The sequence below is a fragment of the Scedosporium apiospermum genome (genome assembly GCF_000732125.1).
Source record: "Scedosporium apiospermum strain IHEM 14462 chromosome Unknown SEQ_SAPIO_0086, whole genome shotgun sequence".
In the NCBI taxonomy this organism is placed as follows: domain Eukaryota; kingdom Fungi; phylum Ascomycota; class Sordariomycetes; order Microascales; family Microascaceae; genus Scedosporium; species Scedosporium apiospermum.
In genome coordinates, this window is record NW_015971787.1 from 1,017,633 (window position 1) to 1,263,659 (window position 246,027).

General features: G+C 51.4%; 55 protein-coding genes and 15 pseudogenes across 55 annotated transcripts; 31 read left to right on the forward strand and 39 right to left on the reverse strand.

Annotated features, from left to right (window-relative positions):
* Positions 1 to 9,051: 9,051 nt before the first annotated feature.
* Positions 9,052 to 12,440, reverse strand: SAPIO_CDS2527 (Methylcrotonoyl-CoA carboxylase; the record flags this gene model as incomplete). The annotated part of the gene is made up of 10 exons (XM_016785520.1): positions 9,052 to 9,435; positions 9,504 to 9,574; positions 9,639 to 9,706; positions 9,764 to 9,885; positions 9,951 to 10,063; positions 10,424 to 10,603; positions 11,323 to 11,434; positions 11,863 to 11,900; positions 11,964 to 12,191; positions 12,269 to 12,440. 10 exons carry the CDS (start codon positions 12,438 to 12,440, stop codon positions 9,052 to 9,054), a joined length of 1,488 nt encoding a protein of 495 aa, XP_016644896.1.
* A 1,850-nt stretch (positions 12,441 to 14,290) lies between these two features.
* On the reverse strand, positions 14,291 to 15,309 carry SAPIO_CDS2528 (uncharacterized protein; the record flags this gene model as incomplete). Its single annotated transcript, XM_016785521.1, has 4 exons — positions 14,291 to 14,592; positions 14,660 to 14,778; positions 14,862 to 15,088; positions 15,181 to 15,309. 4 exons carry the CDS (start codon positions 15,307 to 15,309, stop codon positions 14,291 to 14,293), a joined length of 777 nt encoding a protein of 258 aa, XP_016644897.1.
* Positions 15,310 to 15,530: 221 nt separating this feature from the next.
* Positions 15,531 to 17,519, forward strand: SAPIO_CDS2529 (uncharacterized protein; the record flags this gene model as incomplete). The annotated part of the gene is made up of 7 exons (XM_016785522.1): positions 15,531 to 15,828; positions 15,924 to 16,123; positions 16,179 to 16,261; positions 16,358 to 16,567; positions 16,662 to 16,797; positions 16,866 to 17,033; positions 17,121 to 17,519. The coding sequence occupies 7 exons, from the start codon at positions 15,531 to 15,533 to the stop codon at positions 17,517 to 17,519; spliced, it is 1,494 nt and encodes a 497-aa protein (XP_016644898.1).
* A 538-nt stretch (positions 17,520 to 18,057) lies between these two features.
* On the forward strand, positions 18,058 to 20,708 carry SAPIO_CDS2530 (uncharacterized protein; the record flags this gene model as incomplete). Its single annotated transcript, XM_016785523.1, has 9 exons — positions 18,058 to 18,132; positions 18,287 to 18,899; positions 19,001 to 19,156; positions 19,227 to 19,478; positions 19,669 to 19,738; positions 19,803 to 20,040; positions 20,177 to 20,274; positions 20,350 to 20,391; positions 20,459 to 20,708. The coding sequence occupies 9 exons, from the start codon at positions 18,058 to 18,060 to the stop codon at positions 20,706 to 20,708; spliced, it is 1,794 nt and encodes a 597-aa protein (XP_016644899.1).
* A 953-nt stretch (positions 20,709 to 21,661) lies between these two features.
* On the forward strand, positions 21,662 to 22,039 carry SAPIO_CDS2531 (annotated as a pseudogene; the record flags this gene model as incomplete).
* A 1,021-nt stretch (positions 22,040 to 23,060) lies between these two features.
* Positions 23,061 to 25,077, forward strand: SAPIO_CDS2532 (uncharacterized protein; the record flags this gene model as incomplete). The annotated part of the gene is made up of 3 exons (XM_016785524.1): positions 23,061 to 23,223; positions 23,293 to 23,346; positions 23,438 to 25,077. 3 exons carry the CDS (start codon positions 23,061 to 23,063, stop codon positions 25,075 to 25,077), a joined length of 1,857 nt encoding a protein of 618 aa, XP_016644900.1.
* An 81-nt stretch (positions 25,078 to 25,158) lies between these two features.
* SAPIO_CDS2533 lies at positions 25,159 to 27,126 on the forward strand (annotated as a pseudogene; the record flags this gene model as incomplete).
* A 3,978-nt stretch (positions 27,127 to 31,104) lies between these two features.
* SAPIO_CDS2534 (Sodium transport ATPase 2) lies at positions 31,105 to 34,778 on the forward strand (the record flags this gene model as incomplete). Its single annotated transcript, XM_016785525.1, has 4 exons — positions 31,105 to 31,338; positions 31,626 to 32,511; positions 32,633 to 34,128; positions 34,212 to 34,778. 4 exons carry the CDS (start codon positions 31,105 to 31,107, stop codon positions 34,776 to 34,778), a joined length of 3,183 nt encoding a protein of 1,060 aa, XP_016644901.1.
* Positions 34,779 to 35,227: 449 nt separating this feature from the next.
* On the reverse strand, positions 35,228 to 38,582 carry SAPIO_CDS2535 (uncharacterized protein; the record flags this gene model as incomplete). The annotated part of the gene is made up of 2 exons (XM_016785526.1): positions 35,228 to 36,198; positions 36,266 to 38,582. 2 exons carry the CDS (start codon positions 38,580 to 38,582, stop codon positions 35,228 to 35,230), a joined length of 3,288 nt encoding a protein of 1,095 aa, XP_016644902.1.
* A 647-nt stretch (positions 38,583 to 39,229) lies between these two features.
* On the forward strand, positions 39,230 to 40,857 carry SAPIO_CDS2536 (uncharacterized protein; the record flags this gene model as incomplete). Its single annotated transcript, XM_016785527.1, has 4 exons — positions 39,230 to 39,255; positions 39,339 to 39,588; positions 39,667 to 39,871; positions 40,136 to 40,857. 4 exons carry the CDS (start codon positions 39,230 to 39,232, stop codon positions 40,855 to 40,857), a joined length of 1,203 nt encoding a protein of 400 aa, XP_016644903.1.
* Positions 40,858 to 41,985: 1,128 nt separating this feature from the next.
* On the forward strand, positions 41,986 to 42,653 carry SAPIO_CDS2537 (uncharacterized protein; the record flags this gene model as incomplete). The annotated part of the gene is made up of 2 exons (XM_016785528.1): positions 41,986 to 42,184; positions 42,544 to 42,653. 2 exons carry the CDS (start codon positions 41,986 to 41,988, stop codon positions 42,651 to 42,653), a joined length of 309 nt encoding a protein of 102 aa, XP_016644904.1.
* Positions 42,654 to 48,765: 6,112 nt separating this feature from the next.
* On the reverse strand, positions 48,766 to 49,449 carry SAPIO_CDS2538 (Bisphosphoglycerate phosphatase; the record flags this gene model as incomplete). The annotated part of the gene is made up of 2 exons (XM_016785529.1): positions 48,766 to 49,097; positions 49,425 to 49,449. The coding sequence occupies 2 exons, from the start codon at positions 49,447 to 49,449 to the stop codon at positions 48,766 to 48,768; spliced, it is 357 nt and encodes a 118-aa protein (XP_016644905.1).
* Positions 49,450 to 50,571: 1,122 nt separating this feature from the next.
* Positions 50,572 to 50,850, forward strand: SAPIO_CDS2539 (annotated as a pseudogene; the record flags this gene model as incomplete).
* Positions 50,851 to 50,999: 149 nt separating this feature from the next.
* Positions 51,000 to 52,184, reverse strand: SAPIO_CDS2540 (Alternative oxidase, mitochondrial; the record flags this gene model as incomplete). Its single annotated transcript, XM_016785530.1, has 3 exons — positions 51,000 to 51,145; positions 51,226 to 51,651; positions 51,719 to 52,184. 3 exons carry the CDS (start codon positions 52,182 to 52,184, stop codon positions 51,000 to 51,002), a joined length of 1,038 nt encoding a protein of 345 aa, XP_016644906.1.
* Positions 52,185 to 54,546: 2,362 nt separating this feature from the next.
* Positions 54,547 to 57,202, reverse strand: SAPIO_CDS2541 (uncharacterized protein; the record flags this gene model as incomplete). Its single annotated transcript, XM_016785531.1, has 4 exons — positions 54,547 to 55,042; positions 55,098 to 55,406; positions 55,494 to 55,939; positions 56,057 to 57,202. 4 exons carry the CDS (start codon positions 57,200 to 57,202, stop codon positions 54,547 to 54,549), a joined length of 2,397 nt encoding a protein of 798 aa, XP_016644907.1.
* Positions 57,203 to 57,965: 763 nt separating this feature from the next.
* On the reverse strand, positions 57,966 to 59,823 carry SAPIO_CDS2542 (uncharacterized protein; the record flags this gene model as incomplete). The annotated part of the gene is made up of 4 exons (XM_016785532.1): positions 57,966 to 58,081; positions 58,167 to 58,239; positions 58,312 to 58,373; positions 58,467 to 59,823. The coding sequence occupies 4 exons, from the start codon at positions 59,821 to 59,823 to the stop codon at positions 57,966 to 57,968; spliced, it is 1,608 nt and encodes a 535-aa protein (XP_016644908.1).
* A 1,934-nt stretch (positions 59,824 to 61,757) lies between these two features.
* On the reverse strand, positions 61,758 to 62,985 carry SAPIO_CDS2543 (uncharacterized protein; the record flags this gene model as incomplete). Its single annotated transcript, XM_016785533.1, has 3 exons — positions 61,758 to 62,447; positions 62,529 to 62,738; positions 62,839 to 62,985. 3 exons carry the CDS (start codon positions 62,983 to 62,985, stop codon positions 61,758 to 61,760), a joined length of 1,047 nt encoding a protein of 348 aa, XP_016644909.1.
* A 1,088-nt stretch (positions 62,986 to 64,073) lies between these two features.
* SAPIO_CDS2544 (uncharacterized protein) lies at positions 64,074 to 65,613 on the reverse strand (the record flags this gene model as incomplete). The annotated part of the gene is made up of 4 exons (XM_016785534.1): positions 64,074 to 64,615; positions 64,674 to 64,909; positions 65,013 to 65,515; positions 65,584 to 65,613. 4 exons carry the CDS (start codon positions 65,611 to 65,613, stop codon positions 64,074 to 64,076), a joined length of 1,311 nt encoding a protein of 436 aa, XP_016644910.1.
* A 1,615-nt stretch (positions 65,614 to 67,228) lies between these two features.
* Positions 67,229 to 67,871, reverse strand: SAPIO_CDS2545 (uncharacterized protein; the record flags this gene model as incomplete). The annotated part of the gene is made up of 3 exons (XM_016785535.1): positions 67,229 to 67,313; positions 67,380 to 67,595; positions 67,732 to 67,871. The coding sequence occupies 3 exons, from the start codon at positions 67,869 to 67,871 to the stop codon at positions 67,229 to 67,231; spliced, it is 441 nt and encodes a 146-aa protein (XP_016644911.1).
* Positions 67,872 to 68,017: 146 nt separating this feature from the next.
* Positions 68,018 to 73,320, reverse strand: SAPIO_CDS2546 (uncharacterized protein; the record flags this gene model as incomplete). Its single annotated transcript, XM_016785536.1, has 8 exons — positions 68,018 to 68,299; positions 68,371 to 68,431; positions 68,709 to 69,112; positions 69,165 to 69,481; positions 69,785 to 70,063; positions 70,946 to 71,522; positions 71,580 to 72,365; positions 72,457 to 73,320. 8 exons carry the CDS (start codon positions 73,318 to 73,320, stop codon positions 68,018 to 68,020), a joined length of 3,570 nt encoding a protein of 1,189 aa, XP_016644912.1.
* Positions 73,321 to 75,596: 2,276 nt separating this feature from the next.
* SAPIO_CDS2547 (uncharacterized protein) lies at positions 75,597 to 77,902 on the reverse strand (the record flags this gene model as incomplete). Its single annotated transcript, XM_016785537.1, has 8 exons — positions 75,597 to 75,773; positions 75,863 to 75,973; positions 76,033 to 76,235; positions 76,305 to 76,883; positions 77,168 to 77,478; positions 77,543 to 77,592; positions 77,668 to 77,724; positions 77,795 to 77,902. The coding sequence occupies 8 exons, from the start codon at positions 77,900 to 77,902 to the stop codon at positions 75,597 to 75,599; spliced, it is 1,596 nt and encodes a 531-aa protein (XP_016644913.1).
* A 2,084-nt stretch (positions 77,903 to 79,986) lies between these two features.
* SAPIO_CDS2548 (Uncharacterized protein) lies at positions 79,987 to 82,006 on the reverse strand (the record flags this gene model as incomplete). Its single annotated transcript, XM_016785538.1, has 3 exons — positions 79,987 to 80,340; positions 80,426 to 81,172; positions 81,239 to 82,006. 3 exons carry the CDS (start codon positions 82,004 to 82,006, stop codon positions 79,987 to 79,989), a joined length of 1,869 nt encoding a protein of 622 aa, XP_016644914.1.
* Positions 82,007 to 84,263: 2,257 nt separating this feature from the next.
* SAPIO_CDS2549 (uncharacterized protein) lies at positions 84,264 to 85,169 on the forward strand (the record flags this gene model as incomplete). Its single annotated transcript, XM_016785539.1, has 3 exons — positions 84,264 to 84,636; positions 84,706 to 84,797; positions 84,858 to 85,169. The coding sequence occupies 3 exons, from the start codon at positions 84,264 to 84,266 to the stop codon at positions 85,167 to 85,169; spliced, it is 777 nt and encodes a 258-aa protein (XP_016644915.1).
* Positions 85,170 to 86,251: 1,082 nt separating this feature from the next.
* SAPIO_CDS2550 (uncharacterized protein) lies at positions 86,252 to 87,274 on the forward strand (the record flags this gene model as incomplete). Its single annotated transcript, XM_016785540.1, has 2 exons — positions 86,252 to 86,804; positions 86,907 to 87,274. The coding sequence occupies 2 exons, from the start codon at positions 86,252 to 86,254 to the stop codon at positions 87,272 to 87,274; spliced, it is 921 nt and encodes a 306-aa protein (XP_016644916.1).
* Positions 87,275 to 89,240: 1,966 nt separating this feature from the next.
* Positions 89,241 to 90,365, reverse strand: SAPIO_CDS2551 (annotated as a pseudogene; the record flags this gene model as incomplete).
* A 3,892-nt stretch (positions 90,366 to 94,257) lies between these two features.
* Positions 94,258 to 95,782, forward strand: SAPIO_CDS2552 (uncharacterized protein; the record flags this gene model as incomplete). Its single annotated transcript, XM_016785541.1, has 2 exons — positions 94,258 to 94,910; positions 94,993 to 95,782. 2 exons carry the CDS (start codon positions 94,258 to 94,260, stop codon positions 95,780 to 95,782), a joined length of 1,443 nt encoding a protein of 480 aa, XP_016644917.1.
* Positions 95,783 to 96,314: 532 nt separating this feature from the next.
* Positions 96,315 to 97,549, reverse strand: SAPIO_CDS2553 (uncharacterized protein; the record flags this gene model as incomplete). Its single annotated transcript, XM_016785542.1, has 2 exons — positions 96,315 to 96,327; positions 96,495 to 97,549. The coding sequence occupies 2 exons, from the start codon at positions 97,547 to 97,549 to the stop codon at positions 96,315 to 96,317; spliced, it is 1,068 nt and encodes a 355-aa protein (XP_016644918.1).
* Positions 97,550 to 101,947: 4,398 nt separating this feature from the next.
* On the reverse strand, positions 101,948 to 103,036 carry SAPIO_CDS2554 (annotated as a pseudogene; the record flags this gene model as incomplete).
* Positions 103,037 to 104,652: 1,616 nt separating this feature from the next.
* SAPIO_CDS2555 (Dicarboxylic amino acid permease) lies at positions 104,653 to 106,445 on the forward strand (the record flags this gene model as incomplete). Its single annotated transcript, XM_016785543.1, has 2 exons — positions 104,653 to 104,834; positions 104,894 to 106,445. The coding sequence occupies 2 exons, from the start codon at positions 104,653 to 104,655 to the stop codon at positions 106,443 to 106,445; spliced, it is 1,734 nt and encodes a 577-aa protein (XP_016644919.1).
* Positions 106,446 to 107,361: 916 nt separating this feature from the next.
* On the forward strand, positions 107,362 to 108,769 carry SAPIO_CDS2556 (Uncharacterized protein; the record flags this gene model as incomplete). Its single annotated transcript, XM_016785544.1, has 3 exons — positions 107,362 to 107,496; positions 107,578 to 107,619; positions 107,705 to 108,769. The coding sequence occupies 3 exons, from the start codon at positions 107,362 to 107,364 to the stop codon at positions 108,767 to 108,769; spliced, it is 1,242 nt and encodes a 413-aa protein (XP_016644920.1).
* Positions 108,770 to 112,298: 3,529 nt separating this feature from the next.
* Positions 112,299 to 113,960, reverse strand: SAPIO_CDS2557 (uncharacterized protein; the record flags this gene model as incomplete). The annotated part of the gene is made up of 3 exons (XM_016785545.1): positions 112,299 to 112,753; positions 113,125 to 113,205; positions 113,261 to 113,960. The coding sequence occupies 3 exons, from the start codon at positions 113,958 to 113,960 to the stop codon at positions 112,299 to 112,301; spliced, it is 1,236 nt and encodes a 411-aa protein (XP_016644921.1).
* Positions 113,961 to 114,674: 714 nt separating this feature from the next.
* On the reverse strand, positions 114,675 to 115,709 carry SAPIO_CDS2558 (annotated as a pseudogene; the record flags this gene model as incomplete).
* A 1,311-nt stretch (positions 115,710 to 117,020) lies between these two features.
* Positions 117,021 to 118,937, forward strand: SAPIO_CDS2559 (uncharacterized protein; the record flags this gene model as incomplete). The annotated part of the gene is made up of 2 exons (XM_016785546.1): positions 117,021 to 117,558; positions 117,823 to 118,937. 2 exons carry the CDS (start codon positions 117,021 to 117,023, stop codon positions 118,935 to 118,937), a joined length of 1,653 nt encoding a protein of 550 aa, XP_016644922.1.
* A 705-nt stretch (positions 118,938 to 119,642) lies between these two features.
* Positions 119,643 to 120,748, reverse strand: SAPIO_CDS2560 (Thiamine thiazole synthase; the record flags this gene model as incomplete). Its single annotated transcript, XM_016785547.1, has 3 exons — positions 119,643 to 119,737; positions 119,803 to 119,988; positions 120,058 to 120,748. 3 exons carry the CDS (start codon positions 120,746 to 120,748, stop codon positions 119,643 to 119,645), a joined length of 972 nt encoding a protein of 323 aa, XP_016644923.1.
* A 3,020-nt stretch (positions 120,749 to 123,768) lies between these two features.
* SAPIO_CDS2561 lies at positions 123,769 to 124,392 on the forward strand (annotated as a pseudogene; the record flags this gene model as incomplete).
* Positions 124,393 to 125,117: 725 nt separating this feature from the next.
* Positions 125,118 to 126,470, reverse strand: SAPIO_CDS2562 (uncharacterized protein; the record flags this gene model as incomplete). Its single annotated transcript, XM_016785548.1, has 4 exons — positions 125,118 to 125,506; positions 125,567 to 125,628; positions 125,720 to 125,837; positions 125,933 to 126,470. 4 exons carry the CDS (start codon positions 126,468 to 126,470, stop codon positions 125,118 to 125,120), a joined length of 1,107 nt encoding a protein of 368 aa, XP_016644924.1.
* Positions 126,471 to 132,802: 6,332 nt separating this feature from the next.
* Positions 132,803 to 134,861, forward strand: SAPIO_CDS2563 (GMC oxidoreductase; the record flags this gene model as incomplete). Its single annotated transcript, XM_016785549.1, has 2 exons — positions 132,803 to 132,883; positions 133,137 to 134,861. 2 exons carry the CDS (start codon positions 132,803 to 132,805, stop codon positions 134,859 to 134,861), a joined length of 1,806 nt encoding a protein of 601 aa, XP_016644925.1.
* Positions 134,862 to 136,339: 1,478 nt separating this feature from the next.
* On the forward strand, positions 136,340 to 137,329 carry SAPIO_CDS2564 (annotated as a pseudogene; the record flags this gene model as incomplete).
* Positions 137,330 to 139,067: 1,738 nt separating this feature from the next.
* On the forward strand, positions 139,068 to 139,604 carry SAPIO_CDS2565 (uncharacterized protein; the record flags this gene model as incomplete). Its single annotated transcript, XM_016785550.1, has 3 exons — positions 139,068 to 139,101; positions 139,262 to 139,386; positions 139,500 to 139,604. 3 exons carry the CDS (start codon positions 139,068 to 139,070, stop codon positions 139,602 to 139,604), a joined length of 264 nt encoding a protein of 87 aa, XP_016644926.1.
* Positions 139,605 to 140,361: 757 nt separating this feature from the next.
* SAPIO_CDS2566 lies at positions 140,362 to 141,162 on the reverse strand (annotated as a pseudogene; the record flags this gene model as incomplete).
* Positions 141,163 to 142,603: 1,441 nt separating this feature from the next.
* SAPIO_CDS2567 (uncharacterized protein) lies at positions 142,604 to 146,793 on the reverse strand (the record flags this gene model as incomplete). The annotated part of the gene is made up of 2 exons (XM_016785551.1): positions 142,604 to 146,459; positions 146,546 to 146,793. 2 exons carry the CDS (start codon positions 146,791 to 146,793, stop codon positions 142,604 to 142,606), a joined length of 4,104 nt encoding a protein of 1,367 aa, XP_016644927.1.
* A 953-nt stretch (positions 146,794 to 147,746) lies between these two features.
* SAPIO_CDS2568 (GTP cyclohydrolase II) lies at positions 147,747 to 149,089 on the reverse strand (the record flags this gene model as incomplete). The annotated part of the gene is made up of 2 exons (XM_016785552.1): positions 147,747 to 147,779; positions 147,893 to 149,089. The coding sequence occupies 2 exons, from the start codon at positions 149,087 to 149,089 to the stop codon at positions 147,747 to 147,749; spliced, it is 1,230 nt and encodes a 409-aa protein (XP_016644928.1).
* Positions 149,090 to 150,406: 1,317 nt separating this feature from the next.
* On the reverse strand, positions 150,407 to 152,309 carry SAPIO_CDS2569 (MFS peptide transporter; the record flags this gene model as incomplete). The annotated part of the gene is made up of 4 exons (XM_016785553.1): positions 150,407 to 151,302; positions 151,402 to 151,836; positions 151,931 to 152,208; positions 152,275 to 152,309. The coding sequence occupies 4 exons, from the start codon at positions 152,307 to 152,309 to the stop codon at positions 150,407 to 150,409; spliced, it is 1,644 nt and encodes a 547-aa protein (XP_016644929.1).
* Positions 152,310 to 155,038: 2,729 nt separating this feature from the next.
* SAPIO_CDS2570 (uncharacterized protein) lies at positions 155,039 to 156,841 on the forward strand (the record flags this gene model as incomplete). Its single annotated transcript, XM_016785554.1, has 3 exons — positions 155,039 to 155,974; positions 156,066 to 156,206; positions 156,311 to 156,841. The coding sequence occupies 3 exons, from the start codon at positions 155,039 to 155,041 to the stop codon at positions 156,839 to 156,841; spliced, it is 1,608 nt and encodes a 535-aa protein (XP_016644930.1).
* A 199-nt stretch (positions 156,842 to 157,040) lies between these two features.
* On the reverse strand, positions 157,041 to 158,373 carry SAPIO_CDS2571 (putative Oxidoreductase; the record flags this gene model as incomplete). The annotated part of the gene is made up of 3 exons (XM_016785555.1): positions 157,041 to 157,459; positions 157,523 to 157,681; positions 157,770 to 158,373. The coding sequence occupies 3 exons, from the start codon at positions 158,371 to 158,373 to the stop codon at positions 157,041 to 157,043; spliced, it is 1,182 nt and encodes a 393-aa protein (XP_016644931.1).
* A 617-nt stretch (positions 158,374 to 158,990) lies between these two features.
* On the reverse strand, positions 158,991 to 160,468 carry SAPIO_CDS2572 (putative Lactonohydrolase; the record flags this gene model as incomplete). Its single annotated transcript, XM_016785556.1, has 3 exons — positions 158,991 to 159,254; positions 159,315 to 159,634; positions 159,703 to 160,468. The coding sequence occupies 3 exons, from the start codon at positions 160,466 to 160,468 to the stop codon at positions 158,991 to 158,993; spliced, it is 1,350 nt and encodes a 449-aa protein (XP_016644932.1).
* Positions 160,469 to 161,329: 861 nt separating this feature from the next.
* On the reverse strand, positions 161,330 to 162,326 carry SAPIO_CDS2573 (uncharacterized protein; the record flags this gene model as incomplete). The annotated part of the gene is made up of 2 exons (XM_016785557.1): positions 161,330 to 162,027; positions 162,104 to 162,326. The coding sequence occupies 2 exons, from the start codon at positions 162,324 to 162,326 to the stop codon at positions 161,330 to 161,332; spliced, it is 921 nt and encodes a 306-aa protein (XP_016644933.1).
* A 610-nt stretch (positions 162,327 to 162,936) lies between these two features.
* On the forward strand, positions 162,937 to 169,530 carry SAPIO_CDS2574 (uncharacterized protein; the record flags this gene model as incomplete). Its single annotated transcript, XM_016785558.1, has 10 exons — positions 162,937 to 163,524; positions 163,586 to 164,215; positions 165,030 to 165,613; positions 165,743 to 166,659; positions 166,719 to 167,516; positions 167,603 to 167,823; positions 167,880 to 168,094; positions 168,165 to 168,587; positions 168,660 to 168,760; positions 168,815 to 169,530. 10 exons carry the CDS (start codon positions 162,937 to 162,939, stop codon positions 169,528 to 169,530), a joined length of 5,193 nt encoding a protein of 1,730 aa, XP_016644934.1.
* Positions 169,531 to 169,719: 189 nt separating this feature from the next.
* SAPIO_CDS2575 (uncharacterized protein) lies at positions 169,720 to 171,121 on the reverse strand (the record flags this gene model as incomplete). The annotated part of the gene is made up of 2 exons (XM_016785559.1): positions 169,720 to 170,489; positions 170,662 to 171,121. 2 exons carry the CDS (start codon positions 171,119 to 171,121, stop codon positions 169,720 to 169,722), a joined length of 1,230 nt encoding a protein of 409 aa, XP_016644935.1.
* A 904-nt stretch (positions 171,122 to 172,025) lies between these two features.
* SAPIO_CDS2576 (AMP-binding enzyme domain protein) lies at positions 172,026 to 173,757 on the forward strand (the record flags this gene model as incomplete). The annotated part of the gene is made up of 3 exons (XM_016785560.1): positions 172,026 to 172,054; positions 172,123 to 172,228; positions 172,366 to 173,757. The coding sequence occupies 3 exons, from the start codon at positions 172,026 to 172,028 to the stop codon at positions 173,755 to 173,757; spliced, it is 1,527 nt and encodes a 508-aa protein (XP_016644936.1).
* Positions 173,758 to 174,434: 677 nt separating this feature from the next.
* Positions 174,435 to 176,839, reverse strand: SAPIO_CDS2577 (DNA polymerase epsilon subunit; the record flags this gene model as incomplete). The annotated part of the gene is made up of 2 exons (XM_016785561.1): positions 174,435 to 176,058; positions 176,127 to 176,839. The coding sequence occupies 2 exons, from the start codon at positions 176,837 to 176,839 to the stop codon at positions 174,435 to 174,437; spliced, it is 2,337 nt and encodes a 778-aa protein (XP_016644937.1).
* A 370-nt stretch (positions 176,840 to 177,209) lies between these two features.
* On the forward strand, positions 177,210 to 178,089 carry SAPIO_CDS2578 (uncharacterized protein; the record flags this gene model as incomplete). The annotated part of the gene is made up of 3 exons (XM_016785562.1): positions 177,210 to 177,326; positions 177,405 to 177,919; positions 178,011 to 178,089. The coding sequence occupies 3 exons, from the start codon at positions 177,210 to 177,212 to the stop codon at positions 178,087 to 178,089; spliced, it is 711 nt and encodes a 236-aa protein (XP_016644938.1).
* A 163-nt stretch (positions 178,090 to 178,252) lies between these two features.
* Positions 178,253 to 179,378, reverse strand: SAPIO_CDS2579 (Uncharacterized protein; the record flags this gene model as incomplete). The annotated part of the gene is made up of 2 exons (XM_016785563.1): positions 178,253 to 179,056; positions 179,139 to 179,378. 2 exons carry the CDS (start codon positions 179,376 to 179,378, stop codon positions 178,253 to 178,255), a joined length of 1,044 nt encoding a protein of 347 aa, XP_016644939.1.
* A 934-nt stretch (positions 179,379 to 180,312) lies between these two features.
* Positions 180,313 to 181,037, forward strand: SAPIO_CDS2580 (uncharacterized protein; the record flags this gene model as incomplete). Its single annotated transcript, XM_016785564.1, has 3 exons — positions 180,313 to 180,395; positions 180,578 to 180,825; positions 180,958 to 181,037. The coding sequence occupies 3 exons, from the start codon at positions 180,313 to 180,315 to the stop codon at positions 181,035 to 181,037; spliced, it is 411 nt and encodes a 136-aa protein (XP_016644940.1).
* A 761-nt stretch (positions 181,038 to 181,798) lies between these two features.
* Positions 181,799 to 182,273, reverse strand: SAPIO_CDS2581 (uncharacterized protein; the record flags this gene model as incomplete). Its single annotated transcript, XM_016785565.1, has 2 exons — positions 181,799 to 182,125; positions 182,178 to 182,273. The coding sequence occupies 2 exons, from the start codon at positions 182,271 to 182,273 to the stop codon at positions 181,799 to 181,801; spliced, it is 423 nt and encodes a 140-aa protein (XP_016644941.1).
* Positions 182,274 to 185,827: 3,554 nt separating this feature from the next.
* SAPIO_CDS2582 (Transcription elongation factor SPT6) lies at positions 185,828 to 190,312 on the forward strand (the record flags this gene model as incomplete). Its single annotated transcript, XM_016785566.1, has 4 exons — positions 185,828 to 185,995; positions 186,067 to 186,255; positions 186,335 to 189,965; positions 190,047 to 190,312. The coding sequence occupies 4 exons, from the start codon at positions 185,828 to 185,830 to the stop codon at positions 190,310 to 190,312; spliced, it is 4,254 nt and encodes a 1,417-aa protein (XP_016644942.1).
* Positions 190,313 to 191,310: 998 nt separating this feature from the next.
* SAPIO_CDS2583 lies at positions 191,311 to 193,878 on the reverse strand (annotated as a pseudogene; the record flags this gene model as incomplete).
* Positions 193,879 to 196,067: 2,189 nt separating this feature from the next.
* Positions 196,068 to 196,861, forward strand: SAPIO_CDS2584 (putative HAD superfamily hydrolase; the record flags this gene model as incomplete). Its single annotated transcript, XM_016785567.1, has 2 exons — positions 196,068 to 196,174; positions 196,237 to 196,861. The coding sequence occupies 2 exons, from the start codon at positions 196,068 to 196,070 to the stop codon at positions 196,859 to 196,861; spliced, it is 732 nt and encodes a 243-aa protein (XP_016644943.1).
* A 756-nt stretch (positions 196,862 to 197,617) lies between these two features.
* Positions 197,618 to 199,456, reverse strand: SAPIO_CDS2585 (MAP kinase kinase EMK1; the record flags this gene model as incomplete). Its single annotated transcript, XM_016785568.1, has 4 exons — positions 197,618 to 198,169; positions 198,261 to 198,792; positions 198,881 to 199,038; positions 199,202 to 199,456. 4 exons carry the CDS (start codon positions 199,454 to 199,456, stop codon positions 197,618 to 197,620), a joined length of 1,497 nt encoding a protein of 498 aa, XP_016644944.1.
* Positions 199,457 to 203,322: 3,866 nt separating this feature from the next.
* Positions 203,323 to 207,002, forward strand: SAPIO_CDS2586 (Ribosomal protein L19; the record flags this gene model as incomplete). The annotated part of the gene is made up of 4 exons (XM_016785569.1): positions 203,323 to 203,385; positions 203,469 to 205,410; positions 205,469 to 206,131; positions 206,206 to 207,002. 4 exons carry the CDS (start codon positions 203,323 to 203,325, stop codon positions 207,000 to 207,002), a joined length of 3,465 nt encoding a protein of 1,154 aa, XP_016644945.1.
* Positions 207,003 to 207,746: 744 nt separating this feature from the next.
* On the reverse strand, positions 207,747 to 210,085 carry SAPIO_CDS2587 (uncharacterized protein; the record flags this gene model as incomplete). The annotated part of the gene is made up of 2 exons (XM_016785570.1): positions 207,747 to 209,634; positions 209,715 to 210,085. The coding sequence occupies 2 exons, from the start codon at positions 210,083 to 210,085 to the stop codon at positions 207,747 to 207,749; spliced, it is 2,259 nt and encodes a 752-aa protein (XP_016644946.1).
* A 3,333-nt stretch (positions 210,086 to 213,418) lies between these two features.
* On the reverse strand, positions 213,419 to 216,193 carry SAPIO_CDS2588 (annotated as a pseudogene; the record flags this gene model as incomplete).
* A 2,441-nt stretch (positions 216,194 to 218,634) lies between these two features.
* On the reverse strand, positions 218,635 to 220,073 carry SAPIO_CDS2589 (uncharacterized protein; the record flags this gene model as incomplete). The annotated part of the gene is made up of 4 exons (XM_016785571.1): positions 218,635 to 219,370; positions 219,494 to 219,609; positions 219,666 to 219,736; positions 219,833 to 220,073. The coding sequence occupies 4 exons, from the start codon at positions 220,071 to 220,073 to the stop codon at positions 218,635 to 218,637; spliced, it is 1,164 nt and encodes a 387-aa protein (XP_016644947.1).
* A 598-nt stretch (positions 220,074 to 220,671) lies between these two features.
* Positions 220,672 to 223,536, reverse strand: SAPIO_CDS2590 (annotated as a pseudogene; the record flags this gene model as incomplete).
* Positions 223,537 to 224,171: 635 nt separating this feature from the next.
* SAPIO_CDS2591 lies at positions 224,172 to 224,825 on the forward strand (annotated as a pseudogene; the record flags this gene model as incomplete).
* Positions 224,826 to 225,778: 953 nt separating this feature from the next.
* Positions 225,779 to 227,476, forward strand: SAPIO_CDS2592 (annotated as a pseudogene; the record flags this gene model as incomplete).
* Positions 227,477 to 228,423: 947 nt separating this feature from the next.
* Positions 228,424 to 228,978, reverse strand: SAPIO_CDS2593 (annotated as a pseudogene; the record flags this gene model as incomplete).
* Positions 228,979 to 229,804: 826 nt separating this feature from the next.
* Positions 229,805 to 231,855, forward strand: SAPIO_CDS2594 (Uncharacterized protein; the record flags this gene model as incomplete). The annotated part of the gene is made up of 2 exons (XM_016785572.1): positions 229,805 to 231,610; positions 231,814 to 231,855. The coding sequence occupies 2 exons, from the start codon at positions 229,805 to 229,807 to the stop codon at positions 231,853 to 231,855; spliced, it is 1,848 nt and encodes a 615-aa protein (XP_016644948.1).
* Positions 231,856 to 233,423: 1,568 nt separating this feature from the next.
* SAPIO_CDS2595 (uncharacterized protein) lies at positions 233,424 to 235,262 on the forward strand (the record flags this gene model as incomplete). Its single annotated transcript, XM_016785573.1, has 6 exons — positions 233,424 to 233,484; positions 233,596 to 233,804; positions 233,885 to 234,466; positions 234,522 to 234,589; positions 234,649 to 234,768; positions 234,839 to 235,262. 6 exons carry the CDS (start codon positions 233,424 to 233,426, stop codon positions 235,260 to 235,262), a joined length of 1,464 nt encoding a protein of 487 aa, XP_016644949.1.
* A 788-nt stretch (positions 235,263 to 236,050) lies between these two features.
* SAPIO_CDS2596 (uncharacterized protein) lies at positions 236,051 to 237,953 on the reverse strand (the record flags this gene model as incomplete). The annotated part of the gene is made up of 7 exons (XM_016785574.1): positions 236,051 to 236,129; positions 236,434 to 236,571; positions 236,644 to 236,797; positions 236,902 to 237,169; positions 237,263 to 237,383; positions 237,578 to 237,686; positions 237,794 to 237,953. 7 exons carry the CDS (start codon positions 237,951 to 237,953, stop codon positions 236,051 to 236,053), a joined length of 1,029 nt encoding a protein of 342 aa, XP_016644950.1.
* Between the last annotated feature and the right edge of the window lie 8,074 nt (positions 237,954 to 246,027).

The window sequence follows — 246,027 nt, forward strand, 5'->3', positions numbered from 1 at the left end:
TTTAAAATAGATTATTATTTTAAAAGCTTTTAACTTATATAAAGATAATTCTTCTAGTTAATATTTCTTAAAAGCTAAGTTATTCCCTAAACCTTACTTAATCTTATTTTAAATAAGCTAATTAATTATTTAATTAATCTATAGATTTCTTATTTATAACTATAATATTCTTAATATAATAAAATAGTTTACTATTTTAATAATATTAAAAAAGATATTATTAATTTTTCTAATAATAGTAATATAGAAGTATATAATCTTAGTATTTACTATTTTACCTTTATATTTAACTAATATCCTATTATATATATTTAAAGTATATAATTAGTTTTTTATAATCTATAAAAATTCTAATTTATTAATAATTATAAGTAAAATAAAATTTTTTTATATTTTACTATTTATTAAAGCTATAAATTTTTAGTTTACTAAAATAATTAATATTTTTAAGTAATAGATCTATTATTTTTCTATAATATTTATTTTTTATATATCTTTTTAAGATCTTAATCTTATTATTTAAATAACTTTTTTAGTAACTAAGGGTATATTACTATACTATTATCTTTATAAGTTAGTTAATTATTATTATAATCTCTTTATATCTTTATATTATAATTATAATTTTTTTCTTAATTTAGCTATTTCTTCCCTACTATTAATTAGGTCTTAAGCTAGTTCTAATTACTTATTAGTCTCTTTCTATAGGTCTTTTTTAATTTATTTAATTTATTTAACTAAGTTTCTTTACTTACTTAATAGCTTTATACTTAATTTAGGGTTTCTTAAAATCTATAAATAATAAGTCTACTATTTAGTAGTACTTTCTAAGTCTAGTAGGCATTATATAGCTTCTTACTCTAACTACTTTAAATCTAGTTCTTCCTTAGTTATTTCTAGGATTTATTAAAATACTTTTTCTTTTAGGTTTTTAATAATTTCTTAAAAGATTTTTCTTTTCTTTTCTTCTTTAAGTATAATATAATAACTAATTAATAAGATAGTAAACTATTTTTCTTATTCCTAGTTTATTTATTTAGATTCTTCCTAGAGCTTAGCTAATTTTTCTAGTTTAATAAGTTTTTCTTTATTAAAACTAATATATTCTTCTAAGTTATTAATTTACTATTAAAATTCTACTTATAGGTCTTTACTATAAAATATCTTTTTTAACTAGTTAATATAATCTAGAATATTAAAAATAACTTTTTACTATCTTTAGACTTACTTTTATAAATTATAGATACTTTCTTATTAATTTCTAATAACTTCCTTTATATTTACTTATAAATTAATAATTTAAAGAATATAATATAGTTAGTTAACTTACTTTTATAAGTTAATTAAATTACTTTCTATATTTATATTTTATTTTATTTATATAAAATTTCTTTTACTTATTTTTTCTTTATTTTCTTTCTATATCTACTTTCCTTTCTCTATAGCCTTAAATTACTACTATTCTCTTTATTATTAGATTTATTACTTATAATTTTCCTATTTATTATTATAGATTTAATATCCTATTAGTAATTTTAATATATTCTTTTATACTATCTACTATTCTTCTAGATAGGAAATAGCTATATCCTTTAAGCTTTTTAGCTTAAATTTATTTATATTAAATTATTTAATAAATTTAATATATAAAATTATTTCCCCTCTAGTTTTTATAAGTTCTTCTAGTTTTAACTTATATATAAGCTATTATATTAAATATAATATCTAATAATAATAGTAATATATTTCCTTATAATATTATTTATAAGATAAGTTCTCTAGTTTTAAGATTTTAAATATTTCTAGTATAGCTTTTATAATTTCTTTAATATAATTTTTAACTTTTAAGATTTTAATAATTTCTTTTTATTTTATTATTTTAAAAGTTTATAGTTTCTTAAAATACTATCCTATTCTATCTTTCTTACTTTAATAGATAATATATATATTATTATAATATATAGTTTATAATAGAAATTTATAATTAATTATATTAATTCTAAATTATTATATTTTTCTTTTAAATACTAATTTAAATTTAACTTTTTTTTTTATTAGATTTCTTATAGTTAAGCTTAAGCTTATATTTTATTTAATATTCTCTTATATAATATCTAAATTATCTATATTTATAATACTTACTAATTTTATTTTTAAATAATTTAAAAATAGTTTTTTTATTACTAGCTCCTAGTTCTATAAGTCCTAAATAAGTTCCCTATAATATATTATTATTACTTTTCTTCTACTTACTATTAGTAGAGGTCTATAGCTTATAGGTTTTTATTATAGTAGTATAGCTATATTTTTACTATTATTATTTATATAGCTAGTTATTAATTTTAATAGCCTTCTTTATATATTTACTTAATTAAATAAATTTCTCTTTTTTATAAAGCTTATCTTTAATATCTTCTTTAAGTTTATTATAAAAGTAAGTTATTAGGAACTTATCTTCTTAATTAAAGTAAATAATAATCTATTTAAACTTAATTATATATTTAGTAGTAGATCTTTTCTAGCTTAGCTTCTTAAGTTATTAGATTATAGCTTATTATTTATTTAGTTTTCTAAAAGCTTTTTTAAAAGCTTCTTTAAATATTTCATAATTTTTAAAGATTTTAATAATTTTAGTTTACTAACTAATCTTATTATTTTCTAAATAGTCTTAAAAAGTTAGTTTAAACTAAATAAAAATATTATCTATAAAATACTAGGTTATAATAATAACTTTATTAGCTTCAATATAAAACTAATCTTTATAATATTATAGAAAAGTTCTTATCTAAGTTAAAAACCTTTATAGCTTTTACTAGTTTTCTTTATATTTCTTAAATATAATAATCTTAAATTTAGATATTATAAATATAGTAAATATAGGAAAAATACTTTTTCTTTTAATTATAATATTAGTATTTAACTACTAGATTATCTAATCTAGCTAGATAATTTACTATTTAATCTAAATATTAATATCTTATTACTAAATAGTAAAGTTTTTAATATTCTTTATCTTAATAATCTACTTTTTAATTTTAATATATATTTCTTTAATAGTAATAATATAATTATAATTATTATTAGATTTTTTATTAACTTCTATAGTAAATTTAGTTATTTTCTATATCTTAATTTTATTATCTAATTTAAAAGAAGTCTTTTCCTTTATAGATATTATAATTCCTAAATATTAATACTATTTAATAAGGTTACTTACTAAATAAGAGTAGTTAATATATTATAATTTTAATACTAGCTTATTAATAATATTAAGTAGATATAACTAATAATAAGATTAAAATAGTTATCTATTAATAGTAGAGTAAGGTAGTTAAATAATACTTTATAAGATATAAGTAAGAAATATATATTTAAGTATAAGAATATAATTATATTTAAATTAACTACTAGAGAGTCTTAAAAGATAAACTAGATATATAGTAAAACCTATAGTTTATATAGATATTTTTCTTCTAAGCTCTTCCTAGGACTAATATTCTCTTAGTATTAATTCTTACTAGGACTAACTATATCTTTTTATTAATCTTACTCTAGATTACTAGGACTATTTTATTAGTCCTATTAGTTTTAATTTTATTAGTCTATAATCTCCTATAGTTTATCCTTTTCTATTATACTTGACTGCCTTAGGTCTTTAAAATAGTTAGCTTGTGATAGTATTATATAATAGTATATTAGTTAATAAAATTAGATTAGTATATATATTTCTAAAAGTCTTTAAATTTCTTTAAAGTTAATTATATTATAATAAAATTATTAGAAATTATAAAAAGTAATTAAAAAGTTAAAATAGATATCTAAAAAGCTTTAGAAATAAAAGTTTTATTTTTAGAAAGCTATTTTTATAATAAAATTAGTTTTTAAAGAATAAAAAAGTTAAGAAAAAGCTTAGTTATATTTATAAGCTAAAGTTTAGATATTATAAACCTATTTTTAATATTTTTACTAATTATATTATTATTTTAAGCTTTATAATAATAAGAAAGTAAGTTTTTTTCTTTATTATTATAAAAATAGTAATTAAGATTAAGAAGTTAACTTTTTTCTAATATATTATCTTTAGAGAGCTAAATATAGCTAAATCTAATAATTAGAAAATATAAGATATATATAAAAGTAAAAAAAGAAAATAGATATTATATTAGAAGTACTTATATATAAATTTCTCTATAATATAGCTTTTATAGCTATCTAAGATAAAAAGATAGGCCTCTTAGTAATAAGCTAGCTTAATATAAAAAATAAAGACTTTTTTAAGCTATTGTAAAATAATATTATTAATTATCTATTTATTAGTAATTATTATAAAATATTAATCTTTAAAAAAAGCTAAATCTAAAGAAAACTATTATTATTAAATTAATTTTCTTTTAAAAATAATTAATAAAAAAAAATTAATTAATAATTAAAATATATTTAATAAATAATATTTATAATTAAAAATTAAGTTATTTTTTTTAAATTAAATACTTTCTAACTTTTCTAAAAATAAGTTTATTATTAATATAATTTTCTATTATTTTTACTTTATCTATATTTTATCTATTTCTTTATTTAATATTTTTAATATTAAATAATTAAAAATATTAAAATTAAGATTTTATTATTTTAATTATAATATTATTAATATAAATAAAATTAATAAATTTCTCTTTTATAATCTTAATAAATAAATTTCTTTTTAAAAATCTTTTTATCTATTTCTTTTTAAATAATTATATATCTCTTTAGATTTTAAAGATTTTTTTTATAAAAAAGTAGACTTAAGTATAGGTTAGAAGAAGTTCTAGGGCTCCTTAGGTTAGAACTTATACTATTAAGTAGGTTTCCTAGGAAGTATTAAGTTTCTATATACTAGAAAAGGCCTCTTTTTTTAGCTGATAGCTAAGAATATAGTTTCTGATAGTTGTTTTTGGAATATTCTATTCCTTAGCTACTTAGGTAGTTAATATCCTATTTATGATAGCTTTGAGGGTATCTTAAAGGTTATTTTTAGTATATGACTTTATTTTTAGTAGGAAAAGCTGGATACTGAATTTGAAGTAGATTGGAATTGGAATGGTTGAGAAATTGTAGTTGGAATGTGGGAAATGTTGAAATGGTGGTGTGGAATTTGGGGTGGCTAAAAGGGGGGGTGGCTACAAGTGGGGGGTCCAACTTACTCTTCGGGTGATCCTAACCTAATTGTCACTCTTCTTACAAAGGGAATATGGAACTTCCTCTGGGTGGGCAGGCAGTGCAGTCCTTGTTACGCTAACCTGGCTCGACCTCTCTAGTTGTTTCGGCTGTCTTCTACGCCGAAAGTCAGGTATTCAATCGAAAACAAACGAGAGCCGAGGCGGAATACCTTCTCTTGGTGTCCTTTCTCACAATGCATTCCTGTTCGTCGAGTCGACAATTTATGCAAGGTGCTCCATGCTCCGTCATGTTGCATCTAACCTTGCGAGAGCGGCACCTGAGACACGCCCGAAGAGCTCTTTTTCGCGGTCGCGCCTGGCCAAAATGAATCACGGTGAATGAACCCGATGAGAGTGAGCTACGGTGTTCAGGCTGTTGGGCCGCGTCTTCTGTCATGGTCGAAGGCGCAGAAGATGAGATTGGACCACTTTCTCTACCTTGGGTGATGATGTTACAGCGCTGGAACGAGAAGCTGGAGCCGAAAAAGTTTCGACGACACAAGAATAGGTGTCGTATACTTAAGATATTTAGGCAGTCAGCCGTCTATGGACGGTTCATTGGATATTAGGACAAGCGCTCATTGATCCGCCGGTGATGTGGTGGGGGTGCCCATAACCAGCCGCAACCCGCCGGAGGCAAGGTCCAGCATGGGGCAGCATTGGGCATAAGGGTAAAGGGCATGGCTTCCGCATCTGGGCAATAGTAAGAGGAACTAGCCTAGAGAATTTGATCCCCAGTTCGAGACGTCCGGCCTATGTCGGTAAGGCGAAGCCTTGTAGAGTTCCACATGCAACTGGCAAGACCCGGGGAAGAAGCGATGCTCGTGCGTCGGGCACGAGTCGAATCGGAGTAATTAACTGACTGAGCCTCGGGCTAGCCAGTTCGGAAATAGACGATGTGACTTAGGCAATTTCCGAGGTGGTCTGGATTCCGTTGACTGTATTCGGATATCCCTGCACAAGGGTCGAAAGAGGCCCCCGGGTCTGGGATTCCGGGGAACCCCTCGGTACCACTAAGCCGTTGGTCGTGCGGGAGCCAAAAGCCTCTATATTATTGGATTATAGCGAGAGTCCGGCTTTACCCATATTATTATCAAGTCCAGACCCCTGTAAACCAGGCACTTTTACCACGACAAACATATCGCACCCCTACACACTTCCAACCCGCATCACCTCCCTAAGTCAGCTAGAAATGGTTAAAAAAAAATTCTAGGAGCCATTCCCAGGTCGCGAAATAGTACTGTATGTAGAAGAAACTATTAAAAAAGGCTCTCGAAGCCTATTAAAGCAGCATTTCCTTTTACAAGTTACAGAAAAGATGAAGAGTTCTATATACTACCTTCACCTCAAGTCGCAGACTACGGATAGGCTACACTCCACCAGCTATCTAACACACAACTAAATATTCGGCCCAGCAAGCCCGGAACATGGATTATAATAGAGAAGCGACGCTCAGCGAGGCGTGGCGCGATGGCCTCTTTGGTGCGTCACTCCCAGCTCACTCATGGGTATACTCATTCCCAAGACTTCGTTCTGTTTAGCCTGGCCCCAAAACTCTAATTTTGACGCGGAACGTGGTAGACGGCAAGGTAATCTTCTGTACCGGAAGGCTCCAGTAGCACGTGCTCCGCGCAAGTGAGAGCTCTCGTCTACCTCGGCGCCAACGCTTGTATCGTTGGGCGTGACACCCAAAAGACAGAAAAAGTTGCTGGGGAGCTGTCCAAGACAAGGCCGGGGGCAAAGGTCATCGGAATCGTCGCGGTTGATGTCCGGGACGTAAAGTCTCTTCGGGACGCGGCGGACAGATGTGTCCGGGATCTTGGCGGGATTTATTTCGTCATCGCTGGCGCCGCAGAAATTTTCTAGCTCCAATTCGAAGCCTCAGCGTCAACGCATTCAAGAGCGTCATGGACATTGACGTCCTCGGGTCGTACAACACCCTCAAGGCTACTCTCCCATATTTGATCAACAGCGCCGCACGGCTCAAAGTCGATCCCACTAAAGGTATTCAACGAGGATCGGGGGGTAAGATCATATTTGTCTCGGCGACAATGCATTACATAGGAATCCCCCTCCAGGTACATGTGTGCGCTGTCAAGGCCGCCGTCGATGCTTTAGCACATGCCGTATGCCTAGAGCAGGTGCTTTGGGCATTACGAGTAACGACATCAGCCCCGGTCCGGTGGCAAACACAGAGGGAACCAGTCAGCTCTTCACAGAGGATAAACAAACCAATGTGAAACAGATTCCTTGTGGAAGACTGGGATCCGTGAGGGATATTGCAGATGCAACTATATATCTCTTTAGCAGTGCCGGGGATTACGTCAATGGTGAAGTCTTGGTTAGTAGGTATATAGTGTCATCACGGCACTCCCCAGAGACTGTCCCGACAAGATCGCTGCTAACTTGAAGAGACAGTCGATGGCGGTGCCTGGCATACGAATTTCCAGCCAAGTGTCGGTTCCTTCGCTTACCCAGATTTCTTGCTAGGCAATGAAGATGTCTCAGGGCTCAAAGGAACCAAGCCCAATCTCTGATCTGACCGAGCAGGGCATAAAAGCCCTTACGGACCGTGAACCGTTGCGTCGAACGTCAATAAGGTAGGGCCTTGGTAAATTGGATAAACCCTAGTCATGAAGAGCATGAAGTTGTCTATAGCAATACAACGGAGAATTGATGCAAGTAGCTTCACCTCAGTATAGATAGGTTGATGATAAAGGAAGAAACTGTGTGTTACTTTCTACCAGTAGCAATATGCTCAGCTGACTATGTTAAAATGTTGCCAAACAGCCTTATTTGACGCCAGTTCTAATAGCCCAAGGAGGTTTAGTATTTGCAAATCGTACATTCGAAAAGAAGCTCAATACAGAGTAGCTTCTCGCGCGTATCTACGTTTTACATCCGAGCTAGGCCTCGATGAGATGGCGCGCCTTCTACCTCTGAGCAACGTACAATATTCAAACACATCCCCGATATATCTCTTGTATGCCAAGGGTCAATCACGCCTTCATCCAACAGCACGGCACTCGTTCTATAACAACTACCATCTCTCAAGACATCATGTCGCAGCTCTTCTCCGGACTTTTCGGCTTTGCCGGTACCCTTCCGAGCTCCGATCGACTCCATGACGCCGACAAGTTGATCCGGACCCATCACGCTGCACCGCCCAGACGGCCAAGAGAACAAGAACCGAGGCTGGTAGGCTCGTCCGCACATGGCGTAGTTTCCGGCTCCATACGACGCGCCAATAATTATTGAGATGTGAGGCACACTAGAGCAGCTGACGGCGGATACCATCTGAGCGCCATGTTTGATGATGGCGGAATGCTCTGCCCTCTGGCCGACCATGAACCCGGTGACGTTATGGAGGAAAATGACGGGGGGTATTCCTAGCATTTGCATTTCTTTTCAGTATGTGAGGCTCCGTAAGGCGACTCCTGTCACTTGCTCTTGGTTGCATAACCTGATAAAGGTGGCGCCCTTCATCGCTTCTTCCGCATTGATCACGGGAACTTGATTCGCCACGATTCCTACACGATGGCCTACAACATGAGGGTTAATACGAACGCGGAGATCACTATATAGAGAATACTTACCGTGGATATCAGCCCAACTCGTGATGAGATTTCCACCAAAGTTGGGTTTGAAATCGAGCCGTCGAGTCATCGACTACCCTCACAAGCACATCTCTCATATCGAGCGCTTTGCGGATATCAGGGTCAACAATCGACAAGAGTTCAGAGGGCAAGTAACGTGGCAGCAGGGGCCCGATGCTGCACACGGCCTTTTTTGCAGCGGTGTCTTAAGGGTCTTGACCCAGTCCCGTGTCTCTTTTATAGCGTCAAATCTAGTTTTACCGCAGGATTAGTCTTTCATGTCCCCTTGGGCGTAGATGGACAGTCGAGGGTGTTAGCGTCTGGTCATACTCATCCGAGGCGGTCCTATCGGCGAGGCCAGTAATCGACGCGTGCATCTTGGCTCCGCCGAGAGTTTCCGCGTCAACGACCTCTCCAGTCGCCATTTTCACTAGGGGAGGGCCGCCCAGGAAGACCTGCGCCTGATTTTCAACAAAGATGGTGTAGTCAGACATGGCAGGGTGGTAAGCGCCGCCGGCCGTTGATGAGCCAAATACCACAGTACAATTGGGCTTACCCTGTGCGCTCCGGATGGCTAGGTCGCGAAATATCTGGCCTCGTTTATGAAAGACCTTGAATTGTTGAGGTAAGAAAACACCGGCCTTGGGAGAGGCTTCGTTAGTGCCTGCATGGTTACCGAGCAGGGGATGAAGGGAGGTCTTGCTCGCACCGATTGAACCAGGTCGATCATTGGGAGATCATTTTCCGTCGCCATCTGCGTGACTCGGTTTTGTTTCAATACTAAATCCAGCGTTGTTAGTTGATCCATGACGCAGATGGTATATGTGTAAAACCAATGTGATACCAGTAAGCTCATTTCGTGCACCCTCACTCAACGTCGGAATGTGAGATAGGACCAAGTATGCTCTTCCGCTGAAATCTGTCAGTTGGTGAGGCCTTCGGGCGGCGGTGTTGCATATATGGGCATACCAAACTTTGCCGATACCAGCGACTAGAGAGGCCGCCGGAGACGAGTCATCCATGACTGGCGAGGGCACAGAGCTCAAGGAACGGAGAGTCTGAGTCAAGTAAGAGATTAACACGATCTCGTGCTAAAACAACATTCGTAAGTAATAATCGTGCTGGGAGAGAGGCGGCGGCACGAAGTAGTCCATACCGAGCAATTGACTTCTTTCCTGGTGCCGTTGTTGCACGCTGCCTCAGGGGCCCTGTAATGCTTGTCGCGCAGCTCCTCCCATGCCTGCTGTTTCGCCTGGCTTAGGGCGCCGTCTGATTTCTGGGACGGGAAAACACTGGCCATCATATCCATAATTGGAAGAGTCTCATTACACGGCCTAGAGGAATTCCAATGATAGCTTGGAGAGATTTGCCTTGGCCCCTTCTCTCAATTTGAAGTGCGACCGGGGCGGTTCTCACTGGACCATCGACCTACAGTAACCAGTGGAGCGTATCCTACCTCGGCTACACCTTGTATATTGGTGAGAACGGACGGTTCTTACTTGGCAGCAGGGGTCAAGCCACTTTCCCCGGATGATTCTAACCACGGTTGGTGGCAATCCCCCGAACAACCCTTGGTGTAGTCCTCGTCGAGCGGCTCGTGGCGACAGGACTTTCGTCCATAGAGCTTACCTCCATCGTCTCGCCGAAAGCCGTGCCGCAGCTCGCTGACCACGAGCGAATCCTCAACCACCCAGGCGTCCGAAGCCTCGCACAAAATCCGCTCTTGCGCCTTCACGTGCTCGTCCCGAATCTGAAAAGTTTCCAGCGCGCACTTGGCTACGGGGTAAGAGAGATTGCGGTATTCATCAGCTCAACGGAGGGTTTTAGCGAAGCCAATATCAACTGTACCGTCGAGCAGGGCCTCCAAAGAGCGTCCGAGGTGGCAAAGACCGCAAAGGAAGATGGTTTAGCCGTGCGAGGGTAAGGAAGCCAAACATGGAGACCGGACAAAGTCGCTCGTTCTAATTCTCGTTGGCTAGGTACGTGTCTTGCCTCTTCGCCTGCCCTTATGACGGAGCGACACCACCTGAAGCTGTCTTGAGGTGCGTTCAAGGATTACTGCAGGCTGGTTGCTACGAAGTATCCCTCGGCAATACAACTGGAGTGGGCACGCCTGGCCAAACACGCCACCTGATATCGTTCTTATTATCTAGAGACATACTAGCCTCTCAGCTTGCCGGCCACTTCCACGCCACTTACGGACAGGCTTTGGCAAATGCATGGGAGGCTATAGCTGCGGTCTGAGGGTATTTGACGGCAGCGTGGCGGGTCTAGGAGGCTGCCCATATGCCCCCGGGGCACGCGGAAATCTACCCTCGGAGGATCTCGTCTACATGTTTGAAAGGTCGGGCGTCGCGACCAGCGTCAACCTTGAACGACTGGCCGAGGTCGGGGGACTGCATCTCGCGCTAGCTAAACCTAGCCAATAGTAGCCGGGCGGGAGTGGCATGTCTAGCAAAACAGAGGGCCTCGATCTCCAGGAATGCCGCGCCAAAACCGCAGAAAGTCACCGATGGATTCCAATGGACCCAAGTGAGAGACAGCAGCGGCCTCATAGTGCTTCGTGACGGGAAGACCGCCAAAATTACCCTGAATCGGCTCAATAACGGCAACGCCCTCACCACCCACATGATTATAACCCTAACTATCATCACAGCTAAGGGAAAGTTCTTTTGCACTGGTCTGGACCTATCCAGGACGAGCAGCCCCGTGGGTAAAGGAGGAAATGCCAGCACTAGCCAATTCGAAGTCTTGACGACGCTCTTTGGGGAAATCGACTATTTACCTCAAGTTACAATTTCCAGCATTAACGGCCCGTGTTTCGGTGGTGGAGTCGGGCTCGCACTCGCCTGTGACGTCCGAATCGCTTCCCCCCAACGCCACCATCACGCTTAGCGAAGCCAAGCTCGGTCTGGCCGCCGCTACGATATCTGAGTATGTAGTCCGGGAATTGGGGATCCCGTTCGCGAGGAAAGCCCTCCTTTCCGCAAGAACGATATCGGCCGCCGAATTGAAGCGAAGGGGCGTTATCTCGAACCCACGATTCTCTTCGCCGAGGCGGTACTAACCAGTACCTCAACCTCATCGAACTCAATGTATGTATACCCTGGTAGTCGGTAGTCAGCAGGCGGCTATCGTCCAAACGAATAACCCGGCAAAATGAACTCACCGCTTGCAGCTACACCCGAGTTTTCAATCTTACGACGGGTAACACCGACAGCGTCGAGTGGAATGATCAGGGCTGAAATCCGCCTGGCACCGGGGCCGCCGGTTCTTACCGCAGTAGTACAGTAATCGGCAAATATCCCATTGGTGATCCACTTCTTGGCCCCGTTTACGATGTACTTGTCACCGCGGCGGACTGCGGTGGTCGTGATGCCAGCGACATCGGAACCGGCTGCCGCCATGCGTCAGTCCAGAACATCCCGGGTCGCAGTGCATTCAGCATTTGAAATGTAGCAGATGGATACTTACCGTCCGGCTCGGTCACTCCTAGGCAGAATCTAACGGTGCCGTTTAGGATGTTGGGAAGAAACTGTTTCTTCTGGGCGGGCGCGCCAAAGTTGGCCACCAGGGGGCGCTCCGATTGCGTTGCCACATGCAGGGGCCCAGATAATACCCAGATACCCGCATCGAGCGATCTCATCAATCACAATCAAGTCATGAAATCCTCCCCATTCGGAGGCGGGGATGTCCGCGGGAAGACGTTGGTCTCCAAGGTAGTCCTCGAGCAATGGATACGCGGACGCAGCCATGTAACCCAGTTCCGAGTGTCGTCTGATCACCTAAGTATCACTTAATTATATGAGCTATCAGGTTTTATACGATCGTTATGGTTCCGTTCATCATGAGAAACCCACCTCGGGAGGTACTGATCCTGCCCGTTCCCACTCGTCGCAAAACGGCAATAGACTCGTATCCACATAACTGCGCACTTCAGCTCTCAGTCGGTAATGGGAGTCCTGGTAATACGGGCTGATGCCGCGGGAGTACCAGAGAGGCTCGGAAAATAGTGTGGATGGTCCAAAAGAAGCCATTCTCTTTGTCCTTTTCTCGTTCCTTTTCTCTGCTTCTGTTAAAAATAACCCACAAATGTAGATTGTATTAGATCATGCTCGTAGAGAACCGCCACGGAGTTAGACAACTGTAGGGACCGCACGGAAGCTGACCTGCAGTCATACATATGAAGCGCGAAGGATTCGAGTTTCCAGGGTGCCTTGAAGCGCACAGCCGAGAACGACCTTGGGGAGGATAATTGGGAGACACGGGTTTCCTCAACCTCGCGCGCCTCGGGTCAGAACGGCTACCGACGACTAGGAGCCAGATTCACCGGAAGTAGATGCTGCGCGTGGGCCAAGGCGTTCCAATGTTACCCCAATTTCCCTTGGGGACTTTCCCCTAGTATTTTAGGCTCCATTTGTGATTTGTGATTGATGAGGACTCGGAGCTGAACCGGCCCCTTCATATAGCTGTCTACTTAATAATATAAGGACTAGTATTAGGATCGTAATATATAATTTTATCTAAATTTAGAAGTATTATAGATAGTAAGAAGGATCGAGACACAAGAGGTAGAAGTCTTATTTAAGTTGATGATCTTATCGAATAGAGTAGACTTAATGGAGCCAAGAAGTTCATTGAGAAATACTCTAAGAACGGGTTTACGAGCACAGATAAACCCTGTCATTATTGGGCTCTTCCCTATGCAAAAGATACTTGTCGCCGGTCCAGGCTGCTCGGACCTCTATATCAATGACCCTGGTCAATGGTTCACAGGAAATTCCGACGGCCAATGTGCGGTGCTAATAAGAGATGGGATTATTCATGGGCGGGACTTCCGGGCACGAATAAAGTCTTTGGAGTAGGTGGCGGGCCAGGGCTATCGAGCTCTACACTGTTTTCGTCAGCAGCTAATAATAGCGCGGGCTAAGGCCACCGTGCGTGTCTTCCCCGGAAGAGATCAATTCTATCTCCGCATCTCGCTCTTTCCGGGGAACTTAGGGACCAATTCGCTTCCGGGGATGTGTGGATACTCATTGGGGACAAGGGACCACTCCGCCTCACCGGATGTACTCTGACTTGCTACTGCTTATTGTGGGCAGGTGGCGCGGAGAGCAATTCACGCCAACCTAACTGTTTCTGTCATAGAATTCCGACCACGGTCTAAATGCGTTGGCTAGTGCGAGCAGGGAATGAAAATGCCATAACACCAGTCAAAACCTAGCGGCTCCCACAACCTACAATTTGACCTGGCTATCGTATCGTTCTCTACCCCTAATCGTTTCTCATGCTGCTTCCTCGAAGAAGAGAGAAAGAAAACAAAGGAAAAATATTTAGGTAGGTCAAAAGTAACAATATATAAAACATGTTTTGTAGTGGCTGCGATAGTTCCGACCAAAAGCTTGTTGTAGTTAATACAAGGCGCTTGTGAGGTAGATAATGAGATTCTAAGATGGTGTGGCACTCGGTCCACTCGCTATGCCTTCCAATTTCTCCCTAGGTCTTGTCTATCTCTGCCAAGTTGGCCTTTACTTCCTCTGCAAGGCTGGCTACGTCAATACCTCCCGGCAGCTTGGCCCCGTTCCAATCCGCCACCTCTTGGGCGACCTCCCATACCGATTCCACGGCAGCCCTGGAGACTCCTAGTCCCATTGAACCTTTGAAGTGGCTCCGCGCCTGCCTAGTGGCCCCCATTGCCGCGATTGCCCCGGCTACAATGATCTCACAGAGAGGCAACGCCAGGTCCTGAACGGAGCCCCCAATCAAATATCCGAACACGGAGGCGTTGGCGATGTAAGCTACAAACTGTTAGTACGATGATGGATCGTGCCGTGGGTTCATGGCGCGCCACGCGCGACGACGTACAGAGCTCGGGGAAGAACTGAGCGATCATCAAACCGACTTCGGAGTTTCCCGCTGCCCGGTAGATTTCCTGGTTCGTCTGCTTCCCGACGGCTAACCAGTCTCTTTCGCTAAATGGCGGCCTATAAATGCCTTTGAATTAGTCTAGGTGCTTCCCCGAGAGAGGCTACCACCGAGAGGCCCCAGGATTGACAATCTAACGAACCGGTCGACCTCGCTCAGCACCGTAATGTTGTCCCGGCGTAACTCGTCGATGAGGCCCAAACACGCTGGCATCGAATTCGGTAAACCCACGAATGGCCACGTGAGGTTCATGGCCCGCTTTATGGAGAGAAAAGTGTCTCGCTTCTCCGCGGTGGACTTGCCCTCGACGAGATCGCGGAAAATTTTGGGAACCGCGTCGCCGCGTTTTTGCGCACATAACATACCGGCCTGCACGGAAGTTTCAGTTTAGTGTATACTAGTATTTTGGAGTTTGGGAGGTGCCGTTGGCGGGGGGTTCAAACGAGTATTGCAGGAGCTACGCTGCTGATGCTCCCGTTGTCAGCTTCATTGAGTTTCTGCACTAGATGGCAAAGGAGTGAGGAATTATATGGTGTTGCGTCCGAGGCCAAGTTGGCGTTGGTATACTTGGAGCTGAAGTCTTCAGACATGACGGCGGCTATAGTTACACACGAAGGAAGGGTATTAGAGTAACTGCATCAATCATGCCATCCATGATGAACTTAATTCTCTCAACATCCGTCGCCCGCGGTAGCCACACTGGCGCCATAGTAATATAGCACCCCGGTTGCTCATACGATGGGCCGCCGCGTCCATGCGTATTCCGGGGAATCGTTGCGCTAGCTCGTCGTAATCACACATTTCTTCCAAGATGGCGGCCGGTTCCGTGGAGGCAACAACCACGGGTAGGGGAAAGCATGCTCGCGGATCGCATGCGCTAGGAGGTAGCAAGCCGGGGAGTGTTGGCATCGCTGTCTCCACCCCAGCCTTCTGGCAGCCGCTGCTAGTCTTTTTTATTGTCTCCCTTCATCTTCACTTAGAAGAGTCCGGGTACGGATCAAATTGCGAGCCATTCAAAACCGACAGCACAACTTCACCGCACCGAGTCAACATGAGCGTCAATCTGGATATAGAGAAGAGCCGATATCGCCAATTCGTCCCCGATAAAGGTAAGCCCTGAACCTGATGGGTAAATTGTCGTTCAGAAAGCGCAAGAAACCAAGCTAGCGTGTAGCTGACGTATCAATTCATCATCTCGCCGCAGGTTGGGCAGAGCTACGAGGCCTTGACATCCGGGATCCGTACACTTACTCCGAACAAATTGTGGACAGTCCGCTGTTCCAAGACATCTGGAAAAAATGGAGCGCCAATCTCGCCGCTCCGTTTTACGGTATCACGAGCGATGGTGTTCGGCGGGATGGGATCTATCGCCTGCAGTACGAAGGTGCACCAACCCGGAACATGGTACGCAATGTGGCCAGCAGAACCTAACGTTTCACAACTTCTAAAATACTCTCAGGTTGAAGCAGCGAAGGCGGTTATCGATTCTTTGAGCCCAAGCGAGCGGAGTCTGGCTGTGCTGGCCCTTGAATCGGAAGACTAGTAATATGGTTCCCCCCCCCCCAAGTCCTGACCGTGAACCATCTTGACCAGAATGCGTACATGGAGACTAACCCTACCGTTTTCGACACGGTTCAGCCGCAAGTGGAGCAATCCCGAAATGGTGCTTTTCAAGTGCGGCGTCCGCCTTGAGCAGCTTGAGCAGACAAAGGTCGAACGGATCATGCATCTCCTGAGGCAGTCGCTCAGTGAAAAGGGCTTCGAAAAACTCCGCGGCGCCATGAAGACAAACAAGTTCCTCGGTGAGCTCTGCGGCTGCGAGGCTATCCTGAATGAGAAGAGCTATTCGTGAGAACAAAGACTTTGGAGCCGAGACCACCAGTCGCTCTGACCCTACATAATTTGTTCGCGGTCTAACGACGTCTGTTTCTCCCTTTTCTAGTTTTACTATTTTTGGCGAACCCTCGGAAACGAAACCATGGCGATACATGTTGTTCGGCCATCACCTGTGTCTCAATACTTTCGTTGTTGGCCAGCAAATGGTCATTGGACCCGTATTCATCGGAGCCGAACCTTGTGTGCGTAATCTTGGTCAACGCTCGCCTTCTTTGGTCTCTTGGTCTTAATGTTGACGGACGGATTCAAGCTTATCGACGAGGGTCCGGATGCGGGGATAGAGATTTGTTCCAAGGAAGGAGACTTAGGCCTCGAGTTCATGCGGTCGCTCCCCGCTGACCTTCAGCGCAAGGCGCAGACGTACGCCAATATGCACGACGATGCCATGCCCGAGGACCGCTGGAATTTGGCCGATCAGGTAATTGGAATTATGCTCCAAATGGATGACGCGCACCGCCACTTTTATATATGTGCAAAATTCCGCTAATATTATTGATTTGTCCAGAGACACCTCGCCGGCGCTTTTCAGGACAATCGCGTGATTCCGTATGAGGGGATTCTGGCATCCGACATGTCGAGGGAGCAGCAAGAAAAGCTCATGGCCGTGGCGGAGGCATTCCTGATGCTTCTCCCGCCGAAGCCTCTCGAAGCCAGGCTGAAGCAGGTCCGCGACTGGCTGCCAGAAACGTACTTTTCATGGATCGGTGGCTACGGGCCTGAGGAACCTTTCTACTACCGCATCCAGAGCCCAGTCGCCTTATTTGAGTTCGATCATCACTCGGGCGTCTTCCTTACCAACAGGCAGCCCGCTAAGCACCACATCCATACAGTCCAACGACTTCCCAATGGCAATGATTACGGGATGGCGCTTCTGACGCTTGCGCAAATGGGGGAGCACGCGTAGCGATGGTGGTAGGTGGGAAGCTATTAGGGAATCCACGGGCTTTCCCCCTAGCTCGGCTGTGCCGGAAATAATAATAACATTGAGATCGTAGTCACTGCACCCCTTGCCCGGAGTGTTTCCGCGCTAGGCTAGGTCAGAATCGATAGTAAGCTTGTTTCGCTGCTAGTGGCTTGGCCATCTGAGGCTAAGTCTTTTCCCTTCTCCACATTATGTATCCCGGCCCCGCCCCCGCAAATGCTTCGGTTACGGGGTTCAGGGTAGGAGCCCCTCCGTCTCATGTATCAGTACATTTCTAGACTTTGGGGTATTGGGGCAAGTCAACCTCAATTTGTTGCTTGCCCGGTGCCCCCCCCTCCCGCACGCGCCAACTGCATTGTACAAAAAGTCCGGCTTCGCCTGTGCCCGCGCACCCCCAACACCAACCCCAATCCTAGACCCAACTCCAACCTAGAAGGGAGCTCACGCGCGCAATTTCTCGTTTACTCCATTCCGTATTATCATACAAAAGCAAAAAACGGAGGGAAGAAAATCAGCTATCATGCCGGAGACGCCTCTACGGACCCCACGGGCAAAACGAGTCGCTCGCGCGTGCGATTATTGCCGTAGAAAGAGAGTGGGTTCCTTCCAAGCTGCTGATCAACACGTGTGTGCGGGTGTGGCTCGTGGAATTGACAATTCTGTATATTCCCTTATTATAGCTCAAGTGTACTTCGAATCAGCGCCCGTGCTTAAACTGCCAACTATATAGTGCCGAATGCACGACCCAGGACCGGGACCGTGGCCGACGTGCCACCACCGTGACAGCTTCGAGTCGAGCCAGTGAACCCGATGTCAATCCCCAGGCCGACGCCGTAATCCAAGTCGCCGTGTCAGCGCCGCCAACCGTCGCGGACGAGCCGAGCGTCGACCCGAACCTAGACGCTACCATTCCGCCCCAATGTAGCCTGGAAGACGATCTTGCGGCAGCATCTAACTGGGCCCCTGATCCAAGCTATAGTCACGATAACGATAACATGACGCAGGACTTTGGTTACGTTCTGCGCCAGCTTGGAATCGGAGTCTCCTCGGCTTTTTGGGAGATGGAGCGGTTGATGCTTCCTCATCTTCCAGATATGGCTGCACCCACTATGTCCACCCTTGGGCACCCCAACGGACCGGGCGAGCCGAATCGGGCGTTGTCAAGCCACTCCCCGCTGGGCACAGGGCAAGCGTGTACTAGTTATTTCGCATCCCCCCCAAGGTCGACAACCACCTCTGTGAACGGCAAGGTTTCGAGCATACGCTCCCTGACAAAAAGAGATGAGGGGGTGGAAAGTCTAGAGCGATCGGTCCCTCTCGGGGTCTTCATCCGGAAGGACGAGACCGTAGCCAACTATATCGGTTAGTAAAGATATGAGGGCTCTGACCCAGGCGCATACCGTTATGCTTACAGATAGTAGGTCTTAGTTCGGTAGGGGCTACGTTAGCGCTCTGTCTAAAAGACGCTTTCGAGAGTCAGCCCACCCTCTTCAGCAGTAGCTCAATGGGCTTCCTGATCGAGGCCGGGCCCCATGTGGATGAAGTTGGTTTAACGTCACTGTTCGACGTCGCATCGCAGCAGCTTCCCTCTAGGGAGGGGGCTCTCGAGAGCATTAACGGTAAATTTTCCAATTCCGATTCTGCGCCAGCTACTGCCAGGCGGGCCCTGGCGGCTAACAGCGTTCGCAGCCTATTTCAAAAATCTCCATGAATTCTACCCCATTGTCGACGAAGAGTCTTTTCGCGCCCGCACCGAAACCCTCTACTCGTCCGACCGTTCAGGGTTTGGCGTCCTCGACTATTCCCTTTTCCTCCTTGTCGTGTCGATCGGAAGACTAAGCATAAATCACAAATCCGACGGCACCGGTAGCGACGATGGACTTGCCGAAAGGACTTACCAAAAGGCCTGGTCCATGGTACACGACTCCATGGCCAAGCCCTGTGAGACCTCGCTGCAAGTACTTCTACTTCATGTATGTACGCGAAAGTCGTCGAGCCAATATTTTCGGTAAATTAACGGTATAGGTCGTACGTAATTTGTACTTCGGAAGATGTGGGATGGCTTGGGTTTTTTGCGGCTTCGCCATTCGTATCGCCCTGTCCTTGGGGCTGCATAGGAAAACGCCTCTAGATATCGATCTTCCGGCATCTCAACTAAGATTACGCTCTCGTCTGTGGTGGATCGCCTTCAGTTTCGACGCGTAAGAGCCCTGCCATTACCTTGCGAAATAGCGGCAAGCATTCGTCCGCTAACTGTTGTGGTAGGAGCCTTTCTTTGTCCCAGGGGAGGCCACCCGGCGTTATGGACGCGACTTTCGACGAGGACACGATGCTCGCGGAGCCCGAAGTCGGAACTAACATCTCGTTCCCTACTCTTTCACAGATTTACTCTTGGTCTTACCAGCTCAATCAGATCCAGAGTCGGTTTTGTAATATAATGCACTCCAAGGACACCATTCTATTTCGCCTAGATGCCATACTGAAGGTCGATAGCGACCTCATGGTATGGAAAGAAGCACTCCCAACCTCCTGTCGCCCTGGTAATCTCATTTTAGCATCCGAAAATCGCTATTTGCACGTACTTCTGATGCATCTGGAATATTTCAATCTGTTACGGGCCGTCCACTGGGCCGTGATAGCTCTGCGGCCTCCGCACGCAGGAACAGGGGATGCGTCGGCGTTCCCCTCCCGTATTCGTGCCAGTGAGCGCTTATGCCTCGACAGCGCGCGGTCTTTCGTCAAAGGATTAAATGAGTAGGTTCTACCGGGGGGCGAGGGCATATGGCTAACACTAACGACATTTGTCTTGCAGTGGCGCTGGGGATCTCTTCGGTGAAAAAGTGTTTGTGATTAGGTTAGTGAGCTCGCCACCTCGTGCACTTTAGCCATGGGACTATTCTGATAGTGCGATTTGCGAACAGCTTTCAAACCACAAACTACAAAGCCGCCATGGCTGTCCTGTACCGGAACATCTGTAAAAACCCACTTCATCTGTCCGCACGGGCGGACCTCGAGCACCTTCGAGCCTGCAAGCTTCACCTGGAGCGAGATACACCGAACGATGTTATAGGACCTGTACTGAAGACATTATTTGCGAATATGGTTGTTTCCGCGCACGACCTCGTCTGGAGGAGTAGCTCTACCGCAATGGAGACGATGGGGACGCCGTAGCATTCTGCAGGTTTTGACGGTCAAGGTGTCGTTTCTATTGCTGTTTCTCGCGCTTCATTGTTTATGGGAAGAGTACTCTGACTTCCTTGATGTAGCGGTGTAGGAATTCTTTGGGCCTGGAGTTTTTTCCCTTTCAGCTGCTCGGCAAAAGGTCGCCTGTTATGACTAAACGTACTTATATCTCGGGCGCATAAGCTTTTATTAATACTGGGTTGATGGACGACAGAGCAATTCTATACCTACGGCGCTTTTACTTAGAATATTATGCCCCTGCATTATGGGGAGGGGCCTAAAGCATTCATATGACTTCAGGAAGAAATCTTGCTGGTCTCCAATGACCATACCATATTTTGCTGGACATGGGATAGCCATCACGTTCCTTCAGACTGGGCGAGCATGCTGTCTCCTTCGCCAAGGACGTTCGAGCACTCGGGAAAGTTTTCGGAGTTTTCACTCGTTATGAATCGCTTTCATACACCATGGCCAAGACTGCATTGTCTATCAAGCTACCTGTGCTGAACCAGGTACCCTGCCCCAAACACCAATGTCTAGGTCTGGCCATCCTGGACGTTTGCTGCGAGAGTTCCAAGCAGCAAGTTGCTACCCCGCTAGCCGGACTTTCGATAAAAGACTGGTATAGAAGAAGCCACTTGCCGCCTTGCCCGATGCCGATCTTATCAAAGTCGGGGATCGAGGAAAGAAATATGTAATACGTCGCACGAGACGGGGAGGGCTTGGGTGATTCCACAATCGCGACGCAAAACTTCCAATACGGCGTTCTTATAACTTATAGCAGCGGCAATCTCCCCGGCGACTCGCCAGTTTCTTTCCCCGAGCTGGATTTTGGTCTTTTGCCAACTTTCTCCGTTCGGTCTCGAGGGAAACCGATGTGTTTTGGACGGATAATTGGTATTGCAACGACGACCGAAACTAGCAAAGATCCTGCTCGAGATATGGCCGCCATCGTTTTCTTCGGCGTGCGTATCCAAGGTTCGGAAGCCCAGTGGTGCTGCAAAGTGGTGAAGGTTGTTGCTCTATGGGCGGGTCGGAACTTGGATTCGGCCATGGAGCAGGTAGAAGAGAAGCTCTGGACAGAACCCGACTTTTTTTATGACGCCTTCGCGCACGGTGCCGAGAACATAGCTACTTTCGAGAGTCTTGCTATTTCAGCGTTCGTTGGTGCTAGTGTGCAGATGGATGGCTCGTCTCGCCTAGCGACTGCCCAGATTCAGCTGACGCAGATTGTGAGATCGGCTGGGGTGCCAGCGTGGATGGAACAGGCTACTGTCCCCCGTGAGAAGATCAAGATCAACCCTTGGAGCGATATTTAGATAGTTCGCAAAGAGGTGCGAGTCACTTGGATGAGGTTCGTGTGAGGAAGCAAAGTATATATTCAGAGGTCAAGCTATCGGTTGTTCTACGGTGTAACGAGAGAGCTTGATAGAAGCACCTTAGTATCTGTCCTCTGACATGCTAGCGCAGATTTGCTTTAGGCAGGGGCATTTGATGAGGAGAATTCTCACTCCGGGCTCCTATTGTTGTCATTAAGAAGAACATCGATTGCTGTCCCACCCAAGACTATGTCCGAGATATTAACCATAGGTGAACGATGATAATGGTAATATTCTATCAATTACTTTCCTCATCTTGAATCGAGAAAGCCTCGAGGTCATTGGCTGTCTACTGTCCTTATTTGCCGGCCACTCATTACTTCTCCAGTCTCCCCCTCGAACCTCACAGCCAGGCCCATTTGTAGTATGCAACATCCTCAGCACCAGGTCAATTATCCAGATCTGCTTCTTCAGTGTCCTGGACCAATTCCTTTGCATAGTACCAGAACCTGCTGAGGCACAAAGTGACAAAGGAGCGGGACAAATGTGCTTTGTGGACTCTAAGTCAAATGCCATTGACGATCTTGGTCTGGATAGAAAATTGGCAGGGGCAACTGGGGATCAGCGTGCATGTAGCTTTGTACTCTTTCAGTCCCTTGCCACTTCCTTTCTGTGCAATTCCATTTTGAGCCTCAAATTTTAAGATGATCGCTCCTGCTTCTCTTCTCAGGGCCGCACAAGCCCTGATTCCAAATCAAGCAAAATGAAAAATATCTCTTTGACGCGTCCAGCTCTGGAAATCCTTCCCTTCTTCTCTTCCCAAGCACCCAAACCCACACATCACCACACACTCAGGTGTCTGGGCGGTTTCTATCTAACTCTTCCATCTCATCTTCATTTCCATATCATCATCCCTTTTCCAGCAGCCTCTGCGATCATCTTCTATCTGCTATCGTTAGAAGCAGTTTCGTATTTTCAGCATTATCGTGAGGCCACTGGCTTCTCATCGTTGCTGGCAATCATGCTTTGCACCAACTTCACCATGACGCGAACCCATTTTTATCCTGTGGGCAATACGCCCGCCATCCGTTTGACCCAGGGCCTCCCCCCTGAGGAGGATGCCAAGCTTCTTCTCCTCGGCTGTGGAGACCTGAGAAACATCTTGTACACGGTCAGCTGTGATGGTAAGGTTGCCTTGGGCTCATGGCCTTGAGTCTTCTGTCTGAGATCTTGGAGGCTGACTCGATGGACAGACTCACGAAACCTGATGGACTTTACCGCCTGCGATATCCAACCTGAGATCATCGGTAAGTATCATGTCTGCCACTGTTTCTCCTATTTGGAACGACGACTCCCCCATATACAATAGTCCATGCCGCTAACCTCACGCCTCAACAGCTCGAAACATCCTGGTTCTTACCCTCATTTACGATGACCGTCTCACCAAGAAACTTAACAAGATCTGGGATATCCAGTATCATCTCTACCTCCAGAAAGCCTCATATGACCTCCTTCGTTCGCAGGCGAAGAAGCTGCATCGCCTGTCCAGCTCCCTGGATGTTTGGCAGTCCACTGAGTACAGTGTGTTCATCAAGTTCTGCGATTCGGGTACGTTCAAAGCCGTCTCTGCAATTTGGGATTTCTATGCCCATAGCACCAGGTTCGAGGGAAAGGGCGCCAAGATCTTCGCCGACGCTATTTCCAATGCCATGAAAACCACCAGCAAGGCTGCTCGCCAGAACCTGTTCAGCAGCATGCGCGCCATGGCGCCCGTCACCGGAGTGCAGAAGATTTACCTGGCCGACGTCCACTACCACTACTGGAACGCCGGCACGACCAACATGAACGGCAACTGCGAGCAGCCCACCTTTCCCAACTTGATGTATGCGTCTCCCGATCCTGGCTTGGAGCTTCACTACAATACGAACCCCCTTTTGGGATTCCATTTGTCTGCGGCCTATCCAGCTCTTCGCCCGCACTCGTATTTAGCCCCGCCCGTCAATCCCGAGCGACCGAGGGGCACCGCTGAGGCCCAGAAGCTTGTCGACTACGTTCACGAGGAGTTTTACCATTGGTGCTTCGTCTTTCGAAAGATGGTATTCGACCGTAAGGTCAAGGTTCGGTTCTTTCAAGGCGATTGCCTCTCATTCTGCCACGCCCTTCAGCACCTTCGTGTTACGGGTGAGACTTCTTCTGCCAATTTGTACCGCGATCGCCTGCATTTCGACAAGCTTGTTCTCGACGGCCGAGACTACGGCCCCAAGGTCAAGAGGGCCCGAGACCGAGCTCCCCTTTCGTTCAATGTCATCGACACATCCAACCTCGTGGACCATCTTGGCCACATCAACTTGTTCGTCGCCGCCGCGGCTTTGCTCGAAGATACTCTGACGTCGGCCATGTACACCGAGTGCATCACCCAGCATGAGAAGACTATGGAAGAGTTCATGAGGAACGTTCTCTGTGGCGACTTCGCCACTGTCGCCCAGCTTGTCGGTCTCGTCCCCGTCGAGTATTACACCAACACGTCGTACTGCAACGCCATCGAGGATACCCTCATGAAGCTCGCCGGCAAGGACAGCAAGCCCGAACTCAGCAGCACCCAGCCTGCTGTACGCATCACTTGGCGCCAACCCCAGACGATGGCCGTGCCCCACAAGCGAGTGATCACCGCCTTCAAGGACCACGAGCTTGCCATCATCCTGTCTGACATTTACGAGATCATGTTTCAGCGCGAGAATGTTATTCATCTCGTCTCCATGGTCAATGAAGTCAACGCGCGTCAGACCTCGTTCCCCATGAACAATCGCGTCACTTACGTCGCGTTTCTTCGTCTCGTCAAGGACCGCGTCGCGACCGAGTCGTGGGACAACACCATGGAGATTTTGATTCGCCTCATCAGCGGTATTTCCAACTTGTTGGACAGTTTCCGTCTCCAGGAGACCCTGCTCTACATGGATATTTTTGGCGTTCACACCACCGACATGCTGCGCGAGGACAACCTCACGGCCTTCAGGGGCGACAAGAGTTTGGGCGGCTAGGAGGACGCCCCTACTTCCGTTGCCGTCACGATCAAGGTCCCCCGCGAGAAGCTCGGAATCTTTCAGAAGGGCAGAGCTTCCATGCTTGGAGCCACTCCGGTGCAAGTCCACGTTTTGAACGTCAAGAACAGCGACTGGTTCGACGGATTCGCCGGTCTCCAGCTAGGCTATGGCGAAATCGTCACTTCCGGCCAGGCATTCAGCGACTCGTACGAGGTCCGGGTCATTACAGACCCCGAGGGCTACGGTGGCGAGTCACCTCTGCTCGTCTCGTTCATGGTTCCCACCTGGATCTTGTTGGGCGACAAGTCCGATATCTATCTGAGTTTCAACGCTCTCAACACGCGATTGAACGAGGAAGTTTACAAGCCCATCCTCGGTGAGAGCCTGAGAATTTTTGGCGCGAGCTTGGATGATGCCGAGCATGTCCACATCAGCAAGAACATGCCCAACCTCTCCGGCCGCATGTCAATTTGCCGCGTCACCGAGGTTCCTGCCGACGAGCTTCAGTCCGGAGACCGTCACATTACCAAGGGCAGCGGCTACAAGACGTCGATGCGCGCCGTGGTCGGAGTTGGCGGCACCAAGATCATGGAGCTTGTTGGCCAAATCGAGTTGGAACCGGAGAAGGCGAAGGAACTCTTCGGAGAGACGTTCAACCCGGAACAACTTGTTTACCCCAAGCAGGTGTCTGCATTCAGCCTCAGTTTGCCGAGCAAAGATAAGAGCGTGGATCCCATCGTCGTGGATTACCCCATCCCGTTCAATGACGGACTCCATATCACCATCTCGAGGAATGACGAGGGCCACTACTTCATCGACACGAGGGTAGACGCCGATTCGCACCCCTGGAAGACGGCGGGCATCATGATGTACCACACCGTGCTGAGCCAGAAGTTCACCCCCGCCGCCTGGAACACGCCCTACATCAATCTCGCCTTTAGCCCTATGCTGGACAACACGCAGGGACAGCTTTTGGGCTGGCTCCCGGCCCACATCAACGCCCAATGCAAGGCGTCCGAACGCGGCAAACCCGCGAGTGCCTACATGGACCGGCCCAAGGTCGAGAACGCCCGCATGTGCTTAAAGGAGACCATCGGTGCTCTGTTCCAGCATTTCATGGGTCTCGGAGGCATCCCGCACACATTCGTCTTCCACCTCGTTCCCTACTCGAGCACCCACATGCAGATAATCCTGGTCGTCTCGTCGGCCCGTTTCGACCTCTCGAACCGCTCGCTCGTCCTCGACGCGGCGCTCCTCTCCGTCACGAAGCAGAACGTGTCGAAGTTCAAGGACTTTGTCAGCTTCATGAAGGAGGTCGACGCCGAGAGAATTGTTATTCACCCCACCGAGATGGGCGTCCTTCGACGCGCCGTTGCGTCGTGGGTCGAGCGCTGCCGCGTCTGGTCCCATCGTGCCGATTGCGAGTATTCGCGCAAGGGAAGTCAATCCATCCCACTCTCGCTAGAGGGATCCGACGCGTTCCTTTGCTCTTGCGGAAATGGCGTGTTCCCTACGGGTTACCTGAGCACGACGAAGGGTTTTGACAAGGTGCGCAAGTATGCTGTTCGTGCGGCGATTTCGCCCATTTTTTATTCGTCGCTGGTTGAGACTTCTGCGTCGGCGGATCCTGATTTCTCGTTTGATTTTCAGGAGGGTGTGGAGGAAGATACTGAGGATGAGACCGAGGTTGGTGAGGTGATTTGGGGTGGCTCGGACGATCAGGACCACGAGGAGCAGCAGCACACCGATGCCGAGCAGGGCGTTGCAGCTGAACAGGGTGAGGCCGTCATTTCGCAGGATGACAGCAGGGTTGAGGAGAAGCATGTTGCTGAGCAGGACATCAAGGACGATCACGGTGATGCGGTTGAACAGGGAGAGAAGACAGTCATTTCGCAGGGTGACAACAAGATTGAGAAGGAGCCCGGAGTTGAGCAGAACGACACGGTCGAAAATGGCGACAGAGTGGAGCACGAAGAGAAGACCGAGAACGGCGACAAGAGCGACGAGTCGGCCAATGACAAGTCTGCTGTCGGCTCCGATTTCTAAGACCGGAGGTGAGTAAAAAAAGAAAGGAAGCGGCTGAATGCACCATGCGCATGCCAGTTTCTCGCAACTGCATTCCCTTTTCTGCATCGAACTTTCTCGCAATCCGCAATCCTGACATTCTTTCGGCCCCTGCGGAAGCGCTAACTGTGGCTTTTTCCTAGCGTTGCCTTTTCGAACCCCCGCGCGGTGCCCAAAACCCACCCGTCCACCTGTCGAATGTCGAATGTCGGTGCTCCTGCAGGGGAGAGAAGATCCAGAGACCCACTACGATGTGATATACTACTTCAGACACGGTTTCGGTGAACGGAAACGGTCTGGCTCTAGACGGACCGAAAGGAGCAGGCATAGCCAGATTCGTCTGGTTGATCAGGCCTTTGCTGGGTTCTACCAGCCAAGGTCCTGGTTGTCTGGTTTTTCTCCATTTCCCAAGGGAGTCTTGCTTCGAGGAGAAGAAATTGAAAATTGCAAAATTAACAAAACAAGAGAGGGAGTTCGAAAAGAGAGGAAAATTTGTGTTTCAATTCGATTGGTCAATGGCTTCATTTTTGGGACTGTTCAACTTGATTCGAGGGAGGCGAGGAGTCCGAGCCAACATCTACGGAGGCTCGATTTTCTTAGTTTTCTACTTCATACAATCAATTGAAAGAAGCGCCATGTCAAGTTCCTAGTCTCTCCCCCAATCCCCAAGTCCAACTCCACGATGTTGTTTGCGCTTGTGTGTGGTGAACTGGTCTGGATCGGGATTCAATCCCGGCCATGACTTTAGGTAGAGCCGACCAGGCATACTTCGTAGAGCTTCAAACCATTGGTCTCACCGCCTTCTGATATGATCGTTACCGCGGTCTTGGCGATGGAGGGGGCATTGATCCACCGGAGAAATGGACGGGGCGCACTATGGTCAGGCTGGCTTTCCTAGCCGGGAAGGTCGGGCTTCCTCGGTAGAGACCTTCCTTCGAGGGTACGCGCCAAGGCGTTTCGAGAGATTGAGGAAATTGTTGGGCTAGGGTGATATTCCCGACTCGCGACGCTCTGTATGAGCTACAGCAAGGGGAACGGCGTGGGACCTGGGCTTGCGGGCGTTATGTTGAGGTTGCATTTTGAGGCCAATTCGAAAACAATGTCTGGTATTGGCATCATGGCTGATTTGTGCTGGACCGCTTGATGCCGAAAAGCTTAGCCCTCCACACTCCCTCGCCACCCAATCTTGAAACCCGGTCATCAATCTCCGTGCGTGGGAAGGAGAAGGAAGGGGAGCACGGCAGGATCTGGCAGTCGAGCAATTTCAATCCTCAGTCGACTGTGGAGGAGGGAATGGGGGAATGGCGCCGTTGGACTGGTTAGTGCAAAATTCATATTTACGGGGACAAGCGGGCTTGGCTTGAGATCTCGTCAATGTGCAAAGTCTATTCGCCATCGATACATTCCCGCTGGCCGAGCGCCGAGCGGCAAACCCCTCTGACCCCCGTCGTTCAGTGTCCATCGTCGCCTCCATTTTCCCCAGACTCCCTCGTCCACTAGGTGTGCCTTCATTCGTGTGACTATGAGCTTAAATAGACGCTTGTCATATTTTATGTTCCTGTTTGCTTCTTCTGCTTCCTGTCGTCCGCGCGCCAAGCTGCGTTCCAAGACTCTGTAGAACAATTCCAGGAAATGGACGAACGGCAATACGAAATTCCACGAGGAACCACTCGTCCATCGCGAAAAGAGTCATTAGGGCGGGCTTTCTTTCTAGGCATCGCCTTGGCCAAGCAAAACGAGAGGCGGGGTACTGTTCTTGGCGAGAATCGATGGCGAAACTTTTTTTCGGGTGGGGTTCCAGTGTTGGAATTTTTCAAGTTCTCTTTTTCAGGCTTGTTTTGACGTGCTGAAAGGAAACTAGTTGTTTTCAGCCCAGGTTCCGGCTCCAGTGTGTGAGTGTGTGAATGTACCTTTCAATGTATCCCCGGGGGACCCGCGGGTTCCGGCGACCGAATGACGTCCCGATCACGGCGTCTCGACACGGCGATATGATTTCTAGCCAGAGAATAAAGATGATTTTTCGCAATTATTTTCTGGGGCCTTCTCCTGGCATTTTGCTTTTACTTTTCCCGCACCGAAATGCGTTTTCCATGGCAGATTCCACGTTTTTGGACATGGGTTGGGCGGGACATGTACCTTCCCGGCTATCGAAAGGTGGTGGGGTACTTGGCGCAGCTCGAGAAAGCCTTGGCGAGGATGTCGAATTTGTTTCACTCGATTACAATCATACTTTCGTGCTTTGCTTTCATTTCCTTTTGGCACTGCAGGATTTTCCACCGTCCCAGGTTTCCCAGCTGACCCTCTGCGTGAAGTATCTTCTTGCTCACGCGACAACTTACATGGGACATTGGCTCCCCAACCCAACAGGCCATTTTCATGATGGATTGAGATGAGAGAGCGAATGGCTGGCGAATAGCCTCTTCCATCTGGCCCATTCGCCTGCGAGTCTTGCCAACAACGGAACACGAAGGACGAGGATGTGAGTGCATCAATTGATCAATTTGATTGATCTACCTCTTAGTGCCACCACTCCCACCTCTCCGTACCTTCGTGTGTTCCCAGCAAGCCAAGACCCAGCTTCTTCCCCACGCTTCTAGAATCCCTTGTCAGACCAATGCGATGGTGAGAACGATGCCTAGACGAACCAAAGGAATCATCTTGCTCACCATTCCCCCTCATATTGGTTCTTGGCCCTCCACCTTTCAGCAGTGATGCCCCCGCTCGCAGATCTAGCCCAGCTCGACCTTAATGTGTGTCTTTGATGCGAGTCTGTCTGCAAGGCCCCCTCATCCTCTCTTTTCTCTGTTCGTAGTGGACAACGGAGCCTAATTGTGTTGGTCTGCCTGTCGCCCAAGTTCCCGCGTATAGTCCCACCTACCCAGATCGCCTTTCTAGGTCACGCCGTAAATAGACCGTAATTTGTACTATTCGCACACACACGATATTTCAATATTACCTCGATCGATCGTCGATAGCCAATCCTCTTCAATTCCGTCCCGACAGTCTCCCCAGCTCGTCGTGATCACGGCATCTAATTGCCCAATCAGGCCTAGGTCCCCATCACCATTGCATCCTTGATCTTCCCCTTCCAGCCTATCCACAACTTGCTCATTACGTTATGAAGCCATCGGCGGGGCCTCAGACGCTCTCCCAGCGTCACTCTGGCATCCGTTTCTCAGACCCGGAATCCGATGAGCGAGATCCAGACCAGAAGCCAGTGCACACACACCCCCTTGCTTGTCAGGTTCGCTGGCTGCTCGCCACCCTCGTTGCCAGCGATCCACCCCCATCCTCCTCCGAGTCTCCACTCCGTGGACCCTCCCCCCCAGTTTTCCCTTCCCGTCCAATTGATTCTCGCTAATTGGTTCAGGATTCTGTGCAGTCCAGTCCTTTTCCGCCGATTCTCGAACTTCACGCCTTGGGAACCTAGCTCCAAACCCGAAAAGCTCGCCAAGGTACCACCCCAGGCTTTTTGCCGCCGAGAAAAGAAAATAAGAGAAATATGGAAGGGACAAGGGAAAAAAAATCGAAAAAATTTTGTAGATAAATACGTCCGTTCCTCTTGGCTCGTTTCCAAGCTCCCTGCTCCCTCTCTTCCCTCCCCTCGTTCAACCCAAGCCTCTTTCTCTTTAAGCTTAGGCCATTCTACCCATTTACCACCTCCGGCCGCCCCTCTCTCCCTCTCCTACATGCCTCGGCTTAGCTCTCCAGCACCTGGCCCTCATCAAGCGATCCCGTAAATCACGACCTTGATGCCGAAGCCGTCGGCCTGCCGTCCCCCCGTCTCGTCCTTTCCTGTCCAAGTCCCCCAGGTGCATGATCTCTGCTTCGCCGTAGCTCCTCTGCTAGAGAGAGAGTGAGAGAAGAAGAAGAAGACAAATCCAAGAAAACAAACAACACAAGCAAAACGCAAAGCATCTTACATACATTCGGATTGGAAAGAGCAAAAACAAATAACCAATGGACACGCAACCGCACGTATCCGGCCAGGCTAACAAGCCTCTGCCGAGGCCGCCTCACGCACTGCCAGCCCACGAGGTCTGCCAGCTGCTCGAAGTGAACGAGCAGACAGGCCTCAATGGCAGTGAGGCTGAGAAGCGTTCGGAGGAGTATGGGCACAATGAGCTGCTTAAAGAGAAGAATGCCCAACCCCTCAAGATTTTCATCAGGCAGGTTGCCAATGCCATGACCTTGGTAGGTCCCAGACTTTCAGTTTTAATCGACGTACCTCGAATTCACTCCTCTTCCGTTACCTCTTCCATTGTTTTCTTAGTCACGTTTGAATCCCTATTTCATCTGTTTCGTCTTGGCTTTTTCGTGGTCCAAGCCACCCCAACCTCCCAAGCACAGAGCACAGAAGCACGGGGATTGTGCCCCCACGTCCATCGCACCTTCCTCCCTGGCATGACTGTCATAGCTCCTTCCTCGTCTTGCATCACCACTTCAAAGACATCCTGCTTACATCATCACCATCATTACAGGTCCTCGTTCTGGCTTTGGCAGCCAGTTTCGGTATCCAAGCATGGGTCGAAGGTGGCGTCCTCGCCGCCATCATCTTCCTCAACATCGTCATCGGCTTCTTCCAAGACTACCAAGCCGCCCGCACCATCGACGCCCTCGGCGCCCTGACCTCCCCCACCGCCAAGGTCATCCGCGAGGGTAAGACCGTCGTCATCGATTCCGCCAAGGTCGTCCCCGGCGACATCGTCGAGCTCAAGATGGGTGACTCCGTCCCCGCCGATGTGCGTCTCATCGAGGCCGTCAACTTCGAGGCCGACGAGGCCCTGCTCACTGGTGAATCGCTGCCTATCCGGAAGGATCCCGAGATGACTTTTGACGATGACACTGGTCCGGGTGATCGCATCAACGTCGCTTTCAGCTCTACGGTCGTCACCAAGGGTCGCGCTCGCGGCGTTGTTTTCGCTACGGGTATGTGTACTGAGATCGGCCTCATCGCCGCTGCCCTCCGCGAGGCGTCTTCGGGGAGCAGGGTCCACGCACACCAGAACGCCGAGGGCAAGATTACTCTCTGGTCCTACATCGTCTTCGGCTTCCAGGTCGTCGTGGGCATCATCGGTACCTTCTTGGGCGTCACCGTCGGAACTCCGCTGCAGCGAAAGCTGTCGAGGCTGTTTCTGTACATCTTTGGCATCGCTGTCATTTGCGCTATTGTTGTGCTCGCGGCGAACAAGTTTAGCACTAGGAGTGATGTGGTCATCTATGCTGTGGCCGTGGCCGTCGGTACGCTGCCTGTGTCGCTGATTCTTGTCTTGACGATTACCATGGCTGCTGGTACGAAGGCCATGGTTGATCGCAATGTTGTTGTCAGGCAGCTGTCCAGCTTGGAGGCACTCGGCGGTGTTACCAGTAAGTTCTTCTCATTCCCTTCGTCTCTCTGTCTCTCCTTTATTTCCTTTTCCCTTTTGCCCCCTCTTCATATTCCGCATGACTCATCAGCTGTTCATTTCTAACTTCAATTCTCTTCCAGACATTTGCTCCGACAAGACCGGAACCCTCACTCAAGGTCGCATGGTCGTCCGCATGGCCTGGATCCCCAGCATCGGCACCTACTCCGTCAACACCAGCCAAAACCCCTACGACCCCACCTCTGGCGAGCTCAAGCTCACCTCCCACGTCCAGCCTAAGGACCTCCAATCCCCCAAGGGCGCCGAGGCCGTCGCCGACAAAATCGACCCCGCGGGGGAACCCGCCGGCAAGCCCGCCCTGCAGACTTACCTTAACATCGCCTCGCTCGCCAACCTTGCCACCCTCCAGCGCATCGAGGACGCCGGCGCCGAGAAGCCCGGCGAGTGGACCGCCCACGGAGATCCCACCGAGGTTGCCCTCCAGGTGTTCGTTACGCGATTCGGCTGGAACAGACTGACGCTCTCGACGGAGGCGAACCCTAACGCGCGCTGGAAGCAAGTTGGAGAACTCCCATTCGATTCCGAGGTTAAGCGCATGTCTGTCGTCTGCGAGGATACTCAGTCACCCACTAGGGAAATCCACATGTTTACCAAGGGCGCTACTGAGCGTGTTGTCGGATGCTGCTCCATGATTGCCCTCGGCGACGGCGAGCCCGTCCCTCTTGATGAGAAGATCCTGTCTGATATCCACGCCAACATGGAGGCTCTCGCCAGACACGGTCTTCGCGTCCTCGCACTCGCCAGCAAGTCCGGTCTCGCTCCCATCACCGAGGAAGAAGCCAAGCAAGGTCTCAACCGCGTCGCCTACGAAAAGGACCTCATTCTCCGTGGCCTCGTCGGAATCTACGACCCTCCTCGCCCCGAGTCCCAGCCCAGCGTCCGCGCCTGCCACCGTGCCGGAATCAACGTGCACATGTTGACCGGCGACCACCCCCACACCGCCCGCGCCATCGCCTCCGAAGTTAGCATCCTGCCCCCCGAGTCCAAGATTGCCCAGATGCCAGCCGAAGTCACCCGCACCATGGTTATGACCGCCCACCAGTTCGACGCCATGAGCGATGACGAGATCGATGCTCTAAAGGAACTGCCGCTCGTCGTCGCTCGCTGCTCGCCCACCACCAAGGTCCGAATGATTGCCGCGCTCCACCGTCGCAAGCGCTACGTCGCCATGACTGGTGACGGTGTCAACGACAGCCCCAGTCTCAAGTATGCCGATGTTGGTATCGCCATGGGCCAGAACGGTTCGGACGTGGCCAAGAACTCCTCGGATATCATCTTGACGGACGACAACTTTGCGTCCATCCTCAACGCCATCGACGAGGGTCGCCGTATTTTCGACAACATTCAAAAGTTTATTCTGCACGTGCTTGCCGCCAACGTGGGCTTGGTCATTACGCTTCTTACTGGTCTTGCTTTCAAGGATGCTACTGGAATTTCCATCTTCCAGATTACCCCAGTTGAGATTCTGTTCATGTTGCTCGTCGCCGGTGCCTTTACCGAGACTGGCCTTGGCTTCGAGAAGGCGTCGCCTGATGTCCTCCGCCGACCTCCTCACAATGTAGGCTTCTCTCCCCAGTTACTTCTCTTACCCTCACCAATCGTATCGAAACAATAAATACTAACTCTCTTTCTCTTTCCCAGCTCAAATATGGCGTCTTCACCCCCGAATTCATCACCGACCTCGTCTGCTACGGCCTCATCATGGCCGCCTGCCTCCTCGGCTCCTTCGTCATCGTCCTCTTCGGCTTCTACGACGGCAACCTCGGCCACGACTGCAACCTCGAGTACAGCGACTCCTGCGAGGACGTCTTCCGCGCCCGCGCCACCTGCTACACGACCATGATGTGGGTCTTCCTCTTCTTCGCCTGGGAGCTCGTCGACTCGCGCCGCTCCTTCTTCGACGGCATCGCTAAGAGCCCGCGCCAATGGGCCCTGCGTCTCTGGAGCAACCCTTTCCTGTTCTGGTCTGTTACCGTGGGTTTCTTCATTACTATCGCTACGCTGTATATCCCTGTTATCAATACCGTTGTTTTTATGCATAAGGGTATTACGTGGGAGTGGGCTGTTGTCGTTATTGCGAACCTGTTCTTCTTCGCCACGGCTGAGTCGTATAAGTGGGGGAAGAGGGTGTGGTTGAGGAGGCATGGGTTGGCGCCGAAGAAGGGTGATGAGGAGGATTATTTGAGCACGGGCACGGAGCAGGTCTAGAGCACCAAGTGAACCGTCATGAGTGTCGTGGTATGGATGAGTTATGTTGGTAAGAGGGGAGATGGGTGTAGAGGTTGAATAATGAAGTGGGCTCACATCTTGGTTCACATTTTATGATCGCGAGTGACGATCCTGTGATATTGGCATTAATTTACTTTGTATCGCATGAAAATATCTTGATAATAAAAGTAATGGAACAGACATTTATGACAAGCAAACAGACATGACCGACATGTCAAAATCACTAAATCACTAGCAAGTGATAAAGTCTCTCATAATAGACAACAGGAGAGCCACCCTGTGATGTTGAAAAAGGAAATGATTCATAATTACAAACTCGTATAAAGTACGAAAAAAACCAGAAGAGGAGGGCAAAAGGAGAAATTAAAGACAGATTACCGATTCCAATCATTTTTTTTTTTCTCAGGCGAACCCAAACCTCAAGCACCTCAGCCACCACCTCCTGGCGAGGTCCTACCCGGCGTGCTGAAGACGGGAATGTCCCTCGGGTGCAGTTCCGGAGGGTCAGAAATCGGCATCGCAGTCTGCCTTTCCATGGGCGGATTGTGGTATTCTCGATGGGAAGAGGACGGCGGAGCCGCGGAGTATAGCGTAAAATGAGATTCCCTCGGTGATCGCTGATACGAGTCTTGTGATCGCATCGGCGGTGTCATAGGATAACCACCGTGACTGTATTCGGACGCCATGTGAGTTGGAGCTGAGGGCGAAGTGCCACTCAATGGAACCCGCGTGGGTGTCGAGTGAGGTGAGAGACCTCGAGGAGACGGCTGATATCCAGCGCGTAAATTGCTGCCCGTTCGACTAATACCCAGAGGTGGCTGGTATGGCCTATTACTGTGGCTCAACGGCGGAGCAACAGGATTGTCATCAAGATCCTCCGCCTCGTCCCAGCTATCATCTCGTTCTCCTCTCCTCCTTGCAGCCTGAGCATCGTCACCCATATTAAGACGTCTCCGGAAACTATCGAACTCCCTCGTCATCATTTCCACCTCCCGGAAATGCGAAGCGCGGAGTTGCGGTTGGAACCCCGGACCCTGCTTCTCCACCTCGTACCGGGCAAGCGAGGTCGCGATGAGGAACGCGTTGCGGATCTGCCTTCCGTTCCAACGCTCTCTCGATCGCGAGCGCTCGCTCTCATGGTAGTGCTCCTCTGCGAAACGAAGGATCTCCTCTTTGAGGATGAAGAGCTTGGGTTCCTTGAACATCTCGTGGCGTTGCTGCTCGATCTGCTCTAGGCGCTCAATGTTAAGCTTGAAGATGCTGAGGATTTCGGGGCCCTTGAGACGCTTGTAGTGGAGGATTAAGTGGATACGAGAAGTGACGGCGGCGTCCAGTTTCCCAACGCGGTTCGTCGTGAGAAAGAGGACTCCGTTGTAATACTCGAGAACGCGGAGGAACACTAAAGCGTTGTCTTGATGTTAGCATATATAAGACCTAAACATTCTATTATCTCAGCGTTGACCAACCTGATACGAGGCCGTTCCTCTTCACATCGTTGGCATTCCGTGCCGAGAGAAACACATCCGCCTCATCAAGAAGCAGGACGCAATCCCAAAGGTGCGCAAGCCGGAAGACTTCGGTCAACTTCTCCTCGACGTCCCGAGGGGAAAAGCCAAGATCGCCACAGGTAATCGGAAACAGTGGCTTGTTGAATTTTTGGGCGATGGCCTCGGCTGTTGCCGTTTTCCCCACGCCGGGAGGTCCGTGGAGAAGAAATACGACACCTTTTCCCTTGCCGCGGATTAGGTCCTGGGTCCGGAGCTCGCCGTGTGCGTCCAGCTCGTTCTTTCTAAAGTGTGTGCGTACGAGGGCTTCAACATGCCGCTTATGCTCGGGGCGAAGTTCGAGCTTGTCGAACACGTCAGCCTGTCGCTCTATAGGCGTTAAATCGTAGACGTTAATGGGAACGAATACGCGGTCTCTAATGGCGTAAGAAAACAAGCGGCGTGGCAACAACGCGAGATCATCCCCAGTGGGTATAGGTTTCAGAGCTTGCGATTTGCGGGTCAAGAAGCAGCTTTTGGAGAGGAATATGTCATGTTCAATCGTGTCGATGTTGTCTTCATCGACCACAGCCTCGGTAAACGAAGAAACTTGTTTTGTGCGGTGGACATCGGACCAGGTGATGATGGCATGGTTCCCAGCCATCGTTGCATAGAAGCCTCCGCGACTAACAGCCATGGGCTCTTCGTCGGCAAAATTTTTCTTCCATTCAGGACAGTTGTTGAACGTCTCCTGGAAATCGATGATGACGTCGCCTTCAATATGGTCGGGCTTCTTGACCGGCTGCACAATTTGACTACCCACGGGGTGAGTCGTGACGGACTCGGTGAACTTTGCGCCCCAACGTCGTCCCTCGGCGAGGCACAACTTCCAATCCTCGGCAAAGCGGATGGGATAGAAGGGGAGGTCACGAATGTCCCTCTTGTCCTTGAAATATGGGATGTTGAAAGGATAGATAACCCCTGCGTATGTCGAACCATCATAGTCGAGGTAGTGGCAAGACGCCCGGAAGTAATCATTGTCGTCGAACTCTTCCATCAAATACTCCCACCCGTGTGTGGGCTGGGTATGGATCAGTCGCCACACCTGCTGGAGAGTGGTTGCGCCGTGGCCTTTGGTGGAAGAATTGTTCGCGGCTTGATCGAGCACACCTCCAGTATGATACAAGTTGACGAGAGTACTCTGCGGGATATAGATCAATTCGCCCGGTCGGAACAGGCACCATAGATCTTGGTACCTGATCTTCCTCGAAGCTCCAAAGTCGGCATCCTCGAAGGCAGAGTACGATGGCACAATCTCAGTTTCGGCAAACTTGATGTAGCACCGAAACTCCTCCAAGGCGCTTTCCGAACTGAATACATCCTCTTCACCCTTGGTCTCTTTCGAAGCGGTTGCAGCGTCGTCGCTTGAATCAAGGTTCTTAATGTGCTCTTCCATCCACTCTAGCTTCGCCTTGAGCTTGTCGTGAAAATGTATGAAGTACCGGAACGGGCGAAGGAACGTGTGAGGCTTCGTGCCCCATTGATAATCCGTGACTTTGTCGAAGATTTCCATCAATTTGGGAGATCGAATGCGGACTCCGTGTATCCAGGTTTCAGTCGAATTGGCGCCGTACCTTCGTGACGAGGGCTTCTCATTGTCGTCCTTCTTGCTGTAACCCTCAACGCCGAGACGACATCGTTCTTCCCACTCATCGTAGATCTCCTTGACCAATCGACTCCCAGTCACGAGCACCTCTATCGCGTGCGTGTCCTCCGAGGCGAACTGATTGACAAACTGCGAGAAAGTGCACTTTCGGATCTTGGGAATGATTTTCGTCTGTAGCTTCGGCGGTTCTGCCGCGTCGTCGTTGGGCTTCGTGGGCGATGGTCGCTCCTGTCCCTGGCCACTACTCTTAGAGCCGCCTCCGCCGGCATTTTGCACGCGATTTTCGAGATTGCTGATCAGTCGTTCGAGCCGTAGCCAGCTGTTTGCGCAACGAGCGGCGGTCTCTGTGGTTGCACAGACGCAATCTGCCTTAGCGGGGTCGGAAGGGGGACTGTCAGAAGTCTCCAGGGATATCACTTGCTCCTCCGTAGCGATGGATGCGGCGTTGACGTCGGCTATATCGAGTGGTGTAAGGAGCCGGCTATGGTGAGGTGGGGGAGTAGAGGAGTTTGTGTCAGTCGGTGCCTCCGACTCGGGCGGTTTGGGAGAGGCTTCAGCATCGGGGCCCTTGTCCGCTAGATCTACTAGCGAGATGGGAGCTCCCTGATCCGTCTCCACTGAAGTAGATGCCATTTTATCGGGCTAACGAACGAGATTTCTCTGTGAGCAAGGGCGTGAAACGAGAGCGAGAGACGAAAAATACGCCGCAGAAAATGGATTGAAAAGGGGGAAGGGGGATCAGAGCGATCCATGAACTGGAAGGAAAGAAAGCCAACGGATAACCCCGAAATAAAACCCCGTCCCCAAGCCACAGTCCAACTCGCAAACGAGCCAACGAGAGAAGAGAAAGCTACACCCAGATGCGCTGCTGGCAAGGCTGCGGAGCGGGGTAGATGTGATCTGTCGAGTGTCCAAGTCTCCTTTCATTTCATCGAAGTAAGCCCGCATCGTCGGATTGTATCTGTTCTCGCTATCTCCCTCTCGCTCTCGCTTTCACCTGTTTTCTCGCCATCTCTTCCTCCTTCGCCATATCAATTTACCTATAAGTCTAGTAGCTTGTTATCTGGTTTCATGTCCGGAGAATAGCTATGCCGCTATGCCTCTCCCGTGGGTATCGCAGCAGAAGAGGGAGTTTCTCCCCTCATCTCTTACGAAAATACTGCGAGATGACCGCGAGATAGCTACGTTCGACCACTGGAAAGAAACAGAAGGGAAAAAGAGGCTGCCTGCACTTGCCTTGGAGGGGACCGAGGCTGAATTTGACAGGAAGACTTGTCAATATGTTGAAGTTAAGCCGCACCAGTAGGTAACAGATACCATTTAGCTCCTCCTTTTTAAAATGAGAAGAAAAATATTCTGATAAGATGGAATGGCTTTACTTCTTACCAGTGATCTCGAGGAGATCCTGAATAATTGGGAAACCATCGAGCCTGGTATGGAGCCTCAGCCATGCCGCTGGGAGGATGTCATGGCCGCCATCGAGACAGCGAAAGAAACATATGCGATGAAAGCGACAAATAAAGGACGAGCGGTGCTACGCAACATGGCGACTATCAAGACGCTCCAGGCCCTTTCTCAAGTCGTACCTGAGCAGGACGGCCTCAGTGTTTTGAGAGGTGGGCTCACTCTTGTGTTTAAGGTATTGTTTTAGAGGTGGTTCCTAGGGTCCGTAATCAATTTACTCCTCGAGCTAACAGATTAAAACTGACATTAACAGCTCATCGAGCGTCGAATCGAAAACCAAGAAAGGATCCTCAAGACACTGGGGGATATCCCCTTCATCTTCGAGCGGGCATGTAATGACCTTTTGTCTTTCGGAGCCGACGAGGTCCTCGTCACGAGAGTCAGAGATCTTTACTCTGTGTTATTGCGGCAGATTGCCATGTTGCTGAGGATCTTGCTTCGCAAACAGAAAGGATCAGGTGTGTTTCTCTCCTCCGTGCTTACTTTCGACGTCCTCGTTTTCCTTCTTTTCTCTTTTTCTTCTGCCTCGACGTATGGACATTGGGTTGACGGTCGAGCCGTAGGCGTTCGTAAATTCATGCGTCAACACCCAGAACAAGAGGCCGTCGTGATAAACGAAGCCCTCGAGTTGATAGACAGAGCATGCAATGCCGTGGAGACTCGGACCAGGCACCTCCGAGACCAAAGGAATTCGCAAATACAAGACACTGTCGTCGAAACAGGAGAAGCGATAAAAGGCATCGAGCGCAAGTTCGGCGAAGGCAGCGAACACCTCAAATCCCTCGGCGACAGATTTGAGGCGATGGAGAGGAGAATGATCAATATCGAAGCGAGCGTCCATACATGCCGCATTGAGGAGGCCCTCTTTTTGAACACGAATGTGTTCCATTTGTTTGCTCAAAATATTCTACAGGCGCAGCATATAACGAGACAGATCACCGGTTCCAGTCTCTCGTACTACGACCCGGCTCTACCGCCATCGCCAGGTTACTCTCAATCCCCTCAGCCCACTGTTCCCTATCTCCATATTGAAGTCAGCATAGAGCAGATTTTTGATATTATCAACATCGATCCGGTCATAGGCGGTCGTAATACACCAATGGCAATTTCCCATTTACCGAATATTGGCCATGTCGCAGACGACATGGAACATGTCCTACGCCAAAGTGGTGACCTACAAGAGTCCGCCCTTCGTCGCACAAACTGGCTCTTGGCCACCGATAGGTTCCTAGTATGGCTTCGGTCCGACACAGAACGAGATCGCGGCCCACAATCCGATCTGATTCTCATCAATGGCCAATGTGACGAGGACCTCAACAACTCCGTTTCAGCCCTGTCCGTCTTCTGCGCGACGCTGATATCGATGATGATCACGATCCCCTTGAGCTGCGAAGACACGACCAGCATGTCATCCAACCACCCAAACGCGGTCGACTCAAAGTGAGAGACGTTGTCAAGAATAATAAACACCGTCACTCCCGCTGGCACGCTCCCTAAGAGTTGGCCAAGCAACGCGCAGAGGGCGGTCGGGTCATAACCGCTCATCTCGCCCGCATCGCGGACACAATTCTGGTCGACGAGCTGCATATCAATGCCCCAGCGAGCCAAGTGCATACATAGCTGAGCGATGAGACTGCGAAGCATTCCTCGAGGACCGCTTAGTGGATCTCTGGAGTGGGTATGTAGGCCACAGAAGTAGTGCAGATTCAGAACGGCTTCCCTTCCCGTATGATCCCTCTTTTGAATTGGTTGGGCCCGTCGGGGGCACAGGTGAGGATAGTGATGACGTGCGCCATGAGGAGTACTGCTCTTGATGGTTATCTCCATCCTGATGACGTTATCTCTCTGGAGGCAGAGAACGAATGCGAGTGGTTGATGGACGTCAACGATGTGCAAGACTTTTGAAGATGCTGGAATGGCGCTGGTACAGGGCTACCAACATTTCGATCCCTGATTCCCATCCTCGTTTCTTTCAGTGGTGAGAGATCGCAGTCTCGCACGTCTCATCCTGAGAATAATATTAGCTGTGGCAGGAATAACTGTTTCGATGTACATATGCTTTTTTTTCAAGACTGAAGTGTGTGGAGATGGCGATTTCAAGCCGTCCATCTTTCTGGTTTTAATCCGCCCATATAGTATTCTCAATACTACCTATCGTAAAATTTGAGAAATCGATAAAACGAAACCGGAATGCCCCATCGTAAACCCACGATTTCCGCTTCGGCGGCACAGACTCTTGTTGCGCTTTCTACGCAGCGCGTGAGCGCGTTAAAATCTAGAAGCTCCAGGATTAACTAAGTAGAACTTGGCCAAACTCCAAGGAGGCTAGGCTGGGTTGCGACCTCCAAACCACGCCCTTTCACCAAAAATCGTAACCACATCTCTATTGGATCATGCATCAATCGGAGACCTTAGCCGGCTTTTCTAACTCCCGCAACTATCAGGCTCGCATAACAAGCCCACGGGGGCCGATTTCACCAGCCATAGAATCAACGTATAGAGTACCAACTCCCCAAGTGTCCGAAAAAGCCGAAATTCAGGGTCAAACCTGCTTCCGAGGAAACCAGAGAAGATGTCGGCCCTAGCAACGAGCCAAGATACCAGATGCACCCCTAATATCAGCAACGACGCGTTCTGCATGACCACTGCAAAGCGGCACAGGCCGAGCAATACCATCAGGCCAAGAATCGCGTGGGCCGACACGACCATGACAACAAACCCCCTCATGGTTATCCATCCGCCACCATATTTAAACAACAGTGCTGAGATCTGTACGTGCTGGCCCACGGCGTGAAGGCACGCGAAGAAGACTGACCACATACTCCGGCGCTCCACAATGGGTTTGTATACCATCTGGTCCAGGCCAGTGCGATTACACATGTCATGGCCGGCGGCCTGCCAACCATAGCTCCTGGAGAAAGCCGACAATGCAATGATCAGAAGCGACAAAGCGGTACAGTTTGAAATCAGGCTTAGTTCTTTGACGTGGAGTGCCTTGCCAACGGCTAGCAATAGCGGAGACCGCAGCTGGACTCCGAGTCCTTGCATCGCTTGCATCCCTTGCCCGAGCAATCGAGCGACGCCGAATTGAGACGCGACCCAGGCAAGTACGAAAATTGGAATGAACCAGGCCGATCTAGCAGGAACGACATTGCTGGTATCAGGCCGCCTCGTAGAGGAAGCATGGTCATGGCCCTCGTCTTTACTCCTCGTGACAAGGAACGCCGGGATGAGAAGTAGGCTGAGACAGAGGAATATGATGCCAACGGTGGAAAGCACGCTCTTAAGGCTCCACTGGTCGCTGGCGTTGGGGCGGGAGTATGCTTGTTCTCTCGGGGACGATGCCGGATGATTTTTCAAATGTGTTTGCTCTTGTTCTTGTATTATCGGCAGGGTTGTTGCGGTTGTCTCGGCTGTCGTCGTCTTCTCGGTGGTGGGGGTCGGCATGGGAGGGGCGGCAACGGAAGATTGATCCATTATGGGAGGCTCTTTTCTTTGCGTAAAACAGAGAGAGACGAGTCGGTTACTTATCATATGTGATGGAAGAAGTCGATGACGAGGCACGCGACCATGCGGAAGCGGAAGCGGATACGGCAGGGTTGATGAGAATAGAAATATAAATATAAATAACTTGGGTCAGTTGATTTGCCCAGCTTCCTCGGACCAATATTGACCCGCCTTACCCGCCAAGGATAAGAGCAGACAAACCCTGCTGAGATTCCCTTGATTCAGACTTATGGATGCAACTCTGCAGACGAATCAGGCTCCATAAACCCTCCTGCTTCAGCTGTATTCGCCTAGCCATGTTATAACATCCACTCGAGACCCGACAAGAACGACATTCGCGGCGCACTATTATTCCTTTTTAATTCACGAAGGCTGGGTTTAGATGGCTCCGAAGTTGGCAGATTTGTGCCAACCACACATGGCGGCCTTCGATCCCGAAATGCGGTGGTGCCAATGAACCGGGTTCTATAGCAGCACATTAATAGTAAAGTAACTAGCTATATCGAACTCGGTGACGCTGGAGACCTGGTAAACTATCCTTGCCGAACTGTGGCGCCGCTGATAGCAGCATGGAAAAAGGACGGAACCAAATAACGGAGTCGCATATTGAGAAAACGGGAGATACCTGCAAACAAATATTTTCGTAGGCCTAAATGCCCAGTTAGATCGCAAACCGGATATATCCGAGACCTCAAAGCATCCTCTGCTTTTATTCATACAGTAGCCAACATATATATTAAAGAGCTGAATTGACAAGTCAGCTACGTGTGGATCATTCGTCCTCGGCGGCATGCGAGAACCCTGTATGGCTCAATTTCGCCGTTCGCTGGCGAATGGCCTAGCGTAGATTGATTAGTCGGGGCGCCGTTCATGAACAGCCGACTGCCCGGAAGAACCCCTTCAACAATAGGCAATTCTTTCTGCAGCGCGTTCCAGCAGTGCTTTTGCTCATCGATCATATAACTCGTGGTCGCACCCACCCTGAGAGTTCTTCGTGGTGTTGCATTGCGTATCATGTCGCTGTCTTAGCCATCGTTGAGTTCCTCTCTCTGCCCCGTCCGAAGGTCTATAACCCCAGCCACCCACGATGAAACAAATTCGCCAACTCGCAGCCGCGTATCCATTATCTCTCGCACATATCGCGGTATCACAAAGCATCTTACCGTTAGTCAAAAGAACTGAGCCCACGTCCCATTTCTGGTACTAGCCTCCTGTGTATCTGTCTGGTGGTTTCATCGAAGTATGCACCTGCGTCAATCCGGAGACTAGAACTAACTTTTCGGATCCTACTTGCCGCAAGACCTCCGGCACCTACGGCGTCACCAAGCTGTACCCGGAGTGGGACCCTTACCCCCTGAACTTGGTTGGCAACGTCCATATCTCAGCTCCGAACTTCATAGGTGACTAACCGCGTCCTGTAGTGCGTATGCCCTACTCTCGGGAGCACGAATATTTGCAAGATCCGAGCCTTTACGGACGAAAACTGCGCTGCAACCTTCGGCGAGGCCTTTTGCGCCCTGCAACCTGACCAGGAGATCTTGTACGTCCTGCTTTGAGACTGCAGGGTGCCTGTTGAGCCGACATCTAACCTTCTTTAGTGATTGCACTGCCCAGGAGAATTGGAACTGTACGTGCTCTTGTAGGATCCCGGAAGATAGGCCACCTATTACGCTCCCAGATCAAAAGGTCAAGTTTCCCACAGTAGGCACTTGATAGAGAAATGATGGAGGAATGACGGAGAATAATGTTGAGTGAGATATGATTCTAGCATAGTATACGCAAGTTGACCTCTCGGTGAGGTCCGGGAAGCTCGGAACCTCTTTAGTCTAGGGATTGCTAAGGCATTCCAGACGTCCAAGGAGTATGTCGATGCCCTACTCTACCCACATGAGTAAACAGTGGTAGCAACCCACCTTTTACACATGCTAGAGAGTGGTTAGCACATAGCGAATGTTTTCCCCGACTGATCCCTGGGATCTTACAAGTAGATTTGTCAGACTTCCCAGTTCCCACTACCTAAGGTCAGAATCCACTCCAACCCCCACGATATAACACCGAGAAATTCGAATACTGGTTCTGCCGGGGGCAGGCCCATTTCGCCTCGCCATCACCATCCACCGGTACACCGCAGCTTTCATCCCATTGCTTTCGTATCATACCCAAATTCAAGTTAGGCTCGGTATCGCGAAGATGCCGAACTTGATGAAGATCGCCCCGGGAAATTACACTAACAAAGGCCTTCCACTCCACGTCCCTTGGAGTCCTGCACTTCCCAAGAAAGTGGTACGTCGAGAGCTCCAGTTTCCAGCCCCGGGAATCATCACCTGTCTGGAGTGAGACGGCAAAGTCGGTGAAACAGCAGGTGCAGGATCGAACTTCGTCTTCAAAGTCGTGAAACTGGAAAACGGGTTGCTTTCGTTTACTCGCAGCATGATTGTAGGCCTCCTGAAGCCCGGGGATATCAGCGGTGTAATTCTTACTAGAGGCCAGTTGTAGGTGTCGGCAGATTGGCAACCCGCAGTCTCTAAGGATATACTTGAATTGCTCCGCTGAAACCCGAGGCGCCGATATGCTGTGTAATACGTGGAGGTAGAGGTTATCGTGAATGACTTTGGCTTGAAGGCGACGGTGAAACTTCCACAGCTCCGCCTCATTTGCAGACTGGTATCCCGTGCGTTTACGCATGCCTCTTGTGAAGTGAACCTTGTGTGAAGATGCGTTGGGTAAGTCCTGGGGCCCGGTGTAAGGGCCTCCTCGCCGAGAGCGGCGGGAGGCCCAACGAACCTTGAACCTCCTGGAAATGTACGCCTCATGAGTGCTGCTCCGCTCCAGTTGAATCCCGTATCCCGGACCATACAGATGCCGGTTCATTGCGAGATAGGCTTCCCCAAAGCACAGTTCTACTCGATCTGTGAAGAGGCGCCGAGATTTCGCCCATGCGTGCGACTGCGGTGGCTCCCACCGGCTAAGCGCCATCAGTTTGGCGATTTCGAACATATTTCCCGTTATTTTTCCATCATACATCTCGTAGTAGTTTTCTCCCCCGAGAACATATGGCCGCAACTCCTTTACGGGGACGATCGTCAGAGGACATTCGTGATGCTTCTGCCCTCGCCATCCAACACTCTGTTCGAAGAAGCAGAGCTTCTTACAGAAGAAACAAAAGAAGCGGCCTGGGATTTTCCTCTCCAATGGCTGGAGCAATGCCATCTTCTCCGGGGCAGTGATGGAAGGGAGCTCGGATGATGGATAGAGCGCTGTGCAAAGGCTCCTACTTGAGAGGGCAAGGCAAACGCGAGAGAATTGGGGAAGGTGTTTATTGATAATAAACATGATATCCAGAGGCATGTGGGAAAGAAAGTCCCTTGACCCTGTGGAAGGCTCCATATCGAGGGGCGGCGACGACGATGGCACTGTATCCATCTTGTGAAGCGGCGGTTTGCTGGGAGATGTTTTTTGTAGGTATACCGACGATGCATTAATATAAAAGTTTGGGACATGGGGTTGGAAGCCTGCGATTGGGAAAGCCATCCGTCTTAAAGCAAAGCCACCGCCTTTTTTACACTTCGCGAACCAACATCATAATCACGTGGAGGATTACAACGCAGTTATGCGCATTGAGAGCCTGATTGCTGCCTACGAAGTGTCTAAATAGCATAGCCACCAAACATCAGCTAGCCCAAACTATCTAGGGCAGACAAACAAGGAAACATATGGGTTGGGGGTAAAACTACTGGAATTGTCAAGTTGGCAGAGTTTGGAACGCGTAAAGCTCACTTGAGATTGACTTGGGCCCGTCTCTGCTGCGAGCAAACTATGAGACGTAACTTTAGGTACTGACTTCATTGGGGACGAATGGATGAAATCATTGAAGCGATGGTGATTTCATCCAATTGCAAGCCAAATCTCCCGGCTAGGCTAGATGTTGTTTGTGCCAACTGAGCGGCATCGTCACCGATTAGTGAATGTGCTGCATGAATCATGCCCATCGATATGGAGATGAGTTGCTCGTGATCATGTCTTGCGAGAGCTATAAAACCACGCATACCTTCCCGACCTGCCCATCCTCTCTTCATTCAGCCATATCCCTTGTCCACTATCCCACGGAACGGCGCCGATGTTGCCCTCCTTGAACCTATCTTACATATATACCCCATGCTTATGAGATATAATTCTCTACTTTTATATATTGTTTATATAAGTCTATCATCGGATCCGGCCTTCGAAGTAACGACCAAGCTCGTTAAGGGTCATAGTGCGGCTGCGACTACCGCCGCCTTCGAGGGAACTGGAACGCCCAAGATCAGCATTGCAGCGTATGACAGCGCGGCACTCGTTTTGTTTGACAGTTGCAACATTGGCATCTTCAACCGAGCACGCGCAATGCAGCGACATTGGGACATTCGAACTGAATGCAATCTGATGTGGACGGAGGGGTCGGCTTTTATGCCTGACATGGTCGTGTTGAGACAAATCCAATCTTCCGCCAACAACCTGGGATTATTAAGGGCCCTCCCATCCTCGGGCGCCTGATGAATGTTCTCTTTTTCACTTCACGACTTATGATCTCCTCAACCGTGCCGTGAACTTCCGATGAGGGCCATTTGCGAATCTGATTCTTTCTGGAAAAAGCTGGTGCTCAGAGGTACAATAGCCTGCCCGCCTCCGGGTGCGGTTGAAGTTTGAATAGCCTCTGATGATCGGGAGAGTTCTGCAGTGCCCTGTTTTTTTTCTCCAAGACCGAGATGAACATGATTTTTGCTCAACGAATTCTAAGGGACTGCACGATGGCATTATAGACTATGGGAAGAGGCCAGATATACCATATGCTGGCGACCCAGCTCTTATAGCCTGCCGTCCCTTCTCCTCATTCTGTTTTCTGGTCAACATGACCGCCCTTTTATCCACGACGCATACGGAGCCATCTCAGTTCCTATTCCTGTATAGCGCGGGTTTGACATTGGACTGTCTTGAAAGGACTGCCAACATCCCGAGCATCCTGGGTGGGATGCCATCTATAATAATCCCCCCTCCCCCTCCCCCCAGGGCTCACCACCTTAGATAGGGTCAGGGCGTGATCACGGATGACGTTTCCTTCAAGGGGGCCGGACAAACGACGGGAACATTGTTATGTGTTATCAATACCAGTCACTGCTGGCAACACAGACGAGTGGGCTCTTCTGGACCAAGGTCACTATGAAAAGAAGAATCCTCTGCAAGTTTGAGTCTATATATCCCGTAATGATACTGAGATGGCAAACGTCCAGGGCCAAGTCAGCGAATCGGACAATATTAGTGGAGGCCTGGCGACAAATTCGCGAGCCTCATGCAGCTGACAGTCGGTAATGTTTCCGGTCCACATAGGTCAATCAGGTATAATACTCCAATCCCGCCAAGACCGGCCCCGGTAACGATCCCCACCCGTCGACCTCAGTTCTAGCACAAGTCCCAGTCATCTAGAAGAAAGAGCCCCGTGAAGGACTCCCCTCAAGACATCTAGCAACGGACGCCTCTAGAGAGTAGATTGATAGGGTTCGCTGGAAGAGTGGTCGAGAGGGATTCAAAGGAGCTTCAGGTAATAGCAAGGAAGAGATTTGATAGTACACGCCAACTGGTCCAGGCGTGATATATAATACCACGACTTCGAGAGATGGAATTTCATGACGGACCTCGAGCAAACGCGGATAAAGAGACGTCAATTTCAAGGAATTCAACAAATGTGCGAAGGGGATCACTGATTGATTGACCTTAAAGATCAGCACGCGCTGGCCCGAGCGGATGCTGGGAGAAATCGTCTCGTTCCAGTAGGGCACGACACGGGCGACCGCGTCCTTCAAGCACTCGGTCACGGGAATCTGTTCGGGCTGCAAATGGGCATAGCGACGGTCGGCACGCTGGCCAGGAGGGTCGGAGGGTTCCAGAGCTGGCGGTATAGCAGATCAGCACCTGCTCGCCGCCGTACTGCTTGGCCATCCCGGCCCTTGTTCAGTCCCTGCAAGGCGCCGTGGTGGCATTCGTTGAGGCGGTAATCCTTGACGACTGGCAACCAGGTGCGATATATCTCATTAAGCATGTCCCACAGCGTGTGGATGGCGCGGTTGAGCACGCTTGTGTAGCACAGGTCAAAATCCCAGCCCTCGGCCTTGGGAATTTCGCCCGCTGATACGGCCTGCGAGGCTGCGACACGCCGGTAAGGGTGAGGTCAATATCAGCCCAGCCGGTGAAGTGGTTTTCTAGGTTCCAGGTAGATTCTCCATGATGGATCAGAACAAGCTTATATATTAGAGCGTGGGTATCGGGGACGTGTCCTGGGTTAAAACATCATATCTTATTAAGAATAGCTGGTTATGTTCTGTTATGGTCTAGCATTTTTTTTTTCTTTCCTGGAAAACAGGCTGTCGTTTGCCATACTTATTATAATTATATGCGTCAAGAACATGACGTTAGCCACCGGACACGGCTTCAGTATGACGTCGACCAGAGTATTAGGCATTGGAGGCCTACTGAGACCAAAGGAGCTAGATGTCATATATAGGACTGTTGACGAGACGGCAGGGTCCAAAGTGCAGGACCGACTCCTGGAAGCTAAATTAACGGACCATGGAAGAAATGTGCTACCGCTTCCCGAATCTTGGGTGCGTTAATTTGGTATGAAAAATCGCCCTGCTCCTTTTGACAATGAGGAACTGATCCTCAATGTCACAAGAGGTACAGCTACGAACTAGTGATTTTCGGGGCAACATATTACTCTCCTTGCCCTCGGGCCGTTTGCCCGATCTGTTGTATGGAGAACTCGAAGCCATGGCAGGACTTGTACTTTCCAAGTTGCATGGTAAATCACGCCTCCCTATTCCCGGCATCCATAACTAGTCCATCCACCTTGTCCAGGGACCTGCACCTGGCATCCGATTCAGAACATGACGGCCGCGCGGTACTTCAAAAACCTTACTGTGACGTGATGGCCGGAGCAATCTTCCTGTGGGCGTGGTGTACCTGCCAGGTGAGCCAGGCTCGTTACAGGCAAAACTTTCCGAACCGGAATATTAAACTAGGTTTTCGGCAGCCTCCGCTGCGCTCCACACGAGTACCCACAATCGGTCCCCGATGCGCAGGCCCGATACACAGTACTTGTATCACGAAGGCGACCTCGGCGACCAGTAATAACGACCACAGCGCCGGCTAGGGGAGGTGCTGGTAGTGCCGCCGTCTTGCTGGAGTAGTCTTTTCTCATCTGTCGTAGGCCAGTACCTGGTACATGTTAATCGAACGATTCAGATAAGAAGTTAAGTATCATGATCATAAAATAGTAGTGTATCCTGACAATCATGCATTCTAAGATATCGGGTTTTCATGTTCCCTTCCTGGACCGATGTTCCGATCATATGGTACTAGTTGCCCGGGCTTCCAGAGCAAAAAAAGTTACGTACCGAAACACATAAAAGAGAGGCATCTGGATCTGGTCTGATTGTCCCATCCCCATGCTATAATCTCCAAGTTACAATACGGCCTTGTCTTAGAGCCCGACATCGTCGCTTTTGAAATCATTTCGTTGGACAGCAATAAAAGTACCAAAATACGCAATCCCTTCGAATCTGAATCGCATCTTGAATAAACAGCTTAGCTAAGGGAAAAACACACCTCAATTTCCGAAATGGCTGAGAGACAACCCCACCCTCATGGCGAAGGGAAGCACGGGGAGGGTCACGAACACCACAAGAACACCCTTGATGTTGAGAGCCGTGAGGCCCACAAGCACCACGAGAACGATCCGGCATCAAAACAACACCACGAAGAGCACCATAAGATTTGTGAAAGTCTTGACCTCAACGACCCATCGCATCACAAGGGACACCCGCATCATCAGGGCGAGAGCCACAGCCATGAAGAGCATGTCCATCAACATGGGCATGGAGAAGGTATGAAGGAATAAAAGACAGCATGAGTGGCGTTAGGGATTCAGGATAGATAGTAATTTTTATATTCATTGCGAGATGCCTCGCATAATCCTTGACTATGTGTGAATGTATGTATTGCATCAACCTGCAGCGCTGTCGCGACCAGATGGCGCTCATGATTTTCTCAAATGACCTCGGATCGCTCGAAGCCAACGGTCTTCGAAGCCGCCTCAGGCTTGCCTCCATCTTTATAGATGCTGACAAACGGATTGGGATCCTCTTTTTGATTCAAGTTGCTAAGCGTGTGGTTAACGCCTCGGTGAACCGCCTCTGCAAGAACGAAAGTTAGCCTTACATCGTCCAAACAACTTCGCCATTACGAGGCTTCATCTGGAAGATATATGGCGTACCATCTGCCCGAATGTACAACAAAAGGTTCTTCATCGTGCGCTTCCCCTCCGGTATGTTCCAATACTCAACCGCAATGTCTGGGATGCGGAAATTGGGGTCATTCCACTTAGGAGTGGCCCCCAGCTCCATCTCGCGGATGCAGCGCGTATACGTGTGAACAGCCTCTTCCTCGAGGTAGCCCACGAAGCGATGACAGATACGCGGAGATACGAGGTACGATAGGAACATGCTATTGAAGAAGACGCCCTGTGCTCCCAGGATCATGAGTCTCATGAACCATCCAGGCTCACACATCTTCAAGAAGGTCAGCAGGTGCATCCGTTCGTTGAAGCTCTCCTCGAGCAAGGTCTCGATCCAGCCTTGGTCACGCTTCATGCGGCGGAGGCTATGGAGGTGACGAAGCATGCCTGCCACCATACCTGGGACTTTACATCGTAAAGAGTAAAAGTCAGTCAGTCAATTGCTGATATGCGCGAAGAGGGAAAGACGAACCTCCAGCGATACTCTCTAGGAAGACAAATCGCACGAGCCACTGAGCCTCAGTGAGTGGCTTTTCGGCCAGCACCGCTGTCGTCGGGTTCTTCTTATCAACTTGCTGGTTGGTGCTCAACCCTGTTGCCTTGTCCATGAACCAGCGCGCAAGCCGAATCAGCCTCCAGGCGATCCAGTCCCCAACGTTGTTCGGCTCGCGGTGGCCGACCTGCACACTCAACATCTGCTCGTCGGTCCATCCCTTGTGCGGCCAGGCTGACGGCGTCTTCCGGATCAATTTCGTCTCTGTTTGGGGAAAGAAGTCACGAAGGCGCGATGACGTAGTGGTAGAAAAGGCTCGGGGGAGCTTTGACACTGTGGTGCCTCTGAAATAAGACCTCGCTGGAAGGACCAAATCGGCTGAATTGGCTTTCCAGGCGAGCCCCAACCTGGCCGGGTGGCCGAGTAATAGTCGACGACGAATCATGAGGTTCTGAAGGATCGTAACTAAGCAAAACCAATACTCTATAGGCGATTGGGGCTTGGATCGCACACTTGGTAAAGATATAGAAATAGATGCGGTTGTTGAAAATAGGTCAACAACAATATTGTTATTATACAAGTGTCTGCGAACAGAATTAGTATCTGATATTAACGTGCAAACAATTCCAAGCATGGCTTGTACAGCGCCAAGAAGTGGGTCACAACAGACGCGGCGAGTGGATGCGTAACCATGATATGATCATTACCTGATAACCGTTGCTGCGTCCACATGGAAAGCATCTCACCCTCAACAAATTCCCCGAACTAGGGGAGGCTCACACGGTCCAGGAACCCGGATCAAGGCACAAGCATCGTTAGCTTCAGACGAAAAAGCAAAGCCATTGCACCACCCCAGCTGAAACATCAGAGCGGGGTAATCATATAATATATGTATGTAGGAATACTGATATGTAATGTCTCTTGGCGGTACGGGTGTGTTACTACCGGAACCGATGAGACAGTGAGTTTTGGCTTCCTCTGGGAGCATTCTCGAACAAATCCCTTGGGTTTAGCCTTCAGCTCTGTTGCCAACTTAGTGTTTTTGGCTTTGATTGCTGCCTTAGCAGCATTAGCAGTTCCGTGTATCTCGTCGAGGTAAGATCGGACATGTTCTAGCACTTCTTGCCCCTCTAGATGCTGTTAAGATATAGCTACCATAATAGACTTGTAGGGAATCGGGATGTTGATAAGTACCGTTCCGCTGAGTGACGGACATCCTGCACTGGCATTTTGCTCTTGTATTCTGAAGATGTTTGGGAAGATGAGCTCGACTTGGGTTGTATGAGAAATGTAAATGGATCCATGGTAACGAAGGGGATAGTTATATCTTCAATTCCCAGTGCACGAGATATGATACAACTGATTGCGAATGGTGTTTGCCTAAACGAAGGATACTCCAATGGCAGTGAAGCTCCCGTTTTCTATCACCAGCAAATGTTGTGGCTGGCTGGATGAGCATGGTTGGCTCGATTGCGCTGCAAATAAGACAGGCCAGTGACATGGCACCAGAAATAAGCTATATCTGAGGGGAAGGAAGTAAGTCTTGAGTGGAAATGGCATTGTGCAATTCCTCTTTCTCCGATCTGCGAAGACAAAGAAAAGTAGAGTGGCATTCTGGGCCCCATTTTTTTCTTGTAGTCTATGAAGAGACTCTTGCAAAGAGACTGGAGATTTGAATCACAATGGAGAAGTGTTTGTTCAAAGGCAAGAAGTGGTAGTTGCACAACACTTTTCCATGGTCATCGCAAGAGTTGACATCGATCTCTCATAACATTTCACACAAGATTGGAGAGAGAAGTTCCAGTCTGCAAGTGTGTGTTATCTAACAAGCCAGTCATGGTGATTTATGTCTCCCATGCTCAACTCCGTGATGGTGGATGGCTGGCGACAGTTTGGACTTTTGCCAAAATGCTGGCTAAGGATCCTGTGGGTCAGCTTATTTCTCGGCGGCTTGTCGGCCGCCTATCTACTGAGTTTTGGCGATCATCGAGCGCATTGTGGTTGTGGAACTCGACAATATAATCCCCCCCATGATGCCGCTGCGAGGAAAAGGAGTCCGGTTAGCAAGATGGGCCAACTCTTGTCTGTGCGACCTGTCCTGCGTCCTACTAGTGGGTTCACTCATGGATGCGGTGGCAATGATTTACTTTAAAGCAACAGACACTCTTGCTATGTATGATGGAAGGTGTAGATTAGATAGCTGTTTGAGCTGATAACCATGGCTTTGTCCTATAATTTCGTTCCAACGGCGTCTCTCGCATAATCTATTAAGGGCCCAGACAGCATTCAGATCCCCAGCTGTGACGTCTTAGCCAGACAAGCGACTGGTGTTCCTCCGCATCTCGGACCTATTGGGACGGGCCGCGAAGAAATAACTATCACTAACAATGCTCTTAAGTAGAGGAAAATGAGTTCAAGGCGAAGTGTCTTTCTCCCCCCCCCCCCCCCCCCCCCCCCCCCAAAAAAAAAATGGCCTTGACATCACGATGTGAACGCAGGTCGACTCAAAATAGGGACCTCGCTTTCCATACAGGTACGAAGAAACCTTTGACCCAAAGTACCCATTCTCGGCCACTATGGGGTGTGACAGCTTCGAGGACAAGCGTCTCTACGATGCCGCGTACGGATATAGATGAGAAGACGATTAAGGAGAGAATGCAGCGAAAATTAATTCCACGTATATAGAAGGTAAGCAAGCTTGGGGTATCAATAGCCAGCGTACCTATAGTCTTGATATTAGGAACCATGCTCTTTTGGTCAACGCGCGACATGTGGAGTGGCGAAACATGAGACGGTCCTCGTACAGGTCACCACGCTCCCCCTTCTTCAACCGGCATTCTAGCCGCTTCAACGTCGCACACCGCGCGGAAAACCCGCTCCAGAACCCTCCGCATTCGTTGTAGATCCCGAACACCCACAGACCAGCGTGCAAGCGTCGCAATCAAGGTGCTCGTCAGATCCTTCCAATTCTCCGGTGGCCTAACGGGTCCATCGGCCACAACGGCGGCCAGTATGATGAGTGTGCAGCGGAAGGCTCGACGCAGGACTACCCATGTGGCGCCGTGGCGGCCGTGGTCGGCGCAGCGCAGGATGCAGTTTACGCAGAGCGTCATGTGGCGTTGTGCTAAGGTCGCAATAGATGGAGTCGGCGGTTTTGTGGGCGGGTGGTGAAGACAGTAGTAAACCAGGGGCCGGAGAATGATTTCATTCCACTCTTCGAAGCGGCCCTCGAAGTAGTAGCCCATTTCGTTATCCGGCTGAGAGGCTGGGTCGTAGCGCATTGATGGAGGGAAATGAGATTGCCTGGAAAGGTGGTTAGCTTCTGGGAGATTCGCGGGCAAGCAGGTGATATACACACAAGTCAGAAATCTGCTTTTCAGACTCATAATACTGTCGGCAGACCAGATCAATATTCTCAATCCAACTCTGCTCGCCCTTCTCGTATATGACGGAGAGGACTTCATCAAGCGTCCGCCGGAGTGAGATTTCGGCAAGATAAAAGAACCAAATAAACTCGTTCCGCCGAGGTGAAAACACATCTGACATATCGCCGTCATCACCGGGGGCCAGGTTATTTAGGGATTCCGGAGGAGTGGGGAAGGCGGTCGGGGACTTGAATCCCGTGAGGTCACTGGCGAGGGTGATGCCGAGTGCCGTGGCGAACTCTCTAGAGGTATCATGAATAGCACAATTAGCAAGGCGAAATTGCACAATGAGCAGGAGGTCAACCGTAGCCCTATCGAGATATAAATACCTTTCCGCCTTGTGAATGGTCCAAAACGCCCTTTGCTCGAGGTGATAGCTGATAGCCGATCCTGCTCCTGTAGATTCAGATTCTACAGGGTAGTCACCTTGGCCACCCATGCGAAGACGGTTTTCTTGCCCGTGCCGCTGCATGTTGTGAACACGTAGCCGCGTAGCTGCTTGCTGTAGATACATCCAAGCCTGCAGCGGCCGGAAGGCGTATCTCTCAAAGAGAGACGCGTAGTAGAAGCACTGGATATCGACGAGAGACGTGCCCAGGAATCCGAAGCGTCTCTGGGCAGCTTCGTAATAGGCCTCGGCGGCCTCGTCGTCCGACTCTGACATGAAGTTGGGAGAAACAGCTGAGTCACGGCGCGCGGAAGGGGATAGTGAAGATCGAACAGACGGCGGAGGTTCCCAGGGGCGGGAATAACTGGCCAGAGCGCAGGCGAGAAGCTGAAGAATACCTTAGTGGAAGGGGTGCCGCTTTGTCATAGAGTATGTGTCAAAGAATAGAAGGCTGGATAGGTGCTGGGCATGGTTAGGTAGGGGGCGAGTTGGTGTCAAACTTACCACTATGCAAGATTTCGCATCCCAGCCTGGTCCATCCTCCGCCACGGACCTCGCATACGAGAGCAGATCATGGTCGTCCAGGATTGGATTTCGACAGTTGACCACAACGAGAAACTTCTGACATAACGGGACGAAGGCCTGCTCGTGCATGCTCTGATCAAAGAACGATGCCATCCTCTTGGGCTGCTTGGTAGTGCCACCCCACGAGGCTGGCGATGCCGAGTCGCTAACGGTCGCAGGGCCTACCTCGTGTTCTTCGCCGTCGCCGCGCACATGCCCATCGAAAATGAACGAGTCGATGGCGGCGTCCTCGTCAGAAATAACGCCCTTGAAGACAGGCCACTTGAGAATCGCCTCGCATTTCGTGTACTGGAGGTATGCAGTGGGCGAGGACAAGGGTTGGCGGTCGGACAAAGTCTCTGTCTCGACAGCACTGAAACCGGCACTCTCATGATTAAGGCCGCTTCTGGTTAAAGCATTCAACACAGATAATTGTGAGCCCATCTCGGATGCTGCGCTATTACTGCGCGCATCTGATGGTGATGAGCGGGCCAGGATGTTTCGGATGTCATCCAGTCGCTCGAGGACTTCACGGTGCCTGCTCGCAGCCTCATCGAACCCCACCTGCAGTCCATCCGCTTCCGAGCCATCGGCGTAAACACATCGTGCCTTGTGGTGGCGACACGACCCACATACCGGACGCCCATTGTCGCATTTTGTCTTGCGCAAACGGCACAACTGACAAGCGGCGATGGCGCGTTTGCGGCGCACGTACGGGCTATCAGCTGGAACTGTCGCGAGGGCTCTTGCGGAAGTGGGGCCCGTCGAGGTCGACATGGGTACCGGGCCGGTGTCGGCGTCGTTAAGATGGTTGGTTGCCGTTCTTTCGGTGATGATGTGTCGTCGTCCGGTCCGCGCCTTGGGCCGTGATGATTGCGGCGTCAGCCAATCTGACCGAGGTCGCTGAGTCGGATGCGGGCTGCCCTCGCCGTCGGGCTCAGACGAGTGACGTCGTTTGGCGGGGTTTTCGGTTGTCGAAGCCGACGATGGGGCATTTGCTGGTGGCGACAGGGGCGAAAGTCGCACGGGCATGAGTGGGGGAAGCAAAGGGCCGCTGTAAAAGGATGGAAGTGGGTGGTTCTTCATGTTTGTTACTCAATTTTTGTGTCGGTTCCGATAACTGCCGTTTCGCAATTGTCCTTCGCCGTCTCTGGACGCCTCGGTGAGTTAACACCGATTGAAGACAGAAGGATAGGTTCCAACTACCGATGCCATGGGGATTGGAGTGATGAGCCAGCTCCGAACGAATGGCATAACAGACAACAACAACCATGTCTAACCCGAAGTAGTTAGGAAGAATCATGCATCTTGTGACACCTCGGAAATCTACAGCCCTTTACCTCCTTCAAATCGTTTCGCCCTCAGATACACGCGCATCCCGAGAAAAAGAAGGAAAAGAAAGAAGAAAAAAACCTGGAATTTCCTCCACTCTGACGGACGCAATTGCCTCCCGTCCCTGGTATGTTTACCTGCTTCCTCGCAGTCGCCGTTTGCGTTAAACATTCAACTCTGTTAACATACGAAGGTAGCTTATAGGCCTGCCTGTGCTTAATACGAGCGACTTCCCTTTCCTGCTCAGTTAGCCGGAATCTACTGTTTTGCCAGACAATAATCGCTATGCTTCTACTTCGTAGACTGCCTAACAAACCAAAAGTGCGAAGCCGCCGCCACCCCTCCAGACACACGGCAGGCAGAACCGAATAACAATCGCAACTCGGCTGTCGTCTGCTGCCAACCCCTCAGAAGTAGTGACCGTAACCCTGACGTTTCCCCCCTGGAGGTATTCCGAGTGGCTCCTTTAGAAAATACACGACAAAGGCCACCAAGACAAGAATGCAGACCCAACAACTTAAGTCTCGCGACTGGGTCGCTTCTCAATATGCGAGGTCGTACCAGAGTCGGACTCAATTGCAAGGGCCTTCTCGCTTTCCTCCGGGAGCTGGACAACACCCGTGCACTGGTAGCCTATACGAGGGAGAGAAGAAAATTAGCCACGCCGTTCATCCGGAGGAACAGGGAATATAACAAGAGAGATCCGTGGTGCCCATACTCTTAAACTTGCGGGAGGGAACTTTATTGTAGAACATCTCATCAATATTTTCAAGAGAGCGTCGGTGGGTTTCCTGCGTTGAAGGGACGTAATTAGCGAGGGATTCCATCTGACGAGCTTCGTATAGTTCTCGGCTATGCCTTACCGGAAGGAAGAAGAAAACGAACGTGGCGGTGATCAGGTTGGATCCGAACCAGATAAAACCGACTGCGAGATGTATATGTTAGCCGCAGGATATTCCTCCAAGCAATGGACGCGAGGAGAGGCAACAAGGAAAGTTGGAGCAAGATGATAACAAACCCTTAGGACCAATGTTCAAAGCCTCGGGGTTAATGAAGTAAGGCGTAGTGAAGGCAATCAAGAAGTAGGCGAGGAAACCAACGCCGTTACCAAAACCAAAGGTCATGGCCCGAAGACGGTTGCTAGGGATCTCGCTGGCGACAACCCACGATGTGGGCCCGACGATAGCGGCATAGAGGCACTGGAATATAATAACCATGCCGACGATGACTTTGCCGGTTGTGATTGTACCCGGATCAACGGACCAGACAGTGCCGATGACGAGCATGAGGGCAGCCTGGACACTGAATCCAAATAGAAGAACATATCGACGTCCGACGAAGCGGTTAAGGAAGACACCAGAGATAGCTCCGAAGAGGGACACAGTGGTAACGATAATAGAGTCAACGAAAGGTCTCTGAGATCCTGCAATCTGGAAGAAGTAGGTTTTGTAGCTGGAGATAAAGGGGAAACCAGACGCCCCATGCATAGTACCACTGGCGATGGTCAGGAGGGTCCGGCGGCGCTCGGCACTACTAAACATGAGGCGAACAGCGCCCCAACCACGGAGTGTGTTCTCCTTCTCAGCCTCGATAGCCTCAGCAATGGCAGCGATCTCGGCGTCGATGAGCTCGGCAGGGAAGGAAGACCCGCGCAGTCGATAGAGGTGGGTCCGGGCATCCTCACGGCGGCCCTTCAGGAGAAGCCAGCGAGGAGACTCGGGGACGAAGAAAGACATGAGGATACAGAAGACTGGAATGGGGAAGAGAGTGAAGAGAGGGATCTGATAGGAAAGGCGTGACTGGATGTTCTTCGTTGCATTGTTGACTACCGCGCCAATAATAGTGCCGATGCAGACGGAAACTTGGACGAAGGTAACGAGCGCACCCCGAAGATGCGATGGTGCCGCCTCGGAAATATACAAACTCGTAAACCCAATATAGAGACCATTGGAGACGCCGAAAAGAAACCGGCCGAAGATGATAGCGCTCTTATTCGTAGAAAAGACAAGGATAAGATTTGCGCCGATTGAGGCCAGCGAACCGACGATGAAATTCTTCCTGCGACCCAAGCGGTGGGAAAAGAACTCGAGCGTGAAGGAACCGACAATGACGCCAATGTTCATAAGACTAGTGATGGACTGCTGGAATGAAGGGGAGATACCGTAGCCCTGGGGTGCCTTAGGGTTCGGGTGGCCGAAGACCTTGAGGAAGCCTTTGATGGCCTGGGCGCCGTTGATGATGGATATATCGAGACCGTACTGAAGGGTGGCGAAGGAAACGATGAAGCAGATTATGATGGTGCGGATATTTTGTTGCCATGTCGTGCGGCTCTCGCGCGTGGCGAGGTTGGGCGCCGCGTCGCTTGCGGCCTTCATCTTGAAGAGGGGATTTAATAAATGGCTGTTCTGTCGCAGGCCCTTGTCAATGAACGACGGGGAGATCGCCGTCCCAGTAGAAGAGGGAGAGGTTAAATGGCAGAGAGCAACGAGAAGAATGTTCCTCTTGGGCAAACGTCCAGTTAAAAATTAGGACTGGCGGAGACAGAGAAGGAAGACAAGCAAAACAAGCCCTATATAATACAAAGGATGTCGGGATGGGATTTTATAGAATTGGACATATCTCATGGACCAGGAAGCAGATCAACAATCATGTGCATCTCCCGACTCAAAAAACAAATGCCGGGAAATAATAGAAGAAGAAGGAGAAGGACAAAATGGTAGACTGTGTCTATCGGACGTCTACTCCGGGGTTTGTGCTGCTCAATGGGCATATCTTGAACAGGGAGCAAATGAGACAGAAGCTCTGAGCTATTTGAAATCCCACCCCAACTTCCTTTCCCCAGGAAATAGTCGAAATGCGGGGAAAGACGCATTAGCGCATTTGCCAGCTTGGGACGCCGACAATTTGGGACAATTTGATACCCCGGTTTTAATCTTCCCCCCACAAACGTAAAGTGGTTTAAACTACCCGGCCGGCCTGACCTGGAAGCTTTACACCGCAAGAGCTTCCCGCAATGGCTAAGACGCCAGGCTAGTCTCCTTACCGCCTGCAGTGACTCGGGGATTGGGGTGCAGATGGCCTTGGGCTTATTCGTGTCTTAACTCGGCAAGATGCAAAGGTTCTTTCCCTTCATTTCTAATGGTCTCCCCCACATGACAGAAGGCTGGGGAAGAGACGAGACTAAGCCGAATTGTGCATAGATCGTCGAGGTGGAAATGTCGGGGAAAGACGCGGACGAAAGTTGTGGAGAAAGACGGGGGTGGGCTGCCCGCTATTGCTGTGTCGGCAGATGAGTTTGGTCCCCCCAATACTACCGATCGGTTAGGGCCCCAGTGGGCTCGAACCGGCGCCGAGCAACCAGAGACCTCGTGTTTCTAAAGACGGGGTCTCTGATTGGAAACAAACGACGTCGATTGATGCATTGGGTCCCTTTCGTCAATGTTTTACCAAGCAGAAACCTACGCCTGGACCCCTGGTTGACAAAGACCCCTGAATACTAGATTAGTACTTCGTAGATTAGGAATAGCTGCTCAAGGAATACAGAGCAGACAAGTCATTTCTCGCCCTTCCACAGTATTCTTCAGCCAACCACATCACCAGACCCGTACTCCACCTTAACATCTTCCCCGCCATTCCGCGGGGCCGGATTGGAGCCCCCACAGAACCCATACTAATCTAAACTACAGTAATCTACCTGTGATACTGAACCCAAACAGGGAATAACCTCATACCCCCCGCCTTTCTCCACTATCTTTGTCCGCGTGTTTCCCCGACATTTTCGATCTCAGCGAATAGTACGAAGTAGCGGACACCTCTTCTGGGGGTTTAAACGTTAGCGGTGGAGATGGAAATCAGCAGCCTCCTCCCGACATATCATCGATCAAGTATTAGATGGGTATATTTTCTAATACTTTATATTTGGGAATACTTGTCTAGGACTTGTGTTGAGATATGCCAGGTAGCGGACCTGGTCTCCCAGACTAATCCTTAAACCCTCTGGTTGAGGATTAACTGCATGTATTTTTCAATTGTGTAATTGTGAATTGCTAACATGACGAAAGAAATAGCAATCTATTCTTGTAGCCGTGTTACTCTCCATCTCCGGCCCCTCTCAACATCAAAACACAATTGATAATACATCAAAACCCATGCTTGTAAATATATTTATTCTTCTAACTGGCAATCTAAGTGATCAATTTGATATCAAGGATAGACCTTGTAGAGAGAGAGAAACATCCCGAGGAAGAATTGTCGAAAAAGACTGCTGTACATCAAGGATACACATGAAATATAGCCCACCGGTCTCAATCTACGAGGCCGCAGCAACAGCGACAGGGTTCGCCGTGCTAATTGCGGGCGTCATCTCCGGCGTGCCCAGTGTCTTATTGCTGAGCTGATAGCCAAGCGCAGTGACCCCCGCAGTGCTGTTGAGGCCCCAGGCGCCGGCGCTGTCATCGTGAACGGTCGTCCGGCGCAGATCACGGCGGTATTTGCCTGCGAAAGAGCCGCCCATGGCCCGATGAAGGGTGGCACGATTATCCCACATGATCATGTCCCCGGGCTGCTCCCACTCGAAGGTGTAGGTGTATTTAGGCTGCGCCACATGCTTATTGAGCGTGTCGCGTAGCTTAGTAGACTCGTCGTCAGAGAGGCCTTCGATATGGTGGAGATGGGCGCCGACGTAGAGGTTCACGCGGCCGCTTCCCTCGTGGATCTGGGCAATGTGGTGGCGAGCCATGGGGAATTTGCTGGGATCCAGGTCCTTGAAGTACTCGGGGGAACCAAGTTTGCGGGAGTGAGCGAGGGTGTGGCAACCGACGTAATTGTTCTTGACAAGCTCCTTCTTCAATTCATCCGGCAACTCGACGAAGGCGGTGCGGGTGTCGGCGAACTCGGTGTGACCGCCGGTACCCTTGGGGGGAAGCTCGACGGCGCGGAGGAGGGAGAAGCTGGCTCTACGGAAGTTATAGCTAGAATCGGTATGCCAAAGCTGGTTGCCCTAGAAAAAGTGTCAGTTTTGTACGAGGGTTCGCTTCGCAGTGGTAATCATCCTCCGCAAGTGCAATCCGAATCAACTTACTCGGTTAGTGTGGGCACGAGTGCTCTCGGGATCGAGGAGAGAGCCGTCGTCGGCGATGTTCCCAGCGTCGAAAAGCTCAAAGTACTGGTATCGTAGCTTGCGCTCGCCGGTGATAAAGCGCTTAATGTTGTCGAGTTCCCCTAGTCTCCAAGAGAACTCGACATGACCCTTGTCGTCCAGCCCAGTATTGCGAAAGATACAGAAGCCATACTGAAGATAAGAGCCTATCGTCAGCAAGGAGCGAAGAAGAATAAAAATAAAAAGTAAAAAGAGCGAAAGAAAGAAGAGTCCAGGGCACGATGAGCTTTACCTTGTTACAAGCGTTGCTGATCTCTCGGACAGCATCATCATCGAGATTATTCCAGTCCGGGACCTGAATCTCAGCCCCAAAGGTAGGGTGAACAGGCTTCACCGTGATCTTGGTGAAGGAAGTATCGATATAGAGAACACCAGCCATCGTGATGGGGCAGATGGGGGGCACAGTCGGTAAGAGAGAAGTGTCTAAATACAATCTGAAGGCGCGAATCGATTTTCAATGAGCTCGTGTGTGACGGCGGAGGAAATTGGATAGAACTGCTCTCAGATCAAATATTCAAAGATGCCTTGTGTCTTTAATATATTCAATTCTCGTTTTCCTAGGGAGAGTGATGTAAATACATATTCGCATGTTTATGTATATTTCCGAGGGAATCCAAGGTTTTAATGGTTGGTATAGGCCACATCGGACGGGTCCGCCTCCCATGTTTTGAGGGGAAGTAGTGTAGCGACTAGTCACGCTTCAACCCCTCGTCCCCCACACCTTGTCTAGTCGCCTTTGGGTCTTCTGCATATCAAGTGCCGCTTCGCGGAAAGACGGGGACGAGAGAGGACGCAAGAGCGGGGGTGGGGTAAACGAGGGAGGAATCGGCTCTCCCCTGTCGGCTCTTCACTTTTGAGGTTTTTAAACTCAAGGTCCTTCCGTCGATGCCGTCGAGGCGCCGGACTAGACCCTCTAGAGCCGGGTTTGGGTTAAGAGAAAGATTTCCCCGTCACGTCCGAACCAAAATTTAGCAATGTCCCCCATCAGCTCGGTTCTGCCGTAATAACACATCGATGGGTGACTGTCCATTTACCACATTTAGCATCATCCCCTCACTAGGAACGTTTCCCGTTGTCGAACTTAATACCATCCAGTACACTGTCCGGCATCACAAAGGGCTGGATTCTTGTCGGAAAAGGCCGGCAGGGGCACGCCACTTGATGAAAGGGTTATCGACAATTTTTTCAACGTCACTCACATGTTAAGATGAGCCAAGGGATTTGCGTGGTACGACTCCTACCTAGACTAGAGAGGGTGTAACTAATTGGAGATATGGAAGCCGTGATGCTATTAGGTCAATTTATATATATATTATCACATACAGGGAGTCGTTGATACGCAATGGCTTTTGTGACGCGAACCGCGCGGTAGTAATAAGAAAATACGGCATTATACTTAGGAAAGTATCTGTACAGACTCTTGTCTCAAAAGTAAGGGAAATAAGGCCTTCTACCTGTTGTTTCGCCTCATTGATAATCTGGCTTTTCTTGCGCCCCCTCTTGGGACTCGTAGCCAGGATCAGAAGTCTGCCGACCTCGAGAATTAGACGGACCAGCACACATATCATTCCATTCCCACCCATCACCGACATTGCCATCCATTATTGACGCCAACGGATTTAAAAACTGGAGCTCCAGATCATCATACGCCAGCTGGAGGTCTTGCGGCTCGAATGCAGGCAAGGGCAACGACTGGACGTCCTCGCTCCGCGTGACCACCACAGCATCATGGGGCATAGTTGCCGGCCTCGCTTGGTGCTGCGGCTCTCTCTGATGTGACGGCCCCGGCGCCCACTTCCGGAATTCGTCCAGTATCTCCAACTGTACGTCTATTACAAGCTCGATGGCCTTCTTCTTCATTCCCGATTCGAAAATGCGGAGATCCGTTTCGAATTGGTGCTCAAGTCTGTTTATAAGGCGGGGAACGAGGTACTTCTCGTACTCAGCCAAGTACTCGGATCGTTCCTTGCCCCCTGAGTACTTTTCATGCGAATTCTCGTATTCGTAGACTAATATGCCCAACTGTTAACGCCCGGTAATTGTCAGCATACATATTATAGAACTTACACGGAGAGGGTATATCTTCCTCTGCCAAGTCGGGAAAGATGATGTTGTACATTGTCCTCCACTTTTCGATTTCGCTAAGCCCCAGACACGCCTTTTTGCGACTCCGAAGTACCTTCTCTTGGGCTTCGCCGATTCCATCCACAGGTGTGGGGGGCTGAAGCTCACAAGGCGTTGTGGACCTCTGATGTTCTCTCAAGGACTCGTTATCGTCAAACGGGATACAGCAGCGGTTGCACCTGTACTTAGGTTGGCGATGCTTTCGGTAAACATGTTCCCTTCGTGCCAATAGACAACATTAGCAGAAGCCAAAGAGAGAGCTTCCGAGGAGTTGTTACGTACTTGATGCGATGAACTGTACTCCACCCTGGTCCACAGCAGGCTCTATGTGCTTTGTACTTCGCTGTGTCGTGCTTGAAGAACGGACATGCGAGTAGCCCGCCAGAATCCAATTCCGTCAGTCCTTTAGGGTTTCTCTCTTCCAGCGTATTATCTTCGTCGTCTTCTGCGTTGCCACCAGCCTGCCCAACTTTCCTCTTTCTTTCTCGCTGCTTTCCTTTGGATGTTTGGCACGCACCAGCTCCTGTATCCCCAACGGGATTAAACGAGGCGCTAGTGCCACCATCGCGTTGCATCGATACAAACTTCCTTTCCAGACAGCAGAGGGTATTTTCAACGACATATTTGATCAGCCGAGTCTTGCAAGCATCCAATCGTTGCCTCAGGGTTAAAATTTCGTCACTCGACTGCAAGCTCTCCTGGTCACCGTCTTGTGAGGAACTTTGATCGCTGGAGGAACTACGCATGGATGGAGCCAGCTCTTCCGTTCGGTTGCCTTGGCCATGCTATGTTATGTTGTTAGCACACATATCTCGGTCAAGATTTGTAGCCACCTCCGGGACTCGTGTCTCACCGTTTCCACTTCTTCAGAATCCGGGTCCATTTCTACTGTCGGGAGGGGGGCATTGTGGGTAAGAGTATCTGGTCGACCAGAAGTCGACACTTCAATTTCGTCCGGAACCCTTCGACGGATAGGAGCTCGTTCATTGCTGTGGGCTGCGCCATCGTAACAAGCACTCTCAGCGTCGTCCTGAGCATGAGCAAGTATAGGATGTTTCTGTGTCGGTATTTCTGTTGTCGCCTCGTTTTTTGCGCCGGGGCGGTGAGCGACAGAACGTATATACTCCGAATCTACAAAAGTTAGTTCCTTCCTCAAGTCACGGAGTTATAGAAAAGTAAGGAAGCGGAATGGTAGGAATGGCCATCGGTATAGAGGCAGGCCGAGTGACACACCGCAAATGCTACATAGAGCATGTCCATTCTCGTCGAGCCTCCATGCATGTGATTTCCTACGTTTACAGTAATGGCAGGCTCGAGGTTTGCCATCGTCCGCGCAGAGCGGTCGCGCCCTCATACGAGGGGCTGCCGCTTTGTGCACTGGCCGCGGAGCAAAATTGCCATTTCTAAAGCGTGCGAGGATGCGTTTTATTATTTCCTTCTCCGCCTCGAGTGGTAGCATGGAGTTTTCCTCCTCCGCCTCGAGTGGCGGCGTGGAGTGCGGACGAGGAGGAGGCGAGGTTTTCAACCCAGAATCAGGCGTTAGGCCGACTAAATTTATGTCCTGGTCGAGCTGGGAAACCCCGTTAGCCTATGGTACCTTGACGCGTGGGCCTCGCTCCTTTTCTATCTTCCCAAGGTAAGATAATGGAAGAAAACTTACCCACTCCGTGTCAGGGGCCAACTCGTCTTCAGACTCAGTCACGACACACCCGTCATTGCTCGAGGCAGGTATGGGACCCCCGAGTATTACATTGTCTCGAGTATCGGATTCCTTGGCTAGCGAAGGAGTAGAGCCGCATGGGACATTTGAACCGCTTCCTTGACCCTCACTAGGTCGTTGAGGGCTTGAAATATCAGCATCCATTTACTGCCAGAGCTCCCTCAGTCTAGCCAATACGTTGGAGATAGCAACTTCCGACGAATCTTTGGAGCTGGGAATAGTGAGTCTAATTCGAAGAGGACCGCCTTTATAGATAAAAGGTCTAGTCCACGCTGAAGAATACTTGATGACTAGAGGTGATGTTGTCGGGCAAAATCCAATGCCAGATGCGGTGGGAAGGGCGAAGTGCTGATCTTAATTCGTAACCAGCCTGTTGGGGCGGTGGCTGGGATTAGTTTTGCGCGGCTGCGCAGAACTTCGATTTCCAATTAGCACAAGCCGCAATGCGGCGTTGCCATGTCCTTCAAGCCTCATTTCGATGCGTCAGACGATGCAGGGGGTGGACATGCCTAGGGCCAAGACTTTTAAGTACAAAAATTTGATTATATATATATGACTATCTATTCCAGTTATAGATTCAGAAGTGAATCTGGTTTGCGATTTGGGACTTTTTGAGAACAATCCGTCATCCGCATGGGAAGTGGTATAGCCTCTCGTCCGCGGGAGTATTGGAGTACCAGACAGACCACCGAACCGCATTTCCGTAAGTGCAGACAGGCAAAGTAAACACGTACGGCGTCCTAGGGTTAAAATCCTAGAGGTTGCCGAGCAGCTCGTCCTAATCAGCCTTTGACTCCTTGAGGCTCCACGGTTCGGAACCGCCCACGTTTTTATTGCCGTTAGCTTTATACGTCGCCAGTGAGCTGCAGAGCAACTGTCAATTTAGCTTGAGAAGAGGCGAGCACGTCTTTTAATCAAGGGAAACTTACCCCATGACGATGTCCTCCTTGGTGATGCCTCCCCAAACACATCCCAGCTCGTCCGTGCCGGGCAGCATCTCGAACTCGCGGCATCCGATAGCGTCAATCCGTCCGGACCTCGAAAAGCTGTTATTTTTCGGATCCTCTGAAGGGACGAGATAGTAGCCCCGGTCGTTCTTTTTATCACAGACGAAGGAAGATTCCGCAGCTCTGGATCCACTGGTCCTTGGTTGCTTCATCGTAGCTCAACTCAGTATCAAAGAGACTAGTCAAATACATGCTAGGATTCTCCTTCGATTGTAAATTTTTTTTTCCTTTTTTTTTTTTTTTTAACTCTCCCTTCTTTTTGTGTTCAACTTACAATGTATTCAAGTCCGGAGGCGAGATCTTCCACGTCACCGGGATCAGGGTCCAGTAGATCGATTGCTCAATACTAGTTTCGAGCTCGTCGGCACTGGCTATTTGAATCCTCGCCGACATCATCTTACTGTTGGCGGTCATCTTTCAAAGCATCTTGGCGGCTTCGTCACGACCACCAAAAATCAACTCGGCGAAGTTGGAGATGGACTTCTTCCACAGCCTGACAATAAGCGCCATGCGGTATTCTAATTCGCTCTTCGCCTCTATCTCGTCGCGACTCAGAGAGATCAGATCCTTGGCCAAAGTGATGCCTTGATATGCCAAGTGTTGGTAAAATCCTTGGCTGTGTCGTAATGGGCCGGGCGCTTCTTTGAAAAGTCCCGGTTCTTGATCACTTTGTTCCATATCGAAGCGGCAAGACTGGCGTATCCAATGCTAGTAATGTCGAGAACGATGAGGATATCGAGCTTGGGCTCCTTTTTCGATACGAAAAGCTCGGCGGACTTGCCCATGCGACTGCCGATATTGCCCTGCCCATCATTGAGAGCACTGTGAAAGTTGAGCAGCAACTGTTTCAGAACATCAAGTCAGAAGACCGAACAACAGACGAGACTGCATAATCTAGTCAGTTGTAACTCACACTTTCCAGCCGAATGAAGGAGCTCAGAATGAAGTATCCAGCAGGCGCTGAGGCGTCCTGGCTATCCTTACATTCTCAAGGCGAAGTGTGCAGCCGTTTGCGCCGACCAATTTTTCACATTTCATATTCTTTACGCGATGGGAGAAGTTGGAAACTGACCGGGCAAATAGGAACTCGCAGTCGGAATCGGTTTTGTTCAGGTTCCATTCCCGGACAACATCCCTCCAAGCAACATCAGTGTATGAACTTCCTTCCACCGCGACGCCGCGTCATCGCTGGCGTTAATCACACCTAAATCCGTTCGTGGCACCGTCCTCCAATCTTCCTCTTCAACGAACCGAGGACCGTTCCCTCCTTCGCTGTCGTCGCCACTACCGGTTTCAGGTGGGGATTCGATAAACCCCCACCTGTTCACGTTAATATAAGCATTGGCGGCACCCCTTCCGCAGGTGATGAGGTAGTTCGCTTTATCATCGCCGTTGACGTTGGCGAACTCCATACGCGAGGTCGAGAGATCCTGATCCGGGAGGCCGGTGGTGATCTCGCCGATGGAGTCCCAGAAGCCTGGCCTTGGTTGATCCAGGCACATGCGATCGTGGGCAACGACAGAGATGACGTCGTCCTTACCGTCGCCGGTGAGATCGGCGAAGCACATAGTCGTACCTTCGCTGTCACTGCCGCAGATGATACCCAGGTTCTTAAACATACGGATGCTTCCGTCATCATTAACGGCAAGAAACATCTGAAAGACCATCGCCGTCCATGTCGGCAAATCGGATCATGGGTCCGGTTACGCCCTGTACACTAGGTGTGATGGTGCCAAGATCCTCCCAGTTGTCATCGCGGCCCTCGCCGATAGCGTTGCGCCACATACCTACGGTGTCACCGTCCCAAACGACGACGACGTAGTCTGCGTACCCGTCGCCATCCACGTCTTCGATAGTTACCTTAACGCGCGGCGCCAGACCCGCTGCCCACTTCGCATCGAGCGATTCGAACTTGCGGCCATTGTCCACATTCTTCCACACGCGCGCCGCGGCGCCATCCTCATACAGAACAGTGATATCAGCCCTACCGTCGCTGTCAACGTCTGCGAGGCAGGCCATTTCACCTGCGAATTTCATCGACTTCCAGTGGGGGTTGATCTTGCCAAGACTTGTCTAGGAGCCGTCGCCGCCGTTGATCCAAGCCCGCACGGTTCCGTCGTCGTCGGCGATAATTTAATGGGCCCTCCCGTCGTCGTTGAGGTCGGCAAGCCCCACCTTATCGCGACGTCCGTCCTCAACCGCTCCCTAGATGGTGCCGACTCCCATGCCAAAAATCCAGCCCTCCTTCTCCCAGACTCTTCCTTTCGGTTCTGGCGAATCTGACATGCGTGAATCCTCTTGGTCCGAGTGGATGCCGATCCCCGTACCTGGTGCCTCTCGCCTGGTACGTTTCACAGGCTCCTTCAACCAGCCTCGAAGGTTGGCCTCGAGAATAGACTGGAGCCAGGCATCCACCATTTTGTTGTAACCCTTGTCGTTGGGGTGTTTGTTGTCCTTTAGATCGCTGACGTTGATGCCAATATGCACTGAGAGGATATGCTTGCCCTGCTTTTGTCTCGATTCATTCAAGGTCTCCTGCATCTGGGGATTGAAATGATCGGTGTTGGCTTGCATCCTTGGGTTGTTCGCCGAGATAACGGGGGCAACTAGCACACCGGCGTCAGGCGCGTTAAGAACCGTTTCGAACTCTTTCATGTATATCAACCATGGCTACAACGGGACTTCAAAGGCTTTATGATTAAACTCAGCCCCAAACATATGCCCCACGGCGACACGTAGTGCCTGCTGTTAAATGTTGTCAGGTCCAAACGCCTTCCCACCAGCCTCTGGATCCGCCTACTCACCCACCCCTATTTTATGAAATGTGGAAACAAGAGCGTCCACAACTGGAATACCCACCCTACCAGCCCAATTACTTAAATAGCTTCGACCAGCTCAGAACAGCCCTAGTTAACTTCAGCCGTGTCCCAGTTCAGCTCGGCACGGTTGGCCCAAGACAACCTGTCGGACGCCACCATTCTGGCCTTACCAAACCTTCACATCTTCTGTCAAAGAGGTGGTTCAAGATTTCGGTAAGGTTTGTAGTAAAGGCCGAATAATTCTAGTTTATCGAGACACTGCGCAAAGGTACGAACTAACAGTACATGCATTAATAAGGTATTGGACTAATTGGCTGTTGCAAGAATCCTACACCGTCCCAGAGAAAGAGTAGCTGCACGCTCACAGCCCATTAGAAAACGCCGAGCCCATAAAAATTAATTTCTTGCCAAGTCCGTAACAAACAAGAGCAAACCTTCCCCAATCCTAAACTCTAACAGTAGGTCTCGATGGTTCTCCGCCGTGTTCCGGGTGAGCCATCTCCCGAATCACTTATCGAGAACTGATCCCAAGATTCAGTGTGATTCGCCTCCTAAATGCCTCCACTTTGGCCCTGAATCTCTTGATCCTCGAGGGCCTCTCGGTTGCGATTTTGTTATAACCATCCAGTGGGTCATGAATGTCGTTTCTGGAGGTTTTTGTAATCGAACTTCTCAGGGACTGATTCGCGGCGGCAGGTGGAGCAAGCGCATTGTCGAGATTGGGTTGCGCGGCTTGCAGCGACGATGTCAAAGGTGTACTCTCCGACTCAACACCGCCAGATCGTTCTACTGACTCGTGCGTATCTGGAGAATTTTCCCTCTTGGCGGCTTGTTCCAAGATATCCATTGGGTTGTCGGACTGCGACCGCGAAAGAATGCGGTTGCTCGCGCCGGGCTCTCGTAGACCAAGATCTTTGTCAAGATCTTCCTCCTTGAGATCGGGCTGTCGTTGCAGCCATAGATGCCCCCGGCGGAGAGATGACATTAATTGAGGTGATAATTTTATCTCTCGTGACACTAAAAGTGATAGATCTGTAGCCTTTCGGGAAGGGGGCTCCTTTGAGCGACTGAGACAGTAGTCGGACCTGCTTTCACAAGCTTCGTAAAACATCTCAAATTGAGCGTAGATCTCGTCGCATTCCGCCCGTTTATCTGGTTCCAGCCGAAGAAGGCGCTCCTTTATGTACATCAGAAGTTCGTCTGTAAAGTCAGATCCATCCGGGTGTTCGCACAGGGCTTCGAACTCCTAAAGGGCTTTCGTTAGATATGTGGCGATGCGATGAATAAACGGGTGTGTGCTTACCTTGGCGACGGACCTCTTAGCTCTCGCACAAATACCGGTGTCTGGTCTTCTTAGATCGCTGAAAAACGTGTCTCCTGGTATTATATTGTGATTTTCCTCATCTGCCCTTGCGAGTCTGAACCGGCTAACTCCCTCCCAACCATCGAGGTACCAAGTTACGAACTCAAGAAAAACGCAGCCGAGCGACCAAATGTCAGACTTCGCAGAGACTTTTCTGAAAACGTCGTATTCTGGGGGACGATAAGTCGGCGTCATTCCCACAGTCTCGGCGTTAATCCAAAGTCTCGAGTAGCTGCTGTTAAATCTCATGAACCCAAAGTCTGAAATCTGGAGCGCGCCAGGATTGTAGCCGCCTTCTTGCGCCTGCGAGTCGGGGTCCTGAAACCAGAGGATGTTCTCCGGTTTCAAGTCTCCATGTCGGCCATATTTCTTACGGCCCGTTTCGCCTGGTCCATTGCGGTCATCGGTATGAATCATGCTAAGGCCTTCAACAATGCCTAAACACTGCCGAGCAACCCAAAGCGCCCCAGCACGACGGCCAACGTCAGTTTTGCCTTTGACCGGGGAGTCATGCTTCTCCCAAAAGTTCAACAGGTTTCCGTCAGCACACGGAAACACAAGGTGGAAATCGTCGCCTTGCTTGTAGGTCCAGAGAAGCTTAATCAGGTGAGGGTGGTCGCTGTCGGCAAACCGACCGAGGTTCGACACTTCCTTGTTGATATCAGTGATATTAACCTCCTGGCTCAACGAGCTTATCTTCTTGACTGCGTAATACAGCTTTTTCCCCTGAGATATATTGTCAGTTGTCCCGTTATATTAATAGTCTCTTCCGACGAAGCAGGCAGCCAAGATTAGGAAATAAGCCTCTCCTACTTACTGGTTCGCATGGCTGGTTGTGGTGGCTGGGATGTATTTCGACTTTGTGAACAGCACCAGAATATCCCCTGCCCGCCTTCACCACGTCCAAGAAAGGCAAAATAGCTCTGTCACTGAGAGTGTGGAGGGGTTCCTTAGAATTCCTTTTCTCGTCGACGTGGAAAACGGGGATATTGACCTTCCATTGCTGATGGTGAAATGATTCCATGTCAACATCACGCCATCTCAGAAACAGTTCGATTGTCTGTTTCTTTCCTTCGACCATGCGGCTGAGTGTCCGGATGCTGTCTCCTTCCCTTTCATCCTTGCCGAGAATAAAAGGGAGATCGCTATCATATATACCTTCATTAATGAAATCGCTGATGGTGTCGACCTTGTCTACCAATAAGAGGATAGCAAATAGTTGTCTCCTTGTTCTTAGATGCCGGGGTCGTTCCGCATCTGTGTCGTCGACTGGGCACACAACGCTCCGTGCGATGCTTGCAAACGTGGGTGGCTTTCCGCTGGCGGGGAGCATATCAGCAAGAGCGCAAGAGACTTGCTCCTCTGTGACAATTTCCTCTAGCCTATCAAGTGGTAGAAATTCGGTCTCACCGCCATCGAGTTTTTTTGATGGAACTAGTGAGTCTCTGATCAAGCGAGCCGACGATTGCACAACCTTCGTCGTCTCTTCCGATGGTAGTCTTGGAGCCCGATCCGGATCACGGTGGTTGTTCTGCCGGTTGGAGCGACGTGTGTTGGCCCTAATGGTTTCTGCCAGGCCATTCGATAAAGTCAATTTATCGTCGCGAGCTCCTTGGGCATTGATGCTTTTGATGGAAGACGCCATGAGGTCTTCTTGGGCCATTACGCTGTGGGACTCCATTTTCGTTGATGCGATCCGACCCGCCATGGCTACCATCTCTGATTCGTCGTCCATATCTCTGTGGGGTCATGCGAAGGATTGTTCGAGACTGAATGGCTTCTGCCAGGCTGCCAGGTCCAAGTCCAGGTCAGCTCTGACGCCTGATACCGGGCACTCTTGACCAGTACGATGGTGTTCAAGGAAAATGTTTTCGTCTTCCCATGAGTCGACGGTGAGCAAATGGAGGATTGATGAGGGATCATTTGATACCCCCATTTATCTCTCGCCTCATGTTTGAGTGTTTTTGCGATGATGTGCCCAAACCCCGGTCAGGCTCTGGATACTGCAGATGGCTTAGCCTGCCTGAGAAGTGCCTGTCGCTATCCAGCCTGGACTTCTTCCTCTTCTCTTCGATGTGTATTAAAAATTGCTATGTATCTTCTGCAGCATTCTGTCGTGGCGTCGATCTGTTGACATGGATACAGGTAAACTACTGGCTGGGATCGTCTCAGGTAGCGTCCTTGCAGCGGCGAAGCATTAATACGCCCAGGCCGGTTTGGCCACCCGGGCTCGTAAATCGGGATGTCTGCTCGTAAAGGACTTTGGCGGTGGCGCTGCGCAATGCTCAGACACCCTCCCTTGCCTAGCCTGGCCACCCCCCCAACTCCCCCTCCTCGACCTGAGTCCTACGTAGATGGGTGAGAGGTCTGTTTCTCTGTCTCTCATTTGTTAGGTCTTGGTGACTGACTCCAGAAGCCACAAGTTTGGCAGATCATTCTGAGTGGTTAAGCCCTATTAATCACTCCGCTCCTCGCCCTGACAGTATTTCCACTTCGTCTCTCGCCCCTTGAAAGTGAGGAGTGATTGGTTCGGCTTGCGCGTGAAGGGTGTCACCGATGTCAAGCATCAGCTGGAAAAGGTGGGCGCATGGAACTACATTGCAGTGGGACAGCTATAAATATACCTACGTGGTGTTTCGCGAAGGGATACCCAGAAATCTGCAAGGTCGCGTCTCCGCTCTATTCTCACATCATTATTCGGTGGCAGGAGCACCGAATCCACCGCTTTAATCTTCAAACCTCAATACTCTTTTCAAGTCTCTCGAATTATTCGAGCCACTTCCGGTTCGTCTCCGTCACATCACCTCAACCCGTGGAAAATGACTGTCTGCACGCAATTCCACACTCATCATGCCACACCGCATCGGCTGCTGCAGGAGTTGAAGGGGCTACTTGGCCAGGATGCCTCTTTCAACGTTAAGGTATCCTTTGGCTTCCAAGAAGAATCGATCTAGGTTAATATGCCAGAACTAACAGTAAAGATGCTCCACAACGTTTACTATATCGAGACGGAAGAGGAGTTCGACTTGGTCAGTACCATCTAGGATTGCCACCGACTGTTCTTTGCACTTACTTACTTTTATTTTCTCCTCGCATAGGAAACTTTATATCAGCGATGTCGACAGCCGCAACGGAAGGGTCTCAGTACACATAGTCAACCACTAGTCTTGTGCAAAATATGATGAAAACATCGGGACAGTGACCGAGGTGTTGATCTAGGCACATATTTGTTCTTCCCCAAGAAAGGGAACGAACTCTGGGTGGAGGGGAGAAGAACCGGATCCAGAAGAGTGAAGACTTCTTTTTCTTGCTTCCTTCACTTCTTGGTTTCACGGCTCATCATGAATATCATGTTATTATTCGGCTTCCTGTAGTCAAGTACACAGTCATCTACAGTTCTTGCTATTTCAGCCCTTTATCCGTTAGTTCTCGTTCCAAGTGACTGGGATCTAACTCAGTGTCTGCTCTTTTCAGTGAATTGCGTATCGATGTCCGTCAGTTCTTGCAGCAGCTTTGTACCTGCTTTCTGTAGGTTCGAGGTCTTGTTTCTTTTTCCGTTTGGGGTGTTGCTGTCAGAGCTGCACTGACTCGGCTCAACATAAAGATGACCTTATAACGAGGACAGAAACGACGGCGTTAGGGCCTCAAGGGGCCAGAGGGTCAAGGGGGGGATGGTATTTTCAATCCAGCCTTTGCACACTTTGAAGCTCGATGTCCTCCGATCATTCCGATGCGTAGGTTTTAATTCACAATAGTAGAATGCGCATATCGTCTACTCGATCGCCGCCAGAAAGTCACGTTCTATCAAAGCCGGAACGTCCACGAGAATGAGGAGACGACTTTTGGGCACGATCAAGTCAGTGACCATCAAGAACGTGAATATACAGGCCCAGGTGGGGAGAGATAGGAACAGCCCCCTTATCAACTACTTAATTGGCCGTACAATCCCAAGACAATTTAAGCGAATTCAACCTTGCGTCGTCGTAAACGACGGTGGACGCCGAAGTACCACCAGCAGCCCAGCGTCACCACTGTAAAGATGAAAACGATGACGATGTAGATCCACAAATACCCAGATACGATATTGCCGTCTCCAGAGCCGTTCCAGTCAAAGAAGGTCATGGAGAATACGCTCTGCAGTAAAACAGCAACAGTTAATGTGATTCTAGTCGGTGACTTGACTTCCAGTCAAGTTGGTCTTGAAATGATATAACACAACGTACCGCGAAGAATGTGCCTGGTAGGAAAATCATTGTAACAAGCGCAATAGACCTCATATGTCGAGAATCTCGGCCAGTGGCGGTCGCAATCTCAACGCTAGTTTCACCTTGTGCCTTTTTTCACGTAAAGGGTTAGTTATGGACAGGTAAGGTGTGGGAATCAGTGACACTACCCATTGCGTCGACATGGCCATGCCATCGACCCTCATAGTACAGTCTCGGATTTTGTCATTGTACTCATCAATAACATCTAGCACGCGAGCCTTGATTTTCTTTCCGATCCGTTTCATCTGCTCTTGAGCTAGGTCTGTGTTGGAGTCCGTGGTGACAACCTTATGATCCAACGGCGTGTCTTCGGGCACGTCGGGGCTCTTATCTGGAGAGCAGTGTGTCTGTAGCTGTGTCCCTTTGATCTCCTTCTCTAACAGCGTGTCTTTGGTCACACCTGAGAGATCTGTAGAGCAGTGTGCCTGTATCTGTGTCCCTTTGATCTCCTTCTCCAACAGTGTGTCTTCGGGTATGTTGGGGCTCTTATCTGGAGAGCTGTGTGTCTGTAGTTCTGTTCCTTTGATCCTGTTCTCCAACAGCGTGTCTTTGGTCACACCTGAGAGATCTGTAGAGCAGTGTGTCTGTAGTTGTGTCCCCTTAATCCCCTTCTCCGGCAGTGTATCAAATAGAGTTCTTTTCAACGAGCCGAAGGCTTTCTCAGACAGTGTGAGCCTCGATAACGGTCGGTCTTCTAGACCCAGTGACTCGATGAGCACTATATTACCACCGATGTTGATCCGTTCCGCTGTATTACGCCGGGAACCGTGTTCACTCAGCTCGTCTAGACAGCGTGACAGCTTTTCGAGCTGTGCCACCCATGTAATGAGGTGATTGCGTAGATACGTTGTGTCTAGCCATGCTGATCTCTTCGCTTCATTTCGCGCCAGCTGCTCTTGGGCTGATAGGGATTCCACTTGTTCAGAGAATGAGCTCAACTCAAGTATTCGCGTCTCGAGCTCATCGATGCTTTCTTCAACTATAGAGATATGTCGCGATCTCTCCAGTTCCACTAGTATCCCCGGAACCAAAAGTGGGTGGCACGATTCAAGAGCTGCCCTTTCTAAGCGCTTGATTACTTGTTGTTCTACAGACACCGTGCAGCCGAACATGACCGCAAAGGTTAAGCCGCAATGAGGGAAATACGTTGCAGACAAAGCCAGATCTCTGTCCCAAGCATTGGACGTCCGGCAGGTATAAACTATAACGATTGGTGAGCTAAAAATTCGGGGATATTGATCTTCTTTGCAACAATTGGCTTACCAAATGCTGGGAATGCGCTTCCATTCTGATCTTTGATGACGAGATCAGCAGCCGAGAATGAGGAGACATCAGCCCGGCTTACCGTTCGCGCCATCGAACTGTGGATATAGAATTCACGCGCGATCTTGCCAAACAGCTGCTTTGAAAAGGGAAGAATCTGCATGGTTCTGCGGCCACTCTTACTCGGATCCGACATTACCAGGGACTTTTCTGTGGGGCTACTCGGTGCCTGGTCTAATTTTTCTAGCCAGACACCGGAACTAGCTCTCTTGATTTTTGGAAAGGTCATTTCCCCAGCGCGTTTAGCCAGACTGAGGTCGGTTTTGTCAAGTTAGCATCGGGCAATGGAGCCACCAGGTGCGTCACATCACGTACACCAATACTAGCCCGGGGGCAGAGGAGGACCCCTTTAGCCCCGGATGCTCCTGCGAAGAGGTTAGATTTGATCTCCTACTTCGGTGTTGTATACTTGAAATAAATGAGCAAGGTTGGGCGCTTACCGTCTCAAACCAGTCATCCCAGTCGCACTTATTGTGCATGTGCCATACCAAAGGAGTCTATACGATGGTCAGGAGTACGCACCAGGTATAATCCTCATCTGGACCCTCCGCCATCCAATCTACTCACCGTATGCACTGGCGACAGGCGCACAAGTGTTGTTGGTCCTTCCTGGTATTTGAACACATGTCCCGATGTATCGACATCGAGAATATCATTATCTTGAAGCCAGTCCATGTCCACAGGGGCAAGGAAGAAAAATTCTCTGAAAATGGGTTGCTGACAAGTTTCTCTTCTCCTAGATCTCCTCCCTCGCTTCACTCGCCTCGTTCTTGGGGGAGGCGAAGTTAGATCGCCGTTTTTCGTCACGTGGGTGTACAGGTACACAAGGACCTCAAATTCTCAGGGCTAAGACCACAGTGAGAGGTGTCCAAGCCGCTTTATCTCAACATAACGAGGTATTAAATTAAGAGATCTTGATTCTCGGTTGTCCCGCAAAACACGTATACACGTGTACATAGTAGACTTTCTCAATTCATAAAGTTTACGGGCAAGCTCGTCGACTTCATGGATCGCCAGGGATTTTAAAGATTTCTATACGCTTTCACAGTATGATATATGCAGATGGGGGGTTTTCGGAAGAGAAATGCCTCTCGAAAGCCCAAATCGGAGCTGCCCACCCTTTGTCACCACACCCCTTCTTCGCCCGCCTACTGTACGTACGCCAGTCTTCACCTAACAGCCCAACACCCAATGGGCTCCCAGTGCCACACACCATCTTCGTAAACGCGGCGACGATGGGCAGTTCAACACCGGCTTCGCCATCCACCGCCCCATCTTGGCAGCCCGCGACCAGCGAAATTTGAAGCCAATGCCTCCACCCTTTCTGCAAGATCCTATTTTTGCATTTTACTTGTACCACAGACAGAGAGAGGACTTACTCGGTCTAACCATGAAATTTTGGAGAACAGCAGGTTTTTATAAGGTACTAACTTAGCTTTATCACTAGAAAAATAAAGCGAAAATTTATTAAATATATATATAAATATAAAAAATTAATATAAGTTTTAAATAAAATAATATTTTATTTTTAAAGTTTATATATTTAACTATTAAGAAAATTATCTAATTATTATAATATTATATTTAATTATAATATAATATTGAAATTTAATTAATAAATAATACTTATAAGCTAACTCTCATAAGAAGCTCTGATAAGAACTAATATCTATTCAAGCTGTTTACACTAACGAGAAACAATGTTAGTAGTATATAATACGTGTCTGGAGGCCCACGGCGAGCACGTAAGACACGCACTTCACTGAGAAGCCTCAACGAGGTGTCGAATCCCAATTCTCAGGGATCAGAACTATGCGGAAAGGAACTGTAGGGCCAAGGTACTACAATGATCAATGGAGATGGCGCATGGGACGGATATGCTCAAGCAGCGCCCCGAGCCAAGAGCTGCACACAACCTGCTGCTGCGCTGGCAACGTGGCGCTGCTCCATTCCTCGGTTCGAATTTCGACCCGACTGGGAGCGCCCACTCCGGCAGATGAGCGGTCAGCAGCAGGGTGTCGCCGCTTCCCCCTTCGCCTCTAAGTACTATATCTACTCTGCTCGTCGTAGATATGGCTGGATCACTAGCTTATCAGACAGATCGCTAACTTCACCTGCTCTGCTGGCAACCTCGTGATCGACAAAAAGAGCACCCCGTCTTCCTCACTTCTCACCTCATCTCAATTTGCTGGCACTTTATACGCGAACCCCGAAACTGATCGAGAAGTGCCACCCGCGGCCGTCTGTCGTCATGCCTGTTGTCCTAGTTCGTGCTACCTACACGGAGCAAAACGCTCTTGAGATATTCTTCACGCGCATATTCGGTATTGGAAAATCAACGGTCATAGTATGACCCGCCACGATATCCCACAGATTTCTTTTCGGTCGCTAAATGTTTGAGCATTAGTGGAAACGAGGAAGGTTTCAATGTACTATCCCGCGTGAACTGACTTCGGTTCGTTGTAGCTTGATCTGCCCGAGAAACAAGAGTGCTGTCTAACATATCATGTCAGAGAGAAACGGAAGTAATGCAACGTGCCGTCAAGGACCGGGAGCATTACTAGCACTTCGCATTCAATTCAAGTTGTCGCCTACTTGACTGCATGTGGCCGGAGTCGCCGGGCTTTCATACTGATTTAAAGAGAATCAAAAGATGTTGATTGGAATACTATCTGATGAAAATAAGTCTTGTTGTTCGAATCTACTCAAATAAATCGCAATACATCGTCATTCTGTCTTCAAAGTGGGGGAGATAGGCCTCAACTGTCTCCTAGATCGCGCAGTTGCATCTCCGACATGGCCCTATTCGCGAGTCCTTCATGAAGTGGTAGAGCAGAGCCATAATCACCGATCAAATGCCTAGCCATCTCATTCAGTGTGACCTCGACGGCCGGCCCATATTCAGGGCCTTTAAGCTCGGGACAACCATTCAGGGCATATGCCTTGTCGTTTTCACACCTCTGTCGAATTTCTTGTAGCCTCATTTGCAGCATACCAGAGGAAGACCGTTGTCGGTTCGCTTCGAGAACGACGATCATTTCCATTTCTATGAGGGACAGTATATCGTGAATGAAGCGGGAGCAATTTTGATGGTTGCGTAAGTTTCCAATCCACTAGCCACTACTAGTTAGCGTGAATCCGGCACACAGAGGGTTCATGAGTGGGAGCGAGTTGGGCTGGGGGGTGCCTGAAACTCACCTCCGTCACCTCGGGCTTAACTTGCACCACATAGGTAGTTCCGCCTTCGTCGGCCCTCCTTAGTTGATAGAACACGTTGTTCTTTATCCCCGTATAGAATAGAGTTGTCCTCTTCTCATTGAACCACTCGACAAGTTCCTTGCCCCCGAGAAGCCAAGTCACAAACTCTAGAAATAGGCACCCCAGAGTCCATATGTCGAAGGCCCTAGATACAGTGCCTCCTTCGATATCGCATTCAGGGGGCCGATAACCGGGCACACCGGGAACCTCCTTACCGGGAATGTTGGATCGGCTCGTGTCGCGATGTGAGGCGGAATGGCCGAAGTCGGTGATTACTAACATCTTCCACTTCGTTGCGGAGGACTGGAAGCAAAGAACATTGTCAAGTTTAAGGTCACCATGCCTCCCGTATAGCTTGACCGGATTGTGATGGAGATGTACGGGATTATGGATCGTGTCCAGAGCACCCATGAGCCCGTGGAGCTGCTCGGAAGCCCAGCAGACAGTGTCCCATTCCCACGGAGGCGGCGCTGGATGCTTCTCGCTCATGTAGGTGTCAAGATCGTAATCGGCGCTTGGGAAGATGAAGTTCCACCGGTCCTGAAACTTGAAAGCCCCCAATGTAGTCACCAGATGCGGGTTCTGACGACCGCTGAACCGCTGGAGGTGCTCGAATTCTCTACGGAAGTGATCTTCATTCTTCTTATGCGGCTTCTTGATAGCTAAAATGCTCTCGCTTAATTTCATCTTCAATTTTTATGTTAGCCTCGGATGGATAGATCCGTGGGGGATGCTGTCGTGGAGCAAACATACACCTCTCAGGACTTGGCTGAACCCATGGCTTGTTGGGTGAATTTCGACTCGATAAACATCCCCATATGCGCCGGACATAACGTCGCCCGGCAAGACTTTCCATGGGAGGATTGTGTCCGGTCTGAGATCGAACTCTTTGCATGACCCATCTTTCTTCAAGTCGAAGTATGGAGTCAAAACCCCCCACTGAGTCCTCTCGAAGGCTATCTTATCAGAGTCCTTCCATTTTGTACAACAGTTGAGAGGGCTCTCAGGATTTGCTTCGAGACAGAGTTCCTCTTCCCCACATGGACCTTTCATGGGCACAAGAGGTAAGCTCTGGTCGCAGACGCGATCTCGAACAAAACCGTCAAAGGCTTCCACCTGTTCGATTAGAACCAAGATTGCAAATATCTTGAAATACGTTTCAGATGTTGAGCTGCCTTCTGGTGGGCAAACGATGTCGACGTAGGCCTTCTTCGCCTGGTCCTTGATTTTATTATATTCGCTCCGGCTTAGTTCATTTTCGACTTGTTCCCTGGTCATGAGGTGGCGTATCAACTTGTCTGTCCAGTAATGCCGCTGGCCATGATGGGAGATTTCGTGTTGTCTGAGAAACCGGCGAAGGGGAATGTTTCCCTTGTTAGATGGTAATAAACTAGTGTCGTTGCCATTGAAGGTGCTCCTTTCATTTGGGCTGGGGCTGTGCGGCTTAGCCGGTCCGTCGGTGTCGGTGACGGTGACGACGAATTCCGGATGTGTAGCGGTGCCTCCTGAAACGCCGGTCATCTTTACTCAGTGTGGGATGAGGAGGTTCTAGTGTCGGACGGTTTAGAAGGGATTATGGCTATGAGAATGTGGCGATGGCTTCAGGGCGTAAAGTGCAAAACGAGTGCTCCTAGCCTTACCCTTATATAGATCACCGAAGCACAGATCTGGACAATGGTGACATTAAAACAAGGCGACTGCGCGTAGGCCGTCATTGCATTAAGATCCCAAGATTCCGGACGATGGTGGGTTGCCAGTGGATTCGATTGGTATGGCGCCGGCTCCAACAATATTGCAAGGGAAGAACGGACAATCCCTGAACAGTTCGCGAAACCTAGCCCCCTACACTGCATCCGACACTTCACATATTGGACTTCCCTGGTACGGCTTTTGGTTGGTGAAAAGATGAAGCATAAATGTATGCATTATAGTCAGTTGATCGCGTTGGTGGCTTGAGCCTACCGGTGTGATACCAATTTCTACTCTTCTTATTTGTTGATGCCAGTGGTGTCACACCAATGTGCCGGCATGTTTAGCACATTCGTCAGGTTCGCCTTCTCGCTGCCTGATGAAAGGCAGGGCGGCGCGGAAATAGACATTCTAGGTGTCAAGGTGACCTCTTTGGAGCCCAACTACTCGCAAGTTCTCCATGGGTGCATTTTTCCCGTGTCAAAGTGCCAGTTCACAGGTCCGTCGTTGAACCGAAATGGTTCCCAACATTGAAATGTTACACACCACAATGGATACGGTTTCCAATTATGGCTAGCTATACTAGGGAACGTAAAAGACTTGATTTATGATCTCGCCAATCACTTGCTGAATTCATCCTCAATATTAATGTCCCAAATTCAACCAAATTGAGAAATCGAAAACTGTCAGGTGAAAGTAGTCCATGATAATGCTAAACAGGGAAGAACATGATGGCTGCCTTCTGGCCTCTCTATCGAGCGTTGCTGTTCTATCCTTTTATCGCAAACCTCTCTCTACCGAGTACACTGTTGTGACGCACATTTCATGGGCCATACGCCACTATTTCCCACCACAACCAGGGCCCAAAGGGAACAAGGGGTCCGAAGTCGAGGCACGCTTACCGCCTTGGCAGCCGTAACCGCCGGGGTCAACTGGTCAAAGGGCCGCGAATTCACTACGGCCTGGCTTGGCTTTTGTCCCTCAGTTCGAACGGCTTAGCATGCTACTAGGACACGCTAGGGAACATACATGCCTAGATCAGCCAAGTGGGAATAGCCTCAATCTAGAGCGCCGCCACAACCGGGACGGCCGCCGGTGTGGGCGAGCTCGGCGGTAGCATCATTGATATGCCCCTGAAGCGCCAATGTCTTAAGACTGATCACAATTGCATCCTGCTGATGCCGCTGAAAGGAGTCAAAGGACCGAGCTCGCCCTTGGTGAGCAGCAACGTTTCTCGTCCAGTTTAGTATGTCTCTCGTATTGGGCGCTTGGTATTCTGGCATTGAAAGCAGCCATGTCGATGTTATTGTATACTGCCCTTGCCTTGCTCGCCGAGTTTGCTTGCTCCAGGTCGCGGTGTCCCGTCTCCCTCTCTAGGTTGTGGCTGGGCATCATTCCTCTTAGGCCGGAAACGATAGGTTCTCTGAGGTACCTTTGTTAATCTCTCTAATCATATCTCCAGTGAATCATAGCTCCAGTGAATCATAGCTCCAGTGAACCGCATCTCCTGTGATCGGTGACAGGGAATAGCTAATATTTAGTGGAACAAAAAATCCGGCTGGAAAACTTAGGAATTCCTAGATTCTACATCATCATATCCATCGGGCTCCTCGACTCAGATAGCGTTTCCAGCTATTTTCAAAAACCCATCAGAAGTTTGTGTAAACTGGAGCAGGCAACTTTGATTTTTCTCGATGGTCCACCCATAAAATGGTAAACCGTAGCTCCAGTGAATCACAGCTCCAGTGATCGCTGACAGGGAAGAGCTAATATTTAATGGAACGAACAATCCGGTTGGAAAGCCTAGGAATTCCTGGATTATACACCATCCTACTACCAGGCTTATCAGCTCAAACAGCGTTTTCAGCCATAACATTTTGCGTGACACAAGCTCACAAGTTCACAACCCCGCACCAGCAGTCGCTCCTCGTACGCCTTTTCCCTTTCCCCATATCCCTAGAACCAAATATTCTTGTCGCCACCGGCCAAGGCTGTTGACGTCGTCGATATTTCTCACTTTTGCCAACTCTCTCTTGCCCAACCATTTAAAAGACAAATTGACCAACAAACCAAGAGCCGTACTATTGCCATGGCCGACGATAAGTTCAACCTCCAACCCCTCAAAGAGCAGGGCTTTGCTGGAGACGAAGAAGAGGCTGTGGTCGCAACCTTCGAAACTGCATTCGAGTCCCTCTCCAAGACTACCTCCGAGGTAGCTCTGGATGAGGCAGCAAAGACCATCGCCCTGAAGCTGCAGAATCTTGTTTCTCCAGAGCTACCCGCGGAACGGAAGGAGTATCTCTTTGAGATCATATGGGAAGGCTTGATTGGCGCTGCAAAGCATGTTCCTTATCGCCACAGGGGCCAATTACTTATCACCAAGGCCCTTCAAGAGCTTGACCGCGTGGAGACTGGGACCAAGTTTCCTTACCTAGGACGATGTCTGAGGGATAATTGGATAGGTACGGGCATTCTTCACATCCGTATGCATCATTAACCTGAATCTCAACATTTCTGACACCCTTTCCTAGATCCGACATTTGAGACGGTAAAGGGCGAGGAGGAAACATACTCACACAGTGAGTGGCTAAACCTGAATTCCTTTGCTGCACGAATCTTCGGGGTAGGCCTAGCCGGATGGGAAAATTTTCCAATTTGGCAGCTGAGGCACGGTCTCGAACAGAAGGAGGACCCGAGCCTTGACAGAACCGCCACCGACTGCAAAGTCGCCGTTGCCAGCGAGTGGATTATCCAAGCGGCACCAGACCTCCTTCGACGGTGTCTTCTCGAGAAGAACGACGTCGATGAAGCCGTGAAGGTATCGTACAGGGCCGGTGAATTGTTTGCTGGTCACTCAGGACTGAATCTGGAGCGCTGGGGATTTTGGAAGCGCAGGCTTGAAGAGGTTCGCCACGACGTTGGTGAGGAAGCTCGGGCAAGTGTCGATCAAGCTATGAAGGCCATGACAGCGGCCGCAACGGCACTCGCAAACTGAAGCGATGCAGCTGCACGCGACGATGATACCTGTCGTTTACCTGAACGACGAGAGACATTGTACTACTTGATGGGGTATTGGAACATAAGCTGGATAGCGCGAGGCCCAGGGCAAAAAAGGCTCGCCTTAAAGGGGGGACAACGCCAAAGTTTGGGCTTTATTATCATTAGAACGCAACGCATAGCCTAGATAGAGAGCGTTGCAGCAGCTTAAGAAATTGAAGTGGTTAAGTCATTGGCAGCCTTCTAAATCAACCGAGAAAAATGTCTCTTCCAGCAGCGTCGTCCAGCAGCTTTAATCGAAGCTAGGCCAAGCTCAATCTAATCTACCTTATCTACAAGTATGTCAAGGCTGAGGGACCTTGTACGCGTTTGCCGGTAATAGGACAACATCAGAATTGGGCGTCAACATCGCCGGCCTCATCTGGACATTCATTCTCCTCACAATATGATGAGCGGAGCGGGAGGGCAGGACCGAGCCATTCCACTTCACTAAAAATAGCCCACTGGAGCGGAATCAAACTTCCCGTCCTCAAATTGCACAGGATCATGCAGGATTTGAGCCCGACGACAAACACACCAGACTCGATTTGAGAGATTGAGCGCAAGTGGCGTCGACCTTCAAACAGCACTACTCCACTTTAAGAAATAGACTTATTTGATCGTTCTTTTTTATCTCTCCCGTCTTTCGTCATTATCCAATGTAATAGAGGTAATATGACGGGAGCAAGTGTAACGGTAGAGAAGCCAATGAGAAATCGACGATCTCTAGTTCCACATCTTGCTTGAGTTCGCATCCGAGGCATACCGGAATTCGGGCTAGCCCTTTATTAATCCGTGCGTTGATTCAGGGGAAGAACAAGCCCCTGCACATAAGCCTGCATGCTCATTACCCCGAGATAGCCTATCACCGTTCAAGCAATGGCAGAACCCATCTTGTTGACGGGGATCGAAGTAGAGAGTCACGGGTGCAACCCGCTTTAAGTCTTATTGAGTGTTGCGTCGCTCTCCAGGCTTGGCGTCCTCCTGGTCAACTCTTCTATCTCGAAGCCACAACACCAACGTCGAAGCCACCTGTAAATCATGGCTGCCGGACGACGATCGCGACTCGTTACCATTGTTGGGGCTTTGCTCGCGAGCTCGACGTCGGCCCAGACCTGCGACTACTCAAAACGGGGTAATTGCATCAATGCCGAAGCGAGCGCGTCCCTCAAGATCGATTTCGCGCCCTTATTCACCTCGCCGCCGACCTTGGTTTTTGCCATCGACAATCTCGAAGACAAGGATGTCCAGGACTTTCTGAGCGCAGACAAACAACTGAAAGCTCCCACCGGTGACGACCCGGCGCAGGCCATTGCCTTCTGGTTCGAATACGACAACAGCACGGTCAACTTCGACTCCTCTCAAGAGAGGGCGTACTATGCTTGGGCGCTCGAGTCCAACTCTACGAACGATATTGGGGGCAACGACGGCGGATGTGAGAACTTGCTGGGTGCGCAGTGCGTGAGCGATCTGAAGTCTCTTTTCACTGGCGTAGGCGACAAAGTCGGTGAGAGTCTTGTCGAGTTCTTCCACTCGCCACCTGCGAAGATCAACTGTCCGAACGTGCTTTGGGATGATGGCTCCGGAGCTCCCCGTTCAGCTTTGGGTGGAGTATACGCCACTCCGCTGTGGGCCGGCGGTATAGTACTAACCAGTGTGTATCTTGTCGATAACGCTCGCTAACGATGGATACTAGGTACATGGTTTGCGAGGCTGAGCAGCCTTTTCGCCATCACCAACGACCCTCTGCCTTCTGGTAACGCTTCATACACACATACCGCTCCTCGCCTGCGCTACCGCTCGTTCGAGGAGCAAAAATCCACCGCCATTGTCGCCTTTACTCTGGGCTGGTCTCTGTCAGGAGGAGGTCGGGATAACGCAACTATAAGCACAGCTTGTCTCCGAGTGGGCGATGCACCCTCCGGGGCGTGGAAGACTGGTGACTCTGGGAACACAGATGACTCGGGGAAGACGGGTGACTCGGGTAACGGTTCGGCCGTCAACTCCATCAGCTCGACCGCGGTCCTCGCATTGCTTGCGGCTCTCTGGGCGGTTATGGTTTAATTCTGGCTGGGCTTTTTACTGGCCGTGATGGTGGAAGAGCCACCTGCTGGTCATTAATAGAATAGCTCAACCAGGAAGAAGAGAAGATAGCTGCCCCGGCAGTGGCCCTTGCGTTCACTCACTGGAGTAAGCGTGGAGCGGCGGCTTGAGTTCGCCGCGGGTCCACGGCATGTCCCACTGAGTGTGACGTCCACTGCGTTTGCCGGCAAACCTCGAGGAGGCTTGATGCAAGTGGCCGATATTGGTGATCTGGCGTACAGATTAGCATTATTAACTTGTAGCTAGCAGCATTTCAAAGGCGAAAGCCTTGTTATTTACCTTTCCCAGTACGAACGAGTAAGTGCCCAAAGTGTTATTACACCCTCGTTTGCTCATGGCCCTTGACTCCCCACCGACTTCAGTATGCAGGCCGTATAGGAGGACGAAGCCCGGCCGAGCCCAGGGAATTACCTTCTCACAGTCTCCTTTCTCCCAGAGTTTCCGGAATGAAGTGGGAATCGTCTTGGCACCAATGCGTTGCGAGACGTGGTATCGCAATTTCCGCCCAGCTGGCACAATACTTACGGCGGGCCATATGACCATTTAGGGTCCCGTTGTAACTCCTCCTGGTAGGACAAGGAACAGGCCGGATCCTACGTTGCGCCACCGGATTGGCCTCCATCCCGAATTACGGCTGGAAATGCGAGAAGAAAATATTGGTCTTCAACCACATTCAAGTGACGTTGGGACCCCACTCCCCAAGTCAGAGCACACACGCCGTTTAGAGGGCATGCGACGAGTAAAGACTTAACCAGCTTATTCAATCCCAAGTGGGAAGAGAGATAAACCTTCATCAAGGACAGCGCCGTCATCAATGGACTTGCTAGAAGACAAAAGACTGAAGCATCGGAGGACACTCACAAACTCGGCCGTCTCTGCCTTCTACGCACGGGAGGCCAAAGACTATCTATGTGTGGTTTGGGAAATTATTCTCGATATAACTGGTAGCAGTGGAGTAAACAATTGGATATAGGATGAGCTTGTAGATATTCTCACGGGTCTAAAGGAGTCAATACAAAAGGGAGACTTGGCCTTCCACTATGCTGGTACGTACCACTTCTGAAGCGTCGACTTGGGACGGGAGGCTCACGCTGCAGCGGAACATATCTCGTATTGAACGTTTCGGTGACTCAATGCCTCAAGGCATCCGTAAAGACAGTTGATACCATCAGGCCAACCATGCCCTTGGAATAATAGACCTAGCAACACCTGTTGGTGGAACCTCCATGAGGGAGAGTGGAATGTAGGACGCCTAGGCCTGGTTCAACCTTGCTTTTCTAAATGCCTTTCATCATTGCACGGGAATAATATCGGCGACGTGGGCGGTCGCGTCATTAAAACCCGAAAACTTCTTAAGGCGTACGGGCAATCGTTCCCCCTGCAGACATGTTTACTTTTCCAGCAATGTCAGGGCTCGTGATATGGGATCGGCATCTTTTGAACCTGTAAGCCTAGACATGCGGAAATTAGCAGAGCTGAGTCTTGTTCTATCAAGGTACACCTCGATAATATGCCGAGTCCCGGGACGAGACCTAGTAGGTGTTAGTCAAACGCCCTATGCCCAGAAAAAGCAAGCACGGAGGACTTGTTGCCTCTGGCGAGGCTTCCGTTGGAGTCCAATTAATAAAGGAAAACGCGTCGACCTATCGGTCAGGTCCAACCAAGCGCAGTTTTCTTACTACCTCTAACCACCGCACCTGTGGGTGGCAGGAAGGACGAGACAGGAAGGGGAGATTAAGATTGTATGTTAGGGTCTCAAAGAGACTCGAGAGGAATCAATCATCTGAAACATTCTAATAGAAAATAGCGACAAAAAAAAGTGTTGTATTAAAGGTAAATGTCAAAATACCCGTCTGCGGTCTTCTGTGTGTGACCAATAGACTATGCTACCCGAAGATTCGCACACCGGAACCCGTATAATGCTTCTTTAGAAGACGAGAGCCATGGCCAGGGCAAGGACACCAGCGCCGAAGAAAGTCGTAGCCTTGGCGGCGCCAGCAGTGACGTAGCCGCCCTGGCCACCGCTGGAACCACCCTGGCTGCCTCCAGCACTACCACCGGGCTGTCCAGGTTGACCGGGTTGGCCAGGCTGGCCAGGCTTGCCGCCGCCGGTGCTGGTTCCATTGCCCCCGTTACCGCCGTGGCCTCCATTACCACCGTTGCCACCGCTTCCTCCGTTGCCGCCACTGCCACCATTTCCACCATTTCCGCCCTGGCCTCCATTGCCTCCATTACCTCCGCTGCCTCCATTTCCACCATTGCCACCGTTGCCACCGTTACCACCATTGCCTCCACTGCCGCCATTACCACCATTACCACCATTTCCTCCATTTCCACCGTTGCCTCCACTGCCACGGTTTCCTCCGCTGCCACCATTTCCTCCGTTTCCTCCGTTGCCTCCGTTGCCTCCGTTGCCACCGCCATGGCCCCAGCTGCCGCCGCCGTTACCACCGTTTCCCCCATTGCCTCCATTACCTCCATTGCCGCCGCTGCTTCCACTACCGCCGTTGCCCCCGTTACCACCGTTACCACCATTTCCGCCGTTACCCCCGCCATGGCCCCAGCTGCCGCCGTTGCCACCGTTCCCTCCATTACCTCCGTTACCGCCATTTCCTCCGTTGCCCCATTTGCCTCCATTGCCACCGTTCCCTCCATTGCCGCCGTTTCCACCATTACCACCGTTGCCGCCATTGCCAGCATTACCGCCGTTTCCTCCGTTACCGCCGTTACCACCATTGCCTCCGTTGCCACCACTGTGAGGCCAGCCAGGAGGCGTAGGCTTCTTAGGGGGGTTAGGAGTAGGCTTAGGGCACCAAGGACCCTTGCAGTCCTCAGGGCAGTAAGTGGTAGTTACAGTCTGGGTAGCCGTACTGGTGAGGGTAGTGCAAGCACCCTTGGTGCCGCAGTCGACGACAGTCGTGGGCACGACGGTGGTGAAAGTAGTCGTGACAGTCTCGACGTCCGTGACGGTGCCGTTAGCCCTCGGGATGTTGGCAGCCGCGGCGAGAGCCGGGAGGGCCAAGCCCACGTAGATACCGTCGATGAGCCTCATTTTGACAAGATGAGTGTGCTACAAGGACGCAGTATACAAAAAGAGTGTATAGGTCGGGAATGAGAAAGGATTGTAAGCGAGTGGAAGGTTGGCAAAGCCTCTGTAAGGAATGAGCCGAAACGAGTGGATTGCTTTGAAAGTGCTTGCTTTGGTGATGGAGAAAGAAAGAATATTCCGATGGAGAAGCTGGGAGATCCCATCAACTTTATACCCGGTTCTGGCGGATAAGGAGGAGAGGGGGGAAAACACACGCAAATCTCGATCGGATGGCAACAGAGAAACATTCTCATGCAGTTGTGACACCAATCTCCATCTTCATTTGGGCGCGGACGCGCGATCATGTAACAACATGGCGGGCAAAAACCCTCGTTCGTATGATGTGCTGTATGTCTCGTGTCGGAAGTACATTTTCCTGACTCTGAAAGAAGCCGAAGCTTGAGGACCCGAGCTTGTGTCCTTGGCCATGGCCTGGCCTGGTGACACTCGATCAAGTCCTCAGCACCCGGGTTAGTGCCAGGCAGGTAGAAACATGCACCATAAGCGTGCTGGGTGAAACCGGCCTAATCGAAAAGGAGAGAGCTCAGCGAGAGGTATTGCGATGAGCCGTTCAGCAGCGATGCGAAAAATTGTGGAGTAATATTGCCCGTCTTGCAGCAGGACAGGTGCGGTGCGTAGCTCGGCCTACTTCGCAAAGCACGCTTTTTCCCAGCTCTGTCAGGACAGTGACACAATGTGTGAGACAGTTCGAATTACAGGTACCACCAGAGCCTTGCTAGAGTCTAGACCAGAAAAGAAGAAAAAAGCGCGACGGCATCCTCAAGTGGGCTGTCTAGCCCAGACTGGTCTAGCCATGAGTAAGAATCGGGGCGAGGGTTTATCTGCGGGCACTCGGTTGAGAGCGAGTTCTAGCTGAGGCCAAGAACAAGAACAAGAACCGATCGTTTGGAAAAGACTTTATTTTGTGGAAGAGGCCGAATGTCGAAAGCGCCTCCGATAGGTCTATTCGTCCCATTGTTATGAACCAGAAAATCCCCTCGCTAGTACCAATGAGGCAGGTTTTGAGGGACTAAAGCCAGGGGTAATGTCTTAGAGTTATATTGCCAAAAGCAACAGCTGAGAAACAGCAGCCAGACAGTTGGTCAATTCTGAACTGTGGGAGCCGGCCAAGAAGCAAGCACTTGGGAAAAAAGCAATAGGAATGCGCCCGAGACTTGGAAACTCACCGAAGTGACCAAAAACTGGGCAAAAACCAACCTCGTCTCGCTCGTTCCAAAGATCACGCCAGCCAACTTTTCGTCGTTTACTTCGTTCTTGACGTCACCCGAGTTCGAGTAGCCAAACCGAAGCAGCGGCGCGTCGCATCTGAGACATGCTGCTTTCGTTTTAATCGACCCAGCGGATTCACGCGTTCAGCAAATAAGTCTCCTCCAATATATTATGACTAAAATTGCGATGTATTGCTGCTTGCTTCGATTATTAGCAGCAGCTCCGTACTTCGTATAATCTGGACGCACGCCAAGTTCTCAAAATAGCATCGACATGGCAATAATCCGAGACCGGCAATATTACAAGCGACTCACAACGCCATTCGGATTTGTTGTCGAGAGCCGTGGGACAATCCACGGACCCGAAGCACCTTTTTTGATCGATCGGGAAGTTTTGTTCGGGTTTCTTGCTCGTATCTCAGAACGAGAGAATAATACTTCGCCGATCGATGAAGGTGTGACACAACGACACAAACGGCCATCATATTGCCAGGTGAGACCCTACCCCCCTGACCCTGGCGATCCTTGATGAAGACTGGGAACTTTCCACCTGAGCCCAGCTCTTTTGAAGATGAGCATGCCGTGGAAATCGCCTACTACCAGTAAGTTACTGGTGTCCCCTTCTCCGCGACATCAATGATTTGCTCAAGGTTTGCACTAGGAATTAATGTCAACGCTACCCAACCTGATGTTTTCTCCTAGGTCATCGACGATGAGAGGCAGGCGCTCCAGCGGTTTCCCCTCATGGCAAAACGCAGGACGTGTGCGTTTTGCCTGGTTCTTCCTGTCGCAGTGTCGCCGTGGACAGCCCTACAGTTTAGGTCGGATACAAAGTATGCAAGATCGGCAGAGACACAAGGGAATGGGAATGTTCGTATGTCTAAGGTGATCCCTGTACATTGTAATAGTACCAGTCATCGAATCTTCTGTCCGAAATCCGAGGGATGAAATCGGCACATCGAGAAACCGGAATAGGCTTTGCATGAGACTTCGAGAGACCCAGAAAAATCCGCAACGAAAGGAGTTAAATTATCTGGCTATTGGGGGTCAGGAGCTTTCCACCTGGTGAGACTTGGTTCAGAGTGCATCGAGCTCTGTATTAGATTGGGAAATTGAAAGCAGTGAGGCAAGCAGGCAAGCCGAGTCGAGACATGGAACTTTTGAAGTATGGCGAAACCACACATCGATTTGGGCCAGGGCTCATATGTCTCATATGGTGAGACCACGGTTTAACAACTCCTTCTTCTTCTCTTTCCAGCAACACGAGCCCATGGCGGTGGAGAAGATATCTCCCACCGAGCGACATCAGGGCGGTCGCGAAGTGCAAAGCCAAATTGCATATGCCAGAGATAAATACTCCTTAAGTCTGCCGTATCTTCCCTTTGTCTTTTCTCCTTACCTCGCTGATAATTCTTTCAACCCGAGCGAAAACACGAGGGACAAGTTAAGGGGCACTGCTAGCCTTCAAGCTGTCTCTCTCCTGCCTGCAAGCATGAGCCCCATGTCCCCCAAGTCTATCTGGCTAATGGGCTGAAGGAGGTGCTCTCTTTTTGATTCCTAGGACGAGGGGTACTTGGATGCCCGAGATGGTCGATGAGCGAGCAATTGGGACGTACAAGTTGGCCCACACAATCGCTGGGTATTTTTTTTTTTTTTTGGGGGGGGGGGGGGGCGGGGGGAGGATGACCCTGAGAGAGCCCCTTTCTCCTACCATGTATTCCATAGGGTCTCCCAGGTCGCTTCGCGGAGTTTCAAGGAGGAGACGTAGGATCACAAAGAGCTGATATCTCTCTTGGCAGGCAGGAGGGCTCCTTTCCGCGAGAGAATATGAGGACGTCCCAGTTTACGTCCGGGTTCTGGTCCTGCTTCAGGGGTCTACACCCGGTCGATAAGGCAGAGAAAAACGAAGTGTTTCCGTTAACAAAAGCCTCACGAAATTCAAACGCGATATGTAATATTACCGAGGAGGCCGATACATGCGGTCTAGAGATGGAAGATAGCAAGCTAAGTTTCTGTCAGAATGATCACTTGACGGGCGCAAGCAATGAAAGTCACTCACAGACTACAAAGGTAAGAGGATCAAGTCCAACCTGGTTGACCCAGGTCGATGGTGGGGAAATAATAAGGAACTCGGGGGTTATGTAGGCAACCCCCAGCCAAAGTGAAGATGATCGCCCATAAGACAGATTAGTTCGCACATCAAATCCTTCTCCTTGGTTGCGGCGTCCTTCAAATTCTTCACTCGTATTGTCATCATGAAGTAGTTCGTACGTTGTCCTCCACGGTTAGTGGAGAATGAATGAGCAAGGAAGCGACGACAGGGAAGGGCGAAGGGGGCCAAGCACGGAGATTGGACAGTATTTAAAGGGTGTAAGGCACTGTAGACACCGTCGTTTCCAGCACCCCTGACACAGTGTTCAGATGTATATCCACCGTATACTCTTGAGCTTGGACTCCCGAGTCTCCCCGGATCGTGTGGAAATGGCGTGGAGCGACATCGAACGTCAGCCGACAGTTGATGCAAGGCAGCTCGACTTGGACATGTACTTCGTACCGGTGAACCAAAACCTCGTTTCCATCCTTCCATGCAAACCACGATCTTTCCATCTTACATTACGACAAGGCCAATGGCCGGCATCAGGAAATGGATCCGGAGCAAGCTGCATTCCAAACCCAAGGCCAAGAAAAGAGTGCAGCAGCCAGTGCGCGAGCATCAAGAATCGCTCCCCTTTCTTCCTGAGACACGCCGACCGTTGACACGAGGGTCAGCTCATGGGGATGAGGAACCGGATTTTTCACTACTTCTGCAAAACTACGGGCTGTTCGGCCGTGTGCCGTACGAAATACGCCGCCAGATCCTCGTCGAAGCGTTTGGCGGGCGGACGTTGCACGTGGATTTATCGTACCGTCACCCGCTTGTTCGGAAGCCACGAAGTGCGGGGACATCCGGATCCGGAGAAAATGCGAGGGCAGAAGTAGCGGCGCGGGGAATGCATCATCGGCACTGCGATCTGGGCTCGGAACTGGTGTCCGATACCTCTCGGCCTCGGGCGTGGCAGTGGTTCGGCTGCGTTTGCCACAGGCGCACTGGGTATTCCGAAATCGAGGTGGAGCAGAGATACGCGGCTAACAAATTTTCGAGAACGATAGAGCCTTGTGACGACGAGTGCCTCGAGGAATCCGAATCAGTGTGCAGCTGTCAAGTGGAGCAGTCGGATAGTAGTGACGGTGCTGCTTGTTTCGTGGGGGTCATGGGATGGCTTTTGGCTTGTCGACAGGCGTAGGTTATTCATGCCCCTCCGCGGTCTCTGTCGTTGTTACCTCTTCGGAAACGGGATATTGAAACTAATGAGTGCACACAGCTATGCCGACGGCGTCGACGTCCTCTACAGCACAAACACTCTCCACTTCTCGAGCCTGGATTTGCAACTCAACCTGACACGCCTTATTCCCCGTCACCATCTGGAGAGGATTACATCCCTCGAGCTCCTGTGGAAGCTGAATAGCACCGAGATAAGGCCCGAAGTACCACTTCCGAACCATGTCAAGCCCCTCTGGGACGCCGGTCCAGATTTTCAGGGTCATCCAGACTCCCCACTCCACATCCTTTGCCAGATGATACCACAGACTTTTCCGCGCCTCCGCCGCCTCTACATCTCGTTTCAGTGCTGGCTGGATTCGGGCTCTCATGGAGGTGCGGATCTCATATCGGATGTCGAAACTATCTTCCTCGGCCCTGTGGAGGATATGATGCGGGCTTATTTGCTGGAGCGATCAAGGCAGGAGGGACGCGACCACGGCCACAACCTCAGTCACGGTTACGGTGATTTGGAGCTCAATGCGGCGATCCAGTGGGGCGCGTGGTTTACCTTGCTGAAGAAGTACATGCAGCTGGAGGGGACCAAATTAAAATTCGAGTCGGACGATTTCATGGCGTGGCGTGGCAGATTCTGGAAGCCGCTCCGGCTCGGCAGTGACGTTGTCACTGGTAGCGGTAGTGATGGCGGGGGCACTGGCTACGAAGAGAATGGTGGAGAGGGTTGTGGGTATTGGATTTGTGGCGGGTGGCAAGATGCGGATCCCTATGGGACCAATTACTGGGAATTTGTCAATTGGGGGTGGAAGTGGAATTGGGGCGGAACAACTTATTGAGTGAGTGAGGTCAATGTTGTTTCTAGATGAGACATTAAGTTTGTAAGTGAAGAGCCCGCCCAGTTAAATAATTATAGCTAGCTTGATATTAACTAAGGACAAACGATTCGCGACCTCCATTCATCACTTAAAAAAACCTTTCACCATTTTCCTAGTCAAGAGTTTAGGTTTCCTGTGATATTCAAATGCTTTCAGAATACCATCGAAGAAGTTCCTTGCATCCTCAGACGCATCCATTCCGCGTCGATGTATGATGCTTGCACATGGACTCGATTGAAAATCGATATCGGCGTCGGCATCGTACCGAAGTAATAGCATTATCATGTCCATCTGTGGATGGTCTTGAGACAAAATTTTAACTCTTCTAGGGTCAAAAGGAGGCAGAGGAATCTGATAAGCTTCGTCGAATCTGCTGACTGCCGTGTGGAGAAGCCGAGTTGCGAGTGTTCTCCGAGTCTTCGACTGTATCAGCTTGGCTTCGACGTATGTAAGAAAGTTATAGTAAACAGTGAAGGCTAGAAAATCCGGTACTTTAATCCCAATGACTGATTTGTCACATAACTGTGACCAAAACGTCGAGGGATAGGGCGCCAGCATGCCGACGACTTCGACTGTTTCGCCGACGACGTCCATCATTCGAACGTGTATTGTTTTATCTTCCAAAGATAACCTCGACGAGAAGTCGAGAAATTCCACCAAGGCTCGCTTCAACCGATCAAGATACAGAGATCTTGAATTATCACAAGCCTCGAAGGTCTTTAGCCGCAGGATCTGTCCCAGGCAAAGTGACACTTGTGGCGTCAACGTCGCGTTGGAGCATGCGCTTTGAATGATGCGTGAAACGTCCGAGGATTCGAGATAGTCCTTGACGGTTCGGTGGAGATATTGAATGGTAAGATCACCAAGGGCCTGGGCGTAATTTTCGAGGTCCGATGTGCTTTTAGGCCCTAGTGCCGAAGTTGAAAGGAGATGGTCGATGTCTCTTTGGTCCAAAAGACCAGCGGCACTATGCTGCTCGTTTTGGGGGTATTGGATCTCAAGGAGTCCTTTGCATCGACTGTTTAGCCGTCGTTTCATAGATGTCGCTCTGAGAAATCGTTCTTTGGCAGTCAGTGGCCTGATAGATTGCGAGAGAACCGACTCGACTTCTGCTTCATCCGCAAATGATAGAGTCAAGACTGTGAGAGGTATTTCGCCCGCCGCTTGGTATATTTTGAAGAGGCGTGCGGCGTCGTTGAAGTATCGACCTTTCAGCCCATGTAGGATCTTTCCGAACAGCTCTTCTAGTTCATCTGGAATCTCACGCAGCCGTGCCTGAAGATCAGCGGCGGGGTCGCCATCAGCAAGGCCTTCGAGCAGGGACCGAACTGTCAGGACTACCCAAAGAAATACCCCAGAAGCTTTAGTGGTAATGCTTCGTACTAATTCGGCTGCATATTCTGGATTTCCATAGGAAAGCTCCCTGAACGCCGGGTGCGTGGTCAGAGTGCCATGCACATAGAGCGCAATGTCGTTAAAAGTCAAGCGCTCGAGCATCAAGCTTGGCTGTCGTCTGAAAGCGTCTTCGAACACATTCCACGGCCTGCTCGATACGCATATTTTGACGTTGGCATGTGAACCAAGAGTGTGTACCAATGTTACCAGTGCGGACTTGTCCCCTTCGAATTCGTCAAGGCCATCGAAGAGGAAAAAGTATTTGGCTGAAGTATCCTCCTCAACCAGAATTCGGAAAATCTGAATAAGTTCGCTTCGTGGCAATTCAGTCATCTTGGCTTGGTAGATTGAGAAAGCAAAGGCTTCCAGCCTCGTTTGGAGGGGTCCTAGAGAGAACTTGAGTCGTTGCGTAAGTATTTGATGCAGAATGGAACGGAGAAAGCCTTCTTGAGACATTTGGAGGTGAGATCCAGAGTTCCAGAAGAAAAAGGCTCCGGAAATGAGCGGGGCATCCTTGCTCCACCGACGAAGGTAGCTCTTCGTCTGATGATCGCGATGAAGCATCTTCATCAACGTGGACTTGCCCGAGCCAGCCTTGCCCGTTATCCAGTATATCCCCTCATTTGAGGCAAGCCATGCCACGAAGTTATCCCAAGGTTGATTTCGGGACGACGGATCTTTGTATATCCATCGGAACGTACTAGCAAAATTCTCCGAGATTCGTTGTTCACGATGCGTCATCTGCTCGTATTCCAACACGCCAAGAATCGTGTCGAGAATTCTTTTAGATGCCGGGGAGTTGGACCACGCTTGTATTACCACAGGCCCGGTCACTGCGTCATTTTCCAGCCGATGATAACCGACTTGAATTATTGAGCTGATGAGTTTATTTTTGCAATCTTCCGTATCCAGATGCTTTGACTCAATCCATTCGCCAATGGGCTTCGCGCCGTTCCACTGTGCTCTTGCCGATGGGGTCAGGGACAGCCGACTTGATTTTACGATTTCTCGTCTATGTTCGCGTTAGAATTCTAAAAACAGTAACAGGGGGAAGGTTATTGCTTACTGGATGTTTACCAGCATGGTACTAGCCAGGGACTGCTTCAGGCTCTCAATTCGCTCGAGAAGCTTGCCAATGTCCCGTCGCATCCAAATTTCTCGAGAGACAGTCTGGATTGCATTCCATTTGCGTCTAAAGGAGTCGAGGCTACCCGTCAAGGAGGACCCTAGCACCGACTTGCCTCTACGGGTGGCATGAGTGCCAGATGATCCAGACCTGAACGGATCAAGATTATCTCCCTTGAGCTACGAGTAAGTGCGGGGACATTCGAGTTATATATCTTCCCGGCCTCACCTCATCATCATGTATAGAAAGACCCTTCAATACCTCAAGTAGCTGCCTCGCGGCCGAATCACATTCAGTACACGTGGAAACAATGCTTTCCTCAGTTGGGGAAAGACTTCTGCCTAGATTTTGTTGCGTCAGAAGATCCCTAAGGTCCGAATTCATGTTACGGAGCCTCTGGGCATCTGCAAGCAGCCTCTCGTGATCGTCTGAACGGCCGGTTTCGGACTGGTAAACATCGCGAATCCGAGACCACAGTCTTGCGCTGAAATCAACGATTTGGATCGCGCTGCTTGCGACACTTAATGAGGTCAAGGGATCCATATCAGGCGCAATAGCAAAAAGATCATTGCTACGTTATTATAATGACGGCGTGGCATTCCTTAAGGTGAAGGAGTTAGGCATCAACATTAGCATGATTCGTTTTGGTTGGATTAGTCATCTGCCCGACCCCACGGAAACGATGCATGTCGGTATATTGTTTGTCTCTGCGTAAACCGTATACTGTGTGGTAGCAGGCCATAGCTTAGTTGGCTCCCCATATACAAAATACGGTATCTCTAAGTAGTCCTGGTCCGTGCTCAGAATTATTTAAAGAGTGCAGAGCGGAAACCGATTTCGCTCCCAACTGTATGTACTTTTAATCATATTCTCAATCAGCTCATGAGTGGAGAGCGCGAGGTTTGGCGCCATTGTGATGGTGGTCTAGTAGTGCGGAGTCGAAAATGGAAAACGTGGCTTCCGGTTCCATGTTTCCCGGAAGCTTACTGCTGCCTAATTAGAACTGTCGATTCCAGATTTCAGGTTTCGGGCTTCAGGGAAACAAACATCCATCTGGAACGAGAAGTCTCGACAATGTATAACGTGTATATTAGATACAAAATGTACTGTGTGAAGTGGTCTGTGCGTTCGAAACATAGTTTTAGAATCCGACACAGAGGAAACCGATTTCGCTCCTAGCTGTAGCCACTGCATTTGCATGCTGCCTGCATAATTCTTGCTTTTACGCGCATGCCACTGGATAACCGAGTTCATTCTGTCCCCTTTGAGCTAAAGCCATGCGAGGCAATTAATTGTCCTTTGTTCAACTAAAATCCGCCCTCGCCCGTTGAAGTGGGTGGCAATATACCTGTGCATGTTGCAATGCAAGTATCGAGGAATACTGGCATGCTTTTAAGTATATCTGTTACCTCCATCCAGCTTCCGATCTGGGCTTCTACACATAGTTCCCGAGCATCATCCAGGAACTCAGCCCGAGTAGCGCCAGCAGCGCTAGAGATGCCGATGATCAAGACCCAGAGCATCTCTGCGGTGAACCTTTTAGAGTGATATGCCAGATCCATACTATTCAGCAACGCTCTCAAACGCCAGAGCAGAGTCTTTCGAATCGTCCCACCCACCGGTGTCTGCCGCAAGTTTGAGTAGATATATAGGAGCGCCGCCTGGAGCAGTAACCGTCCGACTTCGACTTTGTCGTCATTTTCAGCGATAACGTGATCGTCGTAGAGGGATAGCGCTATGCTATACTCCACTTCGTACACTCTATCGGGGTAACAAGCATCCCACGGTAGCTCTCCATCATCTACCGAGTTGAGAAAAGTTGTGAGTTGATGGAGAGAGAGCAGCAGGTGGCTGACAATGATACCATGCTTTTGGGTCATAATGGTTGCCAATTCTGGGTTGGTCGTGAGGTGGTAGTTGTTTCGTAAAAGGGCAGGAGTAAATTGCCACAGTTCAAACGGTTTTTTAGTAAGAGCAAGTGGAAAATGAGGAACGATTTTAAGGTTCAAGCTAGTGAGTAAATCTGACCTGTGTAAAGTGTTAAAATCCAAGATTAATCATGAAGTTGTTTCAACTTACCATAGGACCATGCGACGGATGATGCCTCGCATTCCTAGGTTCGACAGGCCCCCTCTAATTTGCACCATCCGTTTCAAACCTCCCATGTGGATGTACGCAGTCGAGGCTTCACCGTTCAGATTCTGCAGGATCAGTATCTCAAGGAAGCGTTATTTCATCGTAACCTCCGTACATACCTCTATATTTGCAAGGCATGCTACAGTCGCAATTGTCGAGTCATCGATCGTATTAGGTGATTCTTGTATGCTATTACTGATAGCAGATTCAGACTGCAATAGATATTGCGTTGCTTCACGGTTATATCCGTTCAACGACTGTGAAAATCGGCAGGCAGCGTAGTACAGATGCATGAACAGCCAGGCTGGATCCTTGCAGCAAATTCGTCTGTAGGCGCCTGATGGATCTGCATGAACTGAAGTCCGTAGGGGCGATGATGCATCTGGGAAGACCATGGTTGAGTGTTCTTGTTGATGGATACATTGAGGAACGATCGGTGGGGGGACAGGTTTAGGGCACTTACTTCGTTGTAGCAACATATGTGAACGCTGGTCTATATTGATGGGGAGACTTGAAAAGGGGTCCATCTCGCCATCTAGCCATGTTCGGCTACTAGATGGTGAGAGGCATGCTGATGCTGCCTGCTGTTCTCTGGTGGCTGTGCTTTGCTTTGCCAGGCTTGTTGGACTGAATGCAGCCGAAAGGTCTGACGACCAAGTGATCCCGGTTGAAGAAGCGCCGATGCAAGGGAAAATTGTCAAAGATGCGAAATCTTCGGAAGACCACGGGTCTGGAATTGACTCTCCCTCGGCGCTCTGTGGAGAGTCGTCTTCTTTTGGCTTTGTCGCTTTCTGCTGGCGCCTGTATCTCCGCATCACATGGGATCTGACAAGCTTGTTTGTCGCTCGAATATCTAAGTCGGCCTGGCCGCTTAGGCCGACGAATGTAAAGTTGTCTCCCGGCATTGATGCTGGTAGATTCGGTTTGGGAACATGTCAGAGTGGTGTCCGGCGCGACGCTTACACGCATTTCACCCAACATTGATTGAATCCTGATGTCTTAAGGCCTGAGGCACCAATCTATGTTTGAAGTCAGGAGCCACACCTCATCTCATTCAGCTAAACTAGTTTAGTAATCTAGATTAATCTTGGTGGCCTAGTTTTAGAATGCGGGCACCAATCAATTCACAGCTCTTAATCAAAGAACACCTGTTTGGGCGGCTTGAAGGCCGAGAGGTTACTTCGTACAAGTTGAAATAAAAGTGGAAAATGCTGGGTTGCGAAGACTCCGAAATTTGTATACTTACTCTGTAGGCCCTCGGCTGGGCTTTCGTCCTAGATGGGATGACCTGATTCCGAGTTGGTGGATAGCTGGGAAACTTTCTTTGGATTTAAACTCTAGCTTCTGGTCGCGGTTTCTAGTTCGATGTTACCCACGCCCAACTACCCATTCCTATTTCTATGTACATGACGATATGATGTCCGGTGGTCCATTGCGTCTAGCATACATGATACTGACATACAGTACATCTAGAAACGACTGAAAAGGTAAGGCTCCATGAGAGGGTCGGTGACATTCGTCAGGACCAGCTTCGCCATCAGCTGGCCGACAATGGCTGCGTTCGTGACCCCAGAGTGCATAACAGCAACAGACAGGCCATCCAAACCCGTGGCTCCAAGAATTGGGAATCCATCATCAGGTTGGGGTCGTCGGCCGATGGTGTAATTGATATACTCCAGCTTATGACCGCCAGCCAATGCATCCTGGGTCTGAGCGAATACCTCATCGGCATGAGCTTGGGGGTCATCGCCGGGGGAACCACCAGCAAAGTCGCGGCTGGACCTAATAACCCCATAACTGGTTTGACGCATGTGCAGGACGTCGCCGTTATACACAGTCTGAACCAGGCTCTTTTCGCCCTTTTTGCCCTTTTTGGCTGGAATTGAGTTGACAAGCAGTCCCTCTCGGGGTTGAACAGGCAGCGTGATGTTCTCTGCCGCGAGAAGATCGACACTGCCAAGACCAGCAGCAAGCACGACGTGGTCAGCCTTGATGTGCCCCTCGGGGGTAACAACACCTTTGACGTTTCCGTGAGAGTCCTTGAGGAAGCCAGACACCGTCCGTTCGAGCACTGTGGCGCCTGAGGCTTCGGCGTGGGAGATCAAGTCGGCCGCGACCAGTTCCGCTTCCATCTGGCCTTCCTGCGGGGCGAACACAGCCCAGTCAGGAGTGTACTCGTCTAATAGCTTAGGCTCGATGTCGTGAATCTCGGTGCGGTTAACGCGAACGACATTATAACCGCGCCCTTCCTGGAGGGCGAAGTAGTCCTCCAGCTCGTCAGGGGGCATATTGAAAGTCAGGCCACCGTTGAATTTGATGTCAAGGTCAGGCAGCTCCTCGCTGATCTCCATCCAATGCTCCATAGAACGGTTACGGAAGTGGTAATAAGTATCATCCTTTGTATAACAGTTGATCCAGGCAAAGGATAATGGAGTTGCGACACCACCAAGCTTCTCAGCGACAATGGTGACGTTGGCTTGTGGGGCGAGATGCCAGGCAATCGACGAGCCGACGATGCCACCACCAATGACCACAACGTTTGGGGATGCGAGAGCCATGTTGAAATATGATGCAAAGCGTCAAAGAGCTTCGCGACAAGGTGAAAAAGATGTACTTGTAACAGGACCGCGCTGGTAAATTGCGATTGATAGAGAGCTGTTGACACTTCTTTCAGATGGGAGAAGGAACTTGGGTTTAAGTAGACATCTCACAGCCAAGCATCACTTCCCATCCTTTTACCCTATAGCTCATGTTATCCAACTTTCCTACTCGTTTCTCCATCTTGGCCTCGTTCTCGGCGGAAACTGCAACTTCCGATCAGCAACTAGCACGGAATGAGATAATGCTGAACTCGGCCCATGTGAATTTAGGATTTGTCGCAGCGCAATGGTACTCGTCTTTATTCGTCTGAACTGGCTCCTTGTCTTTGACCTTTTTACTATGTACTGTTAAGATAGCCTACTCCAAGTTTCTATTATTGTCAGGGTGTACATATGTTCCTGTCAAGCCCTACATAGGCGCATGCATTACCCCGCTTTATTGCCACCTACCACTATAGGTAATTGCTCTAGGTCTTATCGTGCCTCCCGCAACAGGGGAAAGCTAGCGTTTATTAGCCTACAGTAGCTCCTCTGTCAAAAGGCTCTGTTAGTCTGAATCCTTCGGTCGGGAAGATATAAAGAACGGCACCGAGAGTGGTTTAGTGCGTCCTACGACACGAATCGCCAAGCACTTGATCACAAGCATCCACACCCAGTTAACAGCCAACATTGAAGTGCTTGTCACAACTGCTTGTCGATCGCACTTCTCATCCGGGCTTAATTTGGGGCTATGCTTCCCTGATTGAGCGCGTTGAGGATGCGGGGGAAAGAAGGCTAACAAGATGGAGATGTGCCGAGCAAGTTAGTGATGCTTACTCCTACTACTAGTTCGCGGCGAATTGACCCACCCTCGCATCATTTTCGACATCACCTTGCCTCTGTGGATGCATCTGTGGAAGGACGGGTCTCCCTTAGATAAAGCACATTGCTAGATTACTCCCCCGGACCCCGAAACAAGAGATTGATATCTAGCCAATACGAGTGAAGCCTAATCCGGCATCGGTAAGGTCGGCACTAGGGTCATGACTGGTTCTTGGGCTGGTTGAGCCCCGCACCCGGGAACCCTTGTAAATCAGCATTATCCTAATTGGGGATGGGGCGTTACCGTTACCACTCCATGGAGCCATGAAGGTTGGGGGGTCATCGTGTCTATTGTTGGGCGGACAACATGGAGTTAACTGGGGCCGAAGGAGACAAACTCTACTTTTCCCTTATCAAGTATGGAATAATATGCCAACCTTTACTTACGTGGATGTTGTCATTAGTATTCGTTTGGCAGCATTATCCGTTTCAGTACGTGGCCGAGAATTTGCGCAATGATAGCTCCAGGTTGGGGTCGGATTGGCTGGATGAAAATATACCAACTACTAACCCCATGGGGAGGCGATGTGCTAAGATTGCGGAGGAGATAGGATGACCGCCACATGGCACCGGATTCAACGATATCGAATGTGGATATAAATGCCGGTCAATCATGCCTTCGTCTTTGATTCACACTTAGCAGTCTCTTCCATTCCGCCCAAAAACTTCTTAATTCTGACAAACATCTTTGAGAAAATATGGCCGATGCAAATATGTCCGACTCCAAGATCGGCTCCCAGCCGAATACCACTCAGCACGAGGATATCGAGCCGACAGAGAAGCATGTCAGCCTTGAAGATACTTCAGGGCATATGCTCCACAAACAGCTGGAAACTCGCCACATGACCATGATTGCCCTTGGCGGTGCGCTGGGAACAGGTTTACTCATTGGAACGTAAGAAGCCCCAACACCATTATGTTTTTTTACCTCAACACGGAGGCTCACTGATACAGCGGCTCTGCACTGGCCAAGTCAGGCCCGGCAGGAGTCCTTATCGACTACATCCTTGTCGGCTGGGTCGTTTTTGTTATCATGACCGCTCTGGGTGAGATGGTCTCGTACTTGCCCTTGGCTCAAGGATTCGGCGGCTACGCCACGCGCTTCGTGGACCCGGCACTCGGCTTCGCGACAGGTTACACGTATTGCTTCAAGTACATGATTGGTACAGCCAATCAGCTTTCGGCCTTTGCTCTCGTTATGAAGTACTGGGTAGGCGACAGCGTAAACCCAGCTGTCTTCATCACTGTCGCACTCGTTGGAATAATCCTCATCAATAGCGTCAATGTACGGGCGTTCGGCGAGGTGGAGTTTTGGCTATCGCTGCTCAAGGTCCTCACCATGGTAGGCATTATTCTCCTACTTTTTATCCTTGCCGTCGGCGGCGGTCCGTCGGGCGATCGACCAGGCTTTCGATACTGGCGCGATCCCGGTCCCTTCGCCGAGTTCAAGGTGGAGGGAGACACAGGCCGCTTTTTGGGCGTCTGGTCTGCATTGGTCACCGCCGTTTATGCATTCACGGGCACTGAACTGGTGGCCGTGACGGCTGGCGAGTCCAAGAACCCCCGCCTGAGCATGCCGAAAGCTGCTCGCTTGAGCTTTTATCGCGTCTTTTTCTTCTACGTCCGGTCGGTCCTTTTCCTTGGCATGGTGGTCCCCTACAACTCCGAGGCGCTCGCATTCGCGACCCATGCCAGCAAATCTGCCGCCGCCTCACCCTTCGTGGTAGCTATCAAGCTCGCAGGAATTAAGGGCCTTGACCATGTCATCAACGGCTGTATAGTCCTATTCGTTCTTTCCGCCGCCAACTCGGACTTCTATATCGCTTCCCGAGGACTGTACGGCATTGCTGCTGATGGAAAAGGTCCGACCATTTTTGCTCGCACAACCAGAAATGGAGTGCCTTGGGTGTCTGTCGTTCTCTGCATCCTGATGTGTGGGCTGGCATACATGTCTGTCGCAGCGAGTGGTGCCAAGGTGTTCGGCTACCTTACAAGCTGCGTAACTGTTTTTGGTAAGCTCAGTACCTCCTCCGAGCCAAGCCCCTTCCAAGCACTGACTTCATCAGGTCTCCTGGTTTGGATGTCGATCTTGCTATGTCATATCGCGTTCCGTAGGGCTCAGTCGATTCAAGGAGTCGATCCTGCCTATATCGCTTACAGAGCGCCGTTCGGAATAGTGGGCTCATACATTGCGTTGGGTTTCCTTACTGTCCTTATCATCACGAAGGGAGCCGAGGTCTTTGTTGGTGACGAATTTGACTACAAGACATTTATCCTGGGTTACATCGGCATCCCGGTTTACTTGGCCCTGTACTTGGGTTACAAGTTCATTACCAAGACTTCATACGTCAGAGCAGCAGGTGCTGATCTTATCACGGGCGTCCCCGCGATTACTGTCGCAGAGGAAAAAGCTAGGTATGAAGCTCGCCAGAAAGAGCGGGAGGAGGCCAACCCTCGCGCCTATTGGGTCCGCAAGTTGTATGGGCTCGTTTCATGGTTATTCTGATATGTACGACGACCGCAAAGAGGCGCCCTTGCCGTCCGTAGGAAGATGAAGGGAAGCATAAATGGGAAGCCTATCGTTAGATTTAAATGTATCTACTGATCTGTCTTGATATCCAGGATACACGGAAGTCAACGTTTCCCTGAGAATCTCTACTGGTGGCCATTGTAAGAAAATATCTCTGTGCTATATAGAGAGTTTAGGGATTGTTTCAGTCCCTAAAAGATGGCAATAGCTCCGTACAAAGCTCCAGTTTAATTTGAAGCCTTAGTCAGGGGATAAGCTTCTATTCATGCATTGATCAATTGATGTCGTTTGGGAGTTGGCCTTTGAGTAGACGGCGTTGGTTAGCAAGGCCTCGCTATTTTCGAGACGTGACTGGTCACTGTTTGTAAAGTTATTTGTCAAAGTAATCTTGGATATATCCACGCATCCATATTCTGTGGGGGTTTTACGCAATGTCGATATGCATAGCAGGCCGCCGGATCGGCTAGGAAAGAGGTAGGTAGAGCATCGTTCTGTAACAGTTAATTACTGACATTTCCCACCGTCGCCAGCAGTTAGCAAGATCCAAGCAGTCTGTAATTAGCGAGTTCGTGCGAAACGTCTACCTGGCACCTTATGTCCCCACTCGATCTGAAGGCAATTGAAACCCTTATGGCCAATTTCCGAGGTGGCGAATGGGGGCCGCGAGAAGGGTGTGGAACCCTGTACGGAGTGGTTGATCAGCATTATCCGTTTTGGAGAGCATTATCCCTTTAAAGAAGTCCCGAGAGCATTATCCCTTTGCAGAAAATGAAGGATCAATTTCTCGCGTTCTGCTGACCAAATAAAGACTTTGCGACTCGCTGCTCCTAAATGCCTAAATTCTGCCTCTCTTCCTTCATTCCAGGTGTACTGCCTTACGAACCTTTCAAAGATGACCGAACCCATCTCCGACCGGGCAAGTGAGCTGGTTCGTGCCCTCGATTTGCCGTGGCGATGGGCGCCGAGAGGGACGTATTCTCCTGATGGAAACCCAGGCGGGCTAGTAAGCTTTGCCACTGCTGAGAATGTAAGCTAGACTGGTGGCAAAGTGCGTTCCGAGGCCTACTATGATACAGTACATATACTGATCGATCATGCTGTTATGTAGCCTCTCGTCCACCAGGACCTAGAGGACTTTACTCGTGAAAAGGTGAGCCCGCATCCGCATACGGAACAAAATTTTGTCGTAGGATCAATGTTTCCTAAGTTTGGCTTGCTCTGATATCTGCTCCCAGGTCTCAATATCTCAAGCTGCATTCACTTATGGGTACAGCACAGCTGGTGGAACGAGACTGCCCGTGCTTCTAGCCCAGCATCTAAATGAGCATTTCAAGCCTTCTCGACCTCTAGATGGCAGCGAAATCCGGATAACTGGGGCGGCAACCGCCATGCACGAAATCTTAGGCTGGGCAGTAGGAGATCCCAACGATGGCATCTTGACTTCTAAACCCGTCTACGGCCGGCTGGAACTCGATTTTGGAAATAAGGCTGGTCTGAGAATGATTTATGCCGACACAACCTGGCAGAATGCTTTTGATCCGGGAGTCGTCGATGCTTTCGAGAAAACCTTGGCCGACTCTCGCGCCGCCGGAATAAACATACGTGCCCTTCTCATCATCAATCCCAACAACCCAGTCGGACGTTGCTACCCCAGGAAGACGCTTGTGGAGATCATGAGGTTTTGTCAGAGGCACCAAATTCATTTGATCAGCGACGAAATCTATGGATCATCGGTCTTCAGCGACGACCTTCCCCCTTTTACTTCCGCCCTGTCGATCGAGCCGGGAATTATTAACGATAAACTGTTACACGTGACCTATGGCTTCAGCAAAGACTTTGGAGCGGCTGGGTTGCGTCTCGGCTGCATTGTGACGCGAAATGCTTCCATATTGAAGGTAATCCAGATGACGGCTCGCTTCCATAATCCTTCGGGTGCTTCTATAGCCATTGCCAACGCTATGTTGGAGGATCGAGACTGGTGCAACACGTTTCTTGCTACCTCCCGGCGCAAAATAGGAGAGGCCTACGCATTTATGACCGCAGGGTTGCTGGATCTGGGGATAGACTTTGTCCCAGCTAATACTGGCTTCTTCGTATATGTCGATCTGTCTCCTTACCTAATCCAAGGTACAGCAGATGCCGAGTTTGACCTCTCCCAGAGGCTTTTAGACGGGGGCGTCTTCTTACACCCTAAGGAGGAGCATGGTGGAATGGGTTGGTACAGAATGGTCTATACCCAGGACCCAAGGATTGTGGCAGAAGGACTACGACGGCAAGTATCAGCCGCTCTGTTTATTTGAAAATGCACTAACACGGCGAATAGTATGAAATTAGTTCTGTGGAAGATAGAACGTGAGCGTGCAACGCCGGATATTTAACCGGCGCATGCGATGCAGGCAGTGGCAAGGCGGAGTGGAAGTGGACCACGCGTGCCGCACCAAGGACTGGCCCGACAAGATTGTACGACCTTTTGAGGAGCCTTCTTCGCATTTTCAGAGTACTCTTTGTGGCGTTATCCATAAGGGACAAGTTATTTTCGATAGCCATGAAGATCTCCATAGAGTTTGAATATATAGAGGATTAAGCGTCTAAGTGGCGATCAAGGTCTCTAACATCGCCCCTGCCCCGGAAACCCCCGAGCATAAGTATGATCCTCAACCAACGGCAATTGTGCTTAATCCAAAGCTATCCGCTTATGGAGCCATCCCAGAATTCGTCAGCCGCACAGGGGTCATCATCGCACTCAGCTTCTAGATAATCGTCACCGTCGTCGAAACCCTGCCTCTCCGTTGATCGCATTTCCACTTCTGCCCAATATGCCTCTGCTTCCGTCTTGCTTATGAATTAGTGCAGTCGATAATAGCATCAGTAGGTAGTAAGGTATTACAACAGCATTGTACTTCTCTGCATCGCGCCAAGTCCTCAGGAGCATCGTCCGGAGATCGTCCGGAGGACTTTCCACGCAGACCCCAGCCTCATTCGTCATACGCTCATGGACGACACACCAGTTGAAGTTCTGTCTCCGAAAACAAGTCTCGTTAATGGTATTGGAGAATTTCGGGCTAATTAGAGCCCGCATGAAAATCAAAGAAGAAGGAACCAGCCTGCCGACTGTGCTCTCTTCCGTGCAATCTTGGATTTAATCTAGGGCTATCTGTCCCTTCTCTTTCTTCCTCCATCAGCTCTATTATCATTGGTTTCGAAGACTAAGGCGGCATCTTGCACAAAGATCAACACTGAAAGGGCTCTGCCCCACTCCTCGGCACACGGGTCGAGTGAAGAGGTCATTGGACAGCTCGAAGAGAGTTTCCTCCAGCACTGCTTCAATGCGCAGTCGCGAGCCAGATCCAATCGGAGGACCAGGATCATGGGCTCTGAGACTTGGCCCACCAGTGGAGTCGCAGCGGTCCGGAGTCCGGACCGGTCGCCAGTCTCAGTGCCGGCCGTCTAAGTGATTCTCTTCCTGCTATGCCATACCGCTTTTTCCTCGTGACCACCGTAGTGACCAATCGGGATACTATATCCCCCTGCCTGCTAGACAAATGTTCTTTTCAGTGTTTAATGGACCATGGTAGATTCCGTACTTTATAGACGCTCTCTTCCAAGCTCTTCCTCGGTGATCGGGGATGATCCCAGGGGTGATCACCAATTCACCACCAACCATCACTTCCCTCATCACCTAGAATTTCGATCCTTCCACTCTTCGTCTACCAAACCTGACCCTTTTGGCATCACGTCGAACATGGCGATGTTTCCAAACTACAATGTCGCTCTCTGGCAAACTCATGAAACTGAAGACGACTGCCACTTGATTATTCGAACAAATAATGGGTGGGTTTTCTACTGCCAGATTGACCCACGGCAGTTCCATGGCTCTCCAGAGGTGACTAAGCAGTACTTGAAATGTTTGACGACTTTACGGGCTGGCCACGAGGACGAAGAAACGGACGACTTCTACATCGAAGATGCCCGCGACTTGTTGGCAAAACAATTTGAACCCTTGATCAACGAGCTCGCCACAGCTCCTCCTCTATTCCTATCAGAAACTGGACGCCCGACCTTGTTTCAATATTTATTTGCGCCATCTTTCACCTGAACGATGTCCTCGAGCCATATCAACTTGATACCCAAGACAGCGAGTGGACCATGCCTAAGCTCAGGATGGGTGACGACTATGTGGCTAGCCTCGGCTGGACCCTATCGTATCACCCAGCTAACGTCGACCTCTCCTACGACAACCCTCAACATGTCCTAATTCGGCGCCCAACACAAGTGATTGTGAAAGCCCCCGATGGCAGTGATATGGTCTGCTTCTTTAAGCCAGTTGGCTCAAATTTAGGGCCTACGCTAGCAAGGAACAAACTATTTACCCATGAGAAGATCATCAAGGCTGAGTTACCTGCTGAAGCACTTATATGCCAGCTATATGGGCTTGTCCGTGACGTAAATGTTATCTACGGCATGTTGTTTCCGTGGGTCGAGAAGAGGGGTGTACTGTCTAGGGCGCTGGCTTTAAGTAGTTCAACTGAGCTTCGACAACGCTGGTCTGGCCAAATAAGTCGAACGATCAGCCATCTTCACCAGCAAGGGATTACCTGGGGCGATGCTAAAGCAGATAATGTGCTGATTGATATGAGCTAGAAGGGTTGTGGAATCCTATGGTTCAGGCTATTGCGTGAGGAGTCGTCTCTGGAGTTATGACTCCCCGTCCAAAGGTAAACACCACGTCACTAGACCTATGAATAGCCATCCCTCCCGCCACACAAGATTCATTAATGAAATGAGGATAAATCACCTGGTATCAATGGCGCGTAATATAAGCTACACATAAACTGCGTTTCTAGTGTTTTTTTTTTTTTTTTTTTTTTTTTTTTTTTTTTGAGATCTAGGAAGAAGTGAACGAAGAATTAACGACTCGCTATCAACTTCGATGGATGTTTTTACTGCCCGTCTAAGGCGTAGTGCTGTGAGTAGTTTTGTTCACTCCATCGAAGGATGAGGGATATCGACACGGAATGCAGTTTGGGCTATAGGACTCCTCGTTAGTCCTAGCTGGGGCTCTTTTTTAACTACCTTAAGTTATCCTATAGTTTTTTCTTCCCTCCCACAGCTTACCGCTCTGAGTCCTTAAATCGGTCAGCTCGTCATGTCCCAAGCGATGCTTCAAAGAGGTCGATGGCAGTCGAGAACACGTGAATGGCAAAAAGCAGGTTTCCCAGTGCGTCGAATTAGAGAGGGTACATTATTTAGAACAAGAGGCAACCAACCAACCTCCTTCGAAATGGACCTTTATCCCTCCCACTTCTTAAGACCTCCTAATGACAGCACCACCATCCGATCATAATAAAGAAAGGGCTAGTTACCACTTTCAAGATGTCGTCTTCACAGGCCGATGAAGCAAGATTTTTGAAGCCCTTGATCGACGGGCAGGCATCGCAATCTAGCAAAGGCATCAATTTTATGCCATTAGGGATTAGGGAAAGCTGTGCATACATTTGTTGATTTTAGGCTCCTTTCTTAAGCTCGAACCGAACCAGGACTTCAACATCACTAAGATACAAGCACAAGTGCCAATGCAGGGTCGAGATGTATTATCCGTCGTTGGAAGCATCGAAAGCAGGGCGGAGTCTATTATCTCATAGAATTGCCTACTATTTACATTCAAGATGGAACTTTCTCTGAACTTGACTTTGGTAATAGGTGCTTCCCTCTTTGGCTCTGTGTTAGGTGCAAATCTGAGCTCTTGTTCCAACCTTTTCAAATCTCGTCGCATCTAACGAATCATCCACGGATGGCTGCATCCCAATCGAGTTGTGAATTCAGTTGATCTTACACACATGTGAAAGAGGCACTGTCGTTCGGATCCGCGCCGACATATGTCAACACACTAGGGTACCGGCACAACTGCAGAGTTCGAGTTGCGGTTTTATTCGTCCCCGCGACGGCGGCACCAGTACCAGGAAGTGTCTCCGGGGCAATTCCATTCTCAACCCAAGCCCTCACGGTGTCGAGAAGATAAGCAGAGGGATTGGGCCCGCTACCACCACTGCAATGCCCTACTCCCGGCGCGAGGAAGAAGCGGTAGTAGTCGCTTACGTTCTTATTGGCTTCCACGACTCGCTCGTAGTAGTCGATCGTGCCGTTGGGGAAGATGAGTGTATCCGCCAAACCGTGCCAGGCGAGGACCTTGCCGCCGGCTTTGCGGAGGCCAGTTAGGTCGGGGTTGTCGGTTCCGATGACGGATGTATATTCGTCCACCCCTTGGAGGAAGAACCGATCAACATCTTCGCGGGTCATCGTATTAGGGTCGTACGATGTGTTTTTGGCTAGGTAGATTTGGATCCAATCGACAGAAACGGGCCAAATTCGAGGCGTGCAGTCATCCACAGTCGAGCACGTAGTTGGCAATAGCCCAGTGAGCGGGGTCTCGTGGGTGAGGCCGTACCACTGATGGGCCTTCCCAGATGCCGTTCACCAACTCCGCCATCTTATCTGTGATGACTACCTCGCTAGATGGCTCGATACAAGTGATAGTTTTGCCGACTGGAGAGGCAGCATCGAAATTGCAGCGCCCAGGGTATGAGATGATGTCATCCTTTCCCGTTGATCGGAGAAGAGCATCTCCAGACCTCCGCTTTCATAGGTTGCCACATACTGCCAACACCGTCAAGCTCATCGCATGCTTCAATTGCCGCGGCGGTGAAAGCATCAAGCACACATGAAGGTGGCCGTGTATCTAAAGTCACATCGTCAGTGCTCGTCCTCTCGTCTGCTTCAAAGAGATGACTTACCAAGGAATTGTGCCAGAAGAGGGGGCCAGACCTCTGCCATCACAAAACGATGCCAGTTGAACGCAGGACATCCGGCCACAATGCCGTCGAAGTTCTCCGGATATCTCTGGGCCATCATGTGTCCTCGACGTCCACCCGTTGAGCACCCACTCCAGTACGAATACTCGAGCCCCTTCCCAAAGTATAGTTCGGTGGCAAGCTTGCCCAGTCTCGCGGCCTCGTCCAATGCGACGCTACTGAAGTCAATGATGGCTGGCCAGTTCACGTTCCCTTCGCTAACCATTCCCCACTCGGCAGCCGTGGCAGTCGTATTGAGGCCACCGTCCGTAGAAGACGAGGTGTAGCCGTTTGAGACTGGCCCAAGAACGTTTCGGGGGGAACCGGCTTGCCATCCGCCGCCGCCCTCCATCAAGAAGCGGCCGTTCCATTCAGCTTCACGAAGGGGCAGACCAATCCAGGTTGTTATCGCATCATTTTGGCCGGGATGGGTGTACTGAATGGAGACCTGACAGAAACGTACAGAGGTCGAATGGCCTCCGGGAGACTCGGCGACGGTGGTACGGTTAACAGCGACGTCCAATGACAAAACCTCGATGTTCGGCAAGGTCAGTCCAGAGAAGTCACCGCAGGTGCATTTCTTGGCGACGCCAAGAGTTGCAAGGCTGAGGAGGCCTCCGGCGAGATATAACAATGAAGCCATGCCGTCTGAGGAATTGTTTGTATCAAATTATTGAAAGTGGCGATGGAGCTTTCTGTGTTGTGAACTTGCGACATAGGTCAACGCCAGGCACCCAGGGGATAAGTCTGGGTTTATATAGACGTAGAACCCCACGGTATAGACCCATGGTAAGGAACGCCGGGATGACGATTCTTTGGTAAGTGCAGCTCCCTTGGAGTCGGCTTCTACCGACGTCGATGTCGACGTCTAGCCTCTGGTGGAGACCGACCCAGCACTCCTTGTTAAGCACGCAGATGGCCGTGTCCCTACTGGTCCAGGGTTCTGCAATCTCTGGATCTCGAGCGAGAAGCTATTGACTACCACGGGTACGAGGACATAATTCGAATGGCGAATCTACGATAGATATTGCAAAACAATCGGATCTAGCACCCTTGGGTACGCTTGGAAGGGTTTCCTTAAATCTCAGCTGCTTGGACCGTCGAATTAAGCGTAAAGCGCTTGGTTTACAAGACTTTCTCGCTGGAGGGAGGATTCTGGTACGCTGGTCGTTGCCGGAGCCAACCGAATTTACCGCCTTCGGCGAAGCGGAGTGGGCAGGGTGTGGGTGTGTCCGATAAGAAACCGAGGAGCCATGCGAACATCGGGAGTATCCGACACATACTTGGCGATTTCCAGCTCCCAGATACCCTCATATACGTGTATTGTCGGCAAAACAGGCCACTCATCATCCTCAGGTCACCCAGTGAAGAAAGACGACATGCGTATGTGCCAACTGCTAATCCAGCTCCTCATCTGTTTTGTTCCCTTGGGGCCTTTGGTCCTCACAAAAACTCCAGCGGGGAACAAGGCGAGCGCATTCTCGTCAAAATGGTTGGCAGTGCGATGCCGAAGGGACTCCTTCTTTAGCAACTCTATGATCCTCTCGGTCCGTTTTGAGTCCTCAAGATACAGAAGGAAATCTACAAAATCCACAATACGCGGGCCTGATAGCGCCGTGACCGGACTTCGAGACTGTTCAGACCCACCCTCTAGCGTTGTATCGGTTTGTCTACCGCTGAGTGTCCGTGGCCGTGAAATCCTTGGTCGCCAGGCGTCAGGAACCACCACGGAGCCGAGACTATATACACCGACATTCTTCGAGTTGCGTGCCGCTATGTCGAATATCTTCGCGTGGACTCTGGCATTCCAGGTGGATTCGTTTACGCCGTTCACCCGGCAGTGCGTTGTGTTGCGAATAATGTTCTGAATCTCCCGCAGCTCGTACTCCAGGTCCGCCAATGATAGCTCCTCGTCTTCGCTTTGAAAATCATGCTCTGGGATGGGAGCGTCGGTCTTGTCCCTCGCGTCCCCTGGGACGCATGCTCGCGTCTGGTTCGTATAGCCTATGATCTCTTCGAGAGAAGTCACGAACGTTGGTACGTGTTCTTTCACAAAGTCCAAACTTTCCTGCGACGCTTCGAGGGCTTGGGGTCCGTTGCTGATTTCGCCGGGGTTTACTGGCATGAAATCGTAAAAAGCTGGGTTTGTTGCTGTCGTGCTTGCTTCACAGTACGCTCCCCATGGAGATGGAGAAATGCCTGACTCCACCGTGCTGGGTCCCGGTGAGGTCCCCCTTGTGGTCCTTTGCCTTTTCCTCAGAGGCAGTCGCATCTTCGACGATGCGAACGTCTCGGAGCTTATGCCGGTAACCCAGCTTTCGATCCAGCCTAGACGGTAGGATTCTTCTTTCTCTTGGGCCGCCGTCGCCGTATCTCCGCTGTTGGTGGGCATCGAAGCCGGAACACACTGTTCATGTAGAGGGGATTGATGCGGAAATGTAATGTGAAGAGGTCGAAAGATGTGTCCGCGCAGCCGTTCGAGCCAAGATGATGATGTCACGAGGCATCATTATGCGCCATGAGAAGTGGAAGGCAACAATGACAATCGGAACGCCTCACCTCGGTATATTATTAGTAAACGACCCAAGTCTGTTGCTCTTTCCAACTGGAAGTCCACAAGTCCTTGTTGGAAGCTATTAGGTAAACACTGCCCGGCTACTTCCTTCTCCAAGCTGCTTCCCATTGTCTCCTTCGCGCTCGCTAGAGAATAAGTAAAGTAGCTCCAATAGAGAAAGCGCAGGGGACGGCAAAAGTAATGGGGAGTCTAAGTTAAGTATCCAGCATATACACTCTATTATCTACAGCATTGTAGTAAACGCTGCTGGAAATGACGGTATCAAGGTGTGCTTTAGAGCCTTGAAATACTTCGTCCTGCACAGTCAAGTCGCGTCGAAATCGCGTGTAACGACAGAATGTTACTTAACAGTTGAGGCTGCTCTACTTGTACAATATACACCGACAGGCTCCACGAAATTGCTACAAGCCAGCCAGACAAGACAAGCCTTGCGCGGTTCATCAATTCTGCTTCAACATTGAAAGATATCAAAACAATCCGCTCTACCCAGCTCGGTTGACCTACTGTAACCTCTAATTTTCCTTTTCATTTGCTTTTAGTTTTACTGCTGTGTATCTTCATTTCTGCGAAGTCTAAACCCGGATCGGTATTGCACGAGGACCTACGAAGTAGAGGTACTTCGTACCTCGTATTACAAGGCGCTGTTTCCTCTGATCGCCAGATCTTCCCCTCTTTGGCCCAAGCTCCCCTACCGATGCTGCTGGCCCCTGTACAAAGTACTTGATCAGCATCAGCATTTTTTTTTTTTTTTTTTTTTTTTTTTTTTTTTTCTCTTCTTTTTCTGTTGTCTTTTTTCCATTGTTTCGTTTCTGATTGCTCCTTCAACCAGCAAACACACCACCTATTCTCCCCATTGACCCATTGATACCTTCTACCTTCCCTCTACTTTCCATCATCCACCATTCACAATCTACCATCTCCAAATTGCACATTTCACATTTCACATTGCACATTGCATTGACAATTTGGCAGTCTCCCAACACCAGCAGTGATCACCCACTCCCATGCTCCCACGCCCGTGTCTTCCGTGGCGCAGCTGCAAGCATCCCTTGTGACACCATCCATCCATCCATCCAACCAGAGCGAAAGAAGAAATCGAAGACCACAAAAAAAAAAAAAAAAGACGCCATGTTTCCTACCGCGCAGCCGTCTTCTCCGACGACCAACACTCCCAAACAAACCCCAGGATTGCGCCAGAAAACCCTGAGGTGGTTCTCGGATCGAAATCCATCCTCGACCCCGAACCAGCATCAGCAGAATCAACAACGACCGCCGCCGCGACAGCAAGACCCGGCGCCAATCCTTTCCCAACCCCAACAGCCCCAATCTCCGCCATCGAGAGTCAGGCAACGCCGTCCACTGCCCTCTAGTGCGAGCGCGACAGCATCGCCCAACCCGCCCAAGACCGAAGACAGCATCATCGCGACGCCGCCGAAACCGAAGTCTTTCATCACAGCATTGAGGGCGCCTCAGTCGGAACCAAGACCCCCTCGACCTGGGTCATCTACAACCTCTGAGACCCTGAACAAGGGGAGGAGCATAACTGTCGTACCATCGCAGGTCCCAAAGACCAGACACTCAATGGCGACTGCCACCGCGATGGGGGCATCCATTGTATCGCGGCCGTCACTTCCCACAAAGAAGAAGGTGGATATAGTTGACCAAGGTTCGTGAATCGCCTGCACCTCTCCTTGTTGCTTTCTTGATTGCTTGTCAAAGTAGAAACCCATCCTCTCCTTTTCTTTCAACTTCATCTCTCCATTGTTTCCCAAACTCCCATCATCCCCAGGAGCAGCAAAAAAAAGAGCTCAACAACCTCTTGCCCATCGAATACTCCCCCCATTCCCCTCATGTCCTCGCAATTTCTTCTCCACAATGTCCTACATATTCAGCGCCGATGCGAGCCCAATTGACTTTACCCTTCGTCCAGGTAAACCGCTCATTTTCGACCCCGTCGCGGACGAATATGATGTAGGCGACGACGACGACAAGAACAACTTTGACGAGGAAGCGTCCCCCGAAGATGAGATCCAGGCGCAGCTCTCCATCAGCGACGCCGAGGAGGAGTACCACGAAGAAGGCGAGAACCGCGACGAGGATGAAACCGAGAGCGAAGATGGGGAGATTGAGGCTGAGATCGATGTCGAAGGTGACGGGTATGAGGATGAGGACGAGGACGAGCAGATGGAATCCGATGGTGAAGGACAGGAACGACCCTCGAGCCCCGTCTCTGGAAACGGCGAGCCTTCGGTCTGGTCCCCTCCCTTCAGCCCCCAGGTTCAGGTGAAGACACAACCTCTCCCGCGATCCGCGACGCGTCGCGCGCGCTCCTCGTCCCTCCAGAACCCGCCCAGCTCGGCCGTCCGGCGCACTTTCCGGCACTCGAGCCCCATTCTAGACGTTGACGAGGAAGCCGAGGAGGCGACCCAAGGGAAGGGAGAGTCATCCGTCGTCAAGACGAACGGCACAAAACTCTCCATCATCACCTCCACTACCACGGCGACAGCCGGCGCGAGCCAAAAGGGAAACGCTGATCAAGATGCCGGCCCCCGCCGCTTCAACATTGACACCATCCTCGACCACCGCCCGTCTCCAGACGACCCCAACCTCTTCGAGCTCCTCGTCCGCTGGGACCTCCCCGAGGGCGAAAATGATGAGGACACCGAGACCTGGGAGCCCGAGGATGTCATCCACCGCGACGCGCCCCGCGCTCTCTTCGCCTACTGGCGCCGCGTTGAGGGCGGTCGAGAGGGACAGATGGAGGACTCGGATCTGTGGTATATTTCCCACGTGAAGCAGCACCGCGTGTCGAGCAGCACCAATAAGGTCGATCTGCAAGTTTCGTGGGTTGGTTCGCCCCAGGCCACTTGGGAGCCAGAGGCTAATGTTATCGAGTCGGCTCCTGATGCCGTGGCTGAGTATTGGGAGAAGAAGGGCGGTCGCGATAAGGTTATTGCCGCGAAGTCGAATTCGAAGAAGAGGGGCCCCGGTGGCCGGCGAGGTGGACGTGGAGGCGGTGCCCAGAAGCGAGCGAGGAGGAGTTGAAGGAGTTTCTCTTCTTTTTCTTGTCCTTGTTTTCCCTCTTTTTTTCTTCTGTTCAACGGGCTGGTTGATTAGGGCGCGTGTGATTTGTATTGATAGATTACGAGGGAGGGAAACGGTACGAGGAAGGGACATGGAAGGACTAGGCGTTGGGTTTCTTTTTTTCTTTTTTTTTTTCTTTTTTTTTTTCTTCTCTTCCTGTTTTTCTCTTTTGTCGCTTTTTATCCTGTGTTTCTTCTTCACTTCATGTCAAGGGGTAATGCATTATAGGTTGACGGCTGTGGATTTGAAAAATGCTCTGCCGCGCGGTATGGGTGTGCACTAGACTTTTGGTCTTTGTTGATATGAGAACAGCAAAATCCTCCTTTCTAATCGAGACCCGGCTTAACGGGCTTATTTCTACGTCACAAGTATCGGGCTCAAATCAACTGTCATTCTCTTAGAGAGTCAAGTTCCTCCATGGATTTTCATGTTGTATTCATTCGTTGGGCTCATGTATGGCCCTGTCAGTGCAGTCTGACTATGACAATCTGTATATCAAACTCGAGTTCGTTCCCAGAAGCAAATTCGTTTCCTTGAGCAAGATCAATCTGGTTCCCTGTTTTTGTTTTTATTCTTTTTAATTTTTTTTATCTTGTGTTCGAACACCGATCCCTAACCCGTCGAGCCAAACACGAAGTCGAGCTGACATTTCTGTCATCCCAACATCTAGACGCGGTTCTGCTTCTTGCGAAGGTCAAACACCTTGAGAGCCTCCTCGGCAGCCTTGACACCGCTCAAAGCCATAGCACCAAAGGTAGGACCTATTGCATACAACTCCCATCAGCCAATGGACCGTGGAAAAGAGAGAGACGGAGAATGAACTCACCCATGCGGTTCGAGCCGTCCATCTCGGAGAGCTCCATGCCTCCGACAATCAAACCGGGGACAATCTCACGAGTGCCCTTGACGATGGCATCCTCGGCGCGAGCCATGTCAAGACCGCGCATGCCGCCGAGCTTTTCGACGCGCTGCATGCTGACGAGGCGCTTGACGGAGAATGCGCCCATGGGGCCTAGAAGAAGAAGAGGCCGTCAGTCCCTAATCTCAAACCCACAAAAGTAGAAAGAACGAAAGAACTCACCATCATGACCAGTGGTAGAAATTACAACAGGCGCGTTAATCGTGTTCGGATCCATGCAGCTCTGGTCATCATGATGCATGGAAACCAAAGTCCAATTGGTAACGACACCCGCAATCCTCACGCCATCCTCCTCGGGCCTCGTAATCAAATCCTCCACAGCCGTAGCATTAAAAAGCTTGACATTCGGCAACGCAAGCACCTTGCTCAACACCGTCGAAGTGAAAAGCGCCGCATGCTTCACAACAACATAATCGCCCTCATCCTCAAACGGAACACCCAGCTCGGCCAAAAAGACATCAGCGGGCTTCCGCATAATCATGGCTGAGAAGAGCTGGCCGCCCAACCAGGCACCGCCTCCCGGAGCAACACCGGCCTCGATGATGGCGATGCGCAGGTCCGGGCGGAGGGTGCCGAGGGTGTAGGCGGCGGAGAGGCCGCAGGATCCGGCGCCAATGATGACGATGTCGGATTCGGCGTAGGCGTCGAGGTCGGCGAAGTAGCGGCGGGTCATGGCGCGGGAGACCTGGGATTCGCGGATGGGGGCGAAGGTGAAGGTGTCCCAGTTGCCCATCATGTCGGTGACGGGCTTGGTGAGGGTTGCATCAGGGGAGGAGGCAACTTGCTTCTTGGCGAAGACGGGGACTGTGTACTCGGATTCCGAGAAAGAGCCAGTGGAAGCGTGGGGAGCCATTATTGAAGCTGAAGAATAATTGGCGATGTTTTATTTCACGTTAAACCTGTGGGAGTTAGGTGCTGTTCTTATGTTGGGGGAAAGGGGAGGAGGAGGAATGCATGATCCTTTCGCTGGTATTATCCAGATCAAGTTCAGGGCCGTATAATCTCAGCCATATCCCTACGCTTCCAGCCTTGTCCTTCTCGTCGGGCTCCCGAGTGATTTCTCAACTTGAGAAGGGCTCGGGAGGATGGATGGACGACAGCACAAGCCAAGGAAGGAAACGTAGGGACAGGCACCGGCTCACGCATGACTTATCACACAGTTACCTGAAGACATCTTGACCATGACGGATAGTTCACCACCGAAGGAATCCATGGCTGAGAAAAACAACGTTGTCGTGGACGGGATATACCGTTTTGTGGGACCTAGGAAAACTGGTTAGTGTTTCTACACATGAGAACCTTTTGTCGTTACCCGCCCATTGTGAGGAGCTGGTAACGACTCTGGGGGCTTAGAGTACAGTAAGTGTCAAGCGTTGCGTTTTCTTGGATCGACGACCGAAAGGCGGAAGAGAATCGCGAGGATCAATTGATTGAATGTCTACTGCGTTGACAAAAGAAGAGTAAACACTTCAAACCCTACCACAACGGAGGTTCCACTTCCTATTTATACTACGACTCCCACAATCAAATCACGCAAAATCCCGAGGAGGAAAAAATAGTGAAGAAAAGAGATAAGGAAAGAACCCCACACCGACGCACGTCATATCGTAGCTCCGTCGCCCCCTCATCTCTGGACATCACCATTGGACATTGGAACCCTTCAGTTGTGAGCCAATTCGTAATAAAGCGTGAACGACCACTCGCGGTCCACATCTCTCCGCCCTTGGCCGCTCCTGGCCGTCGATGGCCGAGGGGAAAACTTGCTCTTGAGCAACCGTTGAAAGCGGGGAAGAAAGCGGCATTTAATATAAAGTTTACACTACCCATCCTGGGCCATCCATGAAGAAGTGGTGTAGTGATCACTTGGTATTGGTGTTTATCGGTGACGACTGATCTGATCGGAGTGAATCGGCGGGAGCACCGGGTGGAGTGGATCGGTGATGCTCCGAGTTCGGCGGCATAGAACGGGGAAAGAAGAAAGATCTGCACGATGCTGGATCCAGCAGTTAGTTAGTAACACTAATATCGGTGACTCATGACTACTCCATCGTGAGATCAGAGACGCCAGTCAGAAGAGATCTGGAAATACGGTAGACAGGAAGGCGTTGCGTTGTTACTCGGTTTTGAGAGATCGAGATGGAGAGAGCCCGTTGACTCCGTTCATGTATTGCTTCGTGGTTCAATTCATCCTCAACCTCCTGAACCTTCTTCATGTCAGGCCTAATCTGCGGTAGGACTAGGGGTTGTGGTTTCTTGGGTCAAGAGAGGGGAAGATCTCTCGGCTGCATATTTTATTGCTCACCAACTTGGAATAGCGCCAGCGAAGCCTGATGAATCGTCCCGTGTCTTGGTATTCTTAGGTGTACGAAAGTTAGTGCTCTCTCGAGTCCTTCCGGTTGTAGCCCGCTGTTGTATTTGATGCAACCACTTCCGAGCAGACCGAACAAGTTCTGTCCATGGTTGTGATGACCTCGAATGCCAAGAATCTGCGTGCCGATTCTGATGAACAGGATTAGCACGTCCCGCTCTGGCGTTACCAGGAATTGAGAAAGGGGGGAAATGAAGAAAACCTGGTGAAGAGCCGAGCGGCTCTCCCTTAGAGGGGAACTAGGGTATTGATGCCAGCCCTGTAGAGATTGAATTAGATGAAGTTCCAGAGAGCGATAGCTCGAGACGAACCGTAACCCTAACGGCCGGGCCCAGGATCGACGCAGATTCATTCCTTCACGGGTTCTGCAACCATGAAGACAACCTTAACGTTGAATTTTAAGTAGCAAATAGTCTGCTCGAAAATACCCACGTTAGAAGGAAATAGCTAGAGCTCAAATACTCATCCTTATCCCACCTTCATTTACTTATTGTCGATGCTACCTTGCCCGCTCGTACCTTCCCCTTAAAGATGCGTCCTCAGTCAGCGCCCATCGTCACTCCAAATCTCAACCTTCACCATTGCAACGACGGCTTCAGTTGCAGGCAACACTGCATCCGCACAGCTCTCCGCTCCCACCCTAAGCAAAAATAGACTACTCGACTTTCTCCGGAAGAAACCATCCAAGATCCGAGCGAAGCGTCTTGTCATCATGGGAAAGACTATCTCCCATCGCCACCTTGAGGATCAGGACAACCTCCGTGCTGCTCCATCGGAGCCAATTGACCTGCGGCACGGCCTCATTTTAACCCACCTCGTCTGAACTCTCAGTTCGGGCAAACGAGATGCCGGGCTTAGTGTACCGCACTCACGCGTTGAAAGCCTCCCCGTCCAATGCGGCGGACTCAGCGCGACCCGATTTACTGGCTCAACGCTAGAAACTGCATCCCTCCCATACCGAAAGAGGATAAATTATTTCCCGGGACATCTCGTGCATAGCTCCTTGACGTCATGCTGAAAGCCACCAAGGCCTCTTCGCGTTGCGAAAGAAAGAAAAAGAAAAAGATGTCCTGAGCGCCAGTGCGCAACCCAATTCGTTTTCGTCAACTTACATCGCCGAGCCGTCTGGAACTATTGAAATCTCACAGATGCCTTTTCCCGCTCGAGGTAGTATTTCTTGTGAGGTTAAAGGGAGGGCTGCAGTGATGGTGACAGTGCATAGAGAGGAGCTTGAGATCGTGGAAATGGACGGCGTGGAAAAGCAGAACGGATTGTTCCTACGCTCTACGTAGATGCCCCTGACATGCCCGCAAGATGAGAGGCTAGAGACTTCTTGTCGTACTCTGCTGCTCGTCTATAAAGCCCAGTCCTGCCTCGACGAAGTTATCACTCATATCCCACCTTGATTATCACGATTCCCCAGAATCTCTTCCAAGCTATCTCTATCCACACAGGTTTCCAAAGAGCACTACCTCACCAACCCATCAAAAGAAACACAAAACGCGATGAAGCCCATCACAAGCCTCGTCTCCCTCTTCCTCCCCCTCCTTACTCTCGCCTCACCGGCACCCCTCACCCCCCGCCAATCCGACTCTCAAGTCCGTATCACGGCAATCACCACCACCGGTGATGGCTGCCCCTCAGGGACCTACTCCTCTTCCATCAACGAAGCCGGCACCGTCCTAACCCTTGGCTTCGACACCTACCAATCCGCCGTCGGCCCGGGCGTCCCGGGGCCCGATCGCGAAAAACACTGCGAGCTCTTCGTCACCCTTCGGTACCCTGTCGGGTGCACCACTGCCTCGCTGACCACCACCTACCACGGGTTCGCCATCCTGCAGCAGGGCGTCTCGGGCGTGGTGGCCTCAACGTACAACTTGTCGCCGGGCAGCCTTACGAATGGGAATCCCTCGTCGACGGTGTTGAGTGGCGCGCAGTGGGTTGATGGGGATGTTTATACTAGGAACGACGTCGTTGCTGCGAGGGTTTCGGTCGTGAGTCAACAGCAGAGGGATATTAGCTTCGTGGTGAGGAATAGGGTTCTTCTTACGGCGGGGGACTCGTCGCAAGAGGGAGTTGTCACTGCTGATGATGTTACGTTGAGCATTACAGGTCAGGCGAGCTGTTAGTTGGGATGAGGCATGGTTTTGAAGGGGGGTTAGTACGTTTTGTGTGTATATGTACTTGTGTATTGTTCTATTCTCCTCGCTGGTCTATACGCTCTTGTGTGGCGGTTGAACCAGTTCGAAAGCTAAGTTCGCAGTTTCATCTAAGATTGATTAATTTCAACAACCACCCTAGACTCACATGGCATGGCTATCCCTGTCCTCGCGCTGGCCTTTTTAATCTTATGCCATTTCCATTATGCATTATGTACAGGAATCAATTCGTTCGTCATAAGTTCATTGCATATCCAATCATCTTGACAAGTTTGAAACGACAAGTGACGACAGTATATGAGGCACAATAACGCCCAACTCCCAGAGGCAATAAACTGGGTAAACACAAGAGCTTCCAGCAGCAACCGATGAGAAGTTTCCGACGTGGGATGGTCCGTCGGTAAAGAGTGGGCATCCAGTCTAGAAGTCAAACCCTCTTGTAAAAAGAAGAGAAGAACACTCCCTGACTCTGACCTCCCCCCAAGATTCCCTTCCCATCCCAGGCGGCAAAAAAGGCTATGCTCACGCCAAGGGATCGAAAAAGAAATAAGCAGCCATATGGAAAGAATACATCACCGCCCAGCCCCGTCTCTCTTTGATTTTTACAGACAACACTGGTCATTGTCGTGCCACATAACTCATCCTACACTCGACCAACCCCCCCGCCTAATCGTAACAGGTCACACACTACCATCTCATCGAGCGACACCACCACTATACGAACCATGACTCTCATTTTCCTCCTCCGAAATCCAAAACTCTGTCTTCTTCCTAATCCCAGCCTCAAGCTCAACCTCACTCCCATCGCTCCTCGAAACGGAAGGCCGTCTCCTCCCCTCGATGAGCGTGGCGGCGCGGTCCATGACCTTGTCGCCTCGCAAGTTATCGGTGCGATGGGCCGAGCGGGGGCCGTTCGAAAAGGACGAGCGGAGATACTGGTTTCGGTTGCCGTAGTTGGTGTCGTGGGGGGTGGTCTCGCCACGGAAGAAGTAGAGGTAGATTTGGCGGGAGAGGGCGAGGTTGGCGGCGATGATGCCGAGGTAGAATTCGAGGTTGGACCAGATGGCGGCGATGGCGTAGGTCCCTGGGTGGTTCTAACGTCAGACAATGGTCCGAATAAAGGGGGTAGGGCGTAGTTTCTTACATGTAAGATCATTCGTGATGATACCCAGAGAGGCGGCACGGGCAATACCGAAGCCAGTAGCACTGTTGAAGGTTACACCGGTTAGCATCCGAAAGCATTCCCCACCATGGTGCCGGTTTTTCCGCCCTGGGGCACTGGGACCTTAATACTTACATCAGACCCAAGCTCATCAAGCTCCAGGCCATGAACTTTGTCTTGAAGGGAATGCGAACCTTCCAGATGACGACAAGAGGAAGCAGCGAACAGAGAAAGTCGGTCACAATGGAGTAAGCTGCACATTCGTTAGTCTCTCTTGCATCCAGCCCCCTTTTCGTCCCTCGCCACCGCAGATAGCCAACAACCTGGATGTGTGCGTTCCCAACTTACCAATTGTAAAGTAAATCGAGTAAATCCGAACCTTGGGCTCCCAACACTCCCCATTCCCTCTCCAATATCCCACAGGCCTGCACTCAGCCAACAGGATCACGATAACGCCAAAGTTCGTAATGATCAGGCCCGCCATAGCACAATACAAAATAATCTTCAAGTTCTTCGAATCCTTCAATCGTAGAATCAACAACATGATCGAAAGCTTCAACACGCAGATCCCCGAAAACAGACAAATCTGCGCCCACCAGCCCAGCTGGTTGTTCATGACGTAGTCCTGTTCGTCGACGTAAGGCCGGTGTTTCCCGTTGCCGTAGGAGACGACCTGGACAATTTGCAGGCCGTAGCGGATGATGGCGATGACGGTCACGACGCACATGGTGGCGTCGTCCCAGCCGAGGGTGTGCAGGGCGGTGCGGATCCACATGCGGAGGATGGTCGTTACGATGACGAAGAAGATGAGGACGCCGGAGAGGGCGATGAGGAGGGGGCCGACATTTTCGGAAGGGGGTAGGTCGGTGTCGGTTGTCGAAGACATGATGGGCTCGATTGGAGGAGGAGAGGAAAGGGGGGAAAAGAGACACTGTTGTTGGGTTGGCTGGCGAGTGTCTGAAGAAGTGAAAGAATGGGAACACGGGCGTTGGCAGCCAAAACGTGTGGAGAAGCGGGTCTTAATATGTGTTATATCAGATCCTCAGACCCAGGTTTTTGCCCTTGGCACCAAGGACGGGTCTGAAGAACAAGAAGAGGTAGAGAAAGAGGGAGGTAGACGGGAAATGGAGCCCGTGATATACCATAGATCCCAAACACCACAGAATCAAGATGTAACCTCGCAGAGGGGGGGATTTGAAGAGAAACAAAAAGAATAAGCACGAACAGACTCCTCGATGGCAACCTACTTCGTGGTATCAGAGAAGCAACGAGAGGTGACCACCGGGAGTGTAGAGTTGAACCGGTGCGGGAGGGGCGTGAAGATTCTATTAAGGTTATCTCTCAACCCCCTTAGATCTTCGCAGAGCCGTTACTTGGGAGCGAGGCCCGCCTTCGATATCCGACAGGCGCTATGGCGTCTCTCCTAGTTCCGTGGATTCTGTGGCGCACGAGAGAGACGGAGAAACAGACGAACGGGAATGGGTTCTTGCCGGGGTTCGAGAAGGCGAGATATTCTGCATCGCATGGCGCTGGGGTTCATGGTCTTAGGACTCTCAGCACGCCCCATCCATCCACGGCGTCACACCCGAACGGAAAAGGTGGCTGCAGAAAAGAATGCGAATACCCCTGAATGTCTGGAACCTGAAGAATTAGCAAGATGGGTGAGGAAGGACTCGTCTTCCAGCGTCGGGGTGCCTCCAGGATGAAGGGGAAGGATTTTTTAGAGTTTCGGCGGAAAAGTGGCAGGGGTTTGCTCGAGATGTCAGGCTAAAGGCGGGCGTCGCCTGGCTGCTGCCGTAGCTGTTTGCTGCTAATGCTCCCTTGCTGCTTGCGTGGGGGGTGTGTCTGCGAGTGTGTGTGTGGTGCGTGATCGTATGTGCGTGCCCTTTCGAGCATTGATGGGACAAGTTTTGATGGGGATCCGGGGTATCGAAGAATAGGCAAGGCGACGCAAGCGTGGTACTGGAAACGAGTGTGAATTGAGGATTATTTGTGGCTGTCGGTGGCTTTCCCGAAGCGAGTCGCAATGAAGATGGATGATTCCTGCGATCTTGGACCGGGGTGGTTGGTGACATTCATTCACCCTTGCTGCATTTTGGGAGACCTTCTGTCACTTCTCAAGACGAATCACAGAGTCTAGACACACACTCTCTCTTCTTGCTTTTGCCACTTCTCTCAGCTCGATCGACAGCATCTCCAAGCGTGGAAAAGAGGGGCCCCCTTTCCGCTCGGATCTCGATGGCTGGCCCAGTGCTTCGTATAGTGTAAAGCGGCTGGATAAATGTTAATGGTATAAACAGAAACGGATGTTCGGCCGTCGATCTCGACGGGCAGGATTCCAGGTGTGGCGTCACTTTTGCCAGCGGGAGCGGGAGAATAGACTATAATGCGGTCCAGCCGGTGTATCAAAGTAAACTTCGAAGTCGAAGTACCTGGACACTTATCGTAATAGTGTCGCAGGAATTATAGGGCAATTTACGAAGTACGAGATCCTTTCGTAGGGCAGCTGGGCCCTTGGGTTCTTGGCCCAGGACTAGAGAGAGAAGGGCATAGACTAGTCAAACAGCTTGGCCTATTCGAGTCTCGCTTCGGAAAGCCGCGTGCCCCGGACGTAGTCTACTCACACAAAGCGTGAAGCAGAGAAACTAGTCGTGAGCATTGTTGTTTTAGTGGTCACTGAAGGTCAATTTGCGTGGAACGGAGACAGGACACAAGCGACATTGGCGAATGGATGGTCCGCGTGGCAGCTTAATTTCTCACCGGTGTGGACCAGGAGAGAGAAAGGATTGCGCATTGGGACGCTACCCAGATGCAAGTCGACATGGATCTAATCGTCCCATGCCCTTAGCTAGGGTGTAAGTGGGAGAAATACCTCAGTGTTTCTGTCGTCCCTGTCTGGCCCCAACAAGAGCAAGTTTTCTTATCTCTCGTTTCTTCTCGGCCACGTCTCTATGTAGTGCAGTTTAACCTTTGTACGCGACTAGTCCAAAGTCTATTTGGATCGCCCCGGACTAGACTGCCTTGTGGAGGGACGATCATCGATTATCAACGATCGACAAATGCAAGAGAGTAGATGGATCGGAATCCGGCAAGCGTGTAACTTGAAGAGACTGTAAATAAAAGAACCTTAAAAGATGCATGCGATGCTTCTCAAAGAGAATGTTCTATGTGATCGACGAATTAATCCCTTTGTCTTTTCTTTTGTATTTTTAACCCCATTCTTCTTTCCCAGGCTTTCTCTTTCTGCGTTCTAGACCACAAGGACTACCCCCCTCCCCCATTTCCGATTATTCTCTTCTTCATTCCATTCATTCCATTCTTTTCCTTCTCCCGCTGGTCCGGCTGCGTGTACCATCTTCCGCGGGGTCCCTTGCAATGTCCATGAGTAAACATGGCGCGATGGAAAACCTGCAAGGTACAGCACAGGATCCGAGGACACACGGCCTCCTTCATCGGCTTCATCAGTGATACTACAAAGTAGTTGATCCTTCGATGTCTTGAGGCAATGTCGGAGTTGGGGGCATCAATTCATAACCTTGGTAGTATAGATGATACACTGTGGAGTCTGGTCGTACTTGGATGCCTCCGGCACATTGGAGGCTTCCAACGGACCCTGTTGAGCGACGACAAGGAGGACAAAAAAAAAATAGTACTCGAAGCCACTCGACGGTCAAAGGAATCGCAGTCAAGTGTCGAGATTCGGTGTCCGAAAAGGTAGCGAAAGCCCGTACATCTCACCTCGGAAGCTGCACACTTCGTACAAAGCAACTTCACCTTCTTCTCTGTCTCGGTTGTTGGTTTCTACTTCGAGTAATGTACTTTGTACCGTCCCACGAATCCACCGGTCATATCGAGGGTGGAGACATGTCCGGGATTTTAACCACAAGATCAAGATGGCATTGCCTAGTGCCCGGTCGGTATCGCATCACATTGGCCACCACTATCTTAGTAGCCTCTGCTAAACTGCCTAACCCTAACATTAGTCGATATCATCAATCGTGCTGGTTAGCATCATTGCGTCGTCCGAGTTATAGCGGACGAGGCAACAAAGTTTATAGCTTATTCCACGGGGGACGACGGACGTTCGCCTCTGGCTCCAGCTCTAGTCCGGATCCTTCGGAGGTTTGATCAGGATGAGCCAGCTTCATACTGATGTACCATTCTCTCATTTCGCTTTGATTTCTGACTCGATCATTCTTTGTAGTATACGCTACTTTATGCCTGGCCCATTTAATAGAGTTTCGGTCGGCTCCGAATAGCGCTAGTCCTGGACAAGCAGCTCTCTCGCAAGAACAATAGCTGGCTGGCTGGCTGGCTCGCCAAATTCTCGGCGCAACGCTGACAATGGAAAGGATCTCTTCAGGGGATTCGCGTCGTCATGGCGGCGCATTGCGGGAAATTACACAGCTTGGCCCCCCTGCTTCATACATTCTGAAGTATAAGATCGGAATCCTTCCATTTTAGCCAGACACGGGCTCAATCCATGCCCGATCCCTGTCACTGTCAAGTGTATCCATGCCCTATCCAGGCCCTGTCATCGGTTCCAGGGCAGCTCTTCCGAACCAGACTGCTACGCTGCCATCAGAATCATGTAATGCAGGGCTGCACTGCAGCAGAGCACACAACGAGGGGAAAGGAATCAATTGAATCAATTGAAAATCCTAGAAGCTTGGCATTTCGCTGTGAAAGGAAGGTCGGCTGCATACTTTGTCGTGAATCACTCTTCTCATCTCCATGCAAATCTTCTGGCACCACAACTTCGACACTGCCGCCCCTTGGCCTGCGAGACCTCGAATGCACTCGTCTCTTCATCTTGTCTACTCCAGATTCCCATTCAATATCGCCTCCCTCCCCGCTTTTGACATCATCTTAGGAAGACCCGCCGAAAAGCTTGTTCACCAAGAAGCATAAAGGAGTCGAGGAACACGGCGGCCTCAATTGCCTCTATGCAATACATTTTCAATAGTGTTGAGCCGTCCCCCCCTTTAGGGCGACTAGCGCATCCGGGCGCATCATCAAGTTCCCCGGGACGGACGAGTGAAAACTTTCTTTCTCAGCAGGGCTGAAGGGAGGATCCCACGTTAACTCCGAAGATCCGCCAATAGCGGATCTTCCCTTGTGGGAAGAGGTTGACGCCAGCTTAGCGTGTTTAAGGTATTTTAGGCGATGTTTGTTGGAGACAGTTTCGGTGCTGGTTTGCCAGAGGGATGAGGGGAAATGAGGTGCAAGGTCGCTCAGGGCAGGATGTGGACTTGAAGGAATGGTGTCAATATCTTTCTCCGTCTCAATACGACCCTATCCTGGTCGACAGGGACAAGGGAGTGAAATCTCAGCCGCTATTCCCGACGCCAAGGATCTCGCATCTGCATCTCACAAATCAAGGATTCTCCAAGAAGAATTCCAGGGGACTGGAGAACTGGAGAGGGGAACACAGATCACCTCGTAATACGTACATGCATACTTCGTATACATATTCCATACATGGACCGCGTAACTCTGACCAGTTGTACGAAGGAATCCTATTCTTTCTGTTCTCTCTTGCGGGTTCTAAATTACTCGCACAAAGTATTCACGACTCGTCTGGGTAGGATCAATGTCCATTGCGACTCCGCTCATGTCTTACTCTGCGGTGCTTGACTCGCCAAGACCAGAAAGTCCTTGCTATGCCGTCTATCTAGCCATTCCTTATAATCTCCTGCAGGGAATCTCCCAGTCTCTGCATGTCAGTCCCCGCCTCCCTTCATCTGGCTCAACCATGGATCCTGTCAAACGATCTCCTTCTTTCGTTTTCCCCTGCGTTTCCCTTCTCTTTCCCTTCCCCCACCGTCGTCGCCCCCAAGAACTCTACGGTCTGCCTAACAGGCAAAGCATGCGAACTATCCCTATTCTTCTTAGCTCGAGCCCCCCACATCCTGTGTCGCGCAAGCCGTCAACCAAGAATGTGCAAAAGCTGAGAAACAGGTCCTATTCTCTGAACTTGCGCTTGAAGATTCCCGTCTTGCCGCCCTCCCCCGACAGACTTCGCACATACATTCCTGTGCTTCAGCATACCCGTAAGAATAATACAGGTCGTAGACACCTTCCAGGTCAAGCAGTGGGCCGTGTTCGGTCCTCCAATAATACAACCCAAGCCCAGTGCTCCCCCACAAAGGTCCCTCCGCGTTCCCTCGTTCCCTCTTGGCTTTTCCTCTCAAATATTCCCGCATCTTCCGGACACTCCTGTCTGTTCTCCCCCTGGACCCCGCAAACCTGCGGCTACTACCTTAGCATTGAAATTGGGTCTTCTTTGTTCTATCATTTTCTGCGAAGTAAGCTCCTTCGTCCATGATGCTGCTCCCCCCTCACTCGATTCCTCTTCTCTTTCGATGTAAGACCAAAAGAGGACTGGGCCAGGCCAATGCTTATATTACCTGTTACTTCCTTCCCACTTTCTCGTTCCATGCAAATTCCCCTTCGAAGTATTAGCGTCGACTGTAAAGTGCGGCCTCTACACTCCCCCCGGCTCGTGTTTTATTTCGTCCTTTACCATCAGAGCTTATCCTCGTTTTCCTCCGCCTTAGCCGCCTGGCTTCCCGAAGCCATTAGCTGCTCTAGCGAAGTAAGACAGCGGACCATGAAGAGCGGACGGAGAGTTTCTTGTTTGGGGCCATTCCCCCCAGCAAGCCAACAGCATCATATCTGCCCATTATGGACGTAGCGTAGCATTTTCATTCTATATCTCACAGCCCCCCAAGCTGCTGCGGACCTGTCTCTCCTTCCATTGTCCCTTCACCAAGCTAACTAACAACCCACTCCGTAACTGCCGCCCTGAGCCCGCCGGTCTTGGAAAGTGAGAGCTCCTTGAAGCCTGTAAAAACTACATTGAAGCCTTGTTCAATATTCGTAATTATGCTTCAAGGTCAATAGCTCCAGGCCATTGATTTCCCCTATCCCCCTTCCCTAATCCATTCAGAGCCCTCCATAGCTTCCTACCCTCCCTTATTTCCTACTTCTATATCCCCTCCATCTCCTCCCGCTTTTCTTCGAGCCTTTTTCTTTTTTATCTTCACGGTATCTCTTCAGTCCAGCCAATACATTCGCTTCTCTCTCTTTCTGGCTGAATCACATTCCCTTAAAACCTTCTTTTTGCCTGTGTTGCTTCCAATCAGCGGAGGAATCCGTCCATCCACCTTCTCCCGACAATCTGGTTCTCGCCCGTTTAAAGTATAAGAGGCAAACATGAAGCTCGGTCTCATTCTAGCCTTATCGGCTGCCGTCTTGGCTAAGCCGAAGAAGAAGTGTGACGATGTATATGACTATGTATGTTTTAACCTTTTTCTGCCTCGGGATTTGACTCTCTCACTCCCACCATCGCGTCGAGTTTCCCAACCACAATTTGCTGTGCGATGACGCTCTCTTTTTCCCCGTCTCCCCCCACGCAAAGCATAGAGTTCACTGAACCGAAGCTTGCTCGTGCTCTACCTTTAATTCCCGTCCTCCCGTCCTCCCGCTCTTGAAGAACCACGCACCAATGAAGCAAACAAAAGCCCCCGACTAACACCAACCTAAACAGATCGTCGTCGGAGGCGGTACAGCCGGCGTAGCCGTCGCCGCCCGCCTCAGCTCAGGCCTCCCCGACGCGCGCATCCTCCTCCTCGAGGCCGGGCCCGCCGCCCCCGATGAGCTCCGCATCAACATCCCCGGCATGCGCGGCACCACCCTCGGCACCGTGTACGACTGGAACTTCACCTCCGTGGCCCAGCCCTCCGTCAACAACCGCGTGTTCAGCTACAACCGCGGTCGCGTTCTCGGCGGGTCTTCGGCTCTCAACTTGATGTCGTACGACCGCGCCGCTGCCGCTGAGTATGACGCGTGGGAGGAGCTGGGAAATCCCGGGTGGAACTGGGACTCGATGATTGAGGCGATGAAGAAGTCGGAGACGTTTACGGGAAAGAACACGGAGACGTATGGTAGCGAGGGCGTGGGAGACAGCGGGCCCGTGCAGGCCGTTGTGAACAGATTCGTGCCCGTGCAGCAGGACACGTTCATCCCAACTCTCAATGGCCTGGGCGTGTCGTCCAACCTCGAGTCGTTGGGCGGCGATCCTCTCGGCGTCATGTTCCAGCCTAGCAGCATCGACCCGGTCCCCTGGAACAGGTCATACTCTGCCAACGCCTACCTGCCCATCGCGGGGTCCAACCTCCACGTCGTCACCGACACCACCGTCGCCAAGGTCAACCTCGCCAAGTCCGGAAAGAAGCAGCGCGCCACGGGCGTCACGCTCCTCGACGGCACCGTCGTCCGCGCCAACAAGGAGGTCATCCTCTCGGCCGGCTCCGTCCAGTCCCCCGTGCTCCTCGAACTTTCTGGTATCGGTTCCTCTAAGGTCCTAAAGGCCGCCAAGATTAAGCAGCTCGTTGACCTCCCCGGTGTGGGAGAGAACCTCCAGGATCACCTGCGCATCCAGACCTCGTACCAGCTCAAGCCGGGATACATCTCCTTTGATAACTTCCGCGCCAATTCTTCCTACGCCGCTGAGCACCTTGCGCTGTGGCTCGCCGGTCAACGCTCCCACTACATGTACACGGGTTCCGGCTACGCCTTTATGAACTGGGACCAGGTCCTCGCTGACAACGGCACCGATATCCGTGCCCGCGCTCAGGCTGCCGCCGCTGCTGACCCGCATCCCGTCACGCAGAAGAAGATTGATTTCCTCTCCGACTCCACCATCCCCCAGCTCGAGCTCATCTTCTCCGACGGCTACACCGGCGTCAAGGGATACCCCGCCGCCACCTCTCCCCTCTTCGGCCAGCAATTCTTCACCCTCATCGCGGGCCTCATGCACCCCCTCGCCCGCGGCAGCATCCACATCAACACCGCCAACCCCAGCGCCACTGCTAACCCCGTCATCAATCCCAACTTCTTCAACAACCCCCACGATCTCCAGGCCATCGTCGAGGCCGTCAAGTACTGCCGTCGCGCTGCCACTACTGAGCCCATGGCTTCCCTTTGGGATAACGAGTATGAGCCCGGCTTCGATGTCGTCGATGGCTCCGATGAGCAGTGGAAGGCTTTTGCGCTCAGCACCGCCCTTAGCATCTTCCACCCCGTCGGCACTTGCTCAATGCTTCCCAAGGCTGACGGCGGTGTTGTTGATCCTAAGCTCAAGGTTTACGGCACCGATAACCTGAGGGTTGTCGATGCTAGTGTTATTCCTCTGCTTATTTCCGCTCATATCCAGACTGCCATTTATGGTATTGCGGAGATTGCTGCCGATATCATCATTGACGAGGCATAAGGAGAAGAATCTCGTGTTTTCATGGGGGACATTTTCATTTCGTGGAGAGTAAGAGCGTGTTTACTTGCCTGTGTTTGTGGACATACTTTGCATCGTGCGCAACATTGAATACCTTCTGGAGAGTGGGTAGACACTCCGAACTTCGCTATATATAATATTAGATTCCCGAACGGTTCCAGTCCCAATCAGATGTATTTCGTCCACTCCTTCGATATAGTCTTAGTGATTCGTGCCATCTCACGTCAACCGGTGCCTGGACAGATGGCGGAAGCATGATCCAGAGAACGTGGAGAGAAAAAGGGCCAGGTAGTGCATGTGATGAACCCGAAGAGAGCCTCCCGCAGGTTAGAGAATGATTGCGGGACATCAGGTGTATAGACGAGAAAGAGGACGGCCCACGGGTGCCTCCTCCAACCGTGAGGAGAGACCCAGTCCGAACTTGGAAATGATTCTCCTACTAAGCACTCCCTGCGATGATGCAGAAGTTGGGATTAAGCATCGAGGGGCGAGCCGGAAACCAAAGGTAAGCTCACAGGAGACTCTCATCTCGCCCAATCGAAGGTTACCATCTTACTCTACCTGCTCTCGCAAATCCAAAAGGAAGCAGAATCTGTGACAGTGTGGTTTAAATGGTCCAAACCAGCTGGAGGCGTTGAGAAATCCTAGCCTATGCGGTTAAATCGAGTCTGATTCACTCATTTCAGGACGAAAGGTACCCCAATTCTTGCGACAAGTCAGGTTCTGTGAGCCGTTGGGGATATAAAACAGCCCTCTTGTCGGCCCGGCCCGCCTGTGGTGAGACATGAATCTGGACGCCTTCGCGACTCGACGGGGCGAAGGGGTTTTGCAATTTTGCCCGCAAACTATTGATGCAGCGAACACGCGATCATACGACCCGAACGGTCCCCACGAAGAGGCGCTGTCGTATGACGGAATTTTCATGTTTGATAGACTGGGCAGTGAAGAAGACCTCGAATATAAAAATCGCCATTCGGGGAGGGAATGGGGTTTTTCGTCTGTTCCGATCTCAAAGGCGACGATTGCTCATGTCAATTGACGCCTCCTAGACCTCCCATTGTCTACAAAACGCCTAACGTGAGGGTTTCAATATCGTATAAATTTTGGCCGCTGCTCCGTGCTGCCCCCTCTTAGACCGTTTCCTTCCTAGGGGTTTGAAGTTCTCCAATCGCAGCTTCTGATTGAGAGACTGTGAGGTCGTCGGCTACGTCGCAGGAAGGCACCGGGGCTTCGCCGTCTCATGCGCGGCAGCAGCGCTGGGGTCGGGATTCGAGACTGGTGCAGGTACGGATTGGAAACGCCACAACTTTTCCTTCCACCTGCAAAGAAGACGACAGAGACCCTTAGGGCCAGTGGAGCCGCAAGGTGTTCAATCTATTGCCGCATCAAACTCCTCTCGACTTGAAACAGTGACAACAAGGGACTCAAACTCCGACTCCCTGTTCCGAAGCGCCGCAGACATGCCTTACCTCCTCCTCGATATCCTAAACCAACCCGGCGAAGAAGAAGCCAACAAGATCCTCGGCCGCCTCGTCATCGACCCCTATAACCCCCTCAAACACTCCTTCGCGCCCAAGGAACCAACCCGCATCATCAAGCCCTTCCTCGACGAGAAACTCGACATCGTCCGAGCAGACGTCTACGCGAACAAACTCCACAGCTCGTCGCTCAGGGCCGCTTTCCACGATGCCCTCATGTACGATGCGACGAGGGAGAAGCAGGGGAGCTATACTCTTAGCTCCAAGTTGATTCAGCGGCGACGGCTTCAGCGGATCGAAGATGCGTTCGAGGCTGTGATTGCCGATGAGCGGGCCGTCGTCGAAATCCGCAAGATGATGAAGAAGCGGTCTCCTAAGAAACTGTATTTCGTGACGGGGATTCTGGTTGCTATGGATGCCAGCACCGGTACAGATGCCGCGTCGAACGAGGATCGAAAAGTCACAGTCCAAGTCACCGTTCCGGGCGAACTCGCCGCCGCAATCCCGGCCGCCGCCCTCGCCGCAGGCCAAAAAGTTGGAGAGATTGAAGGCGGGAGGCGCGTCGAGAAAGCTTCTGGGATCTCTGGGACGGTTTCGGGGCTAAAGGTCTTCGCTATCGAGTATTCTGGGTGTTCCCGGCGCGGGTGGTTCTCGAGCAGGTACGATCCCACGGCCCTTGACTTGGGAAAGGAGACGACCGCGGTTCGGGGGCGGTTCAGCATTGGGGCGCCGCCTCCGGACTATGGGGCTGCGAGACCTTCGGAGGAGGGGCATGAGGGCGGAGAGGAGGAGCTTGGAAAGGAGGTGTTTGGAAAGGAGGAGTTTGGGCAGGAGGATTTTGTGGAGGAGGTCGGTGGATTGGATTTGTGTCTGGATTCGATGGCGACTTTTGATGGGGAGGGCGGAGAGAAAGATTCACTTGTCGTGCTGCCCTGGGAGGAGAAGGAGCAGGACGGGAAGGAAGACATATGAATTATGGTGACCAGGAGTTATTTATTCATCGTAATTTTGCATTGTTTGATTGAATTGGCGATTGGGAGCACTGGAGGCATGGCATGGCGAAACGAGGGCGACGAGCGAGCACAGTAAGAGCGAGAGACCTGGTTCTAGGAAATATGGAAACAGTAAGGCATCAATTGTGTGACTCTTAATCTCGATGCTTGCGGCTATCAAGTCATAGACTTCATTCAAAACAGATCGAGGCAGTTCAGGCCTCTGCTCCAAGAACTCGACATACAGTTGCATTCGAAACACAGCTTCTGGCAGTACACCGCGTAGTTATATCACAAAGGAGTCAGTGGGAAGAAAATAGAAAAGATGTATAAAGTATGATACGAATGAAACAACCCAGGCTTAAGCTGCCGAGCGAACCTTGGCAACGGGGCCCAGGATCACTGCGTCCGAATGCGTCGTCGGCAGCCAAACGCTTCAGGAACAGTGCCTCGAGTCTCGCCCAGAAAAGAGTTGCGGTAAGTTAACCATACCGAGCTCTTTGGGGAGCCGATCACTCGCCCACAGTTCAATGGGGATAAGGACGCGTGGGAGGCGAATCTCCTCCTAGGCGTTATGGATACGGGGTCGGTGGAACGTTTTACGCTCCTCGAAGCGTGTTAAGGCATTCTCTCCTTGTAAGTCAGCTATGCTCATAAGGCTCCTCGACGTCTAGCTTTCGTCTGACCCATCGCCTCCCCTCATGGGCGGAGACTGGGAGGTTGCAGTATGTGCTTCGGTTATCGAGTCTTTTGAGGCTCTTCTAGGTGTTCGTTCGTGGAAAGTGGAGAGGGCCTCTAGGGGATCATGGGACAATCCGACCTACCATTGCTCCGAGTATCACGTTCTCGCAGGGCTCAGCGGTGTACCGTGAGGCTTCAATGAGGCAAGATCATTGACACCATCACTCCATCCCTAGAACCTCGAGCGTGGTATTCTTGACGGCTGATATCTCGATGTTCTATTAAGCAGCTCGTAGTGGGAATTAAGCCATATCACACACCACCTCAGTCCGACGTTCTTCCCTCTCAGCAGTAACCCGTCCACCACCAGGCCGCACCTTCCTTCTCACCACCCACCCCTTCCCATCCCTCCGCTCCTTCCCAATCCACGAGCCCCTCAAAACAAGCACTTGCTTATGTGTTATATGTGACAATAAGCCCCCGGATCATCACCAGCAGCAGATGGCTCGATTGTCAGACGACGCAGCGAGGAAGCTCGGGGGAGCAGGAACCACTGTTCGAACCCTGGCGAGGGGGAAAACTTTAGGGGCCGATCCTCCCAGCGGCCGCCGGTGCCCAGGGATCGAGTAAAGAAATACCTGTTTTTCGAAAAAGAAGATCCCCATCCCGTAGGGTGATTCCAGGGTGGTTCTGCAGGCGCGCGAGTAACCCGACGGGGTTATAAGGGCGGAAAAGTTATTTTTTGTTAATTGAGAAAAAAAAAAAAATCCAATCTTTTTAATGTGAAGCTGGAATTCGAACTGGTGATGTTAAAACCAGGAGGAGTGAAATTGTTTGCCTTGTCATTCAAAAAGCAATGCCTCGAAAACAAGGCGTCAAAACTATCAAACCAGCCAATCAGGGACGGCACAATCCCAGCATCTCAGCATCTTCAGCATCGATTCCGAAATTCCGCATTCTCAAAAGAAACGACACCTGAACTGCCGCACCTCGAACCCTCCAATTCCCTCCCAATTGGACTCGAAAACTACAACGAAATGACGTCGGAATCCTCTACCCAAGCCCCCAGGCGTACGTATCGTCCCCATTCCGCCTTTCCCCGGCTCGGCACGCTGTCGAATTGATCACTCACCGACGCAAACAACTCACCTCCCCACCAATGCCTCCCCCGAAATTGAACAGAGAGAACGACACTTGCTGGCCCGTTACTGACGATATTGTTTTTCTCTAGTGGCGACTCGCGAGGAGATGCGGGATGCCAAGCTCCCCATCGCCTACCGTGACAGCTGCGCCCACCTCCTCATTCCTCTGAACCGATGCCGATACGACACCTACTACCTGCCGTGGAAGTGCACAGTGAGCCTCGATCCTCCCTTCCCTTCTCTTTTCATCTCTTGACGGGCCCGTCGGCGAAACGAGATATCGAGCCGAGAGCGATACTGACCACATTGGGATCTCTGCGAGTGTAGGACGAGAGGCACAGCTACGAAAAGTGCCAGTACGAAGAGTTCCAGAAGCGAGTCGCCAAGATGGACGAGCTACGCGCGGCGAAGGGCGGTGCGAGGAGCAACTAGACGATGCGGGGGAATACGATAAAAGGGTGGGAGGGGATATGGTCTTGAGGGGAACAGTCATTTCCCCTGTGTATATGGTCTCCCGAGGTTTCATACGGATTCTTTAACCTCCCCTTGTAACAATTCCTTTGTTGCCTTGTGTGAAATGGAACTTCAATAGACTGGCTTTGGGGCCAATTCGAGTCGAACATTTCTCGCGCTTCTTCTCTCTCGACCATTTCGTTGCGACGATGACGGCGATAACGAGACAGACGCCGGGTTCCCGGGTTCAGAACAAGAGTAAGGAGCGAATAGAGGTCAATTTGAACGAAGGGGGGTTATCGAGCTCGAGTGTGAGCGTCGCAATTGCATTGGACCGTTTCCTTCTCCTGAATCACTGACTACACATCCGAACAGGGAAAAACCAAGATACCAGCGAACCGAACCATCCTCCCGAAGCACCAGAGACCGTTGCAAAGACCGATTCAATCTTGTTTCAAAAGAGCGGTATCCAATTTCGTCAAACAAAGAAACCATTCCGAACTTTCCCAAGTATAAACTGCCAGCAGGAAGGAAAAAAAGAGAGAGGTGGGAATAAACAGAAGAAAAGAGTGAAAAAGAGAGACAGACCGAGGGGTGATAACTCCAACAAATTACAGAAGCAAAAACCCATTTGAAAAACGCCTTTCCAACCAGAAACCAATAGAACCAGCTCAGCAAAAGACCGACCAGATGAGCGAGGAACAAACCAAAGACCCCCCCACAACTACCACCACTGCTACTCGCTAACCGGAATGATAGGGTCCCACGGCCTCGCCGTATTCCAAAGGAACGTCTGCGCCGCCATCCCATCCTCCGCCTGGACGGTATACTTAACATACCTCGTCCTCTCAGCTCCTCTGCTGCCATTGTTATCTCCCCTCCCGCCCCCAAACAGAGGCGCCGCGAACCCAACCTCCTCCCCCATGGCAACCTCCCTCCTCTCCGCAAGCCCAACAAGAAAATCATCCACCCGCCTCACATACCCATCCACATCCAACAGCGGCGCATTCACAATAATTTGAAACCTCACGGTCTGGATATCAATAACTACCCTCCTCACCTGATCGGGAAACCCGTAGTTGCCCCCGCTGCTGAGAACCCACTCCGCGCCGCGTCGGTCGCCGTTGCTCCGGTGATCGTACCACACCGCGGTGCCGTTCTTGGAGGTGTCGCGGAGGACAAGGCGTGATTCGGAGTCGAAGGTGAGGAGGCAGTGGCGGCGGCTGATTCCGGGCAGTTTGGGGAGGACGATGTCGCAGGTTGTGGGGTCGGTGCCGATGAGGAAGCCGTGGTGGGTTTTGGGGGTGTGGGAGAAGCGGAGCTGGAGGGCGGGGCCGCCGGTAGTTGTGTTCGTGAAGGGATGGTTGTTGTTGTTTATGGTAGAGGTGGAAGAGGCGAAGGAGGTGAGGGATGAGGGGATGAGGTCGGGGAGGGAGGTTGTGTGGAGGGGTTTGTTTTGGGGCATCTGGATGGCCTGCATTGCCAGAGCGTTGCCGTAGGAGGGCACGAGGAAGGCGATGAAGTCGGAGTGGTCCATTGTTGATGTTGTCGTGGATGGAGAGAGTGAAAATGAATGTGGTATAAACAGACTTGGGGACCAGAGGGCCGGGGTATATCAAGACTCGAGACTCGAGCGAAACAATAAAAATAATAAAAAAAAAATAATAGTAAAGGAAGCAAGTAAATAGCAACCAAACGTGGTATTCTCGGCAGCAGCAACAGGGAGTCGACAAGTTCCCAAGGAGGGAATAGAGAAAGACAAAGTCCAGAGACTTGGACCAGCAGCGTATTAATGTATTTCGTAGTAAGTTGTAACCGACTTGGACTTGGGCAAAAAAAAAAAAAAAAGAGTGTGGGTATCGAAACTGGACTTGGACGACGACGAGAGAGAGAAGCTTCCTGACTGGAAGATCTGGAAAACAAGAAAGACAAAAAAAACCGAACGACTTGAACTGATCCAACAAGACACAGCAACGTGGCGAAGGAAAAGAGCCCGATTTAAATAAAACTATCTGGCTACATGGGCCCATCTACAATATTACGAGTTGAATCGGGCATCGTGAAGGATACTGTCCTGCAGGGACCGGCAGACACGGGAAATACAGTCACTTTGGCAAAAACAATTTACTGGGAGCCTACGAATTGCGGAATGAGCCTGCACGCACAAAACGCGGTTTCAAAAGCACCGGTGACGTGGGTGGGCGCGGTGCTTGTCTGGGAATGGGCGGCGGTGGTGGAATGGGCGCGTCTCAGCCAATTGATTTTTCGGTTACCTGGCGGCGACAGACGCGGGTCGAGGGCGACGGACGCGGAGAGCCAGACGACCCCATCTGGATGGGATGGATGGATGGCCAAGGGTCTAGAGGTTGGAAGGGAAACGGGCGGGTAGGGCTTGATCGTTTCGTGGGCAAGGCACAGATGCGGGTTTCGGGATCCTGGGTTTTGGACGAGAGACTTGATTGAACCCAAGAGACCCGTCACTGTCGGTCTGAAATCTATGAAGCTTTGGCTTTCAGACATTGCATGATGAGATCAATCGGAGATCGATCAGTGGCCCGACGACATTCTCTAGACGCTGTTGCCTGAGGCAACTGTAGGCAGCTGTGAAAACAATTAAAGAGAGACATCTTCTGGGAGAGAAGAGTATGAAAAGTACAGTAGACATCTCCCCACAACTATTTTGAAACGTAAAGTCATGTACCGAGTACCATTATTTGAGCAAGCCTGTCTGTCTGCTATGAAACTGGACTTCCAATCCAGATATGCCATCCACGACCAACCATCCGCCAAACGCCTTCAAGTGATGAGATGCCAATGCTATGCACCAGAACCTATTACCGTAGAATAATACAAATTAAAACATCCCTTTGATCACCAAAACCAATCTCTGGAGAAACACAGTGTGCTCCCTGAGGAAACTCTCCCTTCCATCCCGACAAGACGCACACATGCACACCTGCACACCCCTGACACCTCACTCAAACCCTCGCCTTCGTCTTCCTCTCCTTCTTCTTCTTCGGCACCCATCCTCCGCCATTCGGAATCCCCTCCGTCAGTCCACCGCTCCCCTGCGTACCTTGCGTAGCTTGTTTGCCACCAAGCTCGGCAGCTCCCTCACCATCGCTCGTCAAATCAATCACCTGCGAACCAGCCGGTACCTCAAACACATCCTTCTCGACAGCCACCTTATTCTTCCTCGACGCATTCTTCTTGCCTCCGCCCCAGACCACCGCGTTAGTGCGGCTATCGATCTGCGAAAGGGACGCCGCACGCTCAGACAAGTCAAGCTTCTCCATCTTGACAATCTTCGGAACTGCACTGCTCTGCGATGACGAAAAGATCCGCCGTTGCACGTTGTTGTTGTTGTTATTCGGAGAACCACCGACAACCGTCTCCTCTAGGCGACGCGCGCTCGTATTCTTCCTGGTCGAAGCGCTCAAGTTCTTCAGCATCTCATTCTTTCGCATCTTGGCCGACTTTTCGCGCGCTAGCTCGGCCTGCTCGCCATCAAAGAAGCTAGCCTCGGAGCCGGGCAGCCGAATCGTCTCCTTGGCGCGCAAGACACGGCCGGGTGCTTCGGGAGAACTCTTTGGCGTTTGAGGCGCAGGTACAGCCGCAGAACGTTGACCTGCAGAGGACGAGGGGAGAACCGGTTGACTGGATGAGACCAACTTGGAAAGGGGCCGCACCTTGCCGTCGTTCTTCTCCTTCGGGCCGCTCTGCTCGGTCGCCGCGTCGCCTTCGAGAGCAACCGCCGAGTCAGGAATGGCATCCTCTTGAGAATCATACGACTCGACGCCGACAAAGTTCGGATCCACCTGGCCTCGTCCACTAGCCACGCTGCCGGCCACCGACAAATTGCCTAAAGCATCAAGAGAAGTCGTATTCTGCGACGGGTATTCGGTAACGGGCACCCTGAGAGAACTGGTGTTTTCCCCGCTCATCTGCGGTAGTTGGTTGCTAGGCGGGAGTTCCCTGGCCCTGGCCCTGGCTGGAGACGACCCGGGCAAGCCCACGCTTTCGACCGGGTCGGAAAACGGAACCTGTAGGTCGAGAGACATTGGCTCCGTAGCATCGCCCATGACCTCGTTGCTGTCCGCGACATCCCCGCCCTGACTCTCGATGGAATCTTGCAAATAGCCCACGCCGTCCTCATCTGGGACCTGTCCCGCAAAACCGCTTCCAAACACCGCTGCCGACGGAAGCGCTGGCTGGACTACACGGGGATCCATCATCTCCGCAAACGTCACATTTCGCTCGCCGTCATCTTCGCCTCCATCTCCTTGCTCATCCTCATCAGTGTCTGGAGCCTCGAATCCGTCGTAGACTCGTTCGCCCGTCTCTGGATCGTAGTCCTTCTCCGGCTTGTCGAGTGCACGATCTCGTTTGGCGAGGAATACTTTCAATGTGTTTGCATCGGCATCGTCAACCTTAGCGACAACAGCCGTAACGTTACTAACCTGGGGCTGCCACTGTGTCGCCTTGGAGAGAAGCCACTTCTTCCAAGTAATCACCATTCCCGGTGTGGCCGCTCCCGGGAGGAGAGGCGCAAGAGTCGACAAGTCATCGGGTAAAACTGGCAAATCGTCTCGACTCTCCGGAACATCTTCGGTCGCATCGGCTGTGGCATTGGCATTCTTGTCTTGCGGCGTAGTAGGCCTTGGTACGTCAGTAGCCTCCCCCATCACAGTGTCGCCCATCTGGGGAGGAACCAGGCTTCGGCTGTCCGTCACACCACCAGCTGCCGTATACGAGAGCTGAGTCTCGTCAACAACGTCGTACCCGCCGTCGTAGTAATGCGCTTGGTTTCGAAGCTTCTTCTTTCCCTTGCCGCCCCTCTTATTTTTCTTATTATTACCACCAAACCACACGTCGGGCCGTTGCTGAGGATCCCATCTCTGAACAAACGGGAAGGGAGGCTCGGACAACTCAACACCCTCGTGGCAGCACTCAACAGCGCGATAGTTGATCTTGCGCCTCCAAGCGTCGGGGTCCTCGTCCTCGGGAGGTTCCACTACCACCTTGTCTTGAAGATCCGCCTGCTCCTCTGTACGAGTCGTAGTCAAAGGTCGCACATTTTTTGCCAAGGCATCGCGGACCTTGTCCTCTTCCTCCCTCGTCTTCGGATTGCGAACTCCCAGTGCGCCAAACAAAAGACGTCGGCCAGCCCCAAGATCGAGTCGCAGCTTGCGCGTAGCAGCCGCCTCAGATTCCGCCGTTCCGTTGGTCTTCGCGGTCGCTAGAGTACCATCACAATCCGGTCCCCTCGCAGGGGTCTCTTCGATATCGCTCGCCTTTCTCTTCAGGGGATTGGCCGACGCGGGAGAGCTCTTCTCGGCACCGATGGATTCTAAGAGTGCCTGCTTCCGCCTAAGAAGCTCAGCTACTACTTCAGCCGATCCCGTATCAGCGGGGGCGGCAGTACCAGTGGCAGTAGCGGATCCCACAGCCCCCTCCTCCTTCTTCAGCCTTGCCAATCGACGCCTCAAATTTCTCTTCTGGGACCGAGTAAGGTGCACTTGACCAGCATTAGCATCGCGACCGGTTACTTCTGGCGTGACGGCCGCGAACGGCGTTGCAGCAAGAGGCACTTTCTTAACCACGGCCTCGGATTTCTTGGCTGGGGCCGCTTTAGTCTGAGCTTTTACTCCATGTTCGTGCTGAGCAACAGAGTCTCGTGGTCCCACTCCCTCCACCGAAACGGGCCCATCGCTAGAAGACTCCGACACGTCACTGGAATCACTAGAATCTGAGTCGCTGGAATCGTCAGAACTAGAATCAGAATCAGAGCTGTTACCAGGACCGTCGGAATTCACGCGGTCAGGAGCATCGCTGGCCGAATCGTCTGAGCCGGAGGAGTCTTCAGACGAGCTATCAGAATCAGAATCGTCGTCCGAGGAGCTGTTAGACAAAGCGATGTAGCCACTCTTGTCCGGCTTGTCCTCATTCACAGCGGGTGAGAGATGAGCCTCGCCGTCAGTGCTGTTCTCCTGTCGCTCAACGCCATCTTTTGAACGAGCGAGTGAGCTTAAGCTGACAGTAGAGTCGCCGGAATCCGAGCTAGATTCAGGGCAAGCCGTACCCACTGGGCCTTCGGGAGTAGGGGACTTTACTTCTGCTCCAACAGGGCAGGGCTCATTCGGCTCCGGTTCCGCGCTTTTGGAACTTCCAGGTTCCTTATCCGGGGTGGCATGAGCAGGGCTGGACGTATCCACCACATGACCAGCTTTAGGTTTCAAAGGCGTGTGTAGTCGGTTTTCTAGCTTTCGGCGCTTTGCGGGGTTCCGTGAATGATGAGGCTCCGGTGCCTTCGGCGAGAGAAATCTAACGGTGGATAACCGAGGGCTGCGATGCGGCGTTGTAGAATTCGTAGATCCCGACCTAGACACAACTGGTGATGAATCGAGGCCGCGACCTCGCTTCAGCGAGCCAGGTGAGTTGACGGAACCAGGTATGTGTGGCTGCGGCGTCGCGTTCGTAGATTCATCAACGACGGATTCCGAACCCGGCGCCTCAAGAAGTAGTTGGTCTTCGTCTTCGGTATCTTCCTCCGCCTCCAGGCTAGAAAAATCATCGGACTCTTCTTCGTCTTCGTCTTCAGCATAGTCGTCGTAATCACCATCTTCCTCCTCGTCATCGTACTCCTCATCGGAATCGTAGGTAATTCTCGCTCGCTTCCTTGGCGGTAGATCAATGGCCGGTCGGTTCACAGGCGCCTTAAGCCAGGGCCGTCCAAAAGCCACTCCGTCGACGAGGTGTCTGCCATCGACCGATATCTGGTGGCGACCGCTGATTCTGCGTCGTCGTAGGTCATCTTCGAGCAGTGGTCGAATCCTGTAAGGGGCCAAGGGAAAAGAATGAGCATATATTCTGCAAAGGGGGCAAAAAAGGAGTGGAAGGGGGGAGGGGCAAACACTCACAGTAGCTGATCATCCTCCTTCAGAATATCTCGCACAACCTGAAAATGCAAACACTCAAACCCATCCCCTTGTGTGTCCCTGTACTCGACAGCGTAGTCTTCTAATCCCCACTCGCCGCTCTCGAGCGGTACGACCTCGTTAACGGCGACTAGGAGCTTGGAGATGGTTAGGTCGGTGCTGGGCCCAACGGTCCACAGCAGCTTGACCTCGGGGATGCCGTGGCGGCGAACAGCCAGTCGGAGACGCATGGTTGGCTGGCTGAAGGAAGGGGAGTATGGACTCCCCTTCGCGCGGGATATTTAGCTTGGCAGGCCGGGTGTAGGGTCGGAGAGCTCTGGAGTTTTGAGAAGTAGGTCGAGGAATTGATCTGCGATAGGTGAGGGACGAAGCCCAGTGATCAAACGATGGGTGGTAACCAGTCGAAGCGGAATTGATCGAGATGGAATAGAAGTAGCTGGAACAGGCAGAATCAAGTTGATACGGAAGAAGAGGAGAATCAAGTCTGCAAAGATGAGGAACGTGGAAGGTTGCGGCGGAGTGTCGTAGTGTCGTGGTGTCGTGGTGGTGGTGGCGGAAGGCAAAGGCAGAAGGAAGCTCTATTTTTTGGCGTGGAAAAAGGAAGGGTCCATCCAAAAAGTCGCCAAAAGTCGTGTCTTTAGCGCGTCTCCCCCACAATTCGATGTTGGGAAGGGGCGACAGACAGGGATAAAGTGCTTTGAGAAGGCACCACCCCAACATCACAACATCATCACTTTTTTCAAGGAAAGAGAGAATTATGGAGTATAAAAGAAATATTGGAATTTTAAAAAACCATCTTCATAGCACTTCTCGACACAGCAAAAATATTATAACTCCCGCTCGCGCAGATCTAGAATAATCGAGTCCCCAGAACTCCCTCACGATCAGCAACCCAACCATCACTGCAACAAGAGCTGCCCGCTAAGGCAAGGTTGACAGAAGACCGGCGATTTCTGATCCTAGGATAAGTTACTCAACAATATCGCAGGTTATATAAAATATGTTTATTTAAATAAATCATCTGAGTCGAAAATCCCAGCCGGCCAGTATAGACAACGCCATCCATGTGCAAGAAAAAGAGACGGAAACTCTATGCATATACAGAATCTAAGAGAGTGATATTTTGATAGAGATCGAAACGGAGCAATAAAATGTAGATGTTTGAGAGGCAGGCGCATCTCCTTTAAAAGTCGAGCATGTGGCCCATCTTCTTGATCTGTAGAACGAAAAGGAGTCAGTAATCGAAATACGTCAGGACCCGCGCAATGGGAGGAGGAAAGAAACGGAAGAAGGGAGAAGGGAGAAGGGGAAATGTACGAGGACACCCACCTTCGTCTCAAGATACGCCTGGACCTCGGTGCTGCGAATCCCCTTCTGTCCCCTCCAAGACAACGGAACCATAGCCACCCTCTCCGTCACAACAACCTCCCTATTCGGCCCCTCCACAGCCCGAATCTTATCAGGGTTATTCGTCAGCAGCCGAATCTCCTTCTGGTCAAGATCCCTCAATATCGCCGTCGCCAGACCGTAGCTCCGCGCATCCGCGGGATGGCGAAGCAAGAGATTCGCCTCGACGGTGTCGGACCCGAGATCCTGGAGATTATATGCCTTCAGCTTCTCTCCGAGCCCGATGCCTCGACCCTCCTGGCGCAGGTAGATTATAATGCCGCCGCTTGTGTTGTCGGGATGGCCCATGAGCCGCGCCGCCTCGTCCAATTGCTCGCCGCAGTCGCATCGCGCCGACCACGCCGTCTCGCCGGTATAGCATTCCGAGTGGATGCGCACCAACGGCGTGCCGAAGCCTGTGCTACTGCCCGCGGACGCAGGGGGATCTCCTGCCGGGGTCGAAGATGAGGATGCCTCGTCGGTCTGGCGACTGCTCGTCCTTCCTGGATACAGCTTCCCGACATACGCGCCCCGAATCATCCGATCCATCTCGGTCTCACCAGGCCTCGGTGCATCGAGCGAGTGGCTTCGAATATGGGGGCCGAAAACGATGGCTAGGTGCTCTTTGTTGTCGACGTCATTGGTGTACAGATGCAGGAACATTTCCGACCCGGACACTGTGGGAATACGTGCGCGCACGATGCATTCGACATTCGGCAACGTCTCGAGGAGCCGAGGTCGTTTCGCGCCACAGCCGCCGCTGGGGATTGTGCTGTCGACGGGTACGCTCTTTAGCCGGGGCGCACCATCGGCAGCTGGCGTGCCGGGGGTCGCGGGAGGGGTGAAGGATGGGGAGAGAAGCGAGGGTGGAGGTGGGACTGAACCGGGTGTGGTAGTGGACGAAGGGGCAGGGGTATCTAGGGAAATTCGGTCGTAGGTAGGGATGGGAGAGAGGATCTGGTTCGGCTCATTAGAGTTGGAAATAACTTTGGTGGTGTCGTTGGCCTTGGAGTTGTCTGTTGTCGTCTCCTCGGTGGGCTTCGAGGGTGGCGAGTAGAAGGAGGGCAATTCCGCCGTTGAGTTGCTCTGGGGCCATTCCTTCGATGCGCCAGAGCTCTCGGTAGAGGACTGCGCCGGCATGGTGATGGATTGGGAGTGAGGTAACACGCGCGATGTTTCCTACTTGCCGGGGTATTTATTCACCAGGTCGTGTGTCGATTTGTCCGTGCTGTGTGTGCTCCGTCACAGAGATATTCGAGATCGGCACAGGGCGGTCGGCAGGGTGGGATGATGAAGGACAAATGTCAATTGTAAGGAATTGACCTCGAACTCTGTGAGAGTAAGAATGTGAGCGGCTGCGATTCTGATTCCGGCCTCGCAAAGAACATCGAGCCAAAAGTCAAGATTTCGGCACAAGTCTTTGAAGCAACGACTTTCGAAGGGTCGGAAAAGCCGAGCGAAAAGTCAATGTTAACCAAAAATGCTGCAATTCGATTGCCCCCGCAAAATCGTGGTCATTCACTTGTCAGTACATCGCATTAGTCAGGGTTCTAGATGATGACGGAACAACTGAGGAGGAGGAAGGAAACACCAGGAAAGACGAAGTTACCGACTTCGCAATCCGTCGAGCAGCGCTACTCCGCATGTATAAGTACAGCTACTTTGTCTCCCACAGCCGAAGGCGTGGTTGAGCGAGGGCCGAGACATGTGCCAGTTTCAACTGTGGTCTTTGTGGGAAACCGGCACGCGGGGCGTTACTTTCTGACCGAGGCAGTTGTGAGGGGCCGTCGGTGGAGTGAGACTCTGTGAGGGGTCGATTTAATCGTCCAAGAGTGGTCAATTGCAGCCTCCCGAGACCCCTCAATATTCTCGACCAGGGGAAATCTGTGGGGCGAGGAGAGCACGGTATAACACTTCCAATTGATGTGATCTTCGACTAGGCATACCATGATCTATCTATAGATTTTCTCACCATTGAAAAGGAACCATTGTTCTTGTTTCATTACTAGTGTGCGGATTAGAGCAAGAGACGATATTGGCAATAACGGCAAGAGTAACGGAGACGGTAACGGGACGGTAACGGCCAGGCCAGTCCGTAGTGTACAATCATCACTCAAATCCTGCAGAGATTTACCAATTCTTTGTCATCAGTTATTACTTAGCTCAGCATTTCCTCGGTATCACTAATCCTGATCCAAATCCCTGCTTCGTTCTGGACTAACATTCGCACAAGCATTCTCCATATCCTCGACTGGATTTTGCTCGGAACCCGTGAAGCATGAGATGATGCTGTCCGTGCCGGGGGTTGTTGCATCTTTAAATCCCTCCGTGAGATATTGGAATGGGCAGAATGTCGGGGCCTGGACCCTCGGAACGCACCACTTGCTCACCAGCCATAAATCCACTTCTTGCCAACTGTTGCCAGTGTCGCCAAGTGGCTCTCCGCCATGATTTAGCCTAGTAATCTTTCGACTCATAAAGCTTGTCCTCCTCGGCATCCAAATGTCGAAGGAGGATATACATGGCCGTACCAATCACAAAAACAGCTACAGCGACCCCCGTGTACATCCACAAAACGTCGGGATCGCCCGTGACGGGAACGAGGGACAGCGCAATGGCGCTCCCAACAGCCACTGTCAGCAGATAAAGACTCTGAACGAAACTTTTCAGCCCGGGAGGCGAGTGAGTATAGGCGTACTCGGGTCCCGTCGTGTTGATGAAGAGCGACGCGAGGCCGAAGAAGACGTAGAGCGGGGTCTGCACCGCAATGTGGACGTCATTTGGCAGAATCTTGCCATCTTGCTTAGCCGCCGGACACGCCAGTGGTTTATCGTAGCACGGCCCTGCGTTGTATATGAGGTGCTGGACGATGGCGGCGTACGCGACACCAAGGCCGATGGAGGCAAAGCCGATGGTGATACGCTTAATAGGGCGGAGAATGATGCCATGGCGCCGCAAGACGGGAAAGATAACCCGGTCAATGATGGGCAGAAACAACAGAATAGTAACAGTCTCAAGACTCCGCATAAAGTCGTTGGGGACATCACCGCGTTTCATCTGGCCAGCCTGGGAGACGAGGTTCGATGACAGTTGCGAAAAGCAGATCCAGATGACGGGGTAAAAGGCGAACAGCTTGCAAGCGTTGAGCGTCTGCTTGACCTCGTCGACGAATTTGTCGTCCCAGGGGACGGAGGTGGTGATGCCTTGCGCGGCGCGCCGGGAGGGTTTGGGGGCATCGAGGGAGCGGTTGGCAATCATGATGCCGACGGCTTTGAAGCAGCTGACGATGACGGAGCCGCGGGGCGGTTCGATCACGTAGTATCTGCGGCCCCATACAAATACAGCGACGGCCACTATCGAGAGGATTAGCTAGGTGTACCGAGGTATTTGGAAGGGTATGCGAGAGTCGGGAAAAAAGAAAAAAGAAATGATAACGAAAAGAGAAACCTCACCGCAGAAGACGAGGAACGTCATGAGAAACGGCTGCCAGAACCCATAATCTCGTTCCATAAAAGGCGTAGCAAGACTAGAAAGCGACCCGATCTCGATACATCCATAGTAAAGAATGTATATGCGATTATACGTGATGGCCGGATCTACAATGACACGTTCGCCCGTCTTGGAATCAGTTCGCGTGACCAGAGGCCGATGCTTATACTGATCCCCGATCATAGGTGCCACATTGGACTTGATGCCTCCAGTACCCAAGCCGATGATGGTCAGGGAAACGGCAAAGGCAGCAAGTTTCCCCTGATTTCCCAGAGACTCGGCTAGGGCCGTTGACCAGAGAATGAGGAGGCCGACGCTGTAGATGCCAGAGAAGACAAGGATGGTTTTATATCTTCCTAGGTACTGATCTGCGACGACGGCTCCAAAGATGGCGGTCACTATAGATTTATATGAGCGATCACTCGCTCATAGACAGACATACACACACAGAAGCAGAGTGGGGAAGAGATAGACTGAATGGGTTTTCCCTACCATATGAAAAGAAGATGAAAAACGTTGACAGTGCAGTGGCCGTCTTCCTCGGCTGGTCCAAGCCATGGTGGGTGGAAACATAGTTCTGAAACAGGGCGGAAGCGCCGTAGTACGTGAAGCGCTCGCAGAGCTCCACGACGGCAACAACGTAGGCCACTTTGGGGATGGAGTCGCTGACTCGCCTCAGCGTGCGCTTCTCGGATTCTGTGGGCTCGCGTCCTTCCGGGTTAGAAGACAGCGAACCTGCGGCGAGCTCCTCATCCTGGAGCTCCAGCCTTCTGGAGATGGCAGGTTGTTTGTGAGAGTCAGGTTCAGTAGCCACATGGGTCAAATAGGGTTCTTACTTTTTGTCATTATCAGCCCCGAACGGCACGGTCATATTACTGATTGAGATGGAGTCGGTGAGCCGCCTCGGAATACTCGTGTATGTTGAGAGCGGACAATAAACACGATAGATACGGCCGATAAACCGCCGGTGTATAAATAACCAAAGGCATCACTTTACCGAATGCTGCAAATCCCGCCATTGTGGTTATGATGCTCTATTTGGTGGTAACACCTCGGAGATGAATGGACCTGGTTTCGCGATGCAGGTCTGGACGTTCGCTCTCGGTGAAGGCCTCGACTCCCTGGCTGCTGATGGCACTCGAGTGTCTCCAGCGCCACAAACTACTCCATACTCTAATACGGGCGTGTCAATGATATTCCTGAGAGGAGTCTTTTTGTGTGGAAGCCCAATTTTAGTGGAAAGGCTGCTTGGGACAGGAAGCGGAAAAAAGATATCCATTCCTTCGTATTGAGCCACATCCCTCTGACGCCTATTCTCATTCCCTATCTGACTACGGAGGAGCCAGTGTAACTAGAGCATGCCCTGTTCGGACCAAAATAGCCGCTGTTTCGGAGGTGAGTGGTCGTCATGTGTCCTTCCCAGTGATTCCAAGATCCAACACGTCGCAATCTCAGCGCGGAAACTCGCCATTTTGATGACGGTCATTCAGGATAGGCTCAAGCTAGTTCAGCGTAGCGCTTTGTGCCCTCCGCAGCTTCAGCGACATTGGGACTATTAATTATCTAGAAGTTCTGTTTCGAGCTACATACCTCGGTACCGAGCGTGGAATGACTCCTCGACTCGTTTGTGGGGGGGACCTGGAGCTTCGTCTCTATTAATTACACTGCAGCATTCGCCATGGACGTTTCTGTGTTTCGGCGCCGTGTCCCGGACTCTCGGCCGAGTGTCCGCCACCCACTCCGCTGCCAAGAGCCAGGAGCCCAGAGCGGGTCTCTGCTCGGTCCTCCATCAGGCATTCCGTGGCCCCGCCGTCAGTCCTCTCATCGGATTGAAGAGTGTTGATCTGGGGTAGACGTAGGGAAGATGCAATCTTCCTGGGGCGCATGCTACCACCACACGCGAATTGTTGGATCACCATACATGCCCTGGAAATGATGGTATCGAATTAGAAGAAAAAGAAGAGCAAGAAGAAGGAGAAGGCCATTCCAATCCTATGGTTCCACTCCCAGGGCAAAGCGGGACGCAGGTATTATACATAGTTCAGATAAGTGCACATCTCTGAATCCCCACCTGTGTGTTCATTCCTTATCATTCCAGAAGTTCCCAGGGAGCGAACTGCCGGAGCCTCGGCGGACTCACTGCCTTTCGATCGTATCTTTCTACCCCCACCCACACCGATCTTGGACTCTGCCGGCAAGAGTTCGTCCGCAGTTTAGCTGGGGCTTACAAGCCTAGATGCCGAGTACTTGGTACACTGCAGATTCTCAATAAATCCTGCTACGGTTTAAACGGCGCTGACGCCTTACAACCCCTGCGTGAGAAAATCTACTGCAAACATGTATGGTCAGTCGGCGCTCGCTGCCGAAGTATACAGCTAGTCGTGCCCTGGAGAATTCCATTGCATCCTTGTCACGAAGGACGCAACGTGGTGGAGAACCTAGATTTCCCAATTGTTACCTGGGCTCGCTGTAGTTTTGTTGACGGCAAGCTTGCATGCTGGAACCATCCGTAGTGACTGATCATTTGACTATCGACGCTATGGCTTCACGCCACCAGTTGTAGTGATTACTATCGGCAGCTCGTTACTGGCAAGAAGGCATTATCTTGATACATACCTCAGTATCGAGCCAACACACCTTCTGGCTTGGCTTCTCGCTTTTTGCATCGCTCAACATTTCGTCTTCCCGCAAACTGCAACTGCAATCGCTGTCACGGATAACCCAGCCTAAGCATAAAACGAGCGCTACGTTAAACAGCGACGGCCTAGACACAGTTAGGAGATAGACGTCGAAGTCGCGGGGCGTCAATCCGCCGCCACCCCATAGAACACACGAAGCCCTGGCTCCTTGAGAGGTCGTCTCCTTCAGCTCTCATTTTGAATTACAGCCGGACCGCCGAACCCCGATGGCAGGGGCCACGTTGTTAGCCGGCACTGGGACGGGCATGGCTCCGGGGCTCCAAAATGCCGAGACTGATTTGCACATGTGCCCCATCTGTCTCAAAGAATTCAGCCGTAGTGAGTGTCCATCTCATAGCCAAACAAGCACCCTAGCGTCGCGCTTCGGGGATGCTGAAAGCTCAAAGAGCCGGCCAGCATCGGAGCGCTTTCGTATTGGCCCGCTCAAAGGGCATTCCTTCAGGGATCGGCCTGCTTAAGATTTACTGACATTTGCTCCCTACATTCTCTAGAGGACTTGAGGGACCGACATAGACGCCGGTGCGAAAAGTCTATCGGAAAAGCTATGTCGGTGAAAAAGAAAGCATGTGAGAGATGCATCGCCTCAAAGGTCAAATGTGGCTACGAGAAACCGTCTTGTACGTCTGTCTTGTCCCATTCCATCCCCCGCCCCCAGCCACCCCAAAACTATTGTATCCTCAAATCACCATTCTATGTTCACAATGATGTCGTCATTTTATGTTATATTAAGCTCCTGAGATTGTAAATTTTAGGTGGCCGATGTATCTCCCGCTCCGTGACATGCGAATACAAATTGGAGCCCCGGATCCGGATGCCAGCCGGCCCGGCTTTGCGGCCGAGGACCGTGCCGACTCTGCCCGGACCTTCAGCTCCGTTCACTCACTCGGGTATCGACGATGACATGCAGAATCTGCTACGGACTTCCGTCACAGATTCGGACAACGTCTTTCGCATGGTGAGTAGCGACAACCATAATGCCGGTTCTGCCATCGTGTCCACCTGCCAACCAATGGGTCCGGCTGCCGACCATTCCTACCTATGGGGGTCCCATGGCGCAGACGGCCGGCATGAGGGCACCTGGAACTGTCGCATTGCAACAACGGGCGCCGATCTTTCCGTGGAAAGCAACCCCGTCCTTGACCCAGCCATAGTCGGAGAGGGTGGCTGGATGTCTGATCTTTTAAGTCCTTCTTTCTTCTCGAGTAGTCGAGGCGATGGCGAACCGGCAGGTTTGCCCGGGAACCCACCGTCTCCTAGTGACAGTAGGTACAGGGTGCCTAGCTTGTCGTTTGACCGGGAAAGACAGCTAGGTCAGCAGGGACGCGGCACTATGGCGGCGGCAAGTTCCATAGCTCCGACACCATCTAGCACCGTCCTGTCATTATCTGGATCGGAAGACATCCACGCATCAGCGTCCCCATCACAACAGAGTCAAAGGTCGGCACCAGCGGCATCAGCCATATCCACCGACAGCAGCCTTTCGGATCCCGTCCCTCTGATTTGCCGACGCAGGTCAATCCAGGACCAGTCCGATAGTCTCTCCGACCTCGTCAGGATGTCAGCGACTAGCTGCGGCGGAACCGTCCTGCGGCCCGGCATGATTGGGCTCGGAGAGGCGATTAAAATGACGGCTGAGTACCCCTTGCGAATGCTGGCCACCACATTTCGATCACCGTTTATACACCAGAAACTCTGTAGGAAGTCACCGAGGGGAATGCCGGAGCCGATTGCAGTGGCCCTGGCGTGCGTGGGCATGAAACTCCATTCGGATCAGTCTGGTCTGCCGTTTGTTTGCGATATATTTCGTGACCAGAGAGACAAGCTGATCAGAGAGCTGGTAGGCTTCTCCTAGCTCGGAAACATCCCTTAATGGCATAGAAATGGATCCGTTGGAGAGATGGTGCTAATGATGCCTTTCAAAATCACAGCCCGCCTTGACTGATAACCATGAACAAGTCTGTGCTCGTCTGCATGCCATGTGCATCTATCAGATCGAAGGCCTCTTGTCGGAGAATAGATACAGCTCCAAGTTAGCGACTGCTGTACTGCACCACGAGTATCTAGTCAGAGTATGTGCTATGCCACCCTTGCACCCTTCTAGTGCTCTTTCAGTTTCACAAACAACGCAATTCCCGACTTGCGGTTCGATGCGTCACTAATTGGATATGCGTAGGCTACTCAGCGCCTGGTGAAAAGGCTCGAAGAACGATCACCTGAAAACGAGAATATGCGGCATCCTTTTCTTTCACGCCCCGCATCCCAAGACATAAGCTGGGACATTTGGGTCGTCCAAGAGTCCTTGCGACGGACCATATTTCTTCTCGTCGTCATCCACCAACTCCTCGGACTGACTAGAACACTGGATCCCGCGTACTTTGAGCCACTGCTTCCACCGGACGTGTTCGAGAACATTAGGCTCCCCAGTAGCGATGCCATGTGGATGGCTGAGAGCGAGAGTGAGTGGATAAACGCGCGGCGAGGTTCCGTGAGCGATGGAATTGAAGAGCCGCCCACACTGGGAGAGATTGTGCAGAGGTTTACTAGGGGGAATGCTGGCGATTTAGGGACGGGGAGTAGCGATCTGACGGACGGGGATTCACGGGATGACGGCGATGGGAGGAATAAAGATAGGGAATGGTCGTTGGAAAGACTCCCTGAGCTCACCAGGTTGATTATTAGCGTTGCTTCAATCAATGTTAAGTAAAAGGCTAGATTTGAGAGAATATGAGAAGATATGTATTCCCAATCTTTTCCTTCAAATGATTAACACAGTGAGTCAAGCGCGTCGAGAATACGAGCCAAGGCCGTCCGGAATGTTAAACCCGTCCCCTGGCTTTCCTTTGCCCCCGTCTGGATATGCCCCCCTTCCGACCGTCACGCGGTAGCTACCCCGTTCCTATTCATCACACTTGGAAGCCATCTAGCCAACTTCCGATTTGTTCAGCCCGACGGGCCGCATCCTTAATTTCGACCCACGCCGGTTCTGTCCCAAGCTCTTTCACTCCCCTCTTCCAATCCGCGTAGGCGTAGAGCACAGCCTGGACGGATCTAGCTCGTATGGGGACCTCTTGCTGATCCTCGTTCCATTGCCATTCCACCTCCTCGATGCTGTCGGTGTCGTAATGATGCACTTGGATGGTCACAGGCTCTTGGTAGGCATCGGCCTGCAGGGAGATGCCCGCAGGAGCGACGACGCGGATCTCGCCGCCGGTGCCGTTCAATGTCCATGTCAGCGACGGAGTGCCAGGGAATGGTTGGCCGCGGCGGAAGTGGAAGGTCAGAGTGGCCGGTTGGTGGTGGGTTCTTGCCGAGGAGACGAATCCTATGGTGGGCGGTTAGCAAAAGCGAGGCTCAAAAGGGGTTCGGTTTCGTAACCGGCTCCTACCATGCAACGAGAGAAGATCCGGGACGTCTGAAGTGATCGTCTCGATGGCCTCGTTAGTCTTGGGATCCCGGATCTTGACTTGGGGTCGCTGAAGCTGGAAGTGGGTGTGGGTGCTGGCCGGATCGAGCTCGCCCACGACAGACTGAATAAAGTCGACAACTGATGAAGCAAGCCCGAATAGTTAGCTGATCTATTCTCTCGGAGATGAGGGAAGAACTACTCCGCTTGGTGGTAAGCAAGCACATACCATGACCGAACCCAATGGTGATGGGGTTCCCGCCGGCACGTCGCTCGGCAAAGTACTTCAGCCCAACGGGGAGTATCTCTCTGTCCTTAGAGCCTCCATAGGCTCGGACCTCGCTGCTCAGTAACCTCCCAACAGCGCCACTATCTAGAATCTCCTTGATCTTCAGAACCACAGGCGTCCATCGACCCTGCAACCCGACTAATGCCCTTGACCCGCTTTCTTCTGCTGCCTTTACAAGGCTGTCAATCTCAGCTTTGTTAGAGGAGATAGGCCATTCAATGTAAACATCTTTTCCGGCCTTGATGCTGGGTAGAGTCGTCTCGTAGTGCTTGTCGACGCGTGTGTTGCAGATGACAAAGTCAATGTCTGGATCGGCCGCCAGATCTTCTGGACTACCGTAGGCTTTTGTGTCTGAAGGAAGACCATAAGCTTTTATACTCGCCTCGGCGGCCGCAACGCTGCTGTTGCATAGGGCCACGATGCGATATTTCCCCAGGCCGGTCTTGGTTTGAAGACCTGGGAGGTGGGCGTCGGCTGCCCATGAGGTCACGGCGGAAGCCGAAAGGCCGATTATGGCTACACGGACTGGCGAAGGCTCTGTCATGTCGGTTGCGATGTCTTCTGGCTCGTAAAGATAACGGTTGTGAATAGTGAGTGAGAGTTCAGACTGGACGGGAGATGGGAATCAGATTCTAATATAGCAGGTGTTTCGGACATGCCTGGAGGCTCTAGGCAATATAAGAGACTCTACCGGAGTTGCTTGTCTTGCTGGCGCCCCATAATGAAAGGGAAATGGTACCAGTCTCATTACAAACCGGCGCTGTGGCACCGACAACCGTCGTTGCGAGTATCGTGAACGCTTCAAGTGTTGGATTATAAATGTTCGGATCCGAGACAGCCGGGCCCGATGATTTGCGATGACTTGTGGAGCCATTCAACGTTCCATCAAGATCAAGTTGTCTGCAATTTGAAATCCGTCGACTTATTAATTATTTTACCCAGCTCCGCCCAAATCCTACACGACCGTTGGCGGTCAAGGAGATCTGAGGACACGAAGTAGTTCTAAGAGCATCTTCGCCCTACTATTACAAATGGATCGGCCATAGCATCAAGTCTACAGATCGGGGAAACTACAGCGTAAGTCGGCAGCGGGCCTTTGTGCGTGCCCTTTCTTTTTCCATGCTGTACATGCATCTTCGGTCTTTGCGCTTGCGCCGTATCTTACTCCTCTCGGAGAAGTTCCTCGGGCCAGCCGTTCACCCTTCCTCCAGGCAAGTTGATGTGAACCTTTTGCACGCCGCCTACACCCGTGATCCAGAGGTCCTTGCTGCCCTTGCCGGCCCATGTATTTCCCACGGCGGTGAAGTTTGTCTGAATTTTTACGATCAACTCACCCGTCGGGTCGAGAACGTCGATGCCGTCGCCGACACCGACGAGGACATAGCCATTATCTGCAACGCGGACTCCGTCCGGCAGCCACTTCATCTTACGTTAGAATCCGCACACAAGAGACTACCTGGAGATGTTCCATTCATCTTCACTCACCTTGTGCGTCAGATGAAACGGTCGAGCGTTTCCCAGAGCCGTGCCGTCATGAATCACGTCAAATGCCCAGACGACGTGAGGGTCCGTCACGTTATACGGGTTGTATATGACATGGCCTACGGCTGGAGGGTGATCCGGCACCGTCTCGGCGCCGGAGTCGGCGACGTACAGGGTTTTGAAGTCGGGTGAGAAGGCGATTCCGTTGGGCTGCTTTAGGCGCTGGTCTACGATGCGGACGGATCCTGTTCGGGGATTGAACCTGTAGATGGCAGGGGCCAGAACTGGCCGGTGGGGGCTCACGCCGTTTCCGAAGGAGTAATCTAGAAGCAGCCATGCTCAGTGAGGAAATCCTACTTCGGGGGGTTGGTGGCTATCTGGGGGAACTTACCATCATCGGTGAACCAAATATTACCCTCACCATCCATGGCAATATCGTTGCAAGTGCTGAACCAGTAACCAAAGTAGTTATTGAGCAGGACCTTGGACTCGCCGCTCGTAGCATTGAGGGTGTACACACCAGGCCGTGCCACTGTACCATCAGGCCCCGGAACCTCGTCGCTAGAGCCTCCAACGCAAAAGTAGAAGAGTCCGTTTCTGTATATCCCACCGACGGGCGAATAGAGTGGTGGATTGGCTTCCTTTCTACGGACTCCCTCCGCTTCGTTTCCAAGGTCAATCACTTTCTGGGAGAGTTCACCCCCCGAAAGCTGGGAGAAGTAGACCTCATTGGTGTACGGGTCATAGACAGTGGCGTCATGAAACAAGTTCACAATCCCATACTTGAATTCGGAGGTGGGTCTGTTACCAAGGATCTCTAGTCCGCGCTTTCGGTCGAAGACGATGAAGTCGGCTTCCTTGACCAAGTTCCACGAATCGTCGCCAGGGATCTCGGTCTGCGCGTAGGACGCCTGGTCTAAGGGATTGATGGAGTCGGGCGGAGGCGCCCTGGAGAAGTTGCCCGGGAGCACGGCGGAGTAGTTGTTGATACACACAATTTTGCTCGTGTCCGGACCACATTTCTCTGCCAGCGGTGGTCGTTGTGGAGGAGGCGGAGGCGGAGGGGCCAGGAGGGCTTGTTGGTCAGGCTGGCCATCGCCCTCGGAAGAGTACAGCGCGGTAACAGTAATGAGAATGTTCTGATACGAGACACGCATATTGACTATTTTACTAATGATTGATGAGGGGCTGGAAGAAGTTTGCAAGACGGTGAGGTAGAAATGTCGGTTTTTGAAGCCGCTGGCGAGAGGAAATAAGTTTTGCGTCTGGTGTTCTCGAGAAGAATGAATGCTCATTCCCTTACCTGCCCGCAGGCTAATCGCATTCTCTAACATACTTATTGGGTAAGACCATAGCTACGACGAGAGAGCCGTAGAGAGCGTGTCTCGGGCTCGGCTCGGAGGCTCGATCACCAGCAGCCTGCTGTGCTGCCATCCAGCATCCGGCGGGAAGGGCGTCTTGCTAGTGGATAATCGGAGGTGAAGCGTGAGATCGGCGCGATGCTCGACCGTCCGTATCGCCTTTTTGGGCCCCTAAAGGTCTGTCTTTCGGAGGAAATTGGCCACGGATGAAGCGGCTGGTAGACCTGGGTCACATCAAGCTCCAGAGGACCACCACGACCATGCAGAATGGGAGAAGATCGACCGAGCAGCCTGCATGGCTTACATGGGGATTCAACCAGTTTGCCTATGATGCAATTGCTGCGTACTGCGAAGTAGATGCCGGCTCAGGCCTGGAGAATGCCATCATGATGAGTGCTTGGAGTCGTCGAACTCGGTCCGCCATGTTGATGCTTCATCGATGAGCAGTTGTGAACAGCCGTCTGAGGTAGAGTTGCTAGATTTTGTATTGGCAGCTGGCAGAAACCAATTGACAGCTGGAGCGATAAACACCTAAAGAAAAAATAAAATAAAAATAAAATAAAATAAAAAAGAGAGGAGAAAATAACCAGCGCGAATGATAGATTCAGCATCATCTTCAAGCAGCTTCTTTATAATAAACAACATCAATGAATCGTCCTATGCAGGCTTCTGCCCAATTACAAAGTTGAGAGTCGGCTGGTACCCGTACTCAAGCACCTCAGAGTGCAGCTCATCCAAAAACGCGTAAAACTCCTCCACGTTCCTCGCAACGCCCGGGATGCCACCCTCTGGCAGTTTAGATCCCAGTCCCCTGAACTTGTCAACCCACATGTCTGCGGACCTCTGCTTCCATTGTTCCTCCCTCGCCTTGGCCCCGTAACTCAGGCTAAGCTGGGTCTTCGCCACCCCTTGGAATCCGGCCTCGCGCAGCAAATCCTCGAGGCGGTACGCGATCTCGATGTCCATTCCAAAGTTGGAGGTGCTCCATTTCTGCATCTGCGACATCTTGGCTAGGTTGGGGTATCTTGGTGCGTCGAAGGGATGATCTCTGTCAACCCATTGGCCCTCGACCAGCTGGATCCAACCTCCAGGCTTCAGTAGCGAGTGGTGGTTCCTGAGCACGCCGGGCCACTCGGGACCCCTCAGTCCCCAGATCAGGAGCCGCTGATGGATAAGGTCAAAGGTGTTCACCCATGTCGGATCCGGTGGGGTGGGAGATCGGATGTCGAATTGGCGGAGGTCAAGGGAGGCGTATGGCCCGGCCTTGGGTGGGAACAGGGCTGATCCGATGTCGACGCCATGTAGGGACCACTCATGAGCCGGATACAATCGAGGGAGATCCAAGAGCCAGGTACCTGTGTATTGCGGTCAGATGGACCCATGGCGGCGGTAGATAGAAGAGGCCACGGAGGGACATGCAAACACACGCACCGTCTGCGGCGCCAGAGTCAAGCACTTTGATCTTGGGCCGGTCCAATGGTGCGGTCAGTAAAACGCCGCCTGTGGATGAGAGTATGAAATCGTGTTGTGTTCGCAGTCGCTCTATCTCCTTGACGTGGTGAGGAAGGAGATAGATGCCTTCTGTACCTGCGAAGAGGTTGGTGGCCGACTGCTTGTCGGCTGCCTGTGGGCCACTAGTTTCTATCGGCGCCATGATTGGGCCTGGGCGTAGGAATATGGACAAGCGGTTGAGCGTGTCAATGGAAGTTTGGATGCTGGTGCGTCCCCGTGAATTGTATCAATGTGCGGCGTTGTAAGGTGCCTTGAATAGCGACTAGCTAGCTTGCTCCTCGATTGGAATCATCGACTCCTTTTGCACCCCGGCAACATTTCATGGAGCGTATTTTGCTTTGCTGTCGGACTTACATTGCTACTCTCCCCATGCCAAAAACCCCGCTGGCCGGTCACATCTCACATCCGTGCCGTGCACTTGACGCAATCGGACTTCGGAGGTCTTTGGTCGGCGCATCACTCCGCCAATCACGCCATAGCTTTGAGTGATTGGTGCCGTTTGAGGTGCTAGCTACCCGGCTTCACAGGCACGAGAAACTTTCTACTAGGACAGGGTAGCCAGCAGCAACGGTTGATCTCCTCGATCTTGATAGGACTACATCTTGGCGACCCGGCGCGGCGGTCCAGCGCATTGTTACAGAGCAACTTTAACATCTACTGGTACTCTACTTTTCCCTATCGTCTACAGCTGGCCGCAACCCATTCTGCAGTTTTCCCCGGCGGCTTTCCTTCAACCCTAGAGAACAATCCAGATGTCCGTCAGCTCTCACCACCCATCCAGCTTCGGGGCTCTCTTCGAGACCCGTAGCATCACTACTCCTAACAGCCATGGCAACCTTTCGGCCGGGCTCCCGCCCGCTACGCGTCTGAACGAGTGGCGATTCCGCCCTGGCGCATACACACCAAGACAGTTTATTCGAGAGATCGCAATCCTTCTCGAGAGCGTCATTGTCCAGCTTGGCCCGGACGGCCCTGGGGATGCCGACTCCCGCGCAATCCTCATGGACGGCCTATGCTCCAGCCTTTCCCACGAGGGCCGTGAAGCCACTCTCCCCCTAGTTGACTGGAATAGCGAGAACCCCTCGGACCTGACAAAGCACATTCTCCGTATCGGCAAGACTCTTTTGGGCTACGCAACCGAATCCAACTTTTCCGTCGCCGGAGATCCGGCACTGACCGTGTATAGCCCCTGCGAGGGCCACAAGTGGGTTCCGCCGGCCGGTCGACTCCTCCGCAGCGACCGCAGCTCGCCGATTCTCATGATGCTCTACAACGAGTGGCTCCATCAAATCACATGCCTGCGCGACAACTTGATCGTGTTTGAGAACTTCGAGGAAGTGGTACTTAATCTCTTCGACACGTCTCGGCGCGGCACGCGAACCGATGGAACCTTTTCGCCAGGCTTTTCTCTCCCACGTTTCTCGTGGAGAACTTTCTCTGGAGAGCCTTGTGGAGACGGCTAAGATCCTCACGGCCCCTGGGCTCGGAGCTGGGGGCTACGGCTTCCAGTATAACACGGGGGTCGTGCTTCCCGCAAAGCTGTTCTCTGAGAGTCGCACCAATCTGCTGCGCTACATTCCGGCGAGGCTTACGTGTATTGAACCGGGACAAAAGCTGCTCGAGCCCGGTGGCCCGGCGTGGATTGCGGGCGGCAAAATAGACATTGGCTCGCTCAAATCTTCACCGGTCCCCGAGGTTCCTTGGCAGGCTTCGATTACGGCGAGCGCCGCAGCTCCGAATGATGGCCTGAAGACGCAAAGTTGGTTGCTCAAACTGACTGCGACGTCTGAAAGTTCCATTGCTTTCTCCATCGACCTCGGTGATATCATTCATGGTCTTGAAGTTGCGTCTAGTGTTTCTCCAAGTGAGGAGAGAGACCTCCTTGCGCGCGGGTATGATACCTACGAGGCGTCGGAAATGCTGCAGGCGGGCGCAAGCGTAGTTACCAACTCTTCTACTAATCCAGTAATCGTCCAAGCCAGGAGCTCGATCGAGGTTATGACGCTCCTGGGCAAGCTTGATCCAAAAGGGGTTTATCTGGCTGGACAATGGGCAACATACGCAGCATCTAGGAGTCCATTGCAGTCAGGCGAGACAGGTTCAATTCGATTTCTTATTTTTGATGAAGGACATAGCTAGACTAGGTTACTCTTTTGAACCCCAATTAAAGCTCCATTCCCAAAAACGCCCCCCCGTGGTAGTATCTATAGATGTTTCTTGGCTGACAATTCGGCCACACTGCGTGATAGATGTGGATGAAGAGGAATGTACCATAAAATACGCCGGCGATCGCCCACAAATCGGGAAGCAAAGTGGCGGGAGCGGCTACTGCTGATCAGTAACACGGCACAGAACTACGGACGGATACGGCCGGTGATACGGCATTATGTACATCCATCCGCCCATATCTCGGCCCTTCGTCGCCTCGGACATGCGTGGTCGCTGGTAATTCGAGCACTAATGTCTGGCTGGGCCGCCCTTCCCGGTACCTGGCCGCCATGCTGCAGGCATTGGAATGGATAGTCCATTGTCCTTGTTGCTCCCACCGCTCAAGTTGCGTTTGCTTCGTAGATGGACGTACTCAGAGCTGTGATCCAGCCTGGGGCCATTGAAATTCGTAGTGGCACATCATAGATGTCGTAGAGAGCTAAACGAGTGAGGCCACTCTGTCTCGCAAAGTCCTTCAACCCCTTCCATTACCTTTCTCAGAATTCTGTCGAAATAATCTCCGCTCGTCGTCTGGCTTAGTTCAGTTGAAGATCCAAAAACAATGGCTAAAGACACGTCGAACAGCGGGCTTCCCGCATATTCTCAGCAAAATGTAATGTTTCCTACGTCTCGGGAGTCCAGGCCTATCCCGCTGGCCTTCTCGAACCTCACCATCTCGGCTCCGGACCCGGGCGTGGTCACGGTCAAGACGTTGCCTCGAGCAATCATCAACACCTTTGGCTACGATCAAGTCGTTTGGTTGATACGAAATGTCCGCCAGCCGCTGTATCTAGTGAAGCCGCCGAAACACAAGACTCTTCTGCACGACTTTACCGGACTCGTCAGACCCGGAGAGATGCTCCTCGTCCTTGGTCGTCCTGGCAGTGGATGTTCGACGTTTCTGCGTGCCGCGGCGAATAGGTCCTCGCTCAGGGTTACGGGAGACATCCGATTCGCCGGCCTCTCTCACACCCAGTTCTACGAGAAGCATCGTCGGGAAACCATCTATCTTCCGGAAGAGGACAAGCATATCCCAACACTGACTGTCCGACAGACATTGGAGTTTGCTCTTCGCATGAGCCTCCTCGAGAAAGAGCGCAGCGCTGGGAATATTAGGGAAATGGCGAAGACCTTGGCAACTATGTTTGGCCTGGAGCACGCTCTCGACACCGCCGTCGGTGGTGGTTCCATTCCCGGTGTATCAGGAGGCGAGAGAAAACGGTAACTTTAACCATAAGCTCTTCCCCTCCTCTTGGTATCGGTGACAATGCAGCTCACAAATGAGGCGGGAAGGGTCTCGATAGCGGAGGTACTTGCCTCGGGGTCCTCGGTCCAATGCTTCGATAACAGCACGAGAGGCCTCGACTCATCGACAGCCATAGACTTTGTCAAAGCACTGCGTACTCTCACCGACGCCTCACAGAAGACAACGCTCGCGACGCTCTATCAAGCGGGAGAAAGTGTCTTTCGACACTTCGATAAGGTCATCCTGCTCGATTCGGGTCACGAGATATTCTTCGGGTCCGTTGACGAAGCGAAGCCATACTTTGAGAATCTCGGATTCATTTGCGAGGCCGGACAGACTACTTCTGAATTCCTAACTACAGTTACGGACCCGGTTCGACGACGCGTGCGACCAGACTCCACTGCGGCATCCCTGAACACGCCAGAGGCACTTGCGAGGACTTTCAGGCAGTCTGACTTATTCGACCGGTTGCAATCTGACTTGAAGCAACTCCCAGACACGTACACTTCTCAGCCCTCTCTCGTTCCGATGGATCGGATCAACCTGTCGTATCCAGCACAGATCATCGAATGCTTGAGACGCGAGATACAGCTAATCAATAGCCGACGCGGCGTGTACTACCAGAAATGGGTCAATACCGTGATTCTCTCTTTAATTGTAGGCAGCGAGTACGCCAACATCTCGTCAGACGCCTCCGGGGCATTCACGCGTCAAGGCGTCATCTTCTACGCCATCATCGCAAATGCCTGGATGCAGTACCCGGAGCTCTTCGACGCCCATGCCAACCGAGCGGTGCTGGAACGTCAGTCTTCGCTCAACATGTATCGTTCCTCTGCGGTTGCCGTGGCCCGGGTCCTGATAGATGTCCCAATGATTGCTGTCCAGCACGCGTGGTTCATGATTGCCTTCTTCTTCCTTGCGCACAAGACGGTTGAGTACACGGCCGTCGATTTCTTCTTCTTTTACTTCGTTCTTTGCCTCTCGACTATTAACTTTGCTAATCTGCTCCGAATGTTCGCATGTATGTGCTTTGCGTGTCCCCCCTTGGGCGAGCTCGTACTGACCATTTCCCGAATACAGACTACGTCCCAAATATAGAAGACTGTTTCCGCTTCGGAGGCATCGCCTCTACAACAACCGTTTATTTCGCCGGTTTCCTCATCCCCATAGATCGAATGAGACCTGTGTGGTCATGGCTCCACTACATCAGCCCTCCACGATACACGTATGAGGCGCTCCTCACCAACGAGTTTCGCCGTTTGCGGATATCCTGCCAAGACGAGCTCATACCAGCCGTTCCCGGAGCCTCTGCGGGAAATCGAATATGTCCTGTCCGGGGTGCTAGAGCTGGGCAGGCTTCGGTCCCAGGTTTGCAATATGTCGAGTCTCTCGGATTCAGCGACGCGAATCGTTGGCTTAATGTCGGAATACTCGTCGCCTTCGCTGCAGCGTACATGCTCGTCGGCGTTGTTGGGAGCGAGACAATGCGCTTTGCTATCCAGGGAGGCACATCCATCGTCTTCTCACGGAGAGAAAACCCCCAAGTATCAAAGACTAGCTCCATTCTTCTCGACGTGGAGAAATCTGCCGTTGTTCGGGATACCTCAGACTCCGGCCCCAGCTCCGGGGCAGCAGCGGGTAGAGGCCGACCCAGTTTAGTATGGGAGAATGTCTCTATTGATATTGGAACCAAGAGAATTCTCACCGATATCACGGGGTTTGTTCGCCCAGGAGAACTCGTTGCTCTTTGCGGATCAAGCGGAGCCGGGAAGACGACTCTCCTGACTCACTTGAGCCAGACAAACCCGATTGGAACGATGGGTGGCCGAATTGAGTTCGGGAATAAGCCGCTGGGGGAGTATTTCAAGAAGCTATCAGGTATCGCCAGCACCTCCTCGGACTTCGCTTCCTCAGCCAGGTGTAATGGCAGATTTTAACTGATCCTTTGGCTTGGGTTTTTTTAGGATTTGCGCAGCAGTCTGACATGCACGATGGATCTGCTACAATACGGGAAGCCCTGGAATTTTCGGCGCTTTTGAGGCAACCGTCAATCTACTCAAGAGCCGAGAAGCTGGCATATGTCGACCACGTTCTAGATGTCTTGGATCTGGCACATCTGCAGCACGCCCTGATTGGGGATTATGACTCCTCGGGACTTGGAGTCGAACTCACGAAACGAGTGACTGTAGGTTAAGCTGCAAATCTTGTGATAGCATGTCTGTCTAATACATGTAGTTACAGATTGCCGTAGAGCTTGTTGCTCGGCCCAAGGTCTTGTTTGCCGACGAGCCTACCTCGGGCCTAGATTCGCAAGGCGCAATGACCATCATCAGCTACATGAGACGCCTTGCCGAACAGGGTCAGACAATACTAGTTACGGTCCACCAGCCTTCCGCCTCGCTCTTCCGAACATTCGACAAAGTCGTGGCTCTCTCATCTAACGGAGAGCAGATCTAGTAAGTTCTTATTTATTAGAGCATTTTTCAGCGTTGTCTGCCCGCTAGCCCTTGAGCTAACTCGCGTCAGCTACGGATCTGTCGACAATGTCCTGCCTTATATCGAGAAGCAGGGCGGCGTGCAGTACCCGGAAGATGCAAACCCCGCCGAGGTCCTCCTTGAGGCCATTGGCTCTGGAATTCACGGCAAGTCACAGACTATCGCCGGCCAATGGGTAGCCAAGTGGAAAGCATCGCCCGAGGCGCAGGCCGTTAAAGACACGATTGCCAAGATAAGAAGAGAGGAAGTCCGTTGGGACGGCGGCGAGACACCCGGAACGTTTAACACTTCGACCCTGAAGCAAACCGTACTTCTGACTAGGCGAATGCTTCTGAACCAATGGAGGAGGCCCGCCTACGTCTACAGCAAGATTTGGGTCCACACGATCCAGGCGATCCTCATTGGGTTTACATTCTTTAATCTCGGCACATCGCCGTTGGACTTACAGAGCCGGTGAGTCCCTTCGCAACCGTTTGTAGCATCCGACCGACTTGGAGAGAGAAATTGACTGACCCCTTGACACAGAGCGCTTGGGGCTTTCGCGCTCATATTCTTAGTCAACACCATCGTCAACCCAATCCTGGCTCGTTTCTTCACACAACGGCTTCTCTGGCAAGTTCGAGAAGGTCCGTCTCGAACCTACGGATGGGTTGCGCTGTGCAATGCTAGCTTTCTCGCAGAACTCCCAGCCATAGGCATCACAGGCGTCGTCTATTACCTGCTCTGGTATTTCCTCACCGGTCTGCCTCTTGGCGAGGCCGCGGCATACACGTTCTTGATGGTCGTGATGTATGAGATATTTGAGATGACCCTTGGCTTGTTGGTTACTTCTATGAGTCCAGATCTCAAAGTTGCCGGCCTTGTCCTGGTGTTCTTGGTTACTACATTCAACTGGTTCAACGGAATCGTAGTACCTTACCAGAAGATACAAGTGTTCTGGCGCTCTTGGGCAAGTTTCGCTCCCTCCTTCAATCCCACCGGTTCCTCTAATTCTAACCTCAATTCGCAGTTGTACTACATCAACCCTCTTACGTACCTGTTTGGCGGCATGATTATCGCCGCTGATGGCGGAATCGATGTGATTTGTGACCCTTCCGATCTCCTCACTTTCCCGCCTCCCGAGGGCCAGACATGCGGAGAGTATGCTAGCAAATGGGCTCAAAGCGCACAGGCAAACCTGACGAATCCTCTATCGACGGGCTTCTGCCACGTTTGCCAGTACACAACAGGAACACAGTATCTTGCGCAGTTCAACCTGCACAATGGACAGCTCGGGAACAATATGTGGGCGTATTTGGCTGTGTTTCTTCTCTTCACTCTATCCAACATTGTTTTCTTCTACTGGTTTACGTGGTTGACTAGGATTAAGGGGTGGAAATTGCGTCGGTTCATTTGATAAAGATGTGCTCGATATCTTTCAACACGTATCGTATCGAGTCGAGTTCTGCCAGGCCATTGGGAACAACAATACAGGGTACCAACGTAAAGCGCCTTCATACTCTTAAGTCACTACACAGAGACTACTTTCTGCTCATAGAATGAAACATCGAGATGACATATGATAAATCTCTACTTCAGGAACTGTTCATGAATATGTCTTTCCAAAGCCAAGTATATTCGGAAGCCGAGCTCCGAAGACATCCCAGGTGAGTGAAGGAGCAAACGCCGCAATCTGAAGGACCGATTGCTTCTTCTTTGCACCGGCCTTCAAGTTGGGCCTTTCAACAGCCACGAGCATCTCGGCCACACGTGCCACAAAGGTCCGCGCCTGTGCACCGGAGAGGCGAGGATCACACAGACTCTTATAGTTCTCACCAAGCTTGACATCCTCGCCAAAACCGTCCGTTTCCACACACTCCAAAACGTCCTCCTCTCCCGTCTGTTCAATGTGGAGGCCACCGAGGTGCATCCCATGCGCCGCAAGCGTAGCAACCACCTGCTTCACCTCCCCGAGCATAGTAGCCATGCTTCGCGTTTTGACTCCATTTCGGGAGATTGTGTTGCCATGACACGGGTCACACATCCACACAGGGTTGAACTGACTATTCTTGACGGCTTGGAGAATGGGAGGCAGGACAGCGCTCACTTTATCCGCGCCAAATCGGAAAATCAATGTGACGCGGCCAGGCTCACTGGGGTTGTCTTCGCAGAGGAGTTCGAGAAGGGTCAGCACTTCAACAGGAGTTGTGTTCGGTCCGATCTTGACGCCGATGGGATTTTTGAGACCGCGGAGGTACTCGAGGTGGGCGCCGTCTAGCTGGCGAGTCCGTTCGCCGACCCAGAGGAATGTTGCTGAGGTGTTGTACCCGCCTTTGGTTAAGGATGATTCTAAAGGGAGGAGAAGAGCCTCATGACCTGTGGCAAGAGATTTTCTGTTGAGCCGAGGAAAAACAAGAACAAGGTTATCAGCACTTGGATTTTACCTCGAGGCTAGGTTCACGTCGCACGTACCTCGAAGAAGTTAATTTGTGCAAGACAGCCAGAGAATGCCAATACCCATGCAAAAGCCGTCTAGGATCAGGCTCACGCTCGGATAGTCCAGGCCCGTTGATGTTGTGTCCGCGGAAAGCATGAACCAGACGACCATCCGGTAATGCCTCCATCGGCTGAGATCTCGGCTTGGCATACTGCCCTGCCAATCTAGCTGTGATATGCACAGGGAGGCCAGTCACGAACTCGATATGATGGGCCTGGTAATTAAGGAGATCCATCTTCTGAGCGATTATATGATCCTTGGTGTCGTCGAAGCTCTCAGCGCAGTCGCCTCCGATGAGGATGAACGATTCGCCTCGAGCAGCCTCCGCGTAGTGCTTCCTGGCTGCTTCGATTTGCTCTGGCGACACCAGGCCCGGGAGTTCTGACAACCTGGCCAAGACCTGCTTCAAGAACACTTCGTCTTCGTATATGACTTGCTGCATATGAATTGGCATGAGCCGCCATGATGTCGGAGTCCATTCCCCCCTGTGAATGGTTTTGTCAGATTCCATGATTAAGTTCGTTGATCTACAAAGCCGAACGAGATTACGGCTTGCCGAGAGGGCACTATTTCCCTTTACTTACTTTTGGCATTGGTGATAATCACCATCACAGGAATCCCGGCGTTGCCACGCCCATGCATTACCGACTCAGCACGAGCAGAGCTCGTCACGGATGCCTCCTAGCTGGCGAGTCCTCTAGCCATTAGCTACGCACTGCAGATGCCATTTCCGAGGACACGAGCTGCCGCCCCCAGCACATTGGATGGAACCCTGGACCATGCCGAACCCATACGGGGGTCAAACGTGGGGGGGCGGGCGCTATCCACCGTCATCCGAAACTCCGGCCCGCGCCGGAGAAGCAAAGGCCACACACACGTCCGCGCTGGAGAAAGGCGATTTGATTGGATGCAGATAGCGCCGCAGCTGGTGTGACGTCGACCCCTTCGGAACAGCATTGGGTGCTTGCAGATCTTCAAGAAGGTGGGTGAAGAATAAGCAGAAACCAAACATCTCCGGTAGGATTCTTCATGCTTTGGTGATCTTCCTCGTGGTGGACGGGAAGATCGGCATTGCGCCATGTCGGCGTGGCACTTGCACCATTCTTCTTATGCAACAGACGTATAAGCCTCGCATTGGCGGACGTCGTATTGACGTTGTAACGCGGGCCCCCCCTTCGTCGGAGATGGGAGTCGTGTAGTTAACAGGGCGTAAGGCTGGGGGCCAGCTTTTATATAGGATCTAGACTTGCAGGCTGACCGACCAGCTCATTTGGTGAACATTCATGGTCTATGCCCAACTCTCTCATCATAGCGTGTACTCGATTTGGATGTGTCTGCCTGCCGAAATATGTTTGAATCAAGACTTCCAATCCCTGCGTTGCCCTCTAGCGATGTGTTCAACTACATCTTCCATTATGGACGGCGCGCATATCCTTGGAGCCGAGTAGTGTATCGAGTCGACGGTACAGATGAGTCGTTGACTCTAGCTAAGCTCGAGGACCAGAGTTTCAGGTTTGCCCGCGCTATCAATAAAAAGTATGGCATCAAACCTAACGACGTGGTATCAATTGTAGCCAAGGACAAGGTGACTGATACCCCCGGCTTCCCTTCTCTGCACGTATCCAGAAAGGACATGAGACCGTCCTACTCACAGCAAAAATTGTAGATACAATACCCCGTCGCTTTCTTCGGTGCACTGGCCGCCGGGGCTACCGTTGCTCTTGTTCCCATTCAGTGTCCTCGTCAAATTCCAAGCTCCTCATAACGGATGGAGCGCTTCTTGATGTGTCCGAAGTCGCATCTGGGCTAATCGGTGGCGTCCCCATTATCACTCTGGACAAGGCAGACGGCGAAACCACCACTCTCGAGGATCTGCTACGGCAAGTACAGCCAGGCGTCGCGACTTTCGACCTGAATAGTCATGAGGACGCCGAAGCCCACGACGCCTTCATCAACCGTACTAGCGGTTCCACCGGCACCATGAAGTCAGTCCTCATTTCCCACGGTCATTACATTGCAGCTCTCGAGGGGACCCTACGGACAATACCCAGCAGCACCGACCCTTCGAAAGATGTATGGTTGGCCAGCTCTTCCCTGGGATACCTGATAAACGCCAAGCTCTTCATGTCGCTCAATATCCTCCTCGGTATCCCCGTAGTCCTAATGCCAGAACCGCTTGACGAGACATCCGCGTCAATCATCAAGCGGCATCTGATCACATTCATTCTTATCTTCCCGCCCCTGGTAGCCAAGCTTGCCAAATCAAACCTGGACCCGGAAGACGTAAGTAGCATCAAATGGCTTCTTTCAGCCGGCGCCGTCGTCCCAGAGAACCTCCGTCGGGCCATCTCGACCAAATTCCCCACTGTCGAGCTAACTCTCGAGTGGGGGACGACGGAGACGATGCTCATTGCCATCCAGATCAGTGACGCAGTCTCCCGCCGACCCGGGTCTAGCGGGACTCTAGTCAACGGCATGCAAGCGCGCGTAATCAGCACGCAGACGGGGCAGGACCTGGGACCCAATGAGCCCGGGGAGATTCTCGTGCGCAACTCGCTCGCTCGTTTCCGAGGCTACAAGGACAACGTGGAGGCGAACCGGGAGTTCGACGAAGATGGCTGGTTCCATACCGGCGACTACGGCTACATCGACGAGGACTGCAACGTTTATATTGTCGACCGGCTCAAGGAGCTCCTCCGCGTTGGGGATGGCTACGGAAGTCGCATCAGCGCCTCGGAGCTCGAAAATATCATCTTTGAACATCCCGCCGTACACACGGTGGTGGTTGTCGGTATCTGGGATGATATTTCGGCTACTGAGCTTCCCACGGCGTTTGTCGTGCCCCAACACCAATATCTTGATCGTCCTGGCAGTGACCTAGCGAGGGAGATCGAACAATTTGTTGCTACCAAGCTGACGGGGCTGAAGAGCTTGACTGGCGGGGTTTATTTTGTCGATTCTCACCCAACGACAGGTTTCAAGATTAACCGTCGTGCCCTGAAAACACTCAATAGGGACCCCGTCTCGAGGCGGGTGGTGTGGGAAGATGAACTGAACAAAGTTGGGTGTTTTGTGCCGCAGGGCGGCACCGGCGATGGGTCTGTTACGCCTATCGTTCTGCCAGCAGGACAGCTCATCACATCCTAATACCTTTTTTTTTTTTTTTTTTTTTTTTTTGCGGCTTTTAAGTTTCGGCGTTTATGGGATGATGGTTATGCTTCGTTTCTATACGTAGGATGGATCGGTCGCTCCATTGTCGTCTAGATGTCAGTTATTATGTTCAGGACGCTCAAGTCGACTTGGGAGTCTGTGATTGTGTGTTTAGTGCTAATGGCAGGGTCTTAGACAAAAATAATATATGCCATAGTCGAGGACAAATCCTGTCTGCTCGTCATCACTTCACTTCACAGCAAGGTATGGCGAGAGGAGGTGGAAGATCCGGAAGAGGGCGCAGAGAATGGGTTCGTTTGCAACAGACCTCGAAATGGAAGGAAGAGCGATATTTCTTCCATCTGTCATGGATTGCTCTCACCATTGTTGAGATTCACTCGGGAGTACTACACAGGTTTCACTCTGTATTAGACGGCATTCTAGAGAAATGACACGTCTCTGCACAATGGATTAATGTTGAGACTTCATCACGGCCCAGGAAGCAGTAGCCTTCCATTAAACCACTATCCTCAACATCAGATTGAAACGCATTCGAGAGAGCTGCACTCCCCGAGTCTCGAATCAGTGTCATTGTTCATCAGATCTACTAATATCATCATTAAGACCCAAAAAATACCAATACCCCATATCGCCACTCCAATGCTCTCTACATTTCAGAACGCACTCTCCCGTACCTGACCCAGCGACCCAATCTTGTACTCAATCCACCTTGCGACGCTCCTCCGATCTGGCAACAATACACTCCCTGGATTCATGACATGACACCTCCCATACGTAACACAAAACGCCGGCGCCGTATTATCCATCAGAACCAAAGCCGATGGCAACGGGTATAGATGCAGCGCCCACGAGTAGTCCCAGTGCACGGGGCGAATACTCGGCTGGAAGGGCGAGAGGTATCCCTGGTCAAGCACCGTCTTGACGAGTCTCTGCGCGGTGCGAAGGCTCGCCGCAGCAACCCGTTCCTTTTCCGACTGGCCGGCGGCGCCATCAACTTCCATGGATGCGTCTCCCTCGCCGTCGACTTGCATCATGGGAACGTCTTCGCCGTCATCTTCGGTGGCAGCGGCGTCCCTAGCTCCGCCGACCACGACTGCGTTGCGCTGTAACCTCCCGAGCATATCGTCTCTGAAGAGGGCGATTTCGTGGTTCGGTCCGAAGAGACTTAGCCGGCTGGGGTTGGACGCCCATATTGCTTCGGGACTCGCTTTGGTCTGATCATTGCTCGCGGCTGATGTGAAGAGTCGACGAATCCGCGAGGTGAAGATGTCCGGAATCGGTTTTCTAGGCAGAGGCGACGATGCCCCCGTAGTGCCCGCAGAGATCCAGGCGTCGTTATCTCCAGGGACGAAGACGAACGTTGAGTTTTTGATGAGGGCGGGAAATTCGGCCAGGACGGTTCCCAGCTCGTCGAAATACTCCTTGTACTCTACGCTGCCCCCACCGCGGCTCCTGGCCATGATGGGGTGCTGGACAAAGTTGCCCATCAGGATGAACGTCAGGGGTGGGGCTGCCTGGTCCTCGGCAGCGTAGATTGACAGTATTTTCCGCAAGGCGGGGAGTGTGCGAGGGTTATCCAGGTTGAGTTCACCCAGAATGACGAGCCGTGAGCGATCGGCCGCTTCTTCGGCAGTAAGTCGTCGGAGAAGACGTTCCTCAACACGCCTCATCTTCTGTCCCACCGCGCGCTCGCTCCCCAAACCTAAGAAGTCGATCCATCCAAACCCGCCACCGATGGACTGGTCCTGCGCCCCATCGGCACCTGTCATACCTAACGAAGTTGCTCGAGTTTCGCACGATAGATGTCCAATGAACGACGCGATGAACTTCCCGCCAAGCACACCACCCACACCGCGCGTCCCACCGAGGCCCTTGCCAATTTCCTCGTCCTCCTCTTCATAGATCCCATCGACCAAGACAATCATACTAGGTGTAAACCAAGCCGAGTTCTCGGGATAATCCACGGCGCGCGACAAGTCCAACGTTATTGTCCCCGTCAAATCGCTGATGGCTAGCTCGCCCGCAGGCAGGATGACGAGCATGCCCAACAACATCTGCTGCGTGCCGTGGCGGCCTAGCATATTTGCTATTTGTGTAATCTTGAGGGCTTGGCCGGCGCCCGGGGTTCGTCGCTTGTTGGCGGCGCGGGAGGTGGTTACGGCGGATGTGTGGAAGGATTCGTGGCGGAGGAGGCGTTGGTGGATGACGTTGAAGCGGTTCTTGAAGGCGAGGGCTTTTCGGGGGGCCGAGGGCATGATGGAGGGTTTGCATGTTTCCCTGTGGGAGAAGGCTGGGGTTAGAAGCGGATAAACAATGCGACGGAGGAAGCTGGGATCCATGTATACCTTTCAAAGTGTTTCTTGTCGACGTTGTAGACGAGTCGAGGCTGTTCGTACGCGATAATAGCTTTAAGCCATTTCCGTACATCGTTCAAGGATTCATCGTCAATCTCGTCATCCACCCCCAGGTTCGACGCACCAAGGCTATCCTGGCTATCTCCCCTTGTCAAGGCCCGACTCGGCGGCAATCCCATGCGCACATTCGCCAAATCAGAGTCCTGACTCGAGTCCAGCATCAAGCTATTCTGCCGACTCAGACCCCTTCCGCCAGATATGATTTTACCACCACTCATACTCGCCTCCAGGGTCGTCAGGATCTCCTTCAACTCCGCACTCGCCCCATCGACAATAACACCGCCGTTCCGGCTCTTCCAACTCCGCGCCACCTCTTCGAGGACTTTCTCCGCGAGACCCTCTTCTCGCCATCCTGAGCCACAGTGCCGACCTATAAATGCTGCGAGTTCCGCTAAACTCGAGGAGTTGAGGGTAAGGCTGTGCTTCTTCGTGAAGGTTCGGAAGGCTAAGGGTCGCAGCGTCGCGGGAGGGAGGACTATGGGTAGGATAGCATGTCTCACTGCTGTGGGGGCGCTGGAGGGTGTCGCGGAGAAGGACTTGAGAGGGTGCGCTGGGGTTGCGAAGGCGGGAGAGGAGGAGGGGATGTCGGAGGAGGGAGGGTTGGCGCGCTTAGCGGGGGTTTCTTTGGTGATGAATTTGTGCATGGCGGTTTGTGTGGTGGGTTGTGGGTATTATAACATTTTGTGTTTAATTTTGGACAAAAGTAGAGTAAGACTGGAGGTCTGTGTAGCCGATTGCCAGCAACGAAAATGTGACGAGCGTTGAAGTTCTGGTTCTGAGGTGGGATGTCGATTTCAATTTCAATATTGCTGTCGAGCTCGAGACGCGTCTGGATTTCTGGTCGCGTAAAGAGCTGTGGGGTCAATGACCCAGTTGCCGGCAGCTGCGAACCACCTGCCAAGTTTCTCTGACCTCAACTGCCAATTTTTTGGAGCTCGCTCCATCAACGCATCATTGTTCTCGACCAGTAATGGGACAATTGGATGCGCTCTGGGGATCCAATTTGTTTTCACAATGTCTCGAGTTCTCCTACGGACGTACGGCACCCATTCCGCCAGGTTGTGCGCCAGCCAACCGGCGCGAACTAGCTTCCTCCGGCCCATCTCTACACTATCATCAAACCCCAAGATCGTAAGTTAAGCTCCGAGCTTCTTCTCCGACCTAGCAATCTTCATAGAAAACAGTAAATACTAATATATCCACGCACAGAAAGTATTCAAAGACCACCCAGCTCCCAGCGTAAACCTCCTCACCTACCTCGACACAACACCCCCCTCCCAAACCCTCGCCATCGGCCAAACGACCACCCTCCCCCCAACACCCCAATCCTTCCAAGAAAACCCCCGCTTCCTCTCAATCCTCAATGAAGTCCTCATCGAAAACGCCCACAATGACCCAGACCTCATAAGCCAAGCCCGCGCCTTCGCCGGCCCCGGCGGCACCTCCTTCAGCCTCGGGGTCGCAGGGTTGTATCAAAACCAGCGGCGCAAGGCCAAGAAGCTGACGGGTGATGGCGGCGGTGGAGGGGCGAGCGCGCAGGGAGGTGCTGGTGGTGCGGGGAGGGGAGGACACGTGCATTTGAGCGATACGAGGAATCCACCGGACTTTGGGAGGATTGCGTGGCCGGAGGATATTTTGGGGAGTGTGGAGGTCGATGCGGCGGGGGAGATTGTGGGGAGGTTGGCGCCCAGTGGGACGTATCGGATTATAACGAATCAGGGAATGTGAGCACTATTTATTTTCCTTCTTCCCATATTCCTCCTTTTCTCCCGGGTTTCCCTCTCGTTTGTAAGAGATTATACTGACGGGATACAGCTTGGGGTTAAGTCCGTTCTTGACGGAAAAGTTGATTGCTAGGCTGAGGGAGGAGGAAAAGAAGGAGGGATCTAGCTGATTTGGATTCCCTTTTCCAATTTCTCTGCCATGAAACGACCTACGATTTTGTATAATAACCATTGTAATTGCCAATCCATGTCAAAAGAGACAGTCCTGGTCCACTGTCTGTTCAGGTACGTTGTATTGGGTCTAGCCGGATAGCTCTATATCGAGTTCTCTCCTCATTGTTTCCGAATCTCCACGATATGAATCGGAACGCTTGTATCATAGAACGGCCCCTGTTGCTCCTCAGCAGTAGGAGTGGGGAAATCGATAAAATCCACCAACAGGCCCTGGGCCTTGCATATCCCCAGCAAGTTATTCAGCGTCGCAACGTTCCTCTCCGCCGTGCTAATGATCACCCTGACCTTTGGAAACAAATCAAACAGCTCGCCCAGCGTCGCGATGAGCGCCGGCTGCGCCCTGGAATCATATGTAATATCCGACCCGAGGACGACATCAATCTCCTCGCCGCCATTCCACTCCGCGTCTTCCGTCCCGAGGAGCGCCCTTCCCCATACCAACTCCATGATGGAAAAGTTCGCCGACTCTTGAAGCCCGTTGAGGAAGATGGTATCCGACAAGTCTCTTATGACGTCCTCCGAGCCATCCGTTGCGACGACTTTTTGAGCCCCGAGATATTTCGCGCAGAGGACGGATACGTAGCCGGTTCCGGTGCCGAGCTCGAGGACGCGCTTCCCCTTGACAAGTTCCGGAGCGGTGCAAAGATATTGGCCCAGGTGGAGACCGGCTTCCCACGTTCGCATTCCCGTCGTGCCGGACGTGGCGAGCAAGCCACGGGATTCGAAAACAGTGATGCAGTTCTTTACTGCGCTAGAGTTCGAGTCGCCCTCGGGGTTCTCTTCCGACTTTAAAAGTGACAGGTAGTATGTCACGTAGTCCATTTTCTGGACGGCTTCGGTCTCAGATGGTACGGGGACGTCTAGCATTTCCGCAAAGGCTTCCATCAAGTTGTCTGACACCCCCTGCATCAACAAGGGAAGTATTTTCTCATTTTTTAGCGACGGGTTTATCGACTGTTATGGGAGACGAGGAGTGTTAATTTACCTGCTCCTCCCAGTCATTGATACTCTTTTCTATCCTCGAAAGAAGGTCCTTCAGAACTCGAAGACGGTATCTATGCGGAGGCGGGAACGGGACGGCCCCGTCGGCGAAGAGATGCTCGTATAGAGCTTCCTGGACGCTTGATTGTCGCAAGAGGTCCGCGTCCGGATAGTCAAGCTTCATCTCCAGTTGGAGGTATTGGTGGCAAAACCGCCCAAGAGGGCCATCGATGGCATACGCCATGATTCGGTGCTTTGCAGCTGTCGCCTTTCACTTCTGCTATAATGGAGCCATGTAAAAAGTTGACTGACTCGAGTCTGGAGAGCCTGGGCTACGAAAAGAAAAGATAACTACACTACCCCCCAAATACTAGAGCTTCTCCATCAAGGAACCGTAGAGTAGTGCGATTCTTGAAGCGATTGTCCATCGAGCCGTCTCTAACCTTGCGACAATGTTCCCTCTTCTGGAGGTGAGGGGCATTTAGATGGAGCGACTGAGGCAAGTAAATAAATAGTGGGGTGAAAGAGATTTCCCTTCTCAGCATCCAGTTGACACCAGCTGCCCATAAACCCGTCTTCGAAGCCCAGGATGAAGCTATTCCCAAACGGGAAACTGCAATCATTTGTACACGATGAACTCTCTCGCGGTGCCTTCCATGTCTCGGTTCTCAGTAGTACACACAACTAAAGGTGTAATTGCAACTCTTGAAGAATTGAAACGGCCTTGGGCCTGATACTTCGAAACCTCCGTGCTGTGAGAGGACTCAGCATCAAGGTGGAAATCGTTGGATCAGGTCCAGACATGGCGGGTCGCGAACTGGTTTGAAGATACTTCGTACTTCGTACCTCAGCACATAACGCCACATGCAAGCCCCCATCCTCACGTGCAACCCTACACCAGCCACACGCCCATCAAATCCCCACCCCCAGCCAAGACCCGCAAAAACGAGAAAAGTGCAGTGGAAAAAATTAGGCAAATCCCCATTAGGGCTACAGAGTACCCACACAGCCAACCAAGCACCAGCAGCCCGCGCTGACAATAATCCGCCCCAATTCGACGCAATCACCCAAACCACGAAATAAAAAAATAACACCCACCACCACCCACCCTCACCACCATCCTCACGAACCGAACTCCTTCTCGCCGTCAACGCAGAACCAGATTCGCATAATTCAAGATGGCGGACTCCGACGCTCCCGTTACGCTCCGAACGCGCAAGTTCATCCGAAACCCTCTGCTTGGCCGCAAGCAGATGGTCGTGTGAGTTTCAACCCCATTTTGTCGGTTGCTGTTCCCGATCGATGGCTCGAGATGGATTGGATATGGAGGATATTTCTATGTTTCTGTTCATCGAGGCCATCGGTCGGAATTGGGGCCATAGGATCTCGCGAATCTCTGCCGGAACCCCCTGACTGACCAACGTCTTTTTTGTGTCTCAATAGTGACATCCTCCACCCCAACCGCCCCAACATCGCCAAGGAGGAGCTCCGCGAGAAGCTCGCCACCATGTACAAGGCGACGAAGGAACAGGTCTCCGTCTTTGGCCTGAGGACCCAGTACGGTGGTGGTAAGACTACCGGCTTCGGCCTCGTCTACGACTCCCCTGAGGCTCTTAAGAAGTTCGAGCCCCAGTACCGGTTGGTCCGCGTCGGATTGGCCACCAAGCCCGAGAGGGCCTCCCGACAACAGCGTAGGTTTTCCCCCTCATCTGATGGAAACGATCGTATTCTCTATTTACGAAGGGAATCGGGAACTTGGATATTGGAATGGATATTGGTCATGTGTTTTGGGGCAGAGGACTGATAATCTCTCCCTACTACAGGCAAGCAACGCAAGAACCGACAAAAGACGCTGCGCGGCACCGCCAAGTCCAAGGGCGCCAAGGCGAAGAAGGACAAATAAACAACTCGATTCCACCTCTTCACGATATCCCCGGGGATGGAAAAAGAAAAGGGAATGGTGTTTGGGAGGAATTTTTTGGAGGGGGAGGGGAGGAATGGCGGCTAAGGGCTCACTTACTCTCTACCTCGGTGGTGTGTCTTTTGTTACGCTGTTGTTTTGTTCCTTGATGGTGTGATAGAGTCTCTTCGCCCCTCCATACCCCTCTCCCGGCCGGTTTTTATTCGACCCTAGTCGTCCCTTTCCTCTCGTTTTCCTCTTTTCCCTTCTTCCCCCTTTGAAAGGAATCGAACTTAACACACAAAACAAAAAACCCGACTTGTTATTAGAAAAGACGTCGATTCGGTGGCGCGGGGCAGGGATGGACAATATTCGGAAAGTTTCGATTGCGGTCAATAACAAAAACTAGCATGAATCAAGGTGTTACGGCTTGATTTTGACTTTTTTGATGAGGATGGTACTGGGTTTCTTTTTTCTTCACTGTCCCTTCTCTCCGCCGTGCTTGATGTGCTATGAACATGGAAGGTCTTTTTATGTGATGCTGTGGGGTCTCGATGTGGACTTGAGGCTCTATCAGAGTCGAGTCAAGTTGGCAAGTTCTCGTGTTCATGTCATTCGTATAGCTGACCAGCAGCGTGGGTATCTAAACAAGCATCAACATCTAGTCATACATCTTCATCTACTCCGAGGGCCTCGAAAGCCCCATCCTGTCCCATCCCCACCCAGGCAATATCTACGGCTATCCACCACTGCCCATCCCTAGTCTAAAACGCCAAAGCCAAAATCACAACAACAGAAACCGCCACAATTCCCCACAACCCGCTTCCACTCCTCCCCTTCTCGGCCCCAGCCTCAGCAACCCACAAGATAGGCACATGCCACCCGCAGTGCTCATTCCCGCCCCTCGTAATGCATGTATAATACGTCGTCTGAGCGAACTCGAATTCCTTCCCCGCGTTCTCGGCTCGCACCGGCGCTGGTGTCGGGTCCGGCGCGAGGGGGTCGTAGGATTTGGTGTAGTCGAGCCAGAACATGGATGTGTTTTGTGGGGTGGCGGCTGCTGCTTTTGGTCGGGTCGGTGTTGGTTCGGTCTGATGAGGCTGTTAGCTCGGCTCCTTTTGAAGGAAGGGGAGGAGAACATACGGTTTGGGTTACGGGGGAGGAGAGGATTGGTTGGAAGAATGTGAGGAGGGCGAGGAGGGTGAGGATGAGTCTTGTTGGAAAGCGTGTTCTCGTCATTTTCGGTGAGGTTGAGGGAGGTTGAGGGAGTTGAGGTCTTTGGCAAGGTTCGCAGAATCTCGACGACTGCTCAAAAGTCGCTTTGATACTCGGCTACTTCGTATGTAGTCTTGCTGTAGAACCTTAGGTGCACCGAGACAAGGAGGGAAAAGCACTTGCGGTAAAAGCAAAGGCGACAGAAACGGCTCTGGGTAACTAATATATATCCGCGACCAAGCAAGGCAAGAAAGGTAAAGTTCATAAACTCATAAACTCGTTTGAAAACAAAGACCACCGATTAAACTCTAGAATGGAACAGAACAAACTGATATACAAAGGAGAAAAGGGAAGAATCTCAGGAGTAATCATCTCGCCTCGACGAGCAAGATATAAATGCCTCCTGGTTTCCATTAGTATCCAAACAACAGGCAGAAGAAAGGAATAACTGCCAGCCCTACTGCTTCCCCCCTTCGTTCTTCTTCTTGTCCAAGAGAAAGGCCTCCTCGACGCTGGTCGATTGGAGGACATGGTCCCCTTTCTCCCTGAGAGCTGCACCTCAAAAGCACCCTTCCCCCGCTCCTTTAGTCTCCTCCGAAGGGTATCCTATGTGATTTATGCCATAATTGGGGAAAAAAATAATGCCCAAATAAATGAGGAAAAAAAAAATCGTGTTCGCCTCAGACTAGCCAACTTCGCGTCCCCACGCGTAAAGTGTCCCCTCCTCGAGGAAGCAGGGCGTTGGGTCCCAAAAAGTGCAGATGTTCCTGGTTGCGGCAGTCTCAGCCTATTCGCGCACCTTGATTGGCTTGATGCTCGCAGGGAGATGCAGATATGCATGACGGGGCGAAAAGGCAACCTGCTCACCCTGGCCTGTGGAATTGTCTAGATTTTCTAGGTCGAGACTTGCTGCTACTCCGGTTTTCGATCCAGTTCGAAAACAGTTTGTTAATTAATCCTTTGGACTTGAAACATTTGAATTTTTGGTGGGATATCCCTGATCACTCTCCCAAGCTGTACTCCGTACATCAAGACAGACACAAGACAGACACAAGAGAGATCAATATGGATGGTCCTCGTCAAACACTTAGCAGCAAGCTTTGTTTCATGTCCCACACTTCAGGGTTAGTTTCTGGGCTGTGATGACACCATGAGTCAAGAATTCAGCTCTCGTCTTTGTTTCTTTTTTCTTCTTTTCTATCCAGTGATCCATGTTGGGGTTCCCTCCAATTCGGAAGAGCATAGGTCTTGACTCTTGATATTTCAATAGACTTGTTTGACCAATATCAATTAATGTATGCATCTAAATGGCAATAGTGATGAAACGCGGCTGATATCAATGTTCACTTGACCGACCCTCTTGCTCTACAAAAGCTAGACAGTATTGAAACCATTTTCTTCAAAGTCATCATCGTTTAGCTGTGCTGGCCTCCACAAAGGAGGAGTTGTTATAATATACTTGATTCAATTTCCTTGGCAGGAAGGCCCAGACCAACCGCAGCTGCATGCTCTTCGAAGCCGGCTCCCTCGCTTTGCAGTCATCTAAGTTAGCACCCTTGGCCAGCTTATTACACTTGACCTCGCACTTGCCTCGCTCCCCCACAGCTATAACAGCCAGGCAACCTTTGATTACCCCTACATCTTCAAGGACAAGTGGGCCAAAACGCAGCCCCGGCCTCCTCGACACTCTATTTTAGCTGTTCTTCCCAGATTCATTGAAAGAACGATTTCTATATCTGGATTCACTGATTCCAACGATCGTGTTTCCTTCTAGAAATCCCGATTCCCAATGCCCTTTTCCACAAATATCATGCCATTGAGATTTTTAGGTGATTTCCCGGCTTCTGCCTGATAGTCCAGGTTCCTACCATCGAACAGAGGCAAAAGCAGCATCAATTCCAACATCTCTTTAACGGTCCGCAGCCAGTCCGGCTGGAAGGTCTTTGAGAGTGTTCAAAATGGGCTGGAAATCCTTGTTTCTGATATTGGACTTGTTTTTGATGTTGGAAATTTGCTACTCGCAAGGAGCGCAGTTTGAATATTCGATGTATGTTCTTTCCCGTCGCCTTATACCGCATTGTTCCTTGAAGCATGACTTCCAGGAAGGGGGCCAGAATGAAATTTTCATGCCGGCTCTCCCCTCTTGTTGGGCAGGAGACCAGGAAGCTTCAAAAAGAAATGAGCCCGTGCCGGACGTGGGTCGCGGCGCGGATTCATGCCGCGGTATGGTAGAGATAAGGATTTCTGCTTTTGCCGTCATCAGGCGTGGTGCACTGGACTATTCTGCAGGAGGTCCTCTGTGGTTTGGTGGCAGGTCTGGTCCGGACGTCGGCTGTAGGGGCCGTGGAGCTCACTTCGAAGATGTCTTCTGGTCCGAATGCTTTTAACCACCCTCGGGACGCACTCCATTCATCGGGTAAGGACTAAGGAACGGAATTCAGATTCCAAAAGAGTGGTACTGTGCCCAAAGCTATAACCAAGGAGGGACTTTGGTTGTCATACGGGTTGAGACTTCCCGGAACGAACGAGTAGTCACGTTCCTTGCGGCGTGACAGCAGGAGAGCAGACGCCCAATGGATGTCGACTTAGTACCGGCGTCCCGGGGGGCGAATTGACGGATGACCGAGCGTGGTAGTCGAACCGAGGCGGGCTCGTCCTAGTCCCGACTCCGTGTGACCGTCTAGTATCAAACTGGATAGTTCCAGGAACGGACTGACGCTAGAATTCCAGAGTGACAAGAGGGATGAGCCAGTCGAGGGTCTCCAGCGGAGGGATCAGATGCGGTGTCAGACGACCGTCTCCTAAATCTTCGACCGTCGATGGAATTTTGATGAAGCTGAACAATCCAACGACGGGTCTGAATGTAGAGATCCGAGACGCTTCAACCATTCAGCTTGGGTGCGAAGAATCCTCGGCCTGTCCGTCTCAGTAATCTCCGTCATCCACAGCTCCTTAGACATAAGACCCCTGCAGGCCAGGCGCACAAATTGATGCTAAAAGATAAAGATAAAAAGTCGGTAGATGACCAGAAGAAATCTTCTGGTCACCGAATTCCGCTCATTCTAACTTCGGTGAGTCGAGAACGCGGGGCTCCGCCTTCCGTTGAAATGACTGGGAATGATGGATCCGTAAATGACTAATCGATCCGGTGACTAAGCAATACACCATTTCGGTCGTGCAATTTGCTGTTTTCTCAACTTGCCACGGCTGAAATTGGTCCGTGCGCGGGAGCAGCAAGGCTGGATTTTTCTCTGCAGCAACCAAAATCAAATTCATCCTGCGGATGGACTTGAGTAGGTAAGCAAGCTCGCCTCACCATCTTGCTCCCATCATATCTGGGAACGCACCCTCTTCCTTTCCCCCCAAACACTTCTCTTCTTCCCCTCTCTCCTTTTCTCATCCAACCTGCAGCGCATTGCCGTTTGAGCGGCGTTTAGTTCGATCTCCCTATTTTCCTTCTCGACGACACGATCCACTTTCCGCGAACGATAGTAGTGGGCAGCTCATCCCACAAAGGGCGGCACTACGATTGTTGACCCAACTCCTCTCACTCAATTTGACCATCCCGACTGTCCAATATGAGTAACGAAATCTCCGGTTTTATCGACTCCCGTGTCGAAGTCGACTCCGAGGAAGAGGACGAGTCCTTCGACGAGGAGACTGGCTCCCCCCGTCGCCGTAGAACCGCCCACATCGATGATTCTAGTGAGGAGGAAGAAGAAGACGATGAGGAGGAGGAGCGAAAGGTACGACACGCCCAATCATACGCTTCGCGATTCTTGGCAATTTGATATTCTAACATTCTTTCCGTGGCCAGGTTCGCGAAGGATTCATCGTAGAAGACGAGGAAGAAGAGGAAGAGGTGGAAGAAGACGAGGAAGCCGAAGAGAGACAAAGGCGGAAACGCGCACGTCGCGACCGAGAGGAGGAAGAGCGGCTTGACGAAGAAGATCTCGAGCTTATCGGCGAACAACTGCCCGGATGGGAACGGGGTGCTCCGTCAGAGGTAAGTCATCTATTTGGGAAACAGTGGCGTCGCGACTTCATCACAGCATGGCTAACCTTGTGATCCTCTCTCTCTACAGCCTAAATTCAAGCGACTGAAGCGCGGTCACCACGACGATGAAGATCGCCGAACCGAAAGACGCGGCCTCGACGAAATTTTCTCCGATGACGAAGAAGATGCCGATCATCGACCTTACGGCCGCTCGACCTTCCGAGCTCAGCCCGACGAATTCGCCGACTTTATCGAAGAAGATTTCCCAGAGTCCGAGGAGGAAATCGAACGTCAGCGCGTGGAGAGGGAAGTCGCACGCACCCGCGACAAGGGTGTTAGCAGCGTCATCGATACCTCGGGGCTAGATAAGGATGCCCTTCAAGATATGGAGGATATCTTTGGTGACGGTGCGGACTACGACTGGGCCCTCCAGGCCGAAGAGGAAGAAGAAGAGCGTGAGCAGGCTGAGCAGGCCATCGAGCTGAAGGATGTCTTTGAGCCGTCTCAGCTCACCGAAAAGCTGCTCACGGATGCCGATAACGAGATTCGATTCACCGACGAGCCCGAGCGCTTCCAGATCGATAGGAAACTGTTTAAACATCTCCAAATGACGGGCGAACAGTTTAAGGAGGAGGCTCGCTGGATCTCTGCCCTCATGTGGCCCAAGAAGAATCTCCCCCAAGAATCCCACACACCGTTCACGAAGGCCATTGGCAAAGTCTTGGAGTTCTTTGTCGTCGACGAAGTGGAAGTTCCTTACGTTTTCCAGCATCGAAAGGACTACCTTCTCGACACGAAGAAAGTCCCCAATCCCGACCACCGCAAGGACCCCGATGCGCCCGAGTACATCATCGAGGCTAAGAAGCTCCTCAACCAAGACGACCTTTGGCGCATTCTAGAACTCGACATCAAATTTCGATCTCTTATCGAACGCCGAAATGCCCTCGAGAAGATGTACGATAACTTAAAAACGAACGCAGGTGTTCAAGATGATATGCTTGAGGATATGATTCCCCAGGCGGCTACTGTGGAAGAGCTACAGGATCTCCAGGATTACACGCAATTCAGGTATTCGGCCGAGCTGAGGGAATTAGCCTCGGTCAATGGAAACAGCCAACAGACCAAGCGACCCGGGTCTCGGACAGCCATGATGGATCGCATTCGCAAGAGCAGGGCATACGGATTCGTGCGCTCCTACGGTTTGTCGGCTGACCAGCTGGCCCGGAATGCCTTGGGTGAGGGCCGCAAAGTTATTCCCGAGGACGATGCAAAGGATCCCGATCAGCTCGCCGATGATCTTGTCGACGACGATTTTCCCACCGGCGATTCGGTCCTGTCAGCCGCTCGACAGATGTATGCCGAGGAGCTCTTTGTCAACCCGCGCATGCGCAAGTTCTTCCGGATGCACTTCTATCAGCTTGGAGAGATTGACTGCCACCGCACTGACAAGGGTCTGCGCAAGATTGACGAGTCCCACCCTTACTACGATATCAAGTACCTCATGCGACAGACGATGTCTGATCTCGCCCGTCAACCAGAGCTCTTCCTCAAGATGATGAAGGCGGAAGAGGATGGGCTTATCGAAGTCAAGCTCCGGCTGAGGAATCGCTCGGAATTCCGCGAAAAGCTCGACATGGAGTTTGAGTCGGAGAACTTCAGTGATCTCGCGCAAAGGTGGCGGAATGAGCGTAAGAAGGTTCTGGATCTTGCGTGCTCCAAGCTCGAGCGTATCATTACGAAGGGTGTCAAGGAATCGCTCCGCACCGCTTGTCAGGAGGAAGTCCTCAACGCATGTCGTGAAGAATACTACAGGCGACTTGACCAGGCACCTATCAAACCCAAGGGCCTCGTCTTGGGAACAACCCCCCGAGTGCTTGTGCTTTCCAACGGTCTGGGCGATGCCATGCGCGACCCTGTATTCTGGACTTGGGTTGAAGAAGACGGTCGGATCCTTGAGCACGGCAAGTTTACGAACCTCGGACGGGACGAGAAGCAGCGCGAGGAGTTCGCAGAGCTCGTGCAGAGGCGGAGACCCGACGTCATTGGTATCAGTGGTTTCTCGGCCGCCACGAATAAGCTCGTTCGTGACGTTGAGGGTCTCATCGGCGAGAAGCGTCTGATGGGTCCTGAGTACCAAGATCCCGATTCCGACGACAAGGAGTATCGAACGGACCCGCTAGAGGTTGTAGTCGTCAACGACGAGGTTGCCCGGTTGTACAAGGACAGCACACGCGCCGTTGCTGATCACCCGTCCCTTCATCCCATTGCGCGGTATTGCTTCGCTTTAGCCCGATACATGCAGAACCCTATGAAGGAGTACGCCGCTCTCGGAAAGGATATCGCGTCGCTTAACTTCCACTCCTGCCAAAAGTTGCTACCGCACGACAAGCTTATGAAGACGCTCGAGACCGCAATGGTAGATATGGTCAACCTTTGTGGTATCGACATTAACGAGGCTGTCAACGATAGCTACACGGCCAACTTGCTTCCATACATTGCCGGTCTTGGTCCTAGAAAAGCGACAAGCGTTCTGAAGGCCATCAACGCGAATGGTGGTGTAGTCAACTCCAGAGACGAGCTTGTCGGCGATCCGGATTCTAAGAAACTCCCCGTCGTCGGCCCTCGCGTCTGGAACAATTGCGCTAGTTTCCTCTACATCGAGTACGACCCTACCGATCCCCACTCCGACCCTCTAGACAACACCCGTGTCCACCCAGAAGACTACGAACTCGGTCGTAAGATGGCAGCCGACGCGCTCGAGCTTGACGAGGAGGACGTCAAGGCCGAAATCGACGAGAACGGCCCAGGCGCGGTAGTCCGCAAGCTGTTCAAGGAGGAAGAACAAGAAAGAGTCAACGAGCTCATCCTCGAGGAGTACGCCGAGCAGCTCGAGTCGAGCTACAGCCAGAAGAAGCGTGCGACGCTGGAGACAATAAGATTGGAACTCCAGGCGCCGTACGAAGAGATTCGGAAGCAGTTCTTGCACCTCACCCCCATCCAAATCTTCACCATGTTCACGGGAGAGACGGAGGAGAGCCTAGCGCGCGACATGATCGTGCCCGTCAACGTACGCGTCGTTCGTGAAGATTTCGCCATCGTCAAGCTCGACTGCGGCGTCGAAGGCCGCGTCGAAGGCCACGAGATCAGCGCTCGGCACTCGGTCCGCGACGTGCTGCAAGTAGGCCAGACGACCAACGCCAAGGTCCTCGAGGTCAACCACAAGGACTTCGCCATCAAGCTCACGATGCGCGAAGAAGCACTGCGCCGCCCTTACCGCAAACCCATCAGCCACCACCCCGAACAATGGGACTACGAGCTCGAGCGCCAGGACCGCGAAGAGCTCAAGGAAAAAGACCGCACGACGGGCCGCGCCCAGCGTGTCATCAACCACCCGCTCTTCAAGCCCTTCAACGGCATGGAGGCCGAGCAGTACCTCGGTTCCCAGCCCGTGGGCGAGGTCGTCATCCGCCCTTCGTCCAAGGGCAACGATCACCTCGCCGTCACGTGGAAGGTGGCCGATGGCGTGTATCAGCACCTCGACGTGCTCGAGCTCCAGAAGGAGAACGAGTTCTCGGTGGGCAGGACGCTGCGCGTCGGCGGCAAGTTTACGTATACGGATTTGGACGAGTTGATTGTTGAGCACGTTAAGTCTATGGTGAAGAAGGTGGAGCAGTTGACGCAGCATGAAAAGTTCCACAAGGTGTCGAGGGCAGCTTTGGGTATGTGTTGCTCCGAACTCCTCCCCAACTCCCCCTTTTAAAAAGAAAAAAAAAAAAATTTGCTAACAACTCCTTTAACAGAGAAATGGCTCACCACATACATGGACGCCAACCCCAACCGCTCCACCTACGCCTTCTGCCTCGACACCAACCGCCCCGGCTACTTCTTCCTGTGCTTTAAGTCGAGCAAGTCGTCGCCGGTCGTGTCCTGGGTCGTCAAGGTGATCCCGCACGCGTACCAGATGCTCGGGTCGGAGTATCCCGACATGAGGGCGTTGTGTAACGGGTTTAAGCTGAGGCATCAGAATGAGGTTAAGTTGCAGATGCAAAAGCATGTGAGGAGGTAGTGGTGGTAGTGGTATAAAATAGGAGAGGTTTAATACTTTGTGGACCTGTTGGAGAGGGTGAGGAAGGAAAAGAAAGAGGGGGGGGCCGGCGGGGGGAGAGGATAGATGCAGATGATATGAACAAAACGCGACATGAGTCTTTTCGCTGAGGATGAGGGGAGATTTGAAGTGGATGGGTTTGTTTTTTCTTGTCTTTTGGGAGTGTTTTTGGGACGGTGTAGAATAGCTATGGAATTTAGATTTACTTTGAAATGAAGAGATTTTCTCTCGATGAGGTCGAGAATGCGCATTGGTGACTTGTGATGATGCGCCGGGAAGAATGCCGTGAACTCGGTCCTGAAGTGCCTTGCTCAGGCTCTGCCTAGCGACCTTCTGCCATCATGATATCGGCAGGATGGTGTAATGGATACAGGTGAATATGAGATTTTCTTCTTGAGAATAAATAGAAGGCCGTAATGTCATGGGATATCCTCGACATAAAACCCCGACTTCTTAAACTCCGGCGCCGGAAAAAAAAATACAAGGTTCGCCTCGAGCTCGACATTGTCTGCCTTCTCCCAGGTTACCATCTAGCTATGCTTGCATGGAACATCTGAACCAACCAACTAGGTAGGGAAAAAGAAAATTGACTCGTAACCAACAGTTTCAGGTTATCTCTTCCAAAAGTTGAGCCATACAGTCAACGTCCCTCATGTAATTGAGTGGTGTGCGCCCATAGTTATCCTGAGATTCCAGACTAGCCCCTGCGTCAATAAGGAGTCTAACGAGCTCCGGATTTTCCTGGATCGCGGCTATATGTAGTGCTGTCAGCCCATTGCTATCCGTAGCTTGCACATCAACACCTTCAGAGAGGAGAAGAGATATGACCTTCCCTGCCTCCCGACTGTGATTCCTCGCAGCAAAATGTAGCGCCGTCTGCCCGGAACGAGTCCTAGCTCCTACATTTGCGCCAGAACTGATGAGGAGTTGTAGGGATTCTACGGTACCCCACGCTGCAGCTACTTGTAAAGGGGTATTTCCGTCAAAGTCCTCAGTTTCCACATTAGCGTCCGCATCAAGGAGTACTCGCATGATATCGTTATCGTTTCGTTTCGAAATGCCGCTTCGCTCAGCGCCGTTTGTCCCCCGGGCGGTACAACGTTCAGATCAATGCCAGCTTCAATGAGCAGCTCTAGTTCGGCTAAATCGCGTCGTGTTATAGCGTGATATAAAAGCTCTGCCTTGTCAATGTCTTCTAAGGAAGATATTTCCACGCCTGCGTCAACAAAATCCTTGACACTGAGTGGTGACGCTTCGTCGTTTCGCGGGGTATTTCGTAGGAGATGCCTCGCGATTTTCTCTCTCGAAATATTCTGGTAATCATCCTTTGACAGATATTGATGTAGGTCCTTAAGGTCGAGACCTCGAGCAATAGCGTAGTAAACAGGCGTCATCCCAACATTATCTTTCAAATGCATATCGGCTCCTGCGTTGACGAGCAGCTTGATAACTCCTAGATGCCCGCACCATGCGGCATGGGATAACGGAGTTCGTTTCTGGAGGTCCTGCGAGTCAATCTCCTTCTTCCGGCTCAGGAAAAGTCGTCGCATACGTCGCTTTTTTATATACTTAATCAAGATATCGACAACAGCCTCGAACCCTTCTCCTGCGGCCAGGGAGAGTGCTGAGCGGCCCGTATAGCGGACACGCATTCCCACATCAGTGTCATCCGTTAATAACACATGCCTAACAGTGGCAGGCAGTCCGAAGTAGGACGCAGCCATAAGAGGCGAGAAGTTATCAAACCACGGAGGCCAAATCTCTGGATATATTCTGTGGAGATACCCCTTCTCTGAATTTAGACTGAGAACTCTCATTATCGACGGGATCAAAGCGTTCTCTCTTTCGGCTTCCAGGAGACGGACATGATGGGCCCAATATTGCAAGGCGTAGTCAAGAAAGACGTACCCGGGCGCACCGCGCATAGTAACATATACATCTTCCAGGAGAATAGCGCCTAGGCAAATCTCGGCGAGAAGCTTATGGGATTCCTGCGGCCAGAGCGAGAATTTCCAGGAATCAGTTCCCGGTACCTGAGCTTCCTTGATACATTTATTTAGGACCAGAAACTCCCTCGCCGTTTGATGTAGCAAGTAGATTTTTGAATCTAGTATAGACACGAAAAGTCCACAGGCGTTTCGTAAAGTCTCACGGAAGCGGTCCTCGGGCTCGAATTCGACATCTTTATACGCTTTATGATGCTGCCGAAAAGACAACGAGAATGACATCTCTCGCAAGGTCAGTGGCCTGGTGGTAGCCACGATAATATGGAGTATCTTCCGAGTTGTTTCGACATCTGGGCAGCGCGAGAGAATGCTATCATAGGCGGCTTCGACGGTTTGTGGGAGGCGGGAAGTGACGTTTTTGATGAGGCCTCCGTCCGCTTTGACGGAAGTCTCGACTACTTCGAGGGTGAGATACACCCACAAGTACGTTCTGTTGGGAACGCGCATAAGCTCTCGAAGTAGAAGCTTTCTATCACTCTCTGAAACTTCCAATCGCTGGCCGACACTCTCGACCCTGGCCTGGATGAACAAAGTGATTTCTTGAGAGATCTGGTTCATTTCTTCCTCGTTCTCTCCGCCTAGATGGATGACTGGTAGTAGGCGGAAGTCCCGCTTGATATCGACGTAAGGCCGGCTTGTGATGAGAAACTTCAGACGATGTTTTCGCTCATCATTGTATAACTTTTTTAGGGCTCCGAAGAGTTTACGGCGTCCTTCGTCCTTACACTCGTCCAACGCGTCCATTAAGCAGAGGACTTCCCCTGTGTTTTCTCTCTCCATGATATCAACGAAAATACTCCAAGCTTCATTGAAGGAATCCGTTATCCTGGATCCTGCGGCCTGGATGCGATCCAGCACCTCGTCGGATAACAGCTGGCGTTTCTGTAGGAAAAGCTGGCGAAGCAAGCAACACAACGCGCTAACCACATTTTTCTGATCATCGAAGTCGTCTTTGAAGAAGAAGTAGCACACAGTCGTAAGCTCCGTGGTCGGTAAAGCCTCATCGACGAGATACTTGACCAAGACTGACTTTCCACACCCGGGATCTGCGGACACCCAGAGGATTTCCGAGGACTCGCTTTCGCGCCAATCCTGAAACCGTTTATGGGAGAGGAACCATTGACACGTCCCCGGGACTCGTTTTGGATTTCGATCCTTTCGATCCTTGTAGGGCGATGTATAGAGGCGCTCCAGAATTTTGTTTTGTGCCTCTCTCCGACGCTCGTCCCCTTGGCTTGGTGGAGCTTGATTGAAGTATACCGGCGCATGGAAGTTTGAATCTATAAATTGAGACCCGAGCCCATTGTTGGCGTTCTGAGTACCGGAGCCACTGTTGACGTTTTGATGGCCCGCGCCGTTATGGACGGGTTGAATACTGGAGGCATTGTGGTAGCTTTGAGCACCCCTTTCAGTGTTGAATCGAGGCCCAGAAGTAGAAGCATCAAAGTGCGATCGAGAGTTCAGGGGCGATCCCGAGCGGTGATCTAGCCGAGACTGGGAATTCTCACGCTCCGCTGCCATCTTTCAAGTGGAGATTTCATCAAGGACAGAGGATCACCTTCTCCACCTGGAGTCGAACGGCTTGTGAGAGGAAGAGAAAAAAAGAGAGAAAAGAGGAGGGCGAAGGGAAATGCGATGGGCAGGGCCTGTGGCAGGCTTTAACAGAGTAGACCAACAATATACTACAAAGGTAACCTGCGACCCAATGGCAGCGGGTGATGTGGCAAGGGATCTTGTCTGAGCCAGTAAAAGACCCTCAAGTTTATGCATGGCACCTGCAGCTTCCTCAGTTCAAGATAGAGAAGAGCAGGCTGTGATCAGCTGACCAGTTACACGTCGATGGACCGAACATTTTAAGTCGCCAGTACGAATTCGATGCGAGGTGCCGTTTCATAGACCAGGTCTCGGTATGGCCGGCTCGAGATGATATGGTCGAGCGCTGCTATGAGCACCTCGAAAGAAGCGGAGGGGACACGCCTTCGGCTTTCGAAACAGGAAGCCAGCCAAACGCACCAAATGCCTGGTAGGCTGTTAGAAGGATAAATTTCTAGATATGAGGACGCAAACGCCGCGCCGATCGAACGTATCCACGGGAAAGTGGTTTCCGCTGCCGGCAGTTTTAGTCTGAGTACTTGTTGACGGCTTGCTTTTACATGATGATCCAGATGGTGGAGTCAATATACCCTCCCCCAAATCATCTTGCGTGTTCGTATTGGCATTGCTACGGGCTTCATTACCCTCTGGTGTCGTCTCGAGGTGGCCGATTCCCCGTTACCAAAATTTCCGGCAAACACTTGTTTGTAGGCTCCACGGGACTCAGGATAGAGGCAGTCATCTCCGCCCAAGGCGCCATCCATCTTCCCCCATGCGGAGTGCCCATGGACACGATCCCAACGGTAGATTGAAAGATCCCCCACCGTTCCGTCTCGGGATTTCCCCACAAGGGAAGCAGAGCCTCTATGCAAACGAGTCCACCAAGGCTATGCGCGACGAAGATGAGAGGACGAGAAGTGGCACCGCATAGCCATCGCTCATTCTTCAGGTCGTTAGCAAGATTCATCCCATGCCCCCCCCCGAGTTCGTTCGTCTGTCTTGCGCACCACGTATGAATTGTAGCCATACGTAAGCGCGCGAACTCGCAGAAGCTTAGGTGGGAGAAGGGCTTGCAGCTAGGGCGCGACCTCGCCGTCGGCAGTCCACGTAGTCTCCCGATTACCCAGGAGGCCGTGGACAAAGCAGACGTCGGCCTTCGCATATGGGCAGTCGTGTAGCACTTTGACGCCCGAGAAATGAGGTTGTCGACCTCTTCCCATGCCGGGAGGATGAGAGTAGCCGTCTTGGACCACAGCTCGCCAGCCTGAAGGGATCTTACCCTATCTCTCTGCCGCTCAATGACATCTCTCAGCCGGCCCTTCACCTTCATCGCCGTCTAAAATACTGCAGGATCAGCGATCTCATCGCGCAGGAGTGAGCTTGGTATCTGTTAAAGCCAGACCGCTTGGGTCGGCGGGAGAGATGGATCCTCGAGGTGCATATTGCATATTGATTGGGCAGGAATCCGTCTCTGCGGCATCTTCGGCGCGACCCGCTCCCTCGAAGAGACTGAGCCGGGGATAGAAATATACGGAAGGGTTACAGCAGAAAAACCACCGACTGCGGGGAGGAAGAGGCCATGGACAATCCATTTTTGGTGAAGGAGAGAGCGCAGATAAACGCCCCGAGTATTTCATCAAACGTCAAACGCAGATAATGAGGACAACGATTCGACCCATGGATAAATTGATTTCTTCTGTCAATGAGTTGTGTCTTCCAATGTTTACGAGTAAACAGTAACGCGAGTCTTGACGTCAAGAGCAGACGAAGATATTCCGGAATCCCGAATCCATCCTAATCTTATCAATCATGTCGATGGGAAGGCGCAAAGGTGGATTGTCAAGACTGGGCCACATATCACCACCTCGTCTTAGTCATTCTCGACCTCTCCTCTCTCACCTCAAGCTGCAAACAATTTGAAGCTAAGGCGCACTGCACCAAGTCTCTTCTAAGGACCTATTTTACAAATAGGTATATATTCCCTCATCGCGAGGAACTCCCTTTACAGAAATTCACCGAATTGGCATCATTTTCTCATGAGAATATCCGTCGCCGGAGCAAGACCCGCCACCCTCATCTCAACCCCGCGATACCTTCACTCCCCTCCTCGTCACGCCATGGCGGGGTCCCAAAAACCTCCCCGGAGATTCGCGCCTCTCAAGGGCGGAGAGAGCGATGCGCCAAAACTCCAAGGCATCGTCTTCGACATGGACGGCACCCTCTGGTAAGTCCCCCATCCCCCCGATAACAAAAATCCAAAAAATAAATCCCTTACCCGAAAATAAGCGAGCCCCAAACCCAAATGTTCAAAGACATGCGCTCCGCCCTCTCCGTCCCCCCCACAACCGACATCCTCACTCACATTTCAACCCTCCCACTCCCCTCCCAACCTGAAGCCCACTCGACCCTCCGCGACATCGAAACCCGCTACATGCACCTGCAGCGCCCTCAACCCGGCCTCCAACCCCTCATGGACTACCTCGACTCGCGCTCCGTGCGCAAGGCCATCTGGACGCGGAACTGGGACCGCCCCGTACAGTCTTTACTCGATCGCTTCTTGCAGGGACGGGATTTCGTCGTGGTTACGAGGGAATGGGGAGGTGAGCCTAAGCCTGGGCCGGCGGGGATGTTTTCTATCGCCGAGGGTTGGGGCTTGAGGAAAGAGGAAGGGGGAAAGGTGGATGCTACGGGGTTGATCATGGTGGGGGATTCCATGGATGATATGCTGGGCGGGAGGAATGCGGGGGCTGCTACCGTGCTGCTTTTGAATGAGCATAACGCCGATGTGGCGGGGAGTGGCATGGTGGATTTGGTTATTGAGCAGTTGGATGAGTTGATTCGGGTTTTGGAGGAGGGGTTTGTGGGGATTGGGGATGGCGTCGAGGATGGCGCCGAGGCTGATGAGGCTTGAGGAGCGATAGGTGATGATTATGACGACGATGATATGATATGATGATGGAGGAGGGGACCAGGATTGAAGTTAGACAGGGCGAGTTTCAAGGGATGGATTGCATTAGCATCGCAGAAAGCACACGCATTATCAGCCAGCCAGCCAGCCAGGTAGCACTCTGGACAGAACAAGAATCAGACAAGATTATTCGGAAGCACTTCTCGATCGTAGATCTCTTACGTGCTGCAGCCACACGCAGGCTCACGAGGAACGATGATACACATGGGCTAACTTCCTACGCTAGACTCATTGATGACAATACATTGTATAATGCTTGCTTCGTTTGTAAAAGTCGATTTTTGTTTTCTCATGACATGAAAACTCCCTGTATACCGGGAAACGGAAAAATAGAGAAAGAAAAAGGAAAAGGAGAAGAAGAGAAGAAAAAAAAATAGAAAAGTCCTACGGCTCCGCCCAGCCGTCTCAACAGGTTGTCAGATACGCGTATCTGCTAAGTCTTCCATCCTCCCCTTATTTTGTCACTTTCGTTCGCTGCTCTTCTCGCTTCCTTAAGTTCCTTTCCGACTCAACTCACTTCTGTTCAGTCTTTCCCATATCGGTTCATTTCTTCCCTCCTCCCACGCCTGAGTTAGCCGCCTCTTCCGACTGGTCCTTTTTCCTTGACCGCGCCTTAGAACCGGACGGGTTGGACAGAGTATGGTCCTTCCAGAGATCCAGGTCGCGGGCAGCCCACGCGTTGATATCGTCGTCCGCGCGCTAGTTGGACGGATATCCATAGTTGTAGCTGCCATTAGGAGGCATGCCGAACCTCGCTTGCCTGCGGCTCTCACCCCTGCCGTCATCCGGCGTACCGTTCCGAGGCGGCACTCCGGGTAGTGGACCGGTAGGAGCCACGCTCCGGCCGGGGAGATTGAAATTACCCACCCCCGCACTCATGGGATGTACAGCAGTGTTTGGTGTGCGGGCATAGTTGTGGAAAGCAGGGTGGTCGTAGTGGTCTCGCGGTGAGATGATGCCGGCTCCGGCAATGGGGATCTCTCCCGACGTCGGTGTCTCGAGAGGGTTGATCGATAGTCCTTCGATGTGTGGTAGTTGTATTTGTTGTTGTTGCTGCTGTTGCTGCTGCTGCTGCTGCTGTTGGTGGTGGAAGAAGGTGGGGGAATCGGTCGAGCGCAAAAGTTCTTGTGTGGCGGGAGAGAGCTGGGGCGCAAGGTGAGACTTGCGGTTGTCCTTTTCCAGGAGGCCTACCGCCCACTCTCTAAGGTCGACGGGTGTCCTCTTGGCGGCCTGGACGAAAGGATCCTTGTCCTATTTTGTGGGTTAGTTACTGTCGAGGGGGGGTAGCAGCCTGAGTAGGGAAAGGAGAGAGGGAGGGGGAGGGGGAGCGGGGTTCTCTTACGAAAAGCTCCTGAGGAGTTGGCCTCTCCTCGGGCTTCTTGGACAGACACCTCTGAATCATTTCTTCAAGGATGGGTGGGAAGGCGTCACTCTTGGGAAGTCTGGGGGCGGGTTCGTGAACAATCTGCTGGAGGAGGTCGAGAATACCGGCGGGGGCGCAGTCGGCGTCTTCGAGTTCGGCGTTCGAGCTGAAGGGGAACTTGCCAATAGCAAGCTCCATGATGGAAAGGCCGAAACTCCAAACGTCCGACTTGACGGTATACTTTTCTCCCTGGATTCGCTCCGGCGCCATGTACGTAGATGTGCCCACAAAGGTGTCAGCGATAGAGTTAATAAGCTCGCCCGATACACCAAAGTCGCACAGCTTGATGCCGCCCCTCGAGTTGACCAGGATGTTGGAAGGTTTGATGTCTCGGTGCATGATGTGATGCTTGGTATAAAGGTAAGTCAGACCGCCAAGGGTGGCCTCGGCAATCTTTCCTAGAACATCGACTCGAATGGGTCCGAACGTTTTGGATATCTTATCGAGAGATCTGTGGCAAATGGGAGAACGGCAGTTAGCAAGGCGCTCTACACCAGGAGAGGAGCTAGCAATCTATAGCAGGGAAGCGCTACACATACCCGACGTCCATGTATTCCATGCACATTATCACGTCATTGTTGTCATTGAGGAAGGCACCGTAGAAAGTGACGATATAATCGGAATGGCAACCATGCATGATCTGAAGTTCGCGCACAATTCGCTTGCGCATCTCCTTGTTGGCCTCGACGTGGATGACCTGGTTCGGGGAAGGAAATGTCAGCGACCATATTCGTCGGGTTAGAGGGGAGAAGGGTATTTGGCTGTGGAGAAGAGAAAGAAAGAGAGAACGGGCGAAGTGTAGATACTCCCGGACACTTGCGTAAGGTGCACGAGATGGAACCTGAGCTTTGGGGACATACCTTGCGAGCCATCACCGTGCCAGTGGTGAGATGCTTGACTTTGCTGACCGTTCCACCATTTCCAGACCCGAGCTCCTTAAGAATATCGAGGTCTTCGGGTTTCAGGTCAAGCTTGTATTCGATCCCGATCTCGAGTTGCTGGCTCTCTTCGTTCTTGGACTCTGCGGGGCGGGGAGGCTTCGCGGCGGCGGGGGTTAAGGCAAGTCCCTTGTGATTCTTGCGCTTCATAGAGCGAGGGGCAAATGGGTCTGCCATGACGGGCAAGAGAGATGGGGTGGCGAGCGCTGGTTACAGCACTCGCGGGAGAGGATAGGGACGTCGGCGGGGTATGGAAGGGAGGAGAGAATTGCTTGTCCCACAGAGATCGAAGTGTGATGTCGTCCAGTAATGTTCCGCACCTAGGAGGGGAGGACTTCAGCACCGACGATAAGGGATCAATTATAAACGCCGCTCCGGGGATAATTCTGTGAACCTAGGCTATCAAAGAAATGGTGTCGTGGAAACGCTGCTATGCATGCCAGCTCGGGGGTGGTCGCTCGATCAACAGAGGAAGCGCTCGATTGAGGGGTCGGGCGTCTCCGGGAATTCAAAGAAAAAAAGGGCTCGTGGAGGCGAAGATGCTAGCTGAAGGAAATGGAATTTCTCATTAACTAGAGGGCCGTCGAGAAGAAGAGGGTTGCAGTTGAATTAGGATTTCGTCGGCCGTTCGGGGAGGAAAGGGGTTTCGATGAAGTTTGAAAGTCCAAGCCCGAACCGTGTAAAGGTGAGGAAGGAGGGGGTCTGGCCTTTGCTCTTTCGTCTGGTCTGGTCGAGATTGGTTTGGTCTGGTACCACCACGATGGTGGGGGAGGGGTGGAGTACCAGGATTTCGGAGGTGGCGGACAGGGCGCTAGAGAGATTGCTGGCTTTGGTAGCTTGCGTATGGAACTCTGGGAATGCGTCTTGTGTGATTGAGCACGTCTTGAGCAACTACAGGTGCAGATGCAAAGACAGAGCCTATGTCGTCGGGCGAGATGGGAAGAGGAGAGTATTCCAGTCGACTTGAAACAATTCGATGGAATGAGGAAGGTTACTTCCTTGTGTTCGTAGGTGAAAGGGGGCGGCGGCCCACCAGAGTCGAACAATGGAGAAGCGGTATTGGAGGGGTCGATCCAGACGGGTCGTAGCGGGAGACGGCGCTCGTTTTAGCCCAGGCGAGGCGTTGCTCCTCCGTAGAGGCTAACTGGCGAACTAGTCCGGACGGCAATAATTAGTTTTATGGTGGCAGCACTAGGACAGAGATCGTGTGGTTTGTCTTGGCTTTCGAGTCTAGCCTGGAGAAGGTCCTTGCTGTTGGATGAAATCGATTCGAAGTTCTCCCTTTGTCTGTGGGCTGCTTGACTTGATGTAACCCAGCTGCAGCAGGGAGTTGATGAGGGACAGACAAGAGCAAGGGGACGCGAGACTGGATGTTACTTGGTGGAACATTGAGGCGGCGTTCATTATTGGAGACGCAGTGCAGTATATCTTGAGGAGGAAACGAAAGGAAACGAATTGGTATCCACGAGTGATGAATTTGACTGGCTCGTTCGATACCCGCAAGGTTATTGAAAGGATGAAGGAATTAATTGAAAGGTATGTGATTTCGTGATATTTGTGATACTCGAGGGGATTCTCCATGAGGAAGTTGCACTTTCTATGTACTGGATGAAGTGCACTTTCCTTTCAGGTGGGTGCTTTACTTTGTGTTCGGCTTAGCAGGCTGTCCCTCATACCTGCCTCATGACAGTTGTAACTATTCCAGGAGAAGTGCAGTGAGGAAAGTGCTATCTTGGCTTGGCCTTGTCACATACAAGTCCAAAAACACACGGGCTTCAGATGGACAGACGGTCCAGGCAGGGGGGCAGACCAAGGGGCACAAGCCAGCGGGGGTTAGTACCTCAGGTGCCACTGACAAGTTCTGGTGCCAGACCGCTGCTCACCGAGTCGAACTATCAATTGATTGGAAGTGGAAGTCTGGGTTTGCCTTCGATCGACACATTGGGCGTACTTGAAAGTGCAACCTCCCACTGACATCGAATTAGGTTGCACATCTTTCCCGAGCCGGGCGGTGATGCCTCAAGAGGAAGTTGTACGCCAAGAGGAGAGGAGGCCTTGGAAGCTTGGAACCCCCAAAGCTGCTGATAGACGAACAGAACACTTTTGCCATGAGCGTTCAAATAGTTGAAGGTAGCACTACTGGCGGGAATGTGCGGTTCCGAGGGGCACTCGTAAATCCTCCATCCTTGCGGTGCAGCTACTCACTTGATTCCGCTTGCTCTGCCACGAGGCACGAGGCACAAGGGACGTAGTTAAGGCATCAAACGCCCCCAGGAACCTGCACTATTTCGATTGTGAAAACCACTCGATGCGACCCAAGCCAGTTCTAAGTCGGCGCGTGGATTACACTGCACTACCTTCGTACACTACTACATTCGTACACTACATTCGTACACTACACTACACTACTGTCCACGATATCCATCCTACTCCGGCGCTAGCAGCGTCCCGAATTCAAGGAGGGGTTGAAATCAAAATTAGTTGACACTTGAAACCTTGGGGCTCTCAGGGATGGCAAGGATCCCCAGCATGGCGGGGTACGGCTGCCGTCTTTTACCCCAGACAGAGAGGGGCTCCTCCCTAGCCGCCCCCGCGTGCCCTGCCAGAAGATCGTGAAGGGAACTTCGGACGACAAAGAACTGAATCAGCGTCTTACTTTTTGGTTAGGCCTGCTCTCTTAGAAAATGGAAATACGGCACCTCTCGGGCACTTGAATGCAAAGCCCCGAGTCATCCCCGCCTTGCAGCTTACTCGAGCCTGCTGCATGTGGATGATGGCATATTCCTGCATCACGAGTCAAAGAAGCAGCACTTTCTGGAATGAGAATGACGAGCACGCCTCCTTGACGATCACCACCAGGGAACACGGCTTTTGGCATTTTCTAAACAGAACGTGCATAGTCCCAGCCCAACACTGGCTCGGTTTTAAGCCCTTGGCCCTAGGGGCCTAGCCCCTATTGGTTCATTCTTTCATGACTCGAAAGAGCAACTTGGGCAGAACAGATTAGAGATGCCAAAGGGCTCATTCCGCCGACTGGAAGGTTTGGCCAGGCCGTTGTTCTATTTTTAGCGCGAGACCCGAGCATCAACGGGGTGGACTTATGCGCATCGGAAGCGTTGGGACATTAAGATCGTCCCCCAGATCCCACATGCATTATCACCAAGACTTAACGGAATGTACGCATAAGAGTAGCGGTGTCCATAGGCAGGCTCCCACAAAACGTTCACTTCACATCATTTTAGTGGCAGTTACGCCGGGGCCAAGTGCAGGCAGTGGCTGATGACGCAAATGTGCAGACTGTGTCTAGTGCATGGGAAAAGCACACAACGTGCTGCTTGTCCTGCTCTCTTTGTCTTGGAGGGTGGCCAGCCCTGCTGCACCGGACCGGACGGATGCGGTGCGGAACGCGGATATACCACGCTAAACAGACAGGGAGCTCGAGCAGTTGCAGGACGAGGGGCATCGCAAGGCATTGGAGGAGCAAGAATTGAGGTATTATTGAACGCAGAATTGGTCGCAAGCCCAGTCAAACTTTAATGTCCACAAAGGGCGAAGTACTGCAAGTACAAAGTACAAACTTGACACTTATCACCACGTGATATTCACCCCCACATCCTGATAACCCACTAAGCCATTCAATCCCATAGTTGCATAATATGCGCCCGGATCTTTTGGGGAAGCTGCTTTTGAGTGCCATCCGTTCCACGACATCATACATCCCACTCCCCAGGCAGCACTTTAAGCTCTCCGAACTGCCCTCCCCGAGATTCTGTAGCTCTTCCCCATCTCCGTGGAGCTGGATCCTCCGACGTTCCCGCTCCGGCCCCGCTCCCGTTGGACGTTTGCTTGAATCCTGCCCCTCGAATGAGCTCGACTATGCGAATTTTTTTTTCTATCTCGATCTAGCTTGATGGAATCATGTATAATTTTTGCGCCGCATCGCCATCCGCAACTCTGAAGCTGCAAGCGTTTCCCGTGTGATGCTAGGTTCCGAACATAAAACCCCCGCATCCTCCCCGTTTCTTCGTTGAACTCGGTTCGGGATGACTTCCGACACCCCCGTTTCCTCAGGCCAGTGGGTGCCGCGTCGGCCCTCGAGGAGAAATGTATGCCTGCGTTCTATGCAAACACCCTTGAGACAATGACATTAAATGCACGGTCGACTAACATCAACATTGACCAATCCTAGAGGCTTCAAACGGGCACCTTCATTATACCTAGCACCGGCCAACGAGCCCGACGACACCTCTCCCTCCGCGCTTCCCACGCGAGCAACGAGAACTCACCCACGAACTCTTTCCGGTCCGTCTTCACCCATGGCCACACCCCCATACGAGAGCGCATCGCGGCGCTCATCCATAATCTCGTTGCCCTGGCCTCGCTCATCTGGGCCTGGCTCCAGTCTCCCAATGGCAAAGCCGTGTTGAAATGCTCAATCGCCTACGTGCTCGGAACCACCGCTACCTTCTGGGATCCCCTCGCCGATTTCCTCGGTCGCCTCGATGGTAAGCACATCGTGGCCACCATTACAGTCTACTTCCACCCCGCCCGAACCGTCGGGTCCATGCTCGAGGCCATCTTGATCTCCATCGCCGCCGTCCTCTTTGCCCAGACGGTTTCGTTGCTCGCTATGGCCACCTCGCTTGTCCTTTCGACAAAGTTCGGAATGGTCGCCCTGGCTCGGTTTGTAGTTCTTATAGTATTCATCGGCGGCGGTCTCGGCTTCTCTGGCTGGGTCAAACAAAAATTTAGCAAACCGCTCGTCAATGTCGCTTGTACTCTAGCGTCCATCGCCATTATAACCTCGATTACAAAAGAGGAGGTAGTTTATGGCGGTCGCTTCTCAACAGCCAAGAACGAGCAGGTCCTTAAGATGCTTATACTTGGCATCACCATTACGTCCAGCGTCAACATGCTCATTTGGCGATCCTCCGCCCGCAAGGCTCTCCGGAACGCCATGTCAAAGGCCGTTGTCAGTCTCGGCGACCTCCTGGCTATGATCACTCGAGGCTTCCTGACCGGGTCAGAGGACGAAGTGAATTCGGCTGACTTTTCCAGCACCCTCGAGCAGTATAATTCTGCTGATAAGACACTACACCAAGCCCTACGGGAATCCAAGTTCGAGTACTACTTCCTAGGCCGTGAGAAACAATATGTCGCAGCTAAGGCCATTGTCGCCAGCGTCGAGAAGCTTTCCCAAGCCGTCGGCGGTCTGCGGTCCGCCTGCGATGCCCAGTTCGTGCTCCTAAAGGAGGCACCTCCGGGCCAGGAACAGCCGCCGCTCATGTCGCCGAACACAAGCTTCACCCGCCGACCGAGCCTGAACCGCTCGGTTTCGAGCTTCCTACGCCAGACCCGTGAGCGAGTAGCAGCACTGGACTCGATTACGGAGTCGGTCGAGCTAGACCGGGAGCCCATCCTGTCTCCAGACCTCGACGTCTCCGAATCGGGAATCTTGCCTTCCATGTTCCGCATGCCGTCGGAGATATTCGAGGTGTTCATCCTTACGCTAGGACCATCTATGAAATCGTTCGCGTATACACTGTCCGAGATTCTTCGTCAACCACCCTTCGCCTCAGCCGCACAAGGGTTCGAGATCATCGTCAACGAAAACTTCAAGACGAGTCTCGCCGAGGCCCTGGCGCTCTACGAGCAGGCTCGCGCCAGCGCTCTTCAAGATTTATACGACAACATTGAGCTAGAGAAGTCCAGGTCCGAGGACGTGCAGGCCGACATCGAAGAGGTGGCTGCGGCCTGCAGTCATTTCAGCTACAGTCTCCAGACCGTCGCGCACGAGATTACCGCTTACCTCGACGCCATTGACGATTTCAAGTTCATCGTCGACTCCAACTTCCGCAGCTGGGAGTGGCTGCAGTTCTGGAGGTACCTCTGGAAGTCGGGCAAGTCCCGCGCCGTTGCGACGGAGGATATCGAAGCCGACAATTTGCTGCCGCCGGCTCAGCAGAGGGTGAGACGGATCAGGAAATCTGCTGTTCCGCAGGGTATTCCTGATGAGATGTTGATGCGGAGGGATAACTATAATTGGGATGCGGCGCAGAACACGAGCGAGTTGGCGAGAAAGGTTGCGAAGAAGTTTATGGGGCTACTACGATGGCTGACCAAGGATGACAGTATGTGTTCTTAGCTCCTTGCATTTTCTAGATATCAAGCTAACATGTCGGATGTCAGTTCTCTTCGGAATCAAAGTAGGCATCGGAGCCATCGCCTGGGCCGCCTTCGCCTTCATCCCCACCACCCGCCCAACCTACAAGCAATGGCGAGGCGAATGGGGTCTCCTCACCTACATGATCGTCATCGCAACCACAGTCGGCGCCAGCAACACAACATCCCTCGCCCGCTTCCGCGGCACTGTCATCGGCGCCATCTGCGCCCTCACAGGCTGGCTCCTCAGCGACGGCGACGCCTACCTCCTCGCCTTCTTCTGCTGGATCATGTCCCTGTACAACTTCTACCTCGTCTTCGAGACCCAGAGCGGCCAGCTGGCGCGCATGACGCTGCTGACCTGGAACGTGTCGGTCCTCTACGCCTTCAGCCTCGCGCGCGAGCTCTACGACGACGACCAGGACGACCTCGACGAGGACTCGAGGCCGCTTATCTTTGAGATTTGTTTTCACCGCTTTGTTGCCGTAACGTTAGGGATTTTGTGGGGGCTTGTCGTGTGTAGGATTATTTGGCCGTTGTCGGGGAGGAAGAAGTTTAGGGAGGGCGTGTCGGTGCTGTATCTCCAGTTCGGGCTCATTTGGAAGAGAGGACCTTTGGCTGTGCTGTTGCGGCAGAATAACTCGACGGGTTACCTGAGGGCCGGTGAAGAAGCCGCTCTCCGACGATACGGTAAGAACAACTTCTCCTTCTCCTTCCCCCCTCTTTTTTCCTGATTTCCTCTCTCATTTACCAACTTCCTCCAGCCCAAAAACTCGAAACACTTCGCACAGCAGCCCAATCCGAATTCTCCCTCCGCGGCCCCTTCCCCAAGGAAGCCTACGCCCGCATAATGCAATCCACCAACCGCATCCTCGACGGCTTCCACGCCATGTCTCTCGCCACCATGCGCCGCGCGCACCTCAGCCCCGGCGAACGCGCCCTCCTTGAATACACGGCCCCCGAGCGCGCGCTCCTCTGCGATCGCATCTGTCTCGTGTGTCAGGTCGTCGCTAGCTCCATCATGCTCGAGTATCCGCTTACGGACACGATACCGAACATTACGGGGGTGAAGGATAGGTTGCTGGGGAAGATTCACCAGATTAGGAAGCAGCAGGCCGAGATGGTCGAGAGGGAGCTGGAACAGAGGCGCGGCTCGTTGCGGAACAATGATGGCGAAGCACCGCGCCACAAGGAGGAAGAGGAGATGGAAGAGGAAGACATCACCGCGAGCCCCATTAGTCCCACGAGTCGATCCCCCGTCCGACAGCGCAGACGCATCCCCTCCCCCTACGCCGAACGAAGCCAAAGTCGCGGCCGCCGCCCCGCACCACCACCACTCCCTTCTCCACTTACGAGGGAGATGTCTTCTTCCGCGCAAACGCCGGGGCTCGATTCCGCGTTGACGGACGGCGGACTCGTCGTCGTCAAGGAGAGGGATTATGCCCTGCTGTACATTTATACCCTACTTACCGCGCAGGTGGCGGATGAGTTGAACAAGGTGTTGAAGGAGATTGAGGGGTTATTCGGGGTTCTTAGCGAGGAGGCTTTGCTTTTGCAGTAAAATAGGAGAGGGAAAGGTTGGGTTGGCTGGCGTCTTGTTTCGGCTCTCTTTGCCATCTCTTACATTTTTTTTTTTCCATAGGCTATTATATACATATATATACAGGATGGGAACACGGCAAGTTAGGTATCTTTGTTATAAAAATCTAGGTTTCAACAGCATTTGGAAGATTCTCGCATACTTGGGTGTAAATATGGGTTAGGCTGTCTTGATTTATGGGATCTGGATCATTCACTCCTGGATTTGGGCTGGCCAGAACGTTTTCACATACCATTGGGAATACCATTAATCTTATTTCAAAGAGTCCTTTTGTTCCCACGGAAAGAACGGATGCTCGTACCAAGGAGCGTCCAGATTCGACGTCGACCTTCCAAACGGGTTTGTCGAGTTGGGAATCAAGACAGTTCAAACCTCGGGCCAAGGATTGGATTCAGGTGTCAACACAACCAATTCATCACATTTAAACCCGTGAACAACAGATGAAAGATTGCTTAAGAAATTCAAAAAAGACCTATTCTCTCGAACAGGGGATAAAATTAAGAAAGACAAAGGTAAAGACCAAACTAGGTGGTCTCTTCTCCGCCTACATCATCATTACTCAAGAAACCTAAAAGCCGAATTATATTCCCAATATTTTCCAATAGCTTCACTTCTATAACCCCCAACATCCAGCAAATGTACGCTCAGAACAAAAAACAACCGAACCATTTTAACGGGAGGAAGAACACAGCAGACCATCTTCGCTTAGAGAGCAAAGACACCGAGGACGACAGCAAGACCAATGCTGAGGCTAGCCTTGAAGGCACCGCTGACGATCGGGGGCGTGTTGCAGTTGGGGCCGGTGCAGCCGGGGGTCGTGGTGCCGTTGGTCGAGGGCGAGTTGGGGATCTGGCCGCCGCTGGTGCCGTTGTTGCTAGGGGTGTTGCCGATGGGGCTGGCGCTCTCGTTGCCGTTGCTGCCAGGGTTCTGGCTTCCGTTGCCGGGGTTCTTGCCGGGGGTTTGGCCTTGATTGCCATTGCCATTGCCATTGCCATTGCCGCCGTTGTTGTTGTTGTCACCGCTACCGTTATGGTTGCCACCGTTGTTGCCACCGTTGTTTCCACCATTGTTACCACCATTGTTACCAGCCGGAGTCGAGGGTTGAGGAGACACCTGAGAAGTACCATAGCTCTGATAATACGTAGTATCAACAACCTCAGTAGTAACAGCGCCGACGGGGCAGTTCGTCACGGTAGGAGCGCAAGAGGTAATCGTGCGAACGGTCGTGATGCGCGTCGTGACTGTGGTACCTCTACCCCTGCGGCTCGAGGTCTGGAGAGTAGTCGCAGGTTGGTGCTCCCCCTCAGTAGCAGGGCACACGGTCGTGTAAGCCGGGACGGTAAGGGTGACGACGGAGCCGACGGGGCAGTCCGTGACAGTGGGGGGGCAGGAGGTGATGGTCGAGACAGTGGTGGTGTAGACGGTCGACGTGACGAAGCTAGAGGTGGGGGCGACAGAGTCGGTTTGAGTGGCTTCAGTGGTTGCGGGGCCACTTCCGCTGCCGGTGGCGGAGACCGAGTCAGAGGCATCGTTGGTGGAGCTGGCAGCAGCAGAGTCAGAAGCAGAAGGAGAAGCCGAGGCCGAAGTATCGTCAGTAGGAACAGAGTCCGTAGCAGAAGGAACCTCAGTCGACTCCGAGTAGGCACCGGTCTCGGAAGCGCTGGCCTCATCGGTGGCGGTTAGGCTATCGCTGGAAGCAGCTTCGGTAGAGCTAGACTCGGCAGAGTCCGAAGCGGTGCTAGTGCTGGAAACGCCACCCTCGCTGCTCACGGCCGAGCTAGACTCGGAAGCCGAAGCCGAAGGGGAACTAGTCTCGGAAGCGCTGGTCTCGCTGACCGAGGCAAGGCTGGAGCTTGACGAGGATTCGGAGGTAGTGGAGGCGGAGGCAGAAGTGGAAGTAGAAGTGGTCGAGCTAGAGCTGGAGCTGGAGGTAGAGGTAGAAGAGCTAGAGCTGCTGCTGCTGCTGCTAACTACGGGGCTCTCCTTGAAGACGCGAATGTCCTTAATCTTAAAGCCAGAGTTCGCGAAGTCTCCAGGCTTGGCGTTGACGTAGCCAATGCAAGTGTCGTAGCCTGTCTTGACGTTACACTGAGACTCCGTCTTCCAGAACTGGTCCTCGCCAGCAGGCTCACCGCAAAAGTTGATGTTGAAGACGAGCTTCTGGCGAGCAAAGTGCGAGTCGATGTTGCAAAGATCGTTCCTAGCCATCAAGGCAGGCTTTCCCCAGCTAGAGGTGTCGGGGCTCGCGGAGCCAATGTTGGCGGGGACGGAGCCGCCGGTAAAGGAGAAGATCTTGAGGTACTCCGAGGTCCACTCGATGGCGTAGATGCCAGCGTTCGAGGCGCTGCCGCGGGGGCCGCTCTGGTCCTGGACGGTACAACCTTGGTTGAGCCACTGCGTGGGAGGGTTCTGGTAGAAGTTGTCGCAGTTGTCGGTGAGGACAGCTCCGTTCTGATCGGCGGGATCAAGAACGCAGGTTCCGTTGGCGGAAGATTGGTAGGTGTGGAGGGCAGCCCTGTTGAAGGAGTAGTCGTGCCAGTTCTCCATGATATCCAACTCACCGACCGTGGGCCACGGGTCTCCATAAGTCCAGCTGGGTAAGGCGTGTGTAAGTGAGAAGGCCATGGGAGAGAGAGAAAAGAGAAGACGGAATGAAAGGTATTTTTTACTTACAAGGCGGGCCAGGCACCGCAAGTGGGAACCGGAACGTGGGAGAATCGAGCAATGATGAGGCCGTGGTCGTACCTGTTCTTCGACTCCAGCCTAACACTGCTGCGTCCGATGGCGTTGCTCGCGAGGACGGTCTTGGACTCGGGTCGGATGAAGGCATCGTCGCCGTCGAAACCGATCATGCCAAGAGCGGCGGCATCAGCTCGGTTCCTGTACTGGACGTGACCGTGGTTGAGATCGGGGCTGACGGTGTAGAAGTCGAACTTGTCAAAGAAGTTGGTCTTGTCATAGGTCTCGCTCAGGGTCCAGGTGGCGGCCTGGGCAGTGCCGGCGAGGGCCAGGGCGGCACTGAGGGATCGAAGAGAAGGGGTCATGTTGGATGCTGGAAAGTAAACACAGAGACAGAGAATGTATCAAAAGGAACGTCGAATGGTAGTTGTGAAAACGAATGTGGTGACGTTAGCACACGTCAACTGGACGAGCCCTGAAAACAAGGGACTCTTGATTGATAGGGCTGAAGGTGAATCTTGGCAACTTAGCAGCTGAGAGGGAAAGGAAAGGATTAGCCTCATGGGAGGGTGGGATACGTCCTTTTTAAGTGTAGTTTACATGATTATGGCAGGAGGAGAAGGCACGGAGACTACAGGGGGAAGGGTAGCATCCACACCCAATACGATTCTTTGGGAATGGGGGCTTGCCTGGCTAGGAAGTAATAGTACGAGGTGTGCGGGCCATCCGCAGCATATCATATTAGGTGGCTGGCCTGGCTGGACGTTGGCTCGTCTGGCGAGCCACTGCTCCCTGGATAGACCGTCTCCGGAGCAGAATAGCAATGCTCTGGGCTGGGCGATATCAGCACAACGGGCCCCCAAACAGTGTCTGAAGGAATCCATGACATTGAGGCAGAGAGCTTTCGGCAACTAGTGGAGTCCTCGATGCATCCACGGCAGACCATTCACAACAAATACTTCGTGCTTCGACGTGAGGATTACTCTCCTGGGGTATTTCCAGAATGGGCCGTCACTAACAGGCGCCCCGATGATGTGGGACAGAGCAAGGGCAAGGGATGGCCGGGTCCCGATCCGGGCTCGTTATTTGGAACCAGCTCCCTTTTCGGGCAACATCATTGTTAGTTCGACCCTTGCGGCCTGCGGGTGCATTGAAGCAACGGTGACACCAGGGAAAGCTGCGCTTCCATTGGTTCTTAGGTACGAAGGGGAAACAATGCGAGAGGTCCATCGGATCAGAATGCCGGAAGTGCTGGCACTGAACAACCGTTAGCAAGAGTTCCTTTTGTGCTAAGGTGAAAGATTCGGGCATCGGGATGTACTAGTATTGCGAAGGCGTCAGTCTTTCAGAACAGTGGCAACAGCAACAAGAGAGCCACAGAAGTTTATGGCTAGGCTAGGATCGTTCATCGGGGTCCCTGATCCCAGAGCAACTCGGCCCATGGTGGCTCCTCCTGCTCCTATTTTCGTATCTTTTCAGAGGATATCCAGGAGAGCGAAGATTTTGCTCGAGACCAACCAACGCCACGCGTCCAGAGGCTCATTCTAGAATAGCGAGATTAGGCCAGCAGAGTGTCACTGGAGGGAGTGGATCTCGTCGTTGGTTTCCCACAGCCACTGGACCCAGCCAGCATGAACCAATGCAATGCGAAAAAAGGGGGCAAGAGTTTGGACGAACTGAACTGGTTGGTTCTGAGGTGCCAGGAACGAGGGGAGCCACTGAGAGCCCACTCACATTGATGCGAGTGGAGAATATTGAAGCCCGCCCCATCCGAATTGGTGTGGGCGCTTGCATCCAACTTCGTCTGCGGTCGAACTTGTACGTTAGAGTCGTAGTCGTACAAGCTCATCTCATGGCACTATCATTCAGTGGACGACTCGAACCTGACTTATGCAAGGTACGAAAGTTGTCAAGGGGCTAAAACAGCACAACACCAACACAGTCCAGCACACGCGGTCACTCTGTGTGGTCTGCCCTGGCTTGACTCGGTCCGCTCTGATATGCTTCGTCGAGGAGATGAAGTGAGGCAGCGAAAGAAGAACGAAGAACGAAGAACGAGGAGCGAACAATGAACAACGCTGGAGTGGTCTGTTGGTAATTTCATTCACATGCAAGAGAAGGGCGCAGTTTCCTCGAGAATCCCATCGACTCAACCCGTCGAGGAAGGTCCCACCGCGCCAACGGCAAACGACGGCAAGTGACAATGGAACAACAGTCTGAATTGGACGGTAATTGTGGGTTCCCAACTTCCGTTATGCTTAGTGTACCTCGTACACCGAAGGAAGTACTTTTACGTGCAAAATGTGTAGTCAAATACATTTCACCATCCAATACCGAGGTCCTGCTCCATATTACTGGACCGACCCTCCAAAGCCTTGATTACGCACCCCATGTACCCCAGACAATGGATTGCGAGCCTGTGACCATGTCTAAGTCTTCCTCAACTTCCATGCTGTAAAATATCTCAAATGCAATCTCGTTTACTCTCACCGACAAGTACCTCGCAGCGTCTTTCGTACGGCGAGTATGCTCTACGAGAAAATAAACTTACACGAAAAGCCAGGCAGCGGGGATTGTGTGGAATGATATGGATGGCATGCCTCAATTTTCACTGGTCCTTCATGCAGAAGATGCCCAGACTATTGACAGATCGATTTAGCCAGGGGCAGGGGTCCTGTAAGTACTCGATACATTGCAAATCGAGAATTATAAGGTACTAGTGCATGGCGTTTTGCGGGTGGAGCCAGCGAAGTGTGCGTAGGAGATAAAGTCCCCAGTGTCTTTCAGGTGTCTAGTACTTCGCACATTGATTTCCACTAAATGCAAGCGAGAACCTCCCGATCGATTTGTCGTGCTGAGGGTATTACGAAGTATTATTAATGATATGGGCAGACTTTGACTGCAACGAGAAAATGGAGGGAAGGATAGTGGAAATGAAGGCCACAAAATATTATCCCAAGTATTGCAAAAAATGTGTTTCGTACGACGTGCGCCTCATCCAGTCTCGCTTCAATTGATGTGCGCAGGAGCCCAGATCAACCAACTGTACTTGCAGTTCTGTATCGTCACTGTTGTCTGTCCGCCATCGTCGCCGATCCGGCTGCCTTCCGACGCATGCACTCCAGACTTCGCAGTCACGCACAGCCTTGAAAAGATCGGCATCAACCACCCTCCCGCCCGGATCGGCACTGATAATTTGAAGTTGCGGCTCAAGGTCGGTGGGAGCAGCATTATGATGAGGAATGGTCCCGATTGTAACACAGAGCTCTCCAATATTCGAAATCTAGAACGAGATCGAACAGAAAGATGAAGAAGTTAAAAAATAAATCTGAAAATTGAAAAATAAATCTGTACAAGATCCCTAGAGAATACCTGCGTATTCAACAACAGCAACTCTTTCTTGAAATCCAGCAACGACCATGGTGTGTCCCATGATCTGGCCAAGAACCTCCTCCCGGCTCTCCACCCCATCAGTAAGTCAAAACCCCCTGCCAACCGGAAAACAACGATAGCTTCGAAAACCGTATTGGGCCCAGCGCCTCGAGGTTATCTCAAAGGAACGAATTTCGCCAAAGATGCTCCAGTCTTGATTTCGCAACGACAGACGCAGCCTCAACTCGCCCCTCGAACAACACAAACCCGCTCAACATACCTCGGCCGTAGAGAATTCAAGGGTGAAATATATATTTATCTATAAACTATTCTAACGATGCAGTAGTGGTTTCCAAAAGTGCAGATTGCGCCAACGTGAGCACTTTAATGATTTTCTTATCCCCCCTGCTCTTTGCATAAAATAACGCCGTGTTGCCATATCGGTCTTCGCGATTGATGTCAGCCTTGCCTGAAGCTACCAGCATCCTGACAACTCCCTCGTGGCCGTTTTTTGCAGCTAAAGATAATGGTGTCTGACCGAAGTCGCTCGAAAAGTTAACGTCAGCCTCGCCTGTGGCCAGCAGCACCTCGACAACTCCCTCGTGGCCGTTTTGAGCAGCTAAAGATAGCGGTGTCTGACGAAGATCATTCAGTGAGTTAATATCAGCCTCACCAGTAGCTAACAGCACCTTGACAACATCCTCATGTCCGTTTTCTGCAGCTAAAGATAGTGGTGTCTGAGTCTGTGTCCATTCAAGATACCTCCTCAGGCTAATATTGCCTATGACTAGTGGCATCTTGACAAAACTCTCGTGCACTTTTCCAGTAGCAAGAGAAGACGGCGGGTTGCAAAAGATGCTCACTGAGTTCACCTCAACTTGGCCTGTGTCTAGTAACATCTTGACAATACCCTCGTGCCCGTTTTGAGCAGCGAGAGATAATGGCGGGAGATTAAGACTGTCCACTGAGTTCACATCAACCTCGCCCGTGGCTAGTAGCATCTTGACAATACCCTCGTGCCCATTTTGAGTAGCGAGGTGTAATGGTGAGGGATGAAACCTGTCCACTGAGTGCACATCAACTTTGCCTGTGGCTAGTAGCATCTTGACAATACCCTCGTGCCCGTTTTGAGCAGCAAGAGATAGCGGCGTGTGGCGAAACTGGTTCTTCGCGTTAATGTCAACCATGTCTGATGCAATTAGCCGCTCAACGACGGATTTATGGCCCTTTTCTGCAGCGGAGAGAAGCACCTTTGCTTTTATCGCGGCCGAATTCTCCGTGTCGCCTTCAAGTAAGTCGATGACGTCCTGATGATCCCAACATATAGCATAGTACAGAGGCGTCGCATCAAGGTCATCCTTCTTGTTAACATGAGCTTTGCCCTTTTGCAGCAACAGCCTAACCACCTCAGCATGTCCATTCCAGGCGGCATATGACAGCGGTGTTCGCCCAAACTTGTCCACCGAGTCGACTACAGCTGCTAGGTTCAACAGCTGACGGAATAGTCTTGGCACTGTCCTATTCACCTTCTTGCTTCCACGGCCCTTGATCAGAATCGCGACAACTTCATCGAAGCCGTTTTCCGCGGCCCAAGACAGAGCAGACCGCCCATATGTAACATCCCCGCTATTTACGTCAACCCCATCCATCCAGAGCAGACGTCTCACTACTTCAGTGAGCCCGAAATAGGAGGCAATCATAAGGGATGTAAAGCCACTTGGAAAATCCATGTCCGTAGTTGTCCAGTAGATCTTAAACCAAGTCGAGCCACAGTTTGAGCCCACATCACAGATCCTTAGAATTGATTCAAACACTGGGTCAAGATTCATCTGTGAGTGACGGAGATGGATGGCCCAGTTTTTAGCAGAGTAATCGAGGAAGTCGTGATGCTTAGCGTATTCGACCGGGTCATTATGTTTGTCGAGAGGATGAGTTTCAAATTCGGAAAAGAGCAGATGCCTCACGCAAATTTCAGCAAGGACTCTATGAGACTCTTGTGGCTGCAATGAATCTTTCCACTTGAGATTGCCAGGGAAGTTTGTATCGACGCTCACTTGGGGCTTTGAAACAAGGAATTCCTTCGCAGTTTGGTGAAGCAAGTATATCTTGCCATCGACGATCATTACAAAGAGGCCGCAGAGGTCTCGCACGAATTCTCGAAAGCGCTCTTCCGGTCCAATGTGACGACTCAGGGTCGTATACGAATTGTGGTGTTCCCGAAGGGCGAGTGCTACTTGCATCTCCTTTAGTGTAAGAGGTCGCGTTGCGGCAACGACGATGTGCAGTAGCCTCTTAGTCTCCACAACGTCGCGACTCTTGGAGAGGATATTGTTATATGCCTCATCGACCGTTTTGGGGACACGAGAAGTGATCTCCGATATTCTAGCCTCGTTAATACTACTGCCGATCTCTCTGTCGACCTGATCAAGAGTAAGGTAAACCCATAGGTATGTCCGGTGAGGAATACTCAGAATGGCTTGCAACAAAAGGTCTCGCTCGCTCTGTGTGAGTTGCTGCTTGATGTTCTGAATTCTGTACTTGATAAAGAGGCCGATCTCCTGGGAAATCATCTCTCTCTCTTTATCGCTTTCGCCGCTTAGGTGGATGACAGAGAGTCCCTGGATGTCCGGGGCAGGGAGGCCCCGCCGAATCTCTGAATAAGGCCGGCTTGTGATGAGGATCTTCAATTTAGACGAGCTCGTCTTGGTGCCATACAAATCGGTCAATGCCTTTTCAAAACGAAGCCTTTCCTGCCCATCGCATTCGTCAAGGGCGTCGAAAATGCAGATAATTTCACCAGCATGCTTATCTTCGGCAGCGGCAATAAGAATGTCCCAAAGTTCGCTGAATGAGGTAGTGAGATTTTCTCTGTCGGATTCGAATTGATTAAGGATTCTATCCGAGAAAAGGATACCCTTTTGCGTGAATAGCTGGTGCAGGATGCAGCAGAGAGCACCTCTCACGCTTCGTTGATCTTCGAAGTCATCCTTGAAGAAGAAGTAGCAGGTTGTTCTGGAAGAATTGCTTGGAAGCACAAAGTCAACCAGATGCTTTGCAAGGACTGACTTGCCGCAGCCAGGATCGGCAGACACCCAGAGCATGCTTGATGATGTGCTTTGCCGCCATTCCTGAAAGGACTTGTGAGTCAGAAACCATTCACACGTTCCCGGGACCCGCGCCGTGTTCCTTTCCTTCCTGTCTCGGTAAGGTGAGGTTTTCAGTTTCTTGAGGATCTCGTTTTTCCGGTGTGTTTTGTTACCCCCTTTCAGATGACAGGATTAGCTGGGAGTTGTTCATTCCAAAAGAGGCGCGACATGCTATTCTTACCTGTATCCTGACTAAAAGGTCTAGAAAAATACGGCGCAGATTCAGATGGACGCGAAGCTATAACAGCAATTAGTTTCAGGCGTAACTACATCGATTAGGACCCCCCATGGATCATCATACCTGGCAAGGTTAACAAGAGTTCCGTTGCGTAGGCTGCCGCGGTGGCTGCGGCATATTTTTGCCATTGCTTGTTTTTATGCGAATCCGCATAGTCGCAAATCCCGCGGATCACTAGAGCCTGGTGGCTTGCCATCACGCCGGCAGCTTCCATCTCAAAGCAAATTGCTTGATGCTTTTTGTAAAGTTCATTTCGTTTTTCACTTGATATGACGAGGGTATTAGCCGAGCCGATGTTACCATAATGGATGCAGGGTATGTCAGGTTCTCGAATCGCTTTTCTCCCTCGTTCACACCGTCGTTTTGACTGTGTGAAGTCGCAAAGCCCTTCGCAAAGTTTATTCCCATCTCTGTGGACGTAATCATCCGAAAAAAGGCAATCGTCGTCATCACCAGGGTCATAGAACTCAGAGCGTTCCTGTTCGGTGAGGTTTTCTCTAAGATCGCTTAGGATTCCTGGGATCATGGTGCCCCTCCTTATGTGCTTGGCTCGAAGATTGTTTACTGCAGCGAGTAGAGAATCAGACGGATGAAGCATATGGCCGCTCGGGTTGAGTTCGTTTCTTCCCTCCCAGGCCCCGAATTCGTAATGTACCACACCGCCCTCACCTCCTCGTGGGTAGCTGACGACGACATCTCCTAAAGCAATTTGTTGCCTATCGGGGCCGTAGCAAGGGACTCCTCCCGCTATCCCAACGACGAGAACATGCTCGATACTTGGGAATGACTGGCGCATCCGGGATAGGACGATGGCAGCCGCCTGAGTGCCGATTGCCTGACAGACAGCCACTGCAACCCAGTGGGGACCTATCCGCCCTGTATGATAAAGAACTGAATCTTTCCATACTTCTTTGTAGTCCTCCCGTATCGCATTGAGGGCGGGCGCCAGCTCCAATGCCATAGGAGCGATCCATCCGACTGTGATTTTTGGTTCTGGCGAGGCCATCTTCGGCACCGAGCCTGATCCTGTACCCCAATTCTGAGGTTAGCCTGCACAGATGCATACCCATCGTCGTATGCTTCTTAGACAGACCGAACATAAGGGATCAGGAACTTACGGATCGAATTAGGCTGGGATAAGCCGTTTCTCAGATTGCCATGCCATGCTTAGTATTCGATGTTCCATGCAAAGTTTCCGGAGAGTGGCGTTGCCAGACTGGCTGGAAAGGTGAGGGGTTCAGTTCAACCGGGTCAGGCTGCCGGCCTGCAGTTATGCATCGCCACACCACCCATACCACCACGCGGGATTTAACAGGGGTTAGCAGCCCAGATACCGGCTTGATGTGTGGATATAATACGCATCTTAAAAGGGCGGTGATTGAAGACCGGCAGTGGTATGTCTATCTACCTCATAGCTTCTTGTAATGGGTCGTATGGCTCATCTGGCTGGTTTTGCTGTAGGCCAGAGGGAGGGAACGGAAAGAGAAACACGGCACCGTCAATCAACCAGGAGCTCTCCAAACTTTCCCAATTTGGCTCACTGTCGCATTTCCCCATCAAACTGGACCCCATTTTGTTTCCGTTTTGGCGTTCTATTACCTACAAATCGGTTAATGGTGTTCAATTTGTCACCATCTTTTCCCTTGAAGAACAAATCGAGACGTCAACTGTGGGTCGCTTGACTCAAGATTTATTCAATAAGCCGGAAATTGGAAAGGCTCACCTAACCGACTTGTACAGCCGTTTACATACGAAATATCTGAGTTAAAACTTCGTTAATTTCATCTTCGACGAAATATTGAAATCTCGAAAGGCGTGGCCGAAGAGCCGCAACTGAGAGAAGAATTCGACCTCCGTCTTTCCTCCTGGAGGAGACTTCAGTCTGCTGCCCGAAATAAGGATGCAGGAGATTTTACTCGGTTTCTGCAGGCGAGGAGCTTGTGGAGCAGGGTTGTGCGAGTAAATCTTAAACGTATACCTGGGTACACCTGGACAAGATACAGCTCCAAGCATGTTACCTGGCTGCCATGGCAGAGATGTAAAGCAGTCTATCTTCATAGTATACATAGATACATAGTACACAGCAAATACTGATCGTACACGGCCCATGGCTTCAAACCACGGCGTCCAGGATGAAGCCCCCCCCTCCGCCGAGACATCACGCCCGTCCTTCACCCACCACAAAAGGCGCCAACGCCTTCGTCGCCCTCGCACCCGCCATCCCCCCAACCACAATCCTCTCCACCCTCAAGCATCCGCCCCTCGGAAACCTAAAAAGCACCGCGCCGCCCCCCAACTCGGCATACTTCACTACTACTGTCCTCTCCTCTCCCTTCTCCAACCCCTTACTCTTGGGCCTCCACACCACCGCAATCTCCTTCTCCTCTCCTCCTCCTCTCCCCTCGCTCTCCGCCACAGCAACTGCATCCCTCAAAATCACCCTCTCAACCCCATCCTTCCCCCTGCCCCCCAAAACCTCCATCCAAAGCTGTCCTAAAACTCTCAACCTCCTCTCCGCCTCCTCAGCCGTCCACCCCTCCCAATCGATCCGAGCATCCTCCTTTGAAATCTTCGGTGCGTACCGCCATGCCTTGTCTGTCCCTGCCACCTCGTCTTCGGAGGGTGTCGTTTTCTTGCCGCGGACTACGTCGACGAGGGGAGGCACGTGTAGACCTTGGCGTAGGCCCGAGAGGAGTAGTTCCGCCGCGGGTTGTTTGACGAGGTTCGTTAGTTCTGGGACGGTGCATTGCGGTGGGATGGGGATTCCCGGGCGGGGGGTTTGGGCAAGGATGACCCCGTGGTCGAATTTGTGCTCGTCGAGGGTTTGGAGGGTTATTCCTATGTGGGAGCGTTGTTGGAGGAGGGAGTGGTGGAGGGGTGCGGCACCACGGAGGCTGTGGATGTTTAGCAACTGGATATCAGAAAGAAAATAAACGAATAAAAAAAGAAAAAAAAAATTGAAAATGAAAACTTAAAGCGCGCTTACGCTCTTTGAAGAAAGAATGCTAGACACGTACTCAGGAAGGAATGAAGGATGGAGGTTAAGACCCCCGTACTTGGCCGATCGCAACATCTCAGGCGGCACAAACAGACCGAAAGACACAGCGATGATGATGTTTATCCCGCTCGGGGGCTACATCAATCAGTCAGATAGGCACTTAGACACATTCATCAACCAGACTCTCATACCTCGAATCCCTTGAGAGTGTCCCTCTCATAAATCTTCAGACCCAACTTATCCGCATCCAGCTTCAAGGGAACTACACCACATCAGTAACCAGAAAATTCGCAAGAAAAAACGCCATCACCTCAAAGTTTATGAAATGTAATGGGCCAAACTCCAGAGAAAGACTCACCCTCTCGGATCTTCTTATACCCCCTCCCCGTCCCTTTCGGCGGCCTCACCACCACATCAATCGACTCAATCAGCCCGTTCCCCTTCCTCATCTCCCCATCCAGCGCGGAAAGCGACGCGCAGCTAAAGTCATCGGAGCCGCAAAAGAGGATTCGCAATGGGTCTGATGTCTTTGACGAGAGAAAGCGATAATGGGAAGGGATGAGCCGGAGGAGTGTCCGAGGTCTGAATTGGCGCGCCATTATTTTTGAGGGGATATTATGATTTTTTTTATCTGGATTCCATTATATTGTCCGGAGTGAGGAAAAATCCAGTCGGATTCACAGCATGCGTTGTCGATTCGAAGGCGATCATCGAATGCTGTTGCATCCATTGTGAAGAGGTTTGCTTGACTAGGGTAACGTTCTGATTGAAACATCAGGTCGCGTTTAAGAAAATGCCCCGTTATCAGTAACCAACGGCAAAGGGGCGCATGGTTTAGTGGTATAATTCCTCTTTAGCATAGAGGCGGTCCCCGGTTCGATTCCGGGTGCGTCCAACCGATTTTCCTTTTTGCTCTTTTGTATTTTCCTTTCTTTCTTTTTCTTTCTTTTTCTTTTTCTTTTCTTTTCTTTTCTTTGAACCTTTTTGCATTTTTGTTTGTTGTTATTTGAGGACTCGAATGACAAAAAAGCGATCCGGGCCCGAATCTATGAAAGGATAAACGCTTCAAATAGTGCGGAGAGGTGGGCGTGACGGATGCCGATATCATCTATGCGTTCGACTCCAAAAGAAATCTAAATCTAAGTGATGTACATTACACTTTTTTAAAATCTATACAATACATATATACACTTTATTCTATTTCCTCAGCGGAGCCCTCTCACTCCTCCCCATCGCATGACTCGTCTCCCATAGGTCTCTCTTCGTCCACGTATCACTCCTGGCCCATGAATTGCTCTTCCCTTGCGAATCACTCTTCTGCGGCGTATAACTCTTCTCCATCCTCTCCCACGGATCGCTCTTCTCCTGTGACTCACTCTTCTCCCGCGAAGGACTGCTCTTCACCCTCTCCCTCTCACCAAACCCAACCACCTCCTCCAACCCCTTCCCGACGCCAACCCCCACCGTGTCCTCCCCCCACTCCCCCGGCTTTTCCGGCAGCACATTTCCAAACTCCCTCAGAAACTCCTCCTTCTCAACGAGTTTCGAAAACGCCAGGATGGTCCTCTCGTTCGGCTCGAGCCCGGACTCCCGAATCTTCCGCGCCGACTTGACCGCCAACTTAATGTTCCCCACGCCGGCCGCCCGCGAGAGGATGGTGTTCCACGTCACGATCGTCGGCTCGACGCCGTGCTGACGCATGAGATTCACGATGCGGCCGGCGGTGTCTTGGCGGTTAAACCGCATCCAGGAGTCGAGGAGGATATTCCACGTCCAGGCGCTGGGGACCGGGTGGACGGGCCCCGGACATGGGACTTTCTTTTTATATAATTTGGTAGAAGTGGAAGAATCAGAGTCGGGGTTAGGGGAGGATGAGGAGGAGGAGGAGAGAGATGTGGTGGGGAGAGGGATGATGGAGCTGCCAGAGGCTGAGACAGAGTTGCGTTTGGGGAGAGAGATAATAGAGCTGTCAGAGGTTGGGACAGACTTGCTGTGGGCCGGAGCATCGCGAAGCATGTCCGAAACGACGTCAAGCGCGAGACGGAGGTGACCCGACGAGGTCGTCAAGGCCTTGACGATCATATCGTGTATGACTGTGTTTCGCTTCTTGACGATCTTGGTGGCGATGGGATGCCAATCCTGCAGCAATTTGCGGTAGTGGCCGTAGAAGGCGATTATGGCGGGACTCTTGTACTCCTTCCGGAGGCTACATATCCACGAGAGCACCATGATTTCCAGCGTGGCAATTGTGGGCTCCAGCGACGGCGCCTTTCCGGGGGGGCAGAGCAGGTCGAGGGTCGACGTGAAGGCCGGGTCGAGAACCATGTCCTCCAGAACATTGTCCTCCCTCACCACGTCGCCTAGAAGATTCTTGGGAATGATGGCCTCGAGGGGCTCACGGATGAATAGCCTCGAGTATATCCGCAGCATGAGCGGGAACGACGTGATGGGCCCATTCGAGTCCCTCAACGCGATGGAAAGCACGAGGTGGAGGATGCTGTTGCCCACTCGCCCGTCCACGTTGCCGGTCTCGGCAATCAGCGTTATTGCCCTGATGACGTAGGAGACGCTCCCTAACAGCTTCGAGCCTTGCAGGAGCGCCGTCAACAACTTGAGATCGACGGGCATCCCCCGCTCGGAATACATGTCGAAGGCCTGCCAAGCGGCCTCGACCTGTCCCGTGGCGCAAAAGCCCTGGACGAGGGCCGTCAATTGGATGGCATTCGGCTTAATTCCATGCTCGATGGCAAAATGCCAAATCTCCTCGGGCGATACAACCTCCGCGTCGACCATCGAATGCCGGCTGTAGGTAAGAATCGTGGTAAAGACACTGCTCCATCGTTTCCGTAGAAGTTCTTGGGTTTTGGCAGGTTCGTCTCTCGTTCTCGCGAGGCCCTCGGCCATGACCTCGAGAGACATTCTCTTGAGGCTTGGATCCCTGGAGAGACTCGATGCGATGTGCATCAGAGTGTAGGTGGTGAGCTGCACCTGCACAGCGCGCAACCCCCTATAAAGCTCGACCAGTTTCTTCGGGCACAATCGTTTCTGGAGTGCATGGAAGTCCATTCGCTCAAACATGGTCCGTGCGTCCGGGTGGTTGCGGAGTAGGAATATGATCGTATCGGCAAGAGCATTCCAGACATCCTCCTTTTCTGTCGCAGGGGATAACTTAAGAGAAGAGTAAATGAACGCAATCGAGTCCTGCAGCGCGTAAAGCGGAGGGTTCAAAGAAGGGAACGACGCCTGTAAAAACCGACATGCCTGAAGTAAATCATCGTTCAGCAGCGCCAGCATCACTGGCGCCCACGCATGCCTCGCATCCTCGGGGTCCTGATTCTCCCAAACCGTGCGTGCCTCTGCAACGGTACGGCAGTATGTAAGTGCCGAGACTGTCGGCAACGAGCCTGGCAGGCAGTACCAATTCCCGGACCGAACGTCGTGCAGACCTTTTTTCCAATCCACCTCGTCGAGAAAGATCTCGGAAAGCTGCGGCCGAGTTTTCGGGCTATCCTCGTTGATGGCTAGTTGTTTGTTGCTCGGGGAGTTGAGCTGGCGTTTCGATTCGGGGCCTAGGCTTTCTCGCCTGGGTCTGAAGTCGCGCCACAGGACCCTGTCGTACTTCTGGAAGGATTCGAGTTTACCAGGTTTTGGTCTGGGACCAGGAATCGTGGAGAAAGCTGAATCATCTGACGTTGAGGTGGTGTCGGTGGTGTCGGCGGTGAAGATGACCAAGGCGGTCGAGGCGGTCGTGGTGGGCAAGGTGACCAAGGCGGTAGAGGGTGTCGATATTGGGGCGGAGAAGGAAGAGGAAGGGGAAGAGGTTAGGAGTGTAGCAGAACTCAGGTTTCGCGGCCGAGATAGCTTGGACGGTGGAAGAGGTTGAGGTGGGTAGAGGGCGGGATCGAAGGAGAGGATGGAGGGACTGCCGAGTCGAGGAAGGCTTTCGGTAGTAATAGTGCATTGGGCCGACCGGGAGAAGATTGGAGATATCGAATTGCTCGCAATCTGATCCCTCCGCAGCCGGACGGCCGAACCATGTCGAAGATATCGCGAGGTCTTCATCGCCGCAGTGGGCTATGATCTAGAGGGTGCCAAAAGCATTCTTGAGGATGTGGCTGGATGCGACTGAATGCGCAGTTGGGTGGGGTGTGGTTTCGACGGTACTCCGGAGATTAGACTCTGAAGGGAAGGAACACGTGAGAGAGAGGGCGAGAGAGATATTTCCCTGCCTACTTCGTCGTCGAGAGGAGAATAGATTGAGGCTGCTCTTAATGTCGAAAAGTTCAGTGAGGTCAGAAATCTTGGCTGCACTTTCTTTCACAGGCCGAAGTCGAGAGAATAATTCAAAGCTTGATTGGCTCCTGTCGTTCATTGGCTCAAAATTCATGATGTGGCTCAAGTGTGGCTGGTGCTGAACTTTCTACAAAGCAACTTAGGCCCTTCGAGCACTGTATGAAAAAGTTAAACTGCCCTGTGCTTGGACCACTGATCAGCGAAGAAGCTCTCTCGATCTCGGCTCTCTTCAGCCTTGCAAACTTTCATCGCCAAAATCTCCTTTGAAGGAATTCCTCGTCCTCTCCATCCACCAGTGCTTTCCCGCCCAAATATCACCACCGCAACAACTCATTCTTTTTACAAATTTATTCTATTCCAAATCTCCCACTCAAACTACCCCCGCGGGATTCCTCATCCAAACCATGGCCCCCCCACAAAGCAGCCTCAGCGCAGCGGCAGAAGACCGCAAAGCCCGCCTCGCCAAACTCAAATCCCTCAAACGCAAGCAACCAGCCGACGAAATCGCCCCTCCCGAATTCACGCGCTCGCCCTCACCGCCCACACAATCCCACTCCTCCCAAACCCTCGTCGCCCAGACCGAAGCCGACGTGGCGCGTCTACACCTCTCAGGACGCAACTACGACCCCGAAACCCGCGGCCCAAAACTCGGCTTCGAATCAGCCCCCATAAAACCGGACCAGCCGACGTTAGAAGAGCTAGCGGCCGACGTGGCAGAGGAAGTGGAGCGGAAAGCGGCCGTGGACGCCCAGGAGGATAACAAGGGCATCGATTTGTTCAAGCTACAGCCTAAGAAACCGAATTGGGATCTCAAGAGGGATTTGGAGAAGAAGTTGGAGATATTAAACGTGAGGACGGATAATGCTATTGCGAGGCTGGTGAGGGAGAGGATCGCGAATGCGCAGAGCGCGGCGAGGAAAGTGGAAGCGGAGGGGAGGAATGGGGATGTTGCGGGCGTTGATGGCGTTGCGCTCGTGGAGGGCTTACGCGTACGTGAGCGGGAAGAGGCTGAGGAGGAGAGGAGAGAGAGGGAGGAGGAGGAAGAAGTGGAAGAATGAGGCGGACGTGTTTCGTGGTTACAGTCTGTGTGTGGGGTGGCCCGATTGAGAGCGAGCGCACGCGATGAATTGGGGGGGAATGAGCTGTCGCGTGAGCATTTTCTTTTATTCTACCGCGCAGGATACCCATTTGGAGGCATAAGACTCAATGCAAGGCGCCTTGCAGGATGCAAGAGAGATTGGGTTTGTGGGGGTTGCTCGGTCGCTCTGTGAAGTTGAGGAAGTGGTATTATCACAACCCGCATAGTTTTCGTGAGAAGTCGGAATGGCCCGTCACAAAAAGTCAGGGATTCCCCTCCTCTCCAGACGAGGCGAGGCGGTCTAAAGGCCTCCTGCTCGTGTGGGTGAAGATGATGGGTGGTTGGCGTTGCACCGCCCTGTTTTCTAGAAGGAGCAGGGGCCCACGGAGACCAAAATTAAATCGCATCATGCAGACGAGCCAAACCACGTTTCGAGGTCCTACGGACAAGGACGGAGGAATTGTTTTTAGCAAAGGACACTAGCCAGTTGCAGGTGCCGGAAGCGAACAAGCATTGGCGAAGGATTTGGTGTGGTTGCGTCTGTCATTCAAGTCATGATGGACAAACTCGGTGGCCCGAATTGGTGTGGTTGTTCCTGGACTCGCTCAGCCACATTCGCGGTGAGCCAATTTCAGGACCTGGACTGGATCAACGGCGGCATCCGGGACCCGACTCGCCTCGCCTCACGATTGCTGATTATTGGAGACCGCCCGTTTGGATTCATCGATATAAGAGAGCCTAGATTCTCGACGATAATGAATAATAATCAAATAAATTCGTTTGAAATAAGCTTAAAATTCACCATGGCTTGCCGCGCAGTTTTTGAGCAGCTATAGCATTTCCTACACACATTGATCTCTTCATTCCCTCCATAGTTCCACTTACACGCTTCCCGGGTCATCAGACCCTCTCCCCCGCCCTGACATAACAGAAATGTCCAAATCACCCAACAACGACGGGCATTGGCTCTCCAAAGGGCCCTACCAAGAGACCGTCAATCGTCTCTGTGCCTCCGATCCCCGCCTCCGCCAGCGTGATCCCAAGACAATCAACATCCACGTCCCATTCACAGACGACAACGTCCGCGTCTCAGTTCTCGAGGCTCAGGAGGACAACTCCTTCTCAATCCAGGCGCAGTACACGACACCCGAATCCCTGGAAGAACACCTCGCCTCCTCTGTCTGTGCCCAACCCGGCAGGAAGGCGGTATACATCCTCGAAGGACTAGGCCCCGGGTTCGCCAGCGTTTTAGGCGAGCACTTCTCCCTTCACCCTTCGATCTTCGTGGAACATGAGCGTGTGGTGGTGCACGATATCTCCTGGCGAGGCGCAAATGATGGGGTTCCCCTTCCTTCGACTCTGAGGGGCGGGAGAGCGCACTTGAGGATGAGGTACCACGAGGTGATGGCATTTGATGTCACGCCCAAGACGTTTAAGTGGGCTTGCGGAGTGACGGGGAAGCACATAGGGGTCTCCAGGGAGTTAAAATGGGGGGATTCGGTCGATGAGGGGGATCAGTTCCTGGATGTTGGGATGACGGTTAGAAAGTGTGGTGTTTGGTCTCGACGGAAGGCCGATGGAGGCTGGGATTGTCTCGTCATTTGCGACCCTCCGGTGCGCCGCGTCCACGCAGGGGAAGGATACACCGACTCTTTCTCCGTACGAACACGCCCCTACCAAGGCGGCTACATCGACTTCGTCCCCGAAGAAGAACAACTCCGCGCCCTCTCCGGCCCGCCACGCACCTGTCTCCTCGATGACCTAACCTTTTACCTCTCCACACACTCCCACCTCATCGAACCCACCCCCGAAGGCGTGGCCACGTTCGTCCAAAAGATCGTCGCTTCGCAATATCTGGTGCAGATTGAACACGTGCGCTCGGCCCTCATTGCCGTTCAAAGAGGCCTCACGCGGAAACAAGATCTCACGCGAATGCCGATGCGCAAGGTCGAAGCCCTCTGGAGCGACATGCAAGCCTGGGAACGGCGCATGGGAGAGTACCTCGAGGATCTCGAGGGTATCATGATCCAGCTCGGTATCCCGTTGACTGACGAGCAACAACCTACTCCCACTCACCACCACCATCCGGCGTCTGCCCCTCTTTCCTTTCACGGTCCGCTTTCCAACCCGCCGCCCTATAAGAAAGACGCATCCCCCGAATTCCAGGGGCCCGATCCCTCGTGGTGGAGAGATTGTTCGGCCGATTTCCAATTCCTGCTCCATCGCCTCCGCGAACTGAGACACCGCACGGCCTCCCTCAACGCCGCCGTGACGGGTCTCGCGGGTATCACTGGAAATCGCATGTCGTACAAGGAGCAGCAGCGGTCGATCCGCGAAGCCAAGAGCACCAAGGCCATCACGCTCATCGGGCTGATTTTCATACCGCTGGCGTACACTTCTTCGGTGTTTAGCATGACGGAGCCGTATGCGCCGGGGCAGGAGCTGTTTTGGGTGTATTTTGCGGCGTCGGCGCCGTTGATTCTGTTGGTTGTTTTGGGGTATTATATCTTGGATTATGGGTATAGTGCTGGCGATGCTGCGTGGTCTATTTATCGGGTTTTGGGGAGGTTGAGGTGTGTGGTTGGGTTGGGGGATGGGAAAAATGGGAGGGACGAGGCGTTTGAGGCGTAGGGGACCTTTTTTTCCTTCTTGTGATGATGATAATGATGAACATATGCGTATTATAGAGAATTCATAGACTATTTTTCTTATTCTATTTGATTTTTCTACGTCGTACAACGGAACGGCCAATTATCGAGTCTCTCATTAGGAATTCGCGCCCGTAATGAAGACTACAGCTGGACAAGAGGCCCGGCATCCCAGGCTCACACCTGCTCGGTGGCTTTGGAATTAGCCACGATGTATAAACTAGATTCATGTCCCGCACCTGAGATTGGGAACTACAGGCTTTTCCCTTCGAGGCGAGGCGTGTTCGACTTGTTAGTGATGAGGTTTGAAGTGGAGGATTCTCGAAGACGTTGGTCGCAAAGTAATCGTCTGCAATCCCATCTTTTCCCCAACTCTTGGCCGTTGATGGCCAAGCCAGGAAACATCTACGCTTACCGGGTTCGGGTTCCCGAGCTGAACACTTGTCTGCTTCATCAAGAAATGTTTACGCGACAAGATTGAAGAGAGAGGGCGAGCGTGAATCAATATCCTACATACTTCGCACTTGCTGAGCTATCTGAGAACAATCTGTGCCCTAATCCTCCACCGGCGACTGAAGATCGCACCGTAACCCGTAAAAAAAAGAAAAATAATAAAACGCAAAGCAAAAGGGAAAGGCGAAGAGGTTCCAATCTGGTCCCTGGGAATGAAAACCGGCTAACCTAGGTGACAGAAAGAAACGAGCGTCGCATTTCCAAATATCAATCTGGAGTAAACGGAAAAGGAACAAAGGGAACCGAACCATCCGACATTACTTGCCTTGACGAGGGAAGACAAGAACAAACCTATTGTGTAAGTCCTCCACCGTTAGAAAAGACGTCACATCTTTCGAGGTAGAAGAAAGACTACTACATGTTATTAGTTTAACTGACATTGAAGTTAGAGTAGGGAAGGGAAGAAGAAACGTACCATCAGCCAAGAAAAGGTTCATTGTGCTTAACAAACTTCTGAGCGATGTAACCAGCGACGAGGAAGTGGTCGCCCAAGCCATCATCCCTGTAAAAGTTAAGACCCTCACCATAAATGGACAAGTTTCGATAGTAAATCTCCCATCTCCCATATCGAGGCGGCCTGGGCACTTCAATCTCATGGAGCTCGATATCAGTGTGCGCCTCCGCCTTCATGCGCCGAGCTTCTTCCAGGGCGGACTCCTTCGTCTCGTGGACCAAGATACACTGCTTAGGCACCGTGTTGGATCGAATGAATGTGCGGAAAAAGTTCTGCATGGCCGTGGTATCGTCGAAAGGCACAGACCGCCCTGAGCGAGCGTGGTAGCCATTGCTCCTCTTTTGGACGGGAGACCGCGCACTCGTGACGAACCAGGCACCTTGGAACAAGTATTTTTTGTATTTCTTCGAGTACTTAGCCTTCTGAGCCGAGGAGACACGGCGTGATCTTCCATAGTAACCTCCACCAGACCGCCCGCGATAGCCACGGCGGTTAGAATCGTTTCTGCTGTAACCCATGGCAATCCCTTGCCTGCTCAAGTTAGCTTATATCCACAAGAAATAAAAAAGGGGGGTTAAGGGTGCTTGACACTCACTGCCCACGAAAAGAAAAGAAAGTTGCGTGTCCACCGACAACAAAATCTCACAATGGATCCGTTTCCCCCGCAATTTCAATGTTAATGAAAAGTTGAAGTTTGCTCCCCTCAATCTGTCTGCCTGCGAGAAGAATGAGTCGTATTTATACCCACGCGTGTCTGGGTGGTCCCCCGGCGTGTCCCAGACGTGTCAGGACGCGTCCAGGCCCATCAGACTGCGCACAAGCGCAGTCAGGTTGAAGGACTCGAGAATTCGAGTCCTTTCCACCCACTTCTAAGCTCTGAGTCACTGAACCTTTATTTAGGATATAATGTCACCCTCCAGGGACACGAAGGGTGCCGGGTGTGGTCAGATTCGAACTTTGAGAGTGAATCGCAGAGCAGGCTGGCCCATCCCCCAATCGCCCAATCATCCCTCCATCCACACTTGGGCGGCTAACCATTGGCTTATATCGCTCCCATATCTGTAGAGGATGCATTCAAAGGTAGCGTAAGACGCCTTTAGCTACTCGGCTACGGTCGCTGCGGTCTCCAGCAGGATGGGCTAAATCCAGCTCTCCGTGGGCATCCGCGGCTAGCACTGCCACTCTCCCAGCTCTTCTTGTTAGTGAATACTACGCTCCAGGAGTTCTCTCAACTATCAATAGATCTTTATCAAACGACTGTTCGACCCTTTCCTTTCTATTTCTACATCTCCTTCAGAACCGCCAATCCCCCTCTCCCCTAAAGTCTCCTTCGCAGATGCCGACATGTCCGTCTCAGCACAATGGAGCCTCGACGTCACAGCAAACTCCGCCCTCTCCATTTCCCGCGGCATCATCCACGCCGCAACAAGCGACAACATCCAACCCTTAGCCCTCCTCGCCTGCGAAAAGTTCGGCTGCACAATCGCCATGTGCCACGAAACATGTCGCAAGATCGAGACCTCCGTCCTCCCAACCGACAAGCCCGCCCCGATCCAGTTTCTCCTTCAAGGCGTCGTGGGCTATTCGCGCGACGACTGCGCCACGCAGCTGGGCACGACGGCATCCGGCGTACAGTTTCTCGGCCTCGCGGCGGCACTCGTGACGACTATGGGTGCCTTTGAGTCGGCGACTGCGCTGTCGCTCATGTTGAGGAATACAACTGCGGATAAGTCGTTGCTTCCGACGACGAAGCAGTTGAGAGACTTGTTGTCCGTGCTGGATGCGAGATTATCTCGTGCCAGGTTCACCGACTCGATTTTGGGTTGGCACAGCTATCTGTACAAACATCCGGATGTAGATGACGCCAGCAGGAAAGTTCTCCAACGTGCATCGTCGTATCCTTCTGCGGAGGCGACCGAGAAATTAGTCTATGCCTTTCGGCAACTTCATCGGATCGGCGACTCCAGTGTCTCCAAGGTCGTCATCCATGTGACCTCCTCCTCGCCGTGGGTAATCGCATTCACGAGGTGGTGTCTGGGTGCTCCCCCATCGGTGTACTTGCAAGATGGCACTCCCATACTCGAACAACCCGACCTGAGCGTTGATATCATTATCAACACCGGGCATTCGGAGAACGGCGAGACCTTTTCGGTAACGATCTATCATGATATCGGAGACCCCGAGGAACTTATCGTTGAGGGCAGCGGTAAACCTTGGGCAGGCATGACAACAATCGGAAACTACGGCCAATGGATGCTGAAGGAATATAACCTCGATCAAGTCCAAGCTTTCCGTGCCCTCCAGCAATGTCTTCCGTACGCGGCAAAGGAATATCTCGACCGGTGCAGATTTACTGCGAGCAAGACCAGCCAAGAAACCATAACCATGAATCCCCGACAGCGAGATGCGAAGGTGGTGAAAACTTATCGCACGGTTCCTTTCGGGAGTGATAGTTCGGTGGCGGAGATGATCTCCCGTATGCTAGGTGTGGAAAAGGACGGGGCGAGCTTAGAGCTGGAGAAACTGACACCAGGGACGCGAATAACCGATCTGCCTCTGGTAAAGCTGCATCTCAAGTCTCTAAAGGACAATTGTTTATGCCAGGCGTGTGCCCGCACAACCAGCTCGCTTCTAGACATGGTAACCGGGAGAGGGCCCATGTGGTGCCTCCGAGATCAATTTCTTTACGATGCAGCCCTTTTCCTCAGCGATGCCCTCGCGCTATCCCTATTCCACTTGTCGGACAATCTCCTCATTCGCATTGAGAATGGCAGAGACCGTCGTCGCGATGACTACCACGCGACGGTCTTTTCCGTCTTTACGCGTCAGACTGTCGGTTACGGAAGCAGCGGCTCCGGCCTTATAAAGCCTTGCAAAATCGAATGTCTGCTCGCCTGGGCCCTGACGTTGATAGGGCACGACGTCGGGACGGAAGTATCCACGACGCGCTGGGCAATGTCCTGTTTCAAGGGCCAGGCCGTCTATCCTACCATCTTCGACACCCGCCGCGTGAAGAGGAGAGGATACCTCGCGCTATCTTGGCTTCCCGGCCTATTGCAATTCCAGTCCGAAAAATACGAGGTTGTTAAGTCGGAGATCGAGCGACAGAACACTCCGCCACCATGCGGCAGGGTGCTGCCCTCGAGAGAGGTAATTCGGCCTCTTAACCTTTATCCTGATTACAAATTGAAATGGAGAGTGGAAGCAAAAGACGGTTTTGTCAACTTGGGCGTGTCCCTAACAGGGCCGTCCGTCGATATTACCCGCAACCCTACAGAGGCTATTAGGGCGCTGGCCTGCTCTCTTGTGTCTGAAAGGTGCGAGCATGCTAACCGGGATGCTGAACTGGAGAGGGGAGATCAGTTCTGCTGCTATACCTCACCGTTAATGCCTAATGAGTACCCTTATTGCAAGACAAGAATTGTTGCGGTTGATGGCGCGGACGATCTCCGGTTTTATTCACTTATTGCTTTGGGCTGCTGTCCTATTCCTGCCGTAGTTCGGATTGATTCCTGTTTGGAATGCTCTCTTGATCTATGTGGAAGAGCAGACTTCTCTGTTCTTATTTTATAAGTTTGCCTGACGCAGACAAGTGAGCGACATGCTTTCCATCATCATCCTTTAACCAAAGCCGAGAATCAAACCACAAAAAAGCACTCGATTTGAAAATTGATTACTGTCCATGTGCTGTCCTCTCTCGAGGCAAGGTCAGATTTTGAACTTGACGCGTCTCAACTCTCAACGATCAGGACGCGTTCAGAGACCAGTCGCGATGTCACGTGCTTACACGGCTTGGGGAACGAATGCCGAACTACATCGACGCTGGCATAAACGGAGTCCCGTTAAGTTTAATTTTAGTTCGTAACTCCGTCCATGAGGCTACTTCGTGGAGCACCCCTTGTGAAAGACGGTTTTAGACACGCCTGAGTCTGGGTTCAGGAAACGACGAGGTCGTCACCCGTGCCCAATCCGAAGTCTGCTGCGAGCACTTGATGTCAGTTGGGATCTAGAACACGAAGAAAAAGTATCCAATCACGTCTCGGATATATGTAATGGCCCAGATTCCATCCAATCAGAGAGGCAAATATTCGTGTCGCTTCCTAAAAGGGAGATCGAGACAAAACTTAGGACGGGGCGCGCATATCAGCAGACATCCGAATATAGTGCATAATTTTATGCGGGCTGTCAAAACGAAAACCCAATTAAAACTGGTTCGCAGCTCTGAACTTAGCTTTATGCATCGTGCGGGAGTAGCGTGTTTTGTGCCTGAGCCAATTGACACCACGAGGAATGACAGGTGTTTTGCGTGTCCGCATCAGCACTTCGTATTGAGACTGAATCAAAGAGTCGAGACTCAAGAATCCAGAATCGACGGTGGAACATATGATATACAAGGGCGTGACTTTTGTACAAAGGTAGGGGCATTGACATGATCTGTTGACGCGGCCAACTTGGAGCTTGACCAAGTCGAGTCCATCATTCATTTTTCCCCTCTCAACTTTTGTCTAATAGGGGGTCTCATTAATACGAATCAGTGTACCTTAGTAGCTAAAAGTACCTTCTCTCTGATATTACGTGTAGAGTGACATTCGAGACTTCCCCACACTGGACCGGACAGCCATGCTTCCCCAATTTTATTGATTTAGGGGGGACAAACCAACCGGACTGTCAGCGTGAAAGTGAAGAAAGCAATCACTGGCATTGAATTACTTTGTTGCCTTTCGTGGAGTTGTTCTCATTCCCTCGCGATGGTGTTTCTTCCATCCCACGTCGCTCGTTAAATCACTTCCCACCCCTCGCTCCTTTTTGCACCGGTTGCTCGTCCCCTACGACCTTCGACGACGACGGTTGACCGAGGCACGCGCAAGGAACACGAGTCCTTCCCCTATCTTGTTCTCGAATTCGCGAATTCCAATTGAAGGACGATATCCAACACCGAATACTCCCCAAACACGCCCGAAAGATGTGGTCCAGGATACGGCGGATAGGCTCCGCTGCAGCGGGAGCTCTTTTATTAGCAGGAGGTGAGTCCTGAATCCCGATCAGCGAGCGACACGAGTTCACCGTCTGGCCGACTCTCGCATCCAAGTCCGCCTTCCATCATGCTCCGGCTAATCGAGAAATCTCCCCTCAAGGCCTCCTCTCCCAGCCCACTCTCGCCGATGTCGTCGAGGGCCAAGCTACCTTTGTCTCCGAAGACAAGGCCATCGCCTTTGGCTTCACAGTCCCTGATGTCACCGACGATGACTTCTTCTTCTCCATCCGAATCCCCAAGGACTATTCTTGGGGTGCCATCGGCCTCGGCTCCGAAGATATGGACGGTGCCCTCGTGCTCATGATCTACGTATGTCTCCCCGCCGATACCTATACACCATATACTCCTAGAAAGGAAGAGACAGACAACTAACCAATGCAAACACACAGAGAAACGAAGAAGGCAACAACGTCACCTTCAGCCCCCGCTACTCCCGCGGCGACTACGAACCAACCTACTACCCCCAATTCGAATACCTCACCCTCCCCGGCACCGGCATAACCGACGACCACCTCGTCTTCTCCGCCCACTGCCTCTCGGGATGCCGCTCCTGGCCCGGCGGCTACATGGACATCAACGACAACAACCAAAAGGGCATCTACGCCCTCGGCCCCCGCGAGTCCCTTCGCTCCAACGACCCCGCCGCCCCGATCAAGTACCACTCGCGCTACGGCTCCTTTGGCATTCAGATGGGCCAGACGCTAGGCCATGCTGATGCGCCTGAGCTGTCGGATAAGTCGGAGAATCAGTTTACGGAGCAGCATGAGCAGAAGAGTGGGAAGTTTGATGCCAAGTCTACGTTTCACGCTGTTGCTATGATTTTGGTGTTTATTGTGTTGTTGCCCATTGGCGTGTTTGTTTTGAGGGTTGCCAATTCGGTTAAGGGACATGCTGTTATTCAGGGAATTTCCCTCCTTGGCGCGCTTGGGGGACTTGGGTTGGGTGTTATCACGAGTTTCCACTATCAAAGGGTAAGTGGAATCCAGTTGATACGCCTCTATTGGATTCACTGACATTGTTTGTAAGTCGCGGAAATTCGTCTCGACCCACCAAGTCATCGGCTTCATCGTCATTGCCGGCCTCATCGGACAATTGTAAGCCTCATTGTTCCTGCTCTCTTTTCCCAGAACATCAAAATGCTAACCTCGCTCAGTGTTATCGGCGTCCTGCACCACCTCCGCTTCAAGAAACGCCAAGTCCCCGGCAAGCTACGACCCGTCCACCTCTGGCTTGGCCGCATCGTCATCCTCCTCGGCGCCGTCGACGCATTCATGTACGCTGCCTGCCCCTCCCTTCCCTTATCACTTCCCCCTGGACTGCCTAATACTAACCCTCTCCCACAGCGGCTTCCAATTCGCACTCGCCAGCATGCTCAACATCATCCTAGCAATCCTCATCCTCCTCCTAACAGCCACCGTCTCCCTCCTCACCTTCCACAAGGGTCTCCGCGCCCGCATCTCCGGCCACCGCGCCTCCGCCGGCTCCGGCTTCGTCTTCCCCTCCTCCTCGGCCGCGGCTAAGGGCTACAACAACCCACCCGAACCCTGGCGTCGAGACCTCGATGACGACGCCGTGCCATATCGTGATTCCGTCACCGGCGGCGGCGAAGGCTCCGGGAAGCGCGGCGGCGGTGAACGCGGTATTGATCTCGGTAGGAGGGAGTATTCGCCTTCGCCGCAGCAGATTGGGTTGATGGACGTTAATGCTACGAGAGTGGCAAGGAATCAGGATCTGGGTCCTGAGCAGTCGACGAGGGATTTTGTGTAAGATTATTGAATTACTTCGGAAGAGAGAAGAGATGGCAAAGCAACATATATTCTGTGGGGAAAGATTGAGAAAAAAATTTTTGAGGGATTGAATATTTATGGATGGGGTTCTTTTTGTCTATTGTTTGGGGGCGTTTTTCGGTTTTGTATGAAGGGATCATGGCAGGGTCATGGCGATTTATCTTTAAAAAAAAATAATTAAGTTAATATCTATTCCCAAAGAAGCTCTATAAGCTCTCTCTTTGTCTCGCTCAGGGAAAGGTTCAAGTGTTCCATCACAGAACATAACGATGGCTTGATGTTAGTCGGTCTGGAGAAGACAGGAGGGTCAAGAGACCCTCGACAGGCTTAGTTTTCTAACATTCACATAGACTTCAGAAATTACTTTTAAGAAGAGAAGAAGAAGAAGAAGAAGAAGAGAGAGTAATATAAATAAAGTAATGAAGAATAAACTAAAAATACTTAATAATAAAAAAGATTAACATCCCCTCGAAAAGAACACAAGACCCGAGCAAGATCCATTAATCTTCTTTCCAAAGGAAGTTTGTTTTGACACCAACTTTACCAACTACACCAGTCCACTTCTCTTCCCCGTTTCCTATTACTAAATTTCCTATTGCCCTTTAGGAACCTTGTGACTTGTGCGAAGCAAAGACTTGGAAGGGAGGAACTTCGCTTCCTACATGAGATGAATAAAAAAAAAGGGAGCCAGATAGGTTGTATAAGAAAACAAGAGAGAAAAGGTTCCTTTTCTTATGGAGGAACCTTTCCAGAGGAGATGTATCCCGTTTAAGCACCATACCAGCCGCCGGCCCTCCAGCATTGAGTCGCGCTGGCGGAGTTGCTGATGGTGGTGTATGCAGTTTGTCTGAAGAGGAAGTAGAGTTAGCAGGTCGAGTTGAGATAGCGGAAAGTGTATGCAGTGAGTAGATTAAAAACGAAATGAAACGTGGGACGCGAGTGCAGGTGCGGAACGAGGAATCGGCCGCATCATGACCGGAACCACCGCCGAAAATGCCGCGAACCGAGCCAATGACAAGAAACTAACCGGGCCCGGGCTTGGTCCGGCTTGACGGGCAAACGAAAAACAGCAGGGTCAAGGGAATGCAGTGGGAGGAAAATGCGACAAGAGCAGTCGAAAAGAAGACAAAAGAACATCAAATAATACATACCCGACCCAGACAGTACCCGAAGAGCGGATCGTCGTATAGACAAGGTTTGTCTGCGTGACAGCAGGACGGTTGGGGTTGACGGTAATGACGGCGTTCTGGCCGCCACCTCCCTGGCAAACCGTAGTGGGAGGGGGTTGGCTAAGAAAAAAGCAATCCCTGTTAGAAAATCCTCCCGGGGTGTCAAAAACGTGTAGGGTGTCTGCAACTTACATGGTGGTAGTGAGTGTCCTGAAGGCCAGTTCGGTGGTGGTCTTTGGGGGAATGGTGGTGACGACAGTCTGTGTGACGGTGAAGGTCGTCTGCGTGTAAGTGACGGTCTGCGCAGCGACGGCGGCTTCTTCGCGCCCCTCGAGATCTCGCTTCTCTGCAGCAAGAAGAAAGGAAATGTCAGTGGTACGAAGCACGAAGACGGCCTGGAGCTGCCGGTAGGTGTACTTGTACATGGAACTAAACGGGGGCAAAACATACTGGTGGGGTAGTGGCATCTAGCCTGAGTGGTCTCGGTCGTCTGCCAGTAGCTGGTGACCTGTCCGCTGGTCTCCGTGCGAGTGACAGTCTCCTCGACAACGACTGTCGGTACCCTCTGGTAGTCGGTGACGGTTTGGGTCTGCCCGGCGCCGCACGGAGCAGTTACGGTCGAGGGCACAAGAATGAGGGTCATTGTCTGGTCGACGGTGGTGTGGACAGTAACTGCCCTGGGGGTGCTGGTGATTCCAAGTACGATCGTGGGGGTGGCCTAGTAATTTGTTAATGAATAATGGCCGTGAGAATAAGAAGAGAAGGCGTCCCAAAGCGATGAGTAAATTGTTGGCTCAAGGGAATTCCATACCGTGACAGTAGAGGTTTCGGGGAGGCCAACGGTCAAGCTAATGGTCCGCTGCACGTTGACCTGGTCGCCAGAGATAATAATCTTCCAGTTACCAGACCGCATGGCAGAGAAGGGAATACCACTGCCCAGTTAGTCATATTAGTGATCATTCCTGACACATAGACGCTTCCTCCAGCTCAGTTATGTCGTCTGCTGGCCTAGGCGCTCGGCTGTATGCCCGTGTAAAGCATACCCTCGCATTTCGACCGAATTGGCCAGGCCTATCAGGCTCGAGCTGATATCCGGAAAGCCTCCTACTTCAGGGGACGCGCTTACCAAGTGGAAGTAACCTGCTGGCCATCGGGCTGAGTGCTGATAGTGGAGCAGGAGTAGTAGTTGTCCAAGGGGTCCACGAGGACGGGGTTGATGGCTTCTTGCTGACAGCCTGCATACCAATCAGTCAAACACAGGTTCTCCTCGGAGAGCTCTCAAGCTTAGCGCAGGCTACCCGCAGACATCATATATCGGAGAGTGCACACAAAGGCCACATACCCTGGAAGACGGAGACAAAGCTAAAATACTGGTTCGAGCCTGCGTCGATGTAGTATTGGCCTCCGTTGGCATAGTCAATGCCGTAACTAACACAGTCCGCCATGACCCGGACGGCCAGGAGTGCGAATAGCACCGCAAACGATCTCAAAGAAGTTGCCATTATGAACTGCTTTTCTCCAGTCGTCGCGTTCGTTTCGATTAGGGTAAGGAAAGATCCAAAGATAGTGGAACAATGAGAAAGAAAACAATAGAAAACAACGAAAACGAGCGAATGGAGGAAGAGTTTACAACTGGGTGATGATTAAAACAGTCTTCTTAGTGAACGACTAGGATAAGATTCCGAAGGAGGAAAGCTTTCATTATGAGGAGGGGATCGAGGGTATCGGTTGGGCCGGGGTCATTATTATAACTACTAGAGCAGTCGCCATATTGCCTCATGGTGGGAACGAACTATCGCGAAGAGGAGGGGGCGTGAAGCTTTCGATCTTGATAGTCAAAAAACGAAAAGAGTGACCGGGAAAATAAAGATAGCTTGAGCAAAATATGTTGGATATTGGGTAATATCGAGGCTATAGCCAGGAATAGCATCATCAATATGGACGAGCGTGCGTGTTTTCCTAGTGGCAAGTGGGATATCGTTTCGATGTTTTTTTTCACGGACTTGATCTCTCCAGAGACCAGGTGATATTTGGAGCAAGTCAAAAGAGCCATATTGACATGCCTGCGGGACAATATTACCTTGCAATTCAGCCTGTGTTGAGACGGTTACCAGGAACCAAGAAGGTTGGCCAGCACAAGGCGGGAAGCTTAGTTACTTCCCTAAAAAAGAACATCAACGCAAGCGGCACGAATTTGAAGAAAAAAGAGTAACCGACAGGGATTTCGTATCCAGCCAGCTGGAATATTTCAATTTAGAGTAGAGCTTGCTGCTCCGAGCGACCAGGACGTGGGCGACACAAAGTGGGTAACTGCTCCCACACAATTCCGACGCATCTGCCACGAGGTACCGACGGCTTCACTTGTGCGTGGTGCCGGCGTAGAAAACCTAAAGAAAAGTTGTATCACCGAGGGAGAATGGGCTTGACAAGATCGTCCTGCACGACTCGGTCATGGGCCCGACATGTCCGGGGATTGCCCCAAGGGAAGCCGGTTATTGCCGCGCGATTCCTGGAAAAAAATGCAGTAATGCAAATTCGGGACGCGGACGAGAATAAGGTAGTTGGATATGAATCGGGCTTCTAAATGCGTAGGTCGCTTGAGCTCTACTACCGAGCTGGCTGGAGGCCGCAAGGGCATTCACTGTTGTCCATGGAGATTGCCCTGCTTTCCGTGTCCGAGAAATGGGGTGCTCTTGGTGACTATAGGACCTGTTTCTCGAAATAGATGTAATTGATGAACGAGCGGTAGCTAAAATTGAACTACTCAGTTGTTTCGAGCTGTATGACATTTCCTCGACCCCGAGAGGTCCCCGCTAGGAGTACTCAAAGCATACGAGCATCAAGCTTTCCTGGTCTTGCTGTCCATTAACCGTAGCGAGGCTATTGTATCCGCCACGGGCCAACCAACATAATGCGACGGGGAGAAAGAGGTGGGAAACACGGGCACCCTTAGTTCAGGGGTAAAGGAGTATTCTATATGCCATGGTGGAAATGGTATGTTGATTCGAGGAGAGGCAACACTTGATTGCAGATGAGAGGGAGGAATCTGGTGGAGTGGTGCATGCACGGGTTCGTGGTGTGGATGGGGGCGTGCGAAGAAACTGGTGGTGGGGGATAATTCTGCCTATTACCAGCGTACGCCAGTTAATCGGGCATTTTTCTGCTGACGAATGTATGCAGTTAATCTTTGCAATGTAAGGTTCGCATACGAAGTACGGCTTGGTATCGCGGACAGCTTTGGTCCTAAGCGAGCTCCCACATATAGGTCTGCCATCCCACGCCTTTAGCCAGCCGCTTAGCTAGCGGAAATGCAAGCTCCAGGTGAACCAGACACCATGAAGAGCCCGGCAAGAAATGGCGTGCCCTTCTGACTCAAGCATCATTACTCTAACTGCTGAGGCAGGGAGGCGGGTTTGCTGGCATGACCGTTGAGGTAGAATAAAGTCGTGGGCAGTTTCGCAGGGTGTTGAAGAAGACGATCTTGATGATGGAGCGGGAGGCAACATAGGGATATTACCACGTCGATGGCCACGGCTCGGAGGTTTCTTTCCTGCGCTCAGAAGCGAGCGAGAAAAGTGGATAAAAGCCGAGGACAAAAACTGCCACCACTTATCTAGAGGCTTGAAGTCATCTCGGCGAGGAAATGACCCGCGTTCGGATTTCGTCCCGGCTCCCCAAGAGACTCGGGTGTGGATAAGAGGGTAAGAGTCTAAAACAGGTTGAGACGGCAATACCAGGAACTGTGATCAAGAGACGGGCCTTAGGCGACGTCGGGACGACACTACGTCTTGGTCAAAGAAGAATAAGCAGATGCATATTGGGGAGGCGGGAGCTGCCTGCGGACTTGGGGACTGCCGAAGTGGGTGAGGGGGGCCGCGACTTGTGATCCTCGTATGTTGCTCGCCTAAGGCAAAGTGTCGCCGTTGCAGAGAGCTAGGGTTCGCCTGGATCAGGTGGCTCGGTAAGGTCTTGAACTGGAGAGTCAGGCACCTCGCCCATGGCAGCTGCGATATCGTGGCTGGCGAACCTGGCCATATACGGCAAAGGGGAAAAGGGTTTAAGACCAGCTCATGTCTGGGCATTGTGAACAAAAGACGAATACGGCGAGGGACCGGGAGGGCGGGACGGTAGCGAGCACCAGGATAACATGCGGATTGGAGGAGGGGTCAACCGAGGTGCTGGTGATAACCCTGTCGTGTATCGGCGTTCGCTTGGGAGAGCGGGAATGGGAATGGGAGTATATGTCGGACGAGGATGAATGCGGTGGATGTATCCAGCCAACCAAATGAGTTATCTTCACCATTGCCGTCGGCGAATGTGCAAATCCGTGGCCCGTTTAAATGAACTGGCTGCATGTAGGTGTCAGTGTACCTCACCGTGCCGCTCGACACCCGTGGAACCAAGACGAAATCGTCATATTCGTCGCCCTAAAAGGGGTTCAGTCTATTTCTTCTCGATATAGTGGGCGAGTAGTTGGCGTGGGAAAATGCCAACCTGATCTGAGTGAAGTACGAAGTAGTCGTCGACGAGATAAATGAGGATGCTGAACCGGGTAACGGCATTGGCGGAGGTTGGCTCTTGTGGTTGGACTGAATATCCTATTGCCAGCAAAGGTCAATATTGTACGCATGAACCCGCATCTGGCGGCGAAGGAGACTTACGAGAATTGAAGGCATTGTCAGGTAGGATCTGTCCTCGCTCGATTGATGTGGAGGAGGCATGGCGATGAGGATACCTGTTCGCCATTTGTCGACGGGCTGATGCCCGGCAACTCGCCAGAAGATTGTAGATTGGTCAATGGCATTCATTCTATTATCTTTCCCACCTTGTGATGCAGCGATGGCGGAGATTTTGGGGTTGTTCTGGGATGGAACCGCTTGTCTCAGTCCAAGCCCATATGTAAGCCGAGGACTGGGTGCTCCTTCCATTGTTCAAGTGTCAAGTCAATTGGGTTCGTCATCTTCTCACATGCAACTTGGTTGCCTTTAATTCTGGGTCTACGAAGGTACGTTCTACTCAAATAAGCAGGAGTGGCTGGCTGAGGGAGTATGATCCTTTGGAGCTCCTGCCATCCATGGCGATCTTCCATGCGATTGTATTCTCGGTGAGCAATGTACTCGGTACCGTCGTACAGCTGGTAACATTGAGCTCTCGACTCATGGTAAAGCCACATGGGTCTCGATTCACCCAGCTGAGGCAGGAGCATACCGAGCTTACTTGGGCTGCCTGCGCTCGTCCTCCCCCCCAGCAGAAGGGACGATCCACGGTGACCGAGGGCATCCTGGTCACCTTTGAATTGCCTTTGAATTGCTCATCTGCGGACTCCCAGTTTCGGAGTGCCGCCTTCTGAGAGAGAGTTTCTAAGCTAACGCCTGACTCCATTGTTAGATTATGCTCGATTCTCCTCCTTGACTCGACAGTCAACACCCACTGATTCTTCGACGGAATGCTGGATCTCCCGATGCTTCCCGTCCGAGTTCAAGCCTAGGCGGTCCCCCGTACTCACGGTACTGGGTAAATTCCAGAAGCTCTTTTTGCTTCCAAAATCGGTGACACCGGTACCTGCTTCTTTGAGATTGATCAACCGCCCCAGGGCGCTCTCACAGACCTAGGCGCGAGATATTCCTTCACTTCCAGCCGCTGGAGCATCGAACGGGCTGATAGAAGTATGGACCTAGAACTACGGGCTAGCTGCTAGCTCCAAGCCGGAGATGCTGAACTTACGTAGGCTGGGTCTCCCACGACTGGCCCTGCCCGATCGAAGAAAACAATGAAACGGGATCGGGTGAGTTGGGTTTCCTTCCCAGAAGAAGCTCTCCAGGATACCAGTAGCTCTCGAAGTCCAGAACGGTCACGATCAGAAAAGCTCAATGGATCCTGCAGAAATGCTTCTTCGTGGCAAAGAATTTCTAGTCCTGTTAGTAAATCTCTGTCAGCTAATGGATCGTCGTGGAGTGTTTACCGATTGATGGTTTCGAAATTGGAGCTCTACCATATTGACCTCGATGAAAGCAGCTTTAGAGCTTACATGAAGCTCGGGGAAGCTCCGAGTTAGAACCGGGCTGACCATTGGTCCCTTTGGGTGGGCACTTGCTCTGCCCATGCCAGCAGCAAACCCAACACCACACACCGTTCTTGGACATGATTGATTAGTCGGACTTGCTGATAATAACGACAGATATAGGAGCTTGGCAACGGCCTGTAGTGGTGGCGTTCTAGCATTGCCTGGCTAATTCGAAGAGCAGCTGCGGTAGGCCCAGCCGACCGCAGAATCAAGGCATCAATCACCTTTCCCCTCCAAATCCCCCTTCATGCCTTCGTTCTTGGAGGGGCTGCGCGGCCTCGCTCGGTTAGAGAGCTTGCCTCCCTCGGCGGTCTGGTTGATCCGCTAGGGTTGGTGGCCATCTGCAGAAGGTCTGACCGACCATATCCCGGTTCATATGTCAAGGTGGCTGGGCATAACGCGAATTAACCGGATCGACGAGGAAGAGAGGTCAGCAGTGAGGAGTAAGCTGAGTAGCTTGAGATACTAGTCTTGTTGATTCAACTTGGCACTAGAGGTCTTACCTCTAACGACGGGCAAGACGATAGTGTTCCCAGAGTATTCATTTTTCGTCTGTGTCCGGACATGACCAAACTCTTGCTGTATGCAGACGTTTCGGCGAAGCGTTTCTCGTCCAGGGCCGCACGTGTTCCCAGCCCTGACGACTTCATCTATTAGCTGATCTTATCGCAATTGGCTCCGTTCCGTCTAGGATCACGTGGAGGTAAGTCTTGAGGAAGCTATTTTTATCCATTTCAAGGTACCCGTCCCATATTATTCGCTTTAATTCACCATCTCCGGATATCTCGCGGCCCCGATTCGATGACCGCTGCGCCTTTAGTAGGGTCTGGCCATGCCACCTAGAATTCTGCCGGCCCGTGTCTCCCTCGACAAGTGCATTACCCGCAATGTTATTGACATCTATCCTTACAGTTCGGGCCACCTCTAGTTCGTATCCGAGCCTGTGGGATAAATCGTTGCTCCGCCTCTTGTTCCAACACATGCGGAGGGACGAATGTGGACAATGCACACCAAACCTGTTCCTGACAGCGATTTTTTTTCATCACCTTGCCCAACACCAATTCTTGACCGCAGTTCCCAAGTCGATCGTGTTCATGGCCTTGTATCGCTTCTCGTGGCTGCCTTCGCTCGGTATGACCGCGACGAATATTAGGTGGATTGTCCGTCGAGTTATCACGCGGGGAGGGAAGAGATTGCGATGGCTAAATGAACGTCCTGAGATCAAAGTCGTTCCCACATTGATACGAAATCGGGAGAGGATGATTGACCGGTCATTGACCATGCTTGACTGCCCGAGAAGGCCTCAGCTAACGGATCTCTATGATAGCGGCCTGATCCCTTCCCTTTCCCAGGCCTCTCCGGGACCGAGTATTCCCAGATGAAATGACCCACCACCTCGGCCATGAGATCATGCAATTTCAATCTTGAACCTAGTATCCTCTAAAAATAAGTTTCTCCGTCCTACATATTAACCCGCAGGCATAAATCTCAGTATCTATACTAGCGATGACGGTGCCGACGGTGCCGGCCACGCATCGGGGGGCTAATCCGGGCTATGTTCGTGTCAACTCGAGACACTGCATTGTTAAAGTTCAACGTATCCCGAGATGGTGATTACACTTCGTATGATTCCCGCGCGAACGCGATGAAGCTCTCCGTCACCTACCATGCTCTGCAGGCGTAATGCTGCAGCCCGGTTTGGGCTTGATGCTAACTCTAGCTCAACACGGCCCCTCCCTTACCTCCAGGTACGGCATTTTCGATGGAACCATGCGTTTTTTGGTGGGCTCGATAGGGCCCCAACCCACCACTATGTCGGGAAATTCTAACCTGGTGCCACACCTCCTTGCTGAAACTTGAGACTTCAGATAAGCTCGTCGTTGGGCGTCGTAGTTTTTCTATTCTCGAGCTTTAGATCGGTCACTAGCAGCTCCTAGCCCATGAGAATAAGAGAAAGTAAATCTAGCAACAAAACAAGACATTACATTGATTCTTACTCGAGCTTCGGCTCTAGTAGGATGAAAACTCCGACCTGCGACTGACTTACACGGGCCCGTCTACCACGCTAAGGAATGGTCTGCTTATTCACCTGCTGATCCATGCTTGATTGAGGGTCGACATACGCCAACCCTGGATCCTGGCTGGCCTCCACGCGAGTAAGCGTTCGTCATCGTCGCTCGGTCCCGCATCAAGGTAACCTTGTGGTTACATTGCCCCTCTCTCTAGTTTCACCTTATTTCAATGTCATGGCATGGTCTTCAAAAGTATGCTATGAAGAGAAGCGATTCAAAGTTGTCCGAGCTGCTCGGTTGGTGATCTCAAGTCTTGTCCTGCCTCAAGAGCTACGTGCATGAACCATCAATGCTTAGTTGAAAGTCCGGATTGATCATTGTAATTTCCTGTGCAGAAACAGATCCTTCTGGACTCTTGGGCTTGCGGTTGAGGGCGATACGCATACGTTATTCATTTCGGCAAGATGCAAGGTCGGATGCTTCCAAAGCGGCTGAGCCTTCCAGAAGTGCCAGAGGCTGGGCATCTTCGTGGCATAGAGCTAATCTCGGGTTTGTACGAGATGACGCATGACCGAGGCAAACCCTAGACTACTGGGCCCTCTGAAGGAAGCGAAGAGCGCAGTTGACTTGTAGATGTTTGAGGAATTTGGCCTCGGTGCTTAGGACATCGCCATGCCACTCTCGCTGCCGGCCTCTTGCTAGCAGTCGTCCTGGAATGGGCTTCAGTGAGAAGCTCAAGGTCTCTGTCCTGACCGCTACATCACCATGAATTACTCAGATGGGGAAGTAACAAGGACGACGTTTACCATCTCGGCTGACTGTATCGTAATATCATCTAGCAGAATATGATACGATCGACGAGCTCAGCCCCGTCGAGAAAATTCAGGATATGCATTGCGTATGCGCGGCTGCGAGAGAAAGGTGTGGCACCTAGATAGAAGTGCCAAGCTTGACGAATCTTGACGGTGTTCGTCGATCTTAGACAAGACTGGCCAGTGTTCCCGACCGGCGGCCGACGGTACGGCTCCAACGTGTTTCTGGGCCGTCTTGGAAGCAGAACAATTTCAAGGACGCGGGGATTCGTGAACCTTTGATTACTCTAAAGTTCCTAATCGTGAGCACTTCCCTTGCTTGATCCCATCGTGTTGTGGGCTTTTTCGCTCTCTTCTCCTGTTGATGCCGCGCGTTTCCCACGTTCTTGTTCGGCCCCGAGGGATCTTCCAGGGACAAGTTAGCAAATAATAGGATTCGGTAGTAATCTACTATTCTTCTTCCCTCCCGCCCCCAGCTTATCCAAATTGTAACTTTTACATAACTACTTCTCTCTGACAAAGGTTTACATCCTAAAGAATATTACATCCCGCGTAATCCGAATGGACCATCGACAAGCATTCCTTGTCCTTATAGCTATGTTTTGTTCCTGCTGCTGCCAAGTCTACGAAGCGTTCTCCGCCTCTGATAGATCGATCGATACTAACAAGGTTTTTACCATGGAGATCC